Consider the following 205667-nt stretch of genomic DNA (forward strand, 5'->3'; position numbering starts at 1 on the left):
TTTTGTACTGATTGTCAGAGAGTATTTGAGACGCATTCTACTGTAAGCATTTTATAGGTAGTGGAGTCACTATATTTATTACTCCTTCCGGAAATAAAAACCTTACTCCATTGGTTTCCAATTAACCGGTGTATGGCAGTCAAGGAATAGAAATATGAACAATTTTCCTCCTGGTACGTGCCTCCCACTCCTTCCCCCCCCCCGGGTGTCTGGAGATGACCGGAAGTGATCCAACCTAGTAGTAGTCTCATGCGTTTAGGAATCTTTAAACAAAAGTAGGGAGCTTCTGGTTTACGTTTGTCGCGGAGAAAAATCCTCCTCAGTAATCAAAGGGACTATTTCAATGCACTGCTCTCCGATTCCAAAATGGATTTTATCCAAGATTGGTGATATTCTGATAGTGCAATTTTTAGCATTAAAAAAAACATACCAAAAATACATGCACCTAAATTACTTTGAACTTTAAAAGCATGATTCCACATGGTAACTTATAATTAGATTTATGTTATTAGAATAGTGTGATTGAAAGTGCCACTTTTTAAACTGTACTGTATACTCTGGTCTACTAGAAATGGTAAAGATCTTTCGATGTTCACGTTTTGTGAAGTCAAACTACCACTTACTAATAAATGTGAATGTGAAGTTGCTACATTCTCGCTTCGCATTACTGGTTGAAATACGGTAACGTGTCGGTGTATGTTTGTGTTTTCTACGAGAAAAACACTAAATGCATTCACGCAGAATAGTTATAACTAGAAATCTATTTCGGTGTTTCTGGTATACAGGAAGTAGGAAGCGTGGATAAACTATGTCAATCAAATGTTATGTGACTATTTTATGTAATTTTTGGAACTGTTAACCCTTTAGACGCGTGTGGTAGTTTAGCCTCTAAACCAGGGGTTCTCAACTTGTGGGTCGCGACCCCTTTGGGGGTCGATTGACGATTTGCCAGGGGTCGCCTAAGACCATCGAAAAAATGAATTGTTTTTGTCCATTCTTCTATTGCCGTGTGTGTATGCGGAAGGGGGGGGGGAGGGGGTCGCGGCAGAGTGGGGGGTAGTAAAAAGGCCGAACCTACAAGGTTGAGAACCGCTGCTCTAAACACTAGGATTGTAATTCCATTCTGTGTGCGCTCATTGTAAAAAAGCTCAGCACTTTAAGGGTTAATTAAAATTTGTAAGCTTTTTTTTGTTGCAGCCGTAAGTAGATTTTATCCTTTAGTCGGAAACAGCCGCTTTTTATTACAAAGCTTAGACCAATTCCCCGTCTGTCTGTCTGTCTGTCTGGTAAACAGTGTGTGCACGTTATTTCTCCCACACTCATTATCTGATCAATTTGAAAGTTCGCACAATTTTTCATTTGCATAGACAAGACATGAATCACTAATAAAAAAAAATGTAACCAATTAGACAGTTAAGTACTTGTAATCAATTATTTTGTTTAATAGCAACAAGGTAAACTAATACTTTAGTTTTCACATATATGGCTAAATGTGTTGGGTTTATTCCCCTTAAATAATTGTTAACGCTATTTCTCCCTCACGCATTCTACAATCAAGATAAGATAAGATAAGATAACTTTTATTGATCCAATCAAATGGAAATTCGGTTTGACTACAATTTACAACCTCAGCGTAACTACTGTAAAATAACAATATAGATGCACAAAAATAGATGCACATACGAACAACATTCACACACGAAAAACACATACACACTCCTAACCATCGCTTTATAAATAGACTTCTATGTACTTCTCGATGATGACAAAATGTTAATTTTTAATGTTAGACATCCGGGGTTTAGTATTTCTGAATGTTTTCATTTTCTTCTTTGGTACAATCATGTTTTCACATAACTGGATGTACGAATTAACAGTTGTGGTAAGTTCATCTGTCTGGGCAGTTGTTTCCAAACATGTCCCAATCTGTTTGCTCCAGACAACTTTGTAGCTGTAAAACAGCGTCGTCAGACCATGACTGGATGGACTGTACTTCGGGTTTTGTTGTTTTATAAAACCGGTTTGTACGTGGGTGTAAGATGGATCATTGTGTGGTCCGACTCTCCGAGGGGAAATAACGATCGAGTTGTTACTTTAAACAATTATTTCTAGTACCTAACCCTAACAAGAATCAATAACCAATTAGTAATTAAATAATGGTAATTAATTAATTTTGTATCACAAAGAGTCTACTCCTTGACTCGTACTGCTACATTTTCTAGGACTCACTGTACCGGACCGACTTCAATGTCGACTTACAGTAACGGACTGCATCGCTGTCTTAACTGAACTGTCTCACTTACATACTATGTCTCTGGTCCCTGTAGGCTTTCAATCACTTGACCATATCACGGGTCATATTTACGTGTCACATTTATAACAGTATTTACAAAGCTTATATTAACTCACTCTCTATATCTGTTTGTCTGTCTGTCTGATAAAAAGTTTCTACACGTTATTTCTCCAACACCAAATCTCGGATTAAGCTAAAAATTTGCAAAATTATTTCTTTTACCTGACAACACAAGAATCAATTTAAAAAATTGACTATTGTTAATTAATTATTTTGTTTGATATATCGAAAAAAAGGAAAGAAATAGTACTTGACTGAAGTGGTGGTATAAGCTGAATTAGTCCCCTTTATAGGTCGCTGCTCTAAATTGAAACTGTACAATCTTCTCTAGTCATAAGTACCTCAATAGCAGAAGCGCTATCATGTCTGCCCGAGGAAGCGTGAGCCACGAATTCAAATCCCGCTTTTTAAAAAATATATGCTATTAGAAATTACGGTAAGATTCACCCAGATAATGGCAGAAATTCTATTCTTTTTCCCTTCCCGCCCCCCTTTTTTTTTCCCCAACTGGTCCAGACAAGTGATAGGATCATAGCGTCTTGAGAAAGCTAAAAGCATGAAATAGCGCTAAACAAAAACAATTGGTAAAAATATCATTAATCGCACAGATGTATTATTACAAAGTTAATTACATGACTGATCTAAACTAATTGATACAATTAAACTTCGTATAAGCTTTTGTTAAAAAAACAACAAAAAAAACAACGTATTCTTAAAAGTATTTCTTATTATCTTTTTTCGTTGATAAGAGTTGACGGCTAAGCAGCACACTGACCTGTATTACTGGCTAGTGTCACATGTATCAGATGATCGCACAAAAGTTAACCCTATCGCGTCGCTAATACAGTTATCACAGTCTCCTCATCAACGTAATCCTCATTGAGTGAAGATTTCAGAATCACAGAGGTTTTACAGACTCCGACGCTGTAACGACTCAGAGTCTCTGAAGGTTCGGAAATTCTGTAATGTCGCCCATGGAGCTCCGCATATTATCAGTGTTTGTGCAAAAGAAGGACTACCGTGAACAGTCGTTTTACTTCAGAGAAGGTTTACTTCCCTTTAATTGCTGGCATGAAATCAATTATAAGCTTAGTTTTTAAAGTTTATCAATGTTTTTTTTGTCCCCATTTATAAGGGTACAGTACTCCTATATGTCCTCCTTTGTGTCCTCCTCTAGGGGATTCAGTTTTCTAGTAACCCAATGTTAAAGTGTTTTCTTGTCTTTGTATTGTAACTGTAGGTGTAATTATCTTATAAATTACAATCGTTTATTCAATAATAAAATTAAAAAAAAATAAATAACGTCTTGGGGCATCTCGACCCATGCTCTGATGACACTAAGGAAAAAAATGAGCACTTACAGGAATTCGTCCCAGCATTCGGAATAAGAAATGTGCTTATATCTTTGTGTCTTTATATCTTTGTGTCTGTTTTAATAATTTACGTCATTGTTTCACATTGCAAGCATTGTTGCCAAAGTAAATTTTCCATAAATTCTCTAATAAAAAATAGAGGATCAAAATCTTGAGTTCGCACGCCATGTCTGTTTGTCCCTCACTGTGTGTGGAAGTCGTGGGACGTTTTTTGATACACTCCTTCAGAAATGAAGACAATGACGTGCGATTCGAATGGCGGCGAACAGGGTTCGAACCCGTAACCGCCTAGATGATGGTCCTAAGTTCCTACCTTGCATAAAGAGCCTCAGTGCAGATGAGTCAGATTTTGGCAAGAAAACCCTTTTAAAAAAGCCATTATAATTGCCTTTCTTGTTCTCTGACAACTTGTTATTCCGTAAAGCCTTCACCGCGTTAAAGTTTGTTCGGGGCGCATCATATGCTCTGAGTTTCACAGATTTTTTGTTACAATGACATCTTATTGTCTTCACTTTTAATTGTACACATGGAGTCATTTTGGGCGTCATTGAAACAACTAGGCAACTCGGGCATAGCTCATAACTCTCTTTTAATTGTGTGATAAAAAATTGTAAATGGTCAATTTTCATATTTCTTGATCTAAGTTAGGGTTTAATAGACTAACGATAAAAGGAAAACATTTCCACGTTGTAGGGGTCGTGTCCTCCGTTCGGCAGGCATTGGCCTAAATCTTGAAAAAATCTGTTGTTGTAACCTATAGTATAGTATTCAGTACTACTCTACATTGTCTGTTTGAATGACAGACATTCGCTCATAAATACGAGTCAATTATATTTTTTGTTTACCTACTTCAAAAACAAGTTTTCGTATAACAAAAGCTTTTTTAAAAGAAACCCTTAACTCAGAGCTTCGTGACAACTGCCACCTGCTTCATTAGAACTGTTCCTTACTTGGCCTGACTGTATCAGCGTTTCTAGTTGACAAGGGACGGTGAAAAGGATTAAGAAGTCTGAGTGTAGTCAATGAACCCTGTAGTCTCTGTTCTATTTATGTGAACTAGTCGACCGGGGGCGCAGCATACGCCGCTATTTTGCAGGGCCGACCTCATGCCACTGCAACCTATGCGACCGCAGTGGGCCCCGCACTTTTATAGGACCCGCGCTAATTTTAAGTGTATAAATTATTGAATTAACCATTTTATAACTTATTGCAGATTTCCCGCGGCCTCCTGTCGATTTAACCGGAGGTCCTGGAAATCTCCTGAAATTGCAAAATATACGAAAAAGTCCTGGAAATAACCGGAAATTATTAAAATCTTTTGAAAACTCATACACATCTCCTTAAATATATAGACGAAAATTGTCATTTTTGGGTGTCATTCAATATGGAAAACGCCAATCCCACGCGCTATAAAACAAAAAAAAAAGACATTATGCAATACACCCAAGTGTGGAATCTAGTGAAAGAAGCTTCTCGCACCTCAAACTAATGAATAATTACTTGAGATCAACAATTGTCGTAGATAGATTGAAACATTTGGTAATTCTTGCTATTGAGCGTGATCTATGTAGGAAATATAATTTTTATGATGTACTGTATGACTTCGCTACACGCAAGGCTCGTAAAGTAATTCTGTACGTAGTTAAGAATGAATAAAATGCATAGACGAATTTATTTTCTAATACTAACTCTTAATTTTCACTTATAATCCGTATCCCTACCCAAACTTGGCCCCGCGAAATCCATTTCGCATAGGGCTCTACAATGGTTAAGTCCGGTTCTGCTATTTAGTGACGGATGAATACTACTCCCCCCCTTTTTTTTTCTCCTTTCAAATTACCTAAGATAACTCCCTCCGTCCGAGTTGCAAAAATAAAAGAGTGATCTTTCCATGGTGTCCAAACTCTTGAGCGTGCTCTGTCGCCTCGATAGTTACTACAGAGTAAATTACTTCCCCCCCCCCCCTTTTTTTTTTAACGTGAGGTAGAAATAAAAAAAGAGTGATATTTCTTGGTTACACCGGTCCTGCCCTGCTATTTTGTGACTACGTGTTCTCCCCCCCCCCCCCCCTTTTTTTTTCTCCTTTACTTCTTCTTCTCGTTTAAACTGTTGAGGGAAGAAGAAAATTATATATACAGAAGATGTCTACTTTTCTTCCCTTCTGGATGTGAGTCCTTGTAATCACCATGAATTTCCAATAAGGATTAATAAAACAGTCTTAGTCTTGGTCTTCGGAGTTTTTTTTTTTTTTTTCAGTTTGCATTCCTAGGTAGAGTGCTAGCTTTGAACTTGCGTTTTCGATTATCAACATCCAGTAGACAAGAGAGAAATAAGCCCTCCATCTCCAACTCACCGAGAGTCTTTTCTATTGTCCAATAACCGTCCACAATCCAAAGCAAATGACGCCCTTTGAGCTCCACATATAATCAGTGTTTGTGCAAAAGAAGGACTACCGTGAACAGTCGTTTGATCTCAGAGAAGATTTACTTCCCTTTAATTGCTGGCATGAAATGGTAAGTTTAGTTTTGAAAGTTTATCAATGTCTTTGGTGTTGTTTTTTTGCGTCCTCCTTTTTAAGGGTTTTGTCCTCCTTTATGTCCTCTTTTATGTCCTCCTCTTGGGATTCAGTTTTCTAGTAACCTTAAGTCAAAGTCTTTTCTTGTCTTTGTATTGTAACTGAAGTTGTAATTATCTTATAAATTACTGTCGTTTCTATAAAAAAATAAATTATAAAAAAAACACTCTTGTTGCAACTCGTCCCCTACTCTCATTTCACTAAGGAAAATAAGCACTTGCATGAATTCGTCCCAGCATTTGGAATAAGAAATGTGCTTTTATCTTTGCGTCTGTTTCAACAATTGACGTCATTGTTTCACACTGCAAGAGCAATTTTTTTCTGTAAATACATTTTCAAACTTATATCTCTTCCTTAAATTTTTGCTTTTTTCTTTGTTCTGTAAAATTAAAGTTGTTCATTCTCTTGTTACACGTAACATCTTTAAAATAAACATGTTGGATATGTAACGTACTTATACATTGCAATTAACTACTGTTGATTTACAGAAGTAGATATATCTGTTGACACAGTTCAGAGACTGTATTCCATGCAAATATTTACAGTTACATATTTACATTTATGAGCGCTAGTCTTTTTGTTTCGTATACTGAAACTTAATGTCTTCTCTTTATTATTTTACAATATTCACCCCCCCCCCCCCCACCCAAAAAAAAAAAAAAAAAGAATTACTTTAATCAATTATTTCATGTATTTGATTAGAATCAAAACGAACAAAAAAATACTGTACAAGCTTTTTTTTTTCCTTATTAAAGCCATAATAATTTAGTTCTCTAGTATTGATCTGTCATGTAGGTAGATGATGAAAACTAATTAAGTCATGCATGTAATGAAGTATACACATTACATATGTGTATATCACACATAAAAAAAAAATTTCGAACCAAAATCAATTATACTGATTTTGGGAGGAACATTTTTTTTTAATTATTGCAAACTTTGTTGAAGCCATCCTTGATAAGTGATAAGTATAATCCTCTAGTCCATCAGTGGAGAATAACTATTGGTCTAATCTTTACCAGCTGATATTAGTTAAGATATCAATGTTTCCTTAACTGACAAAGTAAGTCTAGACTAATAACGTCAGCCAGTGATTTGTCTTCTTTAATATCATTCTGGGACTATTACCTTCATCTGAACCCTAGTCTGATGGACAGTTGGGGCACCACACATGATCTGTCGAAAGACTGCCTATTTAAGACAAGAGAGTATTGTAAATATTGATTTGTAGACGATTCGGTAATGAGGGTAATTTTTTTTTTAAAGAACTATAATTAACACATATTTATCATATTTTTAGCAACTTTTTCAACCTAGTAATGAGTAATGTTTCTAATCTTGATTTCAACAAAACTCAGACATCTCACGTGCAGGGCGAGTCCTTGTTTGTGGCCCTCGAGATCTTTGTCTCCAGCCAAACTCTGCATAGCTTCGGGCAAGTTTTCGACACATGGTTCTCACTCACAGTTTGCCTGGTGGGGCTGGTCACCAACGTGGCCAACATCGTCATCTTTTGGAAGATGGGCTACAGAGAAACGGTCAACATCACCATGTCCGCCATCGCTCTCTGGGACGTGATCAAGGTCATGGCCGGGATGACTTTGCGCTTCTACGGCCCCATCTCCCTGAGTGACCCCGCCTTCGGGAAGTCCTGGGAGAACATAACGTTCCACAAGCTGACCTACATCCATGTCCTGTCTGGGAACGTCTCCTACGTCATGGGCGGATACGTGGCCCTAGAGCGATGCCTGTGCGTTCTTTGGCCATTCACTGTACGCTCCAAACTAACCCCTAAAATCACCTTCTCCATATTGCTAGCCATATCCTTGGTCGTATTCGGATCGCTCTCACCAATAATGAACATGTTCGAATTCCGCTGGGTTTACAGCAAGGAATATGGCAACTATATCGCTCTATACGACTACGCACCTTTCTACTATGAAGGAGGTAAAGTCTTTATTCAAGGGTATAAAATATTAAACTTCCTCTATCCAATGCTCAGCTTGTTTTCTATGACCATAAGCTCTGCTATCATTGTCTACCAGCTTCGCAAGTCTACAGAGTTCAGATTGCAAGGTTTCAGAGGAGAAAGAAAGCAAGCGCAGATTAGCTCCAGGGACAAGCAGGTCTTCAAGATGCTTCTGGTGGTCATCGTCTGCTTCATCGCAAGCCTCTTCCCGCGGTTCGTTCACTACACGGTGATGCTTGTGGAGCCGGAGTACTACTTCCTCAAGAGGTTTCATAACATCTTCTGGGTGGTCGTCTACATCGTGGCGTTCGCAGACTTCCTGCACGCCTCGCTCAATCTGTTCATCTTTCTGGCCATGAGCTCAGCTTTTCGGGGGATGTTTTACAGCACGTTTCATTTGCTCAGATGTGACGGGATAAATAAACAAAAACATAACATCTTGGAGGTTCGAGACATCGAGTTCAAATTAGACTCTAACAACTTGAAAAAAACAAACATTTGAAACAACAGCACGAAAACCTTCTCCCTGACACCGATTTCTTTTCCCGCATTCCCAAAGGTTTCACAAAAGTGATTGGACCATAGCGCACTGAGCATTCTAGAAGCATGAAAGTTGCTTGCGCTTAACAAAAACAATTGATGAAAATATTTGCATTACAATATAGATTAAAGCTTTTATATAGCGCTACTTTCATGCTTATAGCATGCTCAGAGCGATATGCTTCAATCTCATTTATAGACCAGTGAGGGGAGGGGGTATCTGGGAGAGGGTTTTCCGTGCTGCCTTTAGGTGCTCAGTAAACACAAGTCGAGTCAGGTGTCGAACCTCAGGCCCCCTTCATAGGTAGCCAAGACAAGCCCATTTGAAGCGTACTTAGCCTCTCGACCACGCTTACCACAAACTTCTTATTGTGAGTCTAGATCTTTGAAAACGAACTACATGATGCATTCCAAATAATGTATGCAACTTCACGCACTATAGGATTTGTTTAAGAAATTTTTTCTTCAGTTGTTTTATTTTTCGCCATAAATTTATTGTTGGTGTCGTTAAATGAAATTCACAACCACAGAGCAAAAAAAAAAAAAAATGAATGGCTGATCAAAAAGGCGAGTAAAGGTAAAGTTCCCCCCTTTCAGACCTAGTGATCTTTGGGGCAGAAGAGGTAATAGTCATCTGTTTCTGTGGCCCACGGTTAACAAGGGCGTCATGTGGCCAGCACAACGACCAACCGCCTTTACTTTTCCCCAACTAATGTCAGGTACCCAATATACCTGGGTAGACTGAGAGGCGCTCTGAGGAGCTTGAAAGTAAAAATCCCAGTCTTCATCAGGATTCGGACCCAGGAGAATGTTTCTTAATAAAGAGTTTTTCAACTAAATCTAATGTAACAATTGGAACTAGAGTTTGTTTCTCTAACATCGCACTAAGTTGGTTCTCACTTCGTACGTACTATATTCAAAGACAATTAAAACAGGTGTATATCGATATTTACAACGCTTATATTAACTCGCTCCGTCCATCTGTCTGGATTCATACACTATGAATATTTCCCACTTTCTATTCTCGGATCAACTTGAAATTTTTATAATTCAACTTACTGTCGATAGGACTACTACAATAAAAAAAATCAAAGTTAATGTAGTAATTTTGGTTTATATTGAAAAAGGGAGATAAATAAGCAGTATTGATAGATATGGCCGCAATTAAACGGTGCTCTCTCTTCACTAAATACACGCTTTTTTTTGTAAAAGTATTTTTAAACTATATAGTTTCCTTGCTATTACGCACCATACACCATTGTCACAATGATTTTATCTAGCATATTTTTTTTGTTGGTCATTCGTGATGTCAAAAAAAAAAACGCCACAACGTTCACCATAACCACGCCACATTTTTCCTGCATAAGGCGACTACTATTTCAAAAGACCAAGTGGTGGTATTCGTAGGGGCGCATCTGTAAGACTATTGGTTTGCCTAGTTGACCAGGGAACGTGAACAAATATAAAAATGCCTCCATGTTACAATCACTCAATGAATCCTTTGGTTTAATGTGTCTGTTCACTTTTGTGGTTGCCTCTATGTTCTAATCATTCAATGAATCTTTAGTTGATTTCGTCTGTTCTCTTTTTGTGATTTTTCTATGGAATGTTTTTTTTTTTTTTTTTTTCAATATTAAAAAGAAACAATGGACTCACAACCTACTTCCATACAGAATTAAAATATTATAAAAAAAAAAAACAGAAAAAGAAATCTAAAAGCTTAAAGCCATAATCATCTACTTCCAACGGCCAGGGTTTTATTATCATGTCATGGCTAGGTTTAAAAAAAAATGTCTGTTCCAAAAAATAGCTTTATATAGATTCTAGATCTTTGATTAAGACAAAATGATCCTGTGAGCATCCAGAAGCTACTAAACAAATATTACAAATATATAAGACTTGCATTCGAAATATAAAATACTGTATTGCCTCCAGCCTGCCCTGAGTATCTTTATACATTATTAAATAAATATTCAATTCATCTACCCTATATACTTGTAAGAGACATTGAAAGAAAGATCTTTAGAACCACAGTTTTAAGCTATTCACATCCGAGAGATATAATTGTCCATTAAATATCCCCTTCTAAGTAACAATAATCTTATACATTTTAACTAACATTAGTACTTATGTACTGACAGCGGGACAATTCTTGTAAATATAGGTACTCTTTTACCCCACCTACAAGTTCTTTCAACTAGTATTGATTTGTTTAACTCTTTCTCTCCTAACTGACGATACCAGCGTTGATTCCACCAGAATGTGGTAAATAATTACGGAGAGAAAGAGTTAAAACTCAACATGATTTAAAAACTAAAATTACATTGAAAGCATACTATATTTACAGTCTTACTGTTTACTAAAATTACATTGAAAGCATACTATATTTACAGTCTTACTGTTTACTAAAATTACATTGAAAGCATACTATATTTACAGTCTTACTGTTTGTGCAGGATAATTGATGGGTATACATAGGAAGTATGTTCATCAATGGAACATAGATATCTTCATTATTATTTTAATTACATAGTTTGTTTTTCATAGTTTGAGATAAAAATACTTTTTTTTAACTTTCGTAGAAAGTTTAACCCTAACCGATTTTATTTTTTTCTGCAAAACATTGAATTTTAAATATTATAGGTCTATAAAAATATATCAGTTAAAAAAAATTACTTTATAAAGTTTCTTACAAAAAGATACAATATTAACATTTTCTTTGAGTTCGAAGATTTATAAGTAGTACAGAAGAAATACTTGAGGAAATTTAGATATAAGAAAGTTGGCCAAATAGTTTTGTAAACCATTAAAATGAACATATTTTATGCAATACTCTGTCACAAAAATTTGTTTCTTAAAAGTTGAAGACGAAGTCTTGAAATAATAGAATTATTTGTATATGTGATTTATAGGGTTTATTAAGTTTTGGTTACTTAATATTTCAATTAACTTTTAATTATTGTTTACATTTTGTGTGCTGAAAAATGACATTGTACTATAACTGCGATGCATTTTACCGTTAGAGTGTTTTTAGTTTGGACTATCTGTCTATCTTTTAACGTTTTCTTTATGAATGCTGTGCTAGGATATATGTACCATCAATGCAATGCGCTAAGCATTCCCATCTATACCTATTCCTATCTATACCTGTTAAAGTTTTCACTATGAATACTGCTCTACGATAAACATATAATCAATGCAATGAATCGCACTATGCAGGAAGAAACCACAGTTTGGGTTCTAAAGGAAACTTTTAACTTCTCACAATTTATAATCTCGCTTGATACTCGTAGTGCGTTGGTCTCTGATGCTTTTTTGAAGACTTTCGGCTCTATAGTTGACATGTGGATGTCTCTAATTATTTCATTAATCGGTGTCTTCGGCAATATTATCACATTGGTCGTGTTCTACCGGCTAGGCTTCAGGGACACGGTGAATATCACCATGGGCGCAATCACAGCCTGGGACTTGGTGCGGGTACTGTGTGGATCCGTGCACCGTCTGTATGGTCCGGTGTCACTTGTGTCGGAGGCTGTCGGGGTGTCCTGGAAAAACGTCACGCTGATCAATATTGTCTACATGCACATCGTGGCCGGCAACGTCTCCTACGTCATCGGGGGTTATGTTGCTCTGGAGAGATGCCTTTGTGTCAGCTTCCCTTTCAAGGTCAAGTCGATCATCACCCCGAGGCTGACGATGGCGGTGTGTTTGACCATTTCCATTTCAGTCTTCGCTTCACAGTTTCCCATATTTTTTGTGTTTGAGTACACATGGGTGTACAGTCAACTGTATGGGCAGGACGTTGCCATCTACCAGTACACCCATTTCTACAGCGTTCATGGTCAGAAGTTCATGGAGTCTTACCGGTACTTCAGCTTCCTGTACCCGCTTCTCAGTCTTTCATTCATGGTAGTCAGCACCGTCATCATCTCATACCACCTCCAGAAAGCCTCGGACTTCCGAAACAAGGTATCAGCAGCCACCAAACACCAAGATGGCACTCGCTCAGAACTTTCCACTAGAGATAGACAAGTCGTGAAAATGCTCTTGACAGTAATAGCCCTCTACATGATCGTCTTGGTACCAAGGGTGGCGCAATTCATAGCCATTATTTGCGAGGCTGAGTTCTTCGTGCTCAGATTTTACAACAACCTATTCTGGGTCATCTCAAACTCTGTCTCCTTCCTTGACATCCTCAACTCCACGTGCAATCTCTTCATCTTCTACAGCATGAGCTCCAGGTTCCGGTATTGTGCGAGGTCAATGGCCAGACACTTCCTGTGCTGCACGGCGTCACCTAAGTCAAGCAAGACAACTCGCGATACAACGTAGACGAGACATCTTTTGAAAAAAACAAGTTTCTAAAAATAGATTCTTATGATGTAATCATGTGATCTTCATTGCAGATTTTCACAATCAACTAAACAATGTCAAGGACGCTAATTTGAAATAAACTCTTGCCAACTAAATATGAAAATAATTGAGGTATAATTTTATTAATATCGTAATGCATGTAGGTAATTTTTGTATCAAATCTCCTATATTATGATTCTTTAGTTGTCCATTTGTTTAAAGATAAGTTGTAGAATAAAAGTCTAACGCTTCCTCCGTATTAAAATTTATTCGTACCATAAACGGAAAATCTTATATAATTAGATTCATATCAACATTTTTTAAAATTGTGTACAACAGATATAAAATCTTCAATAATTGTGCATGTGTTAGGATGGCTTAACGTAAGCTACAAAAATGGCAGAATACACATTTGATAGATCTAGGGAATCAATATTGAAAACAATTTATTACAGCAAGCATCAGCTCAGCGTATCAGTTACATAAGCTGATATCCATAAGGTTTAATTTAAAAAGGGCTAGTTCTGGCAGTAGTACTAAAAGTAACCTTTTATAGAGCAAGTATTGTTTTAAGAATTGACACCAAATGAAATGGAGGAACAATAATATGTAATGATGTGTATGTGTGTGTGTGTTTTTGGTGTAACCATGGGGGGGGGGGGGGGAGAATTCGGGCGAATGTTTTGGTTGTGTAGGCTGAAGAGTTTCTAATGAAACCACCAGGTGTTCTGTCGTAATTCGTTAACTCTTTCTCTCCGTAATAATATACCACATTCTAGTAGCATCAACGCTGGTATCGTCAGTTTGGAGAGAAAGAGTTAATAAATACTAGTGTTTCTAATGAGACCACAAGGTGTTCTGTTGTAATTCAAGTTAATAAATACTCTTTTGGACGTTGAAGAAAGGGGAGATCAGCAAGAGACAAGTGACAGAAAAGACGTGCTTTTTTTTTTAGTGAGTTGTATCTTATTGAAAGCATTATTTGAACTTGTACTTCTACATATAAATCTACTTTGAAGTTTGTTGTAAACAGCTGGTAGACAACTAAACAGCTGTGGGCGTATTATATATTAACTAATAAAACTTGAACAATATTGTGAACAATATTAAATATAATTTTTATTATAATACATTTCACATGGACTTGATATGAACAAAATAAATGTAGTAGACTTAAGTAATAATATATTTTAAAAAAATCGAATTCATTACAATAAAATGTCGTTCAGTCCCAAGTTCTGTCGTCGTCTGTTCTAACTAAGACCGCTGACGACAGTGCGGGAATCGAGGTCGAGAGAACTTGGCTTGGCTACCTAGAAGGGGGCTCGAGGTTCGACACCCGACTCGGGCAGAGTTGTGTTTACTGAGCGCCTAAAGGCAGCACGGAAAACCAACTCCTAGATACCACCTCCCCCCCCCCCCCCACCCCAACTGGTCCACAAATGAGATTGGACCAAAAAGCGCTCTGAGCATGCTATAAGCATGCAACTAGCGCTATATAAAAGCTATAATAATAATAATAATAATAATGCCACCTATCTTGCATCATTCAAAATCAATCCCTATCCTCTTCCCACCGTCACCATTGAAACACACACACACACACACACTCCATAACAAAGTTGAATCCGTGTAAGTGTATAATTAAAAGTTTAGTTCAGTTTTTGTTTGAAAAGAAGCTTGCTTCAGTCTATTTCAATTTCTACATTAAGAAATGAATTCGCCTTTTATTGTACTAGCTGTTTAATAATAATAAAGCTTGTCTTCGATTCCGAAGATTAATAAGGAATGCACTATTTCCCGTGGATACGCAGCCTCAGCTGTGACCTACATATTTTGCCACATCCATGGCAAGCATAACCATTGTCCGAAGGTGATCGATTAAGATTGCGTCTGTCCTCGGCAGCGGATTTCCTTTTGTTTCAAATGTGTATCCGGCGGAGTTTGTGAGTGACCTCTGGGTGTCTCGTTCTGAGGCCGCATGCAGCCAGGTGCTCTCTTCTATGTCATCTAAGGCAAGTTGGCGCCGTGGGGCACCTCTGTTACGTCGACCACCTATAAGCTCACCAAAAAAGACTGCCTTTGGCATACGTTTGTCTCCCAAACGGGATACGTGCCCTACCCAGCTTAACTTTCGGACCATAAGAAATCCCTCTATACTGTCCATACCGGCGATCGCAAGGACATCGCTGTTTGTAGTGCGGGTCTTGCCACCATTTGTCCATGATGGAGCACAAGCATCTAGGTCTTATAAACAAATTTAAAAGTTCTCATGGAATCCCCATTGGCGAAATTATTAAAAGATCAAACCAAAACATTAGAATTAATCCAAAAAAATTTTTTTTACAAATCAAACAAAAACATAAAACTAAAATTCTATTTATCATTGGTTAGACCAATATTAGAATATGCAATCTCTGTTTAGGGCACCCTCAATTGAAGAAAAAAAAACAACTAGAAAATAGAGCCATGATATTTATAACAAATATTCACATTTGACTAGAGTGACACCATTTGTTAAGTCACTAAATTTAGAGACACTCCAGTACGTAACACTAAAAAGTAAAGTAGCATTAATGTATAAAGTGATGAACCATTACTTACACATACAAAAACACAACCTAATAAAATATCCAGAAATACACAAAGATTAATTCCATATGCTAGGACACATTTTTGCAAGTGCTCCTTTTCCCTAGTGCCATTAGAACATGGAGTGTGTTGCCTGAATCAGTCAGGAAAACCAACGGCTTAGCAGAGCTTAATTCTCTAATTAGCATACATGACTAGGTTAACACTTGGACAGATGAGGATTTAATTATCTTCTCCTTTGAAGTAACATTTGTAAATTATAGGATGAAATTCAAACCATTTTGAGTTACTAACCATTTTTATAAAGGAAAAAAGGGTCACAACTCTTGATTGGTTCATCATAAAGTAATGGGCTTCTGGATTAGGCCATAGAAATCCTTTGTGAAAAAACTGTTCATCTAATGTGATCTAAAAGCCGACGGCTAAATGCCCTTGAATACATTTTGTTATAGAAGCTATGTGATCTACCAGGCTGTGGTCATCTTGTTTGTTATGAACCCTGCCCCTGTCCATTTCTTGCCTGTATAGCATCAATACCTTTACTTAGAAAATTATAAACACTTACATTTTATGCAGATGAAAATGGATATATATTTTTATAATTATAACTGATCATCAGTGTTATTTCCTTGTTATTGATTGGTGTAACATTTATCTACCTTTTGAAATTTCCATTGTGCTTTGAAAAACTTTGATTATAATTTACTCTCGATTTTTTTTATTAATTTATAGGGAGGCTGGCATTCCTGACAAATATCTGGCCCAAGTTGAACGTAAAGTCAATGAGCCTCACAAGATTATGGTATAGGGAAATGTTCTTCAGAAAATTGTGAATATTTTTGTTTTTAATGTACACACTTTTTGAACAGAAAATGTCTAAGACAAAACTAACTAATAATATAATAAGTTAATTTATAGAGCTCTGTTTTAACAAACATAAGTTAAGCCCAAGGCACTTTAAGAATGATCTTATTGATAATCTAAACTGTCTAGAAATTTATGAAAAACATTTTACTTTTTTTTTTTTTTGCAAGTGAGTGGAAGTTAGGTATGAGTTGAGAATATGTTTTTAGTAATTTGTTTCAAAAATTGTACATACAAATGGTGGTGAAATCGCTTTTTCTACTAAAAATGTCTTATTTAATATAAGTTTGATAATTAAAGATTTTAATTGATAAAATTGAAATGAAATTGGCTAATTCTATCCAGGAAATTTAGAAACTTTGTTGAGAAAGATTGAGAAAGATTAAGATACTATTCTCATGCTGTTGACAATCTCATTAGTTTTTAAATGAATTATCTTGTTAATATGTAATAGGTTAACACAACAGCCAAAAATATTTAATGCTTTTGTTTAGCAAATTTCCATGCAAGTTTTAGAACATTGCATTGGCTAATGTTCATAATCCTAGTGAAACTTTTTTGTTTGGTTATTTGAAAAATGTACGACAGTTATTCTGTGATACCTACATATTTTAAAACCATTCATCTGAATTAAGTTTCTATCTTAATTAATGTTGCACATGTATGACAATAACAGATAATGATAATGCTTTTTTTTTCGCAATTTTAAAAAGTATAAAGTATAAGTAGCCAAATTGTTATATTTTTTCTAGATTTATAATTAATAAATAATTAGCTTTATTTTATTTTCCTTTTTTTTTAGTTGAGTGCATTATAAAGAAATTATATTATTTTGAAGATTAAAAAAATGTCATTGTTGAGTTAACTTTACCAATTAACTTAAACACTATCACACACACACAAACAGATAAAGACAACACATAGGCCTACATATAATAAAAAAAAATACAAATTATAATTTGTTAATTTATTTTCTTTATTATCTTTGAAAGACATCAAGACAAATCATTACATAATTAATACTCCTCAATTTCTCCTAGTAACACAATATAGGACTAAGTCACTCTTTTAATTTGTTGGGAAAATTATTTTTTTTTCCAAAATAATTTTTTTTATACCAAAAACATTTTTTTTAAAGGTACAGCAAGAAAAACAAACAAAAAAAAAGTTGTATTAAAATATTACTTAATAATGTGACAATAAAAATATATTTTGAACATCTGTAGATCTAATTGAATTTATACATTTTGGTATACTTTAAATACTGCTATACAAACAGAATACATTCTTAGTTTATTGCAAAAAAAAAAGGCATTAAAAAAATTATTAAAGACAAACCTCTAGATGTAAAAAAAAGTTGCTGCCATTGCATGTAGGCCTTGCTGCTGCATTTTGGGTAAGATATTGTCTAGATGTATGTAGGATGCATTACAAAAATGTAAACAACCAAAACTAACTGTTTAGGATAAGGTTTTATCATGAGTCATGCATATATGAATATGAATCAAGATAAGGAACAGGTACTCTGGAAAATTATTTTTTAGGGGAAATTATTTTTTAGAGAAATCAATAAATGACTCAAAGAAAGTGACATCTCATAAGGAATGAACTAAGTCTTTTCAATAAAATAAAACTGATTGTTTGAAGAGACTAAAGTAGTGAATAATCGGTATTATTTAATCATGATTTGAAGATAGAAATTAGCACTTAAAATAGTGTTTTTAAATGTAATAAAGGTTTACATATTTTTTCCAGACATTTAATTAGAAATTAAATCTGCCAGTGATAAGGACTCTGTACAGTCAAAATGCCATCAACAAACTTTTTCTTTTGAAAGTTGTAGTTGTAGAACTTGAAGGGCTAATCTATGACCTCGACTGTAAAACCTAACAAAATAAAGAGAACAAAAGAAAATTGTGGCTATCACCAAGCACATTAGGGATTCAATTATACATTATTAAACCTTGCCTAACAAGCAATTGAGGAATAGTAATAAAGATCTATTTTCAAAAATAGGCCTAGGAAGAAGGAATCGAATATTTCAAAATAAACTGTTTATTCATTATCATAAATACTGTGGTCAGTTTACATTGAAGTATTATGACCAACTGCTTAGATTAGTTAACAAATATCAAACACATTAGAACTTCAAAGGCTATCAAACTGAAAAAATAAATGTAAGCTCCACTTGGATTTGAACAAGAAACCTCAGCCTGAAAACTAACTCCAAAAGAACAAAAAGCATGTCAAGAGCAATGTCATTATAACTAAGGTAATTACCTGCAGGCAAGCCGAGTTGTCAAGTTGCTCTTTTTGTCCCTGGACGAGGAGGCAGGTGATATTGATCTATCGTCTGCCAAATCAGAAGTGTCGGATCTAAGAACATAAAAGTAATTTCAATTATTTCCCTTTATTCAAAGTTCAATTATTCACATATCCTTATTTGATATTTTGAGATAAATCAAAATTCACCACAACTAATTTAGGGTCAAATTATCTGAAATGTATATATAGATTTTATATTTAACTATTTAAAATATAAATATTTTTTTTAATTTGGAAAATCAAAGGGTTGTTACTTACTGCTGGGGAACCATATTAGAAGTTACAAACTCCTCTTCTTCATCTATACATATGGATTCAACTGAAGATACTTTCGAAGAATTTGCTGAATTTGTCAAAGTTATCTCATCAAGTGAATGGTGGAACGCCTTCGTAGATAATTCAGGTTTCAGTTTATCTAGTAGCTTTGGCAACCTCCTGCCCAAAGAGGTGAAGTCATTATTAGCCTCATCGCTGTAACCATTCTCTGTCAGGGCACAAGATGGAAGATCAAATATATCCAACTTATTGCAGTATCCCTTTTCAACATGGAGATTTGAAGGAAAGAACTCCTTCGCGGAAGGGTTTAAGGTGAGATGCTTTTGTGTGTCAGGTAAGGGTAATGACTTCTGATTCTCAGCATCATTTAAGTCAGCATCTTTCACTTCATTCCCATGTTTAGGAATGAACTCTATTGCTGATGGGTTTAAGGGCACAGGCTTTTTTGTGTCAGCAATGACTGTTGACTTCGGAATGTCATCCGTCGTGAAAGTGAAATCATTTGAGTCAGCATATTTCTCAGTTAGATCAAAGGAGTCAACCAGAAATGTATCACTGCAGCCTCCATTTATAACGTTTTTTCTTGGAAAGAACTCTGCTGCTGCTGGGTTCAAGGCGAGAGTTTTTTTTGTGTTTACTAAGTGCAATGGCTTTTGCGAGTCAACAAAGTCATTAATTTCAGTTTTTTTCTTTCCATTTTCCCAGGAAAAAGGTTTTCTTACTGTAGGATTACTAGTTGAATCCTTTAAGCCTAAATATCTGTTATTGATAACTTTGAAGGAGGGATGTAGGCGCATAAATTGGGCAAAGCCACCAACGGACTCTATTTCCTCTCTGGATTGAGAAGATAGGTTATGCAAAATGTCGATGACGAGGGATCCATTGAGATCTATCAATCTTTCATGTTCCAGCAAATTTTTAAACAATCTGAAAAAGTCAAATGTTTAGGGAGAAATATTATTTTATACGCGCATCAGAAAAAAAGTGCAAAATTAATTAATATAATTTATTATTTTATTTCTTCACATAAAAATATAAGTTTCCAATGAACTAACAAGTTTGAATATTAACACAAAAAGAACGACTAATATTGCCAATTTATGCATAGGTGCACTAATCCACTGAAAATGCACTGCACCACTAGATCCCCATCTTCCTTAAGGTTTAAAAGGTAAATTGCTTATACTTACTGGATGAGTCCAATTGAATAGTTCTCCTGCCCAGGTTTCAGGAGTTGGGACTGATGGTCACTACTAGATGGATTGGTACCAGAAACTGCACCATTGCTGATGCTTGGTGGTGGGATAGCAGCCTTGCTGTGGATAAGAATTTTGTATACAGCTCAAGACAAGATCAAACAAAACAACATTTTTCTTAATTCTACATTGTAATAAATAAAATAATGTATTTATAATATATATTTGATGGTGAAGAACCAACCTGAATACTTTCCTACTACATTTAGGCTTAGTTTCTTTGGGTGGCTCTTCATTCTGAGTGGCGGTCTGAAATAAAGACATTTCTTTATGTTTATTTTCTTTTTGACCCCCCACAAAAACAACAATAATCAGAGTCATATTTAATCAAACTGTTAGGAAGATAATAATGTAGATCCCATACAACTCCTGGTCAATAGATCCACTGGCTGTTTTGTTTTAAAAATTTATTTGTAAGTTCGTGCACTGATGCACTAAGTAGGCCTATGTGTGATATTTTTTTAAAAAAGCAGACTTTGTAAAGTGCCAAATCCTAATATTATTATTTTCATATAGTATGTATACCTATGACTTTTTACTATATGCGTATGTATATACATAATTTTTATAGCACCATAGGTAGAGCTACCAGTACATAAATCTCCAATTTATTTACTTTAATAAATTTGCATTAATTTTCTTGGTTTGTATCAATTTGCATATTACAATGGTAAAAAACTAAAGGTTCTCTTTCATACAACATTTGGGAGGGTGGGAAGTTCACAGATATTATGATCTTACAGTAATTAAGAATATAGGTTATAAATCTTTATATAAGCTAGTAATTCTCAACTTTTACAAAATTGTTTTCTCCTGTCTTTCTGAATTGTTCATAAATCTATAGTAAAGACTACAAGGCCCATATATGTATAACATATGCCTTAAACATGCATCTTATATAAAAGAAGCTTTGGTCAATTGTAACTAATTGTCTTATCTTAACTTATATATTGCAGATGTTACTTCAAAAAAGAAGATAATTAAGTCCTAAGCATTTCATGTGTCAATCTAGTCATGCATGTTTATCAATGACTTAAACTTTGCTAAGTCGTTGGATTTTGTGTCTGATTCAGGCAACCCAAACTTTTCTCTAATGGCACTAAGGAAGAAGGAGCACTAGTACGAACTTGTTCTAGCGTATGGAATAAGAAATGTGCCTCTATCTTTCTGTTTTTGAGTATTTCATTAGGTTTTGCTTTTCTATTGTGAGTTATTTCAATATCCGCGTATGCGCTCATATTGGGATATTATCAATAAGTAACTGTTTAGTCTAAACCAAATTGATGACGTCGTCTAGAGATGATTTTAATCTATAAATCAAACTTAGACATAAATGGAAACAAATCAATAAAATCACCCCAACTTTTTTTCTAAATTATGTTTTTTATTATTTCTACGAACTTCTAAATCTCATTTCGCTTCTCTAAATGGATTATTTATATCTCGAATTTTAAAATAATAATTGTAAAATCTTGCTTTAAAGACCTATGTGCATAAGTATGATAATAAATATATAGGTTTGAAGGTTGCAAAAAATGATGCTGAAGATTTTAAATTTAAGTGGCAGCACAGGTCGGCACCACCACAGCACGATAATAAAAGAGTACTACTTACAGTCTCAGTAGAATCCTGTTTAGAAAAATTCACATCAACACTTTCCAGTGGCTTCATGAAAGCAGGAGTAAGTATGGTCTTCAAGTAGCTAAACATTTTGAAGTTTCTGACCAAAGACAAAGTCGACTAACGTCAAGTACAAGAACTGATAATGTGCGCAGCAAGAACTCGGATGAGAAATGATTTTAAGAAAGAGATTTAAAGATTTATATAGATCTAGATCCTTGCTCAAAACGAGACATATCACATTGGACACTTTTTAGCGAACAATAAAGTGCGAACGCTGACCAATCACGCAGATGAGAGGGGTTGTGTTGGTCTTTCAATAGCTGAGACGACAAAGGGCGTGGAATAGAACGGACATTGTTCCAACGAGGGGACACAACACCAGTGACCACCAAGAACTTTGGGTGTAAGCTATCTCCTCCCTGACCCCTTTTTTTTTTTGTTTTTATTCCCAATATGGTGAGCTGAAGAAGATAATCCCAGCTGGACACCTGCGAGGTTATTTTCATTGGTCAGGGAGAGGGGGAGAAATTTAAATCACTCGATGGTGTCTTCTTGTTATCTAAAGTATCGACTCCTTTTCTACATACTATCAATTAGTAGCCTATTATATGTGATTATTATGAGTATTGTATCTTTAATGTAATATATTCTAATCTCATCAATTGCGTGCATGTATAAACAGTGTAGTAAATACAAAACTATCTTTTAAAAGAGGATATTTAATGATTATTAAAGCTGATGCAATTTTCCATAGAATACATGTGTTTTAGGCCTTATTATATACAATTCCCACTACAAGACCATATTGTGTGTTTCTAAACAATTCCAATGAAACGTTGTACACTGAAGATTTTCTATACAATTCCCTGTATATATTTATTCATTCATGAAGAAGGCCTAAATAGAAGTACCATAAAATTGACTACGTTAATGTGCTGTAAAAGAATATTAGAGCCTACAGAGGCACATAAGAGATTTTTAAATTGTAAACAGTAACCAATTCTTTTATTACACATTTATTATTACGTATACATACTATGTGTTATACATGTTTATGGATATATTAGGGAACAATGATTATGCAAAATATGGTGGCAAAATATGTAGGTTTTCACGGGAAATACTGCATTCTTTATTAATCTTCTGACTCGAAGACAAGCCTTATTATTATTAGGGGAACAAGACAAACATTAACAAAATACTTTTAAAAAACAATACCTCCTTTATACAACTTATAGAGCGATTATTTTTCTCTTAATTACTAATTAATGCGATATTTTCTACCCACCCCACCCCAATCTAGAAAATTAAGCGAATGTATACATCCTCTGCACTTTGTAATATTCTTATGATAGGCCTTAACCCTTAGACCCAGAAGACGATGCGCAAAATGTTCCTGGACATTAATTAATTAAACTCTTGAATACTATAATGCCTGCATGCAGGAAAAACAAGAAGATAAATGTTATTTTCGTTCTTCCTATACTTTAAACAATTATAAGGGTCAAACTAGAGTTTTCTCATTGTGGCTAACGAAATGTTCAAACTAGAGTTTTCTCAGTGTGGCCAACGAAACGGTCAAACTAGAGTTTTCTCAGTGTGGCCAACGAAACGGTCAAACTAGAGTTTTCTCAGTGTGGCCAACGAAACGGTCAAACTAGAGTTTTCTGGCCAACGAAACAGTCAAACTAGAGTTTTCTCAGTGTGGCCAACGAAACAGTCAAACTAGAGTTTTCTCAGTGTGGCCAACGAAACGGTCAAACTAGAGTTTTCTCAGTCTGGCCAACGAAACAGTCAAACTAGAGTTTTCTCAGTGTGGCCAACGAAACAGTCAAACTAGAGTTTTCTCAGTGTGGCCAACGAAACAGTCAAACTAGAGTTTTCTCAGTCTGGCCAACGAAACAGTCAAACTAGAGTTTTCTCAGTCTGGCCAACGAGCTACTAATTTATTCCCCAACGATATACATCAATTTTTCAAATTTCAAGGAAAATCATTAGAGCCGTTTTTGAGACACCTGTCTATCCAAGATTTTGAGTTTTGAGACCTGATTTTGTTTTCTACGAAGGCCCGAGTCGAGAACAAATATCATAGTTTACTAACAAATGGAATTGGACACATATTATATTTCTAAATGTGCAGCCAACATAGGTTCCACATTTTACAAAATGAACCGCTATTATTGCCATTTTACGCTTGAATTAAATTCTTCCAAGAACTCGCTATTACTATTCCAGAAATTAAAGATGCATCTTCTGGTTTAGGAGTACCTACAGAAGTTAAACAATGGAAAATTCGAGCTTTATATATTGAATGTATTATATAAATTCCTACTAGATCGAACTAGAGGACACTAAATGTGCTAGTTATATTTCATACTAATTGTTTTATGGTCAATGTAGTTGGTCACCACTAGTATATAATAGGTCTACATCGTCATTAATTCTCCATTTTTTTTAAATTTTGTTTTTCTGGTGACACAATTACTTCTTTAAATATGTTTTTATTTTCATCATTTGACAGCGTGCAGGTTATAATCTTACAAATAAAACAGATAAACAAGAATGGAGAAAGTTAAAGCTGGAAATATACGTATAAAAACAAACACAATGCAACGCTTTTATTCATAGTTTGAAGACCAAATCAAAATCTATAACCAAATATCATTTTAAAAGAAAACAAAAGGTTGAAGACATACACCCCTTACATATAAAATTATTCCTTACTTAACTAATAACATAATTTAGGTATATTTTATTTTTTACTGTTTGATAATGTTCAGTGTTAATTAGCAAAGTTGATTGTTAATTAATTCCTCTCAATGAAAGGTAGGGGGGGGGGGCGGCTACTGTTACAAGTCTTTTTTTTTATAAGGACAAAGTTAACCCTCATTTTCTGTGTTTGAAGTGTACAAATGGCCGAGATAAGCAAGCCAATGTGCTCCGTGGGCTTAGATCTCTCCATGTCAGACAACGTGAGAAGCAAGTACCGCAACTGACTACGACAATAACACAGGACGAAGGCTACGATCATCTAATACCCGTCGCTCTACCCAAGGACAGTGGTTCACAAAAGAACAAACGTAACCCCGGAGACCCCGCTACGACAGGTGAAGCTTGTCACGGTGCCCTGCTTTTCCCCCCACCCCCTCCTAATCTTCTCCGCTGCTACAAACAAAACAATGACATCACTCCGCCCCTCCCCACCTACGACTCAACAAAAATATCCCATGTAGAACCGAGTTACCATTACTAATGTCAAACAATAGGAAGTTAGTTCATGATGTTTATTTAAAGGTATCGATGCAAATGTGCGTATCTTCCTTAGACCGCATAATGTTTAAACACGCCAGTGGGCAGTACATACCCTCATTGTCAATAATGACTAACATTGTTCCATTCAACGAATGCCTGCTTCATTTTCATATATTACACACCGAAGTTTTGTTTATGGAGCAAACTTGACATGGGTCTCTATATTGTACGAGCTTAACAATGTTAACAATGTATTCAGTAAGTGTTATACCAACTTAAAAACATCCTTCTGTATCTTGATCTGGAATCACGAATAACTCAATGTCCCCACACCATGGCGTACTAAATATTTTGGCTAACAAAACACACCGTATTATATACGTTTTTGTTTATGAAGTAAACCAGTACTTAACATGTCTTTCTATTGTATGAGCTATATACAATGTATTCAGTAAGTGTCCCGGGAACAACACACGCCTACACCTTGACCAAGATTTGCAAGGCAGATGACTGAAGTCGTAAATTTGAACTATCAAGTATTTAAAATATTTTATCAAAAAATATTTTTTTTAAACTTATCTAAGAGCAAAACTCCGAACTTACAAATATATCTCTCAAAAATTTAGAAGCTATTTCCCTAATTTGATATCAAACAAAACAATGAATTACCAATAATTATTTGACTAATTGGTTAACTTTTAAATTAATTCTTGTTTTGTAGGCTACAATAAGCAATTGTTCACAATTTTAATATGATCCGAGAATGGGTAAATATAGACTTGCCGATAAAAGAGTTTTATGAAACGAAAATTTGTGGCGTGCAATTTTGTGTACTTTATTCATAGACATATATATATAGACTGGACGATAAAGAACAAATTATTATCGGAAATATTTGGGAAAAGATAAGTGTGTAGATCCACATCACAAACCTATATATATTTGCCTATGTCTATGATTATAAAACAAAGACAAAATATTGGGAATATGGCAGTTTTGCACTTTTCAAAACTAAAGATCAATGGTATATATTGGCTGAAATGTTAGTCCTAGAATTTATAGCTCAATCGCCGCCATTTTTTTTTCACATAGATATAGTACATAAAACATATTGACTCCCCCCAAATAAAAATAACTTCCTACTTCCAGTCTATATTTATTTATGTCTATGACTTTATTATACAGCATTTATGAGTAGTATAGTTTTGTTTAATCTCTAAGACTGAAGATCATGAAACTTTTCAGAATTCGGAAATCCGACAACAATAGATATACATGTTTTCAAGTTACATGAAGTTATTTCCTTTTTCCGGTCGATATTTATATATGTCTATGATCTAGCCATGCCATATCCTTGAATACTAAAGGAATTATTTTCCTTACTGGTATCAAAGAAAATAATTAATTACCGGTAAAATTAAATAACTATTTGGTCTTTTTTTTTTATTTATTCGTCTTATCTATGCCAATGAATAATTGTGGAAAGTTTCAACTTGATTCTAGAATCGGAGTGGTAGAAATAACGTGTGCGAACATTTTGCTAGACAGACAGAGTGAGTTGATATAAGCTTTGTAAAAAGCAATTAATGACAAATATTTTAAGACTATTTTTAAAAGGTAAAAAAAAATATATTAGCCAAGCTTTTTTCCTCCAATAATTAGGAAGACTTGTCTACCATAAAGTGTGTGATCGGAACGTTTGTAAGGCTAGAAATACTACCAAACATAACACAGACAATAAATATATTTCTTTGTTAAATACACATCTGAGCATTGCTACTGAAAATAATGTGGCTGGTCGTTGTGCCGGGCTTATGACACCTTTGTTAACCGTCGCCCATAGAAACAGATGACCTATAGATCGCAAGGTCTGAATTGGGTACTTTACTGCTTTACTTTATTCGTACAAATGATGTGATAATGCTATGATAAGACTGTGATACACTATTTTGAACACAATTTAGAAGATGTATAAAGGGCCTATAAAAGAATGCAATGTTACATGAAAATGATATTGGAAAAACAAAAGTGCGAAATCCGGCACTCTATAGAATGCCTGAAGACTAGAACATTTGAAGAATTTTATTAATAAATTTCTCGTAATAATATTTCTATTCGCCATTTATCTATATAATTTAGCCCTGTTTTTTTGTTAAAGCTTGGAGTTTGTTTAATTATGACTGTCGAAGTGTGTACGCTGTATACGAGTTTATTGCGATAGATAAAGTGTTGATGTTTCATATATATGCGAACAAGGCAAACGCCACTTTACTAGAGCTTGATTTGTACGCTGATGTTTTGTTGTGATGATTGTGGAAAACACAAGCTGGTTTATCATGTTAAACAAGGCATCAGTGCAATTCAACTTTATCTGTGTTATGTTATGCGTACTTAGCCATTGAAAGATAAGAGCTTATACAATAACTTTATTCGTCTTAAAATTGATTTCATAATCAACTCAGTCGGCTATGTTAGCTAAGAGAAATGATGTTTAAAATTATAATAAAGTGTTTTCTCATTTTCAGTTCTGGCTCTCGGGTTGATCTAATTAGCTTATCCAGATATACAAATAAAGAGAACATAGAATATCATAACTCATAACCAAGTAAAACGTTTTTTTCCCTTTAAGTACGATTCGCTGCACATGGCGCGCAGTGCGGTCCGTACTTTTTAGCAGATGTAAATAGTCAATTTGTCTGAAAAATATTTGGTAAATATAATTTGCAATTTTACAGCCTATGATCTACTAACATTTTTCATTAAATACTTTAAGATTTCCTGTCTAGTTTAATAATTTTCACTTCGTATTGTTTTTATTTTCTGTAAGACTGTATCTTTGTTGTTGTGGGTTTGAAGTTGTCTGGAAATTCTCAGAGGTCTGAAAGAATTTTTGTAAACCTATGGTAATTTATAGTGATGGGAACTAAACTAACTGTTAAAAGTTAAACTAAAACTAGTTTTCAACTAAAATAAAGTAGTTAAACTAAAAGTTTATCATGAAGTTCAAAATATAGTTAAACTAAACTAAAGATAATTGATTAAACTTTTCATAACTTTTTTTTTTGGGGGGGGGGGGGGTAGGAAGGTGTTGAACTTGACTTATATATAGATATAATCATCCGACTGTATGCCTACAGTTCGATCTTACTCTTTTAACATTGTAGAAATATTTATCTATAATAAAATCAGTATTAAGGAATATGTTTCATCTTCCTTATACAGGTAAAGTTTAAATTTCTTAAATAACATACATTTTGAATTTCAAATTTAGATCTAGTAACCAAAGAAATAGAAACGAAATCGTTGGAGTTTTAAGAAACATTTGACCTGTATAACTATTTTATAGTGTAAAATACATGCTTGACTAACCATGCCGATGTGCTATTTTCTTGTCTGACAACTAAAAATAAAACTAACACTATTGCATAACCGTTAAACGCGCTAGGGAAAAAAAAAACAGGGTGATCTTGTCATTATGGACTGCACACTCAGTACACTATATAGGCCTACATGTGTACGTCTATCTGGCCAGGTTGTTAAAATCAGTCGGACACACTATTTACTTTCTGGCCAGGGAGTGTAAGTAACTATTTTAGTGTAAAGATATATCTGTGAACATGCTTGACTAGCCATGCCAGTGTGTTATTTTCTTGTCTGACCACTCCACATTAAACAAACACTATTGCATAAAGCGTAATGAAAAAAAAATGCAGGGTAGTCTTGTAGTATCATCGACTACGCACGTACAGTACACTAGGCCTACATGTGTATCTAGCTGACCAAGTTGTTAAGATCACACAGCCTATTTACTTAATGGTCAGAGAGAGTGTGGATTAAGATTTTTTTTTCTAGAGTTGGTTATCCTAATACTTTTCGATCTATATAGACTTGTTAAAAAGTTGTACATATTTTAATTAAACATTTTTAGTTAGTAACTAAAAAAAAATTAATTTCATCTACGATTTTAACAAAACTTTTTTTTCTAGTTAAACAATTGCCTTGTTTAATTTTTTAGTTAAACTAAAAGTTTCTAACTTTTTAGTTAACTTTCGCACATCACTAGAGTAATTTCTAAGAAGCATTGACCTATGAAGAGTTGAGAAATGAAATATAATCGAGTACAAACAGATAATGTTGTAGACGAGACTTTTCTTTGCTTTATCGTGTGGGTCAACTTCGGTGACCGGTCATTTCATCCCCGGTCATTTCATACTCGGCCACTTCATCCCCGGTCATTTCATCCCCTGGTCACTTCATCCCCTGGTCACTTCATCCCCCGGTCACTTCACCCCCGGTCACTTCATCCCCAATTAAATATTTTATATATAAATATGATTATGTAGAATGCTTTTTGACATTTTATGACTTGTTACTAATGCATTTATAGTGTTTCCTCTTTTACTTTGCATTCTTAATGAGAAATCTTATAATATATTGTAAATCTGGGTGTGTACTTAGCTATAGCACCTATATTGGCTGTGGGGGATGTAATATTATAATATCCTGATCAAAGGCCAAGATGTGGTGCAAGTAGTGAAAATCATTTGAGAGATAGAAGTGCTATTACAATAATTATGACCGTGCCGCTGATAACTTATCATCAAAGGCCAAGGTGTGGTGAAAGTACGACCATGATTTACTTTATTTTATTTTTCAATCTCTCTTTCTTGAAAATGGGCGCGTCATTTTTAGCCTTGAAATAAAGTCTTATTTTTTTCTAATAAAGGCGGAGTTCACCCATCCTCGGGATATCATGTCGCCTGTATAAGTTTTGCTTTAATTCCTTTTAAACATTAATGTGTTACAATTTTTGTCATTTAAATAAAAAAAATGAATACATTAAATATTGCTCAATTCATGATTTTTAAAATTACAATTTGTTAGATAAAAATGATCAGATGATGAAAATATCAAGGGATGAAATGACCGGGGAAGAAATGACCAGGGGATGAAATGACCAGGGGATGAAATGACCGGGGATGAAGTGACCGGGGAATGAAATGACAAGGGATGAAGTGACCAGGGGATGAAATGACCGGAGATGAAGTGACCAGGGGATGAAGTGACCGGGGATGAAATGAACGGGGATGAAGTGACCGGGGATGAAATGACCGGGAACCGTCAACTTCAAAGATACCACAATTGAGTGTGTGTGTGTGGAATAAGTCATCGGAAGAAAGCGAGTTTTTTTTTTTTACAAGGAACGGTGGATACAAGACAGAACATGGAAACTGATCGATGAGAGGAAAGATGCCAAATGTATACGAAAACAGAAAACGGCGACACATGATCGCATCCTAGCGGAAGAAGCCTTTAGGGAAGCAGTTCTGAAAGTACAGAGAAGTTGTCGGCGGTATAAACGGGACTGGATTGAACAGAAGGGTCAAGAGGCACAATCCGCTGCAAGCAGAAATGACACAAAGACTCTGGATCGTATTCCATCCGAGATTTCACTGGAGCAAAGAGTGGACATGGAGTACCAATAAAAGACAAGCAAGGCAAACATTGCTAACGAAAGAAGAACAGGATGCAAGATGGGTAGAACACTTTAAAGAGACCCTTAACCAACTATCACTAGACCTAACTTACACATTCAAGGACCTCTCTCCGGACAATGATCTCAAGGTCAAGAGAGATTCAATTATAAAAGAGGAGGTTACCATGGCCATTGCAGTGTTAAAGAATAACAAAGCACCAGGACTAGACATGATATCAGCAGAAATGCTAAAATATGGGGGACAGTGCATTAACAGAATGACTGATCTCTTAAATAAATCTCTGTTGGCGAACTTCTAAAGACTCTGAGGACTGGCAAAAAAGAGTGATTGTCAAGCTTCATAAAAAGGGCAACTTGGCAGATTGCAACAACTGAGGGGGCATTACCCTCCTCTCGCAGAAGGACTGAGGAGGCCTTAGACAGAAGGAAAAGAAAGAATGCTTCCCTATCTGATAGGCAGCCTTAAGACAAAATGTCTATACGAATTATGTTGAATTTTGCCGACGCTTAATCAGCCTGTCTAACCATCAAAGAAAAAAAGTTCCTCTTTCAGACCTTGCGATCTATATGGCGTATGATGTAAAGTTGACCAAGGTTAACGAGAGTATTATGTGGCCAGCACAACAACCAACTTGTTTTACTTTTTCCCAACTAATGTCAGGTACCATTCAGAGCTGAGTGGACTCAGAAAGCGCCCGGAGATCCCGAAATTAAAAATTCCAGTCTTCACCAGGATTCTAACCCGGTGTCAAGGTGGATTTTGCGGGTTTATCTAGGGGATGACATAATTAACCGGGTTCCCCACCTCAACAGGCTTATGTCGTAGACAAAGAGCAACACCAAACCAAGGGGGATAATAACTAAACAGTGAATCAATGGTCAACGATCGTCAACAATATTTAATACCAAAGCTAAATACAAATAAACCATATTCCGAACATATACAAATCATGGGTAATTAAATGATGCATTGTAAATTCCTCACGCACGCACACTCAATTTCGGCCTTACTACTCGGTAGCTTCAAATACTACAATACTACTATGAAACAAGAAAACTTCACGCGCACACGACTTCCGGGTTCCCCCGGTTTGGAAGCTTGGCGCCTTACCACTCAGCCACCGCGGCTCCAGTTATGTCAGAATCTATCCTCAATTCAAATAAAACTCATTGAAGATATCAACACGTGTGGTTCCCCGACAAAATAGCGCCGACAAACAAAATTGCGCCGAGAAAATAGCGCGAACAAAATTGCGCCGACAAAATAGCGCGAACAAAATAGCGCCGACAGAATAGCGCGAACAAAATAGCGCCGACAAAATAGCGCGAACAAAATTGCGCCGACAAAATAGTGGGAACAGAATAGCGCCGACAAAATAGCGCGGAAAAAATATTTTTCAGTCTTTTTGCAAAAAATACTTCATAGGCCTATGTCGCAAACTATGAATAGAGTCAATATTTTTTAAAATTGTATCATTATTTCTCATTCATTTTGCTGGCAACCCTTTAAATATCTTAAAATATAAATATGCAAACGTTATGCAAGAATTATAGTAAGGTACACACCCATAGCTATATAATATATCTTTTATTTAAATTCCAAAAAAATGCACTTCAAAAGCACTAAAAAGATTTACACACCGTTTAAGAAAAGGCAAGGAAAAGAATGTGCCAAACTAGAGGATGGTGGAGTTTATATTCTTTTTTTCATGAAGAGAAGTTGATTTAGGCCTACAATCCGAATTGACTCATGAGCTTTGATACCCGGACAGGAAATAGCAAAATTAATGATTGAATTGGTCAGTCACTGTCTGAGATGAAACAAATATTTGGCGAAATAAAAAATTGGATCGCCATCTTAACCAATCCTGACACACCCAAGTTTGCCAATGTTGCAGCAAGAGACGCCCTGGTTTGATCAAAGAGACATACCACAGATAATCAAGATTTCTGATTATACTGTAACACACATGTGTAACACACATTATCATATATCTAACCCTTAAACGGGGTCACCACATTTCAAAATCGTATTGTCTTAGCAACTTATGCATTTTAAACATTGGTGAAAAAGGAGAATGAGATAAAATGTTAAATTACTTTCTTTTCTTTCTCTGGAAATATGGAATACTTTTAGATCTATTAATATTGAAGAAGATTAGGAGACCTCAACAAAAATGCTGCCCAGGACCTTACTAAATTCCGATACTTTTATACACATCATACATTAGTATGTAGGCGCGGTGGCTTAGCGGTAAAGCGTTTGGTTACCCAATCGGGGTCCCGGGTTCAATTCCTAGTGAAGACTGGAATTTTTAATTTTGGGATTTTCGGGCGCCTCTGAGTCCACCCAGCAGTGTTGTTTTTTTTTTAATGTTATCTGACAATGTTTATCCACGTTTTCGCACTGTAGAATATCAAATTTTCCAAGCTCTTCCGTTTAAAGCACAACATTAATCTCAATAAGCAGGAAGCATTAGACTTTCACTTTTTAACTTATAACCATAGACCATGGAACTATACTAATAGACTTATATATTATATCTAGACTGGAAACCGGAAACTAATTCTTATTCGTGATTGATCGATTCACAGACCTTTATATATAGATTTTTATGTGCGTAACTCTTTTTCAAGCTCTAATGGAAGTCGCCCCAATCAATTTTTTCTGTCGTAGAAAAGTAATGATCTTTAGTTTTCAAAGTTTAGAAATATTGCAAAATCATTTCTTAGATTTTCTTAAGATTGTGCTATTAATCACATAAAAAAATTTTAATATATCGTGAAAATCTCCAACGGAGATCACATGATTACGTCATAAGAATCTATTTTTAGAAACTAATTTTAAAAAGATGTCTACGTTGTGTCATTCAGAGTTGTCTTGCCTGACTTAGGCGACGCCATGCAGCACAGGAAGTGGCTGGCCATCGACCTCACACAGTACCGGAACCTGGAGCTCATGCTGTAGAAGATGAAGAGATTGCACGTGGAGTTGAGGAGGTCAAGGAAGGAGACAGAGTACAAGACGACCCAGAAGATGTTGTTGTAGTATCTGAGTGTGTAGTACTCAGCCTCGCAAAGCATGGTCACGAAGTGCGCCACCCTTGGCACCAGGACGATCATGTAGATCACGATGACTGCCAAGAGCATCTTCACGACTTGTCTATCTCTAGCTGACATCTCCGAGCGAGTGCCATCTTGGTGTTTCGTGGCTGCTGATACCTTATTTCGGAAGTCCGAGGCTTTCTGGAGGTGGTATGAGATGATGACGGTGCTGACTACCATGAATGAAAGACTGAGAAGCGGGTACAGGAAGCTGAAGTACCGGTAAGATTCCATGAACTTCTGACCATGAACGCTGTAGAAATGTGTGTACTGGTAGATGGCAACGTCCTGCCCATACAGTTGACTGTACACCCATTTGTACTCAAAGACTAAAAATATGGGAAACTGTGAAGCGAAGACTGAAATGGAAATGGTCAAACACACCGCCATCGTCAGCCTCGGGGTGATGATCGACTTGACCTTGAAAGGGAAGCTGACGCAAAGGCATCTCTCCAGAGCAACATAACCCCCGATGACGTAGGAGACGTTGCCAGCCACGATGTGCATGTAGACAATATTGACCAGCGTGACATTCTGCCAGGACACCCCGACAGCCTCCGACACTAGTGACACCGGACCATACAGGCGGTGCACGGAGCCACACAGTACCCGCACCAAGTCCCAGGCTGTGATTGCGCCCATGGTGATATTCACCGTGTCCCTGAAGCCTAGCCTGTAGAACACGAGCAATGTGATAATATTGCCGAAGACACCGAGTAATGAAATAATTAGAGACATCCACATGTCAACTATAGAGCCGAAAGTCTTTACAAAGACATCCGAGACCAACGCACTACGAGTATCAAGCGAGATTATAGATTGTGAGAAGTTACTAGTTTCCTTTAGACCCCAAACTGTCGTTTCTTCCTGCAAAGTGCGATTCATTGCATTGATAGTATGTTTATCGTAGCGCAGTATTCATACGGAAAACGTGCAGAGATAGAACAGAATACACGCTAAAGACTAAATGTAGTGCAGATATAGCAGGACTGGCGGTTTTTTTTTTTTTTTACAAATTAATTTAAAAGTAATTATACGTTAATTAGGAAAACAAAACTTATTAAACTCTATATAATCTATATATACAAACACCCCTAACATTTTCAAGACTTCGTTTTCTTTGTAACACAAGTATTGAATCAAATGTGTGTTTTTAAAGGTTGCAAACTATTCTGCCAACTTTCTTTTAGCTAAAATCCCGCAAGTATTTCTTCTGTTCTCCTTAATAATATTCTGTCTCAATGAAAAGGCTTATTATGAATATTGTTTCTTTTTGTAAGAAACTTAGTAAAGTACTTTTTTTAAAAAAAAAGATAAATATATATCTATATACCTATATATTGAGTTCTTAGTTTATAGAAAAAAAAATCGGTTAGGCTTATACTTTAAAAAGATCTCTTATGCTCAAACTATGTATTTAAAATATTAAGGAAGATATGTATCTACCATCTGTTAACATAATTGGAATGTATACCCATCAATTATCCTGCATAAACAGTAAGGCATAAATATAGTATGTTTTCAATGTAATTTTAGTGTTTAATAGATGATGAGCTTTAAACAAATCAATACTAGTTTGTAGGAGGGGTAAATAAGCACTTATCTATACAAGAATTTTCCCGTTGCCAATACTGAAGTACTAATGTAAGTTAATACTAGGGTGAGTTAAAGTTTATAAGATTACTGTTACCTTGAAGTTGGTATTTACTGGATAATTATATTTCTTGGATGTGACTAGCTTAATACAGTGGTTTTAAAGATTTTTTTTCTTTCAATATCTCTTAGAAAGATATATGGTAGAGGAATTGAATATTTATTTATTTATAAAAATACTCAGCGCAAGCTGAAGGCAATACAATATTTTATATCTCGAATGCAAGTCTTATGTATTTGTAATATTTGCTTAGCCTCTTCTGAATGCTCACAGGATCATTGTGTCTTAACCAAAGATCTATATTAAACTGTTTCTTGGAACAGACATTTTTTTAAACCTAGTATTAACATAATAATAAAACCCTGGCCGTTAGAAGTAGATGAATATGGTTTTAATTTTTTTTTTTAGGCTTCTTTTTTTTTCCTATATCAGTGGTCTTCAACGGGGGCGCCAGCTCCCATCCCCCGAGTTGCGATTTCTTTAAATTGGGGGGCACTGAGAGCCATTGAAGCGGTACATGGTGGAGGCGGTGGGAGACAGTGGGCATAAAAAGGGGGGGGGGGTAGAGATGAAAGAAGAATCTAGAGGTGCACTGAAAACAAAATGTCCTCAAAATTAACGCTGGGCAATTATAGACCAGTTGTAGTTAGCTGCTTCTAATTTAAGAACAGAAACAACCTTAGATACTGAGTTCGGGAATTCCCTATTTCTATTTTTAAATTCTTTCTCTGTTGCTGTCATAGGAGAGAAATCTATTGTCTTTAGTTCTTGTACATGTAAACATTTCTGATTGGATAAACAAACTAGCCAATGCACTTTTTAGATTATAGATTATTTTACCTACATATATATTAATATCTATATTATAAAGTAGAACGTGAGGTGTATGTATGTATGTATGTATGTATGTATGTATGTATGTATGTATGTTACTTAAAGACATCAAAACCGCTTGACCAATCTTGATAAAACTAGGCAAGAATGTTCCTTGGATACTAACTTAGACCATAGTGTATGTATTGTAGCCCTAAAACAAACTTAAGACCATAAAAAAAAATAAAGTTGTCCGACTCTATTACAGCTATAGTATTTTATGGATCTAGGCCATGGTTAACAATGTTGACATGAGAAAAGATCGAAAGGATTTAGACCTAGATCTAATTTTAAGAAATACACTTTGCGCACATAGTTTTTTACTTTGACACATGAAAATACAAAAGAAGATCCATTGATTTCATTATATAATAAAATTAACCTTCAATTTTGTGTTTCAAAAGCATTTTTTTACATAAATTAGTTCCTTATATCTGTGACTACAGATTTCCTGACGAACATTCTTTCATTAGACAATACCGTAATGAATCGCGTACTAAATATTAATTCGTTTAATTGTTTACTTTATAATCCCATCCCTAGATCTAAAACTCTAATTCAACTCTAAGATGATAAAACTTCTCTTCGCACAGATAGTTTTATACTTTAACACATTAACATATTAATTAAAGCCCATTCATTTCATATTTTGATCAAATAAACATTCAAATTTGGTTTTCTAAAGCTACATTCGTTACGAAAGCTGCGAAGCCGAGTTGGGATAGGCCTAGATCAATATTCATTCATGAATCGCGTACTAAAAATTATTTCGTTTAATTGTTCACTTTATAATCCCATTCATTTAACAAAGCTATCGCTCTTTTCGTTTTTAATAGATAAGAATGTATCGACTTCGGGTAAACCCATTTTCGCAAAACTAATTTTATTTTCGTAACGAAAGAGAAATAACGTGAAAGGATCATTAGCTACGTTTAACATACATCTAAATCCAATCCACTAGATTATTCAAAAGCATTTTTTACATAAATTAGTTCCTGATATCTGTGACTACAGATTTCCTGGCGAACATTCTTTCATTACACATTACCAAATGGTTACACATTAACACATCTCTCTACTGAGTCTATTCCTAGGTCTAGGTCTAAAACTCTTATTGAACTCTATGATGATAAAACTTCTTTTCGCAAAGATAGTTTTATGCTTTTACACATAAACATACTAATTATTGTCCATTCATTTCATATTTTAATCAAATTAACATTCAAATTTGTTTTTCTAAAGCATTTTTTAATACATTCGTTCGCTGTTCGCTAAAGCTGCGTAGCCGTGTTGAGATAGGCCTATATTCATTCATGAAAAAAAGTTCACGCATGCGGAGCACAGAATGAACTCTATAAAAGCCAATTTTTAACTCTAGATTAGTGTAGATTTAGATCTATGTCTACCTCAAGATCTACTTTATACTTTATACACATGAACATACAAAATTTAGTCTATTCATCTCAAATTTTAATCAAATATATGTAGGCCTACAAGCAAATGTTTTAATTTGAAAAAAAAATGGATTCAAGCCTATTAGCTATTTTGATTTGATAGCTTCATTCACACTATTTTTACATTGACACATTCGCTTTACTTATTACATTATTATTTCGTTTAATTGTTTACAAAACACTCTCAGTGACTATATCGAAAGTAATGCGCAAATAAAGACCCGCGGGTCGCGGGTAACATATGTCTAGTGTAGATATAAATGTTAATTTTAAAACAAATCGCTAACGCTAACATTCAAAAAGAATAATTTAACACTTTTTTAACAATGAAAACATTGACAAAGTCGGTCGTGAGAAAACTCTGTTCCAGTTCATTCCATACCGGTCACTTCATCCCTGGTCATTTCTTCTTTGGTCTCTTCATTCCAGGTCATCTCAACTTTGGTCATTTCATCCATGATATTCTAATAGGAGGAGGACAATCGCATCCCGAAACTCTCCGGCAATCAAACGAGACCTCAAATCAGTGCAGATTGATACTGACCACTGGGTAGATATAGCCTTAGACCACACAACGTGGAGAGTGATGGTGACCAAGAAAACTATGGACAGCGAAAAAACATGGGTCTCAGCTCTGGAAGAAATGCGCGTTCTACCACCAAAGCAAGAGCCATCTTAATATGCGATATACGTGGACGGGAGGGTCTCTCCAAAATAGACCTCCACAGTCACGTGACAAAGTGTTCTACGAGATGAACCGCAGTCGTTATGACTGAAGGAGGTCAACTGGACATATTATTATTATCTAAAGAAAAACTTCAGAAAATATAATGAAAAAGATTGGAGGCGATTCAAATAAAAGAGTTTAACTAAACAACGTCAACGCTTGAACAATCACTGATGCCAACTAAGTAGCTAAAAAAATTAGTGAAATTTGATTTGACTGTGTTAAAACGTGTCCCCGACCTAAAAAAACAACAACATTGATTATTACCACTTCCTATATTCTGTACACCGGATAAGCCATAAATCTTACCTATATTCGCCATTGATGAACATGATGATTGCGCATCAAATTGAATGTGACCCGCCATTGAAATGTTGCAATGAACGGAACTAGGCATGCCTCAGAAATATGAAAGATGTTTAGATCTTAGAAAATACACTAGATTGCCAAGCTAACTTGATCAGTAGAATACTGAACAATGGCCCTCTCGTCAAATGGATTAGTGTGTAATCATATTTACTTAAGAACTTAGAGGCGATGTATAAAATGGGTGAGTGATTTACTGATTCAAAATATTTATTCAAAACGAATTATAAGAATGTGTTCTGCAAAGTACTATTCTACTACTAGATCTAGATCTAACTACTAGATCTAGTACTAGCATAGAATCTTACATAAGTCATCATTAGTAAAGTGTGCAGGGTATGAGCTCAGTACCATTGAGACGATCAAAGGACAGTCTTGTGTGTATACCACATGACCAGGCAGCTAGCCTTAATAGACATCTGTTAAAAATATTAATTATTTACTTTCAGGGAACTTTGAGCTGTTTGTTTTCATTCTGCTATCTATTGACAAGTCATGTAAGTTTTGAATTCTACATCTTAAGTCAGCATTAATGATTAATTAACATAGTTGTTTAAAAAAAAAAACTTCTAAAAAACAAACTATTTAAATAAAATTATATAAGAGAAAGAACCGCTCAGTTATTTCCATTTCTCTCAATGTTGCTGAATTTATATACCTTTTCCTATATAAAACAAAATAAATTAGTTACCACTAATTTGGTTAACTCTTTCCCTAGTTGATTCGTGAATTGTCTTCTACTATGAATAATTGTGGAAAGTTTCAACATTACCTGAGAATGGGAAGTGGGGAAAAAAACTGTAAAACAATCCAGACGGAGAGAGTTAATATATCTTTATAAAAATCAGTGAGATAGTCGAACATGAGTTTGTCCATATGTGTGGCCAAGTATTAACAAGTTAATATAAGAAATACTTTAAAAAAAACAAAGCTTATATTAAGTGTAATTGTATCGATTACTTTGGATCAGCCATGCAAATAAATTTGTAATAGATCTAGACTTGCAATGATGAATCTAGGCTTTTAATTGTATTTTAAAAAATTACGACTTCAAATTCGAGGGCTCAGCCTCAAGACAATACTCTAAACAGTGTGCCAGGGAAGTGCTTATGACAAATGAAGGTTTGTTAGTTTCAAACGTTTAAGTGAAGACCTAATTTTTTACCGAAGTATAAAGGAGACTAACTCAAATTAATACCTCCACATCTGCCAAATCAAGTACAATTTCTTTCCCTTGTTCGATACCAAACAAGATAATTAATTACTAATAATTATTTATCTATTCGTGTAAAAAATGTACCAACAAGACAGAGAGACAGACAGACAGAGAGATTTAGTATAAACTTTGTGATAAATAGGCTACTACACTCCAGGCTACGCATTTCTACTCTTTTATTATTATTATTGACACGACTATAGGCTACACGTCTCATGAAAAACAAATATAAAGTTGGTCGGACTATTCACTCTTGCTAAACCTTGGCACAGATTATCATTCTTTGATGATTACAAAGTGTAATTTTGTTAAATGGCATGTTAAACAATGGCTCAAAAATGTGCCACAGATTATCATGTCTTCATGATTACGAAGTATAATCTTACTAAATGCGGTGTTAAACCTTGGCACAGATTATCATGCCTTGATGAAAGTGAAATCTTGCTAAATGCGGTGTTAAACCATTGCACAGATTATGATGGCTTGATGATAACGAAATGTAATCTAGGCATTAAGTATCATGGCTTCTTTATTGTCAAGTTAACCAGCACTAATCGAGAAGGCTTCATGTGGACAGCGGAGTTCTTAAAGCAAAACGACTGTAGAAGGCTTGGGCTATCAAATCAAGAGCACGACATTTATTGCTAATATTAGCTTCTTTACACTTTCTGTTTGAGACCCCAATTTTAAGATACTTTAGCTAGATTGCGAGGCTGTTACTGTGGCCTACGGTTAACAAGGGTGTCATGTGGCCAGCACAACGACCAACCGACTTTACTTTTCCCCAACTTATGTCAGGTAACCAATAGAACTGGGTGGACCCAGAGGCGCCCGAAATTGAAAATCCCAATCTTCACCAGGATTCAAACCCGGAACTCCCGGTTCGGAAGCCCAGCGCTTTAACGCTCAGCCACTGCGCCTCCAACACCATATTTACAAATCCCAATGAAGACACATTCGGTGTCGCCTCTCTAGCGGCATTCTTAACTTTGTCAAAACACCATATTTACAATCCCAATAAAGACACTTTGGGTGTCGCCTATCTCTCTAGCGCAGGGGTTCTCAACCTGTGGTCGCGACCCCCTTGGGGGGGGGGGGGGTCGCCAAAGACCATCGAAAAAATGGATTGTTTTAGTCTGTTCTTCTATTCCTGTGCGTGTGTGCGGGGAGGGGGGGGGGGGGTCGCGGCAGAGTGGGTGGTTGTAAGAAGGGGTCGCCGAGCTTAAAAGGTTGAGAACCTCTGCTCTAGCGGCACTCTTAACTATTCCAATTTTTGTTTGTTCTTACTTCCAGGCCCTACTCCTACTTTGAAGGAGCACGTCAAACTTAATGAAAACTACCAGGTCATGACCAGCCTCGCCTGTCCTGGGACCCTTGTGGCCGGTAAAGATCGAATCGTCGTAACTGGGACGATATTTCATACTGTCCGTCAATTCGCATCGTTTTATTTATACGAATTTCGTGTGTACACCGTTAATGACAGTTTTTATGTAAGTAATGGCAAACGCGAAACTAGAAGAGAAATGTTATGTCATGTAAGTGTCGAGATTGTTACAAAGCTTTTATCAACTCACTCTGTCTTTCTGTCTGTCTGGTTATTTCTGTCACGTTATTTCTCCCATACCCATTCTCAGGTCAAGTTGAAAATTGCACAATTATTCATTGGCGTAGACAAAAAATGATTTAAAAAAAAAAAAAACCAGTTAGCCAATTAATTACTGTTTTTTTTTTAAATATTTGTTTGATACCAACAAGGGACAGTATTTACATATAGGTTAAGTAGGTCGAGTTCTGTCCCTTTAAATAATTGTACAGGTTATTTCTCCCACAACCATCCTGAGATCAAGTTGAGATTTTATTTATTTATTGTATCTAAAAAAAACATATATCATTTAAGGAAATAACCAATTAGTCAATTAATAATAAGTAATTAATTATTTTGTTTGATATCAAAAAGGGAAATAACTTCTATATTATTGTTATATATACTTGTAAGTGCGGAGTTCTTTCCCCTTTGATAAGCAGCTCTTATTTAAAGGATCCCGGGTCCTTATCTAGGGTGTAGCTTCTTTCACTATGTATATATTACGTATTTTGATATGTAAAATGGCGATAGTCAACTTAAATAATGTACCCCATATGAATGTTAATTCAGTGTTCTTCCCCTTTGATAAGCTTTGTTGTTCTTGTTTTTAAAGTATTATGTTATTTTCTGGTGGTTCTATTTGTATTTACAATAAACAACGTGTTCACATTAAGCTTCCACAAGAACTAAAAATTGTCTGTCTCTCTGGTAAAAAGTGTGTACACGTTTGTTCTCCCACACCCAGTCTCGGATTCAAGCTGAAACTTCGCACAATTATTCATTGATATAGACAAGACATGAATCAATTTTTAAAAAAGTAACAAATTAGACAATTTAATTACTGGTATGGCATTATTTTGTTTGACACCAACAAAGGAAACTAATACACGCGTATTCACAGATATGGTTCAAATTGTCGGGTTTAGTCCCCTTTAAATAATTGTATTTCTTCCTCACGTATTCTGCAATCAAGTTGATACTTTAAAAAATTACTTATTGTACCTAACAGAACATGAATCAATAAACAAAAATACTCATTTTTTGTTTGATATCGAATAAGGGAAATAACTTGTACATCACTGATATATATTGTTTCAAGGGCGGAGTTCTTCCCCTTTAGACAAGATTTTTTAAAATTATTATTTTACTTATCGGAATGGGAGTAGAAATATTTTCCCTTCATCCCCATTGAAAACAAATCAATGTAAGTTGGCTAATGTTGCCATGAACTTTCTAGACAATTATATACAAGGCTTTCCCTAACTATAAACGTTATACTTTCTATTACTTTATATGCCACTAAGGCAAACGATAAGCTTAAATCAACTCACTCATGTCTGTGGTTTTGCTGTCTGGTGCAATTTGTGTACACTTAATGTCTCCCACTTCCCATTTTGGGATCAAGTTGAACCTTCACTGTTGTGCTCTGTTCCTAACAAAACATGAACCAAATAAAAAATTAACCAAATTAGTAAGTAATTAGTGGTAATTAATTTTTTTTTTATATTGAAAAATGGGAAATATATCTTTTAGTATCGAGAGATATGGCTTTAATCAATGATCCTCTTAGAAGACCTTTTTTTTTTCTTTTACAAATATTATATATTGGACTTGTTTCTAAGTAGGGAGATCTGTTGAAAAGTAAACTGCATTATAGTGTAGTTCATGTTCTTTAATAAGCAGGAGGTCTGTTTAAAAGCAAACTGCATCAGAGTGTACTTCATGTTCTTTAATGAGCAGGAGGTCTGTTTAAAAGCAAACTGTTTTATAGTACACTTTATATTCTTTAATGAGCATACATGTGTCTTACAAGCGAGAGAATGACTAAATAGTTAGTTTTAGAATAGATGGAATACATAAAGGAAGTGAGCTGGGCTGAAAATTATCGTCATAGAAGGCCTAAGCAATGACATGCAAAGTCACAACCTATGAGCAGTGGACACAAATGGCTAGCTTCCACGTCTCAAGTCTGTACGACGTGACAGCGAGCTATTGGTCTCAACTGCCCACAGTCTGCTACATCGCAGGTCAGTGTTGAGGCCTTCTATGACGCTTTGTCTCGGCTTGGCCGAATTACACCAAGACATAGTGCGGGTTCTACCAAGTCCATTCGTAGTAGCAGGCATTCAACACTGACGTTGCACTCTGTGGGCAGTGGAGGCCAATACATTTGACATGTCAAGGAACTATAGCTCTTCACTGCCCACAGGATGCGACATTGCAGGTCAGTGTTCAGGCCTTCTTTGACGATGGTCTCAGTTCTACACATGTTATTTCATTATATTTTTTTTTCTGAATTCGACAGACTTGCGTGCCAAAACGTAAAATAAGCCACTGCGATAGAAATAGTGTTGGAGATTGCTACTGCTTCGCCTATATAGATGACTATAAGCATGTTATTTTCAACAAGACTGTCAACATGGACATGAATGGAGGCTATGTTGTTCTGAGGTTGTTCATGATGTATAAAATCAACGAGCTAGTAAGCAATCGCGTAAATATCAGGGAAAAGATTGTCGGTAAGTCATAAATTTAAAAAAACAACAACAACAACAACAAAAACAAGGTTACAAAGACAGTTTGTGTCGGAACACAAACTCACAATCGGGCCCCGGTGTGGTCCACCCTGGCAGGTAAAAAGGCAGGTTTCAATATTTTCGGAAAGAATATCAGAATGAAATTATATCAAAAGCAACTGACAGAGAAGAGTGGAGAAAGAAGGTTGACCGATCTTGTGTAGTGCCCCAAGGGTCCAGCAGACCAAGGGATAGGTGATAGTGAAGGTGAAGTTAGATGTCAACCTGGCCTAACTGATGTCATATAATGAATATCTAATTGATCTAATTGATTTGTAAAGGACCAATCTCTTATTCAGAGCCTCAAGAAAAAAAAACTTTAAAAAATATAACAAATTCTTTGTTAGTTAAGTTTCGTAGTAATACTACGTCATGCTGCAGTTAACATAATAATATGAAAAACTACTTACTAATTGCTGTTTTATATAATGTTCTACTTATATGCATATTAAATAGGATTTTTCTCTTTACAAAAAGTAAACATTTTTTTGGTAAATGTAGTAGTTAAAATGACAGAACTTACATAACCTAATAATACAATTGTAACAAATATTTTTTCGACAAAAATTATAAAGCCGTTCACATAAATGCGTTAGCAATATGGTACATAGTCAGGAAAAAATAGATTTACATCATTATTATGCCTTCAGTAAAAAGAATGTTGATATAGGAGGCACAACGGAGATATGGCTGCACTTAAATGTTCCTGTAAAATTCCAAAACTGTGGTCGAAAATGGAATTATTATTTAGCTTTTCCATCAAGATACATGGTTAAACTGGATTTAGTACTTAATAAATTAACTCTTTCTCTCCGTAATTGTTTACCACATTCTGGTGGAATCAACGTTGGTATCGTCAGTTAGGAGAGAAAGAGTTAATGAGTAAGCTAAGAAATAGTCTGGATGTAGCCACAAGAGTAGACCTTCGCCTTGATTTGACTAATTTAAAGCTTAACATTACTAATATTGTAAGACTGCTGGAGTCACAAGGTTTCCATTATCTATAGTTAATTTTTTTTTAATTCAGCAATAATAGTATGTATATAGGCCTACAAAATAAAACTAAATGAACTATTAAACTTAAAAATAGTAGGCCCTAATATTCAAGAACTCAAAAAGGGACTATTCCAAAAAATGAAACCTTCTGGTTGTATAGTCACACTTGAATAGTTCAGTGGTAACACGTTGACCTTCCGTCTTCTAGGCTCGAGTTCACATTCCAACGCGAGTAACTTTTTTTTTTATTTCTTGCTTTTGAAAAGGCAGCACGGAAGCCTTCATCCAACTATCCTTCCCCTCCACCTAGCTGTCTACAAAGGTTATCAGCGCACTGAGCATGCTATAACCATGAAAGTTGCAATTAAAAAACTAATTTTCTTTTTCAATCGTCAAGTTTATTATTGTTAATCTAGATCCATTAAAAACAAGATTACAAACTTTACAAATATTTTACTTTTTAGCATTAGAATTGATATATATATATATATGTTTGACTTCATTCTTTACATTAGAGTCGCCACCAGATATCTGCAGGCCTCGAAGATCCAGAAGTAAGTACTAATTAGTTGTTACTTGCACATGTCCTAGAGATCGCAAAGTCCAGAAAATGGGCTTAACTTAACCTCCTATTTGTATACTGTTATGACATGATTAGGATTTAGTTATTTGTTTCGGGAATAAGGGGAAAGTTTGACTTAGCGACAAGTCATGTGACAGATCTTTAAAAAACAAGAACGCTCTAAGTGACGCTACAAAGAGGACGCTTCGTATAGAGCAGTACAATAGATATACGGATTTACGGACATAGTTGACATCGGACGATTCCCTTCTTGATTATTAAATATATTTGTAGAACAACATCAGCGTCTACTACATATTTTGATTGTTTCGGCCTTTCGCCGGTGTTATATAGCACTTATTGCATTCGATCGTCTAAGCCTGAAAGCACGAAGCAGTGCAGACTTTACTGGCCAACGTTATGTGCACTCATTTGTTATTCTTTAATTTGTCTTCCCCTTCATCTCCCCTTATCTCTTAGTCCAGCGGTTCTCAACCTTTTATTCTCGGCGACCCCTTTTTACATTCCCCCTCTCTGCCGCGACCCCCCCACTCCACACACACATACAGCAATATAAGAATAGACTATAGCAATCCATATTTTCGATGGTCTTAGGCGACCCTTGGCAAATCGTCAATCGACCCCCAAAGGGGTCGTGACCCACAGGTTGAGAACCCATGTCTTAGTCTGTTGGACCGTTGGTGCACCACACACGATCTGTCGATCATCTTTTCTTCTCTGTCCTTTTGGCAGTGTCAGAGAAATAGTATTAGTTTATTTTTTATAATAACAAAAACAACAACAATAATAATAATAATAGTAATAATAATAATAGTAATACTACTACTACTACTACTAATAATAATAGTAGTAATTGTTGACATTGTGTTTATGTGTTTGTAATGAGAAGGTAGAGTTATTTCCCTTGGTAAGAAAGTCTGTATGATTATGTGTAACCTGTATTATGTGAGAGTGTGTTATTAAAGAGTCTAATGTACCCAGTGTCTAGTGTTGCTAATTGAGTTCAGTGTTCTTCAGTGTAATATTAAGCTTATTAGTGTATTATTTAAGCTAACAGTAATAATAATAATAATAAAATGGACTGACACCACCATACATGACATTGACAACTCACGAGAAAATTATTAACCAAATTTGATGTTTATACCATAAGTCCTCCACCATAAGGTTATACCTGCCCAGGAAGGATGGAGGCCGTGGATTGCAGAACATCTTCAAATTGTGTAAGATGCAAGTTTCAAAAATACGATCAAAACTGCACGCCTCCAGCAATGAACTAGTTTCCTTCCTACGCAAATACGAATCCGAATCAACCCATATGAACCTACACAATGTTGATGTTAATGTCGGTTTGGACCACGTAGGGCATGAGATTCGCCAATCTATATTATAAAGTAGAATGTGAGGTGTATGTATGTATGTTACTTATAGACATCAAAACCGCTTGACCAATCTTGATAAAACTTGGCAGGAATGTTTCTTGGGTACCTACTTAGACCTTAGTGTATGTATTGTAGCCCTAAAACAAATGTAAGACCCTAAAAAAAAAATAATGTTGTCCGACTCTATTACAGCTATAGTATTTTATGGATCTAGGCCATGTCTACAGTGTTGACATAAGAAAAGATCGAAAGGATTTATACCTAGATCTAATTTTAAGAAATACACTTTGCGCACATAGTTTTTTACTTTGACACATGAAAATACAAAAGAAGGTCCATTGATTTCATTATATAATAAAATTAACCTTCAAATTTGTGTTTCAAAAGCATTTTTTTTACATTAATTAGTTCCTTATATATGTAACTACAGATTTCCTGACGAACATTCTTTCATTAGACAATACCGTAATAAAAAGCGTACTAAAAATTAATTCGTTTAATTGTTTATTTTATAATCCCATCCCTAGATCTAAAACTCTAATTCAACTCTAAGATGATAAAACTTCTCTTCGCACAGATAGTTTTATACTTTAACACACGAACATACTAATTATAGTCCATTCATTTCATATTTTGATCAAATAAACATTCAAATTTGGTTTTCTAAAGCATTATTTTTAAGAGACTACATTCGTTTACAAAAGATGCGAAGCCGAGTTGAGATAGGCCTAGATCTATATTCATTCATGAATCGCGTACTAAAAATTATTTCGTTTAATTGTTCACTTTATAATCCCATTCATTTAACAAAGCTATCGCTCTTTTCGTTTTTAATAGATATGAATGTATCGGCTTTGGGTAAACCGATTTTCGTAAAACTAATTTTATTTTCGTAGCGAAAGAGAAATAACGTGAAAGGATCATTAGCTAAGTATCTAAATCCAATCCACTACATTAGTAAACACAAACTTAGACCCGCAGGCCGCGGGTAATGCCAGGCTAGTGGGAAATAAAAACACTCCACGGAAAATCTCCGGCTTTATTAAATGGGGACAACATTGACAAGGCTGCTTCCTTAGCATGGCTCAAAGCAGGTCATCTCTACCCTGAAACTGAAGGCTTTGTTACAGCAATACAGGACAGAGTAATTAGGACAAAAAATTACGAGAAACATATCCTGAAACTCAATGTTGTCGACAAATGCCAAAAATGTGGAAATGTGGGCGAGTCAATTGAACACGTAATTGCAGGATGTCCAACCCTATCAGAATCAGAATACCTAGGTCGCCATAACCAAGATGCAAAATTAATGCACCAGCACTTGGCTTTGACATATAATTTGATCGGTAAGGATACTCCTCCTTATTACAAATACCACAAGAGGTTCTCGAGTCTACTGATCATCTGCTGTACAGGGATAGGCCTATTTTGACCGACAAAACGGTAGATTTTAATCGCCCTGATCTTCTGCTCATCGATACAAAAGAAAAAGCCGCTACCATTATTGACATCGCCGTCCCACTATCTCATAATTTAAGAAAAGAGGAGTTGGAAAAACAACGAAAATATGGGAACCTAGCCTTGGAGATTAAGCGTCTATGGTTATTAAAAATAACAATATACCCCATTGTTATATCAACCGAGAGGATAATAACAACTGACCTCACAGATACCTTCAAGGTCTTTAAAATTCCCAGGAACATTTTCGTTGCCTGTCAGAGGGTGGTACTGCTGCATTACAGAAAATTCCTCAGTGGAAACTGATAAAGGGACTACGATGAATTTTGTTTTCCTTTAATGAGACTCGATCCTGGCGGCGCCAGAGAATGAATACTCTTTCATTTATAACATAATAATAATAATAATAATGTCCGAAGCATTTGAAACACATTCTGTTTATCTAGAAAAATTCTTTTATCGTCAACAGATAAAGGCCATCGAGACGACGGATCAAGTCAACTACTGTGTGAGTATGTAGCGCAGTCCCATATGAAATCTTTATGTATTTCTAGTATAGTGCCATCGAGACCATTCGTTCATGTTGAATTGCATTGATCATATCTTTATATTTATGGAAGCTTTAATGGGAGGTTACTTTGGGTATAAAGGAGTTGTTTTTTCTGTTACTTTCTACAAAGTTTATCAGTACTTTTTTTTTTTGTGACGGTACGCAAGGGTACGAAGTACCGCACCTTTTTCAATGTGTGGAAAAATTATTACTTTCCTTCTATCTTAACGTTAATTGTTAATTTATTAGTAGTTAAAAGTTAGGCAATCCTTCACCGAAGCTTATAATAACTCACTTGAACTGTCGGTATGGATTCTTTCACGCTTTATTCCTCCGACTTCCTATTCTAGGATTGGCTGTGGAGACCAGACCTGTGACGTGGCAACACGCTATTGGTCTAAACTGCCCAAAGGTTGGGACATTGCTGGTCATTGTTCAGACCTACTATGGTCTCGGTGCAATTCGCTTAATTCGAAATGGTAGGAAAGAGACGTGGAAAAGGGGATGGGGTATCTTTGAATTATGCGAGCTCTATCGAGACCAATCGTCATAGAAGGCCTGGACACTGACCTGAAACGTCGTAACCTGTGGGCAACGAAGACCAATAGCTCGTTGGACCGCGTTTCAGGCCTGTATTACATGTGGATAGCGTACGACCTGTGGATAACGTAAGACCTGTGTACAACCTGTGGATAGTGTACGACCTGTGTACAACCTGTGGATAGCGTACGACCTGTGTACAACCTGTGGATAGTGTACGACCTGTGTACAACCTGTGGATAGCGTACGACCTGTGTACAACCTGTGGATAGTGTGCGACCTGTGTACAACCTGTAGATAGTGTACGACCTGTGTACAACCTGTGGATAGTGTACGACCTGTGTACAACCTGTGTACAACCTGTGGATAGCGTACGACCTGTGTACAACCTGTGGATAGTATACGACCTGTGTACAACCTGTGGATAGTGTACGACCTGTGTACAACCCGTGGATAGTGTACGACCTGTGTACAACATGTGGATAGTGTACGACCTGTGTACAACCTGTAGATAGTGTACGACCTGTGTACAACCTGTGGATAGTGTACGACCTGTGTACAACCTGTGGATAGTGTACGACCTGTGTACAACCTGTGGATAGCGTACGACCTGTGTACAACCTGTGGATAGTGTACGACCTGTGTACAACCTGTGGATAGTGTACGACCTGTGTACAACCTGTGTACAACCTGTGGATAGCGTACGACCTGTGTACAACCTGTGGATAGTATACGACCTGTGTACAACCTGTGGATAGTGTACGACCTGTGTACAACCCGTGGATAGTGTACGACCTGTGTACAACATGTGGATAGTGTACGACCTGTGTACAACCTGTGGATAGTGTACGACCTGTGTACAACCTGTGGATAGTGTACGACCTGTGTACAACCTGTGGATAGCGTACGACCTGTGTACAACCTGTGTACAACCTGTGGATAGCGTACGACCTGTGTACAACCTGTGGATAGTATACGACCTGTGTACAACCTGTGGATAGTGTACGACCTGTGTACAACCTGTGGATAGCGTACGACCTGTGTACAACCTGTGGATAGCGTACGACCTGTGTACAACATGTGGATAGTGTACGACCTGTGTACAACCTGTGGATAGCGTACGACCTGTGTACAACCTGTGGATAGCGTACGACCTGTGTACAACATGTGGATAGCGTACGACCTGTGTACAACCTGTGGATAGCGTACGACCTGTGTACAACCTGTGGATAGCGTACGACCTGTGTACAACATGTGGATAGCGTACGACCTGTGTACAACCTGTGTACAACCTGTGGATAGCGTACGACCTGTGTACAACCTGTGGATAGTATACGACCTGTGTACAACATGTGGATAGTGTACGACCTGTGTACAACCTGTGGATAGTGTACGACCTGTGTACAACCTGTAGATAGTGTACGACCTGTGTACAACCTGTGGATAGTGTACGACCTGTGTACAACCTGTGGATAGTGTACGACCTGTGTACAACCTGTAGATAGTGTACGACCTGTGTACAACCTGTGGATAGTGTACGACCTGTGTACAACCTGTAGATAGTGTACGACCTGTGTACAACCTGTGGATAGTGTACGACCTGTGTACAACCTGTGGATAGTGTACGACCTGTGTACAACATGTGGATAGTGTACGACCTGTGTACAACCTGTGGATAGTGTACGACCTGTGTACAACCTGTGGATAGTGTACGACCTGTGTACAACCTGTGGATAGTGTACGACCTGTGTACAACCTGTGGATAGTGTACGACCTGTGTACAACCTGTGGATAGTGTACGACCTGTGTACAACCTGTGGATAGTGTACGACCTGTGTACAACCTGTGGATAGTGTACGACCTGTGTACAACCTGTGGATAGCGTACGACCTGTGTACAACCTGTGGATAGTGTACGACCTGTTTACAACCTGTGGATAGTGTACGACCTGTGTACAACCTGTGGATAGCGTACGACCTGTGTACAACCTGTGGATAGTGTACGACCTGTGTACAACCTGTGTACAACCTGTGGATAGCGTACGACCTGTGTACAACCCGTGGAAAGTGTACGACCTGTGTACAACCTGTAGATAGTGTACGACCTGTGTACAACCTGTGGATAGTGTAGGACCTGTGTACAACCTGTGGATAGTGTACAACCTGTGTACAACCTGTGGATAGCGTACGACCTGTGTGCAACCCGTGGATAGTGTACGACTTGTGTACAACCTGTGGATAGTGTACGACCTGTGTACAACCTGTGTACAACCTGTGGATAGTGTACGACCTGTGTACAACCCGTGGATAGTGTACGACCTGTGTACAACCTGTGGATAGCGTACGACCTGTGTGCAACCCGTGGATAGTGTACGACTTGTGTACAACCTGTGGATAGTGTACGACCTGTGTACAACCTGTGTACAACCTGTGGATAGTGTACGACCTGTGTACAACCCGTGGATAGTGTACGACCTGTGTACAACCTGTAGATAGTGTACGACCTGTGTACAACCTGTGTACAACCTGTGGATAGCGTACGACCTGTGCACAACCTGTGGATAGTATACGACCTGTGTACAACCTGTGGATAGTGTACGACATGTGTACAACCTGTGGATAGTGTACGACCTGTGTACAACCTGTGGATAGTGTAGGACCTGTGTACAACCTGTGGATAGTGTACGACCTGTGTACAACCTGTGGGTAGTGTACGACCTGTGTACAACCTGTGGATAGTGTACGACCTGTGTACAACCTGTGGATAGTGTACGACCTGTGTACAACCTGTGGATAGTGTACGACCTGTGTACAACCTGTGGATAGTGTACGACCTGTGTACAACCTGTGGATAGTGTACGACCTGTGTACAACCTGTGGATAGCGTATGACCTGTGTACAACCTGTGGATAGCGTACGACCTGTGTACAACCTGTGGATAGTGTTGGACCTGTGTACAACCTGTGGATAGTGTACGACCTGTGTACAACCTGTGGATAGTGTATGACCTGTGTACAACCTGTAGATAGTGTACGACCTGTGTACAACCTGTGGATAGTGTACGACCTGTGTACAACCTGTAGATAGTGTACGACCTGTGTACAACCTGTGGATAGCGTGTTCGTAGTATAGAATCCATGCGTGCATGTGTGCAAGGCAATGTTTGTGGTCATGGTCATATGTGTAGAATGTTAGGAGATTACACTGCCAGGCATAGAGGGCTTGGTCGCCATGATAACTGCAACATCTTAATAACTTTCGACTTTAAAGTTGAATCCCTAGGATATAGTTGTATATGATATCTAGGAGTTTAATTTTATATTGGCCAGGACTAAATGTAATGTTAATATCTAATCTTCTTACTTTGTAAATTTGCAAACAAAAAATAATTTTAAAAAATTGAGACTAAGTTGGATTATTCAGGCAACCTGTTCAATACTTAAATATTTCTAGACAAGAAGGAGAGTTTAAATGAATTTGTCTTAGGATCTAGTATGAGAAATTTATCTTTATCTTTGTGTTTTTCTGGTTTTTTATTTTTGTTCAGTGTCTTAATGACTCTTTATAATAAGTCGGAGTGTCTCTAGTAGCCTAGTAGTGATTTTACTTATGGTGTTATTCCTGTCAAATGTGCTCAATATAACTGATTATCTACAACATTCTCACTATCGTTATTTAGATAGCTATTTTATATATAAATACCTTTCTGTTTCTGTATAAATAGTTGTCTCACTATGGCTAGCTTTTTTTTCTCTTTAGCTAGTTCTCATATCATTAGGCCTAAATCTTTCTATTACTCTATAGATTTTTCTCTATATAACTTTCTATTTTTCTATAGCTGGTTCGCTCTCTATAACTCTTTCTATAACTAACTCTCTCTATATATAACTAGCTCAATATTTCTCTATAACTAGCTCTCAGTTTCTGTATAACAAATGTTTAATTTTTATATTGTGTTTAATTTATTCTACCATATAATTTTTGCAATTATTTGTTCATTTCAGATTCAATCCTAAGCTGTATCATATCCATCACGTTAATCAAATGAGTTCAAGGATCTTACCTGAACAATGAATGTAACAGAAACAAACATCTACACCTAACGTCAATTAGGTCCTTTGTACAACATTACTAGTTGCTCGGGTTCAGCGTCCCGAAAGACAATAAACAGATGGGAAGATTCTGGTACACTGATGAACACAGCAGACATAATATAAAGATGAACTATATAAAACATGTTGGAATATTTCTACGTACAATGTTAAGGAATGATGACGCTGAAATAAAGAACAATATTTTGTTAACGTCTGACGTCTGCTTCTATTCTAATATAACAATTTTCTGATAGAGGCTAATGAAATGATTCTAGCCCTATATATTAAAGAAAAAAAAACAACAACTCGTAACTTTTAAAAGAAATATTGGCTACAATCATATATTCTGTACTTTCTGACTTGCTGCCGACCAAAGTGTACGTGTTTTTTAAACTAAATAAAGAAACAAATGCAAATGTGTCTGTATGGAGCGTTGGTTTCTTGTGGGTCATACTTGTTACATATATAAATTTTAATCAGAAAAAAATGGTTACCAACTAGTTAATCAATAAGATCTTGAGTAATTAATTCTGTTTCATAAGGAAAATGTACTAACTTATGAAACAGTAGACTAATTTAGTGTATTCTGACTCAAGCAGACGTCTTTTTCAACATGCACTACTTTTCTTCACACACACAGACGCGCGCTTTCATACAGATGTTACAAGTACATTTAAATATCAGACTGATCTAAGGATAATCTCTCACATTGACTCTGACAACCATCTACACCTAGAGGACAATTAGATTTAAGGTCTAGATCTGTCAAAAGTGGAAAAATAAAATAGAGAACAATAAAATAGACCGATTAAAAATTGTTCGTATTTTATCGTCCAAGGCAAGTGGGAGATTGAGTGCTTAGGAGTGAGTGGTTAGGACCAAGAATTGTATATTGTAGATGATTGATTTACCTTTACCTATCCCTTAGTCTGTTGGACCGTTGGGGCACCAAGCAGGATTTGTCGACCGTCTTTCTCCATTCCTCCCTGTCTTTTGCATTTTATGCTGTCCTCCCATCGCTTTCTCTGTCTGCCTCTTCTTCTTTTTCCTGGTACTGTTCCTCGAAGGAAGGTCTTCGCTTGCCCCGTGGATCTTGTATTATGGCCATATTTTAAGCTTGCGTTTCTTTACAATAGTTAGCAGGTCATCATGGGAGATTAATTACAAGATTGATTTAAAATAATTGATACAATCTCACTCAAAATTAACATTGAGTATACATATACTTGTTATTATTACAAAGCTTATATTAACTCGCTCTGTCTGTCTGACCAAAAGCGTGTAGACGTTAAGTTCTGCTGGAGGCCGGTGTGGACAGTATAGAAGCACTAATCACCATTCGACAGCTGCGCTGGGTCGGACACTTATCCCGCATGGCAGACGACCACATTCCAAAGGCGATCTTCTTTGGCGAGCTTAAAGTAGGACGGCGTAACAGAGTTGACCCTGTAAGCCAGCGGTTCTCAAACTTTTCAAGATCCGCGATCCCCATATATACAATTTTTCACTTGGCGGCGACCCCCAACCATAAATTCTCGTCCATTTCATTTCACGAAGTTTGTCTAGAAACTAAATCTTTATAATTGCTATATGTATATGTCTCAAGTAAAACTGTAATTGTGAAAAAGTACGTCTGTGGATTCATCAGTCTGGATGCTAAATATTGGAGATGGATAATTAATCATATTTCCTGAATTACCTGATTGATAATATCAGCAGACGTCATTTTTTTTATTAAAGAATTCGGCTCTTAATAATAACGCGAGCAATGTCTTTGGCCGATGGCAATATTAACTCATGATAATTGTGTGAGGCTTCATGGCTCTGAGAATTCTGAGAGCCACCAAACAAAAAGCTTCAAGGGCTTTAATTACGCTACTCGTTGCCTGAGTCAAGTCTGGATTTCTCAACTTCATCAGCCTTCAAAACTAAAATACTAGATGGCTTTATCCGCAAAGCTCGGAGGTTTGTTAGGCCCCATACATATGGCAGAGAGAACTTCATTACAAATGACACATTTGTTACCCACACTTTTTAGTTTATTTTATTGATGCTTGACGATCGTTCCATGGTTTGTATGATAATAATGTAATCTAAGTAATGCTCCTTTCCTCCACTATAAGAAATGTATATGCATGCTAAGCATGGTACAGGAGGCGCGGTGGCCGAGCGGTAAAGCGCTTGGCTTCTGAACCGGAGATCCCGGGTTCGAATCCTGGTGAAGACTGGGATTTTGAATTTCGGTATCCTTGGACTTCTCTGAGTCTACCCAGCTCTAATGGGTACCTGACATTAGTTGGGGAAAAGTAAAGGCGATTGGTCATTGTGCTGGCCACATGAAACCCTCGTAAACCGTAGGCCACAGAATCAAATGGTCTTTCATCATCTGCCCTATAGACCACAAGGTCTGAATTGGGAACTTTACTTTTTCTTTTAAGCATGGTACAAGTATACCTGTTACAACACGTTGAAGACGAAAGAAAACAAACTTACGTTGAAAAATAACCAAAAAAAACAAAAAAAAACGCAATGTTCCGAAGGTCTTAGGCGACCCCTAGCAAATGGTCATTCAACCCTCAAAGGGGTCGCGACCCACAGGCTGAGAACCCCTGTCGTAAGCGCTATAAAGATCAACTCAGGTGCCATTTCGCCCTCACTGGCATAGAAGAAAGTAACTAGCAGCAGTTGGCCTCTGAAATAGACAGTTGGAGAGCTCTCACAAAGGCTGCGTTGACAAACATTTGAGACTTAATGAAAAGCCATTATTGAAGACAGGCGCAAAAGACGGAAAGAAAACTTAAAAAGACCGCCAGCGGACAACGGCTTTGTCTGCGTGAGTTGCGCGAAAATATGCAGGTCGCAACTGGGTCTGCATAGTCATGTGAATCAATGTGGGCATCCTTAATCTTCGAAATCGAAAATATTGTCATTATTATTATTAGACTTTAGGTGAGACAGTTAAATAATATAATAAGGCTTAATTAGAATATGGTTTAATTACTATTATCGTTTTACTTTAAAAAAAATAGGAGTTGAAAGAGAGCTCTCACGACCCTGTCGATAATCCGTGCGCCGTTCCTAAAGAGACCGTTTACACTAATGGCGAGTCCTCCACGGTTAGATTGGTACAACATAGGAAAATGGCGGAGGTTCCCGGTGCACTCGGCCTTCGGCCGTGTCTAGCCCTTGTGACCGGGGGGGGGGGGCAGATGCATCGGAAATAGCAATGCTTTACATAGGCATTGACTTGTGTCGCTTCCAGACAGAACTGTGTATTCAAACAGGTTTTTTTTTTTTTTGTTTTTTTTACTGTTTGCCGCTCAAACAGGGTTCGTTTTCAAAATTAGAGCTCGAAGAGCTTTCGGCTCAGCTCTTAGACGATCTAACGGTTATCTGTGATCTGTCGACCGTCTTTCGTCATTCCTCTCTGCCTTCTGTTCTTTGACGTCTTCCTATCGCTTTCTCTGTTCGTGGAAATCGTCTTTGAGCGATCTCGGTGGAGTGAGCTTGCCGCCCTATGTACCTTCTTATCTTATAAATTACGGACGTTACTTCAAAGAACAAAAAAGATAATTACGTCATATGCATGTCCCTAGGTCAATCTAGTCATGCAGGTTAATCAATGACGTAAACTCTACCAAGTCGTTGGATTTCCTGGCTGATTCAGGCAACCCATTTCATGCTCTGATATCACTAGGAAGAAGGAGTACCGACCGGGAATATCTAAGTCTAAGGAAGCGGGAAGTGAGTTATAAGGTCGCCTTGTCCACCGTACAAGGACATCCTTAACGTCGCACATGCACCATTTCTCTCTCTATTAAATCCTTGTCCCGATCGTCTTTCATGCAGAACTCGACATTCATACAGAATGTGGTCTATTGTGTCTGCGTCCTCGATGCAGTGGCGACACAGTGTGTCGTAGTTGTATCGAAACCGTCCGAAGTGAACACCAATTGGATAGTGACCGACTCGCAACTGGGCTAGGACGGCCTGTTCCGCACGATTAAGTTGCCACCACGCATCCTTTTTTGTCTGGTCTACTCATCGCTCTGTGGAGAAAGACGCTTGACAAATTTTGGGTGGTGCCCAAACGGTCCAACTGACTAAAGGATGGGTGAAGGTGAATTTCTGCGTAATTTGATGAGGTCGATTGTTTTTGCTCAGAGGCTGGATCGTCACAGGTAGCTATTGAAAAGTATTGGATATAAACGAAAATTAAACAGAATCCATCCAAAGACTTTAGCCTGTAACTTTTGTTTTACCTACCTTTACCTTACCTATCCCTTAGTCTGTTGGATCGTTGGGGCACCAAGCAAGACTCTTCGACTGCCTTTCTCCATGTCCTTTGCCCTGCTTAGAACCTCTTTCAATGGCAGGCCCGTCCATTCTTTTATGTTGTCTTCCCATCGCTTTCTCTGTCTGCCTCTTCTTCTTTTTCTTGGTACTGTTCCCTGAAGGAAGGTCTTTGCGAGCCCCGAAGATCTTGTAATATGGCCATAGATTTTTGGCTTGCGTTTTTTCAATATAGTTAGCAGGTCACCATGGGGTCCGATCGCTGCAGTAACCCTGTCTCTAATCTCTTGGTTTGTGATGCTGTCTTTGAACGTGATACCAAGGATCCTTCTGTGGCATCTAAATTCCATTGCTGGGATCCCCCTCTCTAGCTCTGCAGTCAGCGTCCAAGACTCACAAGCATATACAAATGTGGCCATAACCAAGGAGCGCATCAGTCTGATTTTGGTGCCGAGGGCTAAGCCTTTGTCTTTCCGTATTATCATCCCATATATATGGAATATGGAACCTTTTGTTCCACGTTGTAAATCTTTAGATTTCTAAAAATTAAGATGTCCATCTGTCTGGGTATTACACATTTTTCTTATGTGAACGCGTCACGTTCAATATCCTTGCTTCTTACTGAATGGTGCTCATAGCGGAAGTGCTGCTGGGTAAACTTGTCAAACTTCAATTGTTACAAAATATTTAGATTATGCTTGCAAAGATGCTTATAAATGGTTAGTAATTATTACCTGATGGTTCTGTGCCATTTTACGTTTTTGAGAGAGGATATTTTACTTTCATAAATCCATGATGCATATGCAGTTTCAAAATCACAATATTGGAATTACTGAGCCATTAGTTCATTAGTAAATTACTCATGCTTTCTTGATCAGATCTAGCTCTAGGCGGTCTAGAGAACTAGAGGCCTTCAAAACAGGAATATTAAAAAAAAAAGCATGTTTCATGTTCTTATATAATACAGACGTTACTTCAAAAAAGAAGATGATTACGTCCTACGCGTCATACATTTAGTCATGCATATTAACCAGTGACTTAAATTCTGCCAAGTCACTGGTTTTCCTGGCTAGCTCATGCAACCCATTCCATGCTCTAATAGCACTAGGGAAGAAGGAGTATTTGTAGCATATGGAACGGGGAATGTGGCCTTATCTTTGTGTTTTTCAGAGTATTTTATTAAATTTTGTTTTTGTAGTTGAAGATTATGGTTCAGTGTTTTATGTATAATTGCTACTTTACTTTTGAGTCTTCTGTCCTGAAGGCTTTCTAAATTTAGTGATTTAACTAAAGGCGTTACTCTGGTTAAGTGTGAATATTCGTTTGTTATGAATCTCACTGCTCTATTTTGTGTCTGTTCCAGTTTCTTAATGTTTTCTTAGATCTAGAATAATCATAAATCTAGATAGAATTTAGGAAAAATTAGTACTAAATTAAACAAGGTTACAGAGACAGTTTGTATGAAACAAAAACTCAAAATCGATCACCGAAGTGGTCCACCCAGGCAGATAAAAAGGCAGGTTTCAATATTTTCAGAAAGAACATTACAATGAAATTCTATCAAAGGCAAATGACAGAGAAGAATGGAGAACGAAGGTTGACAGATCTTGTGGGGTGCCCCAACTGTTTGGCAGAGAAAGGGATAGGTGAAAGTGAAGGTGAAGTTAGATGTGAACCTGGCCTAACCGATTTCATAAAATGATCTTATTGATCTAATTGTTTCGTACAGGGTCAAAGCCTCATAAGAAAAAAACATTTCATAAAATGTTTTTTTAAAATCCTTTGTTAGGTGTTGATTGCACCACAATATGGTGCGGTTCACGAGATAATTATGAAAAACTATTTAATAATTGTTGTTTTAAATTATGTTTACTTATATGCATATTAAATATATATTTTTTCTCTTTAAAAACAATAGTAACCATTTTTTTTAAATGTAGTAGTTAATATGACAGATCTTACATAACTTAGCAATACATTTGTAAAAAAACAATTTTTGACAAAAATCTAAAATCGCTTGCATAAATGTGTTAAAAATATGGTAAATAGTCATCTCCCTTACTAAATAGCCTCCTGTATTTGTTACTATTAATAGTCAATAGTTGTAAAATAGTGTATTTTTTATGAAAAAACTGCTTGCATTTAAAAAATTAAATTTTTCACTTTCAAAAAAAAAAAAAAAGTAGCCGTTGCATCAGAACTTTGAAAGGTCTAAAATATCATGATGTCAGATTTTCAATATCTTTTCTAGTTTACTAGATCTAAACGGGACAGACGGAAGGATAGACATTTCACACAAAACTAATAGCGTCTTTTCCCCTTTCGGGGGCCGCTAAAAACTTGAACAGACACAAAATGCAGCAGATAAATTTATAACAAAAGAATATTTACATTTGATTAGATTAACACATTAGTAAAATCACTAAATTTATAATCTCTTAAGGGTAGCAGACTTAAAAGTAAAGTAGAATTACACTTAAAACACGGAACTATAATCTTCAAATACAAAAACAAAACCTAATAAAATACTCAGAAAGACACAAAAAATAAAGACACATTCCTTCTTATCTTCTTATCTTATATAATACAGACGTTACTTCAAAAAAGAAGATGATTACGTCCTACGCGTCATGCATTTAGTCATGCATATTAACCAATGACTTAAATTCTGCCAAGTCACTGGTTTTCCTGGCTAGCTCAGGCAACCCATTCCATGCTCTAATAGCACTAGGGAAGAAGGAGTATTTGTACAAATTTGTCCTAGCATATGGGACGAGGAATGTGCCTTTATCTTTGTGTCTTTCAGAGTATTTTATTAAATTTTGTTTTTGTATTTGAAGATTATGGTTCAGTGTTTTATGTATTATTGCTACTTTACTTTTGAGCCTTCTGTCCTGAAGGCTTTCTAAATTTAGTGATTTTACTAAAGGTGTTACTCTAGTCAAATGTGAATATTCGTTTGTTATGAATCGCACTGCTCTATTTTGTGTCTGTTCTAGTTTCTTAATGTTTTCTTGAGTTGAGGGGTCCCAAACAGAGGATGCATATTCTATTATTGGCCTAACCAAGGTTAAATAACATTTTAGTTTTATTTTCTTATTTGATTTATAGAAATTTCTTTTAATAAATCCTAATGCTTTGTTTGATTTTTTTGTAGTTTCATCAATATGTGGATTCCATGACAGTTTTTCATTTATTATAACACCTAGGTATTTTGCGTTTTTAGTCTGTGTTACTGGTTTGCCATGAATAAGATAAGTGGAATTAATTTGTTTTAGTTTTTTTGTTACTCTTAACAACTGACATTTTTCTGGGTGGAAAGACATGCTCCAATTTGATTCCCATTTCTGTAATTCATCTAATTCTCTTTGTAAAATATCTGTGTCTTGTGTTGTTTTTATTGTTCTATATATTATGCAATCGTCTGCAAATAATCTGACTTTTGTTCCTGAACTAATGCAATTTGGTAAATCATTTATGTAAATTAAAAATAGTAGTGGACCCAAGACTGTTCCTTGAGGTACACCTGAGTTTACTGTTATCGGTGTTGATTTAGAACCATTTATTATTACAGTTTGTTCTCTCCCTATCAGAAAGTCTTTAATCCACTGATGCAGTGGACCATTAATGCCGAAATATTTTAATTTTTTAAGCAAACTATGGTGGTGAACTTTGTCAAATGCCTTAGAAAAATCTAGTAAGATAGCATCTATTTGTTCACTATTATCTAAACCTTTTGAAAAATCATCAATTAGTCCTATTAGTTGTGTTTCACATGATCTATATTTCCTAAAGCCATGTTGGTATGGTGTGAGGACATTATGTTTGTCTAAGTGGTTTATGATGTTGCTACATATTATGTGTTCTAGGATTTTACATGTGATGCTGGTAAGTGATACTGGTCTGTAGTTTCCTGGGTCAGATTTTTCTCCTTTTTTAAATAGGGGGGTGACATTAGCTTCTTTCCAGTCCTTTGGTACTCTGCCCTGGTTAAGTGAAGCCTGAAAGAGTATTTTGAACACTGGGGCTAGCTCATTACATAGTTCTTTGAGTAATCTAGCTGGAATACCATCAGGTCCAGAAGCTTTATTTGGTTTGGTGTTGGCTAATAGTTTTTGAATTCCATTTTCTTGTACTACTATATCTTCTATGTTGTCTACTTGGTTCAAATTCAGTAATATGTCTTTGTCTCCTGGGGCTGAGAATGCTGATGCAAAGTATTTGTTTAGAATGTTTGCTTTAGTTTCATTATCATTATGTATTATGTTATGTTCATCTTTTAATGGCGCTACGCCTGTTGTTTCCATTTTCTTAGACTTAATGTATGACCATAGGTTTTTGTTGTTATCTTTAGATATTACATTGTTTATGTATTCACTCTGCAGCTGTCTGCTTACTTTTTGGGTTAAGTGTTTAATTTTTATATACTTTTTGTAAACTCTTTCTGCATTAGTTTCTTTAAATTTTCTATATAGGTTTTCCTTCTGTTTACAAAGCTTCTTTAGTCTATTATTAAACCAGCATTTATTTATTTTGTTTGATGTGTATTTAGTTGGTATATGATTTTCTATAATGCTTTTAAGATGGTTTTTAATGAAATTCCAGAGGTCATCGACTGGTTGGTTAATGTCTTTTTCTAATAAGAATGTTTGTTGAAAGTTTAATGCAGCTTGGTGTAGTTGTGTTAGGTTACATTTATTCCAGAGCAAGATTTTTCTTTTGGGTTTTGTATTGGCTACTGCTTTTATCTGACTGTGTATTTTTATGATCTCATGGTCTGATAGACCAGGGATAATATCATAATCAACTACTAATCCAGGTCTGTTGGTTAAGAAGAGATCTAATGTGTTGTTTAATCTAGTTGGCTTTTTAATGATTTGATCTAAACTTAGGTTGTGTAAAGTTTCTATGAAAAGCTCATTTATGTCCTTAAGGTTTTGGTGTTTATCTATGGTTAGTGTTTTCCAATTTATATCAGGTAGGTTGAAATCACCCATAATCCAAAAAACTGCATTTTTATTTGTCTCTTTAAGTGTAGTAATCTGATTACATAGTTCCTGCATGTATTCTAAACTAGAATTTGGTGGTCTGTAAATGCTGCCTATTATTAGGGATGTTGAGGTGGTATTAATTTTACAAAATGGTGTTTATCCTTACTCCATATGCTAGGACAAATTTGTACAAATGCTCCTTCTTCCATAGTTCTATTAGAGCATGAAATGGGTTAGCCTGGAAAACCAACTCGGCAGAATTGAAGTCATTGATTAACATGCATGACTAGGTTGACCTAGGGACATGTGTAGGATATAATCATCTTTTTTTAAAGTAACGTCTGTATTTTATAAGATAGATAAGCAAATACTTTTGCCCTGGGCATACTCATACTATATTGCATGGTAGAACCTTCTTTTGCACTATTTGCGAATTGGTCTTTCAATTTATTCAGAGTATAAGCAGCTATATTATATATCATATGCTACATTTCGGTTTCAGGTCATTTTCTTTGGATTGTCATCGCTTACATCTACTGCCTAATCCCAAGGGAGATCAATTGTGAGTACATGTGACCCATAGACATAAATAAATATAGACTGGCCGAAGGAAGTAACTTCATGTAACTTGAAAACATGTATATCTATTGTATTCGGATTTCCGAATTATGAAAAATTGCATGATCTTCATTCTTAGAGATTTAAAAAAAAAACACTAGTGAAAATAATGTAATACTTATGGTTATGTCTGAAATAGATATGAATACTTAACTTTATACTGCTCATAAATGCTGTATAATAAAGTACACAAAATTGCAAGTCACAAATTTTCGTTTCATAAACTCTTTAATCGGCCAGTCTATATTTATTTATGTCTATGATGTGACCTATCAATCTTTAAAATATATTTACTTTTTCTTATGATGTTTTCTTATAGTACCGTTTTTTTAACCCTATAACTTTAGTAACAATTTTAGCGTTTCACTTTTAATGTCTAGGCCAAATTGAGATTCAAGTGGCACTAGTTGGCAAGTATATCCGCCTCACTGACTTGCCGTGCGAAGGTTTTCTTATATCAAACCTGGACAGAATAATTGTGACTGGAAGAATTAAAATGGCCTATTCAACTTGGAGATACAAGTATTTCTTTGGCTTTGAGATCTACGGCATCGGTGGTCAATCATATGTGAGTCATTAGTGATTTTGGTCCATTGGTCAGGAGCTTTAAATTCGATGGGGGATGCCCCTGAGTTTGGTTGATAACACAAACTATCTTTGAGATCTTGTTTTTTTTTTTTTAAATTGCTATTTAAATTTAAACTTTAGATAAAATGTAGTAAACAATGAACTTGAGATAAAATGTAGTAAACAATGAACTTGAGATAAAATGTCGTAAACAATGAACTTGAGATAAAATGTCGTAAACAATGAACTTGAGATAAAATGTAGTAAACAATGAACTTGAGATAAAATGTCGTAAACAATGAACTTGAGATAAAATGTCGTAAACAATGAACTTGAGATAAAATGTCGTAAACAATGAACTTGAGATAAAATGTCGTAAACAATGAACTTGAGATAAAATGTCGTAAACAATGAACTTGAGATAAAATGTCGTAAACAATGAACTTGAGATAAAATGTCGTAAACAATGAACTTGAGATAAAATGTCGTAAACAATGAACTTGAGATAAAATGTCGTAAACAATGAACTTGAGATAAAATGTCGTAAACAATGAACTTGAGATAAAATGTAGTAAACAATGAACTTGAGATAAAATGTCGTAAACAATGAACTTGAGATAAAATGTCGTAAACAATGAACTTGAGATAAAATGTCGTAAACAATGAACTTGAGATAAAATGTCGTAAACAATGAACTTGAGATAAAATGTCGTAAACAATGAACTTGAGATAAAATGTCGTAAACAATGAACTTGAGATAAAATGTCGTAAACAATGAACTTGAGATAAAATGTCGTAAACAATGAACTTGAGATAAAATGTCGTAAACAATGAACTTGAGATAAAATGTCGTAAACAATGAACTTGAGATAAAATGTCGTAAACAATGAACTTGAGATAAAATGTCGTAAACAATGAACTTGAGATAAAATGTCGTAAACAATGAACTTGAGATAAAATGTCGTAAACAATGAACTTGAGATAAAATGTCGTAAACAATGAACTTGAGATAAAATGTCGTAAACAATGAACTTGAGATAAAATGTCGTAAACAATGAACTTGAGATAAAATGTCGTAAACAATGAACTTGAGATAAAATGTCGTAAACAATGAACTTGAGATAAAATGTCGTAAACAATGAACTTGAGATAAAATGTCGTAAACAATGAACTTGAGATAAAATGTCGTAAACAATGAACTTGAGATAAAATGTCGTAAACAATGAACATGAAATAAAATGTAGAAAACAATGAACTTGAGATAAAATGTCGTAAACAATGAACTTGAGATAAAATGTCGTAAACAATGAACTTGAGATAAAATGTAGTAAACAATGAACTTGAGATAAAATGTCGTAAACAATGAACTTGAGATAAAATGTCGTAAACAATGAACATGAAATAAAATGTAGAAAACAATGAACTTGAGATAAAATGTCGTAAACAATGAACATGAAATAAAATGTAGAAAACAATGAACTTGAGATAAAATATAGTAAACAATTAAATTTTAAATCGAATTAACACTCGTCGGATGAAAGTAATCGGCTCAATTACTTATGGTTTAACAAAAGAACATTTTACGATACCCAACAGCAACGGGTGACACCGACCCTAGTTACGCCACTCGTATACATAGCCACATAAGAACGACGTTTGATTATTAAGTAATTTTGATAGTCGCTCTTGGTTTATGTGGTGGGTTTGCACTGAATAACAGAGATGACGACGACAACGTGTAGACTATTAAAGACCTTCTTCACATTGCAAATAAAATAGCATACATTTAAAGTCAGGTATCAAATTACATATAAGTATAAACGTAGCATAATAGGTCTAAATAGGTTAGACCAAGTTGTACACACCACATCAAAGTCTAAATACTAGTTTGAAAAAAAATCTAAATTTTAAGACTGTAAACAGATCATATCTCTTATAGAAACCTAAGAGAGATATGGAACATAGAAACGTTAATGACCTAGTAGCTCTCTACAGATAAATGAATAGATCAATCTATCTGAGATGAACTCCTATTGAAAAAAACAGAGCAGGAAGGACAATCCTCCCGTAGTGCTCTGGCAAGAAACTTGGCCGTCCGGCAAAGTATGCCCCAATAGGAGAGTGTTCCGTCCTGCACTGCGCAATAATTGACTGCTCTGACCTCCTCAGTCGCCACCATGGATCGTCGCGATCTGGGATCTGGGTGACGCATATGCTGCCAGACACCACGTGCTCTATCGGATTTCTCCCAGGATTTTAACCACTTTTCTTGAATGAGTTCTCGGATTTGTGCCGTTGCTTGTAAGTACGTGCTTGGTGCTTCGAGGTGTGTGGCTGCCAAAGCACCCTCCTTTGTGATGGCGTCTGCCGTTTCATTGCCCCTCACGCCGCAATGTGAGGGCGCCCACTGCATGAAAAAGACAGCTCCAATAGCTCGGCAGATGCGCCGACTGCCTCTTCTATTACGGTCGACCCTCCCCCGCCGCCACCCATAACTAGGAGACTGGAGCGAGAGTCGCTAACTAGTACCACAGTTTCGTGTTAGGTCATTCGGGCTCTAATAGCCTCGAATGCCCGAGTTATCCCTGTTAACTCGGCGTCCATGGAGCATGCAGCGTAGCCGCATGGACCAGAGAGCCGGTCTGGTTCTGTCCGGTCTGGTTCTGTCAGGTCTGGGTAGACTATAAGGGCCCCGTACGCAGATCTATCGGGTTCCCTCATTACCGACCCATCGGTATAGCAGAAAATGGCATCTGATGGGTAGGACTTAATTGTTGCGGATGTCAAATTTTGGAGAATGGCAACCACACAATAACACACTGTAAAGAACTAGGCACAAAAAGGGATACAGTATCCACTGGAGACGAAATAGAACAATCTAGTAACGTACAGGCACAAGAGATTCCGGGGGAATGGACAATGTCCACCTTGTTTTGCCTTTAAAGCGCGGACACAAGACGCAAACTTGGGGAAAAGGTTATGTGGCTATTCGTTTCATAAATTCAATGTGGTTAAATGACTTGGGAGTTTTTATTATTTTTCCAGACTTCACCTTACTTACTGTATTATCACTAAAAAAAAAAAAACCTTACTTACTGTATTATCATTAAAAAAAACAAACATTTTAAGTTCATGAATCAACAAATTTGCAATATCAGTTATGTGGGGGTCTATCGAGTACAGGAAAGCATGACAATGGATCTACGAGCCATAAAATGTTTGGGAATCACTAGTTTAGATCTAGATCTAAGCCTAATATTTACACCTAGAACTACATCTGCACTATATTCTACAATAGGGATACAGATAAATAGAACGAGATGTGGTTGGTTCTATTTACTCTGTTTACTGGTAATCTGTATTTGTAGGCATAGTATATGTTACCAGCCAGTTATTTTGACTTTAAAATGTCATATATTTAGATGGTAAAATGCCAATTATATTGACTCTAACATGCCAGTTGTACCGAGATCAATCCTTATCGTAGGGATCAACAATGACATCGCCACATGTGAGTCGTGGAGACCAAAAGCTCATTGCCACGTCGCAAAAAGCTATTGGTCTCCCATTACTAAATAAAATGCAAAGTATAGCCTATTGACTAGTATTGACTGCAATCTACTGGTTAAGTCATGAAATGTTTTGGCTTCCATTGAGATTTTAGATTATTGCCTCTTTTTTATGTCTAGTCATGTCGCCCTAGGTATGAGGACGTGTGCAAAAATGGAGTTGGAGTCTGGAAGACTTCAGAGTGCTACTGTGACTTCATTGAGGGACCTTACATGTATGTCAGATTCAACAAGACCGTGGAGAAATATATGAACAAAGCTGCCGTATCTCTTTGGTGGGGGAAATATAGTTACGCATTCAAGAGCAGGCCATTACTTATTGCAGATAACATTTCTGGTAAGTGCCACAGAGAGCCCAATAAAAGTTGGTTGTCTAGCAATTCATGATGTATACATATTACACATAGAAAGACTGTACTAGGGAACATTTATAATTAGAGAGAATAGTGAATTAAAGGTAGGGAAGACAATAAGAGACTGCACCGACCAAGGAGCGACCAACGACCATGGGAACGGCTTCTTCGCCTAGCAGTACCTTTTTTCATTGTTTCATTCAGACATAACTACCATTGTTCATCTCGAAGAACACTTTTTCATGTGACTGTGGAGCCTTATTTTGGAGAGACATTCCCGTCCACATATATCGCAGGTTAAGGGTGGCTTTCACTTCGGCGGTAGAGGAGCCTGCCATTTTTCGTTTGGCACACTTTTCTTCTAGAGCTGAGGCCCATGTTGTTTTTTTTCACTGTCCAAAGCTTTCTTGGTCACCGTCTCTCTCCACGTAGTGCGGTCTAAGGCTATGTCTTCCCAATAGTCAGCATCAATGTTGGTGGTTGATAGTTGATTCGATGAGTGGAGATCTAATATAGCTTATGTTGATTAATCTATTTACTTTGCATGTTAATAATTACAGCTGCGAGTTTCTTAAGTAGCCTACAACTCACAACAGAATAAATATTACAAAATAAGATAATGCGGACTGTTCAACACTCAAGTTTATTCAAGAAATAAGGACAGAGTCTACGTCTTCAAAATTAACTGCAAACAGTGTCTTCGTGTCTCGTCCGTTATTCGTCTTACTTTGTTGATGTCCAAGAGCTGAGCCGAAGGCTCTTCGAGCTCTAAGTTTGAAAAAAAAACCTGTTTGGACGCCAAACAGTAAAAAAAAAACAAACCTGTGAGAACACAGTTCTGTTTGAGAGAGACCCGAGTCAATGCCTATATAAAACATTGCTGTTTCCAATGCCTTTGGCCCCCGACGCATGCTTGGCTGCACATGGCCGAAGGCCGAGGGCACCGGGAGCCTCCGCCATTTTCCTGCGTTGTACCAAGCTAATTGTGCGGGACCCGCCATTTATGTAACAGTCCCTTTGAGGAACAGCGCATGGATGTGGGGACTTTGTTACAACCCTGCCCGTACAATGGGTGGAATCTCGTCTACCCGTGGGCATCCCCACGGGAGTCTTGATTTGCTACTCATTTAGCCTAGCCACTTCCTCTATTGGTCGTTTCCACTCGGGCGCCACGATGAGGCAGAGTAGCGTGCCCGCGATTCGTCTTACCTATTTCCGTTCTAGCTTTTAAATGTACTGTTGCGTCACTAAGGGAATACCCAATTAAACCCAACTTGTACGCGTCTCACTATTGCGTTATTACAGTTCTAAACAGTTTTTCTGGAGCCAGACGCGAGTTGCCCATAATGAATGACTTTAAGGATGCGATTGTCTTCCATCCGCCTTTCATAAACCAAGCAAGCGTCGGTAGTGTTGTCTGAAGACTGTAAAGATGCTGGGAAGACCCGTTCGCGCAAGGATCTCAGTACTGCACACTCTCTCTTGTCGTGTGATTTTCAAGATCCTTTGAGTCAAGAGTTTTCTCTGGGACTTGAGACATTACACATATTTTTAGTAGTTGCTTTCTGTACTTATAGCCGGACACATATTATTGGAGTTGTATTGTTACCCGCTGGGATGCGGACGTGATTTAGAAGTGAAATTATATGTACACCCATTCTAGAGGACTTATTATATTTGATACCGCTGTGATGGGGATGTAATTATATTTGAATACATTGGATTATGTTTGTGTAACTGCTATGAAGGATATCATGCCATTTCTTATTTAACCAGTGATTTGTAACTGAATGCTTGAAGCTGCAGTATTATTCTAATTTAATCTTATCTTACCTTATATAATACAGACGTTACTTCAAAAAAGAAGATGATTACTTCCTACGCGTCATGCATTTAGTCATGCATATTAACCAATGACTTAAATTCTGCCAAGTCACTGGTTTTTCTGGCTAGCTCAGGCAACCCATTCCATGCTCTAATAGCACTAGGGAAGAAGGAGTATTTGTACAAATTTGTCCTAGCATATGGGACGAGGAATGTGCCTTTATCTTTGTGTCTTTCAGAGTATTTTATTAAATTTTGTTTTTGTATTTGAAGATTATGGTTCAGTGTTTAATGTATAATTGCTACTTTACTTTTGAGTCTTCTGTCCTGAAGGCTTTCTAAATTTAGTGATTTTACTAAAGGTGTTACTATTTTACTAAAGGTGTTACTATTTTACTAAAGGTGTTACTATTTTACTAAAGGTGTTACTATTTTACTAAAGGTGTTACTAAACGTTATTTTTCTGCTAAAGTTGGACTGAAGTCAGTCTGTACTATTTGGGTTATAACGTGCTAATTGTAGCTCCAAGACCAAGCATTCGAACATTGATAGCAACACTTTACAGTCTCTGTGTAATATTTATATTCATCACAGGAATCTTTACAACATTCCTGAAAAAAGAGTAATAATAATAATAATAATAATTTTATTCATAAAGCCCTGTTAACAAACAAAATGTAGGCTCAAGGCGCTGTAATAACATTACAAACACAAACACGACAACGGTAATTAGAAACTAATCTAAAAAAGTTTTAAACAAGTAGGTCTTAATGTTCTTCTTAAAAGTGGTGTAGCATTTTTGTCTGTCTGAGATCCATGGGGAGTGAGTTCCAAACCTTTGGTCCGTTCAATGAAAAAGCCCGCAGACCGTAGCTTTTGAGAGAGAAACGTGGCACCACTAAAAGCGTTGAGTCCATTGAGCGCAGGGCTCTCTGGGGGACATTTGGAGTAACCAGTTCTCTAAGGTACAAGAGTAACCAGTAACCAGTGTTTTCAGGATAGTAGGTCGTTAATATTCTTTCTGAGGGCGGAGGCATGCATGCTTGTGGAGCCTGTGTGCCTGGCTTTTGACAATGCTTGTTTTTGTTTTGTTTTTCTAACAGATTTTGAAGACATCCCGGAGTCTTGTTTCAAGAATGAAGTCATATTCAAATATAGGTCTAGAAGTGAGTATCCATTAACTCTTTTACCTTTACCTACCTTTACCTATCCATTAGTCTATTGGACCGGTGGGGCACCATGCAAGACTCGTCGACCGTCTTTCTCCATTCCTCTCTGTCTTTTGCCTTAGTTAGAACCTCTTAATGGCAGGCCCGTTCATTCTTTTATGTTGTCCTCCCATCGCTTTCTCTGTCTGCCTCTTCTTCTTTTTCCTGGTACGGTTCCCTGAAGGAAGTCTTTGCGAGCCCAGAAGATCTTGTTATAAGGCCATAGATTTTAAGCTTGCGTTTGGTTTTTTTTACTGTAGTTAGCTGGTCATCATGGGGTCCGAACGCTGCAGTAACCCTGTCTCTAATCTCTTGGTTTGTGATGCGGTCTTTGAACATGATACCTAGGATCCTTCTGTAGCATTTTAATTCCATTGCTAGGACCCTCCTCTCTAGCTCTGCAGTCAGCGTCCAAGACTCACAAGCATATAAAAGTGTGGCCATGACCAGGGAGCGCATCAGTCTGAGTTTGTTGCCGAGGACTAAGCCTTTGTCTTTCCATTTTATCTTTCCATATACAGTAGTTCAGGTTTCGATCCCTCATCTGAGACAATAGCTCCGAGGTATTTGAAGCTGCTAACACTAGTCAGCTTTTCACCTCCACTTCTGATGCCCCTTGTAAGGCCCTGTTGGCTATTGCCATTAACTCTAGTGGATTTGAAAACGAACAAAATGTAAACCTAGAAGTTCTTTGATTCTATTCAACTTCTGCCTGTATCGTTTGGTATTCGCTCTGGGATGTCGTCTCAGAGGTCCGGGTTTGAACCCTGCCCGCCACCATTCCACGCAGTTGGTACAGGATGTTTGGGCTAAGGTGTAATTATCTTCAACACTCATCTCACCATCCCTCCCTATTGACTCCACTGCATAGTCCATCTAAAACGACAATATTTGTTCTTATTCTAATTTTAAAAACCTAATTTAGAATATTTCCGTTTGGTTAATAATTTCAAGGTTAATTAGGCGTATCTTTTTCCATACATATGCTACCCGTATTGCCTACATAAACCTGCTTGCAGTAGTAGAATCCTATTGAAGTTTGAAATTTATTTTTTTTTTGGTCTGATTTGTAGGAAGTCCCTAAGTCCTTGAGATAACTGAAAAATGGTAGGACAAAAAACGGAAAGTCGGACGTTATACTGATAACACAAACGCAATATTTTCGTAAAACTTTGAATCATCAATCCCAGCGGTTCTCAAGCTGTGGTACGCGTATCCTCAGGGGTCCGTAAGTCGACCGCAAAGAAAAATGAAAATTGTATACAAAATAACTTCTTCGCTAAAAGCCAGTTTGTTTGACCGGATAATTTGAACAATAATCAACTCGCCCGTTACTATTGTTTAATATATCTATTATATGATATTCTACGACAAGCAAAACCAAAGATTTGAAAACATTCTTCTCTTGGAGATTCTCGACTGAGTATTGAACCCTTTTGCGCGTGGACAGACTCAGATCCAAAGCACAGATGAATCCATATAAACACATGAACAGCTGATTGAAATATCCACAAGCAAGGAACTTATGCCAACATTTGAACTAGGACCCTCACTTATTCTTGTTACAAAATCAGATTCCATTTTTACATTCTGCATTATGGAGGATTAAGAAGAAGTTGTTGACTGCTTTTCCGTGTTCTAGTTTGGTACAACGTGGAATTATTGCCTTAGGTAACCTCATCGCAAATAAAAGATACCTTCTAGAAATTAGTGTTTGCTGAGCCAAAAATAAAATAATTTTATAAAAAAAAAATTTGTCATTCACCTCATGTAAGGTTTTTTTTTTTTTTTTTTTTTACATATGTATATCTAGCCTATATACTATGCTTTTATGTGGCTTTTTTACTTAGGGGTTCGTGGGCAAGTTTAGACTATATAAAGGGGTTTCCCCGGGGACAAAAAGTTTAAGAGGCCACTGATCTAGCCCATATGGAGAAATACTTGTTTTTCTGTTTCTGTTCCAGATAAAGGTACAAAACCCAATGTACTTTGGTCACTAGCATGTAAGTATAGAATGTAGAGTGTACAGTGAGAAGTGAAGTATAGTGAACGTATAGTGAGAAGTGAAGTATAGTGAAAGTACAGTGAGAAGTGAAGTATAGTGAAAGTACATTGAGAAGTGAAGTATAGTGAAAGCACAGTGAGAAGTGAAGTATAGTGAAAGTACATTGAGAACTGAAATAAGTGAAAGTACATTGAGAACTGAAATAAGTGAAAGTACATTGCGAAATGAAGTATAGTGAAAGTACAGTGAGAAGTGAAGTACAATGAGAAGTGAATTACAGCGAGAAGTGAAGTATAGTGAGAAGTGAATTACAGTGAGAAGTGAAGTATAGTGAGAAGTGAAGTACATGAGACTGCAGTGAAAAGTGAAGCATAGTGAGACTGCAGTGAGAAGTGAAGTATATTGAGAAATGAAGTATAGTGAGACTGTAGTGAGAAGTTAAGTATATTGAGAAGTGAAGTACAGTGAGAAGTAAAGTACAATGAGAAATGAAGTACAATGAGAAGTGAAGTACAATGAGAAATGAAGTACAATGAGAAGTGAAGTACAGTGAGAAGTGAAGTAAAATGAGAAGTGGAGTGTAGTGAAAGTACATTGAGAAGTGAAACAAGTGAAAGTACATAGCGAAATGAAGTATAGTGAAATTACAGTGAGAAGTGAAGTACAATGAGAATTGAAGTATAGTTAGAAGTGAAGTACAGTGAGAAGTGAAGTATAGTGAGACTGTAGTTAGAAGTGAAGTTTATTGAGAAATAAAGTACAGTGAGAAGTGAAGTACAATGAGAAGTGAAGTACAATGAGAAGTGAAGTATAGTGAAAGTACATTGAGAAGTGAAATAAGTGAAAGTACAGTGAGAAGTGAAGTACAATGAGAAGTGAATTACAGTGAGAAGTGATGTATAGTGAGAAGTGAAGTACATTGAGACTGCAGTGAAAAGTGAAGCATAGTGAGACTGCAGTAAGAAGTGAAGTATATTGAGAAATGAAGACAATGAGAAGTGAAGTACATTGAGAAGTGAAGTACAGTGAGACTGCAGTGAGAAGTGAATTACAGTGAAACTGCAGTGAGAAGTGTAGTACACTGAGAAGTGAATTATAGTGAAACTGCAATGAGAAGTGAAGTATAGTGAAAGTTCAGTGAGAAGTGAAAGTTCATTGAGAAGTGAAAGTATAGTGAGAAGTGTAGGTTCGAGTGAACACTGTTACTAAAAGTGTTTTCTATGAAGTGTAGTGAGGAGTGAAGTTTAAATAGTGAGGATTAAGTTTAGTGAGAAGAGAGAAAAATTTAGCACAGAAGAGCGTTCGCAACAGAATGGCCGTCCGGTACGCGCTTCGCACAGTCCTAACGCTAATCCTAAGTTCAAATTAGGGTTTCATTGCCCTGCCGCTCTGCAGAAGTTTTAGACAAGACTTAATAATTTTCAAATGTAAAGAAAAACTTTGTTTACAAGAAAACTCAAACTACAGTCATAAATATTGGATCGAGAAGCAATCATCTTGGTGTCATAGGAAAATTAATTAGACAGGCAAAAACATAAACAAAATAGAGCAGTGAGACTTATAATAAACGAATATTTCAATTAGATTAGGGTGACACCTTTAGTAAAATCACTAAACTAAGAGACACTTCAGAACAGAAGAATAAAAAAGTAAAGTAGCTATAATACATAAAACACTAAACATACTTTACAAATAGAAAAATAAAATCTAATGAAATACCTCAGGAAGACACAAAGATAGATACACATTCGTACAAGTGCTCCTTCTTCCCTAGTGCCATTAGAGAAAGGAATGGGTTGCCTGAATCAGCCAGGAAAACCAACGACTTAGAAGAATTAAAGCCATTGATTAACATGCATGACAAGATTGACACATGAAATGCTTAGGAAGTAATTATCTTTTTTGAAGCAACGTCTGTAAGATATAAGAAAGAACAGATAAAACATACATTATACATGAATTAAACTAATTCCCCGCCCCTTTTTTTTGTTTGGTAACAAGCCTTTTATATTTACTCTTTCATTGTTTCAGATTCTATATTGATCTGCAGTGTTTTAAACAAGCTTATGTGGTGATTGTGTTAGTGACTCTAGAGAAATTTTGAATTGACCGTAAAATCGGTAGAGACAACTGAAAAAAAATCCAAGACATTCTAATAATATGCTTTAAAATTGATTTCTTTGTAATAATTTTCTTTACATCAAATATACTTTGTAAGTCATAAAGTATAAGTAAAATAAAAGGGAAGAGGGTTAAAGGATTATAAGTCATCCGGTATAATTGGGTTATCAATAAAATATAAGAGGATGTAAAAAAATATACTTTCTGAGTTAAGATGTTTATTTTAATTATTTTTTTTAAATTTGTTTCTTTTTTAATTTGCTTTCTGTTTTGTAAAGCTATGTTTTGGTTTGAGGCATAGTTTATCAGGGCATGGGATCTGAACGTTAAAAAAACAACTTTTCTTGGTGGGATAAAGTGCCACATAGTGATTTGAGAGAGCGTGAGTAGTAGGCCTACATGGCTTGCAGAGGTTCCTCACTGAAAGTTTGAACTTGAAGTAGAATATGACAAAAGACATCTTCCTTGTGGTGTTGGCATGTACGACTGTCCAGAAGAGCTTTTACAGGAGTCAGTTTACATAACGTTAAATAGAGCTGGTTGTTATGTCTGCACGAAATTCGGGAGAATATGCAGGTTGAAACTGGGTCTGCGTAGTCATGTGAAACTCTGCACTCATCCTTAATCCTCGGAATCTTCTTATCTTATCTTATCTTATATAATACAGACGTTACTTCAAAAAAGAAGATGATTACGTCCTACGCGTCATGCATTTAGTCATGCATATTAACCAATGACTTAAATTCTGCCAAGTCACTGGTTTTCCTGGCTAGCTCAGGCAACCCATTCCATGCTCTAATAGCACTAGGGAAGAAGGAGTATTTGTACAAATTTGTCCTAGCATATGGGACGAGGAATGTGCCTTTATCTTTGTGTCTTTCAGAGTATTTTATTAAATTTTGTTTTTGTATTTGAAGATTATGGTTCAGTGTTTTATGTATGATTGCTACTTTACTTTTGAGCCTTCTGTCCTGAAGGCTTTCTAAATTTAGTGATTTTACTAAAGGTGTTACTCTAGTCAAATGTGAATATTCGTTTGTTATGAATCGCACTGCTCTATTTTGTGTCTGTTCTAGTTTCTTAATGTTTTCTTGAGTTGAGGGGTCCCAAACAGAGGATGCATATTCTATTATTGGCCTAACCAAGGTTAAATAACATTTTAGTTTTATGTTCTTATTTGATTTATAGAAATTTCTTTTAATAAATCCTAATGCTTTGTTTGATTTTTTTGTAGTTTCATCAATATGTGGATTCCATGACAGTTTTTCATTTATTATAACACCTAGGTATTTTGCGTTTTTAGTCTGTGTTACTGGTTTGCCATGAATAAGATAAGTGGAATTAATTTGTTTTAGTTTTTTTGTTACTCTTAACAACTGACATTTTTCTGGGTGGAAAGACATGCTCCAATTTGATTCCCATTTCTGTAATTCATCTAATTCTCTTTGTAAAATATCTGTGTCTTGTGTTGTTTTTATTGTTCTATATATTATGCAATCGTCTGCAAATAATCTGACTTTTGTTCCTGAACTAATGCAATTTGGTAAATCATTTATGTAAATTAAAAATAGTAGTGGACCCAAGACTGTTCCTTGAGGTACACCTGAGTTTACTGTTATCGGTGTTGATTTAGAGCCATTTATTATTACAGTTTGTTCTCTCCCTATCAGAAAGTCTTTAATCCACTGATGCAGTGGACCATTAATGCCGAAATATTTTAATTTTTTAAGCAAACTATGGTGGTGAACTTTGTCAAAAGCCTTAGAAAAATCTAGTAAGATAGCATCTATTTGTTCACTATTATCTAAACCTTTTGAAAAATCATCAATTAGTCCTATTAGTTGTGTTTCACATGATCTATATTTCCTAAAGCCATGTTGGTATGGTGTGAGGACATTATGTTTGTCTAAGTGGTTTATGATGTTGCTACATATTATGTGTTCTAGGATTTTACATGTGATGCTGGTAAGTGATACTGGTCTGTAGTTTCCTGGGTCAGATTTTTCTCCTTTTTTGAATCGAAGACAAAGCCATTATTTTGATATCAATACGTTTGATAACCTATTATTACTTATTATTAACCTATTATCATGACTAGTAGACTAACATGGTTACATAGTGGAGATTTTCACGATCAACTAAACAATGTCAAGGACACTGAAATAAACTTCACTGTTGCCAACTACTAGACAAAAGAATTGAGCTCTATTATAAACAATATCTCCCAACGCATGGTAGTTTAATTCGTTTTAACTTTCATTTATTACCGCTAACAGATTTGCATTTTCTTTTTTTTTTAATACTTGTATCAGTGGCGTAGCTAGGCTGGAGGAAGAGGGGTCCAAATTTAAAAATCACCACTTAAGGTGGGTCCCCAAATGAGTGTCCGATATCTGTTTTTACATTGAATATAACGCCATTATCTCATGTCATGATGTCGAAATGCAGGGGACCTTAACGAGGCGAAGTCCCCCGGGCCCCCAAATCCTTAGCTACGCCACTGTTTTGTATGATTGAAATGACCTGAACACCAACTGTAAGTGATAATTGTCTTATAGGGCCTACTATCAAAAGCATGACACTAACTGAACAAATCTTTCAAAAAATCATTAACTACTTTTTTTTGGTCCGCGATCGAAATGTGAAAATAATTTTTTTTAATTTACCAGCCAAATCGAATCAGTCCATCGTATCAGAAGCGTAGCTACCTTGGCGCCCTGGCCCATGATAAATAAGGGTTACAGTAACCCATTACAGATCCGTTTTCTACTTACCTTATCTTATACAGTAGAAGAAGTAGGTGTCAGGATATTATAATTTTACATGCAATAGGTGATACATACAGTAACATGCCTTTGGGTAAATACTGATAATTTATTTTTATGATGCGAAACGATTCGTTTCCTAAAGATCGTGGTGATAAAGCTATTTTATGCCTGGTCGTGCGGTTTGCGCGCTGGGCTGTAGTTTGGATTTATCGATGGTCCCGGGTTCAAACCCTGCCCGCTCCAATCCGTCGTCCTGTGGGAGGTTGGACTAGGAAGTAAACTATCTTTAACTCTGAAGGAACATCCGAAACATGTAAAACAAACAAACATGTTTTTAAAATCTTTGCTCCATTACGTCTATTTTGTACAAATTCAATCAAGAAAAGCTCTAGATTCTAGAACAAGCAAGAAATACAAACAATAACCCGACATAAATATTTTTTTCTTAAAATAGATTCAATGGCTATGATAATACCAAAGAAATAATCACATGACTTTGATTTAATTCCGTTGAGAGGTTGAGAACCGCTGCTCTAGAACAAGCAAGAAATACAAACAATAACCCGACATAAATATTTTTTTCTTAAAATACATTCAATGGCTATGATAATACCAAAGAAATAATCACATGACTTTGATTTAATTCCGCTCATGATTCTTAATGCCTGAAGATTTAGGTCTTTACAGTAGTTAACCTGCAAGAGAGCCATCTCTCTATCAGAAATGAGTAGGTCCGGGAAAATTTTCTCGACATTGTTACGTAAATCAGAAAATTGACCGAAGAGTTAACTATTAAAAGAAAGTCTATCATATACTCGGACGCGACGTAAATGAGGGTGGTTCTTCCCTCGAAGAGGTAAAACGTCTGGTCCACGTAGTACATTAGTATCGGAATGAATCCTGGGACGGATATCCCAAGATAAACCAGACACACCATCAGAAGCATTTTCACCGCCTTGATGTCGAATTTCGGCTTCTGCGCAGACGATGTCAGCTTGAGTCTTTTCTGTGTCGCTAGGTGGAGCTTTGCCCCCGTTGCTATGGACGACAGAAAGATAAAAATCAGAGACATCGGGCCCCGGATGTTGGTGACAACGAAGAGGTTATAAAAAACGAGTGCGTCCATGTTGAAAAGAAAAAATTCCGAAAATGTCAAGGTTGTCAGAGTGGTATTGGTTGTGGGGTCAAGGGTCGAGGTCACAGCGAACATGTTGAGAAGCGGAACGCTCAGAACGAGCCAAAATATGTACAGAAATAGTAAATAGATGACAGTGTTGCGAACTGTAAATATTCTGGTTACCAACAAGGGCAGGTAAACAGCGACGTTTCTCTCGGCGGAGATCAAGACGATGTGAGCAGACGAGATGAGGCTGATTAACCTTAATGGAACGGCCAGGCACATGTTTACGTAAGCATCCACCTCCATGGCCAGAAAGGGATCAAAGCGGCTGACCAGGCAGCTGATCCTCCTGACCGGCAGCGCGGCGACGTACAGCAGGTCCACCAGGGATAAGGAGAACAGGATGACGTTGGTGCTGTCCCCGAGGCCCTGGTAGGACAGGATGACCACGTTGAGGACGTTGCCGACGACGCCGAAGACGGCCACGATGTTGATCACCGTGCAGTTGATGATGATGTCGATGATGTTCAGATCCTCTGCCGTTATGATGTCATACTTGTTCATGCTGTGGCTTGAAATGTTCATACTTGATCTGCAGCTTTGTTAGTTATACAGTTGCACTGACACTTCGAATATGCTGTTCTAGCTCTAGTTACTGTTGCAGCTGTTGGCGTTTCCAAAACACTTCAACTGTAGGCTATATTTGTAATGCTGCTAAAATTATTGTTGTTGAATTTGTTCAGGGCCTGCCTTAGGCATAGACAAACTAGGCAGCTGCCTAGGGCCTCAGAGTAGTGGGGGCTTCGTACAGGTCTCTACTAAGATTCAAAATTTATTTCAGAATGTTTAGATGTACTTGTTAAACTACATATGTTAGAAGACCAGATCCTTTTGGATTGGGCTGAAAAATCGGTATCTGATATATGTACTAATATGTTGAAGAAGTTTACGAAAGGCTAATTGAACGTTACGGAAACTGTGCTACTTGAGATACAGATACAGAAAAGTTTTTATAAATTTATGCGTATTTTTTAAATTTATTTTTCTAATTTATTGCGTATTTTTCAAATTTATTTTTCTAATTCATTTGGGGCCACCCAATTCACTTCGGCTAGGGCCTCCAATTACTTAAGGAGGCCCTGATTTGTTAATATCAATGTCGCCACAGGGCCTCTTGTTGCTTTACATGTTTAGCAGCATTACAAATATACATTGAATTAATTTTTATTAATTGAGAGAGCCCTTGTTATATTCTAAATTGCATTTACTCTTGAAATAAAAGATGTCCATGTCCAATACGTACTAATATAATATTTGTAAATTTGTTGTTATAGCTTCTGTTGCTTCCCAATTTGTCGTTGTGTTTGTTTATAATTTATAAGCAGCTTAAACTGATAATTAACATTTTCAGTCTCAATGATAATTTTGTATTACTATTCTATTATATATGGTGTCGTCTTTATAGATCCAGTAGTCTGATTGATCACTGAATACCACAAACTTGCTCTGGATTTCGACCACTTTAATTTCTTTATATTTCTGACTATGCTACGTCAAGTGAGTTTTGACAATCACAATGTTTAGTAGGCAAACGAAATTCATCTTAGCCCTTCTTATTTTGAGAGGATATGTGATAGTCAGATATCAACGATGTTAAAAGCTGTATAGCAGTATTCTCTTATAAGCTATTCCATTTCCTGAACTAATTGCCGGGCTGCCAAGATGTTATTATAGATCAAAGAAATGTGTAGGCTTAACAACTATTACTCGCACGAGTCTCTAAATGATATAGGCACACACACACGCACATATACGCAAAGAATATTGGAGGGAAGATTTGTGTTCTTAGCTGTTGAAATTTTTAATGAGACTAATCACACACGCATCGCTGTGTTGCATAATTAAAGAGATAAAAATGTTACTTTTTCATGAAACGAGATGAGTTCGAGAGTATTCATTATTGTTTTAATGAGCAAGACAGAGTTGAGTTAAAATGGAAGGTTACACTTCTTTGTCTCCGTGGTGCATAAGACTTGTATTGGCATGCTTCCTACTACTCGAACGTAAAATAAATATATACTTATGTATATCTATCTAATCACACATAAATAAAAAAAAAAGGTCAGCCTAGCTATTTTAGAGAAAGAGAGAGATTCGTGAATACAATTTCTTACATCTGTGAGTTTCGGTAAATAACATAATAAAATTCATAATATTAATTTTTAAATTAAAAAAGATAGCAATAGAAAAAAATAATATACAAAAAAACAAATCTTATCTTAGGGGAAATAAACGCTAATTACGATTTACGAGGGTGCCAGCACAACGACCAACCGCCTTAACTTTTCCCCATCTCATTTCAGGTACCCATTAGAGCTGGGTGAACTCTGAGGCACCGATATTCAAAATCCCAGTCTTCACCAGGATTCGAACCCGGCACCTTTGGTTTAGAAACAAAGCGCTTTACCGCTCAGCTGCCATTAATTTCTTTTTCTTCTTCTTATAAAATACAGACGTTACTTCAAAAAAGAAGATGATTACGTCCTACGCGTCATGCATTCAGTCATGCATATTAACCAATGACTTAAATTCTGCCAAGTCACTGGTTTTCCTGGCTAGCTCAGGCAACCCATTCCATGCTCTGATAGCACTAGGGAAGAAGGAGCATTTGTACAAATTTGTCCTAGCATATGGGACGAGATATGCGCCTCTATCTTTGTGTCTTTCAGAGTATTTTATTAAATTTTGTTTTTGTATTTGAAGATTATGGTTCAGTGTTTTATGTATAATTGCTACCTTACTTTTGATTTTACTAAAGGTAAAGTACCAAATAATTAACTAACTAGTAATTTTGTGATTAATTCGTGTATTGTTATAGACTAGAACATGGAACTATACTATAGTTCCATGACTAGAATAGGTATGCACAATTTCAACTTAATCCGAGAATGAGAACAGGGAGAATAAACCCGCTGAATTAAATTGAAAGTTTACGGTATGTAGTCTTCGAGAGTCCTACATCGACATTAGGCTTTTATATAAAATGTATACATAAGCATGCCATTGAATAAATAAGCTGCAAGGGTCAATGCTACAATAATCCTGGGGTCATGAAAGTTCAACACTTTGGTGTCGAGAAGCGTATAAATTTATAAAGCTAGGTACATTGTCTGCTCGAATCAGCCACTATGGATCCTCTCATGGAAATGAGATGAATGCCTGGGCATTAGCTATGGTCGGAAGGATGTCCCCCACTCTGAAGTTCTCCCACCCCCTCTCCTCGCAGCAGACGTGTCCAAAGGAAAGACGTCGCAGTTTCTGCAAAGGGGCGTAACACTGTGTGCTGCAAGCTAACTAAGAGTCGCCGGCTCGTGATTTTTCGTCAGGGTTGACTCCAGAAGCAGTTTCCCATGTTTGGGTTTAGATGCAAGGAAGAGTAGGTTTGAATTCAAAGTTTTCATTCTCCTAGATGGGTAGCCAGCCAATACTAACGGCCCTCTACTGCTCGAAGCTTACTGTTTAAAGCGCCAGTTAATCGCCTTTGCCCCTTCTCCTGTTAGTGATAACAGAATTGTGCACTATTCCTGATCAAAAACGATCTAGATCTGATTACCAAAATAAGCAGGTAAGCACTCAAGACTAGAGACGATAAGGTTCATCATAAAATCTGATGATTCACAAGTCAAACCGATGACAGAGTCTAATTATATGGACATTTAAGCAGGGCCGCCTCTAGATAATCGGAGGCCCTAGCCAAGGCGAAGTGAAAAGGGTGGCCCCAAATGAAATAGAAAAAACAAAAAATTCAAACCGAAAATGCGCAAAATACGCAATTAATAATAAACAGTCCTGTATCTACTAAATCAGCAAATAAGTTAAATTCATATAGTGCCGATAGAACGAATGGGATTCATGGACGATTCACGATTACCAGACAAGAAATAACGTTTCGACATTTCACCACAAGGAAGAAACAATGGTCTTCTAACAAAGGCCTAGGCCTATATAATATGTAGGCTAGTCTATTCGCGAATAAACTTTGCATCATATTTGAGACTTAAATTAGAGCTAGGCTAGTATAAGTAGAGAGTTCTGTTATGTTTCAGATTTGATCCATGTTTCGCAAATTTTTTTTCTCTACTATGCCAGGCTCCCAGCAATCGGAGGCCCTAGGCTACTACCAGATTTGCTTATGCAGGGCCAGTCTGAGGTCACTGCAACCTATGCGGCCGCAGTGGCCCCGCACTTTCATTGGCCCCGAGCTAGTCTAGGTGTAAATGATTAAATTAAATCATTAGGCCTATAACTTATAACGGGTTCCCGTGGCTTCTGGATTTTCCAGGAGCTCCTGGAAATCTCTTGAAATGATTAAAACCTCCTGTAAACTCATAAAAAAAAAAAATATCCTGAAAAATTGACAAAATTGTCATTTTGGGGTGTCATCCAACATGGAAAACGGCAACCCTACGCGCCATAAAAAAAAACAACAACAGCAGTGTCAGATTTAATTAAAAACAATATAATGCAATACTATTTAATTTTGTAATACATATTTTAATTTTCACGTATTATCCTTATCCCTAGGCCTATACCCAGCATGGGCCCATCTCAATCCGTTTCGCATAGGGCCCCGCAATAGTTAGGACCGGCCCTTTGCTTAATGCATAAAGCCGGCCCTGATTCAGGCTAAGCAATCATTGGCATTGTACATTGTTATATGTTAATGTTGTTATGTGTGTATCATTTTTTTTTTCGCGTAGTCATCCTTGTTTTGATGCTTAGTGTGTTCACGCGACACCTTCGACATAGGTCACGGTGCACGTGCTTCTCAAGTTGTTGTTTTTCTGTGTGCTGTTTCAGTCTTCTAGCAGTCATCTATCTGTCTATTTTATGCTAATAAAATGAAGTCTATTAAAGCCTCTGTGTTTGTAATTAAAACATTAGCAATAGGATAACACCCATTAACCCTGGTCTTCATGATAACCTAGAAACGTAGATATAATCTAGTTCTAGATCCAGACATTCTAGCTACAGGTAACAGATCTCATCTAGAATCTAAAAATTTAGATATAATCTAGATCTATGACTATATATTATAAATAAATATCTAAATCTGCATTCTGGATTTAGACTGTAGCCATCCAGGAAAACTGATGACTTGGCAGAATTTAAGTAAGTGGTTAACATGCATGACTAGATGCATGACGCGTAGGACGTAATCATCTTCTTTTTTGAAGTAACGTCTGTATTTTATGAGGTATTAGATCTGATCAAGCTAGATCTTGATCTATATAAATCTGATATTCAAATAGGATATTTCAATATAGTTCAGTGCACTTACCCAGCAACGCATTCTAGCAACAAATATGGCGGTGACTGATTAAAAAAAAAAAGTTGAGGTAAACTATATAAGATCTAGATCTACGAACTAGACTATACTCTATAGATTTAGATCTAAATCTACATCTAAAGCTGACACCAAAGAAAATCTTAGGTAAGCTAAACTAAATTTTGATATGCATAGATCAATGCAATAACTAAAAATTAATAAAGTTACAAGTTGAAAGTAGAAGTAAGATTAAGAATAAGAATTATTAGTTATTTAACTTATTTATTTTATTATATTAATTATAATTATGCCTTATAATTATAAGCCTTATTATATATTGATATTCTTATAGTATAATTGTAAAAATAATTAATATAATATAATAGAGTCTAATTGACTTATGACTTATACTAATGATTAATTATGATTAAAAATAATGTCGAATTATGATATTATCATACTGAGTCTATTGACATATTCATATGTTGTCAATTTTGATACTAGATCTGTAAGTAAGTGCATAGGTATATATAGAATATAGATCTAAATGTAAAATCTAGATATATATTTATATATATTATATAATATTATAGTTGTAGAGCCAATATATATATGCAATAATGTCTATCATTAAAAGAATATAGTCAATACAGATCTAATCTTATTATCTTTATATGTTGTCTGTGTCTGATAAACAATAAGTAATTCAAATATCAGTAAATGTTTCTGCTGGATTTTTTAATGTTGTGGGGTGTTTGTGGGGTAGTGATATATTATAGACTATAGACCTATAAATATAGACTATATAGATATATATATATGCGAGTGAAGCAGTTCAGTAGTACATGTCCAGGATGAGATAGACAGTAGAGTTTATTATATGGCAGTACAGTGATGTACAGTGTAACTATTGTAGTTAGTTTATTATGTTCCCAATATATTGTCCTATTGGCTATTTTATTTACTCATTAAAGTACCAGATTATTTGGAACTCTTGTTGTCAAGTTCTTGTGTTAGATCTGTTTTGTTGAACAGTGTTTGCAAAGAAGTGCTGATTAGGAGAGAGAATCATAACAGTATTAATAGGTTTAAATATTAGAAGCTAATATAAGGGCAATATTATAGTTCATATTATAATTTTAATAATCTTGAAGCTTAGGCCTATACTAGCCTAAACTAGAGTCTTGATCTATACCTCAATATAATGCTTTCCTTTCTTTATTCAAAATACTTTCAGTTTCTCCTGGAAATAATTCTTCATGGGAGATTTAAGCTTATGATCCTGTATTAAAAATGTCAACAGCAATGGATGAAAGATTGAAGTGGTTAGAGTTAAGAATCAACTCTTCTTTGAAACTTCGCAATGAAGACTTGAAGAGTGTTTTAAGCAATGATGATAACAGGTAAAATCAGATATATCAGATACATTTTCTCTATTAATTTTTATTCAAATTAAAAGCAATATAATTTTTTCTACATTATGTGTAATCCTGATTTTTAAGTTGTATTATTTAATAGAAGAAATTGTTCAGATTCAAATGCTTTTATCGATAGCCTTTGTTCTGTAGTCACAGATTAATAATAAATTACTGTAGACGTTACTATTTAATAATGATAATAACGAGACTGTCTTTATCAAGGTAGACATATATAACTAACTTTTTATTTCCGTCCTATTCTTTGCTTTCGCATAAAACATAAACAACAAACAATGACATAATATCTTCTAATATTAACACATCCTTCCTTTTGAAGCTATCATCACATCCTTCCTTTTAAAGTTCTTAATACTTATATTTACAAGGAATTTTGACAACTCGACCACTTCTGGTTGTCTTGACCGGCACAGTAAGTTCTCTAGATGTTGGTTTATAATTGTCTGTTTCTTTTGTTCTAACAGTTTGCTGTTCATTGTCTTCGTCGGTGTCATAGTACCCAGAGATGTTTTCTTCGTAGCTCTTGTTTAGAAACCGTTGATTTCGTCTGTATGTTTTCCCATCATTTGTCTTTATGATGTAAGATCTGGGTGATGGATGTTTCTTAATGACGACTGCTTTCTGCCATGTTTGTCCTAGACGAACTCTCACCTTCTCCCCGACAGAGTAATCTTTAGGTAACCTTGCTTTTGAATCGTATTTCGCTTTGCTTTTCCTCTGTCGTTCGTTGAGTAATGTCTCTGCATTTTCAGCTACCGATGGTTTCAATAGTTAGGGATCATTTGGAATGATGTCCCTGAGTCTTCTACTCATCAGCAGTTGTGATGGCGAATAAAGCAGTCCGCTTATCGGAGTATTTCTATACTCGAGCATAGCGAGATATGGATCGTTCCCACTTTTGTATGCTTTGTTGAATATCTGCTTTACGATACCAACATACACCTCACTTTGTCCATTTGATTGAGGGTATCTGGGACTTGATGTTGTTATCTTGAAACCCCATTCAGAAGCAAACTCTCTATATTGATAGCTATTGAATGGCATATTGTCGCTCACTATTTCTTCTGGTATGCCATGTCTAGCAAAAATACCTTTCATTGCCCTGATAACACATTCTGCTGTTTTGTTCTCCAGTCGTTTTATTTCAGGATATTTGGAGAAATAGTCCACAACTAGCAAATAGTCATTGTTTCGCCATTCAAACAAATCTGTCGCAATCTTTTTCCATGGTCTGTCTGGTACAGCATGAGGTAGCAATTTTTCCTTCACATTATTTCTTTTGAACGTTGCACATGTTGCGCACTTCATTATTGTCGAAAAAATATCTTTGGACAATCCTGGCCAAAACACACTCTGTTTTGCCTTGGATCTGGTTTTCTCAAGACCAAAATGACCTATGTGCAACTTGTCGAGAATTTCATTTCTCATACTTGAAGGAATTATAATTCTGTTCTCATAAAACAATATTCCATTCTCTACATGAATACTGTCTTTAAATGACCAATACACTTTCACTGTTTCATGAACTTGAGTTTTTATCTTTGGCCAACCTTCTCTGACATAATTCATTACAAGTTTTAATTTAGCATCAGATTCAGTTTTCCTTCTAATTTCAATAATCTTCTGATCACTTCCTGGAAACTGTGCTGTTGCGCTATGAATTCTCATAACCATGTCATCATTTGAATTTGATTGTTCTTGACCATTGATGTACGCACGCGATAACATATCAGCTATTTGCATTTTTGAACCTGGAGTGTAAGTTACTGTTAATTGATATCTCAACAGTCTTAACATCATTAACTGAAGTCTTGGTGAAATCTTATGTAAAGGCTTAGTCACAATAGTTTGCAAAGGTTTGTGATCTGACTGTACAGTCACAGTTCTTCCAAAAATATAATGGTGAAAATGTTCAGCTGCAAACACTATAGCTAACATTTCCTTTTCTATTTGTGCATATCTGCACTCTGTTTCTGTCAATGATCTTGACGTATACGCAACTGGTTTGTCTTCTTGCATTAAACATGCTCCCAACCCTTTAGAAGAAGCGTCACACTGAATAGTAACTGGCTTTTCAGGGTTAAACAATTGCAGAACTGGAGCTTCACTAAGTGTTTTCTTTATTAGTTGAAAAGCATTTTCTTGCTCTGCATTCCACTGCCACAATACATCTTTCTTTAGCAATTCACGCAATGGACTGGTAATTGTTGACATGTTTGGAATGAAACTTGACAGAAAGTTCAACATCCCTAGCAGTCTTTGAATTCCTGTTCGATCTGTTGGTGCTGGCATCTCCATTATTGCTTTGATTTTAGCTGGATCTGGATGAATACCATCTGCTCCAATTTGTCTTCCGAGATAATTAACACCAGAAAGTTTATATTGTATCTTGTTCTTGTTGAACTTTACATTGTTCTTTCTAGCTCTCTCCAGAACATTTTCAAAAATTTGATCATGTTCTTTTTCATCTTTTGCTGCAATCAGCATGTCATCTGACATGATATGTACACCTGGGATGTCTCCGAATACTTGATAAGCACGTTTCTGTAATACTTCACTAGCTGAGGATATACCAAAAGGCATTCTCAAGAATCTGTATCTTCCAAACGGAGTATTGAATGTACATAAATAAGAGCTTGGTTCATCCAACTCAACTTGCCAATATGCATCCTTTTGATCAAGTATACTAAACACTTTTGCTGCTCCCAGTGAACTATTGATTTGATCAAATGTTGGTATAGTGAAATGTTCTCTCATTATATATTTGTTCAGTTCTCGGGGATCTAAACACAACCTCAAAGAATTATCTTTCTTCTTTGCTATAACCAAGTTATGAACCCATTCTGTTGGTTCATCAACTTCTGTGATCACTCCATCTTGTTGCATTTGTGTGAGTTTTCTTTTTAATTCTTCATAGAGTGATGGTGCAACTCTGCGCGCACATTGAATAACTGGTTTTGCATCTGACGTCAGTTTAATGTGATACTTCATTTTGTATGTACCGAGTCCTTCGAATACTTGATTATATTTTTTCATCAACACTCGTGGAACTTCATTTTGTTGCTTGACATCGTGTACTTCGACATTTCTCTTTGCCTCAATTAGTTTTAACGCAATAGATGTCTTCAGACCTAGTATAGGATTTATACTTTTCTTGATCACGTACAGATCATCTTTAACTTCTACATCGCCGACTTTAAATGTGACCGATGCAACTCCCTTCAGTTCTAATGCTTCATCCCCCAATGCTCGTAGGGTAGTATTTGAATTCTTAAACTGAGTATCAGTTTCTAAATTGTTCCACGTTGACTCTGATATCACATTAGCTTGTGCTCCTGTGTCAATCTTCATTCTGACTATTTTTCCCATAATATTGACATCAACCATCCAAACTTTGACATTGTTGTCAGTACCAATTGCCTCAAACCACAACTCATTTACTTGGCTTGACTGACTTTCATCTTCCAGTAAATCAACAGCCTTGAAGTGTTTCGAACGACATTTTACAGCGAAATGATTTCTCTTTTTACATCTTCTGCATGTCTGTCCAAATGCTGGGCAATTGTATTTTCCATGAAATCCACCACAAGATCTGCAATCTCTAATTAAACTTGTGACATGATTCTTTGCCATATTTTCCTGTGAGGTTTTGACTGGCTTTCTATCTTCTGTCTTTTTTAAATTATTAGCAGCATCCACATGTAGTCCTTTCATATCTATCATTTGGTTCTGGGTATGCTCGTCAGCACGAATTATGCTTGCTGCCTTCTCTAAAGTTAAGTCTACATCTCTCAGAAGTCTCTCTCTCACTCGATCCGACTGTATGCCACATACCAATCGATCTCTGATGAGTTCATCTCGAAGGTTGTCAAACTTGCATTATTTTGCCAAATTCTTTAACTCAGTATAATACTGTTCAAACGTTTCTCCGTCTTTCTGCTTTCTTGAAAAGAATTTAAATCTGTCATACACAGTGTTGGACTTAGGCAAAAAATAATTCTGAAACCTTTCAATGAGTTTGTCTACAGTCTCATCTTCACATACTTGAAAAGTATTGTAGATGTCTCGAGCGGGTTCACCGATCAGGTGTAACAATAAAGCTTTCTTCACTGGCTCGGGCTTCGTATTTTTTTCAGTGGCGACCATAAACAGTTCAAAACTTTGTCTCCATTTTTTCCATCTTTCAGATAGATTACCGTCTAGTGACAACGGCTTAGGAGGATCGAATAATTCCATTATTCGTACAGATTCTAGATTCTATGTCTAGATCTAGATCTAACAACATGAACTAACGACACCACAAATAAAATGTACTTTTAGTAATTTAGAAACCACTAGATCTAGATCTACCTGTTACCAGCACTTTAAAGCAATGTGACACTAGATTTGACACCTAATCTAACACCAGATCTGACACAAGATCTGAAAACAAATCTGACACCATGTTCTGTAGTCACAGATTAATAATAAATTACTGTAGACGTTACTATTTAATAATGATAAAAACGAGACTGTCTTTATCAAGGTAGACATATATAACTAACTTTTTATTTCCGTCCTATTCTTTGCTTTAGCATAAAACATAAACAACAAACAATGACGTAATATCTTCTAATATTAACACAGCCTTTGTTACCTAGTTATTATGTTTATTTTTTTTTTAATATTAATGTTAACTACTAGAGCTGGAAATGCAATGTTTACATTCACTGTAAATGAATTTAATTAAATAATTAATAAATTGTTACTTTTGATATTGTGTGGTAGTGGTAGTGGAAAAGTAGTTAATGGGGAAAAAATTACTAGTATTAAATTTGAATCTTGTTAACAAAAATTTTTTTAAATTGTTTTTTATACTATAGGTAGTTTCTTAATTCCACCAAGCTTTAATTGGTACCTGGCTCCTGTTAGGAATGTAAAGAGTATTGGTCACTAATCTTGTTTATAGTGAGAATAGTAAAGACAGGTTTTATATATATATAGGAATGTTACTTTCTTTTTGGCTTGATTGAATCATCAGCTTTGTGGAAAATGCTTTCGGTATTTATTTATGTACAATCTTTCTTTTTTATTGGTATAAACAAATATAGTTCTTTGTTTTAGTAACCAATTTGTTTTTCCTTTTCAGGCTAGCATTTTATGAGTTTGTTAACAATGAAGATATCAAAAAGTTATTTGTGTACAAAAGTCATGGGAAACAAATTACTGCCTCATTGCAGCCGCCATCAGAGATACACAGCAAATCTATTTTCTTCTTGAAGTGCAATCCTGGGACCAAGCTTACTAAAGATAACATAGGTATGGGTAATGTACACAAAACTACATTACACTTAAACAGATTTAACTTTTTTTCTCCTAATTGACGATGCCAACGTTGATTTTATGGCAGATTTAAAAGAAAAGGCATCACAAAGATTTAACCCCTTTAAACTAAATTGATTTTTGGATTGATAAACTTTAATTTGTGTTGTGTACATCAGCTGTGTGTGTGTAGAGGGAAAACTGATGTGTTGGCAACATCATTCTGACCACAGCTAATGCCCAGGCATTCATCTCATTTCCATGAGATGATCCATAGTCGCTTTGCGACTGAAAGAGGCCTTAGCATAGTAAAAAGAGAATGCATTTCCCTAATGCATTTCTTTATAATTCCATACCAAATATAACATTTTCTGATATCAAACACAAAAGTTATTGAAGTTTAATCATATCAGGATAGTGAAATACAAATGAGCAAAATGACTAGTTCTGTCGGAACGAGGAAAATAATTACGGAGAGAAAGAGTTAAACTTTAAGAGTAGGTTCAAAACTTCTGTCTGAGATGTTTTTTTTGTTTTTTTTCAACCCTTGAGAATTATCTTGTTTCCTTTTTTCTCAAATAATTTGTATATAGTAAAACTTGCACTTTGTAAAAATCTTGCAATACAATACAATTCTTGATTATCAGCTTTGTGCAAGATTTATATTCAGAAGTTTTAAGTGTGAATAGCAAAACACTTCACAGCCCAAAAAGAATAAAATCTAGTCAAATATACATTCGGCCAAAATAAGAGTGTTCAATAATTAGACAAATCTACTCAATTTTCTATGTAGATATTATAGCATTATGCTAGTCGAAATAGCTAAGACTGACTTAGATCCTTCTGCACCATTTGGCGCATTGGGCAGCAAGCTGTCTCCATAAAGATCTGTCACTGGCAATAGCTAAGACTTTATAAAAATTAAATTAATTTTAAAATAATTTTCAGAATACTTTTGATTTGTGGATTAACAAAGTGAAGATTCACTGTGACAATAATTACTCTATTCATAGAAAATGAAGTATTTTACATGGACTGCAGCCGTGCTCCCTTGGAACATTTAGAGTTGACCATCAGAGAAGTCTTTTTACCACTTTTAGCAACTAATTCACAAATTGTTTCCACTTCTTCTGGAAATGGAGATAAAATAATGGACATTTTACACAGGCTAATGGCAGCAGCAGAAGTCACTCAAGGACATATGCAAGTGAGTCATATAATTTCTTACTTGTAAAGTATCAATTTTACTGAAAGAAATTCGCTTCTTTTAACTTTAAATATTATATAATAAAAATTCAGCTAAAATTTGATTCATTGAAAAAAGTGTTTTGATACAATTCTCTTTTCAAATGAAGACTACATGATGAATCAAACCTAAAGCATATTCTCCTCCCTTGTATTAATTTACTCTTCTGTGTAAAAACTGGAAGCCTCTATATTGGAAACAGCTTTGTTTTTACATTTTTCTGGCAACATTGATGGAAACCCCACATGACATGCATAAATAACTGCTCAGCTAGCACACTATGCTCCATAGATGCTATGGATGTAACTAGAGTTTTTTTGTTTTTCCTGCTTTTATTCTCATTAAGCTATTTAGAAATGGTTTTATCTGCCCCCCTCTTTTAAATACCCTTCCCTTTCTTTGCTGTTCTGGTCAGTTCCATTGGATACTGTATGCCTTTGTTCATTGCACTCATCCTCATTAGGTCAAAAAAAACAAACAACTTAAGCCAAATAGTTGGACATCTAATTACAAAATAGGGCAATTTAAGTTTTATAATCATTTTCTTAGCAACTTGTGTTTGCACTATTACAATTTTTAATATGACATACAGGGAGTAACAGTGCTGCATCTTCCTGCTATTGAAGTCCTAGCTGAGGCTGCTGGCTCCCCATCTAGAAGAGCTGCTGTACTGCATGTATTGGAGACAACTGTTATTGGATGGATCAAACAAATCAGAGTTAGTTCCCTTACTTGATTTTTGTGTTTTACATTAGTGTTAAATATTCACCACTTTTTATTTTAAGCATTATTTTATATATTCAACCTTTTTGTTTTAGCGTTTGTTATCAATCCAATACTGGCTTTGTGTTTATGAAGCAGGAAAATTTTTTTTCAGTTGTTATGGGGTGACTGTTTTGGTGCAGCCGTTTTTGGCTCTGTGGTCATTTTGGTAAAACCACTGTCATAATTCTTAGTGCAAAACGTTTTAGCTACATTATACATGTTGATTTTATTGTGTCTTTTAAAAAAAGATCCATATCTATTTTTTGTGTGTGTGTTTGTGTTAAAAACATATTTTTATAAATAGAACAATAGTTATTTTTGTCTATTAGATTTGGGGGTTTTAGATTTGTTGTGTAATTGTTGCTAAATCACTGACGTTAATGTCAATATCATGGTCTCAGGTAGGCCCCTAACCTTTCATTTTTTGCATGTTTTTATATGTTTCCGTAGTTCCTTTAGAATTGGAAATTTTATATCTTAGTCCAAACCTCCCACAGGACAGTAGGGGATGGTGGCTCACTGGCTTCAAACACCTGGGACCTTCAAAACAACAGTTCTGACCACATCCATAGCCATCTATTATTGGCAATATGCAATAATGAAATAGTCAAATTATTAAAACCTTTATTTTGGGGGCAGGTATAGTGAAGTGAAAACAAAATGTTTATTATAAATGTGAATTAAAAATGTTTCCTCACAACTTCTTGTTCTAAAAAAGCTCACACCAAAAATGGTTGCTCCAAAATGGTCATACCAAAATGTTGCGTAAAGAGACAGTCTCACCTGTATTAGAAAATGTAAATAATTATAAACTTTATTGTTTGTGGCCCACTGTGATGTTTAAAAAAATTTGTTTACCCACTAAATCAATAAGTTTGCCTAACGTTGGAAGCACTTTTTATCTCAACTTATAAATTACAGATATTTCTTCAAAAAATGATTATTACATCCTACACTTGTATGTTTTGTTCATACCATGTTAATTTAAAATTTAAGCATTACTGTGTCATTGATTTCCTAGCTGATTTGGGCTATTCAGACAATTATCAAAAGGCATTAAGAAAGAAAGAGTTCTTATAAGCTTTTCCTTGCAAATGGATCAAGAAATGTCTTTATCTTTGTTTCTTTTAAAATATTTAATTCAGATATTTTGGTTACATTTTTGTATATTATAGCCCTATTGTTTAGTGTTGTATCAGACTTCACTTTCTGAGTATCAGCATTCTATTTTGTTAGGGAGTTCTTCGCCATGACCCACAAGCTGATCTTCTTCAACTGTTTGGTAAAGAGCCTGGACCCTTGGACGAAATTGTCATGTGGAAGAAGCACCTGGAGAAGCTACAGTCTTTAGAGTTACAGCTAGAGTCAGAAACAGCCAAATCTATTTTACAGAACTTAGAGACAGCCAACAGCCAGTATGGGCACGCATTTCACTCAGTTAAAAAAGACATAACAAAAGTGGGTACAGTAAATAACTTTTTTTTTTTAAGTTAACTAAATTCTTTAAGATGCCCAAGAGTAATTATTTATATCAATGTTGGCAAACAATAGTATTACAGAAATAAAAAATAGATGATTGTAGGTGACTGTGACTAAAATATATGCTAAGAATAAATATTTGTTTTCAAAAAGTGATTAACAAAAGACTTAGTGTGGTATTTAGTAAAAAAAAACATTTTTTCTTTTTTTTTTTTCTCAGTGTAAAATAAAAAACATTTTTACCTCTTTACCTATAGGCACAACAGTTAAAAAAAACAACAGAAGCAAACAAGTTATTCTATAGCTTTTCTTACATTAAGTTGCTTAATACATACAATGGTTGCCTGGTTGTGCAGTATGCGCACTGGACTGTCATTCAGACTTTTTGATGGTCCCGGGTTCCTACTCAGCCCACTGCCATACCCCATCGTCTTGCGGGAGGTTTGGACTAGGAGGTAAATTATCTTCAACTATGAAGGAACATCTGAAACACTTAAAACATTTTGCAGATAATCTCATCCACCATACTAGCTAAGAGCTTGCAATGTAGTGATGTGGCCAGTACACAGGCACTGACCTTTGCCTTGTAAGTTTGGGACCTTTAGAAAATTATTACAACTGAGTCCAAACCTCTTGCAAGACTGCAAGGGATGCCTGCAGGCAGTAAGACTACAATTAGTGCTGGATGGACATACTCAAGAGTAATAATCCCTGCATCTGCTCTCAAAATTACTTTTCACACTACTTTTGAAAGATATAATTATACATTACATCTACTTTGATCAATCTTACTTTATTCATTAAGGTTTTATAATATATAGGACTTACATAGAAGTTTGTTGAATGTGCATTATCAAGGAAATTATTTTTTGTTAGGCCAAGGCTGAAACTCAGAAAATCCTCAAGTTTTTTAGCACACTGGAGCCGTGGTACAACAAGCTGCACTCAGACAGTCCCAAAACTATCATTAAACATTTTAAACCTTTGATGCATGTAGTTTTTCTTGTTTGGACTCATTCAACGTAAGTAATCACAAAGTTAATGAAGGTAATAGTAGAGTACCCTAGGATAAGTGAAGAGAAATTTTAAAGAAAAAACAATAATTCTGGACAAGTCTGAATCTGCTACTGCATTACACAATATCAGTCTTTCCAATCTGCATGGGCTTAGTAGCCTAGTTCTCTTGATGATGATCTCTTTAAATATAAAATGAAGTTTCTTGAGTTCGATCCTAGAACTTTTGAATCTATTGAAGACTTTGACAGGTAATTAAAATTAGATTTGTAATATGTCCTTTGTTCAGATTAAGCAATTATGAAAAAATAAAAAGCAAACAGTATTCATTATGTAATTGACATTACAACAAGGTCTAAAATTATAATTGTTTTTTTTACATTTATATTACTTTACAATTCCTTAAGTTTCTGAACTATCTATGCAGTGTATATGGTTTTATAAATGTTATTAGTAAAAGTGGGAAAAACAAACAAAAAAAAGACTTATAAAGGCTATTTTTATTTCTCTTTCAGATACTATCATCAGATAGACAAGTTTCACCAGCTGTTAGGTTTGCTGTCCAATGAAATTGTCCACAGAGCTATCAAAATGGTCGGAGATGATGTTTTAAGAGAGCCTCTTGAGGTGAATTATTACAAGCAATTTTCTTTAACTCTCTTTCTCCTAATTAACAATACCATCGTAGATTTAATCTCATTAAATTAAATTAATTTTTGTTTTTATAAACTTTAATTTGTTTTATATAAAAACAGCATGCTTCCTCCTATAATTCTATACCAAAAGTAACGTTTTCTGATTACAAAAATGTGATTGAAGTTTAATCATAACAGGGTAGAATATACAAATGTGGAAAGTGAGCAGCTCTGCCAGAACGTATAAAAATAATTACGGAGATAAAGAGTTAATAAAACAAAACAAAACCAAAAACATTTGTTATAGTTTTTAAACTGCAATTTTAGGAAGTATTTTTTTTTCTCTGACAGTCTTATTCCAAGTTAAAAGAGGCACTTAGATTTTGTGCAGCATTTCGAGGGACTTATTTGGATTTCAAAGAAAAAGGAGATGATCAGAATGCTAAAAATATAGCTGAAAATGCAGAAATCTTGTATGTTGTAAAACCATTTTTTACCTTTCATTTTTACATTATTTTCGGAAAGTTTGTTTTCAATCAATCATATATATATATTTCATTAATTTTCTTTTAATATTTAAATTTCATTTTCGAGTTTTAGAATACGTGACCATGTTTTTCAACAGTTATGCAAAGTACAAACACAATTTCCCATATTTCTTTTTTTGAGGATTATTAGTATTATTTGCCTTTAATACTAAGTAATACTAAGTATAAATTATTTAATAGTTGTCATGTATATATGGAATTTATTTGAATTTCAGAGCTTCAAGACCAAGGGGAAATTTGTTCAAGACTAAAATGTATGGACCTCATGCCTACACACCTCGATATGGCCTGCGCAATGTTGAGGGTGCTGGAGATACAGATTCCTACAGTGAACTGGAACTTTGGATGGATAGTCCTTGGCCAGCCAGAAATGCACCTTGTTTTGATTTACTGAACAACTTTATGGAAAGGTAATGGAAAAAACAATTATTAAAATCTTTTTTACAGCAACATTTTTCTATTGAGCATTTTTTTTTATAGAGATTTTTCTAATGAGCATCTTGTTTTTTTTATAATGATATTTTTCTATTGAGCATCTTGTTTTTTTTATAGTGATATTTTTCTATTGAATATCTTGTTGTTTTTTTTTAAATGTAAGCCTTTGAGATTTTTCTTTGCAAGTCATGTCAACTCAAAAATGAGAAAAAGGGTTAAGGGTTATTTGAAGTGAAAAATGAGTTGATCAATTATATCTAAAAACTTTTCAAAAAATAAAAATGCTTTCTTATTTATTAAAATGTCTTTTGTTAAAATAGATGTAATGATGTGCTTGAACTTGTGGAGACGACCCGCCACTTCCGTCTTTTGGCAGTCACAGCAGAAATTGGTGGAGCTGGAAGCCCAAGCTTGGACTCAATGGTCAGAGAGCTCCACAACAAGTACTCGCTTGCCATGAAGGACTTCTTCTCCAAAGTGAGCAATGTACTCAGCATTGATGGCACTCAGCAGTTTGAGTCAGCTTTCTTTAACTTCAGAACAACTGTGAAGGTAAAGCAATAGATTTTTAAAACTGGTCATTCACCAATGAGAATTATGAAGCATATCTCTTTTGTCTTTACTAATACATAGAGAAAAAGGAGTTAGCATCACTAAAGTGAATTGTATGAAACATAAAAATTAATTTACCATTGTTAGAAAAAATTATAAAAGGTTTCAAAAACAAAGAAGAGGTCAAAGTTGGCCATTGAGTTACTAAAAAAAATATGTAGTTTTAAAAGTTATAGAAGCTCCTGTTGATATGGTAATACTTCACTGCCACAAAGACATAGACTAATTGAAAAAGCATCGTATATCACTAGCAGAGTGGTTATAATGTTGGCTTGAGAAGCCTTAGAAGGCTTGAGCCATGAGTTCAAATTCAAGTTGTTCCCCCTTTTTTTATTTTTATAGATACTTTTTTTTGTCTAGATCTATTACAAATTTAATGACATGACTGATCCAAAATAATTTTTATGTTTTTCTTGTTTCATAATTTTATTGCATGAGTGCATTATTGATCCTTCTTGTTAGTTTAACTAATGTAGAAAACCAGCAATAGTTCTGCCTATCATTTGTAAAACATTAACAGGCTTTAGTCTCTAATTTTCTTTTTGTATTTATTTCTAAGTTATTTTTTTTTACAAAACATCATTTCCTATAAATGACTTATGAAATGACAAATGATGCTTAAATACTTAGAGTTGTGTTTCTGTTTGAATGAATAGTTTAAGGGATGGTCGATTTCTGCTTTTAAAAAAATAATATAAAATTATTTTTTTTTTAATGCTGTATATATCTTATCCTAGGATCTGGAGAAAAAACTTGCAGAAATTTTACGTGTTGCTTTTGATCAGTGCCCTAATGTACAAGCCCAGCTGCGGCTTCTTGAAGTCTTTGAAGGTATCAGCGGAAGAGAACTTGTGCAGGTAAAAGTCTTTACCATTTCATCGTCATATCTCAGGATTTTGCTCTTCCAAATTGTGATTACAGAATATAGTTGAGCCTTTTCACTGTCTCTACTGAATTTGAGATACCTATTTTTTTCTCTTTCCTATAACTCCTAGGAACTTGGAAACATCTGTAATAGTAATTGTTGAACATTGTTTCACGCATATGTATTCTGACTTGTTGGAAAGTTCCCTCTTGAATTTTACAATGTGTAAGGATAAAAAAGAAGTCTTAGTGATGATGCTAATAAATCTTTATAATATTAAATTGTTTGTCAAGGTTACAAAATGGGAATGTCCATTTTTTTAAATTCAGATTTGGGTTACACATACAGTTTGCAGTAGATACCAAAAACTTTTTTTTTTTTTTTTTTGGCTTTATTTCTAGGAGATCTTTTATAATGAGTTTTTAAGATAAAAACATTTATTATTGAATTTCTTTTGCTAAATATCCATTCATGTCTATTGTATCTTTCTTTTTTATTAGCAATATCTTAAAGACATTGACAAGACTGTAGTCTTGAATTTCACTGCAGAACTGGAGCAGGTCAAGGTCATCTTCCAGGAAAACTCCATCTCCCCACCAGCTCATTACAATATGCCACATACCGTCTCCAAGCTTATGTGGGCTAGGGGTCTGAGAGAAAGAATTGAGGTTAATTATGACTTTTTAAATGCAGCAATTTTATAATATAAATTACTGGTAAAATCTAGCTTAACTTCTTAAGATGGGTTACAAGTAAATTAAATTTGTAAAACATGATTCATAACAAATTACCTTAAGGATTATTTTGTATTGTTGTTTAAGTTGGTACAATTAGTAATTTTTTTACCAAAACTTTTTCAGAAAAATCATGAGTCACACAAAAACCTGCCAAAAAGACAATTATTTTCCTTTAAGAATCTTTATTAACTAGAAGTATAAGATGGATGGTTGGTCTTGTGGAATTTTTCAGAATGATGACATCATGGTTCTGGGTTTTTCTTTTGTAAATAAGTTTCAAATTGTTACTTTTTACTTCAGATTCCAATGAAAAAAATGAAGCATGTGAGCCCACACTCTCTGGAAGGAGACACTGGTTGGCACATGAGGGACTTGTACACAGACATCATTAAAGCTCTAGATCAGTATGTTTTATTCTCTGTCTTATGATTTTAGATTCATTTTATATTACAATCATCCATTTAAAAGCAATGCACAATCATCAAATAATTCCTGGAGTTAAAAACAACAAAATGTAACGAGAAAACTTTATTGATAGTTCATTATATTAAATAATAAAGAAATGAAAACAAAAATAATTTGTAACATAAACATTTTTTAAGTATTTTTTTAATCTAATTATAATGAATCTCAGATTTTAAGGATAATATTTCTTGTGGTACCTCAGCTGATGACCACAATCCATTCTGGAAATCGGTCAGCACCCACAATGTTTGGTATCCAAAACAAATTTTCCCATAAGAAATAAAGGAAATAGATTAAATTGGAACCCATTCCATGTTGACTTAAAGGCTGTACTAAATGAAAACAGATACAATGCAATATAATCAGTTATATAAAGCATAAAAACATGAAAGAAAGCATTTAAACAAAAGGATACATTTTGTCAACATAAGAAAACTTACCGTTTTGACTGGGATGGGATGGCATGGGTGAATGGAGGTGCTGTAAGGAAAGGGAAGGAAGAGGACATGGCTGTTGAAAATTTAATTTTGATTGGTATCCCTTGAAATTTTAAAATTTAAATTGTTGTTTTTAATCCTAAATGTTCAATATCCAAGGCGTTTGTTGTTGTTGTTAAGTTGGAATTTTTTTTAAAAACCCCTAGGTTTGAGAATGAAGTGATCACTAAGTGGCAATTGAACATTGAGTCTGATTTGACCCAGAAACTAAAGGAACCACTCATGGTAGGCTTTGAAAATGTTGTGACAAACTTTGAATAGAGCTAAGGTTAAATGTTTATGTTTTTTTCTATTTTTCTCTCATCTCCTGTTTTCTTTAGGTCCACATTGAAAGTGAAGCTTAACTTATTACAACTCTTGTTCTCTCACTTAATAATTACTTGCCAATAAATGCTTTGGTTTGGAAATACGATTTTCATTAAGTTCTCTCAAAATGTTCTAATTTAATAAAGCCTTTGACAACAGTTTATGACTTGGGAAGCATGGTAGAGAGGCTAAGTACGTTTGAACTTGGCTTGGCTACCTATGAAGGAGGCTCAAGGTTTGACACCCGACTCGAGCAGAGTTGTGTTTACTGATCACCTAAAGGCAGCATGGAAAACCTACTCGCAGATATTCCCTCCACCCACTGGTTCACAAATGAGATTGGACCATAGTGCTCTAAGCATGCTATAAGCATGAAAGTAGCACTATATAAAAGCTATAATTATCATTATTATTATTATTTTTTGACTGACCTAATAAATTTTTGTGGTTGCGTCTCACAAACAAAGATTGCTGAGGAGTATGATGAAGAAGCAAACCAGCGGCCTCAAGTCATTCATGTCAACCTTGACACCAAACTGTTACTTCTACTCAAAGAAATACATTACTTAAGTCAAGAACCATTCAGGTTTGTTTTTTTAATTCCTGTTAGTAATTGTTATTTCTACTAAAATTTACATATAAAAATACTAATCTAATGGCAATGTCTTGAATTCAGAAAATTTAGGATGAGTGCATTATTTCACATGACTATGCAAACCCAATTGCAGCCTGCATATTTTCCACATCTCATGCAGACAAAGCTGTTGTCTGCCAGTGGTCTATTTAAGTTTCTTTTTGTCTTCTGCACCTGTCTTCAATAAGGGCTTTTCTTTGGGTCTTAAATGTTTTTTCACTGGCCTTTGTGAGAGCTTTCCAACTGTCTCTTTCAGAGGCCATCTGCTGACAGCTACTTTCCTCTATGCCAGTGAGGGGCAAAACGGCACCTGAGTTGATCTATTTGGTATAAAATACTAAACATTGTAAAAATGCAAATATGTGCTTGCAGCTGTCATATTTCTGTGTAATTCTTTTCAAAATGACATGGACATTATCAAAGCTGTTTTTTTTTAGTTAGCCAAATAATAAAATTAAAACAGCTGTCTCCATATGGGGAATGACCTCATGCCAAAGGCAATCTTTTTTGGCAAGGGCCATGGCTTATGAGTGGTGCCCCTGGAAGCACTATAAAGATCAGCTCAGGTGTCATTTTGCTCGTTTTGACCTAATTCTTGATTTAGCATTGAATTTGTCTTCAGTTCTTATAAGTTCCCCTTTGAGATGATGTAAAGGTCATCTGTTTCTGTGGCCTACGGTTAACAAGGGTGTTATGTGGCCAGCACAACAACCAACCGCCTTTACTTTTCCCAAACTAACGTCAGGTACCCATTAGAGCTGGGTGGACTAAGAGGCGCCCAAAGATCCCAAAATTTAAAATCCCTGTCTTAACCAGGATTCGAACCCACCACTCAACCACCATGCCTCCTCACTTCTTGTAAAGCTACTTAAATTTGATTTAAAAAAAAAAAACTCCTTATTTCCATTTGCTCATGTTACATTTTAGCATGTAAAATATGTTCTTGTATTTTGATTATTGTTTTCTTTTCAATTTTGCAGCCTTCACTTGCCAGGACCAGCTAAAGAGCTTCTCAGGAACACTAACTCTCAGGAACTTAGTGTCACTGCCGCAAGACTGGAAACCATTGTATCAAAGTACAATGCAATCATGAGGTCTATCACAGAGTTTGAGAAGACCATGTTTGAAAGAAAACTGGAACAGATAGATAAAGTAAATACCATTGCATTTTATGCCTTTCTTTTCATATACTAAATCTGTGCATAGAAAGATAGCTTAATCACAGAAGCTGTGTACAAAATATTTATTTTTATCTTTGGGGTTCTTAATAGTTAGTCTTTGCTTAGATGAATTGTAGCATGAAATAAAGAAAAAAAAATGTTTCTTTACATTACATTTCATTCCCAGTTTAGTTTTCTAATAGATATTCTCACTTGGGTGTCTTTATTATTATATTTTTTATATTTACCTATTTGGTAAAAAAAAAAGTCCAGAATTCAACTTAAGATGGATTTTGATCTCTCCCCTCCTTGGTAGGAGCCAAGCAACTTACACTACTCAGCCACTCATCCTACTAAAAATGCCATTTAGAAATTTCTTCTTTTTCTAACTTGTTTGTCTTGCGCCCTGCAAATTCTAATTTATTTTAAAACCTTATCATATCATGTTCCTTCTGCAGCTGCTAGAGCAAGGACTACATCAATTGACCTGGAAAATGAAAGAGTCTGCAGACTTCATTGAAATTGCTTACTCCACAGTGTGTCTTGACATTCATCAGAACTTAGACATTGTCCAGACCAATTGCAGGGAGATCATCCAGATGACCCACTCCTGGTCCAAAGAGATACTTGATGTCTTCAGTGCTAGGGATGAAACACGGTCCTACATGATGGATGAGCTGCTAGTTATGCATAAGTGAGTTTAAACTCTGCTTATAAACTTATTCATATTAAAATATCTTAATTAGCTCATCAGATTTTTATAAACTTAAATTCTTGTTATTTTTTACTAAGTTTATATTTACTCATTCTGTCTGTCTGTCTTTTACACAATTGAAATTTTGCACAATTATTTCTTGTCAAAGACAAATCATGAATAAATTAAAAAAATTAATCAATTTGTGGAAATTAAATAATTTTGTTTTATAGAAAAGGGAGATAAATCTTGCAGTATTTAGACATATGACACATTTTGTGTGGTGCTTTTCCTATTGTGAGCTTTGTTTTTATTTTTTAATATTCTGCTTTTCTTAGGAAATTGATTGATAGTTTTGAGGCAGTAGTTGCCCCAGCCTCTAGCAGAATTCACAACTTAATGAATGAATCCTATGAAGTTGTCCAGATTTCTCAAGCTTCACCAGCCTGGAGAGATTATGTTGACTACATTGATGCAATCATTTTAGATGGCCTAAAACTGGCATGTCTGACAAGCTTGAAAACTATGTTGAACACAATGGTGCAAGCCAACCTGGCCGAGGTAAATGATAGTTTATTATCACATCAATAATATCCATTCTATTAGAAATCTGAAATGGGATTTTTTTGTAATTGAAGTTATAGCAAATTTCAAATTTGAGAAAAGTTAATAAATTTATTATTTTAGATCACTGGTGAGACAAGTTGACCATATTCCTTTCAGACCTTGCGATCTATAGTCTATAGGTCAGAAGATGTAAAGGACATCTGTTTCTGTGGCCCAAAGTTAACTAGGGTGTTATGTGTCTAGCACAATGACGAACCGCCTTTACTTTTCCCAGACTAAAGTCAGGTACCCATTAGAACTGGATGGACACTCTTTAAGATAAAGAAATGAAAAATCCCAGTCTTCAGGATTCAAACCCAGAACCCTCCGGTTCAGAAGCCAACTGTTTTTACCATTCAGCCGCCATGCCTCCATGAATGAATTACCTTGTTCTTAATTATTTTTGTAAGCCCAATTTCTAATTTTAGGTCCTAAATGTCACTCTGAATTACACTTGCCCAATCCTTTTTTCACATATAAACATATCAACATGTTAAAACAAAATTAGCATATCCACTGGCTCATCTTCCATCACTGTTTTAAAAGGAGTGCATTTCTAGGCTAAACTAACAGTGTTAAATTAATTTTACTGTTGATTGAAATGTGAAGAGAAGAAAATTATGTAATATTTGGTATTTTTAGACATAAAAAAATGAAAAAAAATGTGAATGACATTTTTGTATCTAATTTCATTTCCTACAGGAAATGTCAGAAGTGACACATATTCCCATTCTGACCATCAGACTGGAGCTGATAGAGAACAATGTTGACTTTCGACCACCTCTTGACCAGTCCACCTCAGTTGTCAGTGTCCAGGAGCTGGTTCAGACTTGGCTGCAAAGTTATTTGGCTCGAGGGAAATTAGTCAAGATGTTAGGACCTAAGGTGAAAACAATAAAGCTTTGCAATATAATGTATGATGACCAGTAAACTATGTTCTGTTTCCAAACTTTTTCCTTAACAGAACACTTCGCTTATTCTGAGTATTTAGTGGAACACTTTGCTTATTTTTTTTAGAGAGATTAATTCATATGGTGGCCCACTAGTTAATAATTCCAGTAGTTAGTGGAACACCTATTCAGGCTTCACAGAACACTAGGGTACAGTGGAACACAGTTTGGGAAACACTGTTCTAGGTTATATGTTTTATATCAAACTATTCAATAAAAAAATATAATTAGTGCCATTCTTATTTTGCTGTTTTTCATGGAAGAAGTGCACTATGTTTAGGTATTATACGTAATGAATGAATTGTCTTATAATTTAATTTTTTACCCCATCAGATAGTCCATTAACTTTTATGTTAAAAGAGTATGGCAATACTACCTGGCTTCAGTGTAAATATGAGGCCTGCCTTTGGCTGATGCTTTGATAGGAAATACCTAAATGTGAATATTTTAGTCTTTTGATAGAGAAGTTTTTTGGTCTTATGTATTATGAAATATTCTTGTTCTAAAAATAATAACAAGCATAATTGAGAGGATAATGACAACTGACCTCACAGATACCTTCAGGGCCCTTAACATCCCTAAGAATATTCTCCTTGCCTGTTAATGGGCTGTACTCCTACAGACCTGCTACATCACCAGAAAACTGGATGGACACTGTTCTAGAAACTACAATGAATTTTGTTTCTCTCTAACAAAGCTCGACCCTGGCAGTGCCAGAGAATATCAGTTTGTTTTTCACATAATAATAATAATAATAATCTTTGTCATCCATGTTTACATAAGATAGATCAATTTTATTCAATGATTTCATTGTAAGGGAACAAATCTTTTTTTTTTTTGTCTTTTTTTGGTAATCAGTATCTTGTATCTCCTTTGGTAGGGATCTTATGAAGACTATATCAGCCAAGATGAAGAGGTGAAGGATTTATTAGTCAACATCAACCAAATTGTTAATGACAACAGTGAGGAATGCAAGGTACAGACTTTTTAAAATGTATTTGTCCCTGCTAGCATATATTTCAATTTCTTTCTACTCTCATAAGTTTATCTGCATTATTATTGTAAAGGAAATTGATAGAATTGATGCCAATAGTCTATGCTCTGTTTATTTTATTAATTAGCAATGATAGAATTGATGCCAATAGTCTATGCTCTGTTTATTTTATTACTTAGCAACTGTTGGACATCTTCAAAGAGTACTCCTTCCTATGGCAACAAGATGTGAACCAGACATTCACAGACTTCCTAAATGGTGTCCTCAGACCAAACCCTATCCGTGCCAGAAGTGCCCAGAGAAGTAAAGAGGAAAGAGAAGGAATTCATCAGGGAATAAGATTTGAAAAGCTTTCTTCCAGGACATCTTCTGCCAGAAGTGCCATCACAGCAGAGGCTTTGGAAAATGCAGAGAAACAGTTCTTAGCACCAAAGTCTCATAAAGGCAAGACGAGTAATGTCCCCTCCCTTGATGAGTTTGATCAGGAGATAGATATTTATAGAGTAAGTTTTTTGTTATGTGTGCCAGTTAGAGTTATTTATAGAGTAAGTGTTTTTGTTATATGTGTCAATTACTAGTAGTCTGTCTAAGGTACTTTTTATTTGTATGACATATATTCAACTGTGTGCTGTGTCCTTTTCTTTTTCTTTTTTCAGCTATGATTGGTCAATAGTCTAGTTGATCACTAGAATCCAACTGAACCCCCAACCACGTCAAAATTTCTTTGGCTTATGTTTTTTTGAATTTGTTTCTTTTTCTTTTGTTCAATGTTTTTCTATCTAAAAGACTTTAAAAGGGAAAGAAAGCTCATCAACATTAAAATAAATATATTCTGTTTGTTTCTTGCTTATTTGTTTTTATTTTTCTGATTGTCAAATACATTTGATGGAGCTGTTGAAGGACATATCATAGTTATTAGTCCCAAAGCCCAAAGGGGTTCAACTCATTTTTCTTGAGGTTGCCTCCTGAAGCCTTAATACTACAAGGAAATAAGGTCTTGGAATTAAAGTAATCTTTTACTAGATGAATTGACTGATTTGCTCCTGCTGCTTAAAGTTCCAAGTTTTGAGGCACCATATATCTGCCTTAACCTTTCACCTCTTAGTGGGAGGTTGGAGGCTATTTGAGTTGTCGGATTATTTGCTATGTGTTCTAGACTGTCATCTTAATGGTCTGGGGTTTGAACCCTGCCAGCCACTGTGGGATTAAGCTAAGAAACATGTAAAATAGATACAGAATTAAACATTTTGTTCAAGAGTATATTAAAAGTTTTGCCCATTTACACTCCTAGTCAGGACACATTTAGAAGCATTCTATATAAACCAAGAGAATGTATTATTTATCTAACTATTCAACCTATTGACCATCAAAGATAGTAATAAACTGCAATTATTATTCATGCAAGCTAATAAACTTTGAAAATCGTTCTCATTCCAGACCACTAGAGATGAACTTTTAGAGCTTATTACAACTGGAGCTTTCTCCATTTATACTTCTAGTTATTACACATTTTGAAACCAATTGGAAGCAAGATATACCAAGAGAATTTATTTATCTATCCAACTATTCATCCTGTTGACCTCAAACAAGCTCAAATAAACTGCAATTATTAATCACATGAGCTAATAAACTTTGTATAACCTTCCTACTTCCAGACTGCTAGAGATGAACTCTCAGAGTTGGAAGACTACCGTAGTGTTGGCTGGATTAATGTTGACCTTCAACCAATCAAACAAGTACTGACGACTTATGCAGCTAAGTGGATCTGGACATTTACAGAGTATCTCTCTGTGCAGGTAACCATATAGAAAGAAGTTTATAGTGCATAAACAAGATTAACACTTTTTTGAATGCTGAAATTCAGCATTCTGCATGCTTTTTTTTAAATCTGTAAATATGAACTTTATTCACAAAATAATAGTTGACTTAAGAAAAAGAAACATTTTAAAACACTTTATATTGCTTTCTATGAAAATTTAAGAATGACTTCTAATATCCAGAAATGAAAAATGCTAGAGAGAAATTGAAGCCACTGAGGGAATCTGATTGTTTCTTGGAGATGGACAATAAAAAAACAAACTAAATGCACAGTTTTATGAACAGATTTATGTAAATGACCAAATGATTTTAAAATTTTTAAATTTTGGGACCTTTTTATGGTCATGGTCATCATTTTAAGTTCAAAATTGATTTTAATATAATTATTAAAATTGCATTTAGCTTTATTTTTTTTTTTTTTTTATTAGGTTGCTAAATACTAGCCTAATTGATTTTATTTAAATAAATATGTAAATAGGTACATTTAATAAAACAAAAATTATGTACTTTTCATGTTTTAAATTCAGGTGGCTACCTTGTTAGAAAGACTGGATGTTTTCCTGAAGAGAATTGAACCAGAAATTGAGAAGATCACTGGAGAGGAGAGAGACACAGCCAGCTTTATGAAGATGATGAGACTATTCAATGAAGTATGTAATTCATGCTAGAGATATTCTTGTTCAATTCTGGTCATCCTTTTGGATCTGAGTTTTTTTTTTTTTTTCAGTGAAGGATATACAAATTGATTACAGTCAGGATTTATATATTTAAAAAAATAAACAAATAGCCATTGAACGCATTCAGTTATAAATATTGTTATAACCCTTTTGGCGGTGCGATATGGTTAACTGTAGGTTCAGTTGACACACGTGAACTCAGGCAAATCACTCAGATCAACAGCTGTCGATGGACAAGGGACAGTACTGCTATTACACACAAATATGATCGTGTTATGGTCATGTGATCATAAGCCTGCATGAACCAGAGACACAGTGTGTAAGAAAGCGGCAGTTCAAGACCGGAGACCGGGACTGTTAGTCGGCCATGAAGTTGGTCCTGGTTGAGTCCTCAAATGTAATGTACGGGTCCAGGAAGAGATAGAGACAGTAGAGTTTTGTACGGTGATGTACAATGTAACATTTTAGTTGTTGATGTGTTGCCAATTGTGTCGTATTGGCTGTTTTCTACTTATTCACTCATTATTAAAGTACCAGATTAACCAGAGCTCTAGTTGTCAAGTTCTTGATGTGTTAGATGTGCTGTGTTGTGTTTAGCAGTGTTTACAGAATGCGTGATTAGGAGAGAGAATCGTAACAATATTTTAATAAAAGAATTTATACTCCCTACCTTTCTCACTATTTTCATTGCTCCATATATTTGGATATCACTTACAGAACTATGTTATTTTTAAATAGCGACAAAGAAATTTAGTTTTTAATTTTTACTTAACAATAATTTTGATCTCGTAATTGATGGAACTAAACACATCTTCTGGATGATCTAAATCATGGTAGACAAGATTTTGCTAAATACTAAACAGATTGACTGAAATCGAAATGACTTTATGGCTTTACATTCAGATAATAAGGTTATCTGTTTCTGTGGCCCAAGGTTAACAAGGGTATCATGTGGCCAGCACAACCACCAATGCCTTTACTTTTCCATACTAATGTCAGGTACTCATTAGAGCTGGGTGGACTCAGAGGTGCCCAAAGATCCTGAAATAAAAAATCACAGTCTTCATCAGGATTCGAACCTAGAAACCCAAGTTCAGACGCCAATATTAAACCACCACACTTCCATGCATAAATTTTTGATTACCATATGATACTGTTGTAAATTTATTCTCACATTTAAATTCCCCCTATTAAAGCCCAAATTATAACAACAACTACAATCAAAATAATTTTTTTTTATGAATAATGTAAACATATTCAGTCCTTGTTATAATCTTCCTTAATAATGCATATGTGACATTAATGTAGGTCTCAGCTCAACAGACTGAAATGGAGGGTAAATTTGCTGCAATGAATAAAACTGTAGTTCTGCTGAAGAAATATGGCCAGGTCCTCCCTGACAAGACCCAGCATCTATTTAATGGGGCACCATCAAGGTGGAATAACCTTAAAACCAAAGTGTCTTTAGCCAAGCAAAGACTGGGTCCAAGGATACAGGAAGAATCAGTCAGCATTACAAAGGTGAGAGTTTAATATATTAAAACCAAACATTGTAATACAAAAAAGTTCCAGCGTTAAATTGACTAAAATAAAGTAATGTAAAATATCGTCAAGAAATTAAGTTTAAATACATTTTTGTCAATAATTTATAAAAAAACATAGTTATATACTTCATTTTATACCATTTTATTCTCATAAACTAAATAATAGTTAAAAAGTTGCATTACCTGTGTTGTTTTTTTTTCAACAGTTAAGAAAATATGTTTGTTATCAAACATTTAATTTTATTTAAAAAATTGCTTATAACAAAATTTTATGTAAAAAGGGGCTCTGAACATTCAAAAAAAGCTCATAAATACATAAAAATGCTGAAGAGATAAGCTACAGATCTGATTGGCTTTAGTAGGCTGCCTTTTAGTTTAATTTGATGCTATAAACATATGTTACATAACTGAATAGTTTAAACAATTGCTAACATCAGTGATCTTCAACTTTTGTTTTTATTCATCCAACTAATGTAATTAAAGTACAGAAAACTCAAAAAGACTTTAGCAAAGTAGAAAGTTAAATATAGCATAAACTTAGAAAATTAAACTGGAATTTCAGATTAGATGATTAGCTCTGTCATTCCTAATAAACACTTTTGAAAACAAATTTAAACATGTAAACCAAATAAACAAGCTGTAATTTATAATTTTGTATTAAATTATTAAAGAAATTGCCATTATTATTATAATTCAATTATTCAGAAAGGTTTTGAAATTAAAAAATAATTATGAAGTTCATTCTGATACTTGTAATATATATATATGAAAAATGTTTGTTTCCTTCATTTTATAAATTAAGAAATTTCAACTTTGCTGTAGAAAACAAAAATTGTACCCATAAAATAAATATAATTATTTAAATAAATCTCCTTTAGGATCTAATGGCTTTTGCTGAAAGAGTTATGATTTTGGCAGATGATTTGGAAAACTCTGACATCTATCAAAGAAACTGTGATATCAATGAGGCACACAGCACTATTGATGAGTACAGCAAGAGACTAGCTGTCTTGGAAAGTCAAGCTCAGGATCTTTTTGAGCTTCAGGAGCTGCTAGAATCCTCTGTAGTCAACTTTTCTGACCTGCCAAAGTAAAATTATTTTTTTAAGTTAAAGAGTTCCTTGTTTAAGATTTTAAATTAATAAATTGTTACCAAAAAGTCATTTTTTTATTCTTGAAAATATGTAATTGATTTTGTACTAAATGTTGACAAAGTATTTCTGATTACTAAAAGTATCCTTTTGTGGTCTATGTGGCCCATTGTTAACTCGGGTGCAGTGTGGTCAGCACAATGACCAGCTGCCTTTACATTTTCCCCAACTAGTGTTAGGTACCCATTTTAGTTGGGTGGATTCAGAGGCACCCTAAAAATCCTGAAATTAAAAATCCCAGTATTCGACTCCAGGACCCCCCAGTTCCAAAGCCAAGCGCTTTACCACTCGGCCACCTTACCTCCAATCTGATTGCTTAACAAGAACTAAAAGTCTTGTCCCATAGCATGTAATCCTTTTTATAACACATTTACAATGCTTCTATTTTGACTAATTGAAAAAATTGAGGTGTTGATCATATTACTCACCTTAATGATTTTTTTTATTTATATCTTAGAAAAAAACTGAACTTCATAGTCCTTTTTCATGAACACTATCCCCTCCCCATGATTAGTAACTTTAGAGAATTTATTGATTTATTTGTTTTTTTTATTTTTGTTAGATGCAGAAAAGAATTGAGTAACTTAAAGTTAGTGTGGGAAACATTCAGGTATTTATTGTTTTAATACAATCTTGTAGTTTGTTGGCTCAATAACAATTATTAATTTTGTTAAACTTTAAATGTAGTTTTTGACATAATTGTCATATTCAGAGCAAGGGATAGAAATGTTGTATGTGTAAAGTAGTGGTGTCAATAAGTCTGTATGGGAACGTTGACTAGGTGCATGCTGATACTGTGTTATAATAATCTAATAGTCCTACATTAATGTTCTTCTCTTACATGTGTTCCTAGAATCATAGATGAGGAGCAGACGAACTGGAAACAGCAGAGGTGGCAGAGAGTTAACACAGCTTACTTGAGAGAGGAGACCAGCAAACAGCTAGAACTCATCAGGGCCTTGCCAGATGAAGTCTTCACTTGGGATGTGTACATGGGAATGAACAAGTCCATCACAACTATACAGGTAAGTATTGGCCAACATCTTTTTTTGTGATGAAACTCATGTTTAGCCATATCAGTATCAGTTCTAATCAGGACTCAAGCTGTTTGCTGAGTGCCTATTTAGGCAGTATGGAAATCTCCTCACTGATGCCTCTCACCCCATGAGTCTATAAAAGACATTGGTCCAGAGCAAATAGATCATGATTATAACAGAAAAAATGCACAATTGAAAAGTAATTTAAAATAAGAATGTAACCAAAGTAACTTTCATGATTTTAATAAATAAAATGACTCAAGAGAATGTAAAAATGTGCAATCTTTCTTTCTTCCCCTCCTCAATGAGAATTATTTCTAGCAATAACTTTAAAATTTAACCATTATTTTCAGTTGAATTTACTTTTGTTCTAATGTTCATTACTTTGCTTTTGTAAATCTGATTATGATGGTGATTAATGTTCCAATAAAAATACCCTTTACAGTGAGAATATATTGATAAAATTAAATATTTGAAATGTTTGTTAACCTACACACCTAAAGTACCATGTACCTCACAATGTCCCAAAAATTTACATTATTTTTATCACATTATGTCACAAATATTGGATCTTCAAACATGTACTTCAATAAACACACTTTGTAGCTATAGATCATTTTAGCATTTCTACACCTATTTTAAAGTTTCAGGTTATATTTATTAATTGAGGAACTTATTTATATTCCACTAGGAATGTCTTCCGATTGTGGAGGACCTCAGTAACCAGGCCATTCGAACCAGGCACTGGAAACAGCTGGTCAGAGTAACTGGTGGTGTCTTCACTGTGGACAATGACTCTTTGAAAAGGATGACATTTGAAGAGCTTCTTAATCTTGGCTTGCAACGTAGGTTTCATGGCACTTAGTAAAGATAAAAGATGATTATTGTTTCATAGCTTCTGTATTTTAAAGCACTTCGTTTATAGATTGTTGATGGAATTTTAACCTACTTATTTAATATAACAAATATGTCTAGAATAAGAAAAATAAATGAATCCCTATAGTTATTGTAATAGGTTTGTCTTGTAAGTCCTGACTTTCAAATAACTTGAACAATGTTAAATCAATATTGTCACTATGTCCTAATATAAGCTAAATCTTATTAACATAAACAAGCTATTGGCGAAGTCACTAAATATGTTGTGTGGTTATGCTAAGTGCCATACATCATACACTCCGAAACTAATATTAGTAATGATAAATAAAAATTTAATTTATATTGTGCTCTTAACAGGCATAATGTAGGCACAAGGCACTATGAATATGACATAATTTACTTGGTGGGTTTAGAAGCCAAGAACCTTACAACTTTGCTACAACCTTTCTAAATCATGAAAAAACATTACAATGTACTTTATATTATAACGAATCTCACTATCCAGGCTCTCTGCAAACTGCACCTTACACCACCAACCTAAAGAACTTGACAACTCAGGGCTCCAAAGTAACGTAGCACTTTAATAGTTGAATAAATAACAGCCAATTGGCAACACCGTACCACCGTATCAACTCTTACACTGGCCTCTCCGTCTCGTTCCGGCTTGCACTGGGTTTAACTGTTCTTGACTGACTTCACACACTGGGCTCGTTGTGTCGGACTCGATCGCAGACCAAGATCAAGACGCCAGTCGTCTCAACTGTACTTGACAGTACTCCGCACTGAACCGTCGTAATGCTTCGTACAGAACCACACCGTTGAACTGTGCTGTAGTTGACCGTGTTCTGAGCCCCTGTCGTGAACCTTCTCTCGTGAACCCCTTTTCTCCGCACTGTCTTGACTGCGACACCTCCGCTCTTATATAGGGTCCCTACTGGCCTTCTCAAACCGGACGGAACATCACTCAACGTTTCTAGCTTCGTCACATGACTACATCCCTCGTGATGCTCCTGATCTCTGTTCACGACGCCGATCCTTCCTGAACTGTCATGTTGACACTCCTCTCGGCCGACCGTCGTAACTCGTCACGGTTGACCGCTCGTCTAGCGCTGGCCTGGGGCGATTTGCGTCGGCTGACTACACTCACTCCACTACCCCCATCTGTGCCACCACCAGGTTTATAACAATATATATACCTTATCTAGATGCATAATGAAAAAATTAATGACAACCATTATGTAGAAGAGCTTGATAATAAAAAAAACAACAAATAAATGACTTAAAACCTTTAGAGCTCACCAGCCCATTTTATCTGTCTTGGTGTAAAAACCCATGACCCGACAGCCTGATATTTCAGCTTTGTGCACCTTACCTGGAACTAACAGTAACGTCTGTAAGAGCTCAGGAAACTGAGAAATAAGAGGAGGTAACTGAGGGTCCAATGGGTTAAAGTCTTTTATGAATAAAGTTTGTATTTCATTGCTATAATTGTGATTAGGACTGTTTTCTCTAAATATGTATGTGTATGTAAAACATACTTTAATTTCAAATACCATTCTTACAATTACATTTTTTGTTGTACATTCTATCAGAGCATGTAGATGATGTTAGGGCCATTGTTCTGAGAGCAGTCAAAGACTTGGCTATTGAGACTGCACTGAAAAATTATGAAGAAATCTGGCTGGCCAAAATATTTGAACTAAGGGACCACATTCATGTTAAAACAGCTCCTTTCATGGAAGCCAATCAGGTTTGTCACTACTGTTACCATATGTTATAAGTTACAAACGTTGCTTCAAAAAAAGAAGATGATTACACCTTACTTGTTCCCCTAGGTCAACCTAGTCCTGCATGTTAATCAATGTCTTAAACATATAAAAAGCTAAGAGAAGAAACAGTCCTATCTGCAATGTACCCAACTTACCTACGCCACGTATGCGGCTGGCTTTTTAAAGCGAGAATTTGACTTTACAGTCATCTTCAAGTTTGTATGAGAAACATGCTCATCTTCTACCACAAAAGAGAAGGCATATAAACTCTGCCAAGTCATTGGTTTTCCTGGCTGATTCAGGCAACCCATTTCATTCTTTAATAGCACTTGGCAAAAAAAGTTATGTTGAAGTAAGGGTTTTAAGTCATGCTTACTTGCTGCTAAACAAGTGATAATTTTGCTTATAATATGATAAAACTAAACAATAAATGTGACACTTTTAAAAAATATATATAGATATAAATAGATAAATAGATATAGATTGTAGTTTTTTTTCCAATTTTCTTGATGATACCATAATGCTTATCTTTGATAAATCACATTCATTGGCTATGTTAAATGCTTAGATGATTTTTTTTTCTTATTTAGTCTTATAAACCAGTAAATAAAGGTTGTTGAGGCACCTAGATCAGATCTTAAACTAAGTTTACATTGAAAATAATTTTCATCTACCTATGGAGTTCCTAAAAAATCTCATAGTTTATTAATACAAACATAAAATTATGCCTTACTGGTATTTGATTTTTGTAATTCTTATTCTGGCTTTAAAATATTCACAATTTGGCCTCTTTGACTGTTTTTTTTTTTTTTTTCTAATTAATCAGGACAGCCAAAGTGAAAACAGCCAGGGTGATGCCAATCTCATTGGAGCGCCAGTTGGTTCAAGCCCAAATACAGGAGCAGTGGGCCCAAGTAAAAATGTACGCGCCATTAGCCGTACCAGCAATCAAAGTGGCCACAGCAAGAATAAAAGGGGAAGTGCTTCCTCTTTGCCCACCTCTCTGCTACATCTAGGGGAGGTAAGCCCAATGAATGAATGTAAATCCATGATTGATGCTTGTAAAAATACTAAGCTAAACATTTAAAAGAAAATAATAATAATCAAGTTTTTATATTTTTTGTTATTGTAACTAAAATAATTAAATTATCTCAATTTAAATTGAATAAAAAAATTGACTAAACATAATATATGCAATGTATGTTAGCTTTGCTTATGAATCTATCCATCCTTCAACTCCCATATTTATTGTAGGTATATACAATGTATTACGTATTACAATTAATATCAGATTACTGAAGTAAAAAGTATCATTTTTCTCATTTCTATATCTTTTCATTCCATTTTAGGCATATATTCATTCTGGTCTAGACATATTTATTGTTTAAATGTATCAAATATATATTATATATTTTTTTAACCATCCTTTCTTTAAGCTTAAAGCTTTCTTGAAGTCTTAACCTGAAATATTGATTCTGATTGATCCATGCAAGTTATAAAATCTCATGCACTTTTTAAAAATTCAAATAATATAATAATAAACAATAATAATCATTCATGGTTGTAACTGTAGGACTCTGGAAGCTTAAAGCTCCTAACCAACACTGATCCAATCTTCGATGAGCTGGAACACCACCAGATCACCTTGCAGGCCATGCAGTCCAACTCCTCTGCAGGCTCGTTTCAGGATGAGGTGCTCAAGTGGCAAAAGAAACTTCAGACCATTGAAGGAGCTCTTCAGATCTGGCTGGAGGTCCAGGAGATGTGGGTGGAAATGGAAGAAGTATGTTTACTGTATACAATATTTTTTCGTTTGTTATAAGTTTAATGTTTGAGACCATTTTTAACTCCTGATCTTAAGGATTTATTAATGAGTATAAATGAGAACATGGGTAGCAAGGTAATATTAACTCATGTTACATCCATGATTGAGGTTTGTAAATTAAAAAACAAATTCCTTTTTTATAGTGCATCTCTTATGCTATAGCATGCTCAATGCACCATGGTCCTATCTCTCTTGTGGATGTGGGAGAAAGGAGTATCTGGGGGAAAGGGTGTATCTGGGGGAAGCGGTATCTGGGGGAAGGTTTCTGTGCTGCTTTTAGGTGCTCAGTAAAGAAAGTGGAGCTTGAGACAGGATTCAAACTCCAGCCCCTTGATAGGTAGCCAAAAAGCATTTTTCTTCTCTTATCCAAACATCCTTTTGGGAAAGGAAAAAGTCTATAAAATCATAACCTGAAATGAGTCAAAGCTATAGGGAACTAGCAAATATGGCACATATAACATAGAATATTTCTTGCTGTTTCAGGTTTTCCTAAGCAGCGAAGTCCGGCAGGCCATGCCCCAAGAGGCCCACAAATTTTCTAATGTGAACAAGGACTTCAGGCTCCTAATGAGGGCAACAGAAAAAAATCCAAATGTCATGCAGTGCTGCAATAGAAAAAGTAAGTACGGGTTCTTTCTATTGATTGGTTGGGGGAGAAGTAAGGATGAGACATTTGGAACCTGGGTAATTAATTTGATTAAGCCATAAAGTAGATGCTTTTTAATTTAATTTATATGCATATTCCATTCCTCATAATTAAGTTACAGTTAATGGACACCAAGAAATTCTTTCTGTAATGAATTTCAAATAGTCTTGTTTATCAGAGGATAGTAAATAATTCCTTCTAGAAGTATATAAACATTTATCTTGACTTAGTTACTTTCTAGATCAAAGCAAGACCTATTTATATTTCAAGTTAAAGATTTTGTCCATTTTTTCTTATCATCAAAGACATTTTTCAAATTCTGGAACACATGAGACACAGTCTTGAAGTCTGCCGTAAAGCTCTGCTACACCACCTGGAGAAGCGCAGGCATATATTCCCAAGATTTTTTTTCCTGTCCATGGAAGATGTACTGAGGATTATATGCAATGGTAAGATTATTAAAAAGTAAAAAATATTTTTGTTTATTCACACTAGTTTAAAAAATGTATTTTAGTATTATTTTTAAAAATTCATTGTTAACTTTTGAATGCATTAATACATTCTTCAATCAATAAATTTAAGTTTTCATTAGTACTCGAAATCTTACTTTTTGGTTATGCAATAGTTCGTCATTTAGATTTCTTTCATGTCTATCTTGGAAATTTGTTAGCAGAACAATTTGCTTATTTTTAGAGAGCATAATTCACATGTTGGCTTACTAGTTAATTATTTATTACCTATTATTAAATATTACCAATTAAGGCCATGTGGAACACTAGGGTTACCGGGAGCACAGTTTGGGAAAGACTGACTTAACCTATTACTAATCTCTAAACTATGACCATATAGCTAATTTTAAACCATGTTTAATGACACTCCAGGATATGACCTCAACTCTGTGAACTTATACATTAGTAAGCTGCTACCTAATGTTGGGTCACTTGTCTTTGATGAGGCTGAAGACACTGACCAATTCAACTTTATTGTCACTGGTGTGCAGAGTGCTCTAGGAGAAACTCTCTCATTTGGACAGGTATAGACATTCTCAGAAATGAATACTTTATTTATTTTTACAAGTGTTGTGTGTGTCTGGACATTTTATGTGCATCTACATGTTTTCTCTTTCTACCATTTGCTCTAAATTAATCATTCTAATTCAAGGGTCATCATGATTTTTTTCCTCTTCTAAAGCTTTTAAAAGGTCACTGTCATTGGGCATTTACAGTGATGGGAATTTTCCTGAAATTTCCTGAAATCCTTAAATTTCATTGGACCCATTGTTACCATAAAAAAAAGATATAGATCTAGACATAGTGCACAAAGAAGTTAGAGTTCTCTAATCTCAATGTTTAGGGCACCCTTAAGTCCATCCAACTCTAATGGGTACCTGACTTCAGTTGGGGAAAGTAAAGATGGTTTGTTGTTGTGCTGTCCTCATGACACCCTGCTCGTTAAACGCTGGTCGTAGAAGCAGGTGACCTTAACATCATCTGCCCCATGGATCGCAAGGTCTGAAAAGGCAGAAACTTATGAAACGAAGATCTTACAGAAAATTCCCAGGTTTTTAACCTGATAACCATATTTGGACAGTTAACCCTGTTTACTCCAATTTTATTATATCGCAACATTATAAGAACCTAACCTATACACATTTTTATTTATCCTGAGAAGATAATCAATTGTGATGGTCAGATAGAGAACTGGATGAGTAGTGTCTTAAACCAGTTGAAATCTACCCTTAAGTCTCAGCTTGCAGATGCCCTGGCTCAAGAGGATGAGGCTAGGCCAAGAACTAGACAGATACACAGTGCTGGAGCTAGGAAAGTGTCACTGCCAATACAAGGTGACTAGAAATCAGTTTCTGAATACATTTAATACTACATTATAAACTATAGGCTATACTATTTTAAACTAATATTTTAAAGTCAACTAAATAAACCAAGCTAATGAAACATGTTTTCTTTGTAAATACCGCTGCATATTATAGAATATCATTTGACAAGATTCTCAAGAATGTTTCATTTATATGTAATGTAAAAGTAGACTCACAATGAGATTGAGACATCAATTCAAAGTTATTGCTATGTTAGACTATACTTGTTTTTTATTAGTTCTTATTTAATTTAACTTTGACACTTCATATGCCAGTAAAAATGTAGTCCTTTTTTTTGTTTACTAAAGAAAAAATAAAGTGGAGTAATTTTCAAATGATGAAATTGCTGGATATACAGGTTATGAGAATGGCAGAGAAAAGTTTTTTGGTTTTATATTCCATAGAATTTTTACATCTCTAAGATTACAGCATTTATTTCATTTTGCCCCGTATTCTTTTTCATTTAAAATTTAGTAATAGAAATAAAAATGAAACAAACAAAGGGTACAAATTGCAATTATTTCAATACTTTTACATCACTTTTTTTAATAGGCCCTAATTGTTTTAATTTTTATCGTTTTATTATTAGTTGTTATTCTTTTTATTTCATAAGATGATGCCAACAATGAAATAGTGCAGAAGCCAAAGAGCTCTCTGAAAAAGTCAACAGCAGCCATTGATAATGAAGTTCATGGGGATGTCAATGAAAAAGTCAGCAACTTACTGAGCCAAGATCAGGACAAGTCATGGACTCTTGATCATGTGTCTGAAATAGTCTACCTGGCAACATGTGTACAAATGACTGGTCAGATAAAAGGTGCACTGTCAGACCTAAGAAATGGAGACAGACAAGCACTAAATGTAAGCACGCATTAACAATACCAATAAAAAAAGCTGCAGATCTTAATTTAGTTAAAATAAAATACTGCTTGATTTTATTATCCCAAAGCTTAAATGTTTTGTTTTCATGGGCTTCCAGGAATGTTTGAAGAAGATTGAACAGAACATTGAAAACACAGTCTCACTTTTAAAAAGTCTGGAAGAGGAAAGAAAGAAATTGAATTCAGATAAAAAAGAGAAAAATGATACTAGAGGTAGGTTATTTAATATGATGCAGAGAGATTTATAAATAAAGTTTTTTTTTTTTTTTTCATAAAATAGAATTAATATGTCTTAAGGTATAGCTAGACTAGGATGACTGCCTGGTCATGCTGTTTGCGTGCTGGACTGTCATTCAGTCTCAATGGTCTAGGGTTCATAACCTGCTTGGTGTCATCCCCCATTGTCCTGCTGGAGGTTAGGACTTGGAAGTAGATTATATCCTTATAAACATTAATGATAATAATGTTGCAGACATGATGTTACTATATTTTATATTTTATTTATGAAACAAAAACTTACAGAAATGTATTTATAAAAAGAAGGAAAGTTTGAAAAGGCTGATCTATCTCAAATAAAAATATTGATATTTTGTTAAGATAAGAGATCCCATCAGATTACAATTTTGATTAAAAAAAAAAGAATAATTGTAAAAAGACAGTAGACTTTATTATATCTGAAATTGATTGTGTTATTTTCTTATTTGATTTGGTTGTTAGATAGTGCATTTTAAAAATCTTGTCTCAAAATCTAGCTAATAACATTAGGTACCTATTAGTCATATTATTAACTAAACATTTTGATATTTTTCTCTTGTATTTTTCTGTGGGTGCAATAATACAGAAAAAAAAAGGATAAATTTAACATTTGTTTTCATTTGTCACACTAGTTAAGTATATGATGCATCTTGAAATGTTTTCCAGATGCTGTGGAAGACCCTGCTCATCCATCTCTTGACTTGTTGGAAGTTGGAAGAGAATCACCAGCACCTGACATTGCCCAAGAGTCTGAGAATGATGAAAAAGGTTCTAAAAGAAAATTTCCTTTGCATCTAATATACAAATATTCTAAGTACTACCATATTTTTAAAAAAAGTCAATTATGCCGATAAGCTTTTAAACACAATGATTCAGAAATGCTATCCTATTAAACAAAAAAAAAAATTGCTTTGAAAAATCAAAATGTAGCTAAAACTTTTTTCTTGAATAGGTCTTTGCAGTTTGATTCAATCATATATTCAGTTTATGAAAACTAAAATTTTTATAGTAAATGCATGATCATGGGGTATGCATGCTGAATTGTCATTGAGTCATCTCGATATTATGAGTTTATACCCACCAACTGCCGTTTTCCATTGTCGTATGGGAGGTTTGGACTAGGAAGTAAATTATCTTCAATTATGAAGGAACATCCATAACATGTAAAACATTTTACAAATATTTTACAAACAAATAAAGTAACCCTTTTAGATTTTGCAATCCTTGATGTAAAGCTCATCTGCTGCTATGGCTAATGTATAATGAGGGTATCATGTGGCAAGTCTAAATACCATCTGCCTTATTTTCTTTCCCCAAGTAATATCAGATACCCATTTGATTTGGGTAGAATCAGGGGCATCCTAAAATTCAAAATGCCAGGTTTTAAAGGGATTTCAACCTGAGAACCATTTATCCAGAAGCCAAGCACTTTAACATTCAGCCACCATGCCCCTATGGTAAATAATTTAAGAGTTTTAAAGTAAATACATTTTACCATTGATTTATTATTTATTAGCCATGAAGCTTGATCTTTATTTAAATTGAAAACCTATTCAGGCTTGTTGGGCAGATTTTTCTAACATTTGAGCTGAGAAATATTTAAAATTAACAATAATTATTTACACCTATCCCAGAATCAGATATACATATATAAAAAAAAAGTTCTTCACATTTAGATATTTATTCATAAATCATTTCTCTCTCTAGCTGAAACCTCCACACTGGCACCATTAGATTCCATGAGCATGATTGTGGCACCAACAGAAGTCAAGGACAATGTCAGAGCTGAAGAGATCTATCAGAAGAAAAAAGAGCAAAAGCTGCTGCTCTTTCCTAGTCAGATTCACAAGTTAACTTCTTTGTTGTCACTGTTTGCACACCTCAGAGATTTAGTTCAGGTAACACCATAATTTTTGCTGTGTATCTTTTGTTAAGTCTTTTTGTGTTTTCACCATTGATTTAAATCTTCAAATAGTTTCTTTCTCTAGTTTCAGAGATATGGGGAAAGTGGTTCATAACATTTCCATTATTCTAATTTTATTTTTATATTCCCAAAATTGTATAATATTTGGGTGTCCAAAGCTGAAAACATGATAAAAGCAGTGGTAGCTCCACCAAGACTTGAACTCCTTTGCTTCAGATTGGTAGATATACACTTAAAAAGTCAACAGCCCCCATATTTAATAGATAAAATCTTATGAACTGTGAATTGTACTTGACCTACGGAATCTAAATTTTTTTTTTCCATCAGTGTGTTTATTTGTATGTTGAAAAGGGGAGGGTATATGTATAAAAATATATTTTATATATATATATATATATATGTATATATATATATATATATATATATATATATATATATATATATATATATATATATATATATATATATATATTTTAAAAAACATCTTTATAGTTACATAAATGTTCTCACCAAACTGATTTTACTCTGCAGAGACTTTTAGAAATCGCCAAGAATGGATCACCAGAAGACAGTTTTGATTGGAAATGTCAGCTGATTTATGATTTCAATCTAGCAGAGAAAGTTACTTTAGTTTCAGTAAGTTTTTTTATAAAGCTTATATCAATGTCTAATAAATTGTGAAACTTTGCCTAATTATTCATTAAACCTGACGAGACATGAATCAAAAAAAAAATTAACCAAGTAGATAATTAATTATTGGGGATTTATTTATTTTTTTAATATCAAAATAAGGGAAATAATTGGTGGTTAATTAGAAATGGGGACAAATAAATGGATTTAATCCCCTTATTACATTTTCACACGTTTTTTCGCCCACTTTCTATTTTCAGATCAAGTTGTAAATTTTTCATAATTATTTATAGCTGATGACAATACACTGCTCAATCCGAAAATTAGCTTATAAATTAGTACTAATTAATTGATTTTGTTTTATGTAGCGGAAAAAGGGCTAACTTGCCTTTTTCAGATAAATGGCAGTAATTAGCGGTACTTTCCCCTTATATAAGCTTTTTTTTTTTTTAAATAATCTTCTTTGTATTGCTTGTTTTTGTATATAAAATATTAAGTCATTTGGAACTTGTAATGAAAGAGATCACGTCTTTTATAATATTGATAGTAGCTTGTTTATCTATTAAATGAATAGGATGGATGCCTTGTCATAAGGTTTGTGCTTTAGGCTGGAAGTACAATGAATTCAAACACTGCCCCTGTCATCCCTTGCTGTCAATTCTGAAAAACTCATGAAACAAACAAACAATAAACTTAACAGCTTTCTCCCTCAATTTGTATATCGCTTCAATCTGTTCATAGAACCTTTTTTTCCATAATAATATTGAAGTATGTTACCCTTAATGATATTTATTTTGTAAATAATTGATACAAGTTACAAACAAGCTTTAAATTCTTTCATTTTGTACACAAAAGCAATTTAAAAGAAAAAAAAAGTTAATCTCTAAAAATCCAAACACCTAAGTACTTCATTGATAGCATTGTGGATTCATTCGAATGAATTAAACTCATTGTGGGAGCCTTGATTATGGGACAAAGAGATGATAAAAAACAGCATTAACATTGGCAATATTTACAGCAATATTTGATTGCTTAGTTATTTTGCAAACAATGAATGTGGAAGTCAAAAGTCATGTGTAAAATTTTGAAATGTATATTTACTGGCATGTTTATAGTATTAAAATAAGTATATTATCATGTGAATAAAATTGTGTAATTATAAGAAATACAAAAAACTACTTTAGAATAAACAATAATAAACATAAGTAAAAAGTCTAAATGTTTTGTTTTTAAACAGTAAATAGATAAAGAAAATAATGTCTTCACAACAGTAATAGCAACATGTTTCTGTCTAAACAGTGTATGAATGCCCAATTTGAATATGGATTTGAATATCTGGGGTCCTCCAACAGAGAGGCCATTTCACCTTTAACAGAGAAAGTTTTCTTGTTGATCACTCAGGCCATCAAAGCACATATAGGAATGCTATGTGTTGGACCCAGAGTGAGTTTTTACATTCTTATTCACTTATATATTACAAACGTTACTTAAAAAAGAAGGTAATTACGTTCTACGCATTTCATGTGTCAATCTAGTCATGCATGTTAATCAATGACTTAAAAGTTGCTAAGTCCTTGGTTTTCCTGGCTGATTCAGGCAACACATTCCATTCTCTAATGACACAAGGGAAGAAGGAGCACTTGTATGAATTAGTTCTGACATAAAGAATAAGAAATGTGCCACTATCTATAAATGGGGAACCAGGACCTTGCCTTTTTTGATAAATAATGATCTACATTGTAAACAATATTTTAATGATATAGAATATTGCAACTATTGCACTAATTCACTAGAATGTTTTTATTGTGATTAAGCCACTAGGTGTTTTCACTGACCAAAAAGGAAAAATCTTGCCAAAGAATTTTGTTTTTTTAAATCCTTGAAAAAGTTGTTAATTAAGCAGTTTGTTGAGTCAGCTAAAACTATCAACAAAGTCAACCTATAAATAGAGAAGAAACACAATCACAGTCTTGAAGTAGAAAAAATACAGTTTTATAAAGTTGCTTCTGAAAGATTTGGTCATGGTGTTGGCCTACAGAAAGAAACTTGAACTTTAATTTTTCTTAACAAAGATTTAATGCCAACAAGTGTTGTTTTTTTTTTTTAAATTGAGTTTTTTTAAATTTTGGTCTCATTTAAATTACTTATGACCTTTTTAGTAGTGAGTTGTTTTTTTTATTTCTTTTCTTATTAACCCATTCCCCCCCCCCTATTTTTTTTGTCTTTATTTTGTTGAAATTTTTTTTGTAAGAATCCAATGTTTCACTTTTAAAATAACAATTTTTAAAACAAAACTGATTTTGCTGTAAGAAACTTCGCACAAAACAAGCTAATCTTATTTTGTCTACTTCACCAATATTATATCATCAATATCTATATATGTTTAGTGACAAAGCAAATAAAGTGTAAGGAAATTGACAAAATAGCTTATTTATTCTTAGCTGCTCAAAGGTCAGAAAAATATGAGGTGTCACAAGCATTGGCTTGTGAAAATCTTTGAAGCTGAATATTATGATACAAAAAAAATGCTAAATTCTCGTAATGTGTAATTCCATTTATTATTTATTATTGGCATGTGCATTTTTTTTTCTCTCTCGCTGGACAGGAAGGAAACAAATTTGAAGTTGTTCATGAAATATCTAAATGCCTGGGGCAGCCACTTTACATGTTCAACTGTGCCCAGACCACAGACTACTCACAACTACAGGACATCTTCAGAGGACTTGCAGCCACTGGTATACATTTTGTATTTTTTTCTTTAATCAAATCTGATTTATTTTTGTGTGCTTGTTGATCCAATGTTAAGCAAAGACACTTATTAAGCTCCTTAAAATTTAGTGACTCATGCCATACTTAAACAATGAATGGCTGCCTGGTCATGTGGTATGTGCCTCTGGACTGTAGTCTTGATGGTCCGGGGTTCGAGCTCTGCCTGTCGCCATCCACTGCACTGTGACGGAAGGTTTATGCTAATATGAGCAATAATCTTCAATTGTGAAAGAACATCTGAAACATGTAAAACAAATAAAAATTAGATCTTGGGGTGCACTAAAGATCTTTAATATAATTTTACTTCAGCATAATACTTTGCTTTATGTTATTCTTCCTATTCTACAACTGAGTTATTGGGGGAAGATGTAATTTTTTAATTTTAGGTATCCGTAAGGTGTAATGAGACATGAGACCTTCTTATATTGTTGCAGTTATTTCATAAATCCAGTTTTCTGTCTTTTTGAATAAAAAAATTTAATTGCTGATATTTCTAGGTTGTTGGGTTTGTTTCAATGATGTCTCGCACCTCAAACCTGCATGTATGAGTTTATTAGCTCAGTTAGTCTCTGTCATCATGGAAGCCTTGAAGTCTGGGAAAACTGTTGTTCATCTACTGACTGAAGACATCCAGCTCTCACCAAATGTAAGTTACGTTTACTCAGTCTGTTTTCTATTTTTCAAATTTCCTTTAGGTGAGTTAGCGTTTATTATTTTTCTTACTAGGACAAGTAATTGTTTTGCTAGCATGCCAAATATTGAAACTAAATATAGACCATTAACGCTGAATTGTGTTATGTTAATAGTAATTTAAATTCCTGGCTATTTTCTGTCTTATTTAGATTCTTAACCAGAGTTAAATCATTTCATCTAAATTTGTATTTTTTTCCACAAACAGTGTGTGTATGTGTATGATTGTGCCTTTGAATGGCTACTTGGTCCTGTATTATGCACTCTGGACTGTTGTTCCATGGTTGCAATGGTCATGGGTTCGAACCATACCTGCCACAATCCCTGGTCATCCTGCAGAAAGTTTGGGCAAGGATGTTATCTTCAACTCTTAAGAAACATCTGAAACTTGTAAAACATTTGAACACATTTGTGTGTTTTCTTTTCGAATTGTAGGATGTGACAATATAAACATATAATGTTTATTTGAAAATTTGGTCTAATAAATCAACATAAGAAATACTATACTCTTTGTTTAAAAGGCTAGTCTTTATCCATTGAAATAAACCTAAACAATTTTTGTATTGAAAAAATAAGAATTATTCCTAATTGTTCATCATCCAGCTTTTCAGTTATTTTACTTGTGGCAAAATATGTAGGTCACAGCTGGGGCTGCGCAGCCATGGGAGATACTGTATTCCTCACCAACTTTGGACTCCAAGACAAGCCTTATATATATAAATCTGTATAGAAATTTTACTTGAGAATTCCTTGTTATGATTTCACTATAATGATAATGCTTTCAGGGAGCCTGCTTTGGACTGATGGATTCTGCTGTTCCTGTAATGCCAAGAAACTCAGATAATTTGTTTATATATCCATCTGCTACTGCCAAACTACCAGACAGCATACTGAAACAGTTCAGAGTTGTCTCCTTTACCAAGCCTGATCTTCTACTATCATTGGAGGTTTCACTGTTCAGTCAAGGTTTGTTGACTTTGAAAATAAGCATTTATGTTTTTGAAGAGTTTGTGACATGTTTAGTGTTTATTAATTTTATTAACTTTTGATATAGAAAAAGATTATGCATGGCTATGTCTTGTAGAAACATTTTTGGTGATTGATAAGTTTTGAATCATGGTTAAATTATACAGTGGTCTCTTGACTTTAGCGGGTCCGACTTTTGCAGAAGGGATATATGACAGGTCTTCAAAAAATATAAATGGTAAAAATACTCTGATGCCACCTAAGGTATATATACTTTTGAGAAAATTGAATACATCATCACCAAACTTTCCAGATGCTGATTGGCCGAAATAACCCTTTAGCACATCAACTGGTTGAATGCACATTAGTTCACATTACCAAAAAAAGAAATCCTTCTCACATACCTACCAGACTTCATCCTGCTAGTACATTTTTAATCTCGGTGTATTTGTGCATTATTTGTGAATAGTTGTACCATTTTTTTTTTATGGCAGACTATATTAACAATATACTTACTGAATGTACCAATACTATTCTGTACTGTATGGCACTTTAAAAACTTACTTAACATTTAAGGATATTTTAAAAGAAACAGTTAGTATGTAAAGGTTATTAAGGGAATGGGACATAGTTATTTAGGGGCTTAAAGTGTTAGGGGGTGTCATGTAATTCTGTTCATATCCAAAAATACAGTATATATATATATAATTAAATTCTGGGTCTCCACTTGAGGAAATTAGATTTTTGTGAGCTGTCATTTGTGAAACTCAAGGGAAAAATGTAGTCATTAAATACAAGATAATTCAAAAAAATAAACTAATTGGAGTGTCAAGCATAAGTACCAAATCATGCTGCAATATTTGATGATGTGAGAATCTAATTAACACTAGTATGGTACCATATAAAAAATAATAACCTGAGGGTATGACATAAAAAAAGGTTTTATTTACTATAGTTTTGTTAACTTTTGTCCTCAGGATTTGTATATAGTAAAGATCTGGCCTGGAAGATAGTTCAGCTGTATGAGACCTGTGGAAATATGTTTGGAACCAATACATTCATCTCTAACCACATCAGCTTAGGTAAATAACACATTCTTGTAAACTATAAGCTGTTGTTTCTATAAACTCATCTAGGACATTGGACTGATACAATTTAAATTTTGTAGTGTTCTTGGACTTAAGACAGTACTGTATTTAGTACCAGTTTAAGACCTTGTAAACTATAAGCTGTTGTTTCTGAAAACTTATCTAGGACATTGGACTGATACAATTTAAATTTTGTAGTGTTCTTGGACTTAAGACAGTACTGTATTTAGTACCAGTTTAAGACCTTGCGATCTATAGGTCATCTGTTTCTATGACCAACAGTTAACCAAGGTGTCATGTGGCCAGCACAACAACATACCATCTTACTTTTCACAACTAATATCAGGTCCTGATTAGATTTGGTTGGACTTGAAAAAGTCCTAAGCTATTTGAGATATGGGGCCCTTTTATAAATTCAGCTGTTATGTGTCAGTGCTAATTATTTCTTTCTGACCCTATTATAAGCTACAGGTTGTGTTTTCCGACCCTGCCGTAAGTGTTTGTTTCATTTCTATTGCATGCTTAACTTTTACAAACTTAAAAACATCTGAGTTTTCTCTTTATTCTCTAAGAGTTATTTGAGTATTTTTAATCACAAATATTTTAAAATAAAAAAACAACATTTATGTGCTATTAAAGCTGACATATTGGGATTAGTAAAGTCTTTCAAAAAGAGTCATAAAATACATAAAGTTTTTAGCCTACTGTGTGTTTCAGTTTTAGTTTTGTTATTTGTTCATTATCTTGCTGGTCTGCTTGTGTAGGTTTACTTTATTATACCTTATTTGAAATATGATTACACATATTTAACTACCATAGTTTTTTTCACTAAAAAAGACAAAATAACATTTGCATTATGAAATAGTTATTTGATCAAATAAAATTGTATGATTTTATCACAACTTATTAGCTACTTGTCTCATGCCAAAAGAGTTTTTAAATTTTGCAGTAGATTTGTTACAGCTCCACTTATCAGACCTTGTGGTCTATAGGGCAGATGATGTAAAGGTTATCTGTTTCTGTGGCCTAGGTTATCGATGGTGTCAACTAGATTTGTAATAATCCATTCATTTTTCTTTATATTCATAATTTAATTTTCAAAGGTTCTACCAGAAATGCCAGTTTCTATGGCTGGAGCATCCAATCCTTAAAAGGTGTTGTGTCCCTTGCTGGTGCCCGTTTAAGAAAAAGTATTCTAGAAAACACTAGCAAAGGTAGGCCTACAATTTTTTACAAAACAATTTGGAAGAAAAATGCATTCCATTTATTGAATGGAAATCGACTATTAAAATATCAATTCAATATTTAACACTTTATTTATATTTTATCTGTATTAGAAGTTGTCACTCAGTCTCAAGAAAATCAAACATCCATTAGTAAGGAAGGTTAGTAATAAATACTAATGAAATTTGACTAAGTAATTGTTTAGATGACTATATAGAATATTATCAATATGGCAATTTAAAAAAATCACTATCATGCAAACTGTATACCATTTATGTACTCCTTGAAGGTAATAACCTAATCTTCAGCTTTAAGAGAATGAGCTCTCTTTTAAAAGCAATTTTACAATATAGCATTTTGACAAATTTTATTCTGTTTTATATTTTTGAATAGTTAGTCATTAACTTTCTACATTTTTTGTGCATAAAGATCGCCCACATTTGTAATGGGTACTGAATAGGCTGTAGTGACAGTACAGAGGTGGGACAGGTTTCATTTGGTAGGATAATCTCTACCATTTTAATTATCATAACAATTTTTCTTTCTTTTTCACAACCATGTTGGATTGGACCAGTGAACATCATGGTTTTGTTGAAGCCTATAATGAATATAACCTACATGTCATAGGGATGCTATTAGCTTGGTCAAAATGCATCTGTACCAGGCCGAAAAAATATATTTTTTTAAACCCATTAAAACAAAACTGTTTTATGTACTTTTCAGAAATATAGGCATTTTTTGTCTAGATAGTTGGGTTCTTTTGGTAGATTCATTTAATTAAAATATGGAAGATCTTTATGCCCCATCTTGTATAATGCAATTTTGTTTATATATATATATATATATATATATCAACATCTATACATATTTATATATTGGTGTATTTTTTGTTACAAAAGATGCATCAGAAGAGAAACATTTAGATTCAAACAGAAATATGCAGCACCTTGAGGAGGCTGCATTAGCCACTGCACTTAGAGACTGTTTCTTGCCCCGCATGACATCTCGAGATGCCAGTGTTTTTGCTACTGCCCTAAATGACCTCTGGCCTAAGGTTGAGTTGCCATCAGCATTAGAAAAAGAGCCAGGTAAAGAATTTTAAAACTTGTCTTCATTTAATTTTAGCTATGGTTACATTATAAATTTTAATATTATTTATTGTAAAATTGTTTCAGTCAGAAGTTTACAATTTTAGCTTGGCTATCTATAAAGTTGTTTTTTTCTTGTTTAAACTATAGTCATGAACTTTTACACTCTCTTACTATGACGGATGCTTGACTTTTGGGTTTTCACTTGGGATTAAAAAAAACATTTTCATAACTAAAAATTTCATATAGGTTTTTTAATCAGAATTGTCCAAGACTTAAAACAAAGATGTTATGTCACATAAAATGTTTTTTGTTGTTTTACATGTTTTGGATGTTCCTTCAGAATTGAAGATAATCTACATCCTAGCCCAAACCTCCAGCAGGACAACGAGGGATGGCAATGGGTAGGGTTTGAACCATTGAGATGACCGAACGACAGTCCAGTGCACATACCACAAGACCAGTAGCTATGGCAGTACAGAGTCACAAATTATTCAGTGAACTTAGAATGGCATGGAAATGCTTTGTGGGCCAGCCCAGATTCCAAGTTACTTTGCTGCCATCGAGAAAGAAATCGAAACATTGACATTTTTCTGCCATGTTAAAAATTGTATAAAAAAAATATTTTTGAGAATGAATCTCCAGTGTCATGAGCTATTTGTATAATTTCCTCATATATCATTAACAACATTATATCTACTTATTGTGAAACATTTCATTCATGGCTTATCCTTTTGTAGACACTAATGCAGAGAGCAATGATCACTCACTGACTGCTAAAGACAATACAAGGATAAAGTCCTCAAAAAGTGAAACATCTCAGAAGTCACTGAAAGGTAAATAATTAGATTGCAGACTTTTTAGTAATTTATGTGCATGTCATGTATATTTTTTTAAGTACAAATAATTTTTTTTATGTCGAAATTGTCAGGTATATTTAGCAAAACTTTCTAATTATCAAAAGGAAACTTTCTATATTTAAAAAAAAATAATTTTAATTTCATCATGGGAACGACAGACACTATTCGACTAAATACACCTGTTGTGCCAGTTGGTACTGTTGACAAGTTTTCTCCTATCCCAAACATTGAAAACAAACAAGTTTTGGAAGACATTAATGAAGCCATTGCTGTGGCCACTGCTGACCTTGGCCTTCTACCAGGAACTGCTTTCCAAGCAAGAGTCATGCAGCTTGCTCACCTGAATGCAGTCCATCAATCAGTAAGTTAGGTTAATAAATGTTTGAAATTCATTTTCTGATTATTAAACTATTCTGTTTTTCTTTTGTTTTGCTAAACTTTGTTTTAATGAATTTAGTGATATTTTATGTTTTGATAAGTTGGTAGTTCTCTTGGAGTCCTGGCCTTCCTCTATATCTTTTTCTTATGGTTATTTTTATTCTATTTCATATATTCTAGAATGATACAGTGGATAATAATTGTCAATGTTCTCCATTCCATATGACTTCTATATACTGTGATACTTAGGGAATTGGGGTTTAGCAGTAAAAAGCTTGACTTCCAAACTGAGGGGTTTTGAGATCGAATCCTAATGAAGTGTGATTTTGAATGTCTGGAGTTTTAGGAATCCACCCAATTTCTATCAGTATCTGATAGGCAAGTGAGAGCTGGTCATTTGACCTTCTTGTAAACTGAAGACTGTGATTTTGAATGTCTGGAGTTTTAGGAATCCACCCAATTTCTATCAGTATCTGATAGGCAAGTGAGAGTTGGTCATTTGACCTTCTTAACTGAAGACTGTGATTTTGAATGTCTGGAGTTTCAGGAATCCACCCAATTTCTATCAGTATCTGATAGGCAAGTGAGATTTGGTCATTTGACCTTCTTGTAAAATGTTAGCCATAGATACATATTACTTTATCTGCTTCCATGCATCACAAGGTCTGAAAGGGTTAGCTACTATGATACTTTTGTTTACAATTCAAGACAATTAGATAACAAAAAAGGGAGTAAACTCAAATAGATTTACATTCATTTAAATTTTACTAAAAAATCTGCAGACAAAATGTACAGAAATATTCTAAGAACCTTACATTTAAATAGTCGATGATTGTATCAAACAGAAGATATTTCCTAAAGATATGAAATGTTCTTTGTTCTATGATTTTATAACATAAGAATTATTTGGATGAAAACTTACTTTACATAAAATTATTTGTATAAAAAAAGAGCATAAAGTCTATAATATTCTATTTCTTAGATCCTGGTCGTTGGACCATCAGGCTGTGGTAAATCTGAATGTATCAAGACATTTGCTGTTGCTGAAAGGGAGCGTGGGAAATCTATCATTGTCCAGAGTGTGTTCATCAAAGCCGTGGAAAGTGAGGAACTGATGGGATTTTTTTACAGTAAGACAAGGTAATGATCAAAGTGTAAACTGTACCAATGAAGTTGGTAAAGTTTTCAACTTTCACTCTAAATATTAGATGATAATGTATATGTTGTAGAATTAACAATTATCAGAATTTAATTTTTGTTTGGCAATTTCAACTTTCTTCTTGTCAACTGGAGTTCTGCTCACCATATTCTTCTGCTGAAGATAGAAAAATCTTTTTTCCATATAGAACTTCTGAGACTTACAGACTAAATTTGTACAAATGTATAGTCTGTTATAGATTTTGATCCATTTGGAATTTATCCAATAATATGCAAATGATAATAACGAGTAGGAATATATATATATATTTAATTGCTTTTGTATAGTGTATATTTCATCTCAGTGTGCTATCTTCCAAACTCTCCCAAACTCTTTTGTGTGCCAGAGGGAGGGGGGTATCTGGAAAAAAAACTTTCGTGATGCCCTTAGGTGCTCAGAAAATACATTTCAGCTCAAGTCATGATTTAAACTCCCTTGATTTTTAGCCAAAGCAGTTTATGTTTCTGACCCACACATGTGTACTTTGCTACTTTTCAAAAACTTTGTAATTTGCTTAAACCAACATTTGCTTTATTTTGATTCAGAGAATGGCATGATGGTCTACTGACAGCCCTCCTGAGAAAGTTTTGTGTCTCCAGTCCTGTCAATTTGTCTCAGCCTGTACTGAAAATTATGCAGCTAGATGGAGAAGTCAGTAACTCTTTATTACATTTCCAGTTACAAATATGAAGTTTATTCTTTCTCTAAATATTTATTAAATTATCATTTCTGAGCATTTCTTTTGTTTCATTATCTAAAAAAGTTATCAAATTTAAAGGATAAGAGTGTGGTGGATTTTATGTTTTCTTTGCTGCTGCTCTAGACTTTCAATTTCCTGTAATGGTATGAAAGAATTACACTTTAAAGCTGACAGGTTGGCTATTACAACACAACTTGCTGGCTAAATCATTATATAACAAGTCAGCAATGTATTCCACCACACTTGTTTGCAGATGGTCAAAGCACTGCTAGCTTTATTTATATGGTTATTTACTAAACTTAACAGTGATGTGTCATTCAATACCACCCATGCCAGGTACTCAGTGGTCATCATGGTACAAAGGAAGATTTCATGTCTATTATGCCTAGGCAATCAGTGTTTGTCATGTTCTGCAAGTTTCAGATGCTCCTCTGGATTTTAAGATAATTAAATCATTGCCAAAACCTCTCACATGATGGGGATGGGTACTGGTTGGGTTTGAACCCAAGACCATTGAGATGGCAATCCAGAGCTCATACTTTGGTACTTTCTGGAAAGCAACTAAGGCTTCTCAAGTGCTTTCACCAAAGCTGTCTGTGCTCTTCTTCAATCATCTTACTTGAAGACCATCCCTTATTACTACTTTATCAACTCTTACCAAACAGTCATATATAATGCTGTTTATGTTGGTTAGACACAGATGCATTGACTGACGCTTAAGATGCTCACACTAGATATTTTTGAAATAATGACTCCATATGTTAACAAAAATATTTTTATTATTTTTTATTTATTTATTAATTTTCTTATTTTAAAAAGGTGCTGACTAAAATAAATAAAAAATTTATTGTGTTGATTTCAGTGTGATAGTTTTCAAATGGAAGTGATTCACACTTTACTTAACCACTCTGGCTCAGTTGTCCTGCCTAATAATGAAAGACTCAGCATTCCAAATACTGTCAAATTTATATGGGAGGTAGGTTTATCAACATCTTGACTATTTTTTTTTACCTTGACTCAGTTATTATTATGTTACAATTATTGCTATGCTCTGATCATTATTCTCCTAAAGCATGTAATATCATTGCTACAGCTTGTTATTTAAAAAAATCTTTTTTATTTCAACCAGTTGGAAAGCCTGGAAAACATGGCCCCATCACTGCTAGCTACTGTGGGTGTTTTGGTCATTAGTCCCTCAGATGTTGGCTGGAAACTAATGCTGGTTCAATGGTTAGAGCACAGAAATGAACCAGATAAGGAGCTACTGACAGGTCAGCTTTCCCTTTTGGAGAAGACTTTTGTATTATCTATATGTTAGGTGGCACACTTATGAAATAGCAGTTTAGGAATTCTATAGAGGAATTCTGCTGCATACTGTAATATTTCAACTTTCAAAAAGAGGGTTGTGACAAACAATGAACAATTAAGATACTGCATGAAAGAGACAATTAACTTGAATGTTCAAATTTATTAGAAAGTGATAAGAATACTGAGAATATATTGAGGATTATAATATTGGTTTAAAGAATTTGTAATATATTACTGTACAAAAAAATATTGATTTATTTTCTATTTTGTTATGCAAAGTGTTACAGCACCCCTACTACAAAAGTCAAGGAATAGAAATGATGATAATAATGTATTTTCTAACAACTAAATTTTAAAAGAAAAATTTGACAATGTTATCTTTTTTGTTCACATTTGTTTTGCAGCTAGTCAGGAAATAACTGTGTTAAGGTTGTCACCTAATCAGTGTCCATTCTTAAATATATTTACAATACACAACATAGTAGATTTTTTTTATATTGTGAATTATACTGGTTCAAACTGACATATAGCCATAGAGAGACTAGGGCGCTAAATAATGATTTGATTGATCAACATTTCCATAAAGACACTAGTGGACTATAAATATTTTAAAATTGATCAACATTGCCATAAAATCACTCTAAAGTGGACTATATATTTTTACCATAAGACACTAGTGGACTATAAATATTTTAAAATTGACCAACATTGCCATAAAATCACTCTAAAGTGGACTATATATTTTTCAGAACTGACCAACATTTACATAGAGACTTTAGTGGACTTTGTGACAGAGTGCACTCAGCCTTTAATAGCTAACAGAAAAGAGAAACCTAAAGGGAAAGTACCACAGTTTAAGAGGGTTATTTCCCATTCCCTTGTCAACATGGTGAGGACATTTACAAATCTATTAGAGGTGAGGCATTTTTTTACATTGTTTTTTTTTTACATTTAGGGTAGAATAATATTTAATTGCAATAAAGATTAAATTTTTTAAAACCTTACTTTGTCAAAATTTTATTGGATTGCCTCTGCATTGGTTTTATAATTTTTTGAAAATAAACTAGAGATTTTTAAAATACATTTTTAGCTTAATTAAACACTGATTAATGAAAAATTAAACATTGGTAGATACATTTCTATTCATATTTTTGTTTTTGTTTTAACATTCAATTGTAAACAGAACAGTGTGTTCAGCCTTTTTTTTTCAATGTCCAAAATATTTAGTATTGTGTAATCTCCAGGTTCTGATCAATCCTTTTAATGACTTGACTGATGTGGAGTATGAGAGATACTTTAACTTTGCTGCTGTCTGGGCTTTTGGTGGCACATTGGCTGAAGAATGTAGGGAAGAGTTCTCAAACTGGTGGAAAGAGCAGTTCCAGGATCATATAGACTACCCCAGTGATGGCACAGTGAGTTTTAAATACATTATAAGATGATCATTATTAAGTTTTTAATATGACAACCTAGATTTACCATCTGAAATATTATTTCTATTTTAAAAATGGTACAAATTGATGAAATACAATTCTCCTCCACAATCTTTGGACTCTGAAAGACCAGCCTCATAGTTTCAATGTGTCATCTCAAACACAACCTTTTGCAACCATTCTATATTTTGTTGAATTGTCTACAGAGATAACTATAAGGCATTGTCTTTGATTCTGAAGACTAAAGATGAGTGTAATAAAGATATAAATGAACCAAAATACATTGTATCATAAAGTTTAGTTAAGGAATAAAACAAAAGGGGGATGCTTATTAAGGTAATTAGAACAAGCAGCAGACATTTTAGTTAATCTTGTGAATAGCTATCTGTCAGACATGCTTAAAGCTTAAGATACTATAAGTTTACTACACCTTTTAAAGAGTTATTTTGTTTGTGTGTGGGGTTATATGGCAAATATAGCTAAATCAATAGTTTTTCATTAAACATTTCATAGAGCACTTTGCTGACCATCATATCTGAAACCCTATTTTTAACAAGTGATGTGCTGAGACTATTCCCTTAGAGCTTGTGAAAGGCAGCAAACAGTGTGTTTAAGGTTTCTCTGTCCCTGTACAATCTATCCTTGTCATGCAAAACTCAACATTCTGTGATTTTGTAGTATACACTTCTCTGCTGTGGCGACATCTTGAATCAGCCAAAGTACAAATCTCTTGGGCATTGAATGACTCGGAACAGGAGCTTGGATGACCTAATCCTCCTGCTTGAGTTGCCACCATACATCTTTGCAGTAAAGTCTCTATATCTACCTTCATAGCTCTCTGTCCTTTTCTGTCTTGCCCCAGCTATCTAACCAGAGGATCTATTCCTTCTCACACTCTATGAAAGTAAAGTTCCCCTTTCAGACCTTGTGGTCTATAGGGAAGATGATGTAAAGGTCATCTGTTTCTGTGGCATACGGTTATCAAGGGTGTCATGTAGACAGCATAACAACCAACCGCCTTTACTTTTCCCTAACTAATGTCAGGTACCCATTAGAGCTGGGTGGACTCAGAGACGCCTAAAGATCCTGAAATTAAAAAATCACATTCTTCACCAGGATTCAAACATAGGTCCCCAGTTCAAAAGCCAAGCAATTTACCACTCAGTCACCATGCCTCTTTAACAGTTTAAGGCTCTATAGCTCATTAAGTACGGGTGCCAGATGGAAAGCAGATTTTGCTAAAAGATTGACTTGCTCATTACCATCCTAATCACCATGGGCTAGACTCCACAGTATGATTGCTGACCATCAGAAATGTGCTCATAAATCACAGTATTTTAACAAGGATTCAAAATTCTTGACTTTTGAGTCTATATTTTTGTTTCAGGTGTTTGATTACATAGTAGACAATGAGACTCATGAGTTTGTCAAGTGGAGTGAGCTGGTCCCATCTTACACTGGGACACCACACAAAGGAATCCCTCCAGATGCATTTGTTCACACAGTCTACACAGAGGTACAGTCTCACTGCATCAATCTCATCATTGCTTCTTTATTGCTTTTAAAGATTTAATTAGTATTTCGATAATGATTGTGCCCCCTTCTGACTTTGCAATCTATAGTGTACAAGATGTAATGGTCACCTGTTCCAGGTTAACGAGGTTGTCATGTAGTCAGCACAGTGACCAAATCCTTTACTTTCCCCTACTAATTTCAGGTACCCATATGTGAATTCAGAGGCATCCTGAAAATTCTGTAATTCAAAATCCCAGTTTTCAACAGACTTTGAACCTAAGACCCATCTCTTTTAAAAGCCAAGGATTTTACCACTCAGCTACCCCATCCCTTTGATTATGATTGATTACTTGATAATATTCTAAATTGCCTTCTTATCCTCTTATCAAAACTTAATTCAATGATGAATCTACAACACATGTTATCTATTTATTGTGTATGAAATGGCAGGTACATAGAAAGTAAATTCTTTTTTGTTGTTTTTTTAATTGTAATCTCTAGCAACTTTTACATCTGTTGGGTCTCTTGACTGATGCTGGCAGGCCAGTCATGCTGGTTGGAGAGAGTGGCTGTGGTAAAACAGCTATTATCAATGAGAGAATCAGGACTATTTGTTCTGGGGAAGTGGCTGAGGTATTGTCACTCACGGTCTATGCCAACAGGTGAGAACTCAAACTTTAGCTATTTACACATATCATTTATCTTTGTTATAGTTCTAGTTTTTTTTAAATTACAACTAATTTTGCAGTAGCTTTCAAGAAAATTGTGTTGTTTTTTTTGCAAATTAGGCATAGTGACTAAGGAAAATAACCTTTGACTGCTGGGCAAACAGTATTGACTTTCTGTCAATAGTGATGGTGTCTAAATTTGTAAAAATGAACTTTCTAACTGTGTATCCAAATTTTAATTTGTGATCTTCCCATAACTTTTAGCTCATTTACTTAGCTCTCAACTTCTAACTCTTATAAGTATTAGATCATTTGTTAAAAACATTATTTTTAGGTTCTTTAAAACAATTGGAAGGATGACTGACAGGTCATGCGGCTTACACCCTGGACTGTCGTTTGAACTTATTGGTTCAAACCCTGCCCAATCCCATCCCCCATCTTCCTGTGGAAGGTTTGGACTAGGAAGTAAATTATCTCAACAAGTGCTAAATAAATTCTTTCTCTTTACCAATAAATTTGATATCAACTTGTCTACAGGTTCACCAATGCCCGTCTGCTGTTTGATAGAATAGATGAGAGGCTGGAGTGGAAACATGGCCGGACATTTGTCCCACGTGGCAACAAGAGAATGCTTTGTCTGATTGATGACATTAATCTATCTCAGGTAGGAGTGCCACCCTTGTCCAAAAGTTTCTATTAAGAAATGACAATCATAGAGTATAGTCTTCTCAGCCCCAGAGGAAAATTTTAATTGATGGGTAGAATACAGACATTAAATCTTCTTCTTGCATGCAATAGCATTATCTTCAACATTGAGGGGAAGATATGTAAAACAAAGAGTCTAGATAGCTATATATATCCTGAAAGTTTTCATGAAATGTTAGATGATGTTACATTTATGCTGAAATTTGATTTCATTAATCAAACTTGGCAGTGTTAATAGATTCCTTTTACTGACATTCTGTACAGTAAAGGATATTTAACTTCCTTAAAAATCTAATATACTGTCACTATTCTTGATTGGTAAACAGTTATCTCATAGAGCACTTTTTGAAGTAACCATAGAGCCCTATTCTGGAAAGACATTTCTGTCCACATACACCACAGGGAAAGGATGGCATTTGCTTTGGTGTTAGAGGAACCAGCCATTTTTTTGGTTTGCCTCAGTTTTCTTCCAGAACAATGCTTTTTGCTGCTCATCTATCTCCACCTAGTGCAAAGGCTTGTTTTCCCAGTATTCAACATTGATGTCCACTGCTTTGAGGTCCCAGGTGGGGACAACCAGTTGTTTGTTTGTAAATATTTTACATGTTTTGGATGTTCCTTCAGAGTTAAAGATAATTTAATTCCTAGTCCAAACCTCCTGCAGGACGACGGGGGATGGGAGTGGGAGGGTTTGAACCCTGTACCATTGATAAATCAGAATGACAGTCCAGCGCGCAAACTGCACGACCAGACAACTTTCTTGTGCTCATAGCCATAAATATGTGTGTGTGTGTGTGCAGATGTAAAGGCTCTGGGCAGACATACCTCAACAAATGCAATAGACTTTGATGAACAAGCTGCTGTTCTTTAACATACTTTCAATGTTACATTTACAGACTGACAAGTATGGTTTCCAGACTGCCTGTGAACTTATCAGGGAACACTTGGATGATGGAGGATTTTACAGTCCTACCAACCACACCTGGAGATATGTGAAGAGCTTCACCTATGTCACTTCAGTCAACCCCAAGCCCACTGCGGATGTACCTCCGGTGAGCCAGAGACTTCTGAGACACTTTGCTGTCTTTGGATGTCCCAGTCCAAGGTAGAGATTTTTTATTAAAGATTTTGAACTATAAGTGTATTAAAAATTGTTTATTTTTAACTGTAGTTTAGTTAAAGATTTGCTTAGCTTTGAGTGACAAAATAAACACTTATTAGATTAAATGAAAACCTGCAAAAGTAAAATAAAACGTTACTAGTTTGAGAGATAAAATGGCAAAAGAAACAACAAAACTGTTTCAAACTAAGTTTTATGTTAGAATGCTACTAATATATAGAATGACGGAGGTGCGGTGTCTGAGCGGTAAAGTGCTTGACTTCCAAACCGGGGATTTTGGGTTTGAATTCTGGTGAAGACTTTGATTTTTAATTTCTGATCTTTGGGCACCTCATTCCACCCAGCTCTACTGGGTACCTGACATTAGTTGGGGAAAAATAAAGGTGGTTGGTCGTTGTGCTGACCACATGACACCCTTGTTAACCATAGGCTACAGAAACAGATGAGCTTTACATCATCTGCCCTATTGACCACAAGGTCTGAAAGGGGAACTTTACTTTTTACTTACATAGAATGACTTTAAAATATGTTATTTTTCAGGGCTTTTTCAACAGTCTTTGTGTTATTACATTTAAAGTCTTATTGTGTATGTTTCTCTTTCACATGATGAGATGAAATTTTTGCTGCTTTTTTTGTCTGATTTTTTACAGATGTCATGATTTTTCTAAGGCCTTAATTTATTTTTGAAAAAAAATAAATATTTGAAACAAAAACCAATTTGGAAAACTATAGAGATAAGAAAATCTTTGCTGCATGTCTACAGTCTGTTCAATGTAAAACATGTGCAACATTTGACCATGACATGTAAATCACTAATTCTCCTGTATGTCCAGATCTGCAGATCTCCAGACAATATACAGCACCTTGTTGTCCACCCACTTCTTCACCCCAGAGAATATCACAGCCGCTGCCCAGCACAGTGGAGCACATGAAGAGAAAGTTCAGGTCACGGTGAGGTTTGAAGAGGAGTCTCTGAGGAGGACTGTTCACTCCATTGTCAAGGTCACTGTGGAGCTCTCTGAGAGGATGAGGACCATGTTCCTACCAACCTCCCAGCGATGTCATTATGTTTTCACTAGAGACCTAGGAACCATCTTTAGGTTGGTCTGCAATAACAAACATTCCTATTTATCTTTTTTTTTTCACCCAGTTATTGTTCTTGTTTCATCCATTAATTTATTAATTCTTTTCTATTTCCTATGTTTGTCTTTGTCAATCTTTAGGTACTTTTTGTTATTGATATTTAGAAATAGTGAGATTAAGCAATGCCGGTAATGCTAGTTTTTGATATACACCAGTCAGTGAGTGACCCATTGTAAATATGTGTTGCAAATATGAAAATTATTAATTATCAATAATGAGACATTGTTTTTCACTATCTGGATATCAATAATTCATAGATGTTGAAAATATAGTCTACAATTAATCATGCCCAGATTGTCACATTGAAAAATCAAATAAATACATTCCTGATACATTCCATAAAATTTAAAATGTAAGTTTGCTTCTCTTTAGTCCTTTTTCTAAAGAGATCTTTTATATCTTTATTAACTCTTTCTCTCTGTAATTATTTGCCGCATTCTGGTGGAATCAACGCTGGTATTGTCAGTTAGGAGAGAAAGAGTTAAATTTAAATCCATGAAAAATGATAGCCTACAAGTTTGTTAAAATAATTGAATATAATATATTGCTATATTTTATATAATTATGCTTGCGCATGATATCTTTGTTACAACATTGATATTAAAAAAATTAGAAGTTATAACAGCTTATAGGTGTGGGAATCAAAATTAAAAAACTTTTAATGTACTAAATGTTGGTATGTTTTCCATATAAAGATATTCATCTATTATTAGGCTTCATGTTGATAAAACTCTCTAAATATTATTTTATTGCCTAGAAATCTGTGTCTGTCTCTTCAACCTGGATGTAACAAAAGAAATCTGCTGTTACTATGGCAACATGAATGTTTCTGGGTGTATGGCAAGAGGATGGTGAATGAGGTAGACTTCAGGCGGTTCAGACAGGCTTTCATCACTGCAGTCAGGAAACAGTTCATTGATGATGACCAGGTAAGAACTCCACATATATAGACATCCCACATGAATCTCATACTATGTTCTTATGGGAAAAGTTAGATAGATAGTGCATGTTTTTGTTTCAGAGAGCTGTGTGTTCTTTCAAATTATGTGACATATGCGAGTTTGGAGATGTAGAGAATATATTTTTCTTGAGTTTAATTCCTTCAAACTCAATTGAATAATAAACAAATTCACATAAATATATATCACTTTTACAAATAGAATAGAACGTTACATACATATTGGTGATTAAATAAAATCACAGTGTAGATACTGACGATTAATAGCTATCCATTACAGAATGCTGAACAATGACACTGAACAATGACCTCAACAGACTTTTTTCTGGATTGTTTACATTATTAGCATTTTCTTAAGGTTCTTAACCTTCTATCTTTCTAAGTATTCTAATCTGGTGTTACATAAACAATTTGTTTTCTTACACATGCACAAGGTGACCTAATAACCTAGTCAGTTCTCATACAGCTGGCCTGCTGCTATGCCTGCTGTCAAGCGTGCAGTAGCAAGTGACTATCAAGAGTGAAAGGTTTTTTGTTTTCAGTGAGTTTTCACTGAGCCAAAATTATAGCCAATGATATAATAATGGGGGGAAAAGTGTTTTAAATGTAACCAGCTGTACAAATGTTCAAAATGAAGCTTTATCATTTGTTTATAATGAATGGAAACTTCTTTTATTTATTAGACTTTTCTCTATTGTCCTTCCATATTATAGAGAAATAGTTTTGAAACATTGGCTTTGTTAATGTTTAGCATTTTTCTATGAAATGAGAAAGTAAATATGTGAGTTGTCAGTATTTGATTTTTTTTTTATTTAAAGATCCTAAGTAATCTTACCTCTCTCTTTTGTTTTGGGTTGATTATAGATTTACATATTTTTTTCTGTATGCTTCTCTCCCTGCCTCTTAGAATATCTATAAAGAAGAAGACTGCTTTATTGATCCATATTGAAAATGTATTATGATTGCAAGAACTCTTTTTTTTCAATATTCTCAAAAAGACACAGCACACAGATAAGTTCAAACAGATGTCTTGATCTTTTCCATGTTCCCTAGTTAATGAGTAGGGCTGATACAGTCTCCAAAAGAAAGGAACAAAGGATTTTTGTAGCATTCAGTTCTTGGCTTAGTGGATAGAAGTCTTCCACCATGATGACTTGAGATGGTTATAATGGATTGGATGTCAGTTGTTTTCAAACATTTTTCTGACTTTTCTGAGATCACCTTTCATGGGAAAAAAAACAACCTAAACAGCCCTAAAATTGAAGCTAAGAAAAACATAGACTTTATAATTAAATTTGATTTAATATTACTGTGTTTTCAGGTCCAGTCAATCATAAAGCCACGCCCTCCTCTGTTTTCTAACTTGATAGAACAAGACAGTGGATTGGTTACTGCAGGGATGATTGATGCCCGCAGTGTGGCCACTGTTTCTGAGGAGGATGCAAAGACTGACCTGTACCGCCCAGCTAAATCTTATGCAGCAGTGAAAGAGCTATTAGAAAAAGGACTTGAGGAATACAACAAGATTCATCCCCAGATCAAACTATCTCTCTACAAGGTTTGTGGCTGTTAAAGCCAAGCCTTATTTAATAATTTGGATGTATTTTTATATTATGTTTGTATGTTTTAACTGATTGCCTATAATCAGGTTATATACTGCCTGCATTAAAAGGAAAAATGGCTGTAATCAAATATCTCCAATTTATATTTTCTCTTACATTGTAATTGATATCAAGCAGAATTTTTTTTCAGTTTTAACTACCTATTTAATTTTTTTTTAATTTCTAAGTTAACTTTTAAGAACAGGTATTTTTCTAACTTCTTTGACATTAAATTTTAAATTTTAAAATGTATAAACTACTATGTTGAAACATTTACCATATCTCTAAATAACTTATACATTTGAATGCACAATCCTTAGTGAAAGTAATGAATGTCAACATTTTTTTTTTTCAGAGTGTGATTGAACAAGTCTGTAGACTGGCCAGGACCGTAGCCTCGCCACATGAAGGTGCAAACACTGTAATGGTGGCAGAAGGCTGCCCAGCTAGATGTTCCATCATTGCCAGGCTGGCTGCTCACCTGTGTGACTTCAGTATTTTTCAGATCAGCACTACCCACCCCCAGCAGTCATTGGCTGAAAAAATGAGTCAGTTCCAGGCAGACCTGGTCTCTGGTTATACCAGATCTGGGACAAGAGTAAGTCATTACTTTGACTTTTGTCACATTGTCCTCAAACTGATAGTCAATTTTACCATTTTTCCTGTAAGTCATTCAAATTATAGTTTTAAAAAAAACTTAATTCTTATCTTCTTATCTTATGAAATACAGACATTACTTCAAAAAAAAAAAAGATGATTACATACTACATGTGTTCTTAGTTCAATCTAGTCATGCATGTTAATCAATGACTTAAATTCTGTCAATGCTTTGGTTTTCCTGGCTACCTATTTCATGCTTTAATAGCACTAGGGAAAAAGGAGCATTTATACAAATTTGTTCTAGCATATGGAACAAGGAATGTGCCTTTATCTTTGTGTCTTTCTGAGTATTTTATTAGGTTTTGTATTTTTATGTATAATTGTTACTTTTGATACTTTTAAGTCTTCTATCCTGAAGGGTTTCTAAATTTAGTGATTTTACTAAAAGTGTTACTCTAATCAAATGTGAATATTCACTTGCTATTAATCTCACTGCTCTATTTTGTGTCTGTTCCAGTTTCTTAATGTTTTCTTGAGCTGTGAGGTCCCAAACGGAGAATGCATATTCTAGTATTGGCCTAACTAATCTTTACTTTACTGGGTCTATTTCTTTTAGTGATCCCAAAAGCTTGTTGACAAATCAGATTTCGAGAAATTATTACTCTTTCAGTGCGCGTTACTCTCAGGGAGTAGCATTACTCTTAGCAAGAACTCAAAGTGCATTTATAATATTTAACTTTTACTCTCTATATTTTTATTTTCTGCATGTGAGTGATTGTTCTTTGTTTTGGTTGTAAATTGGTTGATGGGACCAAAAGTAATGTAAATTAGTGCATTTTTCATCTTTTATTAACTTTGAAGTGACAAATAGTGCTTAGGTTTGTGGGGTGTTTTTAAATAATTTTTGATTAAATGTAGAAGTCAACAGAAATAACTATTCCCTCAACAATTATAACCACCAAAACATCCTCATAAAAACAGCTGGTCTTCTATCTTTTAAAAAAAGCCTAGTCTTCTGGTGTTTAATTTTCTAAAAATTATGTTTATTTAAACATATATATATATATATACAATATATATATATATAAATAACACCCAGCATCACCCAGTGCTACACTCTGGCAGAACCTGCGATGCTGCTGACCCCAAACTGTATCGGCACTGCCGTTCCTTTGGATACATCAGCTGCGTGGAGTGGGGGGAACTGATGTGTGGGCGACATCGTTCCAACCACAGCTAATGCCCAGGCATTCATCTCACCAAGATGATCCATAGTCGCTTCGCGACTGAAGGAGGCCATAGATATATAACAGTCACTTTACGAAAATGTAGGCTAATAAAGAATAAAATTTAATATAAGGTAAATTTTATTAGTCCAAACAAAATGGAAATTCAGTTTGATTACCATTGTCCACCTCAGCATTACTACTGTAACAATAGCAATATATTTATATGCAAACAGAAACTATATTCACATATATGTAACTCACCCATCTGCCACACACACACAACTGGCACATTATGAATTAGGCTTCTTTGTGATAACAAGTGACCTTCAAACACCCTGACTTAAAGTGGAAGAAGGAGTTTTAAAATCTTTCTGTTCTAGCCTTACTGGAGAAGAACCAACCACTTTGTCCAGATCTGATATAACTGTGGTTTAATATGGGATAATTGTCTTTAAGAATTTTGTGTGTTTTGGAAAGGCATCTTTCATGAAAAGATCTTCTAGAGATGGCAGCTGTACAATATTTGGTGCACTATATATAGCTCTTTTTTTTTCTGTTCATCTTAGTGTCACCACTGTATTAATTTTGCAGCCAAGCATTACATATCTATAATGTCAGTTTCTCTTTTGATTTTGTTTTTTAACTTCAAAAATTTCCCTGTGTCTTTCAGGGGGAGAAAATTGTGTTGCTCCTCAGAGAGGAGGAACTGGCAGACTTTGACTACTTGATCTATCTGACTGAGTTTATTGTGTCAGGGTCAATAACTCACTTGTTCAGCCAAGAGGAGCAGACAACTATAATCAACTCCATCAGGTTAGTTCAAGTATTCCATAATTAATGCTTAAATCCTGTGGCCCTGAAATCAAAATCTTAGATTGAGCTCTTCTGAATAATAAATTTCATTAGGAATGGTCAATTTGTTTTTATTCAATGCTTTTGATCTCTGTCATTAGAAAATATTATTATTAATCATTAATGGTGGAGGGAATTCCTTACAATTTCATGAATTTATCAACTGTTAATTTATGGTCAGGTTTGTAAAATCAAATCCTCCTGCTGATGTTCCATGCATATTAGCTATGATTAATTATCTGATTTCCAAGTATTGAACAGTTTGATATTGTTTGTTTGTTTCATTTTTGTATATATTTTGCTATGAATTTACAAATAATTTCTCAATACATTTCAGGACTGAGGTAACACAGGCAGGTTTGACTTATACCAGAGATGTGGCTTGGGACTTTTTCTTGAGGTATATAGAAATCAAATACATATAGATTATGTTAATTGATAGTATATCATCTCTCTAATAATTGCTCTTACTAATAATTACTCTTACTTGCACATTGTTTTTTTTATGATAATTTTATATTTATAAAACATTAAATTTTCTTTTTGTTTCTTTTACTATCCCTCACTTGCCCTTTTGTGTTAATACCATTTTTTAAAAGAGAACACAAACCAAATTAATAATTGTTCTATTTTGTTGCAGTAATCTACTACACATGAAAATTTTATTAAAATACACATTTCTATAATGACCCTCAAAAAGTTTGTTAGAAAGCTTAATTTTAGTGTGTCTTATTCTATTGAAGTGACTTTCAATAGTTCTCATTTTCTATATTGTTTTCAGTTATTTACCAAGTTTTTTTTGTCTTTGAATTTTTGTATGATATAAATAATATTTGTATAAAATAATTATTTAATTTGTATGAACTACATTTGGTAAAATTGTCAACTATAAAGATTGTCATTTATTTTGTTTCTTATTTTCAAAATAGAACTGTTCGAAACAACTTTAGAGTAATCTTGATAGCTTGCGGTGGAGTCAAAGAGTTCCAGCACATGTGTAGGGAGTACCCAGCTTTTACAAAGAATGTCAACTTCATTTGGTTCCCACACTGGTCCAAGTCACAGCTCATAGAGCATGCATTATATCACTTGAGTGTAAGATATATCACGTTATTTTTTCCTTATGCATCACTAAAGCCAATCATTAAGTAAAAAGAGTCTGAATGAGACTTGTAATCATTAAGTAAACAGAGTCTGAATGAGACTTGTAATCATTAGGTAAAAAGTCTATTGAGTGATGGTTCTTACTTAATATATACTAGAAGTTGATGCCTGTGAGCTTGTAGTAATAGTAATTTATTTAATTATTAAAGTTAAAACAGTAAAATTGATCTTAAATGTTTGTTAAACCTTGCTTTGAATTTACCAAGCAGGCTTTGACCAACATGACAGATGTCCAGAAAGAGAATGTTGCCCACATGTTGGCCTCAATGCACCTAGTATTGAGACAACAAGATGGTGGAGAAAAAACACCTGGAGAGTATGGTCATGTGACCAACACTAGCTATGTTAAATTTGTACTCAGGTGAGTCTCATAACCATCTCATTACTTATGTAATTTGCTTATATTAATAATAAGGGAAGGTATTAAATTCATGTATGTCTTGAAATTTCTTTTAATTTATTATGCCTCTAAATTTTGAATTGAAAAAAAAAAGGTATACTGCTAAAGACAAATCTGGACTCTAGGGGATTAAGTTATCAGGGGATGAATCAGCTGGGGATAAAATTACCATGTCATGTCTTACTTACTTAGATCCTCTCGCACCATAAAGCCCATTGGCGGCAAGCTGTCTCCACAAAAATCTGTCACTGCCACTGGTCTGATGCCTCTTCCCGCCTGGTATCCACTGTTCTGAGGTCCTGAATGAAAATGTGGTGCAAAGTTATCAGAGGACATCCCTGTTTCCGCTTTCCTCATAATGGCCTCCATGTCATTGCAACTTTCGGTCTGCGTAGGCATAGGATTTCCTTGTTTGAGACCTGATCTCTATAATTGACTCCTAAAATCCGTCTTATCCATCATTGTTGAGCCACATTTAGTCTTTTCTCAATTGTTGCAGATGACTTCCATGTCTCGCATGAAGTGACCAAGATTCTTACAAAACAGATATTTTATAAAATACATTTAATCCCCCTGTAAAAGAAAATGTGCTCTCACCACAAGACATTATGAACAAATCTCACAGCTGGTACATATTTCTTACAACAACCAATAACTGTAGTCAATATCTTTGTCAGATTCATCTCCCTGGCTAAAGAGCGCTATGAGGAAGTGGAAAGCACCCACGATGCTGTGACCACAACCCTGAAACAGATCAGCCATGAGAACGAGCTGGCCAACAAGTTGAAGAAACAATTGGAGCATGAGAAAATAGTTCTCGAGGAACGCAAAGCTGTCAGTAATCTTTCTGATACTTGAATAATAAATGAAAATGTCTATTTAAACATTAATTGTTTGTTAACACTGTTATTTTTTTCTTTCAAGTTAATTATAGACACACACAAAATGTTGATACATAAATATTTTAAATTATTTTTACATTCCTCATTTAGGGTACTATCAAGATATTAAGTCAAATAGGTCAGGATACAGCTATCACTGAACAGCAGGTCAAAGTTGTGAAGAATCAAATGGAAAAGATAACTATTTTAAAAAAGGTTTAAAACTTTTAAAATATATATACTTTTATTTATAGTTACTTCAATTTCTTTGCTTTAATTATAATCAATAGAATTAAAAAAATGCTTTTGTCTTTTTTTTTTATCTTATTAAATATAATCATCTAATTGTGTCTAAATAGTTCTTATCTTTCTAAAAATCACTGAAATAGATATTTTTCTTCTCTTTACATATTCTTTAAATGTGTTTTCAATCATCACTCTTTGATAATTTAAGCTGTCTATTAAAAAGTGTTACAAGAGCAGTAAAGAAGTTCCTAAGCTTTTTTTGTTTTTTAAAGCCATGACTTCTATTTAATAAAATAAAATGATCAAAAGGTGTATGCCTGGTCATCAAGATGTTCCTAAGTTCAAACCATAACTGCTGCCAACCCCTGACATGCCGCAGGTTTGAACTAGGACAGAATAATTAATTTTCATTTCTGAAAGAATGTGCAAAACTTGTTAAACCAACAAATAAAATATTGTTACAATCTTCTCTATCAGGCCTTCTGTAAACACTGCTAAATACAAAGCACATCTAACACAAGAACTTGACAACAAGAGTTTCAAGTGACAATGTGACTGTTTAATGACAAATACATCAACACTGAACACTAACTTCAAATGTTTTAACACAACAGAACTGCCTACTAAACGCTACTAGTCTCTCTAGTTCATACAGCTACATTCTTGAGGACTCACATGGTACTGCATCGTCCTTACTGCCTTGCTGTCCTTGACTCAACTGTCCTTTCTTACTCATTGTTTCTTGACCATAAAGGTTTTTGATCGCTTGACTATAACACAGGTCATATTTGCATGTACTAGCAGTAATGTCCCTTGTTCAACAGCCGTTGACCTGTGTGATTTGCCTTAGTCTCATGTGTCAGTAGGTCATACACACATTAACCCTATAAGTCTGACACTGGAGTTACAACAATATTATGTAAAAAATGTGTTTTTAATTAAGACCATACAGATATTTCATTATCAGATTTAATGTTGAAAATTATGTAATGGGAATATCTTAAGCAGAAACCTAGTTAACCCTCAACATCTTTTGTTTTATTCTAAGGAGATATAGTTTCAATTAATTGAGTCTATGTCCTTGATCCTTTTTTTTTTTTGTTTGACAGAGGCTGCCAGAGTACCAAGTGGCCCATGAGCGGTCTGTGTACAAAGCCATAGCAATAATAGCAGACACCAAGAAAGTTGTGAAACTGATGGACATCGATGAGCTGTCTGAGCTTAGAGGCATGCAGAAGCCATCTCCAGACATTGAAGACCTCATGTCTACCATCATCATGTTGTGTAAGTTTTTCTAGTACAATTATATTACTGCTTTGGGATTTATTATTTAAAACTATCATGAAATTAACACAAGTGATATAATTTACATATTGTTTAGAAACAAAATTGTCATTCCAAATTTTTAAATATTTTATTACATAGTAAAATCACCCAGTGCTGATCTCACTTGGCAAAAGGGAGCTAAAAGATTGATGGCAAATCTAGAAAGGTAAACAACAGTTTTTTTAAATAGCACACTATATTTTATTACAAATGTTTACAAACTAGCGTCTTCTTTAAAAAAAATAATTGTTAATATTAAGTCTATTTATTTGTACATTATTCTTTTCTTTTTTTAGATTTATTGAAGAATTGACTACATTTGATGACTATGACCTCCCAGAGTCCACTCTAGTCCTTGTTGAGCCATATTTGAAGAAGCCTTCCTTTGATCCTGAAGTCATTGCTCAAAAGAGTGGCAACTCAGCCTGTGGCGCCCTGTGCAGATGGGTCAGAGGAGTTGTTGGGTTAGTTTGTAACTATTTTCTGAAACTGAATGATAAAAATCTATAATAAGTTTTTAGTTAGTTTTCTTTAAGATCTGTCTGACACTAAACTTTTTGCATTGCCTTAGTCAATGTCAATCATTTTATCCAGTTTTGCACATTGCTTTATTGGTCTCTTTCTGTCTCTATTTTCAATTAAAGAACAGCCCTGGGATATATATTTTCTTCATTTGATTGAAAATTATGGTATTTATTTGCTTAAACAAAAGTTTATAAAATGTATAACAACTTAGACATAATGTTTAACAAGTGAAGAAGTTGCCCGGTTGGGATTTATTAGTTTTACATCCAAAAGTGAAGGTATTTTCTTTTTTTTTTATAGCCTTAATAACAATCACTTAAAGGTTATGGTGCTTTCATAGAGTCTTATAAAGAATTAGTTGTGTCATGATAACCACATATATTATGGAATAAAATTAGCCCTTTCTATTTGCCTGCTAATTAGAATTAAATTGTTGATCACTGTTAGCACTTTTGTTTATTTAAAAAAATAAATGCACTGACTAATCTTGCAGTACATCAAAATCAAAGATTTTATATTTCATTAAGTACAACGTCTATTTCATGTGATTAGCTACCATAGGATCATGATATCTAAAGTGAAGCCACTGCACCAGAAAGTAGAGGAGACAACTCAGGCTGTGGATACAGCTCAGCACAAAATGAACACACTAGAGAACAAAAGAAAAGTAAGTGAATCTCTCCAGGGGGCGCAACTAGGAATTCCAATATAAAGTATTTTAGAACTATCAAAAGCTAAAATTATTTAAAAGACCTAGGATTTTTGTTACGAAAAGTCGATTCATAATGAGGAATTTATTTACAAAAAAAATAATTTTTATTTTATTTTATTTTAGCTGTTTATTTTTTTAAAATACATATAACATTTTTAATCATGTTTCTTACGTGGACACCATTGGTGTATAGTGAGATGAGCCTTTTACAGAGGAATACCCATATTGCTGATTTTATTCCCAAAGTTTCTCAAAACTTTTTCACATTTGTAAATAAGTGTTTTCTGATGGTCATTCATTTCATTTCCTTCTGTAACATAAGTGCTCAACTCACATTGTGCATTTTTCTTGTCTAGGCTTTAGAAGTTAGACTCTCAGATTTGGCCAGAGCCTTTGAAGAGGCAACAATAGACAAGAATGAGCAAGAAGAGAAGACAATCAGAATGAAGAAAATGCTGGACACTGCTGGGGAACTAAGGAGAGTTAGTACTTGTATCTTTAGAACATCATTTATCTACAGGGCTGTAATTGTAGGGTTAAAAAATGCAATATTTAAACCAAGGAGAGTTAGTACTTGTATCTTTAGAACATCATTTATCTACAGGGCTGTAATTGTAGGGTTAAAAAATGCAATATTTAAACCAAGGAGAGTTAGTACTTTCATTGTTGTAAAATTATTTATCTAAAGTACTGTAATTGTAGGGTTAAAAAATGCAATTGTTAAACTAAGGAGAGTTAGTACTTGTATCTTTAGAAAATCATTTATCTACAGTGCTGTAATTGTAGGGTTAAAAAATGTAACTGTTAAACCAAGGAGAGTTAGTACTTTTATTGTTGTAAAATTATTTATCTAAAGTACTGTAATTGTAGGGTTAAACTGGTTAAGGCGCCAGTTACTCACCTCCTGTTAGTCGGACTCAATATCTGAGCCACACATTATTAAAAATTTAACACTATCCATCTGTGTTACATCTACAGTTTATAAGCATAGACCATTAGTGTTATACCTGGATAGTTGGATAGTTTATAAGCATTGTCCATCTGTGTTATATCCACTACTCTTAACTTACAAGAAATAATTTAATAACTGTTTAAGTAATAATTATAAGGCTTGCCTTCAAGTTATAAGATTAAGGAAGAATGCAGTGTTACATGTGGCTACAAATATTTAACGAATGCTTGAGTATATAATATCATCAAATATTATCTAAGACATAGCCCTACTATCATCAGATACTGAGTGGAGAGAGAACCAGATGCACACAAATATTTGACTGCTATGAGAGAAGACTGGAGTCAGTTCCTGGGGGATGTGCCATGGCGGCTGCCTTTGTGACCTACCTGGGACCTTATCATCACAGCTTCAGGAGACTTATGCTGATTGTGCAGTGGCCAATGTGTTTGAAAGAGAGAGGCATTCCCCTGGTCATAGACAGTATCGACGGGCTCAGAGGTGTGTACGCATTTGCATTTTAAATAATGGTGGGATGTGTGGCTGAGAGGCTGAGTACACGAGCTTGGCCCTGGCTACCTATCATGGGGGCTCAAGGTTCATCACCCAACTCAGAGTTGTGTTTATTGCTTTCCTCAAGGCAGCACAGAAAACCTTCTCCCAGATACCCCGTCTCCCCACTGGTCCACAAATGAGATTAGACCTAAGCACTCTGAGCATGCTATAAGCATAAAAGCACTATATAAAAGCTTTCTAAAAAAAAAATGGTGTTGACAAACTATGTGGTATTCTATACTTCTTAGAGTCTTCAGATCATTAGTTTGAAGTTAAATTAAGTAAGTTGAATTACTTTAGGCCCTTTTAACCATTTCAACAATGCAATCACACAATTTTCAGAAACAAATCTAGTCAGTATTCCTCATTTTTTAATTTCTTTATCACCTATATGTTATGACTTTGTCTGGTTTTCAATCTTATTACCTTGTTATTTTATACATTTCTAAAAAAAAAATCTATCATAAAAAAACATACATTTCAGAAAAAAAAACACATAACTTATATAACTGAGCAATAATACTTGACTTGTCAGTCTAATTAAAAGTTGTTACTAAATGATATTTGTATTTTTAAAAACTACTAGTAGTATTCTTTGTCTCTTTGGGCAATTAAAAAAGTTTGGTTTGTTTGAAAAGATTGTTCTTAAATTTTACAAAATAGCACCAGAAATATTTTAATTGATAGGCATGATTTTTTAAGACAAAATAAAAACTTCAACAGTAGAAGATTTATTTTTTTTCTTCCAAGACCTAAAAAAATATTTATCTAGAAATACCTATGGTGAAAGTTATAGGTTTTTATTTGCTAGCATTTTGATTCTTTCTTATTTATGTATTTATTTCTTTTTTATTTTAGTACTTTGATCTAGATCAAAATATTAATTACTTGATTCCAGGTTGTGTCTGTGATTGGTCCATCCCACAGTTGAGAACTGCATCAGGGGCCAGTAATTTGTATGGATTTGAAATTGATTATTCTGCAGTACTGAGTCAGCCCCAAGAGACAGAGTTGAAAAGTCAGGTAAGTAACAAGATTAACTTCAAGCAAGAATTTTCTTCAATGACAGTCATTTTTATGAGTTTATTTTTAAGAAACAGTCATCATCATATCTTCAAATAACAACACAAATTTTAGATAATGTGGAAGGTTATTAGCTAGGCTTTATAAACATGTATTGCCATGTAAGCTATATTGGCTTTAAATATTTTTCTTTTGGAAATATACAAAAATACAACTAGTTTTGGCTTCTGGGTTGGGAGCAGGGGCGGACTGGGCATCTAAATCAGCCCAGGCATTTCTATTCAATCAGAAATATAAATTGCATATCAGATGATGGGCATCCAATTATAGGCCTACCTGTCCTAAAAATCATTATGTTAAGTTTGAGTATTGATAACTCTACACATTCATACAGTGAGCTCTATATTTTATAAGAAATATAGACCTTATGTTGCTTTTTAATCACTCTGTATGTAGCCCCTAAAAGGATGAATCCTACTAGTAGCACTGTCTACGGATTTAGGCTATTACATTATTTCAGAAAATTTGTTACATTAAATAAATTAGTATTACACAAGAGAAATTTTTTTTAAACATGACGCTTAGAGGACACCTTTTATAATAGAATATTATAAAAACCTTTAACAATTTAATACATAGTGGCATCCATGTAACCCTTTTGCTGGCCCTAGCAGCCCATCTAGATACCAGCCTACCAGGCATCTGCCCAAAGGACAATATAGCCAGTCTGCCCCTGGTTGGGAGGTGGGGTTAAAAATGTTATAATCAGAAAAATAAAATGTTGCTGTCCATAATAATTGTGTATATTTTATTTTACTACTTTAATCTGCAAGCAGTTCTAATATAAATCACTTGACGTAATTATCTTTTTCGAATGTCAGTAATTTCTAAGATAAGCTGCACATTTAAAACATTTCCTATTTGTATTGTTTCAGGTGCACCAGGAAAGTGACCAGGAAGCAATTGAGAAAGATGATGAGGAGAAGGAAGCCGATGAATCTGAGGATAGACAGAAGGAAGACATTGAAGAGGAAAAGTCTGAAGTTGAACAGAACAAAACCACTGAAGATTTGGATAACAAGCTGACTGTGGGGGAGGATGTATCAGCTGACAAAAAGGATCAGGAACAAAGAAAGTCACCAGGTACGCAAACTAAAATGTTCTTATAACCTGTCTTAGGGTTACATAAACTTCGGGTATTTGGTTTAAATACTATTGTTTCAACCCCTACACCTCAGATGTCTGTCCCCTCTCGCCACCATCCACCCTGCTCACTGTTACCAAATGATTGTTTGTTTTTTGTTGTAAATATATTATATTAAAACTAATAGTATGTAAATGTCCTGAAATTGTATTACAGTTGATTCTTGATAGTATGACACTTTATCATCTGACACAGTAATTTGACAAGAGGCTGATGTTTACTTATGTAATAAATGTATACTGTAGTACACATATTTGAGGAATGTAGGTTGGATTCAATTGTAATTTAGTACAGTATGTGAAAGCTGAAATCATATGTTTGTAATTTTTACATCAATACATTTTTCTTTTACATCTATTCTTTACTTTATACCCGTGAAGGAATATTTTATTACATAAGAAACAGATTATTTAAACTCTTTGAGGTACCCCTAACCTTTGATAATCTGATATTTTTGAATATCTGACATTTTCAATAATCTGACAGTCTTCCGGTCTCATAACCATCAGTCTATCAAGAGTCAGCTGTACTTGTATCTTTTATTATGTACTTAAACATGTTATGCTTGACTGTACACTGTAGCTCAGTCCAATAAAATGGAACAAGAACCTAAAAATGAGGACAAAGTTCAGATGTCAGATGATCAAGGTGAAGGTGAAGAAGAAAATGCCAGGTACTAGTTGAAGAAATTTAAGTAAACCAAAAGTCTTCTTGATTAATATTTCATTTAAAATATGTTTTATAATTCTACTTGATTTAAATATCAATATTTCTGCTCCACAAATGAAAGTGAGGCACCCAATGTAGAAGAGGGTCTGTCCATTGGCCAGTACAACAAGTATGTCAGGTCCCTTATTAAACTCTTGATTGGAGAGTCTGTCATCAATGACTGGATTGTGAGAGGTTGGTGCATTTCAAAAGTTCTTTTTTCTGTGTAATTTGAGAGTTAATATTTTTCTACACAAATAAAAATATTCACATATTTAGCATATTTTCCTCTTTCAAACCTTGCAATCTATAGGGCAGATGATGTTAAGGTCATCTGTTTTTTTGGCCAACGGTTAACAAGCAAGGTGTCCTGTGGCCAGCACAAGGACCAACCAGCCTTTACCTTCCCCAACTAAAGTCAGGTACCCATTAGAGTTGGGTGGACTCAGAAGCGCCCTAAAAATCTTAAAATTCAAAATCCTAATCACCAAGATTTGAACCCAGTATGCCAGGTTTGGAAGCCAAGCACTTAACCATTCAACCACCGTATAGCATCAGATCAAATATTTTTTATGGAAGAAATTAACAAAATAATTTAGTAGCTTAAGATAATGATATTAATTCCTTGATCCATATGTTAAAGACTTAAGTCTCTGAGCCATGCAAAGTCCAGTATGGGGATTCAACCCCACTCCCAAGTAGTTACTAAGTGAATGAGGGTGGCTAGTCATTTAAGAAGCCTTTAATTTTATACCTCCATTGTCTTCTTGCTAAACTTTGGGTCAGAAAGATTTAGGGAAAGTTAACTCTGAAACACATTTTATAAACCCGTTTTAACTGACTTTGTATTAAACTTGTATGTAACAGATTTAAAATATCTCTTTATAGACTTTGGTCCCTTGCAAATAGAGAATGCTGCCATACTGTGTTCTAGTTGGCAGAGGCCACCATTAATGATTGATCCAAATGACGAGGCTTCTTACTGGCTGGGAAGTTTGAACAAACTCATGAACAAAAATAAACTCATATCACTTGACATGGAGCACAAGTAAGTTGAATTGATGTTCTGCTTAGTTGCAGTGGAACAATTCATTTTATTTTTGAACAATATGTCTTTTTCAATTTGGTTATTATTTAACTTTATACATTACCTGCATTGAATTACAACAATATTTAATGGAAGCATTTCAAGCTAATTATAGGCTTTCCCAAACACCAGACTACCTCTTTATTTTTCAATGCAATTGAAGACAAATGATGATTCCTTACCGCTGTAAGACCAAAATCTCAAAAGTGGAGTATAGTGAAAATATACCTTTTAACCTGTTAGTGACTTATTAAAAAATGTGTACTTTTTGTTTAGTTTCATTTAAATAACAGTAGACCATCACAACATGTAATTAATAAGGCAATCTATTAGAAAAGAACTTACCTATACTATATGTAGTGTAAAGCAAGTCTTCCATAGAAAAAATCTTACCCCAACATACCCACACAAGAAAACAGGAGACCCCATATTTGAGAATGTCCTCTTCAACATGTTACTGTTGATGGTTGCAATATCAAGCTGTATGTTTGCTTTCACTAGTTCAGTCTTCTTAAGTTTGCTTGCCTGTACATTATGCCCATCTATGGAGAGTTAAATCCAGCTATTTCATTGGCATCAAACATTTTGTAAGGACGTCCATAGCAGCATTAACTTAAGTGGCCACCTCTTTATAACACAGAGTCCATTCTTCATAAGGAATAATTTAAGCCTTGTTTCAAGATGATAACTGCACAGGTTACAGAATAATTTTGCATTTTATTTTTAGTGGGACACTAATTATATTGGATATATTTTAACATAGCTATAAGTTACAATTTCTAATGGTTCTTCACAGACATTCATTATATTGGATATATTTTAACATAGCTATAAGTTACAATTTCTGATGATCACCCACAAATTATACAATTTCCCATGTTATTATTTTACTTTAAGGCAATTAAATTTTAACCCTAAGGCATTGTAATTCTGTTTAAACTTAAACATCAATTGTTTTTTTAATTAAAGATCTGAACCACATGTGATGTCATCTTTGGAAAAGGCCATTACCAAAGGGAGACCAGTATTGCTAAAGAACCTCTCAGATGCTATTGATAATACTATTATGCCTCTTGTGCATCACAGAAACACTTCAGAAGACCAGAACTTTGAAGATGGTAATCTTGTCTTTGTCTTTATTATCAATTTTAACTGTATTATAATAGTTTTATTAACAGCTGTAATAATCATTTGTTTTTGGAGTGTTTCAATGTGAAGATGTCTTGATGTTACAACAAGATTGTTTTGATCAGATAATGCATTGTTGTAGATTTCTATGTTCAACAATTACTGAACACTCAAATAAGATCGTTGTGCCAGAGATTTAAATGAAAAATTTAAACAATGAAGATCTTTCAACAATAAATACAACAATAAATACAAAGCTTTAATTCTGGAATTAGGAATCTCTTGAGTAAAGTACACAATGTACAATAAAATTATACAAGTTAACTATCCTTGTTCAAGCTCTTAACTACTAGTTATCTTTACAACTCACTTTTTCTGTCATTTCCAAATCTTTTTATTCCTTAACCTCGCTCTGCATTTGTGAACAAGCCATGCCTTTCACCCCGCTAAATCTTCACTCCTTTTATTGTCATGGAATTTCTTCTGTTCCAAGAAAATTCTACTTGCTGCAAGAGCCCATTGACAATCAACCTTGATGTTGCTATGGAGATGGTTGCAGAAAACTAAGAATAAACTTAGCTGCATAATCACCATAGCTTTTTAGTTTAAAAATCTTAATTTTTTTTTATGGCATTTATTACTTTTTATTGTGATTAATTTAATCACATTCAAAATCAATATTGTTTGTTGCAACAGAGCCAAGGATGATTCTGTTTTGTGGTCGCCGCATACTCTGCCATCCCAACTTCCGCTGCTATCTCTCCACCCATCTGTCAAAACCAAAGTTCAACCCAGTCACAGCATCAAGTGTCACCTTAATCAACTTTGGCGTTTCACATGACACTCTGACAGAGGACCTGCTAACCCGGCTCTTTGCCCGCATCAGGCCTGATCTGTTTGCTGAAAGGAAAAGGGCCCTTAAGAATCTGCAGCTTCAAAAGAATACACTTTATAGGTAAGTGCAGACTCTTTTAATAGTATTCCTGAGAAGGTTTTCAAAGACTGAGAAATGTAAACCTTTTCTTATCCTAATCATTTCTGTAATTTTATTATTTATTAAAGTATTTTGGAAAAATTGACATATTGCTCCTTATTATTTCCTAAAAGCAGAACCCAAAACATGTACTTTATGGTAAGAGGGGTGGGATAGGTGCAATTCATACTCCATTTAACAATACTTTTGTGTTTAATTTTTTAAATTTTTGTGTAATTAAAAATACTTCAATAATTTCTCTTAAAGATCTAATTTTTAAATCAAAATATGTTTTTAACATTTTAATGTTTTCTCTTTTTCACCTACACTTTAATTACATCGCCTTTTAATTGTTGTTGGCTTTTTTTACCTTTGACCACTGGGGTAGTAATTTGCATACGAGCAAAGTGACTCTGGACCAGAAGAATGTTTTTTTTTGACATTCGGATGGTCTAAAAGTTAAGTTCGCTTAGTGCGTTATTGCTAGGCGGTGTTGCCGCTTCCGGGGTCACTGGTTCGAGCCTCAGTCTGCGCAGTCCCTTATTTTCGTAGCATCTAATTCTCTACTTTCTCTCTTAAAAACTTGGTCCCTGGTGCTATTCATGTATGTTTAATATATGTATGTATCATAATTGTTGTTGGCTGCCTGTAGTCATAGAACAAATGTGGCTTCGCTTCTCTCTGTGGCTATAAAACCTTATTAAGGTTAGAGCTTCAGATATGAATGCTTGGGCATTAACTTTGTGCAGAGTATTGTTCCCACACAGCAAGCTCTCCACCATCTTCATTGAGCTGTTGGGTTCTAAAAGTATGACCTAGAGAAGCACAGCTTGGAATTTGAAGCCTCAAAGTCTGTCAGAATGTAGCACTGAGCACCTAACTTTTAATTAGCCTTCATTTATCAAACACGATTTTTTTTGCATCTCCATTCTTTTCATCCAGATTTTCAGAAATTGTCAAGGACCAGGTTCTAGCAGGTGGTCAAGAAGCAATGCTCAGTTCCCCCAAAGCTTTACAGTTCATCACCAACATAACAGAAGCCAAATTACAGGTAAGCTTTGAAACATTTCCACATTTTTTTGTATAAGTATATGATATGAATTTGTTTGATGTATGTTTTGAAAGACTTTTTACCATCCTTGCCTACATGTTGTTAGGCACTTCTGCGCTGTGTCTTACACAGATAAGTCCAACGGAGGTAACAATCAAATAATGAAATCAAATAACACAGACGAAAGGCCACAATATAAGTTAGTTAACACTGATAGTGAATGTTGAACAAGAAGTTTAATAATAACAAAGGGAACCATTGAATGTCATCAAGCTAAATCTCGACATCTTAAAGCCTGCCTCTCTCTAAAGCCGTCAAAAGTAGTCTGTTTACATTTGCTATTCTTCCTCAAATCAGTCAATTTTTTCCTAGTTGCATCATTGTCTAAGTCTAAAATTTCCCTTTCAATGAAACACATATCTAATTCCTAATTGTACCATAATGATGTATAAGATATAACTATAATTTGTATTTATAAATGCTTATAATTTTGTAAGTTACCCAACCTTTTATTTTTCTTAGTTATCAACCTACATTTAAGAAACACATTTTTTTCCCACAGCTTGCAAGAGAGCTTGCTAAGACTCAAGAGATTTTAGATGACCTAGACATACTGAAAGATGAATTTTACCCAGTAGCACGCAGGGCATCTCTGATGTTCTCTCTCATGCGCTCCTTGGAGGTAATTTACCCAGAGTACAAGTTTACCCTGAAGTACTTCCTGGAGCTGTTTGATGAAGCTGTGGGTGGGGAGTTTCCAGCAGAGTTCTTTAGTGAGGAGCAGTCTGAGGTGAGTGATTTTAATTCTTCACAAGTGTTTAATATCATTATTAAATTGACTGATAAATGTGTATACTAAATTAAAGCTAAACATATAAAGTTAGTAGCCATAGAATAAACATATAGCAGCAGCATTAGAGAAAGTGGTGAAGAAAATGTAATGCAAAATGACTCCAGTCAATCTACTTCAGAGGCGCAGTAGCTGATTGGTAAAGCTCTTGGCTTCCGAACCAGGGATCCTGGGTTTGAATCCTGGTGAAGAATGGGATTTTTAATTTTGGGATCTTGGTGTCAACCCAGCTTTAATGGGTATCTAACATTAGTTGGGGAAAAGTAAAGGCAGTTGACCATGGGCCACAGAAACAGATGACCTTTACATCATCTACCCTAGAGACCACATGAGCTGAAAGGGGAACTTTACCTTACTATGTTGTATTTATGTTGTCTTTGTTTTTTCTGTTTTGTTTACCCCAGGTTGAAGAAGAAGATGTAGACTCCATTGAAGACAATGATAAAAGGAAAAGAATTGGAAGCGTGGGATCTCAGACTTCAAACAAAGAAAAAAATAATGGTGAGAATTAAACAGATAAAAACTGACTGGTTATCAAAAAAGATTGATTTCATCATCACTATGTTGTGTTAAGCATTTTTTTACTTTTTAGCATTGTTTCTTTTTTAATAGTTTCTTAAATTTGTATATGTTGTCAAGAGGTAAATGGAGTCCCCAGTTTTATCATGACTTATCTTTATAGTAGTTCAGGCTACTATAATGATTGGTCACAGTTTAATGCAGTCAGATCAGATACACTGAACAATTAAGTTGGTCCATTAGGTTTGGCTTTATGAGCTTTGCCTGTTACTTTTTTACATAAACTTTAAGTTGATAATTTTCTAATATAAACCTCTAATTTTTATTATATTCCTTAAATGTTGCTGAGCTAAGCTATCAGTGTGGAGAAGAACATTAGCATTAGTAAAAATACTAGAATATTTAACTTCTTAGTGATACTTACTCCAGTATTACAGTTTTACAAGACCATGATTCTTCTTTTGTTAATGAAGTATTCTCTACATTTCTTTGTTACACTTGATGATTAAAGTATAAAATAAAACTTGTTTAGGTGACAATCCAACTGAGGATAATGAAGCAGAAGCTTATGGAGAGAAAAATAGTGAGAGGCAGGAGCCCACTGAAACAGAAGGTAAAATTTTAAGTTATCTCTGTATTATAACCTGATGTTAGCTTCTGCATTAGCAGAATATCTCTCTTGTTTGCAGTTATTAAAATACACTTTCAAGACCAGGGTGTTTTTCTAAAAAGTATACTCATTTTAGATGAATAATTTAACAGGTATTGTGTGATTAGATATGTGAATGCTGACCACTCTAACGACAACGATGCTGTTTTATCTGGTTCCTCAATACTCCAACCCACATAGGGAACAAAACTTTTAATGTGAGAAATGGTGGATTAAATATAATAAAATAACAGACTGCACTGACCAGGGCATGAACTAGTAACTCTTCAATACAGCAACTCCACCTAGCAGCAATGGAATTCCAAGCAAACTAACCATTAGACCATCAAGATATCCTTAAAACACCCTTCTTATCTGAGGCATTTGCAAGCCACCCAGATATCAACAGTCACTTGCCCTGCCCCCATCTCATCTCACCTGTCTTAATCAACAATTTTAACACAGCCAACACAGATAGCCGTTATGCATGTATTAATTAAAAGCTCTATTGTAACTGTATATCTCTCTATAGAGCAATCAGACAACATAAATACACTACATATAGAGGCTTCAGTGAGTAGGTAGCAATTAGGCTGTAAATCTAAATACAAATGTGAAGCTTAGTGCTGAAATAATGAATAATGCATACATATATATATCCTTCAAATGATCTTAAAAATAACATGGAAAGATAAAGTGTGTAATACTGAGATCCTCGCGAGAACAGGCCTTCCCAGCATCTTTACGGTTCTCAGGCAACGCCGCCTGTGCTGGCTCGGACATGTTCGCCAGATGGAGGACAATTGCATCCCAAAAATCATTCTGTACTGGCAACTTGCGTCTGGCTCAAGAAAAACTGGTCGCCCCCACCTCCGTTACACTGATATGATAAAAAGGGATTTAAAATCAGTGAACATTGATACTGACCATTGGGAAGACATAGCCTTAGATCGCACTAGTTGGAGAGAGATGGTGACCAAGAAAGCTATAGAAAGTAAGAAAACATGGGCCTCGATTCTTGAAGAAAAGCATGCCACAAAGGAAAATGGCCAGCTCCTCTATCACCAAAGCAAAAGCCACCTTGACATGCAATATATGTGGATGGGAGTGTCTCTCCAAAATAGGGCTCCACAGCCATATGAAAAAGTGTTTGAGATGAACCATAGTCATTTCACGACTGAAGGAGGCCAATGATGATGATGATGCATTATTCATTATTTCAGCATTTATATAGGCAAAAGTAGGAAATTTTGTCCATAGTGCATAGTGAAGCAGCAGAGAAACAAATCCCTTTGAAATAGATGAATATTTGCAATCCTTTGACCCATGACACACACTGAGAAATGTATATGGCCCCCCCAAAAAAAGTTGTGCACCATTGAACATAATTAACTAAAGAACAATTAAGTATGTACAGTTGAAAGACAAAAAAAAATGTTAGTATCATACTTAGGTATTATGAAGCTAGCACATTGTTTTTTCCAAGTCTTTCACCATAATTTGGCTGCCTGATCATTTGATATGTGCTCTAGACTGTTGTTTAGATGGTCCCAGGTTTCGAACCCTCATTGCTTTCATCCTGCAAGAGTTTTAGGCTAGGATGTAGTAATCTTCCAACGTTAAGGAACATCTGAAACATAAAACAAATATTTATAAATAGCTTGGGAGATATAAAGGGTTTAATTTATTACAATCATTTGCTCAACTTTCTGGCATTTAAGTGATCAGATGAAACATTTTAATTTTAGTCTTTAGTATAGTATTTAATTAGTATTGATTTATTTAAAGAATCCCTATAAGTTAATACAATTTATCATTATTAATTGGTTTATTTAAATAAGGTAAAGTTTGCTGACAATGAGCTGTCTTTATATTTACTTCAAGGTTCAATAAGTACAGGTGCAATCCAAAAACTGGTGCATGGATCAGAGTCAGATGATCTTCCCCCAATCGAGATGCCAGATACTGTGTCCTTACCATCAGTTGGTGTAGAATACAGTAGCTATACAGATATCAAAGTCCAGCAGTTGATGGACAGCATGACTGGACTGATTTATCATAGAATCAAGATGTAAGATGTTATTTAGATGGAATTATATGTTATTTTTTTGTTTGGATGATATAAAAAAATAAAGTTCACCATATAAACTCACCACTTTTTATTACTCCAGTTGGTGGATTTAACATATGCACCCCTTACTTACACTTTTTAATAGCTCACATTTGAAAACAAATATTCTCATATAATTCTACAATTATTACAGTGCAGTTTTTCAAGATTATAGGCTAAATAAGGATCCTTTAGATTAGATCATGATAAATTAAGTAATGGCCTATGAAATATAAGTCTTTAAGCTAAAAATTAAACTGCATTAGATAATGTTGTATGTGATAATGGTTTATGAAATAGAAGTCAACAGTGACATGAGAAGAATAAACTTATGCTTTTGTATCTGAGATTTAAAAAATATTTTGTTTACTTTTATGGTGTTTTATTTAACCAGGAACATGAACATTCTTAAAGATACTGCGAGACCTAGCTTGATTTGCGCATCTTTCTATTTCATTTTATAAAATTCTTTCTTGTATGTAATAGATTTATTTTAATCATCTTCACACCTTCATTGAGCCCTTAGTCTTTTGAACTATTAGGACACCACACAAGATCTGTTGACCATCTTTCTCCATTCCTCTCTTTCTTTTGTCTTTAATAAAATCTCTCAATAAGTCTTGTCCATTTTTGTATGTTGTCTTCCCATTGCTTTCTCTTCTTCTTTTTCCTGGTACTGTTCCCTGAAGGAAGTTTTTATGTGAGCCCTGAGATCCTTGTGATGTGGTCATAGAGTTTTAGTTTGCTTTTTTTTTTTGACACTAGTTAGCAGGTCATTGTGATCAGATCACTGAACTAATCCTGTCTCTAATCTTTTCGTTTGTGTTGGGGCTTTTGTATGTGATACCTTGGATCTTTCTGTAGCATCTCAATTCCATTGCTAGGATCCTCCATTCTAGTTCTGCAATCATTGTCCAAGATTCGCAAGCATATAAGAATGTGGACATGACCAAGGAGTGGCAACAGTCTGATTTTATGTTGAGGGCTATGCCTCTGTCTTTTCATATTATTTTGAGTTTTCCAAGTGCTGCTGTAGACTGTGCAATTTCAGCCAGTAGTTCAGGTTTGGTTCCTTTTTCTGAGACAATAGCTCCGAGGTATTTGAAACTACTAGCACTTGTCAGCTTTTCATCTCCAATACTGACGTCCCTTTCAATGCTCTGTTGGCTATTGGTCCTTATTTGTGTTTTTTTTTCAGCATTGATTTGTATACTATATGCTCACCACCAAGTTCACATTATAGTAACATTATATTAAATAAAAAAATTGCACCTTATATAAATAAAATAGGTTACATAGTTTTACACTTTTAACATTTTATTGTTATGCACTAAATATTTTAAACACTGTCTTAATGTTGTATTTTGCTGTGTATCCAGGAGTATGCTTGAAGAAGACCTACTTTTGTTCTCTACTATGATGTGTCTGCACATCAAGTCTGAGCTAGGGGAAGATATCACCAGTGATGAAATATCTATGTTTTTCATTGGTAAGTTATGCCTTTTTTTTTCCACAATGAATGCAAACAAATGTTATCATAATTTTGTTGATATGACTCTTTTCTATTTTGCAAATTATAGGAAACCCTGGTCTTGAAATGCAGCTAACCTTGTCAGATTTTGACTGCAATGCTGATGTGCCAGCTTGGTTGTCTAAAGAAAAATGGGAGGACATTTTGGCTCTTTCTGTCCTTCCTGGTCCGTTGGATAGCTTCTGTGCAGAGTTTGCCACCAACTCAGAGCAGTGGAAGGAGTGGTATCAAAGTTCTTACCCAGAAAAACAACAACTTCCTGTATTTGTAAAGAAAACTGAGAAAATGTTGGATGAAAAAATAGATGAAGAAACAGAAAAAAGAAAAGGTTAGACGAAGTTCTAAATTTTACATGTTTTTCATTTTCTTTCTATGTAGAAATGTTAATTTCAAAATGTTCATTCCCTTAGAATATAGATAAACATACTAAAAGCACTATTTAATCATGTTTGCTATATAAATATTGTTTTGAAAATTTTGCTTACAAAAGTAAAACATATTAAAGCTGAACTTTTCTGACCGATTTCCATTCCTTTATTACTACTTAATGTCTTTTTAATAAAATATATGAAAGTGAATTAGTTTGAAAATAAAAACAGTTAGCATCACTTCACAAATAATTTTAACAATTCCTGCTATAAGCTTGCATTTTCTTGATGGGTATTATGATGAAATAGTTAAAAAAGCAAAACACAAACTGTGTGGGTTGATGGTTATTTGAAAATAGACTTTAATGTTGTTGTTTTTTTTCAATTTGACAATTTATATATAAATTTGAAAAATAGAAACTACCTAACTGGTCATAGAGTGAAACTCTGGTTTTGACCAAAATAATATTTTTTAAAATGTATCCATCTTTAAATTAAATTTGACCTACGTTTTTTGTTTTTTTTAATCAAAACACGGATTCAGCAGGAATTATTGCACTTGACTCAAATATGTTCAATACAGAATAGATAGAATGATAAATGATAAACCTCTTTCAGCTTCATAATGTAGGAATTGTTTTTAAATCTCTTTTTTATATTACTTACTTCAAGAAAAAACAATATTTTTGTTTAGCTAGTGCCTAGAAACAAGAACTTCATTAAAGTTAGTAGTGTTGTTTTTTTACAGTGAATCAGAGCAGAGCTGATGAATCTGGTAACCTCAATGATTTTCATAAGCTTCTTCTACTAAGATTGTTAAGGCCAGATCGTATCCCAACAGCACTTACTGCTTACACTCAGCGCCATCTGAACAAGTTTAACAAAGTTAAATCTTCCAGCATCAATGAAGTTGTATCTGACGCTAGGAAACTATGGGGTGTCCTGATTCTTCTCCCCCAGTCTATTGACACTACATCTGGCCATCCAGCATCCAGACTCAAACTGACCTTGTCACCTGTTGATAAACTAGTGCAGCTAGCAAAGGTTTGTCAAATATATCTATATATATATATGGTGTCACTTAGTGGAAAGTTTTGAATTGAACAAAGTTAAGCTCTCTAAAATGAATCATTTTCACTAAATTGATTCCACATTTTTGAATTTCTTTACTAAGTGACTGATTTATTTACAATTAGTAAAGTAAAGTTTCCCTTTCAGACCTTGCAATCTGAGAAGGTCATGTGACATATAATTATACTAAAAAACTTTTAATGAAAATATAAATTACTGATTGTATGGTGTTCAAATAAGCAGATCTGAATAAATTTTGTTCAATTAGAAAATAATAATGGGTCATTATAATGGGTGGAGGTGCGGTAAGGGAGTGGTAAAGCATTTGGCTTCTGAACCGGAGGTCCTGGATTTGAATCCTGGTGAAGACTTATATTTTTAATTTTGGGATCTTTAGGGTGCCTCTGAGTCTCCTTAGCTCTAATGGGTAACTGACACTTGCTTGGGAAAAATAAAGGCGGTTGGTCACTGGCTGGCTACATGACACCCTTGTTAACCATGGGCCACAGAAACAGATAATCTTAACATCATCTGCCCTATAGATCGCAAGGTCTGAAAAGGAAACTTTACTTACTTACATTGTAATGGGATAAAGGAGCATACCTATGCCTATGATTTAAGATATTTAGTGTGACTCTTTATGATTATTAGTAATAGCTTCTTCTTCGTTCATTAGAGAGGATTTAATGCTGTAAGCCTGTAAGAAGTAATTTTTATTTTCAGTCTGCCAACGTTCCTGTCCAGCATGCTCTGTTCACTGAAGGCTCTGGAGTCTCCATAGAGGAGATGCTTGATGCAGCTGAGAAGAACAACAGCTGGGCCATTATTGAGTGTGTTCACTTAGCATCACAGCAGATGATAACAAAATTGATGCTCCAGCTTCAGAGAATCCACAACAGCAGAGGTAACTTTTTGGAAGCTATCACTTTGATCTATTCATTTGAATACTCAGAAAAGTTAGGCAAACTATTTTCCAATTTGGATATTGAAAGATGTTGGCTTCCATCAGTGGCTGAACAACATTGCGTAGAACACTTTTTCATGTGACTTTAGAGCCCTATTATCTTATCTTATCTTATATAATACAGACGTTACTTCAAAAAAAAGATGATTACGTCCTACGCATCATGCATTTAGTCATGCAAATTTACCAATGACTTAAATTCTGCCAAGTCACTGGTTTTCCTGGTTAGCTCAGGCAACCCATTCCATGCTCTAATAGCACTAGGGAAGAAGGAGCATTTGTACAAATTTGTCCTAGCATATGGGACGAGTAATCTGCCTTTATCTTTGTGTCTTTCAGAGTATTTTATTACATTTTGTTTCTGTATTTGAAGATTATTTCCCTAGTTTGAAGAGACATTCCTGTCTACATACACATGCAAGCAAAGGTGATGTTTGCTTAGTTGTAGAACAGTGCTTCCCAAATGTTTCATGTGGGTCTAAATAGGTGTTCCACAGAATGTGTGAAATGTTCTGTTAACCCTTAAGACGCATGTGGTAGTTTAGCCTCTAAACATTAGAAATTGTAATTCCATTTTGTAAGCACTCTTGTAAAAAAGCTCAGCACTTGAAGGGTTAAGGAAAAAAGTTAAGGAAACTCTGCTGTAGAGTAACCAGACATTTTTTGAAAGAACACAAACAGAAATTATTATGAAATGGGCAGAAACTCTTACCTGGAATAATAGAACTGACAGGCTGAGTAAGTGTAGAAAAATGTAGCTATTATGTAGTGGTCAAAGGCAACTTTCAATTTTTTTAAATGATCTTTTTTTTTGACCTACGAAAGTAAAAAAAAGTTACAGTACACTGTTCAAGAAAGTTGCGGTGGTTGAATGTTCAAATGCTTGGCTTCTGAACCGGGGTCCTGAGTTTGAATCTTGGTGAAGACTGGGATTTTAATTTTGGGATTTTTAGGGTGCCCATGAGTCCATCCAGCTCTAGTGGGTAACTGACAATTGTTGTGAAGTTTTTTTTAAATTTTTGTTTTGTTTTGTTTTGTTTTGTTTTTTTGAAAATTTTAAACTTTCTCCAATAATTATATTTGATAGTTTCAGAAAAAAATGGAGAAGGAAGTAACTTTTGTGTTTGGCTAACAGCTCAAACTAACAGTGGTTTGCCCCTTGTATTGATTGAGGTAAAAACCTTATTACAGAATCACATTACTTAGATAGCTATTATTTTGTCTACATTTCTGAAAGACATTATCTCCTTGTAAGATTGTTTTTAATTCTTTGAAATCAACAATTTATTTTTTTGTGTGTTGCTTAACTAAGTCAGAAATAGCTGCCACTGAGATGAGAGAAGTAGCCAATCTATTGCTCTTTTTACAAACTAATATTAACTTACTCTGTCTGGTAAAAAGTTTTACACATTATTTCTTCAACACCTAATCTCAGATCAAGCTAAATTTTGACATAATTATCTCTTTTACCTGGCAACACAAGAATCAATTAAAAAATTTACCAATTAGTTAATTAACTATTGGTAATTAATTATTTTGTTGGGTATCTTGTCAAGGGAACGAAATTGTACTTGACTGAGGTGGTCATATAAGCTGAATTATTCCCTTTTATAGGTCACTGCTTTAAAGTAAGCTCGAAACAAACAATAGATAAATCTATACAATCTCACTAGCAACTCACTAGTAGAATGGTTAGAGTGTCAGCTTGAGTCATGAGTTCAAATTCAGGTCATTCCTTTTTTTTTTTATAAATGCTTTTAAAAAAGAATTATGGTAAATTTCACCCAGATATCCCCCCCCACTTTCCCAACTGGTCCAGATAAGTGATAGGATCACAGCACAGTGAGAAAGCTAAAGGCATTAAATAGCGCCAAACAAAAACAACTGGTAAAAATATTTCTTATTCCACAGATGTATTGTTATTGGTCTAGATCTATTACAAACTTAATTACAAGACTGATCCAAACTATTTGATTGTATAAGCTCTGTTGTTGTTGTTTTTTTATTTTATTTTTTTTTTAATGTTTTTCTTGTTATCCCCTAATACATATGGTAATGGTAGAGGAAATGTTAACATTGGAAAGTTAAACAAGTTGACTTTGTTACGCTGCTATATTTACTAGAATATTATTGAATAAAAATTATATTTCATAAGTGTATTTATATTTTTCAGAATTTGTTCAAGATTTCTTGGAATGCTTTGACATCATCTGCTGAGCCAAAAATATTTGAGGAATCTAACACTGAGACTAAAGGAGCAGAGAAAAGTATGACACAGTTCAGTCCCTTGTGTCCTGAAACCTATTTAAAGACAGGTAGGTCTACATTATTTAGTAGGAGATCTACGATAAAATATAAAATGAGTATTATATAGAAGTTTCATCAACATCTTTTTCTGCTCTCAAATTTTATTGCACATGTAAATGATCTTAAGTTAGGTTGTATTTATTTTGAATAACAAATGTAATATTTCACTCAAAGGATGGCTGTCTAGGTGTGGCATGGACTCTGGACTGTGGTCTTGAAGGACCTTGCCCACCGCTATTCCCTGCCATCCTGAAGAAACATAGGAAACCTGCAATCATAAAATGAATCATAATTTTATACTTTTTTTTTATTATTCGTTGATAGGGGAACTTTACTTTTTCACTGTTCATATTGATGGGACAAGTTATAAAGAAAATCAATGTGTTCAATTGTTTGTTTTTGACAGCCATTGTTTCTACATTATGTCAAATCTCTGAGTCCTACAAACAACTGACTGAACAGTTTTCCAAAGTGAATAAGACTTTGGTCTATGGTGTAGCCCTCATACACAGCATCCTCATGGCTCGACAACTCTATGGAAGTGTGGGTTTGGCTCGATGGCATCCATTCTCAGTAACCCAGCTCAACAATGCATTAGATGTCATTACATCAGATGTTTTGAGATCAACTGGACAATCAGAACCTTCTTTGCAGGATCTTTGTCATGCTGTACCTGCAGTAAGTTTGTAGCCTATACATGAAACTTCATATTAATTTTAGCTCCAGTATGTATGTTTGTAATGTTATCACAACGCCTTGAGCCTACATTTGGTTTGTTAATAGCGCTATATAAATTAAATTATTATTATTATTATTATTATTTCTTTTCTATCTCATTTTTTTAACATTTTATTTCTTGACATGGGATAATTTGCCCAACAATGCCAATTATTATGTCATGTTAGAAATTTGTTACTATCTTGTGACATTTATCTATGATTTGAAAACCTTTTTTTTTACTTTCACTATCAATAGCCCTATTAGTTTAGTTTGATTATTTATAATGATAGAGTAACAACTTGACATATTGAGTTTATAAAATTATGAAACCTGATTACTTTTTAAAATTAGTTTACTTTTGTTTAGCTATTAATTGATGAAGTTTAAAACAAAAAGAATTTAATATCAGAGCTAATTATTAGACAGAGCTGTTCTGACCAAAAAAATAAGTGGAGATCAAGGAAAATTATGTTTGTTTAGATGTTCTGTAATAGATACTCCAAAACACTTTATCTTTGTTTTGAACTTGTATTATGACATGTTTAAATTGCCATGTTAAAAAAAACAACTCATTTAGGTACAATTGATAAAGTAGCTACTAATGACAGTATCAATCACAAGAGGATTCAAATACACTAATTCAAATAATTATTTAAGCTTAAATGTAGTGTTTTTCTAGCCAGGAGATTTAAAATGGAAAATCTATGCACCTTACATACCTACAATTTGTATGAGATCAGGTCAATAGTTGTTTGCCAAGGTTACATATGGCCTCCTTCAGTCGTGAAGTCACTGTAGATCATCTCATTCAAATGAGATGAATGCCTGGGCATTAGCTTTGTTCAGAACAATGTTGCCTACATAGCAGTTCCCCCCTCTCCACACAGCTGATCTATCCAAAGGGTATAACAACATTTTATATCATGAAATACTGGTATAGTTTAACTTAGCTTAATTTGCCATTTTAATGTTTTAAAAGATAAAACCATGACTTATTTTATTATCTATTTTAAAACAAAGAACAATTTTCTTTCTTTTGTAGATTTATTGTGCAATGATATCTGATGAACAAGACCAGATATACATCAACACATTGTGTAGGAATATCCTAACTGCTGTCTACAAAAATCCCCAATCTAAGATTCAGCTAGGTTCTGCCTTGATTCCTGTGCCACCAAGTACTATAGGTAACCTGTTTTAGCATGAAAATGTATTTTTGTATGCTATGTTTTATTTATCTGGCTGCCTTGAGCTGTTAATGACTATGTTTCATCTCTTAGAACTAGGATGAGATGTAAACATAGGCATTAGCTGTGGTGACACCCTTACAGTTTCTCCTGTCTATGCTGCTGTTGGGTCCAAAGAAACAGCAAATAACTGGTACAATTTGATATCAGCAGTGTCGCAGAATCTGCCAAAGTGTGTGGGCTACAAGCCTACCAAGGGTCACTGGATCCTGAGTTGATATGATAGAAGTGTAGCTAATCAAGATTAACATTGTCATTGCTGGTAGTGACAATGGTTATTAGCACTCTTTTATATATAAAAAGCTTCCAACTGCATGCATCTTACAAAATCTCTGAAAATCATTCCAACTCCTGACCTATTATAGCTGCCAAGTGTAAGAAGTTTAAAATATCTTGCACAGTGCCCAAAAGCACTTGCAAAGTCTAAAATGATCTGAAAAGACAAAGACATAGCCATTGTAACAAAAATCAGACTGAAGTGCTCCTTGATTATGACTGCATTCTTGGATACTAACTGCAGAGCTAGAGAGGAGGATCCTAGCAATGGAACAATAGAAAGATACTAGATGCATCACCAATTAGTAGATTGGAAACAGGATCACACATGCAATGATGACCTGCTGACCACAGTCTATAAACAAAAGTAAAACTTTATGATGATATCAGAAGGTCCTCAAGCAAAGATCTTTTTTCAGGAAACAGTACAAGGAACAAGAAGAAGAGTTAGACAATGGGAAGATAACATTAAAGAATGGATGGGTCTGTCATTGAAAGAGATTCTAATCAAGGCAAAAGACAGAGAGGAATTGAAAAAGACAGTTTACAGGCCAAGTGTGGTGCTGGTCAACAGGCTATTATAAGCTTCAGGTAGGAGGGGCTCATTAGCCATGGCTTGCTACCCACCTAGGAGAAAGAAAACCTCAGCTGTCTTACAGCTATACCCAATCATGGGAAAGGCTTCAGGAGTCAAGCCTGAGGAATAATCAGGAGCCGGCAACCCTGAGGCAGTTTGCAGCACCCAGTGCTATACCCTGACAGAGCCTGCGATGCCTCTGACTCCAAACTATATTGCACTAGCTGCATGAAAAGGGGGGGAACTGATGTGTGGGTGACATCATTTCAACCACAGCTAATGCCCAGGCATTCATCCCATTTCCATGAGAAATTGTGACTGAAGGAATCCATAAGGATTAGGTGAAGATGAAGAGGATTATTATTAGGGCCACAAAAGAGTTGACACATATGTTAAGATATATATATACTTGACTCTTTCTCTCCTAATTGATGATACCAACGTCGATTCGATCCCATTAAATTAATTTTTGGTTTTTATAAATTTTAATTTTCCTCTTTAATTCTACACCAAAATAAAACATTTTCCGATAAACAAAAAAGTTATTGAAGTTTAATCAAAACAGGATAGCGAAATACAAATGAGGAAAATGAATGATTCCATTGGAACATGGAAAATAATTATGGAGAGAAAGAGTTTAAAATGCTTTGAGTTGTTGATTAATCTATTTCAGATGTGATAGAAATGGCTGACTGGTTTGAACAATATGTGAATGAAGAAATCAATCTCTCTGTCTTACAGCTCAGCACATCAATAGAAAAAGCAACCAATGAGTCAAGGTATGCTCTCTTCATTATATTAGTAACCTCTGATGGGTGCCTGTTCTTGTCATATGCAAGCTGGACTGTTGTTTAGTTGTCTCAATGGTCCTGGGTTCATTCCCTGTCCATGACAATCCTGGTTTCCTGCAGGAGGTTTGGGCTCTGAAGGAACATCCAAAACATGTAAATCATTTTTTACAAATTCGTATTTTAAGATGACAATAATTTAACACCACTTGAGATGCTTTTCTCAAAAGCTTATTTTAAAGTGGGAATCAAACAATAGGATATCATGTTGGAAGATATGTGGATGAAGTCCATTGCTTAGCAGGGACTTCCCAGTGTAAGATAAAGTTATTCATAAAATAACTTCTACAAAAAGTGATCTTCTTGCATCATTCTTGTACTTGTACTGTACTGCTATGAAAGATTTTAAGATCATTAAATTCAAACAATTGTACCATCATTTTGTTCAAGAGTTTTCCAATAATTTATCTATATCATTACAGACCTATGATCAATTTGTTTTATAGTTAGTCTAAGTCTTGAACATAAATAAAACAAAAATTTTGAAAATATCTTGGTTTTTTTTTCTTTTTTTTTTTTTTGGTTAGCTCGGCCAAATTTTTGTCAAGGCTAGAGCTTCTTGCAGAGACTCACAACTTGGACTCAGGTGTGGCACCATCTGCTTCCACCTCCAATATTGATGTGGCCAAGTTGCGATCAGCATTAGATATCTGTCAGGAGAGGTTGCCACCACTGCTAGAGCTTGGGGATGTTCCGCAGCTGATGAAAGCCGAGTACGACTTTCCTTATCATCCACCTAGCATTATAAGCATGAGCAGCGCAGAGAGTTCTTTAATGCCAGAGAGTGTTGGTTATGTACTTCTACAGGTGATTACCTTTTACTACAGAGTATTCTATGTCATCATTATTAATTAGTCACTAGTAGGAGTCAAAATTCATTAAGGATAAATGGTAAAAAAAAATGTACAGTACCTGTATCCCCAGTTCCAAATTATTGAAGTAAAATAAATTAAATCCAGTTAATGGAGCCTCTGCTTTATCAGCCCAGCCACTTTTTTAAACAAATTCCTAAAGTACTAAAACATTTTGTAACTCATAATTTGTTGGTTTAATCAGACTAGCTAACCAAGTGAGGAGAACTCTGTAGGTTATTAGGTCAGCTTGTGTAAATGTAAAAAAAAAAAAAACTAATGGTAAATATGGGTCAAGAATTTGAGTGTGTCAGACCAAAATATCTGGAAGGACATGATAAGATATTGATTTTAACAAGTAGGCAATATTTAGAAACACTTCAAAAAGATTCACAAAAAGGATAAATACAAATTTTGCAACAATCCAGAAAAGTCTTTTTGTGACAATATAAAACAATTAGAAAGTAAAGTGAATCTATCTGGGTTATTGAATTTTGTTCATTAGTTATTGATCTCCAGTATTTTCAATGTGTTTCATTTATTATAAAACAATAATATTTGTCATGTCAAATTATTTTACATTATTCATATAATAAATGATTTTACATTATTCATATAATTTATACAAGTGCTTCATGTTGTACATGTATTTATTTATCACTGTAGTAATGTTTTATTGAATTGAGTTAGAATATATTAAACTCAAGAAAAATAGATTCTACATTGTGTTTAAATAGAAGCATTCCCAAACTCACACATTCTACATAATTTTAGAGACATCTCTACTTCTGACAAATAACATACTACACTGGTCAAAAGGCACATTTCTTATTCCATATTTTATGGCTAGTAGTGCTTTTTCTTTTCTAATGCCATTAGAATATGGAACATGTTTCCTGTATCAGTTAGTAAAATCCATTCTTTAGTAGGCTTTAAGAGTATGACATTTATACTGTTGTCTTATGTTCTAGGAATGTCTGTGGATGAACACTGTCCTCTGTCACATCAGACAAGAGATCCATAACTTAGATGGTAATCTCCTTGGAGGCTCTGGGGCACTGCCTAAGAGGTTGCTGCCAACTGTGCTGTGTTTGCAGGAAGAGTTTGTGCCTGTCAACTGGATACACCCCAACACTCAGCCTTGTACACATTCTCTGACTTCATGGCTTGATGGTATGGAATAAGATTAAAAACTTAAATTTAAAATAATATTTTAACTAAGAAATGAAGAACATCATGTGATGGCTGCCTGGTCACATGTCATGCATTCGGGACTGTCTTCTTGATGGTCTTATGTTTCAACCCCGTCCACCGCCATCCACCTACAATCATGCTGGCAGGGTATGAACCCCAGACCATCAAGATGACTGAATGACAGTTCAGCTGACTTACAGCAATACCCAATAATCCCTTACCCAGAGCAATAGAAGTAGTTGTGCTAATTTTTAGTTTTAAGCACCGCTAACTAGAGGCTTACATTCAAAATTTTATACAAGCTATGAAGTTTAAATTTTTTTAGGAAAATAATCTAGTATTATAAAGTGTAATTCTTGTACAAGGCTTTTTTTTTTTTTAAAGAAATGTCAGTATTTGTGCTTTTTATTAAGCCATTACATCCTATGAATCTTGCTCAGAGCCTCTTTTTGGGTTCTCTGCCTCTTTTTAGATACTTTTTTTAAGGCTTTAAGTCTATTCTGAACTATTATAGTGAACTGAGAGTTCAGCAATTAGCTTATTTCCATTTATCATAGACCTGAATAAGAGACATCAGCAGCTCAACAGATGGGTGAGGAGGAGCATGGTGCCCAAATTTGTGGATGGACAAATGACAGAGAACTGTACAGTGGCCAGGGGTCATCTGACCACAGTCTGGCTGGGAGGTCTGGTCAACCCTCAAGCACTTCTGACTGCTTTGAGACAGGAGAAGGCCATTCTTTCAGGAGTCAGTCTCCATGATGTGAGTTCAGAGATTGTTGATGTCAGTAAAGTTAACAGATTTCAAATATAGATTTATGCAATTTTTTTTTTTGGGGGGAGGAGGATTAATTATATGTAAACTCTACTTATTTTCGATTAACTTTATGACCTTTTATAAATACATTTATGTTTTATCCTTTGTAACTCTTGATCTTTTGAATAAGAGTTTAACTTGTTTGCATTGTTACCTATTAAATTTACTAAGAATTATAATAAATTATTGTCAATAGCGAAGGCGTGGTAGCTAAGCAGTACAGTGCTTGGCTTTTGTACTGGGGTCCCGTGTTCGAATCCTGATGAAGACTGGAATTTTTAGCTCTAATTGGTACCTGACAATAGTTAGGGAAAGAAAAGGTGGTTGGTCAATGTGCTGGCCACATGACAACCTCGTTAACCATGGGCCACAGAAAGTTATGACCTTTACATCATCTGCCCTATATATTGCAAGGTCTGATAGGGGAACTATTGTCAATAGCAAAGAAAATTTTGTTTTATTATTCCATAGGTGTATTATCAGTGTATTGTACTGACTGAAGTTGATCAAGATGAGTTTGACATTGATGAAGCTGGGCTGTTAGTTTCTGATCTATATTTAGAAAATGCTGCATGGGACTATCAAGCCAAAACCCTAGCCAATGCAAGGTATGACAACTCTTTCTCATCTTCTTGTTCTAGCCAGCTTTATTGCTGCAGAGCTATGAGCTCTTTTGCAGACTGAGCCAAGGTAAAATACTGTGCTGTTCTCTTCAGTTGTTCAGCACTGACGTACAGAGTGTTGGTTATATTGAAATTCTTTCCCATAAATTATCCCCAAATTTTTTTTCCAGAGTTTCAGCTGTCTAAATGTTTGAAAATGAGCTTTTAAATTTATATTTCTTGGTTCTAAGAATTCTAGTTGCCCCTTGTAACATATTGTTGTTTGCTTTTTTCACTTCTTAACCCTTTATCCATGATGCCTATAGCATGTTTTTCTTGTGGTTTGTTAATTCTGAGTTGGGAAAGGCATCAGTTGGATGCTGAAAGAATTGACTTGTGCTAAGATGTAAATGTGTTGTTTTTTTTTTAATCTTCAAACCTCCACAAAACTGGATGTGGCTTAGATTAGGGGATGGCTTTGATTTGATAGAACACAAATATGAATGGACTAAAAGCTATCTAAATATCAGTCCTTATCATTCAAAGCAGCAGATTAAAAGCTCTTTGGACAGAAATTATTTTAAAAAACAAACAACAAACTTTTCTAATCTAGGTCTGTTTTAACTTCCTACTCCAAAGAAACATCTCAAAAATAGAATTTAAAATCTTAACAGATGTTTGAAAAAACAAAATTCATACATGGTACAGTTCCCAGTGACTAAGGTTGAAACAAAATGGAATGATTTTTCTTTTGAATGTTTAAGACAATACCAGAAACTAGCATGTTTTATTATGAATTATGAAAGTTCTAAGCATGAAAAAATCAGGGCTTTGTCAATACTGTTATGGCTTTATTTTTAAATCATCTTTATGTAGTCTCTCATATGTTAGCTTTTTGCATATTGACTATTATATTAAGTATGTAAATATTATTAACATCTTGATTTTAATTTTATTACATTCAGAAAATCATAGAATTATTTTTAAGTCTATACTTAATTTTATTATGTTTCAACTCTCAACAAATAGAGATGCTCCACTGACTTGTTTGAAGTGTGTATATCTCAAGCCTGCCATCAAATCTGACATAGAAATGAATAAAGCTGAAATTCAGCAATCAGATTCTACAGGAGTTTGTGAACTTCCTGTCTTCATAAATAAGGTAATTTGTTTTGTTTATTTTCTTCTGTAATGATTTGTTATATTTTTATTGATTCATATTTTTTACATTTTGATACTTTCAACTATTTCATCCCTGAGTACCAGTCTGTTAATCTGTCCCCATTTCTGCTTGAAACAAGAATATCTCTAACCCTGCATGATCACTGTCCATGGTTGATGCAATTTTTTTTTATACTCTTTACCTGTTTTAAATTACTATACCCATTATGAAGGCCTTTGCAAGATCAGACAATATTGTGGCATAACTTTACCACAAAATTGTTGAAGAGAATGATAAGTTCTCATATACCTTACTCTTCAGAAATGTGATCCTTAACACCGATGTCTTGTAGCTTACTAATAGTGTCTCATGGTGTTGCTGATTGGTTGTGTGGTCTTTACTTTGGGCTGTCATCTTGATGGTTCCAGTTATGAACCCTACCCGCCACTGCTGTCCTGCAGGAGATTTAGGTTGTAATAATCTTCATTGCTGATGGAAAATCTCAAACATGTAAAACAAATAAAACAATCACACTTCTATGGCTTAAAATTTGTATTTTCAACACAACTGTTTAATTGAACAATCATCAGACATTTAGAAATAAGGTCATGCTCACATTGGATGGTAAATATAATAATATCAACAGGATGTACTAAACTGAACTGATAGCTTAATAAACAGCATACTCTACAAATATTTTGTCAATGTGAACTATTGCTAGAAAAAATATTTGGAAGTCAATAAATGTTTTAATCTTTCTAATGGTTGAACAGAATATTCTTTTCACAATTTAACCTTAGAAAGCTACAAAATGTATTAATGAAAAATGTGATGTAATTTTACAGAGTCGTCAGATTCAAATTTGTTCACTGCCAGTTCATTGCTCAAGTTCGTCAGACAATTGGATTTTAAAACAAGCAGCATTTGTACTAGATCCAGGTAAATAGTTTTTGTCATTATAATTTAATGGAAACATTGTGTATGGATGCCTGGTTGTGTGGTATGCCCTTTGGACTATTGTTCAATGGTTTTGGGTTCAAACCCTGCTTGCCACCACCCCCACAGTCCTGCAGAAGGTTTGGGCTAAGATGTGAAGTATCATCCGTAACATGTAAAAGAAGCAAAACATTAAGACCTCCATGAAGAAGCATATTGAGGTGAGCAGAAAACTTAATTCTCTGAGATTGTCAAAGTACTGAGCTCATTACAAGAAGTGGTGGTGTAAAAGAGGCTTTCTAACTATACGTTTACTTTTTTTTTACACTTATAATCATTGGGGCTTAAGGAAATTAGTTGCAAATAATTTAACTTTCAGTTGATGAAGCTCTTACAGAGGTCAATGAAAAGCTACCTCTTGTTTCTACTCTGAGAAGGGTCATCTGGGCTTAACTTCGACTTTTTAAGACACTTACACAGGTTGAATTCTGAAGTTACACAATATTTCAGTTTACAGCTAATCAAACACTTAGATTGACTGCATTCTTTGAATATTTCAAAATGTAATGGGAAAAAAAACACATTTGGTTCTACTTAAAGTCAAGATGAAAGTGTGGAATTTTAACAACACAAAAATTTGTGAAGATTTATTAGTCAAAGTAATTTTCATTTATTTTGATTTTTGTGAATGCTTTTTTAATTAATTTATTAACTCTGTTATTGTTAAAGTCAAGATGAAAGTGTGGAATTTTAACAACACAAAAATTTGTGAAGATTTATTAGTCAAAGTAATTTTCATTTATTTTGATTTTTGTGAATGCTTTTTTAATTAATTTATTAACTCTGTTATTGTTAACTTGAAAACATTCTTATTGTGCTTTCTCATGCTTCATAGGGTCATTCTGATTCTGACATAACTTTTTCTTTTTACCTTCTCTGCTGTAAAGGAAAACTAAATTACTCTGTTTTGGTTCAAGTATAATAAATAAAGCTTGTACAAGTTTCTCTTTATTATTATTTCTTCAGGTCTCCCAGAAGGCGGCAGTAAAAAGTCAAGAGCTTATTTAATGCTGCAGCGTTTCCCAGTCATCCGAGTGGAGCCAGAAGGTGAGGGTGTTGAGGAGGAGAAAGAGGAAGCAGAGGATGAGAGCAGTGAGGCTTCTGCCAGGTCTCAGCTGTCCTACAAGCCAATGTCACCCAAAGCCCCTCCTTTACCGGAATCACTTTCACTGAAGAGGGAGCCACCGATATTCAAAGATGACCCTGAGATGAATGAGGGAAACATTGAGGCTGAAACTACATCCAACCTGGACCCTACAGCGATGAATCCTTTACTTGAAGAAAAAAGTGCAGCATCAGCTGAGAAAAGACGCTCTGCTGTTAGTACTCAACAAAGTCAGCAGGACACAAATCCAGCCAGTCATTCTCCAACAACTTCTTCACTGCACCAAGTATCAGCCAGCAAATCACCCAGACTCGTAGACAAGGAGTTGGAAGATTCTGCTGAAATCGAGAAAAAAGAACACCTGAAAGAGCTTGAAAGAAGGGAAGATTCAGCAGATGGGGGAGAGGCAGCTAAAAATGTTAAGCTCGCAGAAGAGGAAGGTGAAATTGAAAATGATGAAGAAGAAGGTGAGGACTATGATGGTGATGAAATTGATGGTGAGGAAGAAGATGAAGAGGTTGATGATAATGGAGAAGAAGATGACTTGGAAGATGATGATGTCGAGGAAGATGATGGTGGAGAAGATGATGATGTCGAGGAAGATGATGGTGGAGAAGAGGATGACAAAGATGTAGAGGAAAAAGATAATTAATTCCTTTGCTTGAATACACATCAACAATTTACTCTTCTGACACAATTTAGATCTAGGAGTCAAACATACAGAAACCAATGATTTACATATGAATGTGTGGATCCACATAGCAAAGCATATCCTCTTAAACATACAACATTTGCATTGATTGCAAGATTGTAACTGGTCTTTAAAACAAAATTTTAAAAAAATTATCTACTGAGATGTACTATCAAAAATAACAGTTACTACAGATTTAAAGCATAATTATGAAAGCTTGTAAAAGTATTTCATTTATTGTCCTGCTAATCATTAACTCTTAAATCCAACTAAGTGTTATATTTTTTAAAATTGTATTTGTTTTTTTTTTTAATAGACCTCTTCTTATGTCTCCTGTCTATGGAAAAAAAACAAATCACAAAGACAAAAATATCTGAAAAATGTTTGGTTTTTAATTGATAAGTTACGTTTCAAATATGCTCAGATCTTTTTTAATGTTGTGATTAAGTGACCTGAGATCAGTATTATGGCACTTAAATATTATGCAGCATTGATATCTGCAATATTCGTGCAGTATTAAAATTTATAAATGTTTGTTAGAAAGCTTTTTTCTTCTATTTTTTTATATCTTCTGTGACAAAACTTTTTTGAAAGAAATGTTTTGTATTTTTCCTTTTATTTTCACTAATACCTCTATTTCTCTAATACATTTGATGAATTTTTTGAGTGGGTGGGCTTACAAATCAGGGTGGAACAGATCTGAAATAGGGCTCTAATCATTTTATTAGAAATTTGATAGTTGATGAATATTGTTGGAAAAGAATTACAAGATTGTTGGCCACACTGGGAAAACTTTAGTTTTGATCTTTAAAATTTTTCTAAGTATAGAAATAAATTGGCTAGAGAACTAGAAAATATTTATCTTTAATGGACAATTTGTGTGAGTATTTCTGCATTTATTCCAGAGTTAAATTAATGTTTAGGGCCATTTTGTGCATTGTCTTTTAAGTGTACATCCAGAGACCTATCATTAGAATAGTATAAAGTTGAATAGGAAGACAGAGGAAGGGATGGGAGGACATCAAAGAATGCACAGGCCTGTCATTGAATGAAATTCTATCCAAGGCAAAGGACAGAGGAATGGAGAAAGACAGTTGACAGATCTTGTGTGGTGCCCCAACGGTTCAACTGACTAATGAATAGGTCATGGTGATACATTAGCTTAACCAGGATTCTTGCTGGGAGTGGGCAAGGTTAAAATGTTCCTTTTTTATCAGTCATTAAGAGAAAAATAATGACTCTATAATGTTTTCTTTGTTATTGAAGACAACTTGTAGCTTCCTAACAATTTACTGATTGAATCATGAAGAAAAGCATTATGTGATTAATATTGATTGTGTAATATAAATTATAGAATTGTTGTCATTTTAAATGAGATATAATAGGTGGTTGTACTGTGATTGAATTGAATCTAAAAATAATATTCATTGTAAATAATTTATTTACTAAAAAAAAACTGCTCAGAAGCTTCACTTGTTACAAGCAAAAATGATAAATTAACAATTAAAAACTCTTTACTAAGCATTTGTGAGATTTGGAGTTTTTATAAGTAGAGAGTAAGTATTTTTTTCATTTCTATGCATTGTTAATAAAGCATTATTGATGAACACTTTTTTTAATGCTAAATTAGATGTAATCTAATAAGTTGTTTTCTATGTAAAACTTCCTTTTATCAATAACCGTCCATATTTTGTTGACAAAGATTTTTTTGATATATTTATAATGCTCAACTTTGTTAGGCTGATACATTCCATAAATATTGTGATATACCAATGTTGCTGCTATTGTTTATCTTGTATTGAAATATTGATGTATGGTTCTGCTCAAGACTATATAGGATTAGAGGATTATTGTTTTAGACACATTATAGATAGAAATTGTTTTTACCAACAAAATTGTCTTGTTCAAGTCCTAAAATATCATAAATCTTATAATTCATGAAAATATGTTGATGTATTCATATATGCTGATGTATTCATATATGCATAACACTTTGGAATCTCATAATGATAGTAAAAAGCCATTTTTAAAGTCTTTTTTCATTTCTCTGCATTGTAAATGAAACAATATAGATGAATACTTGTTTTAATCCTAATATAGATGTAATCTAACAGGTTATTTTGCATATAAAACTTCCTATTGTTAATAATGATAGTAAAAAGCCATTTTTAAAGTCTGGAGATAAAGGAAGCATGCTGTATCTCCTAGATCACAATGGACTTTTTTATTTTCATGTCAGGTTGTGATTTTATTTTTGTAAGCATTTCTTTTGCTTAAGTACATAGATTTATTTTTACATGTATCCATTCCATGTTCATATATATATATATTTTTTATTTTCAATGTAAATATTTCATGTAACAAGTAAACTGAAGAGTGACAATAAAAATTGTGTTTCAAAGACTGAATTTAAACTTTTTTTGTTTGGCAGTGGCACATTTTTACAATCAGCTCTAACCTTTTCACGTCTGTAGAGATGAATGTTTAATCTGCGTCTGTATAATTTGTACTTTTCAGCAAATGGGTTGCATGTTTCTGTACCCGTCAGATTACTTGTGAGTTCGTGGCTACAGACGTGCAGATAAATAACTAATAACACTCCATAAATAGAGTGAACAGCCAAAAGGCGTATGAATAATTATAACTGTTTCATTCATAACAGGAGCAGTCTAGTATCAGTCACTATCGTGTACGATGTTACCTCTGTGAAAGCCTAGCCTCAACTGTCTGTTTAATCTAAGCTACAGTCTCGATTTTGGATCAATGTCGTCATGATTGTGTGTTCACTTGCAGTCACCTAAAGTGCGTCTCTACACGTCTTAGTGATAATTAGCCATTTTTAGCCTCGCTTCCTGTCCACCTAAGACTAAGACAAGGAAGACTATGAATCCAAACCTCTGGTGCCTTGGCCGCAATATACGACATATAGGTAAGGTCTCGGAGTCAACCCTGATGAAAAATTAGAAGCTAGTGATTTGTATGCAGCTTGTGGCACACTGTGCTACTCTATGGCATGTCCTGTTTATTTACAAACTGTATTGGCTTTCTGCCATTACTTTGGACCTGACAGCTGCACAGTGTAAAAGTACATTTTGTTCGTTTCAGGTGGTGTCATTAGTTCATTCTGTTTAATCTAAGCTACAGTCTCGATTTTGGATCAATGTCGTCATGATTGTGTGTTCACTTGCAGTCACCTAAAGTGCGTCTCTACACGTCTTAGTGATAATTAGCCATTTTTAGCCTCGCTTCCTGTCCACCTAAGACTAAGACAAGGAAGACTATGAATCCAAACCTCTGGTGCCTTGGCCGCAATATACGACATATAGGTAAGGTCTCGGAGTCAACCCTGATGAAAAATTAGAAGCTAGTGATTTGTATGCAGCTTGTGGCACACTGTGCTACTCTATGGCATGTCCTGTCCACCTAAGACTAAGACAAGGAAGACTATGAATCCAAACCTCTGGTGCCTTGGCCGCAATATACGACATATAGGTAAGGTCTCGGAGTCAACCCTGATGAAAAATTAGAAGCTAGTGATTTGTATGCAGCTTGTGGCACACTGTGCTACTCTATGGCATGTCCTGTTTATTTACAAACTGTATTGGCTTTCTGCCATTACTTTGGACCTGACAGCTGCACAGTGTAAAAGTACATTTTGTTCGTTTCAGGTGGTGTCATTAGTTCATTCTGTTTTAGATCTAGACATAGAATCTATACGAAAAATGGAATTATTCGATCCTCCTAAACCATTGTCACTAGATGGTAATCTGTAGGAGAGATGGAAAAAAAGTTTTGAACTGTTTATGGTAGACACGGAAAAGAATACGAAGCCCGAGCCAGTGATAAAAAAGCTTTATTGTTACTCCTGATTAGTGAGCCCGCTCGAGACATCTACAATACTTTTGAAGTATGTGTAGATGAGACAGTGACTTAATCATGTGCACTCCCAGGGGAGCATAGGGCCGCAACCACACCTCTCCACCGAACTCGGTTCTGAGCAGCTTTCTTCATCTGCTCCCATGTCCTTCCAGTACCCTCAGCTTCACTGATGACTGACCTCTTCCAGGTTTGCTTGGGTCTGCCCACTTTTCTCTTTTCTTGTGGGTTCCAGTCAAGTGCAACATTGGTAGCTGGTTTTCGCAGGGTGTGTCCTATCCAGCTCCATTTTCGTTTTGTGATGTCTTGGGCTATGGGCTTTTGTCTAGTTCTCTCCCACAAATCGATAGTAGTTATCTTTTCTGGCCACCTAATTCCTAATATCCGGCGTAGGCATCTGTTAACAAAGGTCTGGAGCTTTTCCATATTTGTTTTTGTGACTCTCCAAGTTTCTGAACCGTGTAGAAGGACAGACTTAACGTTTGTATTATAGATTCGTATCTTGTTGTGTAGAGATAATGCCTTAGGACGCCAAATAGTTTGAAGAGTTGAAAAGGCAAACCTAGCTTTATTGATCCGAATTAGTATATCATCATCAGCTCCGCCGTCTTTACCAACTCTACTTCCCAGATATGTGAAGTGGTCCGTATCAAGGATATTCTCTCCCTGTAGCATGATTGGGTTCTCTTGTCTGTTGTTGATCCTCATAACTTCAGTTTTCTTTTTGTTGATTAGAAGTCCAGTCTTTTTCGCTATTTCTGAGAGTCTGGTCAGTTTGGTCTGAGCATTTTGTTGTGTATGGGAGAGGAGGCAGATGTCATCGGCGAAATCCAGATCCTCTAAATGTTCTGAGACAGTAGACAAAATAAATTGAAAGGTTAGAAGATCATTGTTCGCCTAAGTCCAACACTGTGTGTGACAGGGTTAAATTCTTCACAAGAAATTTGATTGTGAAACGTTTGAACTGAGTTGAAGAATTAGGCGAAAGAATTAAGTTCGACAACCTTCGAGATGAACTTATCAGAGATAAGACATAGAGAAACTTAGAGAAAGCAGCAAGCATAATTCGTGCACAACCTAATGTCATTATTTTTTTCATTTTGGAGTCAAAAGTGGAACGCTTTAAAAACTGACTGGTAATTACGTAAGGGCCTAAAACTATTTGCGAGATATGTTGCCCTTTAATCAATATCAATCTCATTTGCATTGTACTTTTTGTACTTTTAGTCGACATCCATATTTGCTGTATCTTTAAGTTGATTTACTATTCAAATTTTTTACACCTTTTTATTTGTTTTTTTTTTCATAAATAAATGATATAGATCTAGATCAGGGGTTCTCAACCTGTGGATCGCGACCTTCTTGGGGGTCGATTGACGATTTGTCAGGGGTCGCCTAAGAACATCGAAAATACGGATTGTTATTGTCTATTCTTCTATTGCTGTAAGGGGAGGGGGGTCGCGTCAGAGTGGGGATATTGTAAAAAAAAAAAGGTCGCCGAGTAAAAAAGGTTGAGAACCGCTGATCTAGAACAGTGTTTCCACGAACTACTGCAATAATTAACTAGTAGGCCACCACGTGAATTATGTTAATTTCTCTAAAGAAAAAAAAATAAAGGAAAGTGTTCCGCTAAATAGGCCTACTCAGAATGTGTTCCGTTAAAGAAAAGGTTTGGGAAACACTGATATAGAAAAAAAGGGTTAAACTATTATCTAAAAAAAAACAATAACACTTGTCCAGTAGTGATTTTTTTTTAATTAACGTTTAATTTGTTTATTTAAAAGACTTTTTAAAAAAAACTGGGTAAAAAGAATACATTAATGAAGGCTGGTATTTTTTTACATTAAAATTACACTTTTTTTCTTAAAACAATTATTAATTTGTTACGACATGGGATTTACAGATTGTCCAATTATTTATTCGCGTTATGCCATTGTAAAACTTCCATTATTGCCTGGCTTTAGATCGTCCCCGGTGTCTCCTGGTAGCTTGTAGTTGTAGTTGTAGTGGTAGTCTGAAATGAAAGAAAAAATTACCATTTACAGCTTGAATGTAAAGCGCTTAAAAATCGGAACTAATGATTCCAGTTAGAATCAGGGTTATGGGTTAACTCTTTGTCTCCGTAATTATTTTCCACGTTGCGATGGAATTATTCATTTTACTCATGTGTGTTTCACTACCCTGTTAGGATTAAACTTCAATAACTTTTTTTGTATGTAATTTGGAAATGTTGTATTAGGTATATATTTATAGAAGAATGCATGCTCTTTTATATAATGCAAATTAAAGTTTATAAAATCAAAAATTTATTTAATTCAATGGGGTCAGTATCGTCAGTTAGGAGTGAAAGAGTTAAACCATGTTTCCCAAACTTTTTCCTTAACAGAAGACTTCGCACTTAATGGGTATTTAGCGGAACACTGGTGTGTGTGTTTTTTTAGAGAGATTAATTCACGTGGCGATCTACTAGTAAATTATCCCAGTAGGTCGTGGAACACCTATTCAGGCCTCACGGAACACTAGGGTTCTGCGGAACACAGTTTGGGAAACACTGAGTTAAAGTAAGATAGTCTACTGAGAGCAGATGTATTTGAACTTAAAGATGTACAATAGTGTTGTTGCTGTGTCGTTGGTGGTTTGTAGTTCCTAGCAGCTAGTACAACTAGACCGATGTAGGCGTTGCTATGCAATCTTTGTTTCTATGGTGACGGCGGAAGAGGTTACCGACTGGTTGTGAATGATGCAACAAAGGTGGCCACCTCTCCAGCTTCCTCACCCACCACTTCACCGACCGGCCCAAACTAAAATTGCTTTCCGAGGACAGAGATTTTCATCTAATGGTGATGATACAATCACCTTTTTTAAACAATCATTTTATGAAGAAAGACGTAAAATACTATTTGTACCGGTTACAGGGGTGGCTGGAGCCCGTTCCCATATTTGTAATGTTTCTAAACGTTTTGTGCAAGCGTACTTTATCAGGGCCGGATTTAAGGGAGGACAGGAGCGGCTACATCCCCGGGAACCCCACAAGAAAGTGGCCTCTACAAAAGAAAAAATATAACCGGATTCTGACAGCAGAAACTTGTACGTTGTCTTTTTAATCTTTTTTTTTTCGCATTTTCGGCTGGAAAAATTGTCGGCTTAAATGTCGTGATTAACGAAGTGTACACCTGTAGCTCCGGATTTACGACAGTGGGTCTACCAAAGGCATTACCCTCCACAAACTCAAAAATATACTTTTTTAAACTAAAATATGCCTATTAAATATTTTTTTAAACGAAAGTGATATTAAATTTACAAGAGCTCTACTTCTTTCTTCTAAAATATAACACGCTTTTAGATGTATTTCCATTCATAAATTGATTTTTATTTTTAAAAAAAAACCTACCCCGAGGACTCCACATACCTAAATCCGGCCCTGCACTTTGTATTACTGTTGTTCAAATCATTCATGATAAAATAATTCTTGTTGAAATTAAATAAGACAATGGAGGTAATCAAATAGCGTATTTTAGGTAAACATGCACTATTTCATTAATGTATGATAATAACAAGTAAGGATTCTATTTTTATGAACTATAGGCCTACTTACAGTAGTGACGTCTTGACAAGTGCGTCGACATGATCTTCTGTAGGCATCATACACCAGCTGTGTACCGAGAGGTGGTAACTGAAGTACAATTTTTAAAATGAAGTTTCTTTTATGGTTTCTATATACAAACACTTATAAAGATAAACCATAGTGTCTATTCTCACATTAAAATAAGCAAATTATAAAAATTAATTCATTAAAAAAATATATTTTTTAAGAGTAAGTATCTCAAAATCACCGCTATATCTCTCAATACTGCAAGGGTCAATTCCCTTTTCCGATTGAACACAAAATTAACTGATTTACTATTTGGCTATTGTTCATTTATGGATTCACATATAATCATCGACTATAAATAATTGTCAAAATGTTTTACTTGATCCGAGAATACGAAGTGGGAGAAATAAGGTGTACGAAATTTGAACCAGACAAACTGAGTGTGTTGATATACACTTTGCAAATACATAGGCCGGTATAAAACAAATATTCATATACAGGGACAAATATATATAGGCCTATATATATAATATATATATTTATATAATTATTATTATACACACATTATCATTGTTTTTGTAGACATCTGAACACTCCAACACAACAAAAAGATGCACATTCTCAGCAGGTACAGATGTTTAAAGCAGAAACTGAACTGACCTTTGGGCAGCTTCTAACTTGTTTTCTTCCATTGGCACAAACGATATATTGTCCACTGTTACAGCCGGTACACAGTCCGTACACGCCATTCCTAACTCTTTCACAAGAATCATTTAACTCCAAACAACGAACTTAAAATAGAAAGCGTTGTTATAGATAGATAGATAGATAAATAGATAGATAGATAGATTAGATAGATAGATAGATAGATAGATAGATAGATAGATAGATAGATAGATAGATAGATAGATAGATAGATAGATAGATAGATAGATAGATAGATGGATAGAAATTATTTCAATATGTGCCTCTATGTTCCACTTTTTTTTTAATAAGTTTCTTTTCAGTTCCATTATATTTCCACCACATTTCTTTTTTTTTTTTATGTAAAATTTACATTGTGGGACTATAATTTGGTTTAAAGAACGTAAACTGGATCTTTAAAAGTTTAACTTAGAATAGATTACTGTATTTAACATATCTATACATTATCCATATTTTCTTTTTTTTTTACTTTATAATATTGAACTTAATAATAATAATAATAAGGCTAGTCTTCAAGTCCGAAGATTAGTGAGGAATGCAGTATTCCCCGTGGCAGCGCAGTCCCAGCTGTGTCCTACATATTTTGCCACATCCAGGGCAAGCATAACCATTGTCCGCAGGCGGTCGACTTAGACAGATATTATTGCTATAGCCCACACTTGATTTTTTTTCCCCTTGCTTTGATCGGGTAAAAATTATTCGTTCTGTTTTGATTCGTCATATACAAGGCCTTTTTTTTTTTTAATACTCATTGAACTAAGTCTAGTAAACTCTTTTTTTAAGGGCAATTTTACATATCGTATGATAACCGCTGTTATCTAAGAAACGTTCTTGACAAGTTTAATTAAGATTGGTCAAACTGTTTTGATTTCCATTAAAGATATACATACATATCTCTTACATTCTTCTTTATATATCAGATTTTCTAATTAATGAGAATGATTAATATCCATTTTGCATATGGCCATCAAGGCCGGACTTAGATTATTGGTAGGCCCAAATGAAATAGAAAATAAAAAAAATAAACAGCGAAAAAAAGGACGCAATTTATGTACCTAAAACCTAGTGTACTGGGCACAAGTTTCGATATTTCTTAGCTTGAAAGAGTACGTGTGTTGAGTCTTGTGCGAAGCCCCCAAAAGTGAAAGGCCCTAGGCGGCTGCATAGTTTGTCTATGCCCTAGGCCGGCCCTGTGGCCATCCCCCATGATAGGTAAGACTCAGGTTTACTAATTATTTAATTTAATTTTTTTATTGCTTGCTACTCCGACAGCTTTATCGAATTTATTACAGCCAAGAAAATGTTTTTATTGTTGCTCACCTCGGTTTCGATTGTCGTTATCAGATGACTCGTTGCCTGATTGGCTCTCATAACTATTCTTGTCCCTATTTTGGATTGCAATAATGTGAGATTAGTTACTGTATTAGAAAGTCACCTAAAAGGTTCAATGTCTTTAAAAAAAAAACAGTGAGCAAGCCAATATTTTACATAAGCACAATTATGACGACTAAAATACAGGACCTCTTAGAAATGGGAGCCACTCTAAATGTGTTACATTACAATGAATATATGATCTAAAGACATTAGCAAAGTTATCTCAACGCCATAATTTACTATAATAAACACAGCAAAAAAAAAAACCACGAAAATACAACATTTTGCTAGCGGCAAACAAAAAGTTTTAAAGAAAAATAAGACTAACAATGAAAAAATGAGAACTAAAAATGAAAAAAATATTTCGTTTTTTTAACTTTTTATTTCCTAAAATTTAACGTGAAAAAGAAGAAACTCTGTCACTCTAGGCCCAAGGCTACTATAGTCTAATAATAATACAATTGTATTAGAAAAAAACAGGCAAAACGTATTATCAATAAATGAAATTACGTGCACTAGTATTTATTCTTATTTTAGTTTCATTTAAGTTTGTAATAACAACAAGAAAGAACAATTATCTAAAAAAAAATAAAGAAGTCAGTCATTGGCAAGTTTTCAAACTCTGGAGCACTACATGGTGAAAACGCCAAAATACCTGAAAGAAGTGAATTTCTATAAGATGGAGAGAATGAGAAAAATAAATTTTATGATCTGTATAGTTTCGTTTCAATACACAATTCCTTAATTTTATTTTACGCTATATTCGGTTATTTTAACTCGTTATTTAAGTCGCTTACGTCATTGTTAAGTTTGCTACGTCATTGTTCACTCTGTTACTTCATTGTAACTTCGTCATGCCCTTGCTAAGCTTCTAACGTTGTTATTCGATTAGCATTGTCATTGCCAAATTTATCACAGTAGTCTACTTAGCCTCATAACATACATAGCGCTTTTCCCCATCTTCTAAAAATTTTAAAAAATAATTTAAACCTCCGTCTTTAAAAATGTGAAAGTGTTATCATTTAAACAATGAATAATACATAAGTAGATCAACACAGGTTCACGCATCTAATCAATAATTTGATAGACAAAGAACAGTAATCAGAAATCTTGGGCCTAAATAAGATTTAACTTTATCTCCTTAATTATTTTCCACATTCTGACAAAATCGTTCATTTTTCACAATTGTACAATCTACCCTGTTAGGATTAAACTTCAATAACATCTCTGTTTGTGATCAGAAAACCTTATTTTTTGGTAAGGAATTATAGGAGAATGCATGCTCTTTTTATACAACACAAATACAAGTCTATAAAACCAAAAATTTGATTTAATGGGGTTAAATCAAAGACAGTATAGTCAGGAGATAAAAAGTGCAAAGCTATATGAGTCAACTTACTTCTTTGCCAAGGCCACAGAGAGCAACACAATAACTTGTACCAGCAAGAAACAGAGACCGAGCTTCATGGTTGTAAGAGGATTGCAAAATAAACTAATAATTAAATACTCAAAGAAGTGAATGCTTGTGATAGTTTATCTAAGAAAAAAAAATCGTTAAAATTATTACATTAAACAATATTTAGGTATCCTGTGCATATAGCTGCGTTTGATATACACTTCGGACTATCATCAATCTTTAGGTATCCTGTGCATATAGCTGCGTTTGGCATTCACTTCGGACTTTCATCAATATTATCTTATCTTATATGATACAGACGTTACTTCAAATAAGAAGATGATTACGTCCTACGCGTCATGCATTTAGTCATGTATATTAACCAATGACCTAAACTCCACCAAGTCACTGGTTTTCCTGGCTAGCTCAGGTAACCCATTCCATGCTCTAATAGCGCAATCTTTAGGTATTCTGTGCATATAGCTGCGTTTTGGTATACACTTCGGACTATCATCAATCTTTAGGTATCCTGTGCATATAGCTGCGTTTGGTATACACTTCGGACTATCATCAATCTTTTGGTATCCTGTGCATATAGCTGCTTTTGGTATACACTTCGGACTATCATCAATCTTTGGGTATCCTGTGCATATAGCTGCGTTTGGTATACACTTCGGACTATCATCAATCTTTGGGTATCCTGTGCATATAGCTGCGTTCGGTATACACTTCGGACTATCACCACGGTGAAACCAAGTTCAAGTCTTGCCCGCTGTCATCCTCTGCTATCATGCAGGTCTGGGCAAGGACATAATACTCTCGTTTCTGAAGAAACGTCAGAATGTGGTTAATCAATCAATCAATCAGGGGATTTAGGCTTCAGACAAACTGCGAAGTCGTGTGGTAAGCACTTCACATTGTTCTCACAATGGACCAGAGTTCAAGCTCCAATCGCTGTTACCCGCACCGACCTCACCTCCACCTTCATTGATAGGCCTACGGAAGCAGGCACATTCTATTTCAGATTTATGGAGAAAAGAACCTGTGGGCTAACATTAGTAGCACTAGAACATTCAGTCGCATACGTTTGTATGTGATTCAAATGCATACATGGTACTATGGGCCCCGTCCTCTTATATAGATATCTAATGTGTCCAAACTAGATTTCTGGTTTGAAAAAGTTCGGGGATGTTTTACATTGGAGACATATGTAGATATTTCTTTATAGCGAAATAAAAACACAATCACAAGCAAATTAAAAAAAAACACGTTTTTCTAAAGGCATATGAGTCTCCAGTAATCTTCAACCTTTTTTGGCCTACCGCCCCCTTTTTCGAATTATTTCTTTAAAAAAATCCGCCAGCGCCCCCCTCTAAGAAAAACAGTTATAAAGAAGCGTGAGAAGGCAAATTTGAACAAAATATCATCTATTTATTAATTTTTATGCTGTCAATAACACTTATCCCGCATGCCAAAGGCGATTGTTGTGAACTCCTTGGCCTATGACTGACGAGCTTTGAGGAGGACTGAGTTACAGAGGTGACCCCCTCCGACAATATTAAAAATTTTAAGCCTTAAATTTGCCAAAGCAAGGCGAAGGTCTCTTCTAGTGGCTACATCCAGTCTTTTCTTTGCTTATTCATTAACTTTGTTACGCTCTAAATCTAGGTTAACCATGTATGTTTACTGAAAAGCTAAAACATAATTCCAATTTCGACCACAGTTTTGGAATTTTACTGAAACATTTAAATGCAGCCACATCTCTGTTGTGCCTCCAGGGGCGTAGCTAGGAATTTTCATCGTTTGGGGCTAGGGGGCTTAACATCTTTGGGGGCCGCTGCATTTTGCTTAATGTTTGGCCCCCCTCCTTAAATAGGGGCCCGGGGAATTTTTTAATTTCCCCCCACCCTAGCTACGCTACGCCACTGTGTGCCTCCTATGTTTACATTCTTTTTACTGAAGACATAGTTTTGTAAATCTATTTTTTCATGCAACTCAATTTGAACATCAGTAACAAATGTTTAATAATTGTCATTTATATATATTTTAATTTTTAGAAGCGAATCTTAATTTCTTCATAGAGCATTGTTATGTGAATTGCATAGACATCGGTGTCATTGGGCAGTAATTCATTTGTCAACAAACAAGTTATGTGAGATTGTAAAACTCTTTAAAATAGATTTAATATATCGATAAAAGAGAAAATGATATTATCAATAAAAGTCAATCTCCTTCCTAGCTGTAGGCGGTTCGTTTCATTCATTTGTGTTAGATGCCTACCATGTAAAACAATTTTTTAGCCTGCTTTAAGTCATCGTCAACCGTTGAATCTTCCCGTTTCTCAAAAAAAAAAACCCCTAACCCTAAAATTATTTAAGAGCTTAATAACAATAAACAAACCCCTTTCGAAATCCAGCGAACTTCAGTTTACAACAAGAGTCTAACACCTTTTCCATCATTTGTTTCACCAAACTGTTGAAAGATGCCCTTATTTTCGGCATGGGTTTGTATTTTATTTAAAGTTTTATAATTAGATTCAAATAGAAATGAAATTGCGGGCTAAACTTTTCTTGTGTATCATAACTCACAATGTGAATAGTGAATAGATTTGTTCTTTATTCTATATTACTTATGAAGTCATTGTAGCGTCCAACCACTGATGGTTTTCTATATGTCCCCATAAGCTACATAACTAGACAATTTTGAAATAATATTTCATCTCTAACAGAAAAAAGTCTATTTGTGTTACATATGTTTTAAACTAAATTTAGTTTTAATCAATTTTTCAACAATATCATAATAATTTTTAAAAAGCTATGCGTTTTTCTAAGAAGCCAGTGAGTTTTTGTAACAACATTTTATCAATGTTTTTTGTTTTTAAAAAGTTAAATTATTCTGTTAAATGTTACCTTTAATGTTTTTTGCAATTAACATTTGCATATCAATATATTAACATATGTAGATAAAATAAACTATAATCTAAAAGGTGTATTACCTACTTTGTTTATCAAATCTTGAACGTTTATACGCGCGAGATCCAAGGACAATAAATACTCCCCAATGATAGCAAAAGAGTAAGAATTTAAAAATAGAAAATGGGATTCCCGAACTCAATTTCTAACGCTGTTTCTGTTCTTAAATTAAAAGCAAGTTAACTTTAATTTGTCTATATTTAGTTTCCCAGCTATAATGTTGAAGAATTTTTAAATTTGTTTTGTTTCAGAGCACCTTTAGATTCTTCTTCCCGCCTTTATGCCCAGCGACCCCTTACCGCCCCATTTTGTGCCCAGCGCCCCCCTACCGCCCCTTTGGCTCTCAGCGCCCCCCAAAATCTCGAAAACGCCCCCTAGGGGGCGATATCGCCCCCGTTGAAGACCACTGGACCGTCACTCTAGTCGATATAACAAGGGGGGATAATAGTATATTAAATATAGCCAAGAAAGAAAACAAAATTGCTATTTAACCATTTTAAAGTTATTCATCTGCTAAATATTATCAGGTCAAATAAAAATTTTCTTCAAGTGAAACGAAATCGATTGAGGGAAAGAGAAGATCAAAAAAAAAAAAAAGAAAGAGAAAAGGATGAATGAGAGAGAGGGAAAGGAAAAAAAATGGTTTTAGGCAAATCTGCCATACAAAGACCATATCAATAAGACCATAGACACTATTATAGAAAAAGAAAAGATGTCCGACAATATGTTATAAAGATGAAGAATCTCATAACAAAAATCTGTTACGCCTTCAGAAGATGGCTCGAGAACACGGAATAACCTTATTATAAAGACGTCTTCTTCTACACCTCCTGTACAGCAAAACTGTTCTAACAGGTCGTCGGGAACTTTCGTTAGCCAAGAGTTTCAAGAGTCTCTCTTGACAATTACAAATAAATAAGAAAACATTTTAAGAAAGTAAGGAGCATGTTCACATTTAGAAATCAAGTCAAAAGCTGAAAAAAAAAAAAGACAAGAAAATCTGTAGACTAACAAAATACTCACCGAAGAAGTTGACCAGCTTCAGCGGTTAAAAAGCTTTACGATTGTCAATGTGTCTGCTTGCAGCACGTCGGCGTATTTATACCGTCGGTCTCAAAGAGACGCATTACTTGGTTGAATGCCTCATTTATTCCAATATGATTAGAATATTGCTAATATAGTCTCGGGGCTTTTTGGCCATTCATAACAACAAAATCTGGCTAGACGTTGGCTACCATTATTAATACGTTTGCCAGGATTCATAATATGTTGAGAAAGAAAATGGTTTTAGTTGCATCTTTAAATCAAAATATATTAAATTTATGATCTAACAAGACACCAAAATCTGAACATCTACATAAGAAGAACAATATTTGGTTTCTAATTCGAATGAGTGCTATGGGAGATGTTTAATACAGATGATGCAAACTTTATATTCAAAACTGCTGACCAGAGTTTCCAAGAATAGAAAGCACTTAATAAGGAGAAAAAAAACTATGATAAAATATTCAGCTAAGTAAGTCTAAAAAAGTATTTGATGGACTTCACTGCTACCAAATTTGTAATTGTCGAGAGAGACTCTTGAAACACTTGGCTAAGAAAAGTTCCCCTTCGATGGCCTGTCTAAACAGTTTTTCTGTATAGGAGAGGTCCAAGGAGATGTCTACATTTCCATTAACAGTGCCTCAAAACCCAAGACTAAAGAAGAGGGCGAAGGCCGAGTACACCAGGGACCTCCATCATTTTCCTTTATTGTACACACTAACCGCCCGGGTATCCGTCATTTAAGAAACCAACCATTGAGGAACGACATGTGGGTTGATGAGGCTCTTTTTCAACCCCCGACCAGCGCAATGAGACACGTAGGCACCCCAATGGGAGTCTTGTTTTTCTACACTATTAGCCTAGTCGCCTCCTCTAATTACTGTTTTCACCACGGGTGCCAACTCCAAAAAAAGAACTCCAAGCCCGTGTCCGTTAAGAAATGAAACTAGTGGGTCAGTCTATTTTTTCTGTGTTATTTTTATTTTATTTTTACAAAGGCCGCAGAATACACATAAGAGGTCGAGGACAGAGGTAGACTCTAAAAGACAGTCTAAACTTTATAAAAAAACTTATATTCGTTTTAAAACATTAATCTGTGTTGCTAGAGTCAGTGTACTAGCTGCTCGGGTTACTTCAATATAAGAAACTGCTTTCCGTCATGTAATGGTGTCTAGCCCTGATCGTGCATTGGAGGGGATAATTGTTGTCAGATCATTCCATGCTTTATTTTCCCCTTGTATATTCATAAAATCATTAATAGCACTACAGACGTAGGGAAGGGAAGAAAGAGTTTGGTTAAGAAAAAAATATGTGGCATGTGTTGTACAGAAAAACAAAAGGAAAGGGGAGGGGCGCGATAACAATTAGGTCTGTTGGGATAATCCTGATGGCTACGAATGAAAATGTAGACACAGCTGCTAATTATTCAATTTTCTCAAAGCTCAATTTGTTTTTATTTTTTCTGTATTTAAAATAAAATTTTTACATTCGGTTTAATGGGAAGTACACCTGAAATTCACCTTAACAAATACATTTTGAGGATTTAATTGACTTTCGTGTTATAGTAATAAAATAACGATGAGAAACAGTCGGTAATATTGTTCTGCTTATTGTCCAGTACAAAAATGTTCGAAAGTGAGCAGCAAGATTTGCAGAAAGTCAACGGAAGAAGATCTAGAATGAAGTAGATCATTGGAGAATGATTTTAAGAGTGTAAAAATAGAGGCTGCTGTAGCTGGGTCTTGTTACAGATTTTTTTTTCGCTCTACCCGATTACTGAAAGTTAAAAGGCAATTCAATGAGCCTACTAAGAAGAGAAAATTCAAGAGAAGACTTTTCAACTCAACGTATTTGACCGAACTATTGATGCCATTGTTTCTCAATTACATGACAGATTTCATGGGCATAAAAACATTCTCAAAATGTTGTAGTAATTGAAGCCGAGTTTCGTAGTTTTCATTTCATGTGCAAACGGCAAAGATTTAGATGATGTCAACATCCTTTTAGTTCAGCGGTTCTCAACCTTTTAAGTTCGGCGACCCCTTTTTACAATCCCCCACTCTGCCGCGACCCCCCCCCCACACACACACACAGCAATAGAAGAGTAGACAATAACAATCCATATTATCGATGGTCTTAGGCGACCCCTGGCAAATGGTCAATCGACCCCCAAGGGGGTCGCGACCCACAGGTTGAGAACCCCTGTTTTAGTTTCATCCCGAAACAGATGATATTTCTATAGGCTATTGTTCAGAGATGCAATCCTTTAAAGAAGCCTTTCATTACGACATTTCAAGTCTGTGTACAATACGAAATTTGGCTGTTTATTAATATTATTTATTCATGTATTTATTTATAGACAACTACATGGAATTATGCTGTTTGTTGTTGTTGTTGTTTATATTTTCCAAATACAACTACATTTTATTATCAAATTTTCCAAACATTTTCACAGCATGCATTTCATTCTCACTTTGTCTGTATCAGTTTGTTCAGCATAGCGGTCATTTTCCAATGATCAAAAATTATTTTAAAATTTCCATGACAGAGAGCAGGCTGGCTTCACTTGGTGTTCTTTCCATTGAGAGACAAGCAAAAGTTGAGAAATAGATGCACTGGTTACTGACTTTTCTACTGAGTAGGCCAGAAAAAATGTTAGTAAATAAATGTTAGATCTCTTTACTGTTAAATAATGGACGTAGAATCAGATAATAGTTTGTATCAATGTTTAATAGTTTTACACCTACAAGTGTTTTCAGAATGTAAATGTGTATAATGGGAAATATAACTCATATAATATTTCTTTAGCCATCTGGAACACCTTGAAGTCGTTTAAATCTGTTAAGAAATTATAAAACGAAGACACTATAGCTTGTTCGAGTCTTAACTGAATCTAACGTAATGACATAATTGGGCCTACTTATTTAAAAAAAAAGGCTACGTGTACACTACAGGTCTAGCTGGGGCATGTGTCCTTTGATCATTGGGGTGGGAATTAGCTACGGGCGAATGACTCTTGACCAGAAGAACTTGTGTATGGACATTCCGATCTTCTAGGGGTTAAGTTTGCTTTGCAGTGCCATTCGGCTAAGCGGGGGTTGTCGTTTCTAGGGTCACTGGTTCGGGTCCCGGTCGGCGCAGTCCCTTATTTTCGTCGCATTTAATTCACAACCTTTCATTAAAAGGTGTTCCCTGTTGCTGCTTTTCATTTATGTTCAATATGTATGCACTACTTGTATTGGAATGTCTTTTGGTAAATGTACCAATACATCCAGATTACTCAATTGTTTTGTCACAAACTGCATTCGTCTTATTATGGGCGAAGGGGGCCCACCAAGATATTCTTGAACCCAGGCCTACGGATACCTTGCCACTCCACTGAGAGGAATGGAGGAAGACTCGACAAATCTTGTATGCATCCCCAACGGCTCATCAGACTAAGAGATAGGTGAAGGTGGTGTGGTGAAGGTGGATGTGGCAAAATATATAGGTCGCAGCTGGGGCTGCATAGCAAAGGAAAATACTTTTCATTCCTCATTAATCTTCGGTCTTCAAGTCTTATCATTATAGGACTGGACACATATATGTTGCCACAGAAACCACGTTTACTTATCTAAAAAAAGATGTGTCTACTAAGAACTATCTTACTTTCTAGTGTCTCCTTTTTTTTATATCAACCAATAAACATTTAAAACATTGGGCAGTTCGATAAATATCAGACGATAACAATCTGTTACCAGTAGTAATATGTCTGTTGTCATTTGAGCGTAGTTAATATGTTTAGTTTATATCACACATGATTTGATACCATTCATTTTTTTTAAGGATGACGTCACATCTGGGATGAGAACTGGACGACTTGTTAGACGTTCGAGGTGCGCCACATCGTGATATTGTGCGACTTAAACTTCAGGCAGGACTGGTAGGCGTAGAGCAGGCATGTCAAACTTGGTGTTCGGGGGCCGCATGCGGCCCGCGACCACCTTGCATGCGGCCCCCTTGGCCACCTAAAAAATTATAAAAATAATGTTAAACTATTACGCTGCAAAACAAGAGATGACAAGCTACTTCAATTGCAAAATAGTATTTATTAAACTGAACAACGAGGGTGAGTCTGCAGTGAAAGCAAGCTACATTTTGTCAAACTTCATTGTAAGCCATTGCAAATTATTTAATAAATGTGATTTTATGAAGGAGTGTGTCGTTAGAGCCGAAGTAATTTGTCCAGAAAAGGGGAAAGCATTCAAAGAAATAGCGTTAACTAGTGCCACTGTGGCAGATAGAATAAATGACATGTCAGTCAGGTTGCGTGAACAATTAAAGAACAAAATAGCTGATTTTGAATTATTTTCACTGGCTCTCTATGAGTCAACTGATGTAAAGGCTGTAGCACAGTTGGTTATATTCATAAGGACCTGTGACAGGAATTTTGACATACACGAGGAACGACTTGAGTTCTGTTCTATGCATAACACCACAACAAGAGAGTATGTTTTTGAGAAATGACAGGAGGTGATAATGTAGTACAATTTATCTTTGGTAAAGCTATCTAGTCTAACAAGGTATGGCGCACCAACCAAGAAATGAAATGATTTTGATGCAAAGTTACTTGCGAAAATAAGAGAGACTAATGATAATTTTAAATTTGCTCATTTTCAGTGCATCATTCACCAAGAAACATTCTGCGCACAGCAATTACAGTTACAACTTCCAACATGTCATAAGACCGTTTTTAGTCGCTTCTCAATTTTATTCGTGCCTGTGGTTTTAATGCTCGTCAATTTTTAATGTTTTTGGATGACATTGGACATAAATTTGATTGTGTTCCCTACTACACAAAAGTCCGCTGGCTCTTATGATATATAATATTGAAGAGATTGTTTGCACTGCGTGAGGAAATCGTATTGTTTCTGAACATGAAAGTTGAACCTGTTGAACATTTCCAAACTGACGAATGTGTTCAGGATTTGGCATTAGCAGTTGATCCCACTGGTCACCTGCAAGACTTGAATTTGAAACTTCAAAGTAAAGACAAAATTGTCACAACTGCGTGTAATCATGTGAAATGCTTTCAAGCAAAATTAGGACTGTGGATAAACCAAATATGAAGTGAAAATCTTGTTCACTTCTGAACGTGTCAGGAATTAAAAAGATTAAATACGGCTACAACATTTGGTAAATATGTCCTACACCTGGAATCGTTAGTAGATGCTTTCAATGACCGTTTTCGTGACTTCGTTACATAAGAGCAAGAATTTTTGTGTTTTGTATCTCCATTCTCATTTGATTCTGAAAATGCTGCTGGAAATGTGCAACTAGAGCTGATATAATAGCAGTCAGATTCTTAGTTGAAATCGAAGTATATTGAAATGGCTGTGACAAAATTGTACAGTTATTTACCCTGAACGGTATGTTGAACTGCGGAAATTTGCAGCCAGAATTCTAGCTATGTTTGCATGCACTGGTCTCTGTGAGCAGTTCTTTTCCATAATAAAAGCTACAAAAACACCTCACTGTTCGAGATTATCTGATCAAAATTTTGTCATCTGTGATGAAAGCGTCAGTGGCAAACAAATTTTAACCTGACATTAATAAAATAGTATCCCAGAAAAGATGTCAAGCATCAGGACAAAGAAAATAATGCGTAATCAAAGTATTTTTTAATTAGCCAATAGTACTACAAATTTATGCCATTAATTATTGAATTGCATTTTTTCTAATTTACAAAAAAAAACTAGTAGGCTGTTTTGCAACTGATTTTTTTTTGCTGCGGCCCCTCAGGTCATAGTAAGTTTTCTATGTGGCCCATACACCTTAATGAGTTTGACATGCCTGACGTAGAGTCTTTGGTTCTTTCATGACCACTTAGAGAAAAACGTTTTCAATGGTCGTATGGTTTTCAGAGATTGTCTAACCCTTAACGAACTTAATTAAAATGCAACAATTACTATAGTTACTACAGATTCAATATAACTAGGAAATCTCTAGATAGCTCTAGAAAGCTTCTTCTTCTACTAATAAATGGAATATAAATATATTGTTCTTCCTTGTCCTTAGTTCTTTTAGATATTCATTGCTTGGATTGATCAACGATTCTCAAAATATTTTTCTTCAGAACCTCTCCTTGACCACGACAAACTGCAGGAGTTTCAAAAGCTCTATTTCAGGTCTACTATTTAATCATCGACTCTGTGGCGGCTAGTCATTTGTGGGCTAATTATATAAATTACTGCATTGCCTCCAGCCTGCGCAAAGTATTTTTAAAGTGATATTTGGCTAGCGCAGACCAATACCACTCTTTAAACTAAATGCAGCCCACAGTAGCATAGACGTCTAAGACGGCTGGGAACACCAGATAGCCGTAGGTGTTATATCGGAGTTTCCGTCTGTTAGACTGGCTGCTGACTAAAGCTATAGAGGCCAGTCTGCCCATTGGCCGAATTGCTGATTTAGGTAGGATGCATCGCAAAATTAGAGCCTATTATAGCTAGATCTAGGTCGAGCCTCTAAACGTGACGCAGAAGGTATATGGCAAATATGGTGCCAATATAGGTGAATAGAAAAAAAAATCTTAATCTACCACCGGTGGACAATGGTTATGCTTGCACTTAATGTGGCAAAATATGTAGGTCACAGCTTGGGCTGCGTAGCCCCGAGGAAATGTTGCATTCCTCATTTAATCTTGGGATTGGAAGACAAGCCTTATTATTATTATTATTTGATCATCAGTTGTTACTTTCTGGTGACACTACACATCAACCCTTAAGCCTGGTGTATTACATGCAAGAGCATTTAGGACAAAAAATAAATTAATTCTTACTTTATGTTTAAATGAATTTGGATATGATCGTTGTCAATTTTGTCAAAAATTGTCAATTATGGGGATTAATCACACGATTTTCGCGTTATTATTGAGACACTTTTAACTTTGATGTCAAAGTTTCTGGAATTTTCAGAATTCCGACCAACTTTTTCCCCCCATCTTCTCCTGCGTCCTCATTATCCTGTTTAAGGGTTTAGGTAAAGCTAATCTCATTTCTGAGTAGTTTAGAGCTCAGGTAGCACTTCATACAGCTTTTCTTCTATAGGAGAATTTTAGGGCCAGTGTCTGTTCGGGCCTCTCGATATGCAGCCTTTGGTGGCAGTTTAAAAGGGCATGCTTCGTTAGTTAGGCCTGGTCTAATTCAACTTAATTTGCACCAACTCTTCGGGTCTCTTTAGTAACTCTTTACTTAGCTTGTTGACAGGCTAGAGTACCAGTGTTATTGGCTGGCTGCCTGGTCGTGCGGTTTGCGCGCTGGACTGTCGTTTGGATTTATCGATGGTCCCGGGTTCAAACCCTGTCGTCGTGCGAGAGGTTTGGACTAGGAAGTAAACTATCTTCAACTCTGAAGGAACATCCGAAACATGTAAAACATTTTACAAACAAAACAAACAAACATTATTCAGTTACAATTTTGAACATACTTATCGTCCTTTCGTTTAACTCTTTCTCTCCTAACAGACGATACCAACGTTGATTCCACCAGAATGTGGTAAAAAAAATACGGAGAGAAAGAGTTAATAATGTAGGTTATTTCTTCTTAAAGCGTTAACAAGAAACAAAGTTTATAGAGTTCGAGAATAAAACAAAACGAGTATTTCAAAAGTACGTACATTTATTTTAAACTCAATCTAGACGTTAACATAGTCTGGGACTTAACATAATCGTTGCCTGTTTTAATGAGGTATTTTATTTTGCAACTACTAGTATACAGACACATGGCTTAGTCTGGGACATAACATAATCGTTGTCTGTAATAATGAGGTTGTTTTTTTTTTTTTTGCAGCTACTAGTATACAGACACATGGCTTAGTCTGGGACATAACATAATCGTTGTCTGTAATAATGAGGTTGTTTTTTTTTTTTTGCAACTACTAGTATACAGACACATGGCTTAGTCTGGGACATAACATAATCGTTGTCTGTAATAATGAGGTATTTTATTTATTTTTTTTGCAACTACTAGTATACAGACACATGGCTTAGTCTGGGACATAACATAATCGTTGTCTGTTATAATGAGGTATTTTATTTATTTTTTTTGCAACTACTAGTATACAGACACATGGCTTAGTCTGGGACATAACATAATCGTTGTCTGTTATAATGAGGTATTTTATTTATT

General features: G+C 34.8%; 9 protein-coding genes across 12 annotated transcripts; 5 read left to right on the forward strand and 4 right to left on the reverse strand.

Annotated features, from left to right (window-relative positions):
- The first annotated feature begins 7620 nt into the window (after positions 1-7620).
- On the forward strand, positions 7621-8772 carry LOC106055126 (uncharacterized). Its single transcript, XM_013211271.2, has one exon. The coding sequence runs from the start codon at positions 7621-7623 to the stop codon at positions 8770-8772; it is 1152 nt and encodes a 383-aa protein (XP_013066725.2).
- A 3251-nt stretch (positions 8773-12023) lies between these two features.
- Positions 12024-13142, forward strand: LOC106055127 (FMRFamide receptor-like). The gene has a single exon (XM_013211272.2). It carries the CDS (start codon positions 12024-12026, stop codon positions 13140-13142), a length of 1119 nt encoding a protein of 372 aa, XP_013066726.2.
- A 5003-nt stretch (positions 13143-18145) lies between these two features.
- On the reverse strand, positions 18146-22190 carry LOC129922958 (uncharacterized). Its single transcript, XM_056011309.1, has 6 exons — positions 22091-22190; positions 20661-20725; positions 20411-20536; positions 19203-20147; positions 18900-18995; positions 18146-18505 (listed from the first exon to the last, which is right to left on the reverse strand). Exons 1-6 carry the CDS (start codon positions 22184-22186, stop codon positions 18433-18435), a joined length of 1401 nt encoding a protein of 466 aa, XP_055867284.1. The 5' UTR covers positions 22187-22190; the 3' UTR covers positions 18146-18432.
- An 11514-nt stretch (positions 22191-33704) lies between these two features.
- On the reverse strand, positions 33705-34697 carry LOC129922722 (FMRFamide receptor-like). The gene has a single exon (XM_056009666.1). The coding sequence runs from the start codon at positions 34695-34697 to the stop codon at positions 33705-33707; it is 993 nt and encodes a 330-aa protein (XP_055865641.1).
- Positions 34698-39002: 4305 nt separating this feature from the next.
- LOC129922644 (uncharacterized) lies at positions 39003-54422 on the forward strand. 2 transcript variants are annotated; one of them, XM_056009306.1, is made up of 7 exons: positions 39005-39211; positions 39477-39524; positions 41537-41733; positions 44134-44347; positions 45916-45954; positions 49293-49331; positions 53917-54422. In XM_056009306.1, the coding sequence occupies exons 1-7, from the start codon at positions 39199-39201 to the stop codon at positions 53958-53960; spliced, it is 594 nt and encodes a 197-aa protein (XP_055865281.1). In that variant the 5' UTR covers positions 39005-39198; the 3' UTR covers positions 53961-54422. The 2 variants fall into 2 exon arrangements, with proteins under 2 accessions (XP_055865282.1, XP_055865281.1); XM_056009307.1 differs by lacking the exon at positions 49293-49331 and having other exon boundaries at positions 39003-39211.
- A 4504-nt stretch (positions 54423-58926) lies between these two features.
- LOC106055143 (uncharacterized) lies at positions 58927-75753 on the forward strand. Its single transcript, XM_056011661.1, has 7 exons — positions 58927-59018; positions 63793-63852; positions 64289-64476; positions 68165-68381; positions 71325-71387; positions 73394-73432; positions 75466-75753. Exons 1-7 carry the CDS (start codon positions 58994-58996, stop codon positions 75507-75509), a joined length of 636 nt encoding a protein of 211 aa, XP_055867636.1. The 5' UTR covers positions 58927-58993; the 3' UTR covers positions 75510-75753.
- Positions 75754-78234: 2481 nt separating this feature from the next.
- On the reverse strand, positions 78235-80402 carry LOC129922723 (uncharacterized). Its single transcript, XM_056009667.1, has 3 exons — positions 79258-80402; positions 78799-78856; positions 78235-78272 (listed from the first exon to the last, which is right to left on the reverse strand). The coding sequence occupies exons 1-3, from the start codon at positions 80026-80028 to the stop codon at positions 78235-78237; spliced, it is 867 nt and encodes a 288-aa protein (XP_055865642.1). The 5' UTR covers positions 80029-80402.
- Positions 80403-84813: 4411 nt separating this feature from the next.
- Positions 84814-184890, forward strand: LOC106055129 (uncharacterized). 2 transcript variants are annotated; one of them, XM_056010084.1, is made up of 105 exons: positions 84814-84937; positions 86010-86175; positions 91337-91506; positions 92523-92716; positions 93348-93473; positions 94757-94978; positions 95876-96021; positions 96529-96640; positions 97000-97121; positions 97412-97606; positions 97952-98183; positions 98981-99100; positions 99609-99776; positions 100146-100249; positions 100954-101032; positions 101581-101699; positions 102728-102899; positions 103366-103601; positions 103940-104162; positions 104910-105092; positions 106038-106133; positions 106331-106654; positions 107807-107947; positions 108497-108619; positions 109955-110167; positions 111069-111280; positions 111904-111951; positions 112195-112366; positions 113070-113223; positions 114847-115004; positions 115850-116044; positions 116597-116806; positions 117332-117467; positions 117800-117943; positions 118376-118527; positions 119166-119337; positions 119981-120228; positions 120347-120461; positions 121170-121271; positions 122211-122401; positions 122959-123063; positions 124357-124500; positions 125663-125792; positions 126324-126472; positions 127302-127482; positions 128460-128564; positions 129674-129784; positions 129908-129955; positions 130694-130882; positions 131623-131718; positions 131901-132103; positions 133103-133260; positions 133864-133969; positions 134881-134994; positions 135148-135289; positions 136076-136242; positions 136571-136741; positions 138147-138275; positions 138776-138936; positions 139480-139606; positions 140544-140752; positions 141601-141867; positions 142668-142839; positions 144190-144426; positions 144825-145067; positions 146969-147111; positions 147488-147550; positions 148080-148245; positions 148524-148675; positions 149392-149548; positions 149707-149811; positions 150951-151125; positions 151267-151333; positions 151464-151631; positions 152245-152359; positions 152761-152886; positions 153638-153857; positions 154810-154934; positions 155870-156077; positions 156721-156811; positions 156929-157041; positions 157735-157894; positions 158903-159051; positions 159758-160016; positions 160977-161085; positions 161648-161875; positions 162340-162436; positions 162987-163067; positions 164988-165174; positions 166593-166702; positions 166794-167072; positions 167861-168156; positions 168907-169087; positions 170235-170320; positions 171321-171462; positions 171861-172132; positions 173217-173361; positions 174948-175053; positions 175650-175929; positions 176945-177146; positions 177725-177930; positions 178456-178592; positions 179616-179748; positions 180594-180687; positions 181711-184890. In XM_056010084.1, the coding sequence occupies exons 2-105, from the start codon at positions 86066-86068 to the stop codon at positions 182499-182501; spliced, it is 17127 nt and encodes a 5708-aa protein (XP_055866059.1). In that variant the 5' UTR covers positions 84814-84937; positions 86010-86065; the 3' UTR covers positions 182502-184890. The 2 variants fall into 2 exon arrangements, with proteins under 2 accessions (XP_055866059.1, XP_055866060.1); XM_056010085.1 differs by lacking the exon at positions 129908-129955.
- Positions 184891-188148: 3258 nt separating this feature from the next.
- LOC106055144 (uncharacterized) lies at positions 188149-197544 on the reverse strand. Of its 2 annotated transcripts, none has more exons than XM_056011635.1 (6): positions 197479-197544; positions 193487-193567; positions 192034-192098; positions 190669-190799; positions 190012-190089; positions 188149-188424 (listed from the first exon to the last, which is right to left on the reverse strand). In XM_056011635.1, the coding sequence occupies exons 2-6, from the start codon at positions 193552-193554 to the stop codon at positions 188377-188379; spliced, it is 390 nt and encodes a 129-aa protein (XP_055867610.1). In that variant the 5' UTR covers positions 193555-193567; positions 197479-197544; the 3' UTR covers positions 188149-188376. The 2 variants fall into 2 exon arrangements, with proteins under 2 accessions (XP_055867610.1, XP_055867609.1); XM_056011634.1 differs by having other exon boundaries at positions 188149-188430; positions 197479-197543.
- Positions 197545-205667: the final 8123 nt, after the last annotated feature.

Source organism: Biomphalaria glabrata, chromosome 14, assembly GCF_947242115.1.
Source record: "Biomphalaria glabrata chromosome 14, xgBioGlab47.1, whole genome shotgun sequence".
In the NCBI taxonomy this organism is placed as follows: Eukaryota; Metazoa; Mollusca; class Gastropoda; family Planorbidae; genus Biomphalaria; species Biomphalaria glabrata.

Coding starts and splice junctions, on each gene's coding strand:
- LOC106055127 (XM_013211272.2), top strand. CDS start 12,024: ATGCAGGAAGAAACCACAGTTTGGGTTCTAAAGGAAACTTTTAACTTC.
- LOC129922644 (XM_056009306.1), top strand. Junction 41,734..44,133: donor CCGTTAATGACAGTTTTTAT/GTAAGTAATGGC, acceptor TGAATTCGACAG/ACTTGCGTGCCAAAACGTAA. Junction 45,955..49,292: donor CAGGCCTCGAAGATCCAGAA/GTAAGTACTAAT, acceptor TATCGTCAACAG/ATAAAGGCCATCGAGACGAC.
- LOC106055144 (XM_056011634.1), bottom strand. CDS start 193,554: ATGAAGCTCGGTCTCTGTTTCTTGCTGGTACAAGTTATTGTGTTGCTC. Junction 192,099..193,486: donor TCTGTGGCCTTGGCAAAGAA/GTAAGTTGACTC, acceptor AATCCAAAATAG/GGACAAGAATAGTTATGAGA. Junction 190,090..190,668: donor AAGTTAGAAGCTGCCCAAAG/GTCAGTTCAGTT, acceptor ATTGTACTTCAG/TTACCACCTCTCGGTACACA.
- LOC129922723 (XM_056009667.1), bottom strand. CDS start 80,028: ATGAACATTTCAAGCCACAGCATGAACAAGTATGACATCATAACGGCA. Junction 78,857..79,257: donor CGGTGAAAATGCTTCTGATG/GTGTGTCTGGTT, acceptor TGCTTGTTCTAG/AGCAGCGGTTCTCAACCTCT. Junction 78,273..78,798: donor GTCATGTGATTATTTCTTTG/GTATTATCATAG, acceptor ATCATGGGCCAG/GGCGCCAAGGTAGCTACGCT.
- LOC129922722 (XM_056009666.1), bottom strand. CDS start 34,697: ATGTGGATGTCTCTAATTATTTCATTACTCGGTGTCTTCGGCAATATT.
- LOC106055143 (XM_056011661.1), top strand. CDS start 58,994: ATGCTTGCAAAGATGCTTATAAATG. Junction 63,853..64,288: donor AATCCCAAGGGAGATCAATT/GTGAGTACATGT, acceptor TTTAATGTCTAG/GCCAAATTGAGATTCAAGTG. Junction 64,477..68,164: donor GCATCGGTGGTCAATCATAT/GTGAGTCATTAG, acceptor TTTTATGTCTAG/TCATGTCGCCCTAGGTATGA.
- LOC106055126 (XM_013211271.2), top strand. CDS start 7,621: ATGAGTAATGTTTCTAATCTTGATTTCAACAAAACTCAGACATCTCAC.
- LOC129922958 (XM_056011309.1), bottom strand. CDS start 22,186: ATGTTTAGCTACTTGAAGACCATACTTACTCCTGCTTTCATGAAGCCA. Junction 20,537..20,660: donor TGTAGTAGGAAAGTATTCAG/GTTGGTTCTTCA, acceptor TCTTATCCACAG/CAAGGCTGCTATCCCACCAC. Junction 20,148..20,410: donor TATTCAATTGGACTCATCCA/GTAAGTATAAGC, acceptor TGACTTTTTCAG/ATTGTTTAAAAATTTGCTGG.
- LOC106055129 (XM_056010084.1), top strand. CDS start 86,066: ATGTCAACAGCAATGGATGAAAGATTGAAGTGGTTAGAGTTAAGAATC. Junction 96,022..96,528: donor CTTGTTTGGACTCATTCAAC/GTAAGTAATCAC, acceptor TTTCTCTTTCAG/ATACTATCATCAGATAGACA. Junction 117,468..117,799: donor GCAGTGCTGCAATAGAAAAA/GTAAGTACGGGT, acceptor TTATCATCAAAG/ACATTTTTCAAATTCTGGAA.